The sequence below is a fragment of the Populus nigra genome, chromosome 3 (genome assembly GCF_951802175.1).
Source record: "Populus nigra chromosome 3, ddPopNigr1.1, whole genome shotgun sequence".
NCBI lineage: Eukaryota > Viridiplantae > Streptophyta > Magnoliopsida > Malpighiales > Salicaceae > Populus > Populus nigra.
Window position 1 is genome coordinate 24,949,100 of NC_084854.1, and position 279,923 is coordinate 25,229,022.

At 34.0% G+C, this 279,923-nt stretch overlaps 36 protein-coding genes and 1 pseudogene across 50 annotated transcripts in view; 17 read left to right on the forward strand and 20 right to left on the reverse strand.

The window, feature by feature from the left end:
* The first annotated feature begins 9,764 nt into the window (after positions 1-9,764).
* On the forward strand, positions 9,765-11,915 carry LOC133688051 (WAT1-related protein At5g07050-like). Its single transcript, XM_062107434.1, has 7 exons — positions 9,765-10,106; positions 10,204-10,266; positions 10,379-10,495; positions 10,626-10,875; positions 10,965-11,123; positions 11,227-11,378; positions 11,473-11,915. The coding sequence occupies exons 1-7, from the start codon at positions 9,904-9,906 to the stop codon at positions 11,744-11,746; spliced, it is 1,218 nt and encodes a 405-aa protein (XP_061963418.1). The 5' UTR covers positions 9,765-9,903; the 3' UTR covers positions 11,747-11,915.
* A 4,506-nt stretch (positions 11,916-16,421) lies between these two features.
* LOC133688050 (70 kDa peptidyl-prolyl isomerase-like) lies at positions 16,422-20,188 on the forward strand. The gene is made up of 12 exons (XM_062107433.1): positions 16,422-16,651; positions 16,852-16,938; positions 17,035-17,295; positions 17,466-17,543; positions 18,407-18,487; positions 18,610-18,804; positions 18,888-18,974; positions 19,074-19,237; positions 19,329-19,451; positions 19,557-19,703; positions 19,789-19,916; positions 20,007-20,188. Exons 1-12 carry the CDS (start codon positions 16,495-16,497, stop codon positions 20,104-20,106), a joined length of 1,608 nt encoding a protein of 535 aa, XP_061963417.1. The 5' UTR covers positions 16,422-16,494; the 3' UTR covers positions 20,107-20,188.
* A 2,288-nt stretch (positions 20,189-22,476) lies between these two features.
* Positions 22,477-25,348, forward strand: LOC133690078 (cytochrome P450 98A2). The gene is made up of 3 exons (XM_062110240.1): positions 22,477-23,017; positions 23,966-24,363; positions 24,491-25,348. Exons 1-3 carry the CDS (start codon positions 22,534-22,536, stop codon positions 25,133-25,135), a joined length of 1,527 nt encoding a protein of 508 aa, XP_061966224.1. The 5' UTR covers positions 22,477-22,533; the 3' UTR covers positions 25,136-25,348.
* Positions 25,349-25,823: 475 nt separating this feature from the next.
* Positions 25,824-27,881, reverse strand: LOC133690079 (cysteine proteinase inhibitor A-like). Its single transcript, XM_062110241.1, has 3 exons — positions 27,580-27,881; positions 26,718-26,928; positions 25,824-26,082 (listed from the first exon to the last, which is right to left on the reverse strand). The coding sequence occupies exons 1-3, from the start codon at positions 27,676-27,678 to the stop codon at positions 26,075-26,077; spliced, it is 318 nt and encodes a 105-aa protein (XP_061966225.1). The 5' UTR covers positions 27,679-27,881; the 3' UTR covers positions 25,824-26,074.
* Positions 27,882-32,215: 4,334 nt separating this feature from the next.
* LOC133690321 (probable LRR receptor-like serine/threonine-protein kinase At3g47570) lies at positions 32,216-35,071 on the reverse strand. The gene is made up of 2 exons (XM_062110569.1): positions 32,937-35,071; positions 32,216-32,850 (listed from the first exon to the last, which is right to left on the reverse strand). Exons 1-2 carry the CDS (start codon positions 34,810-34,812, stop codon positions 32,489-32,491), a joined length of 2,238 nt encoding a protein of 745 aa, XP_061966553.1. The 5' UTR covers positions 34,813-35,071; the 3' UTR covers positions 32,216-32,488.
* Positions 35,072-39,569: 4,498 nt separating this feature from the next.
* Positions 39,570-41,987, reverse strand: LOC133688295 (syntaxin-52-like). Its single transcript, XM_062107729.1, has 6 exons — positions 41,767-41,987; positions 41,337-41,559; positions 40,454-40,659; positions 40,261-40,361; positions 40,100-40,144; positions 39,570-39,888 (listed from the first exon to the last, which is right to left on the reverse strand). Exons 2-6 carry the CDS (start codon positions 41,552-41,554, stop codon positions 39,763-39,765), a joined length of 696 nt encoding a protein of 231 aa, XP_061963713.1. The 5' UTR covers positions 41,555-41,559; positions 41,767-41,987; the 3' UTR covers positions 39,570-39,762.
* Positions 41,988-43,389: 1,402 nt separating this feature from the next.
* Positions 43,390-46,107, reverse strand: LOC133688449 (syntaxin-52-like). The gene is made up of 6 exons (XM_062107933.1): positions 45,847-46,107; positions 45,399-45,621; positions 44,330-44,538; positions 44,140-44,240; positions 43,972-44,016; positions 43,390-43,760 (listed from the first exon to the last, which is right to left on the reverse strand). The coding sequence occupies exons 2-6, from the start codon at positions 45,614-45,616 to the stop codon at positions 43,635-43,637; spliced, it is 699 nt and encodes a 232-aa protein (XP_061963917.1). The 5' UTR covers positions 45,617-45,621; positions 45,847-46,107; the 3' UTR covers positions 43,390-43,634.
* A 6,595-nt stretch (positions 46,108-52,702) lies between these two features.
* LOC133688641 (protein sym-1-like) lies at positions 52,703-56,914 on the forward strand. Of its 2 annotated transcripts, none has more exons than XM_062108205.1 (8): positions 52,703-53,343; positions 53,775-53,862; positions 54,563-54,657; positions 55,047-55,119; positions 55,219-55,311; positions 55,443-55,529; positions 55,957-56,037; positions 56,605-56,914. In XM_062108205.1, exons 1-7 carry the CDS (start codon positions 52,961-52,963, stop codon positions 56,035-56,037), a joined length of 900 nt encoding a protein of 299 aa, XP_061964189.1. In that variant the 5' UTR covers positions 52,703-52,960; the 3' UTR covers positions 56,605-56,914. The 2 variants fall into 2 exon arrangements, with proteins under 2 accessions (XP_061964189.1, XP_061964190.1); XM_062108206.1 differs by having other exon boundaries at positions 56,620-56,914.
* A 7,504-nt stretch (positions 56,915-64,418) lies between these two features.
* On the reverse strand, positions 64,419-65,768 carry LOC133687991 (calmodulin-binding protein 25-like). Its single transcript, XM_062107354.1, has one exon. It carries the CDS (start codon positions 65,417-65,419, stop codon positions 64,637-64,639), a length of 783 nt encoding a protein of 260 aa, XP_061963338.1. The 5' UTR covers positions 65,420-65,768; the 3' UTR covers positions 64,419-64,636.
* Positions 65,769-79,494: 13,726 nt separating this feature from the next.
* LOC133688150 (uncharacterized) lies at positions 79,495-85,483 on the forward strand. Its single transcript, XM_062107549.1, has 12 exons — positions 79,495-79,665; positions 79,768-79,802; positions 79,893-79,974; positions 80,081-80,159; positions 80,726-80,922; positions 81,160-81,216; positions 81,619-81,778; positions 82,322-82,538; positions 82,880-82,987; positions 83,984-84,109; positions 84,236-84,287; positions 84,708-85,483. Exons 1-12 carry the CDS (start codon positions 79,558-79,560, stop codon positions 84,858-84,860), a joined length of 1,374 nt encoding a protein of 457 aa, XP_061963533.1. The 5' UTR covers positions 79,495-79,557; the 3' UTR covers positions 84,861-85,483.
* A 1,457-nt stretch (positions 85,484-86,940) lies between these two features.
* On the forward strand, positions 86,941-89,375 carry LOC133688748 (probable E3 ubiquitin-protein ligase RHC1A). Its single transcript, XM_062108351.1, has 2 exons — positions 86,941-87,124; positions 88,111-89,375. Exon 2 carries the CDS (start codon positions 88,218-88,220, stop codon positions 89,142-89,144), a length of 927 nt encoding a protein of 308 aa, XP_061964335.1. The 5' UTR covers positions 86,941-87,124; positions 88,111-88,217; the 3' UTR covers positions 89,145-89,375.
* A 1,611-nt stretch (positions 89,376-90,986) lies between these two features.
* On the reverse strand, positions 90,987-93,145 carry LOC133688749 (nascent polypeptide-associated complex subunit alpha-like protein 1). The gene is made up of 4 exons (XM_062108352.1): positions 92,980-93,145; positions 92,338-92,422; positions 91,617-91,744; positions 90,987-91,504 (listed from the first exon to the last, which is right to left on the reverse strand). Exons 1-4 carry the CDS (start codon positions 93,040-93,042, stop codon positions 91,169-91,171), a joined length of 612 nt encoding a protein of 203 aa, XP_061964336.1. The 5' UTR covers positions 93,043-93,145; the 3' UTR covers positions 90,987-91,168.
* Positions 93,146-94,431: 1,286 nt separating this feature from the next.
* On the reverse strand, positions 94,432-103,867 carry LOC133688746 (transcription elongation factor SPT6 homolog). Its single transcript, XM_062108349.1, has 17 exons — positions 103,644-103,867; positions 103,464-103,547; positions 103,038-103,173; positions 102,767-102,842; positions 102,500-102,650; positions 102,286-102,415; positions 101,958-102,204; positions 101,667-101,846; positions 101,458-101,580; positions 100,963-101,349; positions 100,782-100,889; positions 99,889-100,668; positions 98,468-98,609; positions 97,212-98,383; positions 96,650-96,859; positions 95,971-96,445; positions 94,432-95,386 (listed from the first exon to the last, which is right to left on the reverse strand). The coding sequence occupies exons 1-17, from the start codon at positions 103,672-103,674 to the stop codon at positions 94,878-94,880; spliced, it is 4,941 nt and encodes a 1,646-aa protein (XP_061964333.1). The 5' UTR covers positions 103,675-103,867; the 3' UTR covers positions 94,432-94,877.
* A 7,690-nt stretch (positions 103,868-111,557) lies between these two features.
* LOC133688747 (uncharacterized) lies at positions 111,558-116,700 on the forward strand. Its single transcript, XM_062108350.1, has 5 exons — positions 111,558-112,201; positions 113,998-114,110; positions 114,190-114,561; positions 115,006-115,798; positions 116,201-116,700. The coding sequence occupies exons 1-5, from the start codon at positions 111,937-111,939 to the stop codon at positions 116,269-116,271; spliced, it is 1,614 nt and encodes a 537-aa protein (XP_061964334.1). The 5' UTR covers positions 111,558-111,936; the 3' UTR covers positions 116,272-116,700.
* Positions 116,701-119,883: 3,183 nt separating this feature from the next.
* Positions 119,884-127,793, forward strand: LOC133689303 (4-alpha-glucanotransferase DPE2-like). Of its 2 annotated transcripts, none has more exons than XM_062109115.1 (23): positions 119,884-120,031; positions 120,634-121,030; positions 121,362-121,476; positions 121,596-121,651; positions 121,754-121,881; positions 122,005-122,131; positions 122,244-122,440; positions 122,811-122,889; positions 123,058-123,096; positions 123,551-123,670; positions 123,821-123,922; positions 124,097-124,180; positions 124,277-124,519; positions 124,602-124,727; positions 124,922-124,996; positions 125,136-125,207; positions 125,764-125,883; positions 126,037-126,134; positions 126,346-126,505; positions 126,622-126,720; positions 126,818-127,015; positions 127,164-127,257; positions 127,357-127,793. In XM_062109115.1, exons 2-23 carry the CDS (start codon positions 120,677-120,679, stop codon positions 127,599-127,601), a joined length of 2,931 nt encoding a protein of 976 aa, XP_061965099.1. In that variant the 5' UTR covers positions 119,884-120,031; positions 120,634-120,676; the 3' UTR covers positions 127,602-127,793. The 2 variants fall into 2 exon arrangements, with proteins under 2 accessions (XP_061965099.1, XP_061965098.1); XM_062109114.1 differs by having other exon boundaries at positions 119,963-120,384.
* A 563-nt stretch (positions 127,794-128,356) lies between these two features.
* On the forward strand, positions 128,357-131,601 carry LOC133689250 (phosphatidylinositol 4-kinase gamma 8-like). The gene is made up of 4 exons (XM_062109051.1): positions 128,357-128,735; positions 128,927-128,969; positions 129,083-129,188; positions 129,601-131,601. Exon 4 carries the CDS (start codon positions 129,710-129,712, stop codon positions 131,396-131,398), a length of 1,689 nt encoding a protein of 562 aa, XP_061965035.1. The 5' UTR covers positions 128,357-128,735; positions 128,927-128,969; positions 129,083-129,188; positions 129,601-129,709; the 3' UTR covers positions 131,399-131,601.
* A 5,783-nt stretch (positions 131,602-137,384) lies between these two features.
* On the forward strand, positions 137,385-138,283 carry LOC133688219 (3'-5' exonuclease-like). Its single transcript, XM_062107634.1, has one exon. It carries the CDS (start codon positions 137,521-137,523, stop codon positions 138,166-138,168), a length of 648 nt encoding a protein of 215 aa, XP_061963618.1. The 5' UTR covers positions 137,385-137,520; the 3' UTR covers positions 138,169-138,283.
* A 7,272-nt stretch (positions 138,284-145,555) lies between these two features.
* On the reverse strand, positions 145,556-151,306 carry LOC133689260 (mediator of RNA polymerase II transcription subunit 15a-like). The gene is made up of 10 exons (XM_062109063.1): positions 151,231-151,306; positions 150,654-150,744; positions 149,062-149,886; positions 148,777-148,847; positions 148,395-148,469; positions 147,297-148,247; positions 146,760-147,071; positions 146,254-146,439; positions 146,081-146,166; positions 145,556-145,945 (listed from the first exon to the last, which is right to left on the reverse strand). The coding sequence occupies exons 2-10, from the start codon at positions 150,712-150,714 to the stop codon at positions 145,741-145,743; spliced, it is 2,772 nt and encodes a 923-aa protein (XP_061965047.1). The 5' UTR covers positions 150,715-150,744; positions 151,231-151,306; the 3' UTR covers positions 145,556-145,740.
* Positions 151,307-160,431: 9,125 nt separating this feature from the next.
* LOC133689484 (zinc finger protein 7-like) lies at positions 160,432-160,953 on the reverse strand. Its single transcript, XM_062109340.1, has one exon. It carries the CDS (start codon positions 160,951-160,953, stop codon positions 160,432-160,434), a length of 522 nt encoding a protein of 173 aa, XP_061965324.1.
* Positions 160,954-164,096: 3,143 nt separating this feature from the next.
* On the reverse strand, positions 164,097-168,045 carry LOC133690178 (26S proteasome regulatory subunit 6B homolog). Its single transcript, XM_062110398.1, has 6 exons — positions 167,504-168,045; positions 166,469-166,699; positions 166,007-166,165; positions 165,689-165,841; positions 165,411-165,494; positions 164,097-164,502 (listed from the first exon to the last, which is right to left on the reverse strand). Exons 1-6 carry the CDS (start codon positions 167,978-167,980, stop codon positions 164,368-164,370), a joined length of 1,239 nt encoding a protein of 412 aa, XP_061966382.1. The 5' UTR covers positions 167,981-168,045; the 3' UTR covers positions 164,097-164,367.
* Positions 168,046-168,541: 496 nt separating this feature from the next.
* On the reverse strand, positions 168,542-171,201 carry LOC133689485 (26S proteasome regulatory subunit 6B homolog; annotated as a pseudogene).
* Positions 171,202-173,391: 2,190 nt separating this feature from the next.
* On the forward strand, positions 173,392-176,346 carry LOC133688805 (large ribosomal subunit protein cL37-like). The gene is made up of 3 exons (XM_062108419.1): positions 173,392-173,614; positions 173,885-174,244; positions 175,985-176,346. The coding sequence occupies exons 1-2, from the start codon at positions 173,530-173,532 to the stop codon at positions 174,223-174,225; spliced, it is 426 nt and encodes a 141-aa protein (XP_061964403.1). The 5' UTR covers positions 173,392-173,529; the 3' UTR covers positions 174,226-174,244; positions 175,985-176,346.
* Positions 176,347-202,499: 26,153 nt separating this feature from the next.
* On the forward strand, positions 202,500-204,026 carry LOC133690383 (ricin-like). The gene is made up of 2 exons (XM_062110662.1): positions 202,500-202,555; positions 202,916-204,026. Exon 2 carries the CDS (start codon positions 202,916-202,918, stop codon positions 203,873-203,875), a length of 960 nt encoding a protein of 319 aa, XP_061966646.1. The 5' UTR covers positions 202,500-202,555; the 3' UTR covers positions 203,876-204,026.
* Positions 204,027-205,968: 1,942 nt separating this feature from the next.
* On the reverse strand, positions 205,969-214,022 carry LOC133689957 (alpha-L-arabinofuranosidase 1-like). Its single transcript, XM_062110076.1, has 18 exons — positions 213,863-214,022; positions 212,974-213,188; positions 212,788-212,842; positions 212,245-212,456; positions 212,016-212,137; positions 211,784-211,931; positions 211,410-211,479; positions 210,678-210,823; positions 210,506-210,551; positions 210,357-210,409; positions 208,394-208,538; positions 207,850-207,968; positions 207,663-207,734; positions 207,485-207,588; positions 207,141-207,197; positions 206,841-207,036; positions 206,508-206,651; positions 205,969-206,350 (listed from the first exon to the last, which is right to left on the reverse strand). The coding sequence occupies exons 2-18, from the start codon at positions 213,145-213,147 to the stop codon at positions 206,201-206,203; spliced, it is 2,013 nt and encodes a 670-aa protein (XP_061966060.1). The 5' UTR covers positions 213,148-213,188; positions 213,863-214,022; the 3' UTR covers positions 205,969-206,200.
* A 2,829-nt stretch (positions 214,023-216,851) lies between these two features.
* LOC133689329 (histone-lysine N-methyltransferase, H3 lysine-9 specific SUVH1-like) lies at positions 216,852-221,093 on the forward strand. Of its 4 annotated transcripts, none has more exons than XR_009841297.1 (3): positions 216,852-217,119; positions 217,778-219,863; positions 220,307-221,093. XR_009841297.1 is itself a non-coding variant. In XM_062109149.1 (2 exons), exon 2 carries the CDS (start codon positions 217,789-217,791, stop codon positions 219,799-219,801), a length of 2,013 nt encoding a protein of 670 aa, XP_061965133.1. In that variant the 5' UTR covers positions 216,852-217,119; positions 217,778-217,788; the 3' UTR covers positions 219,802-221,093. The 4 variants fall into 4 exon arrangements, 1 of the variants encoding a protein (XP_061965133.1); XR_009841296.1 differs by having other exon boundaries at positions 220,738-221,093; XR_009841298.1 differs by having other exon boundaries at positions 220,749-221,093.
* Positions 221,094-222,334: 1,241 nt separating this feature from the next.
* On the forward strand, positions 222,335-225,276 carry LOC133690387 (probable protein S-acyltransferase 1). The gene is made up of 6 exons (XM_062110670.1): positions 222,335-222,795; positions 223,287-223,469; positions 223,549-223,857; positions 224,113-224,334; positions 224,495-224,946; positions 225,078-225,276. Exons 1-5 carry the CDS (start codon positions 222,736-222,738, stop codon positions 224,924-224,926), a joined length of 1,206 nt encoding a protein of 401 aa, XP_061966654.1. The 5' UTR covers positions 222,335-222,735; the 3' UTR covers positions 224,927-224,946; positions 225,078-225,276.
* Positions 225,277-225,816: 540 nt separating this feature from the next.
* On the forward strand, positions 225,817-230,731 carry LOC133688844 (probable protein S-acyltransferase 1). The gene is made up of 6 exons (XM_062108464.1): positions 225,817-226,331; positions 227,044-227,229; positions 227,572-227,880; positions 228,887-229,108; positions 229,192-229,883; positions 230,300-230,731. The coding sequence occupies exons 1-5, from the start codon at positions 226,212-226,214 to the stop codon at positions 229,879-229,881; spliced, it is 1,527 nt and encodes a 508-aa protein (XP_061964448.1). The 5' UTR covers positions 225,817-226,211; the 3' UTR covers positions 229,882-229,883; positions 230,300-230,731.
* A 919-nt stretch (positions 230,732-231,650) lies between these two features.
* LOC133689692 (magnesium-protoporphyrin IX monomethyl ester [oxidative] cyclase, chloroplastic) lies at positions 231,651-233,969 on the forward strand. The gene is made up of 5 exons (XM_062109681.1): positions 231,651-232,213; positions 232,303-232,367; positions 232,470-232,797; positions 233,065-233,163; positions 233,467-233,969. The coding sequence occupies exons 1-5, from the start codon at positions 231,752-231,754 to the stop codon at positions 233,728-233,730; spliced, it is 1,218 nt and encodes a 405-aa protein (XP_061965665.1). The 5' UTR covers positions 231,651-231,751; the 3' UTR covers positions 233,731-233,969.
* A 674-nt stretch (positions 233,970-234,643) lies between these two features.
* LOC133688939 (probable aquaporin SIP2-1) lies at positions 234,644-236,834 on the reverse strand. 2 transcript variants are annotated; one of them, XM_062108601.1, is made up of 4 exons: positions 236,531-236,834; positions 236,390-236,425; positions 235,085-235,345; positions 234,644-234,970 (listed from the first exon to the last, which is right to left on the reverse strand). In XM_062108601.1, exons 1-4 carry the CDS (start codon positions 236,777-236,779, stop codon positions 234,803-234,805), a joined length of 714 nt encoding a protein of 237 aa, XP_061964585.1. In that variant the 5' UTR covers positions 236,780-236,834; the 3' UTR covers positions 234,644-234,802. The 2 variants fall into 2 exon arrangements, with proteins under 2 accessions (XP_061964585.1, XP_061964584.1); XM_062108600.1 differs by having other exon boundaries at positions 236,390-236,831.
* A 1,280-nt stretch (positions 236,835-238,114) lies between these two features.
* Positions 238,115-244,762, reverse strand: LOC133689842 (vacuolar protein sorting-associated protein 52 A-like). Of its 2 annotated transcripts, XM_062109909.1 has the most exons (20): positions 244,552-244,755; positions 244,368-244,456; positions 244,239-244,296; positions 243,960-244,055; positions 243,775-243,876; positions 243,531-243,614; positions 242,873-242,953; positions 242,568-242,711; positions 242,308-242,399; positions 242,103-242,184; positions 241,513-241,698; positions 241,227-241,342; positions 241,070-241,128; positions 240,535-240,635; positions 240,215-240,265; positions 239,816-239,995; positions 239,555-239,689; positions 239,349-239,423; positions 239,022-239,079; positions 238,115-238,931 (listed from the first exon to the last, which is right to left on the reverse strand). In XM_062109909.1, the coding sequence occupies exons 1-20, from the start codon at positions 244,567-244,569 to the stop codon at positions 238,627-238,629; spliced, it is 2,112 nt and encodes a 703-aa protein (XP_061965893.1). In that variant the 5' UTR covers positions 244,570-244,755; the 3' UTR covers positions 238,115-238,626. The 2 variants fall into 2 exon arrangements, with proteins under 2 accessions (XP_061965893.1, XP_061965892.1); XM_062109908.1 differs by having other exon boundaries at positions 238,115-239,079; positions 244,552-244,762.
* Positions 244,763-245,951: 1,189 nt separating this feature from the next.
* On the reverse strand, positions 245,952-248,465 carry LOC133689659 (dihydrofolate reductase-like). The gene is made up of 6 exons (XM_062109612.1): positions 248,259-248,465; positions 247,894-247,986; positions 247,652-247,750; positions 247,328-247,369; positions 247,006-247,237; positions 245,952-246,601 (listed from the first exon to the last, which is right to left on the reverse strand). The coding sequence occupies exons 1-6, from the start codon at positions 248,382-248,384 to the stop codon at positions 246,378-246,380; spliced, it is 816 nt and encodes a 271-aa protein (XP_061965596.1). The 5' UTR covers positions 248,385-248,465; the 3' UTR covers positions 245,952-246,377.
* A 6,389-nt stretch (positions 248,466-254,854) lies between these two features.
* LOC133689660 (ubiquitin-conjugating enzyme E2 22-like) lies at positions 254,855-259,024 on the forward strand. 3 transcript variants are annotated; one of them, XM_062109613.1, is made up of 7 exons: positions 254,855-255,033; positions 256,710-256,837; positions 257,148-257,292; positions 257,377-257,454; positions 257,667-257,779; positions 257,876-257,979; positions 258,476-259,024. In XM_062109613.1, exons 2-7 carry the CDS (start codon positions 256,835-256,837, stop codon positions 258,837-258,839), a joined length of 807 nt encoding a protein of 268 aa, XP_061965597.1. In that variant the 5' UTR covers positions 254,855-255,033; positions 256,710-256,834; the 3' UTR covers positions 258,840-259,024. The 3 variants fall into 3 exon arrangements, with proteins under 3 accessions (XP_061965597.1, XP_061965598.1, XP_061965599.1); XM_062109614.1 differs by having other exon boundaries at positions 256,735-256,837; XM_062109615.1 differs by having other exon boundaries at positions 256,738-256,837.
* Positions 259,025-259,696: 672 nt separating this feature from the next.
* LOC133689661 (calmodulin-7) lies at positions 259,697-261,412 on the reverse strand. The gene is made up of 2 exons (XM_062109617.1): positions 261,254-261,412; positions 259,697-260,392 (listed from the first exon to the last, which is right to left on the reverse strand). The coding sequence occupies exons 1-2, from the start codon at positions 261,327-261,329 to the stop codon at positions 260,019-260,021; spliced, it is 450 nt and encodes a 149-aa protein (XP_061965601.1). The 5' UTR covers positions 261,330-261,412; the 3' UTR covers positions 259,697-260,018.
* A 5,411-nt stretch (positions 261,413-266,823) lies between these two features.
* Positions 266,824-270,565, reverse strand: LOC133688882 (uncharacterized). 2 transcript variants are annotated; one of them, XM_062108518.1, is made up of 3 exons: positions 270,179-270,553; positions 269,547-270,077; positions 266,824-267,231 (listed from the first exon to the last, which is right to left on the reverse strand). In XM_062108518.1, exons 1-3 carry the CDS (start codon positions 270,327-270,329, stop codon positions 266,882-266,884), a joined length of 1,032 nt encoding a protein of 343 aa, XP_061964502.1. In that variant the 5' UTR covers positions 270,330-270,553; the 3' UTR covers positions 266,824-266,881. The 2 variants fall into 2 exon arrangements, with proteins under 2 accessions (XP_061964502.1, XP_061964503.1); XM_062108519.1 differs by having other exon boundaries at positions 267,141-267,260; positions 270,179-270,565.
* Positions 270,566-272,281: 1,716 nt separating this feature from the next.
* Positions 272,282-273,684, reverse strand: LOC133689080 (metacaspase-9-like). The gene is made up of 2 exons (XM_062108803.1): positions 273,259-273,684; positions 272,282-273,098 (listed from the first exon to the last, which is right to left on the reverse strand). Exons 1-2 carry the CDS (start codon positions 273,611-273,613, stop codon positions 272,506-272,508), a joined length of 948 nt encoding a protein of 315 aa, XP_061964787.1. The 5' UTR covers positions 273,614-273,684; the 3' UTR covers positions 272,282-272,505.
* A 902-nt stretch (positions 273,685-274,586) lies between these two features.
* LOC133688845 (uncharacterized) lies at positions 274,587-276,759 on the reverse strand. Its single transcript, XM_062108465.1, has 3 exons — positions 276,362-276,759; positions 275,958-276,082; positions 274,587-274,987 (listed from the first exon to the last, which is right to left on the reverse strand). Exons 1-3 carry the CDS (start codon positions 276,696-276,698, stop codon positions 274,781-274,783), a joined length of 669 nt encoding a protein of 222 aa, XP_061964449.1. The 5' UTR covers positions 276,699-276,759; the 3' UTR covers positions 274,587-274,780.
* A 784-nt stretch (positions 276,760-277,543) lies between these two features.
* LOC133688651 (protein ZINC INDUCED FACILITATOR-LIKE 1-like) overlaps positions 277,544-279,923 on the reverse strand; it is a 6,526-nt gene continuing 4,146 nt past the window's right edge. For 4 of the 5 annotated variants that reach the window (XM_062108217.1, XM_062108220.1, XM_062108219.1 and 1 more), the window contains exons 12-17: positions 279,750-279,835; positions 279,546-279,653; positions 279,371-279,415; positions 279,169-279,257; positions 278,317-278,360; positions 277,544-278,032 (exon numbers count right to left, since the gene is read on the reverse strand). In XM_062108217.1, coding sequence (XP_061964201.1) covers positions 277,932-278,032; positions 278,317-278,360; positions 279,169-279,257; positions 279,371-279,415; positions 279,546-279,653; positions 279,750-279,835 — 473 coding nt within the window. In that variant the 3' untranslated portion in view covers positions 277,544-277,931. The remainder of the gene's footprint in view (positions 278,033-278,316; positions 278,361-279,168; positions 279,258-279,370; positions 279,416-279,545; positions 279,654-279,749; positions 279,836-279,923) is intronic. The other variant, XM_062108218.1, reaches the window with a different exon arrangement.

Genomic DNA, 279,923 nt, shown 5'->3' on the forward strand with positions numbered 1-279,923 from the left:
ATTCTTAAAGAATCAAATTAAAAAAGGCTAAAGCATTTTACTATTTATTACTGCAGTAAAATCCCAAGTACTTTTAATATATGTTAACAATGTCTAATTAACGTTAAAACGTTACACTATTTTGGTCCAACTTCCCAAAGTTTTGCCTTTCTTCCATCTTTTGGGAAAGAAACTCCATTCGTGTAGAGAGCACATAAAAAGAACGAAGTCTGTCTGTCTGTCTCAACATGCGTTTTTTTGACTCGATCAAGATGATAAAAAGAAATTCACTTTTTTTTTGTCCTTGTCATTTCTTTATAGTGTTCATCAATGTCTCTACTAGCTAGTTGTCTACGGAAAAAAAAGATCATCAATCAATGGCTAAATATTCAGCCTTCACAGGAATCAATCAGCTATCATATGAAAAATATATTTAAAAAAAAAAACATATTATATATGGATAGTTTTCTGTTTTTTCAATTGAACATTTTGCTTTCCATGAAAGTGAGAGCATATATACGAAGTTTTTCGTGTCTTTGGTGAATGATTTCAATTGATTAGCTAGATATCACAGGAAAAAAAGCTGCCAAGCACTGCCGCCTTCAACTGGCTATTCAATGCATAAAAATTCATATCAAAAGTTTGGGAACAATGAATCTTTGACCAGGGCATTTTCGAGTAGATGATTTCAATTTCTTTTGCAATTACAGTTGTCTTTTTCAAAGCTTATTGAATAATTTCACATGCAACTATGGAAGACCTTCATTTTCTCAAAGAAGATGGTTTATTAAGCTGGAAGACTATCATTCTCGTTTAAAGAACAGCTTTGTTGCAGGAGACGCTATGGTTTTTGTTTGGTTCATTTGTCATAAAATTAGGATATGAAAGGAATGTGTTACGTAAAAAGAAGAATCCATCTTCATATCGTTGTTGTCTTTGAAAAGAACAGAGTACTTTGTAATAATAGATAAGTTTCTTAAAAAATATATTGAAAATGACATCAAATAGAGATGATTAATCAGAATATTAATTAATGTCAGATATACTCAAACTCTAATTGTTTATTTCGATTATAGAAGCTCATTAATTTTAATGAAATTAAGATGTTATGGATTAGCCTCTTGATTTTTAATGGTGTTTGAGTTTTTTAGTGTCCTTTAACATTTTATTTATTTATAATGGACTATTTCTCTTGTATTTTGAGGATTATTATAAAATATATAATAAAAAACATGTATTTCTCCTACAAATCGCTTGAATTTTTTTAAGATAAAAATTGTTTTTTTTTTTTTTAAGATGGTAACTTTAGTTTTATGGATTTCATAAAACATGAGCTTTTCTTTCAGAAAAGGGAGTGTAATCGATAAAATGAAAATCTAATGCTTTCCATCTTTTTTTTTAAACAGAAGTATTTATGAATTTTTAAAAATTTCAGACATAAAAGTTGATTTTGCTAACCTTAAAATGGAAATAAAATAAAAGGTGTTAAAAAATTATGGTGTCCTATATATGAGAGCATGCTGCTGGTAATTAACTAACTCTTAATTGAACTTGGTAACATGCATGCATGAAGATTTTATGTTACTAGTTGCAAAAATTGTACTTGGGAATTTCGGGATATTTCTTCATAATCCTATGCATGAGAGTATAGACGTCACAATAATAATGAAAGCTAGTTTAAACATAATTAATTACCTAAACTATATATTCGATTATAATAATATTCCATCTGATCATGTAAGTCTCTCTTTTTTCTTTTTTCTTTTTTCTTTTTTCCCATATATAATCAATTTCAAAGCTTTCATGTACTTTAAGATTCATTCAAAAGAGAAGGAGAGAAAAAGAACGGTTCCCCGCCTTGCATTAAAGCAATATCATCAATGAAAGATAGTTGGATCCAAATTTAACCAATGAAATGCATCAGTTGATAGGCCAGGTTGATTGCAAGTCAATACAAGGCAAAAGTGCACGGATTTTCAAGCAAATAATTCCATGCTATATGTTGCTTTTACTGTAGAAATTTCAGCTTGATTTTGATAATTAATAGTGTATGTTAATGTTGCCTTATTAGTGTTTGATTAGCATTGAAGGTTGCGGTTTAAGAGTAAAAGCTATGTATTATATATAAGCTTTTTCAAACTCAAGTTCTTATCACAATTTAAAATGAAAAACAGGTTTAAAACAATAGAAATCATACAGCCTTTAGAGTTATGGTCAGTCTTCAACCGCACCGTTCTAACCCTAATATGAGCCTGTTTTGTTTTTGTTCCTTGATTCTTTGCTTTGTCTCCGTTCATTCCTTTTCTATGCATGAAAGTGCAAACCAGAGATGTAAATGTTGTTGGTATTGTGTTTACCCTTTTTTCATTGAGCAATCATTCATATTCCATAATCTTAGCTAGTCTTTTTGTTTTTTGTTTTTTTTTGTTGTAATTGATCTTTCTTTTTTTTCTAAGTCTGACCCTTTTGTTTTTTTTATTTTTTTGTATTGTCCCTATATTAGTACTTCAGCTATTAGTTTAATAGCCTTTTCAATATACTCATTATCCAAAAAAGTCACTCATATTCCATAATATTTCCAACCAAACCCAACTTCACCTGAGAAAGGGACAAAAACGGATATGATCAGCACAAAAGCACCATGCATGTGCTGGGTGTTTACATATATTGAGTGTGTCATTATGTAATATGTAATTGGTTCAGTCACAATTTAATTAATTACTTGTGAAATCTAGTTGTAGTCTAAAATCCCTTAGATTGAATGGTCCAGTCATAGTTTAATTAGCTATAACTATCAATTAAGATATTTTGAAAATATCACACATCTGTTTAAAAAATAAAATTGTGTTCTTAAAAGCATAGTTATCAAACCCGGTCCGGGAGTTGACCCGGCCAAGGAGTCAGGTCCCGGGTTTCATGGGTCAACCTGGAAAAATTAAAAAAATATATTTAAAGTTTTAATATTTCATATGAAAAAATCAAGAAAAAATCTATGTGAATATAAGCTATACATGTTGTAAATAATAAAGTTTAAAATAATATTTTAAAAAGTTTTTTATCTCATATTGAAAAAACATAACTTTTTTCTTATGAACATGGAGTATATGTACGAAAAGGCTTCAAATCCCACATTGAAAAGATATTCTATTATCCTTTTAAGTTGAAGCATTTAAATCAAAAAGTTTTTTTATCCCATATTGAAAAAACATGACTTTTTTCTTATTAACATAGAGTATATATACGAAATGACTTTAAATTCCACATTGAAAAAATAATTTTTTTCTTGGGAACATAGAGTATATATACTAATAGGTTTCAAATCCCACATTAAAAAAACATAACTTTTTTCTTGTGAGCATAAAGTATATATATGAAAGGGTTTCAAATCCCACATTGAAAAGATACTATATTATCCTTTTAAATTGAAGTATTTAAACCAAAAAGTTTTTTATTTTACATTGAAAAAACATAATTTTTTTCTTGTGAATATAGAGTATATATACGAAAGAGCTTCAAATTCCACATTGAAAAAATAATTTTTTTTCTTGGGAATATAAAGTATATATATTAAAGGGTTTCAAATCCCACATTGAAAAAACATAACTTTTTTTCTTGTGAATATAGAGTATATATATGAAAGGGCTTCAAATCCCACATTGAAAAAATAATTTTTTTTCTTGGAAATATAGAGTATATATACAAAAGGGTTTCAAATCTCACTTTGAAAAAATAACTTTTTTCTTGGAAATATAGAGTATATATACTAATGAGTTTCAAATCCAACATTAAAAAAATAAAATATTTTTCTAATATTTATATAGTAAACTTTAAAAAGTATTAATAACCAACTAAAATATATATAAAAAAATGTATACAAGAAAAACTACATTTGAATAAAAAAAACCACTGGGTCTCGTCTGGGTTCACCCGGGTCATGGGTCGACCCTCCGGGTTAACCAGGTTTTGCTGGGTTGTTGCACCGGCTGATCTTTGAACAAATCTGGATCGGTCTAATCACCAGGTTGACCTATCGAGCCGAGTTTAATAACAATGCTTAAAAGTGGGGAAACTATTTAGACGTTGTAAAATACCAATTCTTTTTGGAATTTTCTTAAAGCATTGTACAAAATGGCTCAAACTATGAAATATAACTTGTAAGCTAATTATTTTACAAGCTATCCAAGTACAAGAATCTAGTAAAAAAACCTTTTGTATTCTAGTTTGCATTTGTTTAATGTTTTAGGACGGAAAGAACAAATATAAAAGAAACATAAATATATTTAATTAAAAAAACAGGAACATAGATGATAAGAAAGAATTCAATGATTCTACATGATATATATATATATATACGCTACATTTAATTTTCAAAAGACAAGGATAATCTCAGTCATTTATCTTGTTCATTAAACACCTTTAAAAGACTTTATATAAATGTCTCCAAGATAATTTTAAATTTATTTTATTTTCAAAACAAGAAATATAGGAAGACATGTTTTCTATATTTATATTGTCTATTCTGCCCAGTAATAAAAGGCTACCTTAGAGCAATAAAAAAAAAAAAAAAACTGTACAAAATCTTTTTTTTTTTACTCAAATTTAGTGATTAAGAGTAACAATGCAGTAGGAATTTATCTTCTTTAATAATTCGATTTCAAAGGGAATTAACTAAATGTTACTCCTTTTCGGAACAAGATTTCAATTAATTAAAAGTAAAAAAATTAAAACTTACCTCATGAGTGCCGATTCAATTGATGCCGACGTGAATAAGACAAGACCAATAATTACAAAAGGCTCTATATTTAGCAGTCACAGCCTTGAGTGTCTGGTTTCTTTTGATCCCAATATTGTAGGACACTCGTGCGCTGACTCAATGAATAGCAACCCTACTTATCTCCCAGGCAAAGTTACTTCCCTGTCATTGCCCGGGCAATTTGCAAGAGCTACCTCAAATTAACCACAATCATGATAAGGCCACTCTTAGTCGATCGATCATTGCAATTTGTTTGCACCAATTCTTGTCGGTCCGACGGTGCAGGACGTGACACAGCGTCTGTGCTATGATTGGGAGGTGATTAGATGCCCATTTAGATCACTTGGTGCTCCACTTAACCTCATTGATCATTGCTTGCTTCACGCTAGCTATGGCTCATGGGCTGCCGGGACTTGCTTGTGTCATGTGTAGCAAAATTGGTTGCGGAGGAGCCCTTGATTTTGTGGTGATCAACACTGAAACGATACTGCTCTAAATTGTGGTCTCTGTTGCCTTGGCCCTGCTAGTCCCCCATAAAGCCAACAAGGGGCTAAAAGTGAAGGGGACAATCTTACTCGTGATCATCAATTAATGGCCTGTGATTGGTTTTATCATGTCCAAGTTGATCAAAATTCTTCCGTCCGATTAAATCCCGATCTATGTAATATGGCTAAATCCAAGAATATTATCTTACTCTTTTTTGTATTTATCCTCCATTTTTTAAAAAAAAAAATTAGTTCTGCCACTGGTTAATCAAACAAGAGTTACTGGAGAGGCATTTCAATTAAGCAATGGAAGCACCAACTCTCTTTTTTGATAAATCCTTGTTGCAAGGTGCACTGCTTGCTTCTTTCTAAACTTCGTCATTGATTTATGGTAGACAATTGTCCACTGTAAGGCCATTGATGATCAAAGATATTGCAATGTGTAGATGATAATGGCTAGCCAGTCTCATAAATTTCTAGCCTTGCCAACACCATCATTGCCCATGCCGTTGTTTTTTCCAGCGAATCCACAAGACAAACGATAGTGATGAATCAGATGGTCAGTTGTATTATACGGCCACTTTGCATAGAATTCCGATCTTGTCATAAAAGCTGGTCAAGATTGATACACGGAGCTCAGTTAGCCTTTAGCAACATTTACTAAGCTTTTAGCGGCGATTACAAATGTCGCTATTTATTATTTTACTCGCTAGTTATTTTTATCATGTACAGATTAACGATATTGGAACGTAATTACAATTGTATTGCTTCAAGTTTCTTAAACATCATTTAAACTTTTAAAACTACTACAATTAATTAAGGGAAAATCAGAATGCTAATCAACTCAAGAGAATTACTAATTAAGATTACTCTACGATGTACAGACTTCTAACGACACTTAATACAAAAATGGGGTTTATTCCCATCATCAGCCAACTGTTTTCTCACCTCATTTATTTATTTTTTCTTGAAAGAGTAATAATATTAAGGGGGTATTATTTATTCCTAATTATAAACTATAATAATTTTTAATTATTCATAACTTCCTTATGGGGTTTAAAATAGTAAATCTTCTTCTTCTTTTCCAAATCTTAAAATACCACTAAAAATTAAATTCATCAAAAAAAAACAAACAAACAAAGCATCATTGTGCTACAATTACATGCAAGAATTATGACAAATAAAATTATATTTGAGGTGATCATAGGATTAAGATGGAAGAATTAATGAATCATATCCATCATCCTTCCATATTCATAAAACAGTTAAAGTAAGGTTTAGAATTAAAAAAAAAAACGTTATTAATGTTGTCATTATATTCGAAGCATTCCATCTTCGAATCTTTAATATGCTCCAACCAAGCTCTTCCTTAAAAATGCCAATAAAATATATCAGAATTAACTATTTTAAAATTGTTGGAATATCTATGTTTAATTAAATTATCTTACAATTTTTGGAATTCTAGGTTGAGATTCCCTATATGATCATAATCGCACATGTTCTTCCACAATTCACAGCCGAAAAGAAGAGAAAAAAGAAAAACCTCTTTTAATAAATATCATGGAGGAGTATATATGTGTCTGGTCTGCTCGTATAGGGGCTTTTAATTCTCTTCTCTGGATGGTACATATATGCTGTGTGTGGTATAATCATGTACAATTAGGAATCTTCAACCATGTCATATATATAACCTATCGCTTATGGAACGTTAATTTAATCCAATAATATATACTTAGATTCCATGATGAGATTTATCTTATGTTTAATTTCTTCAGCTGTCCAGTCAAATTTTAAAAATTATTTTATATTACTTTTTAATACAGTAAAATTTCTTTGAGCTTAAAATCTATATAAATTTATTTTTATATTTTTTTTAATTTTATTAATTTAATTAAATACATGAAAGATGATGAAAATCAAAATTCAAATTAATTGCTTTTCGATATAATATCTAAAAAAAATCTCATTCTAAAAGTTTACATGTAAAATATGAAAAATAATTGTATATTTGAATGACAAATGAAGGGACGTATGCGTTTCATGATCAGTGAGAAAAAGCTTAGGAAAAAAAAAATATATGTACTAAAATATATGCGTTTTGTGCACTCTCCTTGACAAATGTTTCTTCCAACATCTTCCACACTGTATAACAGTCATGTTCTTGAGAAATATGATTAATGGACTTAGAAGATACCCATTTTCTAACATTAGCGGTAGCCTTTCTATTTAGTCCATTCCATTTTGCATCATCCATGTCATCAGGCTTTATTCCTTTACATTCAATCGGCAAAGCCAAATCATTGCAATATAAGTGATCCTCCATCATTGTTTTCCACAGAAAATAATTTGAGGAAGTGAGCTTTATCATGCCCGAATCTTCCTTTTCCATTTTAACTGCACAAGAACTCAATCTACACAACCAGATGCTCTGATACCACTTTGTTGGGAAAACTCGGGACAACTAACCGGATCAATTCAGCGGAATACAATTCACAATTCACAAGTCCCAATCCTTTTTCCCTCTTTGTGCAGTAAAAAACAGATTCAAACAATGATCAAATATAATGCAAATAATCACACAAATTAACACCGAGATTTTTACGTGGAAAACCCGATGCGGGAAAAACCACGGGACCGGAGTCCACCTAAAAACTTCCACTATCACAAATAATGGGTTCACAATTGTTCTTCCTCAGATTCAACTAAGGGCTACAACATATATATCATCAAGAACTACTTATTCTCGGATTATAACAAGATTAAAGAGAGTAATGTTAGAGAAAAGCTCACAACATTGACAGCCCCGTTTTCTGTCAAAACGACTCACTTCCACACCACCAATCTTCAATCCAACCGTTCAGAATGAAGAGGAACGTGTCTAAAAGCTGCTGTCAAAATCTCAGCCCGATCCAACGGTGAACGAACTGGAAATCGAAGAAAGAAGACAGACTGCTCTGTTGCCTCCTCTTCTTTCTTTCTCTTGGTTTTCTTCTCCTCTCTTGTTCAAAATAGCTGCTGCATCTACAGTACTCGACCCACATTAATTTAAATTCCAAGAGACAACATGTCTCTTGATAATTAATGTGGTGGTCCCACCATCACATGGTGCGGGACCACACAACAATAACCTATCGCTTATGGAACGTTAATTTAATCCAATAATATATACTTAGATTCCATGATGAGATTTATCTTATGTTTAATTTCTTCAGCTGTCCAGTCAAATTTTAAAAATTATTTTATATTACTTTTTAATACAGTAAAATTTCTTTGAGCTTAAAATCTATATAAATTTATTTTTATATTTTTTTAAATTTTATTAATTTAATTAAATACATGAAAGATGATGAAAATCAAAATTCAAATTAATTGCTTTTCAATATAATATCTAAAAAAAATCTCATTCTAAAAGTTTACATGTAAAATATGAAAAATAATTTTATATTTGAATGACAAATGAAGGGACGTATGCGTTTCATGATCAGTGAGCAAAAGCTTAGAAAAAAAAAAATATATGTACTAAAATTTATCAGCTTACTTTAGGTAAAATTCTTGATTCTTTTATGAAAAAGACTCGAACCGACGGTGTGAAAGTCTCTAACATTCTAGAAAAAAACCCGTCTTTCATGCATGTTCTTTAGCCATACATGCATCTTCTTTTTTGATGAGCAATCCATAAAATACTCCACGTACGTACGTACGTATAATATGAGGGAACAATACGAATGCCCAACTTTTTTTTTTATTCTATCAAATAAGAAACGCAAACGTACGCCCAACTTTACAAAGTGAGTTGTGACGTCCCACATGAAATACCATAAACAAATAATAACAAGACCTTAATTGCAAATTATAATGGAATTAAACTCAACAGAAATCCCATTGAGGTTCCAGTGTAAAACAATTATCAAAGCATAGTTAATTGCATGAATAATTGAATCATGAAAAAAAAATCCAATATTATCCCACTTTCTCTTTGTGTATATAATGCTTTAATCATACTATATATATCAGAACAAGATACCATGATTATATATATGCTTTCTGGCAAGAGATTAAGAACTCACTGAAAGATCTTAATTTGGAAAGAGATTAAGAACTCACTGATGGGGATGAATGCTTCGCAATGCGGCATGCATAAGCCGATCAAGCATGGAGGGGCCACCGCTCCTCGCCATATTACACATCCGCTTCCATTGGCATCAGCATGCACCAAATTATTAAATTATGTATTGTTTAGCTCTCAAATCGTTCGCCACTAAGACAAACCAATGTGGATCCCACTTAGCATAATCAAGCCTTCCTATTGGCTGCCACTTGGAACCCAAATCAGCCATACAAGGATCAATATAGCTTATGTTAATCAGAATATTCAAATTGATCCACCTTCCTAGTAAGTGCAGCACACCAAGGATCAATCTCATACTCTCAGTACACGTGTGAGAGAGTGAGATTCTCGCATTCTTGAAACTCTCCATTTTATTACATTATTTTGGATAGAAGCCTTCGCATCTCACAACCCAACTGCCTATATATATAATGATCTCATTAGCCATTTATACATAGGAGAGACATACAAGCAACTTGAGCTTCGAGTAGTCTTCCTCTCTTTTTTCCCCCTCTTCTCCTCCTCTTGATCTTCTCATTAATTACCAAACCTTAAACTAGAAATCAACAAAAAAAAAAATGGAGGGGAATGGTTGTTTAGGAAGTTTTTTTCAAAGATGCAAGCCTTACATAGCCATGATATCTTTGCAATTTGGCTATGCTGGCATGAACATCATCACCAAAGTTTCTCTTAATCGAGGGATGAGTCATTATGTGCTAGTGGTCTATAGGCATGCCTTTGCTACTGCTGTTATTGCTCCTTTTGCTATTATTCTTGAGAGGTATACAAATAGGTTACCATGATTAAGAGAGTACTAAAGCTTATCAATCTTTAGTGGAAAAACTTATTCACCATGTTTTCTTATTATTTATGTACAGGAAAGTACGGCCAAAGATTACATTTCCCATTTTCATGCAAATGTTTGTGCTTGGTCTTCTTGGGTTAGTGTTTTTTTCTCCTTGGCATGACATGGTTCTAAACTTTTGGAAGATTTTGAAGTTAAAAAGACAGTCAATCTTAACTTCTTCCTTTTGTCCTTTCTTATTCTAACAGGCCTGTGATTGATCAAAACTTTTACTATGCTGGGCTGAAATTCACTTCTCCCACCTTTTCTTGTGCCATGAGTAACATGCTGCCTGCGATGACATTTGTCATGGCAGTTCTTTGCAGGTACTGTAATAATTTCTCTGTTTCAAACTCTGTTTTCTTTCCCTGTAGTCTGTACTACTCCTTTGTAGCTTTGGTCTGAGTGACAACTGATATACTTTTGCTTTGATGGGCTTGTGCTAAAAACATAAAGGATGGAGATCGTGGACATAAAGAAAGTTAGATGCCAAGCAAAGGTGATTGGAACCATAGTAACCGTGGCTGGAGCCATGTTCATGACATTGTACAAAGGTCAGGCTATCAATTTGATGTGGTCTAAGCATGTCAACACTCAGACATCTTCTGCTACTGCCACAACTGGATCAGCTGACAAAGACTGGCTTATGGGTTCCATTCTCCTCATCATCGCTACACTTGCCTGGGCATCATTCTTCATTCTTCAGGTAAATAGAATGAATAATACAAATTTTTGTTTGTGATTTTTTAAAAAAGAAGTCAAGACTTTAACTTTCTGTTGCTTTGTTTTTTACAGGCAGTGACACTTAGGAGGTACTCAGCTCAGCTTTCTCTTACAACCATTGTGTGCTTTTTGGGTACTCTACAGTCCATAGCCGTCACTTTTGTGATGGAACACAAACCTTCTGCTTGGACCATTGGCTGGGACATGAATCTTCTTGCTGCTGCCTATGCTGTGAGACTCTCTCTCTCTCTCTCTCTCTCTCTCTACACACACAAGCAGGTTCAAATATGTGTTGATAGTAAAGGTACTAATAAGTGTAATTTTCCATTTTCAGGGAATTGTGTCGTCAAGCATTGCATACTATGTTCAAGGACTTGTCATGCAAAAACGAGGGCCTGTCTTTGTCACTGCTTTTAGTCCTTTGATGATGATCATAGTTGCAATCATGGGCTCTTTCATCTTGGCTGAGAACATTTATGTTGGAGGGTAAGTTCTTACTCCCTCCCAAAAAAAACTAGTCTGCCATTTTTACTTTCGGATTTAACACTCACTGATAACTTTTTTTTGTTTGGTTTTACAGTATTCTTGGTGCTATATTAATCGTAGCTGGACTCTATGCGGTTCTATGGGGCAAGTACAAGGAACACAAAGAAAAAGAAGCAGAAACGATCCCTGAACCAATCAAAGAGAATGGAGAGAATGGTCACACAGCAGTAATGATCCAGGATATTGAAGCCAACAATGACATTGAGAGGCAAAGAAATCAAGCTAACAATGTGACGTTGCAAGCCCTGGCTATTACTCTTCCAATTTCACAGGCTCCCATGATAGCCAAGGAAGCACCAAGAGCTTAATTAGTGTAGGAAAAAGATGAGATAAAGAGAGAAATAATAGAGGGCTAAATTCAGGAAAATCAAGCTTCTTTTTCTCTTTTGCAATTTCAACTTTAGTATTTTTACCTTTTGTGGGAGTTAAAATTATGGAAATGGGAAAATGCATAATCTTCTTTCTTGGCTTCTATAATTATTGTTTGTCCTGTCAAAAGCTTGGGCTCCAAACTCCAAAGGCAGATTCCACTCAGCGTGTGGCTGCCTTCGGGTTTTTTTTTTCCATCATGTCAACTCTTACGAATAAGATAGAGATTTGAAATCTTTTGAAATTTGTTTGGTTGGGTGATTATAGTTATTTTTTAAAATATTTTTTATATTAAAATAATAATTTTTTATTTTTAAAAATTATTTTTAAGATTAGTGTAGTAAAACAATTAAAAAAATTACTAAAATTACTAAAAAAAGGTTTCCAAACGCTCTTTAATCACCATTCATTTTTTTTTAACCATTGCATGCTATACGTCGTGTTTGTGATCACTATTATTCACAAATCAAGTAATGATGGAAACACTCATCTTATCTTGAGACTTGAATGTGTTAGTTTAAATATTGATTATTCTCTTCAAATGGGATGGTGCAATTAATATAGATTTTGTTCTAGTATTACGTACCATGAAATATGTGGGTTTTTTTTTAAGGATATTGTTTTGTTTATATATGGTAAAGTTATTAAACTCGTCCATGTTATAAATTTAAATGGTTAATCTAAAATGTTTTTATTTAAAAAAAATAAAACAAAATTATTTTAAAAAATAAATTGTATTTTGATTAGGTCATGAGTTGATTTTTTTAATCTAATTAGGTTAATTCTTATCTGATTTAATTTAAAATTTAACTTAGATCATGATAAGTTGTTGAATTAACTCGTGAAGTTAAAGAAAATCTAATAATAGTGATACGAGGAACACATATGTCCCACAATAATTTATAATTACATTAAAAATTATGTTTTTGATTAGTTTTATCTTTAAACTATATATAGAGTTAACCATAATGATATTAACTACCAATTTATATTTATATTTCAGAAAAATAACATTTTTATTCATTAATTAATATGAGAATCCTATTATCATGTGTGGCTAGTGTCTACGGCATTGTTAATTTCTACCTTGAATGATTTGGAGAAATCGAAAGTGTGTGAGTATGGAGTTGTAACACTAAAAAAAAAAAAATCTTCAACAGATAAACTATTTATTAAAGACAATTCGGCTCATGATCCATCAGAAGACTTGGGTTATGAGGAAAAACAAAAACTAACTCAATTAATCTGAAATAATATTATTTTAATTTTTAAAATTAAAAAATTAATTTTAAAAAAAATTTAACCAGATTTTAATCGAGTTGTAAATTTCCCTGCCGAATCACCTGAGCAGTCAACTCCAATCTATTGTGTTAACTTGGCCTAGTTAGGAACCAGATCAACGCCCAGGTTTAATAAGACATGCAACTGCCCATCTCCTAAAAAGGTACAAATTAAAGTGAAAGCAAAAACATAAAAGCCACTGCATGCCTTCAGATCATATAGCCCTGACGGTGTTGATCAGTAATTCTTGAAATGAAGATGGTAATTTTGCCACCTAGAAACCAATTTCCAGCTCTGCTCCACTAGTACTGGCCTCACTGTATCTATGACGTGATTCTCTCAAGTGAGCTCCCAAACAAAATATAATTTAATAACAGTGATTCCATCATCAATTTGATTGTGTCATCAATTCTGCCAAGTTTTTTATCCATCTGATCTATCGTCGAATAACCCAGGAGGGAATATAATGTTGACACTTTGCACCATGCAAAGTGATGATCAGATCACACCCAGTAGTGATGCAAACAATGACTTAAAATAAGTCTGGAATCCAGTGAGCACAGACATGCCTATTCCACGTACAAATGTTCTGATTCCTAATTTCTATTTTGAGCACCATAACTAAGTGGTCTAGTTGCTGTGCTGATCAGTACTCTCTCACTTGTTAGGATAATATCAGTGCCATGCGCACCTCTCGCTTCCACCTTGATCTCCTCCTAACTTCATATCCGATTCGAAATCGTCTCTAACCTAGCTCTCACAATCTCCTGTTGTCGCCATCCTGAGATCGATACAAGCAAGGTTGATTCCCATATCGATCCTAGGCTAGCTAGGCGCTGATCATGTCATCTGGGATTTGCTCAAAGCCTATATATATATATGGAATATTAACATTGAAAAGTTGCGCTGGAATCTCATGCTGCAATTTCAATCATTTTCTAAACCAACGAGACAATCACGGTACTCCATGTATATATATTATTTTTTATTATTAAAAAAAAAAGATGATTGGAAAGTAGTGCAAATTTAGATAAACGTACTGGGTATATCAGTCAATTTTTCCCTTTTTATATATTAAAAATCTCCAAAAGGGCTGAAGAGCCACTAATTGTAGATTTCTCCATTAGAAAATTAATGTTGGTGGAAGATTAGGTAGGTATCAATGGATGATTAATTAAGGACAGAACATTCCGATCCAGCTTAATCTAGACATTCATTAATTAGATTAGTACAGAACCTTTAACTTGTGAAATATTTTGATACTATGCCAAAATCCACTAGGAAAAAAGGAATTAAGGGTCCCAAACTGTTATTGTTGCAAGATTACAAGTATATTGATCTCATTGCATCCAAGTGTACGTGCTATTGCACTGCAAAATTCATGACTACCTAAAATTTTCATGCTTTCATTTATGGAAAATTATCACCGGAAACCAACATTTCGTAAAATTTAAGTTTATGCTTGAATAATCATTGGTTTCATCTTGTTAAGCAATAGTGCTAAGCAAGTGAGCTAGTAATTCAGTTGCAATACTCAAATGATAATAAAGAGTGAAGAAAATATTCTTAGTTTGAATTATACTATTTATATTTTTCAACCCCCATATATACAAGTGTACAATTAATTGGAGATTTTGAGTTAGCTAGTCAACTCTTCCCCATGGATCATGTCCAAGAAATATATATATATATATATATATATATATATATATATATATATATGATTGAATCCAATTTATTTGTGTTTTCTATATTACTTTCTTGACAAGAGGGAAAAGAGTGATTAAAAAAAGATATAGATATATGAGTATTTCGGTAAAATTGGTTTTAACACTAATTTCTCATATTTTAATAAATAAGAGAGGTTGACCTTTAAATTACTATTTAGAATTTAATTTTTAGCATTTAAAATTATTTTAAACATAAAATTTCATTAAAATATTTGAATTCAATCCAAAAATCACAAACATTATTGAAAAAAAAAAGATTTCCCTTTTGGCGAGAGGCTTAGACTCTCTAATTAAGCTTGGATTGGTAAAAAAAAAAAAAAAAAGCAGATTTTTCCAATTTGGATAATGACTCCAGCAATATTGATAAATACCACTAGCTAGCTTGAAAGAATTGTGTATGTTGCATGGAAATCACTAGCATTGAAAATGATCATGCAACATCGGTTCTCCACATAATTTTTGTTGCCCTCTTCCGAGTTGATTTGCCCTCTAGAAAGGGGACATGCACAAAAACAAGGCTCAAAATCAATATTCTTATATGAAATATCAACCCCCACTAAGTTTCATTATATATTTTTCTTTAGTGCAATAATTTTCATATAATGCTTGCTTTCATCACGTTGTGTGCTTCAGCTTTTTATCCAATTTCATTTATTATGCAGAATATTCACAATTAAATATTCATGAAGACAAGAGCATCCACTATTTACTAAGAATTGCAATTGATTCATATAAAGACTAGGATGGTTTCAGTGCAAGATTGACTAATCAATATATAAAGCATTGTGGAAAAAATATATGGACAAGGAAAAAAAATATTATTAAAAAAAAAACAAACAATTTGATGTCTTGCCTTTTGGGCAAGAGACAAAGGTGATGGGAGCCACTTTTTGGCTAATAATTATTAGGCATGTCCAATTTCATTGCATCATCTCTAATAGTGGTCACGAGAGTTTAGTATAAAATATTTTTTATTTAAAAATATATTATAATAATAATTTTTATTTTTTAAAATTTATTTTTGATATCGATTCAAAATTATTAAAAAAAAATTATTTTCAATCAAAACAAAATAACTTTTAACAAGATACAGGTTTAACCTCAATTTCAAACAATACCCACTATTTTTTTCCAATAAATTTAGATTTATTTTTATTTTATTTTTTTGCATAGATAAAATTGGGTTAGGCTAAAATTAATTATAAAATTGGAGCCAATTTCATGGACATCTAAATCAATGTCCCAAAATTGGGCTGTGTTGGGTTGGACTTGGAGCCTAACTTTTCCTTAAGAAAGGAGATTGGTTAGGCTTCTGCAAGCTCCGTAAGGTAAAATGGGCTTGATCTTTTAGCTTTGGACTACTCTGTAAATTTATTACCAGACCATTTAAAGAAAGGAAACTGTACAGAACTTGTCTCGATCAATTCAAGCCAGTGGGCTTGGCTATTCTTTGTTCAGACTAGTTGGCAAAAAATGTACTCCGAGACCGATTGCTGACTTGGAAAAGTAAACAAATATAAAATTTATATTATTATTTTAATATTATAATTATGGTTTTTATAATTATAATATTATAAAAACCATAGTCATAATAAAAGGAGGGAAACCAACAACGGCTTATCTTCAACTCCAGCGCACAAACACATACACACTCTTATCTGTATCTCTTAATTCAAATGGAACACTTGTCCTTGAGTTCCTCTTTGCAAAATGAAATCCAAACCGACAATTCGGGATTGCCTGAGAAAAAAATCGGAAGCCAAGGGCTAAGGAAAAAGATTGTGAAGAAGGGAAATTCATGGCAAACTCCATTTCCTGGAGATGAAGTGGAAGGTACAAAAACAAGCCCTCGAATTATTGTCTATGCCTTTTTTCTTCTTCTTTTTAGATTTACAGGAGAGAAGGGTCAGTTTGTTTCAATGTTTTTCACTTGAGGGAGTAGCTTTGGACTTAAAGAACTGTGGTTTTAATTAGAGATTCATCAAGAAGGCTTACATGAATATTTTTCCTGGGAATGCAAACTACTGTTGCAGTTCATTTCAATGGATATATCGAAGGTGGGGCAAGTCTTGAGTCAAGTCGTGATAAAGGGGTTCCCTTTAAGTTCAAATTAGGCCAGGGTAAGTAGTGCTAATCAATCCATATATATCAATGGCGGTATGTCTATATTGTTGGCTACATAGATGATAAGTTTTTGTTTGGTGTATGGGTTCTAGGTGAAGTAATCAAAGGATGGGATGAAGGGGTTGCCACCATGAAGAATGGAGAAAGAGCAATTTTTACGGTACCGCCAAACTTGGCCTACGGGGAGGCTGGTTCTCCACCACTGATTCCTCCCAATGCAACTCTTGTTTTTGATATTGAGATGCTGTCTTGGAGTAGCATCAGGGATTTAACAGGCGATGGAGGGATATTGAAGAAGATAATGAAGGAGGGTGAAGGATGGGCTACACCAAGAGATGGAGATGAAGTTTTAGGTAAACTTCTGCTCTTGTAATCATAAACTTGTAAGTGAACCTAGCTAGGGAAACATCTGCTCTTGTAATCATAAACTTCTGCTGTATAACTAACTCTAAATCATGAGCACAGTTTGACTTTTATAATGAGTGGTTTATCTGCAAAATATAATGCATTTCCATCTCTGCAGTGAAGTATGAGGCAAGGATTGAGACTGGAATGCTTGTCTCCAAATCCGAGGAAGGTGCTACGTTTCATATAGGAGATGGTAAGTGTACTGTGTTGATAACATTTTTCCCATTGAATTTCTTGAAATTTGAAACACAAGTTGTTGATTCGAAAAAGGGTTTTTAGGTCGTTAGATTATCGAGTGAATATAAATTTATATATTTATTGAAAAAACGATGTTATTTAATGTTTATTTTTAAATTAGAGTATAAAAATAAAATAAATACTTTATTTTTCTCAATAATTAATCCATCTATAAACATAAAATAAATAATCGAGAAAATTGATTTCTTCAAATGTTATTTGGAATGCAATTGTCCAGGGTATAATTTTTTTTTTGTTATGTATTTCACTTTATTTTAAAAATATATTTTTTTATTAAAACGACCCAAAATATTATAACAAGATGCCTCCTTCATATTTGGATTAAATAAATAAATAGAGCATTTAGAGTTAGTGGGGATGTCATTAGCAAAAAGTGAAATGCCAATAAAAAAAATGCTATTTATGTTAATATATATTAGAAGTTTTTTTAAAAAAGGAAGACTCCTATTTATATTATTATCAGGAGTTTTTTCAAAAAAATAAAATTGATCCAAATCAAATTCAGAGTTATATATTTATCAGGTCAACTTATCACACTAGGTTTAATAGCTATGATTCAAAAGGTGTTTGAATATGTAGTTGTGATTGCTTTCTAAAATAATTTTTATTTGAAAAAGTATCAAAATAATATTTTTTTTATTTTTAAAAAATTATTTTTGATATAAACACATCAAAATGATTTTAAAACATTTAAAAAATATTAATTTTGAAAAAATTAAATTTTTTAAAAAACAAATTTGAAAGAAAAGAACAAATAAACCGGTTCAACTAATTCTTTTCTACTGCTTTTCGGTTTAGGCTATCTATGTCCTGCCTTGTGCAGAGCAGTGAAGACAATGAGAAAGGGTGAGAAAGCAGAGCTAGCAGTAAGACTTTCTTGTAAGTTTGTTCACTTTTTTCCTAGCTAGATAATTTTCCTTGTTCCTGGACGATTTCCTTTCTTTTGGTATCTTCTTCTTTCTGCTCTGCTCATTAATTAATCTAAGATCATTTTTCGTCAGATGGCTTCATTGAAAAAGGAAATTTAGCTCCTGACATTGAAAGTAACATTCCACCTTATTCTAATTTAACCATCCAACTTGAGCTTGTATCATGGAGAAGTGTCACCGATGTCACCGGAGATAAGAAGGTCCTTAAAAAAATTGTAAAAGCCGGTGAAGGATTCGATCGTCCGACAGAGGGATCCCACGTGAAAGGTAATCCCTCACATGACTATCATATTTCAGATTAGAAGGTCACAACAGTGGTGTAATTTCGTATGACCTGCCTGTGTTTGCAGTGACATATGTTGGCAAACTTGAAGATGGAACAGTTTTTGACAGGAAAGGGACTAATGGAGAGCCATTTGAATTCATAACTTTGGAAGGTATTTTGCAATTTACGCATCCCTATTTCTTGCAGAAATGAGTTATAAGCATCAATTTCTGTGTAACATCAATACATTTTTTGGTCTTTACGGTTCCAGAACAAGTAAATGAGGGTCTAGACAGGGCCATTATGACTATGAAGAAAGGAGAGCATGCTACAGTGACCGTGGATGCCAAATATCTCCATGGCCATGACATTTCAGGAATGCTTCCTGCAAATTCCATGCTTCATTATGAAGTTGAGCTGCTTGATTTTATTAAGGTTATTGTTCAAACTGCTTAAACTTGTTTAAGTCTCGGCTTTCTGACAAATGCTCAAAGAAGATATTGTCACAACTCTGACCTTTGCGCAGGAGAAACCATTCTGGAAAATGGATACACATGAGAAACTAGAAGCAAGTGAAAGGAAGAAGCTAGATGGCAATGTGCTATTCAAGGCAGGAAAATTCTGGCGTGCCTCTAAGAAATACGAGAAGGCAAGTCCGAAGGCAATGAAACTGAGAAAAATACATCACCCCTTTAAGACTTTACCATCATTTTCAGTATTTAAACTGCTGAATTTTCTTAACTACAAATTCCAGGCTGCAAAATACATCGAGTTCGACCACTCTTTCACTGATGAGGAAATGTGCCTGGCAAAAAGCTTGAGGCTATCATGTTACCTGAATAACGCAGCTTGTAAGCTTAAATCAGGGGAGTTCCTTGAAGCTTCAAGGCTATGCACAAAGGTTTATTTTCCTCAAATTAATTAGCTCAAAAACCCCATTTAGCTATCTTTTTTCCTCCATAAAAATCATGTTTCATCCATTACAGGTTTTAGAACTCGATCCACTCAATGTCAAAGCTCTATTCAGACGATCGCAAGCATACTTGAAAACATCTGAATTAGAGAAAGCTGAGGCAGACATAAAGAAAGCTCTAGCCATTGATCCAAATAATAGGCAAGTGTACAAGGCTACAAGCCAACATATTTAGTTTTTTTCTGTTTTTCTTTTTTCTTTTTATAATTATCTTTCTCCTTGTGACTACAGAGAAGTGAAACTTGGGTACAAGGAGCTGAAAGATAAGCAAAGAGAGTATGAGAAATATCAAGCTGAGCTTTTCAGCACCATGGTTTCAAGGATGGGTTGACCAAACTTCAAGTTATACATGTGTAATGATATAAATATTTTTTGTTTATTACTATTATTAAATATTTATATTTATTTTTAAATTAGAGTATAAAAATAAAATAAATACTTTATTTTTCTCAATAATCAATCCATTTATGAACATAAAATAAATCATTGAGAAAAATGATTTTTTTCAAATGTTATTTGGAATGCAATTGTCCAGGGTATAATATTTTTTGTTATGCATTTCACTTTATTTTAAAAACATATTTTTTTATTAATACGAGATAAAATATTATTACAAAATGCCTCCTAGATATTTGGACTAAATAAATAAAGAGACCATTTAGAGTTACTGGGAGTGTCATTAGCAAAAAGTGAAATGCCAATAGCGGAATCCATGAAGGGGCCATGGGAATCTACCCATATGGGCTTAGGTCCGCCAACCTCCAGATGGGCTTGAAGCCTTCAATGGAAATGTGGCCTTGTCTTTTCCTTATTTCGTCAGAAAAACACGTGCCTGCACGTGCGTGTGTATATATATATATATATTAAGACGTGTCAATTTATTCAACATTCTTACACAAAAAATTAAAAAAAAAAATGCTATTTGTGTTAATATTAGGAGTTTTTTTTATAAGGAAAACTACTATTATTTATATAAAAAAGGAAAACTGCTATTTATATTATTTATGTTATCATGGAGTTTTTTTAAAGGAAAACTGATATTTATTTTATTTATGTTATTATTGGGAGCTTTTTATATATATAAAAAAAAAAGCCTTGATTAATAATAAATAAATGTTATTATTAGGGTCATCCTGTCGTCATTTTAAAATGGTGGATGGTGTTAGGTGCTTCCGGCGGGCCGCCGTGGTCCCTATCTCTTACTGATTTTATTTTTTATTTTTCCTTTCCTTCCTGTTTTAAGCTATGATTTTTTTTTAATTTTTTTTAATGTCAATCAATGGTTTGATAACGATGCATGATAGTTGCCAGCTTCTCAAGAAAATTGTGGCCTACCTACCCACCACCACCAAACAAGCGTGGTCCCTCGAGGCCTTGACACTTCACCATCCTCACCCATTTTACCAAATTCACCATCCAAATTTCATATATTTAAAATCTTTTTTGTTGTTGTTTTTTACTTGGTGGATTTGAGACCACGTCAGAGTCCGATCTTGCTGAGGGTTTAGATTATCGAGTTAAACTGTGGATTAATTTTAAAATAATTTTTTTAGATAATTTTTTTTAATAATATTATTTTAAATATAAATTAAAAAAAATTAAAACTAATTCGATTAAGTTTCATTTGAGATATCTTGATCAAGTTTGACTTATCAAATTACCTAAATTTAATATACGTAATGACTTGAAAGCAAATCTAATCTAAGTTAGGTTTCAAGAGTCCGTTTAAAAACATAGTTTGCACTGTGTTTTCTTTAATGTATTTCTAAGCTAATATAATCTCAAGTCTAAAAAAGATATTTGAAAGTGTGATTGTGGTTATTTTTTAAAATATTTTTTATTAGAAAATATACTAAAATAATAGTTTTATTATTTTTTAAATAATTATTTTTAATATCAGCACACCAAAACTATCTAAAAATACTAAAAAAAATTTATTCTATAAAAAAAAATTAAAAATACATAATTTACATCGCATTCTCGAAAATTACATATCGTCCCGGTCCAGCCGTTAAAAGCAACTTTTAAATTATATAATAGTAGTAGATAGCATTATGTGCCCCGTAATTATGAATTTCTATAGCAATTTCCCTCTCACTTATTACAAACCTTTGAACTTATCTTATTTTCTTAACTACAAATCTGGGGGCTGTGAGAAATGGTCTCCCACCTCACCAACTTTTGATTCCTCCTTCTTTACTTGTTAAAAAGTCTCACTTCACCAACCACCAAATACCATCTTTTCACCGAGAGTGAAGTCACGCGCCACCGTTCTTGAGCACGTGGGACATTGTGATTGGTCAGTGTTTCCCCACAATGGGCATTGACAAGTGACACTTTTTTCCCCTCCCTCTCCTATGACAGCCGCTATAAGCAGAAGCAAAGAGTCGCACATCGTCCCTCAACTTCTTAAATTTATTCATGTTAGACCCTCTTCTTTAAATTAGATCAAACTCACTACTTTAATCTCAATGAAATGTATTCTTACCTCGTGAAACGACTCAATTATTAATTAAATAACTTGAATGAACATCTGAAATTGGATTTGTATGAAAGTAAAAAGGGTTTATTTGACCCAATTTAAAGTGAGGGATTGAGTTGGTAGTTTGTGGAAATTAGAGGGCCCATGAATGATTTTTAACAAGAAACAAAATCCACTCACCAACTCCCTCCCCCGTTCCATTCCTACAATTTATATTCTGCCAAGGCCCTTCAGAAAAATTAGACCCTTTCTCTTCCGTTTTTTTTTCTCTCCACAATGAATCTCCTTCTGATTCCGATATCTTTCATCACCCTTCTCTTGACATACAAAATCTACCAACGTCTACGCTTCAAGCTCCCACCAGGGCCAAGACCATGGCCAATAGTAGGCAACCTTTATGACGTCAAGCCTGTGAGGTTCCGGTGCTTTGCAGAGTGGGCTCAGGCATATGGTCCTATCATCTCAGTTTGGTTTGGTTCAACTCTTAACGTGATTGTTTCCAATACAGAATTGGCAAAGGAAGTGCTCAAGGAAAATGATCAACAGTTAGCTGATAGACATAGGAGTCGATCAGCTGCCAAGTTTAGCAGAGACGGTAAAGACCTTATATGGGCTGATTATGGACCTCACTATGTTAAGGTTCGAAAGGTTTGCACCCTTGAGCTTTTCTCTCCCAAAAGACTTGAAGCTTTGAGGCCTATCAGAGAAGATGAGGTTGCTGCCATGGTTGAATCAATTTTCAATGACTGCACTAATCCTGGTAAGCTTTTCTTAGTCCCTATTTCTTCGACTTGTTTTTTTGGAATTAGTATCTGTTTTTCCTGAGGATTTATTCTTTTAGCCATAATAACAAAATTATTACAACTAGCCCATAATCCAGGTTGTTTGTTTTTTAAATTAAGACAAAAATTAAACTGCGTAGGTCGACAACTCAGATTTTATCGAATTAACTCTCGCCAAGTTTTTTTTAAATCCAGTCCAGGCTAGATTTTGATTCAACCCATCTAGCCAACGGATTAGTTGGATCCACGCGACTGGATTCATTACAAATTACAATCACATAATTATGACATTTATATTTGCTCTCTGCTTTATCAGTTCTTATAGTTCCATTAATCGAACATCTTTGTAAGGTTGTTGAAAAGTCACACAAGTAGTTGTGGATTTTCATCATCTATTTTTACTGTCAAACTTTTTGTCCGATTAGAACGATCTGTACACATTTGTATAAACAAGTACTGAATTTTTGCTGGCTTTCTTTGACTTGGTATCATGTTTTTGTCTTGTAATAGTTATGGTTGGGTCGGCAGAACGCAGAGGATGTTCTCTGCATGTCAAATTTTTGTCGTGTAATTAGTCTTTGATTGAGATCTATTCTTATTGCAAATTTGCCCATATAAGGCCTTGAGCTGCTATGTTTCATGCTTTTAATTATTTGTTTGTTAGCATTTTAACATTCTTCAACTCTCACCCACTTCCACTTTGTGCTTCGTTTCACGTTTTGCTGATCCCAAAAACAAAAAATAGGCCTTTTGTTTTGGGCTTTGTTGTTGTCGTCGGCGTCTTAAATGTTAATCAGCTCGTTGGGTCCTGGGGTTAATTCGTTGATCACCGAGTTAACATGGAGCAATTATTTTTATTAAAACTGCGTTGTTGTTGTTTTTTACTTTGCTATACTATTTTCTAAAAGAAAAACATTGACCTGCAGAAAACAATGGAAAAACCTTGACGGTGAAGAAATATTTGGGGGCAGTTGCATTCAACAACATTACAAGGCTAGCATTTGGGAAGCGATTCGTGAATGCCGAAGGCGTTATGGATCAGCAAGGGCTAGAATTCAAGGCAATTGTATCCAATGGACTTAAGTTGGGTGCATCACTTGCAATGGCAGAGCACATTCCATGGCTTCGTTGGATGTTTCCGTTAGAGGAAGATGCATTTGCCAAGCATGGGGCTCGTCGGGACCGACTCACTAGAGCTATTATGGATGAACATACCCTTGCCCGGCAGACGAGTGGCGGTGCCAAGCAGCATTTTGTTGATGCATTGCTTACATTGAAGGAGAAGTATGACCTTAGTGAAGACACAATCATTGGACTCCTTTGGGTATGTAACATTCTGTAGTTTCTACTTTTGTTAAAGTAAAATTGATGTATGTTTTTTTTTTGTTTTTGTTTTTGTGATATATGGTAGGTTTCTAAGGTATTAATTTTGTATGGCACACCATGCGCAGGACATGATTACTGCGGGCATGGACACAACTGCAATCTCAGTAGAATGGGCAATGGCAGAGCTAATCAAGAACCCAAGGGTGCAACAGAAGGCTCAGGAAGAGTTGGACAGTGTTGTTGGATTTGAACGTGTCATGACCGAGGCTGATTTCTCAGGCCTTCCTTACTTACAATGTGTAGCCAAGGAGGCGCTAAGGTTGCACCCCCCAACACCACTTATGCTCCCGCACCGTGCCAATGCCAATGTGAAAGTTGGTGGCTACGACATTCCTAAGGGATCAAATGTTCACGTCAATGTATGGGCTGTAGCTCGCGATCCGGCTGCCTGGAAGAACCCCTTAGAGTTCCGGCCAGAGAGGTTCCTGGAGGAGGATGTTGACATGAAGGGTCATGATTTCAGGCTACTTCCATTTGGTGCAGGAAGGAGAGTGTGCCCTGGTGCACAACTTGGTATCAATTTGGTCACATCCATGCTGGGTCACTTGCTGCACCATTTTTGTTGGACCCCTCCTGAAGGAATGAAGCCAGAGGAAATTGACATGTCAGAAAATCCTGGGCTGGTCACTTACATGAGTACTCCATTACAAGCAGTGGCCACTCCTCGGTTGCCTTCACATTTGTACAAACGTGTTGCTGTTGATATTTAATTTGGTAATTTGATGTCAATTTTCTGATTAGGCTTTGGATTGTGAACTACAAAAGAGTTGGAAAATGTCAAGGAATCTCTGTCAAAAGTGAGGACTGAGGACCAAATAAAGCACTATGTTATATGAAGGTACACAATGTTTTGTCCTTGTGTTGGATATGAACAATTGTAACACTTCTTCTATCAATTTCAATGTTCTTGCAAGGTTTTTGAATCTCCTTCAGTCGTCATCATCATCAACCTTGAAGGCTTGCTCCAACCTTCACTTTGTTAATTGGGGTAGACTCCAAGATCAGCTATGAGAAATATCTCTCACAAATTCCTTAATCTCGATCAGTATTAATAATCTATTTTCAATCAAGGAGGTAAATTTAATTTTGATACATACAACTATGCAACTTAATCCCAAATATGACGACTCCATTACAAGCAGTGGCTATTCCTCGCCTGCTCTCACACTTGCACAAACGTATGGCTTCAGACTTGTGATTTGCACTTTGCTGCTATGTTTTCCTTGGATTATATCAGTTCCTGAGCTGGGGAAGGGTGAGAGTTTAGACGGGGTTGAGATTTCAATGCAAAACTCTCTTTATCACCAAGTCTAAAATAAGGAATAAAGACCTGCAATAATGTATATGTGTTGACAACTCAAGCATTTCTATATATATATATATATATGATTGAGGAGGTTACTCATAAAATCCATATCTATGTCATAAAGCATAAATATATACAGATACAAACATAAAAGCATAATTGCCAGAGTGGTGTGTTTATTGCTCTATACTATACTGTAGGTAGCAGCACCAAGGCACTTGCATATTATGGCATCAAATTTACATAAAACTTCCCTTCTATGTTTTTAATTACTTCAACCTTGATATTCTCTTCTTTGATTCCCCTCCTCAATTTCAGAAGTAGATTGAATTTGGCAGAATCTTCAATGACCTGCACCATCACCAAACCAAGGAAAAATCAGCTGGACAGCTTCCACATTTGCATACCAAAGTGTGCAAAGATGGGAAAGATCAATCCAAGTAGGGAAAATGAAGGCTAAAGTTGCGAGTCGCAACATTGTAAAGTTCCAACCTTGGCTTTCGCCAAAAGGATCTCTAAGAGTTCATATGGTTACAATGAGTTAGATCTCTCCTGAATGTACTTAACAGCATGATTTGCTGCATTTTGGACCTCAACATCATTTGTTGACACCATTTTCCATCCTCATCCATGATCATCTGATTTGTGTAATGCGCCTGATTAATCACTATTTTTTGCAACTAAACTATCTACCACTTAGTAACACACTTTTGAGCAAAAATAAAACAAGGGACTCTGCATTTCACTGAGATTGGACAGAGCCAATCCTATGTGAAGAAGAATTGGCCAATCTAAAATGAAAGGATAGCATCTGTTAGGTCTACGTTGGTCTCCTAGTTTTAGAGACCGACGTAGACCTAACAACATCATACTGAAAAATGAAAACATAATAAGAAAACCTCACATGCCAATTCCAGTCTCATTACAACCATCAACAGAAAAAATTCAAGCACAACCAATTGCTTATACATAAAAGGACCCGTTACCTTGTTTAACGCCGAGGTCAGAGGATGTACCCCCTTCAACATGCTTGAATTCCTGCAACTGCTTGAAGTTCATCCATGGCTTCACCCAGACTTTAACTTCATATATCTTCTTATTACCAACATCATTCGCCTCTAGAGTAAGGTGGTATAGCTTACCAGCAACCACCTGCTCTTTGGCCTTCACCACCCTCACAAACTCAAGAAGAGCATTCTGTAGACAATATCCAAGGTAAATACTAAAAATGCTAGGACCTTGCCGAAAAAGACTCATCAAATACAATAAACAGGAAGATGAGTAAATTATCACTATTATTTTCTGAGAATTCTTTTAATTTTCAAAATTGAACCCGTTTCGCACACAGAAGAAAGGACTCAAGAACACAGTTTATGCACGAGGGTTTCACAGAAGATTTGTGAACACTTGAGAGAATAGCCCTTCAAGCAAATATATATAGATTAAAAATTATACATTTTGTTGAAATTACTAAAAAAATTCATCTATGCTATCTTTATTTCTAAAATCATGAGTCAAATATCAATCATCCTGTTCTGTTATCAAATATTTCATAGGAAAAAAAAACCCTGAATTACGAACAAAAAATCATTTATATATTAAAAAAAAAACAAAGTAGAAAAATAAATCAAACAATAAGATAAAGACTAAATTAACACATAAATCACCCCAAAAGAAAAGGAAAAAAAATCAATAGTAAATTTAATCAAAAACTATATCCAATCTAAGAAAATTTTTCTATGATCCCTCTCGAATCATTATCATATAAAAACAAAACAAAACAAAACAAGAAAATCAAGAATTTCAGCAATAAAAAATGAAAAAAAAAAGATCAATAGAAGAAAAGACCTCTTTCGTGTTATGTTCTTGGACAGCAAAACGAGCGAGGCTATCAATCTCTCCACTGTTTTGAGAACCCTTACAATCATGAACACCACCAAGCTTCATCTTCAAGAAGTTGTCTTGTCTACAAAGACCAAGTTCAGTATAACACCCACAAAGCAAAACCAACACACTCAAGATTAGTAAGGAGAATTTATTCGTCTTCGTCTAATCGTCTTCGTCTTCGTCGTCGTTGTCGTCAAACAAAAGAGATTTATTCGATTCTCTGTGCCTGTTTGTCCAAGAATAAATATTCGCCGACAGGGAGGTGATTTGTAGTGGTTTTTTTGAAAGTTAGCTGGTCACTTCCTTCGCTCCTAAGGATTGGGTTTAAAGGGCTAAGCCCAAGAGTGAAGATTTGAAAAGAGCCCACGTTGAATGCAAACCACCCCAAATATGGATGGGCTTAGAGACTAAAAGGCTAAAAGTAGCATAGGGATTCATATTTAAATTATTGTTTTAAAACTCGGACGGACGGCTAGATCAATCCAGGATTCTATTACTCGTCTAAATTAAAAAAAAAAATACATAGTTAATTTATTTAAAAACTAGGTTGATTTAGTGAACTAAAGTCTATATTTAAGATTTTATTAAGTGTATAAACTAAAATAAATATTTAACTAGCAAACTTCTAGCCTAGTGATAATGAGCTCCTTGTTAATTGTTAAAATCACAAGTTAATTTATAAAATAATATGATTTTATGAGTTAGCATATAATTAATGTATTAAATTGACATAAACACTTGAAAAGTAATATACTGTATTGTGAGTTGATTTAGCGACACAACATTGCCGTCGTTATTATCTCATGGTCATCATAACAATTGGACTGTCGTGAGTCTCGTGACACTTCTTTTTTGTCATCAAAAATAATTTTTAATTTTATTTAAATATATTTTTAATTTCAAAATCCGGCTTTGGATAGAATTTTCTTTTTTTTTTCCTCTTAATTTTCCACATTTTAAAATTCAACTTAAAAGAAATTATAAAGTAGTGCTCCTGCTACACCAACTACACAAACTTCCTTCCAAGATAGTAAGAAATATATTTTAATAATTACAAATAACCTTAACCGTTAACTTTTACAAATTTATTGTTATCTACATATATCGAATGATTAGAACTCTAATGCCCCGTTTGTTTGCAGGAAAGTAGTTTTCTTTTGAAAAGTGAATTCCAGGGAAAGTGAATTCCAGGAAAGTGAATTCCGGGAAAGCATTTTCCGATATTTGGTAGTGTAATGGAAAATAAGTTGGAAAACACTTTCCAGTGTTTGGTTATGTTATGGAAAATGAGCTGGAAAATAACTTATTAATATTTTATTTTTTCAAGTTTATTAAAATAATGAGGAACAAATCTTACAAATTAAAAAGTTGAATGAGAATGAAATTGAAAAAAAAATATAATTTCATAAATTATCTCAAATAAAATAAATAATAATCAAAATAATAGAGATCAAATCTAAAAAATTAAAAAAAATGAAAGGTGAAGAAATTAAAATAATAATAATTAACATTTTATAAATTATTTCAAATAAAATAAGTAAAAATCAAAAGAATGAGGACCAAATTTGATAGATAAAAAATTTCAATAAAAAAATGATAAGAAAAAAGCAAATAGCAATTATAAAAATAAGGACCAAAATTAATATAAAAATTAAATTTTAAGAGATGAAATTAAAAAATAAATATTCAAAACAAATTATATATAACAATCAAAAGTTTGAGGATTAAATTTGATATAATTAGCAAATAATGACATTTCTAAATTTTTCACAACTTTCGGAGAGTGTTTTCCGCCCAAATTTTTCAGGAAAACACTTTCCTGAAAACCAAGCCAAATTTTCCTTTCACTGGAAAGTGTTTTCCGTTGACCAACTTTTCCAATAGCAAACAAACACAAGAAAGTTTGGAAAGTGGTTTCCCGGAAACCACTTTCCGAAAAACAAACACAGCCAAAAGGGAAAACACTTTCCTACAAATCAAACCAAATTTTTCTTTGACTGAAAAGTGTTTTCCGTTGACCGAAAAGTGTTTCCGTTGACCAGAAAGTGTTTTTCGTTGACCAACTTTTCTAATGGCAAACAAACACAGGAAAGTTTGGAAAGTGGTTTTCCGGAAAATGAATTCCGGGAAACAAACATGGCCTAAAAATATTAAGAATTCTCTGACAGCATTACCTTCATTAAAATCAGTTTTATCAACACACAGCACCTTTGATGCGTCTCCACTGCTTATCCAACCCGTGCTCCATGAAGGGCAGGCCATGACCTGCTAGTACAAGCACCTTCAACACTGACCTTATCATGCCCTACTGTGACAATGGGGATGAGCTTTAATTACCCAGGCTCCCCTTCCAAGGCAGCTTTGCCATTGATGTTTGCTGGTTCAAGCTCAAAAGTATGTTCAGTTAGGCAAACTCCTTTCTGGTTTCCAATAATATCCGGTTCTTGAGCGTGCAAACAGAGAGGCTCATGGTTGCTGAACTGCTTTTGCCCTTTGCAGATATACTAACTTGACAAGGAACGAACTTATTGCTACTAGTTCTTGATCCAGGCACTATACCTTCAACATTAATAATTTTATTGTCAATCAAAAAGAGATAAAACAGTAGCAACTGACCTATCAAGATAGCCCGGTTCAAGATAATTAGCGTTCAAAACCTTTATAGCAGAATTCTGATCATCAGGCTTTCTTGGTTCAAGTACGTACAACGGTACAAGTATTGACTCACTATGGTGTTGGCCATAACAAAACCAACAATGGAGGTTTCTTTGAGGAGAGTTTGTTGTGAAGAAGAATAATATTGTCAATCATCAAAAGAAGAAGAATCTTGGCAATCATCAAGATTGTAAAGGCTTACTAGGTCATAAATCATAAAACAGATCATATTTTAGCAATATAAATTGGTATTATTCCAATTTGTATTTTACAACTTCCTGACGTGCTAATTATCCTAAGAAAAAAAAGCTAGAACAGTTAATCATGCTCCTAAACTGAAAAGGAAAACAAGTTCATCATCAATCACTGATGCTTGGTATCTTCAGAGTAAATAATCGAAGTAGAAGCGATTAGGAATCATCTCAATCTCTTCTTCTTGAAGGGAATTCTCTGGGATTCCTTGCAACAACATCTTAGGAAAAGTATCCGACCAATAGTCAGTGGGATAGTCGCTGTCACCTTCACTATCAGAATGCAATGGATCAGAAGCCAAGCCTTCATTCAAGTCAGTCCCAGTAACCGGTACCGCACACAGTGCTAATACTACATTGCAAGAACCACCGTCAACCCTGGCCTTACCATCCCCTACTGCAGCAAGGGGACGCAAATTGGCATCCAAATCAGTAAAGGTTGTTGCTGCTGCCTCATTGTTGCAAACATCTCCAGCATTGCGAACCTTCTCACCCTCCTTTTCAATAATGTCTACCGCTTCATCATTGTCAGAAGTACCTTTAGCAGTGCAAACTTCAAACCCCGTCTTCGGTTCTCGAGCAAGCACCATCATAGGTTCAGACGTGACGCATCGAGCAACTTTAGGTTCCACCCTCTTCCTTTTTTTCGATCTCTTATCTCTAAGACCAGTAGAAGGGGGTGCGAGAGTTCCCTTTTGCATTCTGATTTTGAAATACAATAAGAGAAAAGCTTTGGTTTTTTTTCTCCCTTGGTTGATTGATTGAGAAAGAGAAGTGCATGTGTTTTTATAAAGAGAGTAAGTCGGCTATTTCTTTGAGCTGTGTTGGTTAAGGAATCCAACCCTATTCAGGACTATGTGAGTACTTCAAATCAAAATCCGGGTGGAATAAGGTTTTAATTTGTATATTAATAGAAAATTTGACTTGGAAATTTGTATATTTTTACTTAAGGTTTTGATAAAAAATCCTGTAAAGGATGAGAAGAGTTTCAAATTAGTGTTTAGTTATTGTTCTGAACAACTTAAAAATCTAATATTAATAGTAAAAAACAAAGATCAAATATGAAATTGTTTGAATTGCCATGAACAACCACATTTTTTTTTTCCTTTTTCTTAGAACAGCAGCTTTAATTCTTAAAACCTCAAGGATGACCTTTCTTTCTTCATCAACGTTTTCAATTAAGGCCTCTGCTTAATGGTGGCTGTATATTTGTTTTGTTGAGTTTGTCTTCGTCATCTCTCTAATGCCATCATACCTTACAACCAATTGCCTCAAGATCAACTGCATTAGCTTATAACCTTCTTTTAACACCTTCGTTTAAGAAATTCTTAGACGATATTCTTTTTTTTTTTCCTTAAATAGAGATGAGGTGGAAACAGAAAAAAAAAAAAGGCTAAGAAAAATATAGAGAGAAAAAGAGATCATTGATAATTCACATATAATGTAGTTTATAAAATTTCTTTATTTATTTATTTATTTTCAGTCAAAAATATTCTTCCCTGATAAAGATATTCTTTCCAAATCTTTAAAATGGTATTTAAAAATGTGATAGTAATCACTTTTTAAAGTATTTTTTATTAAAAAATACATTAAAGTAATATTTTTTATTTTTAAAAAATTATTTTTAACATAAATACATCAAAACAATCTGAAAACATTAAAAATATTAATTTAAAGTAAAGAAAAAAAAATAAAAAAAATATTTTTAAAACATGGAAATAAATAATAACTAGAAATATCACATCTTATTAGTAGGATTGTCCCCCTGGGGACATTATTCTTGCAAGATACAAGGCATGCAGTTACCAAAAACGAACGGTAAATTTATGGATTGATCATTAGGGGGGAGGGGATATGGATTCTTCAGCTTGAGAAATCAAAGTTAAGATTAGTAACCAGAAAATCTAACCTGCAGACAGAAAAACTGGAAAATTAAGCTGTGAAGTACTAAAAGTTCATTTATCTTAATGCCGACGCCTCTCACGTTCTGTCAAGAATTCCCCTTTGATGTTTTTCAGCCTTGCCAGGATTTCGACCATGTTGATCCTCTCTTCAGGTGATTCTTTAGTACATTGCAGAGCCAGCTCCATTATAGATGTGACACAATGCTCCTTGTTTAAGGAGTGGCCATCTCCCCTGTTCAGCAAATTACTATCCACTATGTCAATCACTGAATCAGGCAACGATTCTTTGACCAATCGTTTCAAGCTCATCTCTCCCTCGAACATTTCATCGGTAGGCCTTTTCCGCGTGAAGATTTCCATCAACATGATTCCAAAGCTGTAGACATCAATCCTGGTGGACACAAGTCCGTCCAGTCCATACTCTGCAAATGATAGTTAAAATGTTATAGGCTGTGATTTGACAAATATTTAATAGAAAGCAAGCCACGCATTCGACACTAGAGATTACCTGGTGCCATGTACCCTATTGTGGCAAGGGTCTTGGTTTGTGAAACGGACTCACTTGCACCCAAGAGTTTTGCAATGCCAAAGTCGCATACATGCGCAACCATGTCTTCATCTAGCAACACATTGCTCGGCTTCAAATCACAATGCACCACAGGAGTTGAATAACCGTGATGGAGATACTCAATGGCAGATGCGACATCTATCATAATGTTCACTCTTTGAATGATATCTAAGAAATAGTTGTAAGAGTATAACCATTTCTCCAAGCTTCCTTTAGGCATGTACTCCAGGACCAGGCCCTTGACATCAAGATTAGAGCAACTGCAAATAATCTTCACAAGGTTGCGGTGTCTGATGTTGCGCATGATTTCGCATTCTGTGTCAAAACTTCTTAGCCCTCCTTGCACTTGCAGATTAAAAATCTTCACAGCTATATTCAGCCCGTCGGGAAGCACCCCATGATACACGGAGCCAAAACTCCCAACACCTAGCAGATTACTCTCATGAAACTCATTTGTTGCTCGTAGAAGTTCTAGGAATGAAACTCTTCTCTGGATTGCTGTCAATGGAAGGGCTTCTGGAATAGGAGTTTTTCGGCGCCTTCGTGGACATCGTACAAGAAGAAAAACGAAAGCCACCACAAGCAGTGCAGATGCGACAGCAGGTAAGATGAACCTTAGAAGTCTGGATTTAGTGTCTGAAGGTTGACCGGATTTACGGTGGCATGGTGGGACTTGCAGCCAGGCAGGGCCACAAAGAGCCTTATTCCCCATAAAAGACTGAGCAGTGAAGTTGGGAAATGGACCTCCGCTTGGAATTTCTCCTTGGAGACCATTGAAAGACACATTCAAATATTTCAAATATCTAAGGTCCTCTAGTGACTTGGGAATTTCACCAGACAAGTTATTTTGAGACAGATTTAAGAGTTCCAGGCCTACCAAATCACCTAATGATTCTGGGATGGACCCTTGAAAGCTGTTTCCGGATAATGAAATGTTTATCAAGTTCTTGAGTGAACCTATTGTACTTGGAATATTACCAGACAATTGATTCCCTGACAAATCAATAACTATCGCAGCCTTCATTCCTCCAACTTGTAAAGAAAGAGGCCCGCTCAGAGAATTTGAACTCAAAGTCAATTGCAAGAGGTCCTTGAGGCTCCATAATGTTAAAGGGATGGTAGAACTCAATGCATTGTAATCTAGATATAGGAGTCTTAATGAAGTAAGATTCCCTATGCAGTTAGGTATCGATCCCCTCAAGTGATTTTCGTCTGCTGCTAATACAGCCAAGCTCCTTGCAAGACATAGAAAAGGCGGAATAGAACCATTAAGCTTGTTCCTAGAAAGATCCAACAGTTGAATGTTCCTTAACCCTTCCATTGTTGATGGAACAGATCCAGCAAAATTATTTTTTGTCAAGGCTAAGCCAATTAGGCTAGTCAAGTTGCCAATCTCACTTGGGATGTTGCCGTTGAGTTTGCAGTCGTTAACATAAAAATATGTTAGAGAGCTGGAGAGATTCCCTACCGAATTTGGAAGCATGCCATTTAAAGGATTCTTCCCCGTGTTCAATGTTTGTAACTCCCTACAGTTTGTCAAAGAAGTGATGAAGTGAAGTACCTGACTGGAAGGGTCATTGGTAAACGAATTGGAATGCAAAATGAGGACTCGCAGCGCTCTCAAGTTTCCAAATTCTTGCAGAATATGACCGGTCAGTCTGTTGGATGACAAGTCAAGCACTTCTAACCTGGATAAATTACCAATTGAGGGTGGCAGTGATCCCTCTAACATGTTGCTACCAAAGAGCATCTCTGTAAGCATTGACAAGTTTCCAATATCTCTTGGTAAGTTTCCATCAAAATTATTGCCGAGCATTGCTAATGAACGAAGCTGTCGACATTTGCATAAACTTGGTGGAATCTGACCACTGAGCTGGTTTCCCTGAAGCACCAGCTCTTCAAGTAAAGGGAGGTGGTCGCATATGTCCGTTGGGAGACCACCAGATAGTTTGTTGGCGTCAAGATAAAGTAGTTGTAAAGAAGAGATGTTGAATATAGCTGATGGAATATGACCTGATACAGAGCAGATGGATGATGATTAGCGGGTGAAGGACTGTTCTTTTTCTTCTTCTTCTTCTTTTGGTTTACAGGAATTATTATTTTAATTTATATCAGTAAATTTGGATGTTGTTCTATACAGTATTATAAAACCCGGTCCAGCCAGCCAGATCCCCGCCACCCTGGAGCCTAGCTTGACGGATCACCAGTGACCTGTCTGGAGCCTGGCCGGGTCCCCTTTTTTTTTTTATATCATAGCTTGAATTGAATACCAACCCATGCCTGTGGCCAAGTCGACCCTGGACGGGGTCTAAAGCACTTTTATATAATGGAACAATAATTAAAAAAAAAAAATTGAAAGACAGAGTGGACTTGAGACTGCAAACCTGACAACATGTTTCCAGCAAGATTTAAAATCTTAAGCCCAGAAAGGTATCCAATTTCTTCAGGTATGACTCCAGTGAGAGTGTTGTCACTTAAATATAATGATTGTAGCTCTCTGCATTTGTATAATTCAGACGGAATTTCGCCACTGAAATGATTCGAGTAAATTGAAAAGAATTCCAGTTTCGGAAGATGGTCGCACATGTTCTTTGGTAGACTTCCAAATATGAGGTTAAACGTGAGATCGATTACTCGCAAGGAAGAAATGTTGAAGATTGTAGATGGAATTGTACCTGAAACATATTTAACATGTAGTTGAAAACATGACATGGTAAATCTTAGAGATAATCTCTTAGCATGAAATTGATCATTCAAGCAGGTGATCATATTGTACCTGTGAGATTATTTCTATCCAAATGTAATTTTTGAAGTTTCGTCAAGTTCCCATAACTTTCCGGAATCATTCCTGAAAAGCTATTAGATCCCATATGCAGTGTACTTAATCGGCGTAAATCACCTATCTCACGGGGTATATACCCATGGAAGCTGTTGTTGAAAAGAACCAGAAACCGAAGAAAGGAGAGGTTTCCAATTTGTGGTGGAATGGTCCCTATGAAACCCATGCTAGAGAGATTCAATGTCGTGACTCGTTGCCTGGGAAGACTGCACGAGACTCCTATCCAATTGCAGAAGGAGGTTTCGGAAGACCAGTTGTGAGCTAAGATGTTTTGGGGATCAAAAGTAATGTGAGCTTTGAAGGCAAGAAGAGCAGATTGATCAGTGAAGTTGCTTTTAGGCATGCTAACGCACTTCTCTGGCAGAGACATTAGCAGCAGTGAAACAAGAACAATGATCCAAGCTCTTCCCATAATTTTAAGCTGAGAAGTAACTATACTGGAAATGAAAAAAAATAGGATAAAAGCTTTATAAGCTGATCAGAGTCAACGCAGTTGCAGATGGCACATAAAACTCCTTGTTTACGGGGCACCATCATGTTTAATGAATCGTGGAACATGCCATTCAAATTATTAATTGTTTTGCATCTGAGTGATTGTTCTTTAAAGAAAAAAAATTATGGACCTAATCTTGCTCCAACCCTTAATTTGTTTAACAGGAAGGAACTAGCCGCCCTGTTCGTCACCATGCCTGTAGAAAAAAATTGGAAATTGACAGCTTAACATTACACGTACGAAGTAAAAGTTGAGTGGATGCTGTGACCAGAAAATTCAACTTGCAGAGAAAATGCTGAGATCTTGTTGACAACTACAAAAGCTGTTCGTCATCATGTCATGCAAAACCCACACAACCTGCAAAACTATAGAATAATATAAAAGGAACCCATAAACTTAACTTGATTTGGGAAAGTCTGCTTCACAAAATTTTATTATCAAATGTTTTGAATAATAAGTAATAATTAAACGCAAATACAAATACCATGTTACCCAAAACCCCGTTAAGAAATCTCTTACAAGAAAACACTGCACAAAATGATTGTGGATGCTACACTAATTAAAAGCATCAGCTGATGCAGGTCGAAAAGCTTAGCAGACACATTTATATATCAAATGGACAGATCCAAGCCCAATTGAGGAAGTACTATGAGTTGAAGAACCCCATTTTGATGTTTTTCAGCCTTGCCAGGATTCGACCATGTTGATCCTCTCTTCAAGATTAGAGCAACTGCAAATAATCTTCACAAGGTTGCGGTGTCTGATGTTGCGAATGATTTCGCATTCTGTGTCAAAACTTCCTAGCCCTCCTTGCTCTTGCAGATTAAATATCTTCACAGCTATATTCATCCCGTCAGGAAGCACCCCATGATACACATAGCCAAAACTCCCAACCCCCAGCAGATTACTCTTATGAAACTCATCTGTTGCTCGTAGAAGTTCTAGGAAAGAAACTCTTCTCTGGATTGCTGTCAATGGAAGGGCTTCTGGAATAGGAGTTTTTCGGCGCCTTCGTGGACATCGTACAAGAAGAACATTCAATGGAGTGTAGAATTTTTTATTAATTTTCTTCTTCCAAGCTATTGGGGGGTCTTTATTTTATTCATGAACATTTTAAGAAAATTTTGGAAGCAACTCCAGCAGGAGTATCGATCTATTTATTCATAAATAAATAAAATCTGGACCTAAATTTGCCTCAACTGTCAATTGTTTAATAGCAAGGAATTAGCTGGCTTGTTGTTCGTCGTCAAGCCATCATGTTGAAAAAGATGGAGTAATTCTTTAATCCAAAAGCCATGGCGTTTAAGAAGTTTACAGCTTAATATTACATTGAAAAATTTGACCATTAAGGACCAATATGAATTAAGGATCCAATTGATTATATAATTTTATTTTCTATACCAAAAGGTAATGTTTCAAATAAAGTAATTTTTCATATTCAACGTTTAAGGTTGCTATAGAAAGATCTAAAAGTTCACATCGTTTATACTCTTTTTTTAATTAATCAAATCATTGTTTTAGCTAAGATCCAAAGGCATTCAACAGGACATCATGGAAACAATAAAATTATAATTATAATTATAATTCTTTTTTTATTTAAATTTCTTTATAATAAATATACTTGTGTTTTTTTTTTTTAAAAGACTTCCAAAATAATATAATTATTAAATTTGGTTTAGAGGATATTTAGAATAGTCATAGAGATTGTTTTTAAAATGTTTTTTATTTAAAAATATATTAAAATAATTTTTTATTTTTTAAAATTTATTTTTAATATAAGCATGATAAAATAATTCAAAAACATCCAAAAAAAATAATTTGAAACAAAAACAATTTCAAGAATTGGCAAAATGATGGTGCAACCACTGCGCCAAACAATCTCTTATTAGTTTGACAAGTCAACTTAGTAGCTCACTAACTATAAACCTGATTGGCCTGGATTCTATTTTGAACTGGCCTGGATTCTATTTTGAACTATCAAACCTGGTTGATCTAGCAAAACATAGATAAAAACCGATCATATCAATTTTAATGAAATTTTTTTAATTTTTTTTGTCCAATACAACATCATTTTATTCAAAAAATTAAAATAATATTTTTTAAAATTAATCAGAATTAATCTAACAAATCTTTGACTCAAGCTTGGCTGGTCGGACAAGACCTGGAGGCAGGTATGATAATATGCCAAAGAAGCTGTTTAACGTTAGAGAAATGACTTTCATGGAAGAGATGTTGAGGATTGTAGATGAAATTGTACGTGAAATACTTCAAAAACTTGGCATCGTAAATGTTAGCCTTAATGAAGGTGATCAAATGATACCAATGAGATTATTTTTATTCAATAATAATAAAATGAATACCTTCTGGTTGACAAAGGCATTTTCTTTGTTTTACTATTTCATTTCTTGCCAAGATCTGAAGCATTTTGCAGTAGCTTGCATTTTTATTTTTATTTTCATGGTGGACTTGGACAGACTGCATAATGAGGAGAGCCTTCCTCTATCCTTGAATTCCACTCTATCCCTTTCAAGATTTGAATCTAAAAATATCTACTAAATCTCAAGTTTTAATCCTAAATCCCTTGTTAATTGTTTAAGCCAGCGGTTCATGACAAAACAGACAAGCTTAGCTCATGTTAGAGACCTTTATTATAACCAAAATTTGAAATTTGTAATAGAACTTGGATTTTGCTATCGAAAGGAAAAGGGTTTAGACCATGACCCAGGGGCTAGGATTGTGAAATATCTTGAAATGTGTACTCAATCAATAGGGAGTCCAAGCAGAGGGCACAGCTTTTTCCTCTACTGTGCTGGAACAGAACATTAGTTTTACAGCTTTTGATTGGCAATTCATAAGTACAACACCTCAAGAACATGATTCTGTTTGATGGAATAACCTCTGATGCATTTTATTTCATTTTTTTTGTCTTGGGTACAGTAGAGTGAAAAAGAAAGACCACCTACAGAGAAGACCACTTCCCATCTTATCAGCTTATATTGACCATCCATTTACTGAAGAGCTTGAATGTCGAGAATGATTGACAAATGAGGGTAATAAGAGCTAGGAGTTTCCAAATGTGCCTAATTGCTTCCATGGAATCTGATTCCAACTCCGAACGAAAACGGCCCAACTTTTGAGCCGACAAGATGCCTTGATAAATGGCCCACGACTTGGCAATCATATTAGTCGAAAACCAAAATAACCTGAGAAACCCTTAATCCAACCGTCAAATCTGTTAAAATTGCTCAAAAAAACACATCCATTACGATCCATTTATCATCCCAGTTGACAGTCACCAATACCTCTCTATACACGAGTTAAGCACACACTTAAATCATAACCACAAGACCAATAACAAACATTGTCTGTTTCTGCCAAGCAATTGCACACAAGGCCAAAACAAAATCAGAACGTTGAGCTTAATATCCTTAACATTACAAATATTTAATCAAAAGCCACACGACAACAATTAGAATCACAATTGCAATGACCAAAAAGACCCAGCAAGCACAGCCACCTTTGGTGCGTTTGTTCAGGATAGCCAGATTCTTTTGAACCCTCTGTTCCAAATATAACAAACATAAGCATCAGGTGAATGTGATAGTTACCATTCATGCAACCATAAATTTAAGCATAAAATTATCAAAAGAAGGTGAAAGTTCATCTCCTTCAAATAGTAAAAGCCCTAAATCAATCCATAGTTTTATTTCTATTGAAATAAGAATCCACACCAATCAATTGCAAACCGTGAATCGAAACTAGAAAACAAACCTGTAAACGGGAATTTGTTACATCCACATGCTCGTCTAAGTCGTCCTACATAAAGAAGAGATGGGGATATTGAGTTAGAGTTGCAATCAATTCCATATAGGATGGTGAAATGCCGGGAGATTATAAATAAAATAAATGGGGAATAAATCAACACCACCCACCAGAAGCCTAGTGTGTAAGGTAAGCTCCTCATTGACAGCCAACGCAATGTGTTTTGTACTTATCACCGTCTCCTCTAATTTTTCTAGGCCTTCATCTTGTTCTGTTTTTTTTATGCAAAACAAGTTATGAATCTGCATTGCACAATTAGAAAAACACAGGAAGCAAAAAAAGGGCAAAGTTTTGATAACATGCCTCTCATGATTTGCCTTTGAAAACCAACAAGACCCTGGTTGTCGAAGCCAGATGCTCTATTAATAACATCATCTGTCTTGCTATCAGGCCCAAGCAAGTTCTCTCTGTTAGCAGCACTGAACATATTGAGAGCACTAGCCATCTGGTTAACTTTTGTACTCAAATTTTTCAGCATTTCTTGACGCCGATTCATCTCTTTCCCTGATCTGGTCATGAAATAGTAATCAGAGATTTCCATCAAGGTCAGCAAGGAAGCACCAGCAAAGTTATTGCTTAGCATGTCTTACAGACAAAGTTACTCTACCCCTCCCTCCTCAGGCCAATATACCTGTCTACAAATGACTCATTCATCTTGTTTTCGTAAAATATCTGTTGAAAGAAAAAAAAATCACTCTCAACTGTAGAATGCTACACATTACTTAGTATCTACTTCGATTTTTTATCCTCCCATGAAAAGGGTTTTCTACACAAATGTGGATGAGCATTGAAAACCACAACCACATACATAACAACCAAAGCTTTCTATAAAACAAAATGGAAAAAACGAACATACACTTTTTGTCAAATTATCATCTGAAGTAACACAAGTACTCCACTTATTTAGCACTGTCCTAGCTCCTTAAACAATAAATTTGAAAAATAGCCCACACCCTAACACTCACCGAACTTTTAGAAGAAAAGAAAAAACAATTGCTGTTAAATTCTCATCCAAGGTAACACAAGTGCTTCGCTCATTTAGAACTTTCCTGGCCCTTAAGATGAACATTAATTTCCAAAAACAGCACACACCTCAACAATCACCAAAAAATCAGCCACCCACGAATAAAAAACAAGATTCCATTACCATACCAAAGAACCCTTTACATATACCAGAAACACTTACAATGGCTGTTTGCTAGGAAGTGCTGACAAAAGGGACTGCAAGATATCAAGTTTGGTCCTCAAAATAGTGGCCTTTCTCCGAGCCGCAGAGAATTGCCGTTGTGTTTCAGGTCCTGGTTGAGGCAAAGAGTTCTTCCCAGAAATCATAGCACTGATTTCATCACCAAGTTTAGATGCTTCATTGAATTCTTGCATCCATGATTCTGATGGTGACGCCATTTCCCCTACAATTACAACTTCCAATTTGATCAAAACTGATAGAATTTTCACGAAAGATCTAAACTTTCACAGTGCCCATTAGTCATTAAATAAGATTCCCAATTCTTCTTTCAATCAGAATTCAATTCAATTGGTAGCTAATTTCTAAATCAATAAAGCAATTAAAAAAATCTACCAAAAAAACATTGAATGTCTATTTGATTACGACTTACCTTAGCAAGAAAACGAGAAGGGATTGATGATTTGTTGAGAATTGAGAAATGTATCTAGTGCATAAGCTCTGTTTGCGTAGAGAAAATCAAGAGAAGAATTCTTCTGGTGGCTCGCCTGGGGGTAGCTGTACACCTACAAATCGATCAAAGGGGTTTCTAATCAAAGAAGAGTGGCAATTATGTAAATAATTATAATTGTTTGAGCTGTTACATGCATTATTGCTATGGTGGGATTGTATACCTCTCTTTGATATTAAATGTGGGCGGTCGGTCTGGTCTACAGATTGACCCGAGTTAAATTTTTAGTTTAATTAGTAAGGCATTGACCCAGCTAAACTTGTTCATTAATCTGGTCTACAGATTGACCCGAGTTAAATTTTTAGTTTAATTAGTAAGGCATTGACCCAGCTAAACTTGTTCATTAATCTGGTCTACAGATTGACCCAAGTTAAATTTTTAGTTTAATTAGTAAGGCATTGACCCAGCTAAACTTGTTCATTAATTTGGGTTTTTAGTGGTTTGATTAACTAAATTTAACCCGATCTCAGCCAGATCAAATCACCGGTTAAAGAAAAAAATAAAAAAATATTATTGTTTTAATAAAAACAATTAACATGGGTTAATTAATAATTAAGAAATCAAATCCCTTTTTAAATCAATTCAAATCGAATTTGGTGGAAAGAGATTTAACTAATTATGTAATTTTTACTGTTCACTTAATGAAATTTAAAATGTATCATTTACACTTTTATAATAACATTAAATAACAACATAATATTATATTTTTTATTATAAATAATATATTAGATCAATTTGCATATTAATTAAGATTATATTATATTTTTAAACTATCTTAAGAGCATATATTTTATTGTATTCATAATAATAATAATAAATTATATATTAATCTTAATAATTGAATTTATAAAAATAAAGACAATGAAAATAAATTTCATGTTAATAAATATTTTTTAAGTGGCCGATTATTTTGAGTGAGGAATGAGCTTTTGGATCAATTGAGATACAATTATCTGCAGGTTCTGGAAATGTCGGGAAAATAGGATTAAAAATAAGGAATTATTTTAGCATTTCAGACATTTTTTTTTTAAGAATTAATTAATATAGTACGTTACTATTAAGATAATGCAGGTAGGGAAAAGGCTTGTACAAACGTTAAAAAGAAAGTCTTAACAAGGGAAGGTTCTGGGGTTTCAGTGCGGGACCGGTTTGGTCCTAAACCCTAACTTTTAGTGTCTGGACACTTTCAAACATGGAGCCGAACAGTGCTGACCTTATCGTCTCAGTTGATCTCAAATCAGCTCCATGACTGTGAGTTTGCTTTCAAATCAGTTTAGATCGGATCAACTCGTAATCTAATTTATTCAACCAAATCTAATACAGTGAACTCCAAGAATTTCTTTTGATTTTTTTATCTAAAATAACATCATTTCAGTTTTTTTTTAATTTTTATATAAAATGACATCGTTTTATTGAAAAAATAAAAACTGAAACCATGTCATTTTAGGATTGCCCCGATGACCTGGTAGCCTGGGCCCTTAACCGAGTCAAACCCGAGCAAGTGCTGACAAACCATGCTTAGCTAAGGAGAGTACACAGCAAAGATGGAAATCAAGATAGTGGTTGTATTTGATGCATGAAGGGTGCACACATACTTTGAAATGCATGTTGATCATGCTGATAATGATCATCGATGCATTTCTACGATGAGTTCATTACAATTATACACAAAACCATAAGACCAACAAACATTGTCTCCCTACCGTGAAAGAGTAGCCAGGCAATTCCATGAAGGGCCACAGGCAGGTGAAAGAAAATACATCATAATTTAGAAGGTGATATCCTCTAAGTTACAAATATTTAAACAGCCCCTGGATTACCACAATTAGAATGACAATGGCGATGACCGGTAAGATCAAGCAAGAGCAACCGCCTTTAGTGCGTTTGTTCAGAAGAGCCAGTTTCCTTTGAACAGTCTGTTGCACAAATAACAGCATAAGCATTAAGTATAATTCAGGTACCTTGGAGGTTAAAACATACAAATCTGAGTAAATTATGAAGAGATCAGAAAGACAAAACTCTTTCACACAATTTAAAAGCCCTAATAAATCCATAGTTTCACCCCTTGTGAGTTCCGTATTAATACCAATCATTAAGAACAGCTAAGGTAAAAACCGGAAAACAAACCTGTAGACGGGAATTTGTTACATCCACATGCTCGTCTAAGTCATCCTGCATTAAAAGAGAAGGCAATATTTTGTTAAAGGTCGCCAACAACTCCAGAATGTTAAAGGATGGTCAAAATGCAAGGAGAATGTAAAAAAGGAAGATGGGGAATAAATCAACAACACCCACCAGAAGCTTAGTGTGTAGGGTAAGTTCCTCGTTGACAGCCAGTGCGATGTGTTTAGTACTCGTCACTGTCTCCTCCAATTTTTCAAGGCCCTCATCTTGTTCTGTGTTTTTATGCAAATAAAGTTAAAAATCTGCATGACATCACTATGAAATTAGTGAAAGCAAAAGCATCTAAGTTATATTAACATGCCTTTCATAATTTGCCGTTGAAAGCCAACAAGACCATGGTTGTCCAAGCCAGATGCTCTATTCACTACATCATCATCTGTCTTCTTATCAGGCCCAAGCAAGTTCTCTCTGTTAGCATCACTGGACATATTGAGAGTAGTAGCCATCTGGTTAACTTTAGTGCTCAAATTTTTCAGCATGTCTTGAAGCCGATTCATCTCTTTCCCTGTTCTGTTCATGACAGTATCAATCAAAGGTTGTCAACAAAGGTCAGGGTGAAAACTATGGCTAAGCACAATAGATTAAGTATGGTTTCGCTAAAGTATGGTTTTCAACAAGGTCAGGATGGGAAACTACAGCTAACACATAGTTTGGCATATCATACGTATCTACCTATCCCTTCTATCTACCAATGAATTCTTGTTCATTTGATTTTGGTAAAAATCTGTTGAAAGCTCAAAATATGAAAGAATTCCCCTGTTTATGTGCAGAATACCATGCATTACTAAGCATCTTATCTTCAGAATTTGATCCTCCCATGAAAAGGGTTTTTAATGTAACTCTGGAGGAACACCACAACCACATAGCAAACGAACTTCTAAAACACAAAAAGAAGAAAGAAACAAAGAATTGCTTGTCTCGGTATAAATCTGTCATTCATTTGATTTTGGTAATACCTATTGAAAGATCAACATGTTGACACTTTCTATTCCTCATGTATAGATTACTATACGATACAATAGTATGGAAAGGGATTTCTTGCCAACTATAGAGGAGCACTCAAACCACATAATCAAAACTCAAGTCTCTATAAAACAAAAGTGGAAAAAAAATCGAAGAATTGCCGTTACAAGGCAGTAAACACGAGGACAGGTACTCCATTCATTCAACACTGTTCCAGCTCCCAGAAATTGATATTAACTTTGCAAAACTGTCCCCGCCATCCACAAACATGAAATAGGATTCCATAACCATATTAAAAAACCATGAGGAAGTTTATTCCTAGCACGGATGGTATGATTAATGGGAAGATTGAATTTATTGAAACAAACTAGCTAAACAACAATTCACAAGAACAGAAAAGCACTTACATTGGCTGCTTGCTAGGAAGTGCTGTCAAAAGGGACTGCAAAATATCAAGTTTAGTTCTCAAAATAGCGATCTTTCTCCTAGTTGCAGAAAGATGCCTTTGTGTTTCTGGTCCTGATGGAGGCAAAGAATTCTTCCCGTTAATCATACCATTAATTTCATCACCAAGTTTTGATGCTTCATTGAATTCTTGCATCCATGACCCCGATGGCGTTGCCATTGCCCCTGTAGCAACAACCAAAAAAAAAGTTTCAATTTTTCTTCTTTTCTCCCTATAATCCTAATAAATCGCACAAAACCTATTCTCCATAAAGGGTATAAAGAAAAAACAATTGTCACAAAATTATAATCCAAGTTTGAATCTTGAAACAATCCCATAATTCCCATCAACAAACAAGAGTTACCCCAAATTGCTAAATCATAAAAAAGAGAGGAAAAGAGAACTTTTACCTTAAATTGTAAGCTTTAATGAGCTTTGTATTGATGGATGGATAGATTGATGAAGGGAAGAAAACCTGGGCTTCAGAGGAAAAGAAAATTGAAGTTGACGAAAAGCAGACAGCGAGACGAGAAGGAAAGCTATTGGCCGGTTCCTAATTAGTGAACCATGCGTGACACATGTACGACGATTATCTTGTCTGGATTTAAGCAGTAATGTTAAGAAAATGCATTGGTTAGTCCGTTTGTTCTCTGGTTAATAATGTTTGATAATTACAGGTTTAACTTCTAACCTATCATTGGTCTATGTAATTGTTCAGTTTTGTTTTCAATCCAGAACTTATCCACACTTCCTGTCCCTGCAAATTAAGAATGATAATTTTTCATCGTTATCAATACTCACTATCATATGTATGTGATTATCATAGTTGTAGACTTAAATGAATCAAAATAATGTAGTTTTAATTTTATTTTTTAAAATAAAGTAATATTATTTTGAAGAAAATAATTATTTAGAAAAAAATAAAATCCAGTTTCTAACTTGACAATTAAAATTAAACTAGATTAATTTTAAATTATTTTTATTTAAAACTTAGTCATGATTCTAAGTTAGAAAGCATTTAAAAACGTGGGTCACTCGTGTTTTTAAAAAATTTTAATATATTTTTATTAAAAATTAATTTTTTATATATATTTTAGATCGTTTTGATATGCTGATTTTAAAAATAATTTTTAAATACATTTCAAAATAAAAACATTTTAATAAGTAAAATTTAATAACTGATGGATACATAAAATAGCATGAAATGACAAATAAAACTCTTAGTAGATTTCTCATAATTTCTCATAATTTCATAATCGCATTATGTTTATTTGTAATGTTTTGCATTTATATATTTTTTTCAATAGAAAACTTTGAAGTTAGTGGAATTCAGATTTTGATGCAACCTTAGTTAATTAATGGCTTGTTTTGGGATTGTAATAATAGTGATGGTTTAAAGTATTTTTTATTTAGAAATACATGAAAATAAAAAAATTATTTTTTAAAAATTATTTTTAACATCAGCATATCAAAACAATCTAAACACATAAAAATATAATTTTTTTATAATACGTTTTCCACTGTATTACCAAACAATAAAAAGTTTTGAAAGTACTTAAAGTTTTGGATTAAACTTGTTTTTGTGTAATGTTTTGTTTATTAACAAAAACCGTAAAACCCTAGGAGAAAACACTATGCAAATCATTGTTCACACACTTTAAATTTACTATCATTTGAGGATATTAATTAAATCTTTTCATTTAAATACAATCAAAAGATATTTTTGCCCTTCCAATTAAAAAAAAAATCTGACGAAGGAATCCATGTATTGCATAAAAGCATTCAGAATTTATGACAAGGCCGCCTGTGCATAAAAAAATATCATTGAATGAGGGTGGAAATCCTTTTGAGAGCAAAATTGGTATCAGAGATGGAACAAGTCTTAGGTTGGATTCCTTACATGATGCAGAAGCATCCTTTTTCTTCGAGGGTGGAAATCCTGATGACGAGACTCGTAATGAGAAAACCTGTAGAAAGATGCTATGCTCCTGTTGATATAAGAATAATAAATCTTCCCACTGATATTAACCTAAGCTTTAAGCAACCTATGATACAGTTCATAAACATATGATGCCTGCAAATCCTGCATAATATATATTCAATCTGACATTAATAAACCACATTCTTCAGCCGGTTCTGGCTGCAAGTGACTTGCCTTGTGTGATTTCTTATGGACATCATCCCACAGACATACATAAGCAATATGGTTAGCATGTTCTTGCTTGCTTATAAATAAAGAAAAATCTTGTAACTTGGTTTTCATTCAAGGGATGTCAGCTTAATTAATCATCTTTGCAAAGCTTTGGATCTTAATTTTCTCTCAACTTATAATCATGGGGAAAGTTTGGATCATTATTCTTGTATCAGTGCTGCTGCTAATGTTTTTCCCTGACAAGTGCATTAGCATGACCAGAAGTAACTTCACTGATCAATCTGCTCTTCTTGCCTTCAAGGCTCACATCACTATTGATCCCCCAAACATCTTAGCACACAACTGGTCATCCAAGACCTCCTTCTGCGATTGGATCGGTATATCCTGCAGTCTTCGTACGTAGGCAGCGAGTCACGGCATTGAATCTCCCTGATATGGGCTTGATAGGGACCATACCACCACAACTTAGAAACCTGTCCTTCCCTCAGTTTCTTAATATCAGTAACAATAGCTTCCATGGATATTTACCGAGTGAAATAGGTAATTTACATGCATTAAAATCAATTGATGTGCAGGCTAACAACTTCACAGGATTGATCCCAGAAAGTATCGGAAATTTGCGTAATGTTCAACTTGTAACATTAGCTACAAATAGTCTCACAGGTACGCAACACATCCCCTTCAGATAGCTTTTTCTTTATATTTACAAGTGGTAGGGTATTTATGGATCAGTGTGACTTCCCAGTAAAACTATTCCTCCACAGCTTGGGACTAGTCGTGACAAGTCACGCTAGTCCTAGGACCAACGAGGTCCACCTTGTTCTTTACAGGAGAAGCCTCTTGTCTGAATTCAGGACAAAACTAGAACTCGAGACAATATTCAAAGTTGTTTAACTACATATGTTTCAGGTACAATTCCATCTACAATATTCAACGTCTCTTCGTTGCAAGTTCTTGATCTCATGTCCAACATTATATTTGGAAGTCTTCCAACGAACATCTGCGACCATGTTCGTAAACTGGAAGGACTTTTTCTCGATCTTAATCAACTCAGTCTCAGTGACTATATCCCATCAGAATTATGGAAATGTAGAGAGCTACAATCATTATCGTTATCTGATAATAATTTTAACTCTGAAGTCCTATTTCAAGTGGCTAAAACGTGCCAAATACTACAGTTAAGTAGTGTTTCAAATGTGAGAAATTTGCCAACTGAGCAAATCGCTCCTCATGACCGTTTATGGACAGACAATGATGTGAGAGAGCTAGCTGAATATTTTTGGAACTATAACACTATTTTTCTACTAAAAATATAGTGATAGATCTTGATGTTCTTGATTCAATCAGGTCATAGGTTCATCCAGGAGCGGAGCTAGGATTATTTGTTAGGGGGACCAAAATTAATATAATAAGATATAATATTTGTTTTAATTTATTATACATGAGTTGTAAAACAAAACCTATATAATTTAGTTTTATTCAAATAACTTACGACAAATATATAATAACCTTTGTATAAAGTAAAATGTTTGGAGTAATACCAAATTGAGTCAAAGTAATGAAGTTAATTTCATCTTCATAATATATCCATCACTTTAATGTTGTTGGTCAACAAAACATTATTTATGTTTGATAAACTTTGAAATAAAGCAAAAAATAATAAAGAATGATTCTTACATATTTATTTTAATTGTGCTCGTCGTTCTTTCATATAATAGAATTTATCGATTATCATATCAATTGTGAATCTTTCAACAATTTTTTTTTTATATAGACAATCAAATAATTTGCAAGAAAATCATCTTTCATCCGATTGCGAAGTCTTGTTTTAATAATCTTAATCTTTGAAAAAGCTCATTCAGTAGGTTGTGAGTTATCAATATTTTTTTCTTTTTTTAAAAAAAAGAATTCTTCTTATTTTGTTCATGGTTCAACCTAAAATCAAAACATATATTGTAAGAAAAAATTGATAATTTTAACTGTTTTGCTAAAAACAAAACATAAAAAAATCCAAGCATAATCAAAACAAACCAATAAAATATATCTAATTAATTCAAAAAATTAATATAACAAGAATTCAAAAAACAATTGATAAAACTAGAAGATCTAAGAAAAAAAAGAGCAAAAATAATAAAATTATTAAAAAAACCTCATCAAATTATTAACAAACATCTCAAAACAAAACAAAAATATATTTTAAATTTAAGTTACCTTATTTTGTTTGATGAAACATAAATTAATTAATAGCTCTGCTTTAATTTTTTTGTAGAAAAACTTTGCTCGTGATTTATGTTTTTGATTGACTGCAGAATATTAGGGTAAATTGGTGCCTCTGCTTTTGATTTCACAAAATAATACCTTTATATTTTTTTCTTTTCCATGTAGGTCAAGAGTAAATTCAAAGAAAATCAAAAATAAAATCACACTTAATTTAGGAGGGCTACCTTTTTAAAATAAAAAATATAACATTTTCTTCTATTTAATTAACTAATTACCCAATACAAGAAAAAAAAAACAAAAAGAGTATTGCAGGGGGCCCGGGGCCCTACTTGCCCTCCCCTTACTTCCACCCCTGGTTCATCATAAACCCACCAAAAACAACAAAAAACAGAGTTGCATTGCGAAATTCCCTCATGCTACTACTTATATTCTCCTTAAAGAGCTGAAAACCAAATAAAAGAGACACCAGATTCCTGTTAGACCCATGTATTCTCCTGCCAGATATTCTTAATTCAAGTCTAGATGGCTCGAGGCTATAGCTCATCATGCACGAGTGGTTAATGTAGTGATGAGACCCACTCTGTCGTTAGAATTATAGATAGTGCTTCTTTATTCTTGAGATAGATGTCTCCATTTAAATACAAAAATTCAATTGTTTCAAAGATACATTTATTCTCGGTATCTGAACTGTTGACATCCATCAATGTCATTTGTTCACTGCGCCTGGAGGATAGGTGTCAACTTCCAGTTCTTTCCCTTTTCTTCTTCCTTTTTCTAGTTTAGTGATGGATTTCAAAGATTTCTAGATTGAGAACGCGACACTCATAGTCTTTTGGTACAGTTATGTCCAGATAAAAAGGAACGACTCTTGCCTTTGAGGTTATGTTTTTATTCTAAATGCTGGGTTGGAGTTTACTAAGTGGTCTTCCTACTTATGTCATCACCTCCCTTTACTTGAAGTCCTTGTGCTTCAGAAAACCAGCTCTCAGATTAAGCTGACAGATGAAGTCCAATAATGGTTTTCTATTACTTTTTAATAATTAGATAAAATCAGGTGGTGAAATTCGAAATCCTAGCTTGGTTATTAATACAAATATTTGAATACAGTTCGTTACAACAGAAAGATAACAGCAACTAAAGAATAGCTAACCTATGATTGATTAAGTATGCAGCAGCAAGGAAAGAATGAGACCAGTATTTTAAAGGTAGAGAAGCTTTGTGGAGCATGCCAAAACTTGTGCGAGTACTATTCACAGTGACACTTGAACCACCACTTGACTCTTCTCTTTTCATGAAAGCTTCATGTTCTACCAGCTTGTCATGAAGTTCTTCAAATGAAACAGGAGTGTCTCTAGCTCTTATTACAGCAGAAATCTCCTTAAAGTCGCTGCCAAGGCCATTGAGAGCAAAAATAATCAGATCATCTTCACTTAAATGATTGCTAACTCATCAGCAAATCCTTTGATGGTTTGAAGATACTCAGCAATAGATCGAGTATTGCAAGTGATGTTGGTAAGCTTCTCCTTGAGATTCATTACTCGTGATCTGGATTTGTTAGCATAAAGCTTGTGAAGCTTACCCAAGCATCACGAGAAGAAGTCACAACTCCTTCTGAAAGATACGCAAGGATTGCGTGAAGGAGCAATCTATCTTTCCTAGTCCAAATAACAAAGCCTGGATTTGAAGCAGTTGTTCCATCTTTGGCAATAATTTCCTTGGATGAGCATGTCGTGTTCCCATCAAGAAATCCCATGAGGTCATAACCATATAATAGGGCGTCAAACTGTGCTTTCCAAGAGGGAAAGTTGTTGCTGTTCAATTTGATGGGTAGTTGGGAAGTTGCATTAATGGAGATAATTCCATCAAAGCAAGAAGTGGAAGAGATGAGTGATACATTGGTTCTGCTAGTTGTGTATCTGGCCATGGTGCAGGATATTTTCAAAGAGAGGTTTTGGATCAAGAAAAAAACTCGTAGGAGTCTTTACAGCTCTGATACCATGTGAGACCTTAAGAGAAGCAAGAAGTAGAATTTTCTTGACTTGTTATATAACAACATGCATGGAAATTCTCAGCAAGAACTTGGAAATTTGAGAGCCTTGAAAGAACTATGTTTGGAATCCAATTCCTTTATCAATGATCCTTCCAGTCAAGAACATAGATTAATTTGTCAATTCTCTAACAAACTGTAGGGAGTTAGAAGTGTTAAGGATTGGACACGATCCTTTAAATGGAATGCTCCCAAGTTCCTTAGAAAACCTCTCCAGCTTTCTACAAACTTTTCGAACCTGTTTATCTACGCGGAAAATGTTGCATTTCAAACTAAAACTTAAGAAGAGGATTTATTAGTGTTGTTTTTTAAAGTATTTTTTATTTAAATATTAAAATAATATTTTTTAAAAAATATTTTTTAAAATCAGTACATCGATCTAAAATTATAAAAAAAATTAAACTAAAAAAATTTAAATTTTTAAAAAATATGATTTCAATGGATTCTCAAACACTCACTAAAAGCATCATTTCAACACAATGTGGCATACCAGATAAACAAACGGTCCCTTCATACAAGTATCAGCAAACTCAAAGGCAATATTCCCAGGGAAATCACTTTATCATATGAAGAGGCCTTGAGTCGAACAGCTTTGCATTACTCAACATAATATAAATATGACAGCATAAATTTGTCAAAAGCTGGGTGGAAGATGAGAAGATCACACGTTAGTTCTTGGAGCCAAAGAGTAAGAAAGCCTTCCCTCTGTTCACCGTTTTATCAAAGCAACCTGCTCTTCTATATGATGGGCTTGAAATTTGAATAGCCCGTGTTTAGTGTAACTATAAACCTTAAGGCCTTTCTAATGAAATTCCTACCGTACAAAAAAAATATAAAGGAATCATCTTTAACCCCCTTTCAATTCCACTACGTTAACAAAACAAACAAACAAAAGCAGAGACAAAACAGAGTTGAGGCGGCAAGTGTGTCACCCTCTCACTCGAAAGCCAAAGTCTTTTTAGCTAAATTCTTCTCCACTGTTTAAAACTTCATCAATAGCCAAAAACCCTACCTTTTGAAAGCCAATCTTTAACCAAAAACCCCCACCTTTAAACCCTCAAAAGAAAAACCACAAAAAACCCAATCTTTTTCATTCCAAGCAAAAATGGTGCAAAACCCAGTATGTTTCACTCGCAAAGCTTCACTCTTATACCGTTTCGTAGGGTTTTCACCTAAACCCACTTCTCATTTTAGCCTAAGAACTCAGCTTTCGTTAAACCCTGCTCAGATAACTGGATTCAGGGCATGTTCGTCTTCTTCTCTGTTTTCAAATTCTAGTCATGGAGCTGTGTTTAAGGACATGGGTGGTTCTAAAATTGGATATAGGCAATTGGGTTTTGATCAATTTCGTGTCTTGGCTGTTTCTGGTGGTGGCTCTGGTGGTTCTGGTGGGCTTGGAGGCTCTTCTGGTGGAGGAGGAGGTCAAGGTGGTGGTGCTAGTGGTGGTTCTGGTTCAGGTGGAAATAGAAACTGGTCCTTCCTTTCATGGTAATAATGAATTTTGAGTTTTGCTAATCTGTTCATTTCTTAAGCTATTGGTGATTTTAGTTCTTTTGGTTCATGTTGCGTAGCAAGCTTTTTTTCCCTCCTTGGTGTTTGGTAGTAAGTAAAATTCTTGTTGTCAAGTAGGAAGTTTGAATTCCTTGTTTCAAGTTTCTCTAAAGTGCTTGAGAACACAATAAAACTGTTTGATTTGATATTTCTGAACTCCTAAAGTGGAACTCTCTGAAAGTATGGCATCTTTTCGTATGGGATGTACATATTCTACCCTATTTGTTATCTTTGTTTGCACTGAATCTTTTTTTCTCTCTCCTTTTTTCCCACCTTTTGTGTTGTAATCTGTCATTTTCCTTGTTTGTTAATAATCTAGATTAGAAACATGATCACTTTAACTCAAATTTAGCTCTATGTTATTGCAGGTATTTGAATCTTCTAGCAAAGTACCCTGTGTTGACTAAAGCTGTTACTTCTGCAATATTGACTCTTATGGGGGATTTGATCTGCCAGGTAATTTTTTACAGGCTTTGGAAATAGATGTTAGCAAAATGTGTGTCTCTCTTCCACTTTTTTAGTTATTTTGGGTTTTTTTTCTGTTCATAGATGTGTCATGGGGTGTTTGTGAATCATATTGATTGCCATTCATTTGATTACATAGAATGGGTGGTTTTTGCTTTGTATAGTGACCAGTGGATGCATCATGAGCTGAAACTGTTGGTCTAAATATTGATCAATAAACTCTGATATCTATATGGTCTTAAACTTCTTTCATTTGTGGAATTTGGGAAACATTTATTTTGCATGCATGGTTTTTGTATGACCTATTATTTTTCCTCATGCCTCCAAACAAGGTGTCAGCAGTGTTTGAGAAAGCAACTAATTTCCAGCGCCACCCCCCCCCCCCCCCCAGATGTACTATCAAATACTAAATTGAACCTCTAGGGTGGCGTAAAGTACTTGTGAGAACATCCAAACTTTTTTTTTTTTTTGAACTGTAGAGCATTCAAACTCAAGTTTACCATCACTGTTGTCACCGCTAGGCCCGCTTTTGCATTTATGTGTTATCCCATATATGTCCTGATTACGCAATGGCATTTTCTTAAGAACTCCTTGCAGTTTTCAATTGTTGTAATTAAGTTATTTTTATTACATGTTCTTGTTATAAGACCATTTTAATCATAACTTTTCTAAATCTTGGCTTTTATCTCAGCTTGTGATTGATCAAGCTCCATCCCTAGACCTGAAAAGAACATTTGTATTTACTTTCTTGGGGCTGGTACTGGTGGGTCCCACGTTGCATTTCTGGTAATCCTTCAGGCTTTTCATATTTTGTTTTGTTAATAACATGATGTGTGATTTCCCTGTGAAAAAAGAGAAGGTCAGTGGAAGAGTAGAGTTAACATTGAGCCATTCATGAAAATACTGGCCTAAAAGATTTGTGCCTCAGTTTTTGCTGTCAAAGTTCTACAATTGAAAAATGACTCCATGTTTTTGCTTGCCTGAAGTTTGGATGATCCAATCTGTGTTACTAAATAGTAATGCTGCATTGACTACCAAATTCTTTTGGCATCATCTGTTCTCCAATGCACATGCTTATCTTGTCGAGCAGAATTTTCTCAAAAAAAAAAAATGAAAACATCTCTGTTTTTGTGGGATCCTGCTAATTTTTCATTTCTCAACTTGATTTTTCTTAGGTACTTATATTTGAGTAAATTGGTAACATTGCCTGGAGCATCCGGTGCATTATTGCGCCTTTTAGTGGATCAGGTGACACCTATTTTTTTGTAGTTGATCTTCAAAATTTTAATTACTAAACATCCATGCTGCTGGACTAAATTTGTTCTGTGTATTCTAAAATAATTGCAGTTTGTATTTTCTCCTATATTCATTGGAGTCTTCTTGTCAACATTGGTGACGTTAGAGGGAAGGCCATCAGAAGTCTTACCTAAGCTTCAGCAGGTAATGTTTTAGACTTAGAGGCATCCCTTTCCTTTCTGTTCCTTCTGTGGCTTACATGTCTGTAAACCATTGAACACAGCCAGTTGGAAGGATTATTTAGCATTAAACTCTCTTAACATTCATTTCTGCAGGAGTGGTTTTCTGCTGTTCTTGCAAATTGGCAACTTTGGATACCATTTCAGTTTCTAAACTTCCGTTTTGTCCCTCAGCCATTTCAGGTTGGAATGAGCATCATGTGTCTTTGCATTTGTGTTTTTTTGCATGTTACATATCTTCTTGGTTAGATACCTTTAAAGTGTTGGTTCAAAAAAAACCTTTCAAGTAGCACAAAAGGAACAGTTTCACATTCCCCACTTGCTTCTATCATCTAATTCAACACCAGAAATGAGCTAAAATTGTGCCCAAATTGATCTGTCTGATTGTTTAGTGGCAGAGTGAACCACACCTTTATCTGTGCAGTAGGTGCTGTGTGCTGACCATATTTAGTTTCAGTGACTTTCACCTCCAGGGTTGTTCATAGAGAGTCGATCTGTTGTCACACTTTGCCATATTATTTATGTTGACATTCAGCTTAACTTTTGCTAGTGGTTTAGGCTACTGTATTTTCACCTATGTTCATTCATATTAAAAAAAAAACAATTTCAGGTTCTTGCTGCTAATGTCATCGCTTTAGTCTGGAATGTGATTCTCTCATTCAAAGCTCACAAAGAGGTTCTCTCGAAATAGGTACGTTATTTTCGAAGAAACCACAAATGTTGTTATGGATATTGGTTTTCCCATGCTTTTTCTATACCTAATCAATCAAGATGTCTTTTTGTTGGGTTTGATATTATTCAAGGATTTTAGAAGATGAAATTTTAGGATTGCAGTATTGTTTAGATCTAAAGGGTTGCTAACTAGGTTTCTTGAAGAGGAATAAGATTGATGTCACCAGGAGTGATCAGCATTTAATTCCCAACATTCTCCAACTGTGCCTTCAGTGCAATAGGTCCTCATCTTCATGGAAGAACGTTTTTATTGCCTTCAAATGAAGCTTCGATGCTTTTAACTTCTAATCCAATTTAATAGGAAACCCCACAAAAACTCTTTTCCTAATTCTTAAAAAGCATAGCAGGAAATTTGCATTTGAATAGTTTGGTGTGGAAGCAATAAGAGTATGCAACTTTACAAGTCCAGGATTAGCAATACGACACGTCAAGATAAAAACTATAACACTGGTTCAGGAATCCTTTGTAGCCACTTAATGTTAACATGTACTCTAACCAGTTCCTTTGTTTGGTTAAAACACCAAAGCTTGTTGCTTCTCAGGTGAAATGATCACTAAAGCAATGGTTGTAGAGATGGATTTGAAGAAAGACATCTTGGATTCTTGTACACATGCGGGAACGGTTCTTGCTTAGATCTGCTTCATTCAAGAGTGTGGCTGCCTTGAACTGTTCCAGTATATGGAACCTCTTTCACTAACCCTTTTACCCTTACCCCTTGTGTATTTATGATTTGCAAATTTGTGAACTTTGGTTAAAACCTTATTTCAGATTGAATGCTCATTAGGCTTAGCTCCATCTTCACTAAGGGGTATAAAGTGCTGGATTGGAAACAACAAGGGGTTTCTTTGCTTCCATTTTAAGCCGAAAAGTCCCGCATCATTCCTGCGTTTTCCTTTTGTTTCTGTATATATATATATATATATATATATATATATATATATATATATATATATATATATGCTGTGGTTTTAACCTTACAAAGCCCCGATTATTAAAGGGTTTTTTTATTTTATGAACAATAAAGATTCAATAAATTATGATGAATATAAAACAAATTGGAATTATCTCGGATTTGTTGGGAGCTCCAACGAGGTCATAATGATTTTATATAATTTTTAGTCTGGTCAGATGTTATGTATTCAACCATGCAAGTATGATTTTTTATTTCTAGAATCATACTAAAACCAATAGATAATTGTGTATAATTTTCTTAGCCCGTGACAAAATTTGGGATCAATCCAAATTATTTTCTGTTTTTTTTTTTTGGTAATTTTGTTAATACTTAATATTTGTGAAAAAGTAAAAATAAATGCATCTTGACCTAAAAAAATTAAAATTATTTTTTATAGTAGATTAAGTTCTCATTAGCATAAGTAAAAAATAAAAATAGCTCAAAATGTTATATATAAGAAAAATGGTACTAACATAAAAATAGTTGAATAGTCTTATTATATAATTCAAAATAATGTGGGTGTGTGTGTTTTGCCGAATATTCCAGGTCTCTCTCTTGCTCATACATTATTATATAAGAAAAATGGTACTAAAATAAAAAATAAAAAATAAAAAATAGTTGAATAGTTTCATCACATGATTGTATATTAACTCTATATAGCTTATACAATATTATAAACCTATGTTATTTCTCGCACGTGTGAAATTTATAGTTTGTAATTACAGATAAATCTTTTTGATATAAAAAAAAGTCTTCCTATTTATTTCTGGGAGTGTAATTATAGTTGATTTTTTAAATATTTTTCATGTTAAAATATATCATAATGATTTTTTTTATTTTTTTTAAATTATTTTTAAGATTAGCATATTAAAACTATTTAAAATATATAAAAAAATTAATTTTTGACAATTAAATTAAATTTTTTAAAAAAACGGGTTAGTATATATTATTTTCAAACTGGCTCGTCTAAACATGCACGATGCTCAATGCACCCAAAATCACATCAACATTCCTTTATTTATTTATTTATTATTATTCTTGTTCACCAAAACTAATTGTGGCTTGAAAAACAAGTAGATACATACGCATCGTCGTAAGGCATCTTTGCCCTTCCGAGCACAAAACAAATGTCTTGGTTTGGAGTATTTAGTTCTTTTCACACGAGTGATTAGTTATTAAAGAATGATTGAGAATATGTGTTTTCTTCAGTTTTCTAAGTAACCTTAATTATTCTTCGTTCAAAATTCATCAAACTGATAGTGGAGGGGTAGTAATGTCTTCTATACAAAAAAAATTATATAGCCTTGCGAAAAAAGATAGTTACCCAGTTCAAGAAAACTTCAAATAAAAATAATTGTTTGAGAATTAGATTATTATTTGACCTGATTACTAGGATTACAAGTATATCATGTCAACTCAAATTGATAAGAAGTATTTTTTTTATGGTTTTTTTTCCACTTCATCCATTTGTGTGTTAATTAATTGTGAATTGAGTAATATTATTTCTTGTAAAAAATAAATTTGTTCAACCTACTGAAAAAGTGTGGGACCAAATTCAAGAAAACTTATTTTATATATATAATCAATTATTTTTATTAAAACAAGTGTTTTTTTTTTTTGTTTTTTTAGTGTTGATCTAATTTGACCGGACAATTAAATCATTATAAATTTGTAAGGTATGTTTTTTATTTGTTCAAACTGAACTAAGAACTCAGATGGAATCAAACTCTAAAAATCGTGAAGAGCAACCAAAATTTGGTGGAAAAAAACAACTGTGACGAAATGCAGAGGCGAGCATGAGGTAAGGGATGAAGCAGAAAATGTAGAAAAAATAGGAAACAACGAATTAATAAAAAGGAAAGACAGACAGATGCACCTGTATTTTATTACCACTGCCAACTGACAGCGACAGACCAAAGTCAACGGACACGTCAGTCTTTGGTAAACAAATAAAAAGTGACTCCTGCTTTTTGGTCAACAACTTCTCCCACTTGCCTGCTTCCTCCTCTTTCCTATTAGAATAACAGGGCTGTTCAAAGGAGATCATTTTTCATGAGAAATTATTCTCCTGAATAGACTAGGTTATTTTCAAGTTTTAGAAATATATTTAATTTTAATTCATTTAAAAAATACATTAAAAAATTAAAAATATTTAATATTAATTAATATGCAAGCTTATTTTGTAAATAAAACAAAATTTTAATATAAATATTCAGCTATAATTCCTAGTAAATAAGATACTAGTTTATAGGGGTAAGTAAAAAAACCGAAAAATCGAGAAAACTGGAAAAAAAAATAACCAAAAAACTGAACTGTGAAAAAAAAATCGATTTAGTTAATTTTTTTTTATAAAAATTAAACCGAACTGAAAATAATCATCCCTACTAATTTTTTTTGCTGTAATAACTAAAATGATAAAAAAAAGAGAAATTAAAGATTATATTATAAACATTATTATATCATTCCAATGAACAAATTTTCATTGTGATGGTGAAATCACTCAATTTATTTCGAGAATAATTATTCATACATTCTAGAAGAAAGCATATAAAGATTTTGATCTAAAATGTTGTGCTAATAAATCAACATCATGAATTTCATCAAAGATTTAGCTGTTATGATCACCGTATATTTTGATAAAATTCTAAACATAAAAATTATTATTTTGATTTTTTATACGAATAAAAATTTAATTCAAACACATGAATATTGACTCTTATAAATAATTTAATCTACTCAATTGATGATTAATAATGACTAAAGTGTGTTTTTTTAATAGTTATGTATTATTTTATATTATATATTAAATATCTAAATAATTACTCAATATTTAATGAATAAAATATAAATATTTTATATCCAAATCTCCTGCTGAATAAATAATGAATATAATATTAATATCTCTAATTTCTACATTGGTAATTAATGCAGGCCCCCATCAAACCACGAGGGCAGCACAACTCCATCCTCTGTACCTCATTCCAGGTGTCGGTCAACAATATCTGTCAACCGTTCGATTTCATCAGTCGGTGGAGGACTAGCTAGAAGGTGAAGATAAGGACACGTGGTTGGCCACTTATATGAAAGGCAAAAAAAGTCAAAAGTCTTTGATGTGGTGGGGAGGTAGAGGATAGTCATGGTCAGTCAAAGAAGAAAAGAACAAGATCGTACAATCAAGTACAGCCCTCCATTGCTGACCCTTCTCTGCCATATTTTTATGGTGTTATATTTACTGATGACTTGGTTAAATAATTCAAAAATAATTAAAAATAATTGGATTAAAATAATTAACTTAAATTGATATGATAACCCACAAATTGATCTGACGCTATAATAATCCAGGCACTAAATCAGCCTGGAAATTATGGTTTAAAATATATTCTCTTTGTATGGGTTATAACGTTCGAACTTTAGATTAATTCATAGATTTTTTTATAAATTTTATAATTCTAACAACATATGTATGATCAATTTCAAATTGATGATGATAATATTAGAAATATTAGTAAATAATTAAAAATTTTGTTCTTGTATTTTTAAGACTTGTAAGATTGAGAAGCTCATACTAAAGGTAGAATCATCTAGTAGATGGTTCAGTGGTAAGAGTTTAGAATCAAGAGATTTGTTTATCTATGATCGCAAGTTCTAGCCCTGTGGTTACTAATATGATAATCACTAGAAACTTAAATGGTCGTTAATTTCAAGACCGTGGAATTAGTCGAAATACATGCAAGCTAGTTCAGACACCCATGTTAATTAAAAAAAAAACAAAGGGCTTAGTGAGGCGCGGCTTTGCAAGGATTTTTATTTTATTTTTATTTTCTCTTCTTCAATAAATTAGATTTTTAATCTTAAAAATAAAAATTTTACTTTTTTCTCTAATTTAACCCTTCCAAACTAAAATTGCTAAACTCTGTCTTTGCTTATACCGGCATCAACAAGAGGGAAACCAGCTGTTGCACACGGTAATCTTTCTAAGACTAACTAGGGTTTAGCTACTAATTAATCTTGTTTCTTTAAAAGAAAAAAGATCTTGTATTTAAATTATTTTTTTCAGAATGAAAGGAGATGTGAATGATAATTGAACTATAGTTAATTGGCTCAAACAATTTGCTTATACAATCATTTATTTATTTTTAACTGAGACCCATGTTAAGGTGGGAGAGGGAAGTATATATGTTGATTCAAATTCTAAAAATAGAAGATAAAGATGTTAATTAAGTATTTTGCAAATGGTTTAGGTCATGGTTACCGGATTTTGCTTAAGTCCGACATGATTCGAATCAAACCAACATGTTGAGTTAAATAATTTTAAAAAATTAAATTTACTTGAAACGACTGCAATAAAAAAGACTTTCTCCTCAGATGCCAGGTTCCATTATATATAAAACAATAAAAAGAAAATAGACAGTCATGATTGCTTCTCTCGAATAGCTTTAGAAAACAACAAAAAAGAAGAGGTGAAGCAACATCCGATCTGCCTTTTTCAGCCCAGAAAACCAAATCTTATTTTCTTTTTCACTAAAAATCAAACACATGCCATCAAACATGGCCCAGAATAGCTTTCAAATGCTTACGTTACAGCATGGATCATCTTATTCTTTCTCTGTAATGGAATTATTCGATTCCAATGAACGGCTTGACATTGACCCAAAACATATGTCAACAGTGCATGCCTCCATGACCGCTTGTCTATATTGCACCATGGCCAACGTCATTGAGTTGTTTGTTTTCTGAAATTAGTTCCCTCCACAGAAGCGCAAGCAACAAGTCAAATCCTCCATGGTAAGCTGTTGGGTTCTTCTGCTACACTCAGATTGTTTGTCGTTTGTATCTATGTGATTGATAATCCTTCTCGATTTCTTGCAGGTCTCATTTGATTTCCTGTCCTCGACAAAACAAATGATATTTTCTTGAAATTTTAAAAGGTTTCGAGTTGAAATCTCATTCTAACCAGAGATTTTTCTGATTTCCAAAAACCCAGCTACGTAAAACTCAGTAAAAACTGGTAATTAACCAAAGACTAATTAAATTTAGATATTGGTATTATAAAATATATGGGTTAAACTTCTCTATCAAGCTGAGAGTGACACAACAAATTCATTTCCACTCTTCTCGCAGCACTATCTGCGTAGATGATTAAGCCATTTATTAAGGAGTTTTATCATGTCAAACTCCTCCTCCTACTATTATTTATTTTTATTTTTATTTTTATTTTTTAAAAGTATTTTTAAAAAAATTTAATTTTATTTTTATTTTTTTATATTCTTAGTTCTTTTGATGCGTTGATATCAAAAATAATTTGTTTAAAAATTAAAAAATATATTATTTTATTACATTTATAAGTGAAAAGCATCTTAAAAAATAACCGCAACTATATTTTTAAATAGTTTCGACATGACAAGGAAAATGAAATATAATTTTTTTAGAATATATATTTAATATACTAAATTTCAGTAAGCGTCTCAACAAGTTGCATCACTTGAACAACTTCATTATATTTTAAATTAAATTATTTTTGGAAAAAAAATAAAATACAAGACCCAAGTCAAGCCTATGATGCTACCAAACACGTTATAGGGGACTGTGTATTTATTTTATTAAACCTTCTGACTTGAGTAAATGTTTGCACTACTATATTTTATTTTATTTTATTTTTGTTAAAGATAAAGCTTTATCTAACGAGACGAGCTTAAATAATTCTAAATCTTTCTTTCTTGATAAAAGGTTTTTTAGGATAATTAAAGGGTTGATTGGTTTATACGATGTCGCTTTCCCTGTCTTGTCAAAAACGTCAAAGAGCATGAATAGTTAAGTTTGTTAATTAAATATCTTATTGTTTTGGTTGGATTCTAGACGTAATAATCTTTCATGCAAAGTTTGGTGTTGAGATTTTATATTATCCTCTTGTTCTTATCGCTTAGTTTGGTGGATAAATAATTTTTTTATATATATATTATAATTAATATGAATTTAAATTCAATAGAAAAGAAAGCAAGATATCCCTTCTCCTAGTTATCTTACATGGTTGAGATAGATAAAGACAATCAGTATAGAGAAATCCATGTTTTTGTTTGTTTGTTTTGGAGGATAAGAATTTAACTTTAAAATTCTTACTTAGATATGTTTATTTTTATATATTTATCCTAGTCCTTGTAACTAAACATATTTTTATTTTTTTTGTATTCATTTTTTTAATTTCATGACGATAATTTTTAAACTCAATCCAAGATATGAGTTATGATCAAGTTGTTTAACCCGAGTTAAAACAACATTATTTAACAGGTTTTAATTGGGTTTTTTCAAAGCTAGTCATGTCATGGATCGATTTAAAATTCTAAATTCTATATTAGTCTGATCTAAATTTCAGGTCAAGTAGGGTTTTAAAATAATACTGAGGATACAAAACAAACACAACCTAATTTCTTAAGCCAAAAAACCATGAAAATAAATTGAACTTTGTTATCCCATCATAAATTTCTGTCATCAACCTAGGTTCAACATCATCTATTTGGCTTTAATTCATCTCGAAGGAAAGGCAGGTTTAGGAATCTTATTTTTCTGTGGAGCAAAAGACCCAAGTCAAGTGGATCCTCAAAATGACAAAAACATGATGGGAAATTCAATTGATAATGATCAAGATATTGGATCACTCTGAAGGATTCTCTCTCAACTCCAAATTTTGCCATCTATCTCCGACACCTCAAAATCCCTATTCTTGATTCTTATTCCCATAGACGTTATTGGTGTTGATATTTGATAAATTAAGCTTTGATTAGCAAGAACAAAAACACCATCACTCGTAAAATATAAACATTGCAGCATCAAGCCAATTGCTTACGCTCTCCAACGTCCATTTCATGATTTAGCTGTGCCTGTCTCCGAATCGGAGAGGCATTGCTATCCTACGTGTAGCTAGCTGGGACTCTTTGCTGCTCACCTCATGCGTAATCTGAGTATTCTTGAGGTATGCAAAACGACAATTGCCACCAAGATTTGCTAGGGTTACCTAATCCTATGGCTACTAGCAAAACTTTGGAAAATTAAATAACCTTTAAAAATTGATATGACCTAATCACCTAACACAACCACCCTTAAACAATCAATATATATATTGAAAAGTTTCGAGTTCAAGTTACTGCTTGTAATAATAAAAAAATTTGATCAGCAAGAGATCCAAGTTCTTACCTCTTGTTGAAAGCAAGTTTACGTGAGAAATATTGCCACTGGCCAGACATGTCGGGCGGTGAGGAAGAATTTATTTTATATTTATTTCTTTCTTCAACAAAATATTTTTTTATTTTTTTATATCTATTTTTTCCCCTGAAACATTAACAAAGCACTTGAATGGCACCTTATCTCAAGACATAAATGAGGCGAGGATGAAGTAGCATAAAGCATTAATAACTATATACTAATGCATTGGATGAAGTTTTACATTACATAAACAGAAATACAAAAGAAACAAGGCTATGAAGAACTATAGTCTAAACCGAGGTGTCCCAAAATTATAAACACATACTACACATAATCCTTCAACTTACTTGCCTCCCAAAATACCAAGAAAAAGGTGGGGGGGAAACAAAAACCCTAAATTAATTAATTATCACACTACCTTCCATGACTCTAGAGTGGGAAAGCTAGAGAAAGTGCCGAAATCTAAACCACTACTAGAATGAACACCAACATCCCCCACCATGGGCTGGGTAAACAGATTCGGTCCAGGCCCAAAATCGGGTCCGGTACTAGATCCAGAAGCTGACCCCGTGACCACATGATGTTGTAACTGTTGTTGATGATGATCAAGCAAAAACGCCGACGTATCAAGCGTGGGCAGGTACCCGCTACCCCCTAGCAACCGGCCACCAGGCCTCTGTGGCTCAGGTTTCAAAACAGGAACCATTGAAACCTGTGAGTTGCAGAATCTAACACCGGTAACCTGTTGCACCATCTGTCTAAAATTAGCCGGATCCGCTGTTATAAACGTTGTCTGAGACCTTTTGGAAGCTCGTGTCTTCCGTTTCGAAACCTTCCCAGTAGCACCCGGGACCAAGTTTCTCTGGCGTTTGGTGGCTCCAGCCGTTTCTGGGTCCGACCCAGAAACATTCGAGGCCGTCGGAGTCGGGGGTGCCGTCTCGATTAGGCTGGTAAACGGGTTGAATGAATTTGAAGAAAAAGTTTCGTTCATGGAGAAAGAGTTAGTGCTGTTATCATCGGTGTTTGTGTCTGTAGGAGTGTCATCTATGTTGTTAAAGAGGGATTTTTGAAGGGCTTTTGTTAGAGTTTCTGTGTCGCGAGCATAGGCTTCAGGAAGCCAAAAATCAGGAAAATTTGGCCTCAACATCATATTCCATGGTTCAAGACTTGCCAAGTTCTCTGATGATGCCATATTGCTCGCAGTATCTAATTTAGAAACCTTAAATTTTAAAGAAAACAATGTAAATTTGCAAAAGAAGCCAACTTTGAGGTGTTTTCAACACATTTTTTAGCGAGAAGTGAATATCTATTGCTGGGTTGACAGAAGGGATGGGAGGAACGCAGTTAAGAAGGGATTTGGTTTGGCCGGCAACCAAGAAGCGGTGACCGTGAGAAGCTAGGCCTTTGTGTCGTGAGGGCGGAGAGAGAGTTTTTGTTATGGTGGAGAGATGGGAGGGAGTGATAACGAGGAGAGTAGAGGAATATAAATAGGGCGGTGGAGAAGGAGAAACCGCGTTGGTAGGGGGGACACGCGTCCATTGTTAAGTACGGAAGGTTAGACTCTTTTAGTGTTGAGGGAGCTTGAAGATTAACCCATGGTTATGCTAGCAGATTTGACTGTTGGGGAATTCACCTGGCAGTCGCTCAACTATATAACAAGTTTCATTTTGGTCCATAAACATTTATAATTATCAATATTATCCTTTCTCTCATCGGCACCGTCTAAAACGTTTTACAAAATTCTCTAGTTTAGGGGCATGTTTCGACCTTTTCTTTTCTTTTAGGGTTATGCAAGTATCAACCTTGACATCCTTTTGGATTTTGTGATTTAATCCTGATTGTAATCGATGATGAACGTAATTGTGACTCGTTAGATTGTTATTATTTAGCTTATTGGGTCCTTTGTTTTAAAATGGAGTGTGAGCTTGCTGCCAAGGACAAGTGGTAATAAAAGGGTGAAGTAGTGAGGAAGGAGTAGTGAGCTATCGTGGGCTCTTGGAGATCAAGCCGTGTCGCTCGGCGTCCTTCCTTTTTAACGCGTAATCTCACTTCCCGACCCCCTCCTTCATTTGTTTTATTGTTTATTTTTTTGCTTTTTGTAGTTTTCTCTTTATAAAATATTAAAGCGTGTGTGCACGTAACATCTATCTATTTTAAAACAACGAAAAATAAAATTAGAGGTGTTTTGATTGAGATATGAAGCAATTCCATCAATAGCTTAGTTATTGTAGTTTCTGGTTCTTTTCGTGGTAAGAATTGAGTTAATATAAAGCCTCGCCTTGGAGTAAATGAGTTTTTAAATCCTCATATTACCAAGAGAATGTTAGTTTTAGTGTTGCCTTATACTTATACTTATAATATGATATTTTATTTTAGTTTTTTGAAATTTATAATTCAAATTATCAAACGACAATTACAAATAAAAATCAACAAGAATAGTGTTGTGTATGTTCCTATAATTTGGCAATTTTCTTGATATTTACATTACTTTTAACTTGATTTGGCTTGACAAGTTGATAAGATAAAACAATGGTGGTGTGGTTTATATAATGTTTTAATTTAAAATAATTTTGTTATTATGTCTTCCAAGCCTAGAAGACTTACATGTTGATCCGCAATTGGGTGATTTGGTCATACTTAATTTAAAAATGATAAAAAAGTAAAATAATTTATTTTTTGTTATTTTTTGACTTAATAATTTAATAATTTAAAATAAATTATTTTTTTATTTTAAATTAGTTATTTTTTAATCATTTTAATTTGTAAATATAAAAAATAAATCCTAAAAAATACAAATCAATTGAAAAAACAACTGAAATTCACCGATTTGGGTAGAGTACAAAGTGGAAGCTGATATATCTATCAATCATTATTGTATGATGATGGCCATGGAACACAGCTTTTTCACTCGGTTTTGATTCTCTTTAATCATTACAAACTAGAAACTAAAGAACTAGCTAGCTAGTATAGTATTTGAAGCTGCAGATGATTCAGTATGGCACAATCCATGCAGATTCCACTGCCAACGAATTGCTGCAGTTCACGTGGACATGGAGGCTCTGGCCATTGGGTCACAGATGGTGAAAGCGTGTGGGTCCGTCCATTCTTTTTCTGCTAAAACAAATTTCTTTATATTTTATTGCCTCTTTAATCTTCTTGCACTTTAACAATATTCGAATCCTTATCTCTGTTTTCCCTCGAGAAACTAAGTCATCATGGTTTTATATCTTTACGCTGTTCATGTTTTTTATTTTTTTTAATTAACAAATAGACCGAAATTTACTATTTACTGAACATAATTTTAAAAAAATAACATATTATTGATTCGAATCTTTGACATGTTAGTTCAAATAATAAATGAATTTTCTTTTCAAGTTATAAATTTGAATTCAAATCCAATAAAGTAACGTGATATAAATTAAAAACTCATGTTGTTGTTACGGGGATATTATTTCTTTTGCACACGGTCCATGAAGTTTTGAAAAATTCACGCATTTAGATAGGTAAAAAGATGTGTTCTTAGTGGTTTATTTTGAGCGACCAGCAGCGCCACGAGCAATTCAAACGCTAGGGATGGAGGGAGGTTTCAAGGAGTCCACTACGGCTGTCATGGCTTAATGATGTTAAATCTGTTGCTTGAACAGTTCTGAAAGCAACTCATCTGTATTCTATGCTCTTGATTAGGATAATAATTATCTAAACATTTTATTAAACTTTAATTGAAAAGAATTATATATATATATATATATATATATATATATATATATATATATATGAAAGTTGGTTTGAAATAACCTAGTTGTTAAAAGGGATATTTTTTAAAATTAGCACAGTAAATATTAAAATTTAGTAAAATAACACCGTTTCAAAATATTTTAGTAAAATAATATTGGTTGACCATGCATGTCGCGATTCAGAAGTGCAACAAGATCAAACTTCAATTTTTTACCTTAATAGATCAACTGGTTGGATCCATTTTTATTAACCGGTCGACTGTTTTATACAAAAACTATAATTTTATAGGGTTTTCCTTTCAAATATATTTTACGAGTCAAAACTGTCTTTATCCATCTTATAAACTCAAAAATAAACTCCAATAAAAATATGAAAAAAATTATTATCCACACGGTAGCGAGTGATTGCGCGCATTCAAGTTTAAGCATGTCATAATTAAGTGAGGATTTGCCTCCAAACAGATTACTTTGATGGCCTATAAAATACATTTATGGACTAACGCGATAGGTTTAGACCTAAGAAGAGGTCTAGTCATGTTAGACTATAATAACAGCTCTAAAGGATCATAACTTTTGATTCGATCGTTAAATCGCGTTTAAAGTTTTATAAGAGTTTCCGGATGCTATTTTTCCCATAGAAGCCAGTACGTTGTTATACAGACCGTTAGATCTTTAAATATATAAAAATTTTGTCGAGGCCCCTCAATTTTTGTAGTTTTTAGATTTTTCTTGTTATTTTCAGAATTGGTCGACCGATTTCACTGACCATTACAAACCAATCAACCGGTTGAGCTAGAAATAACATATTTTAACAATATCGCTCTTAAAAATAGTGACATCTAGAAAATGTCTTGCTAATTTTTTTAAATTTTGTATACTAATTACCTAATTTGTCCTTGTATAGCAAAGGGAAAAAAAATAGTTAAGTAACTAGAGTTGATCATGACATGATGTGAGTGTGGGTGAGTGTAGCGAAAATTTGAGCCCCGAAGAAAAATAGAAAACAGTAGAGTAACTGTAAAGTTACTTGAAAAAATATTTAATTGAAAAATTGAAAGTCCAGGGGCCCATAAACAAAGACTAGGTGATGGCGTGTCCCAAAATGGATAAATATGAACTGCCGTATCAGGGCATGGGAAGTGCAGTTAGGTAACATTGGAACCCACGTGTCTCCTAGACATCATCCTCCACATTCCTCGTTGCTCTCCTCCCGGGGATTTTTTTTTTCTTCTAAAAAAAACTGTTTTTAAAAATATTTTTTATTTTAAAAATATTGAATTAATTAATTTTAAATAATTTTATATGATGATATAAAAATAAAAAATATTATTTTACTTGATGATTTGCTTGTATTTAGATTTTTTTTTTATTTTACACGGTTATCCTCGTACTCTTTTAAATGATAAGACTAGTTTCATTCAAGGTTCGTGACTGCTCTTCCCAATAAATACGTTTCCTGATCGAATTTATGTTCTCATCCTTATAGAAATATATCAATGTTTTAACCACTAGACCACCACTAATATGATAAAAATAAGTCTCTTGGAATATGACTAAGAAAAATGTAATAATCAATGAAAAAAAACTTATTTTATCGAGGAAAATTGAAGAATACTTCATTGTTAAATAGACGTTTTTGTTATAAAATTTATATAATGTTTTTGAAATGGGTCAATGTTTCGAATGGTGCGGTATTAAGATCGATTAGGAAGAGATTTAATCTCGATTTAATAAGCTGATTTAATCTCGGTTCAATCCTCGGATACTAAACTTGGCATCTTATCCACCATATACAAATTCATGGACTTATTTCATCCACGAGTTATGGACATAGTAATATCAAATCAATTGTTCCTTGTCCTTTTTGTTTTGTTTGGTATTACTAGTTACTTTTTAAAATTATTTTTTATTTAAAATTATATTTTTAAAATTTATTTTTATTTTTAATGTCAACCTACCAATACAAATAAAAAAACTATAAATTTAATATTTTTTACAAGTAAAATATATTTTTAAAATGTCTATAAAAATATAAGTTACTAAAGAAAGAAACATGTCATTTGTTTTTTCAATGTAATTCTATCAATATACATTGATAAAAAAATTTCATCCATATGTATCGAGTGATACAATGAGAAATTATTTTGTTGATAAACTTTATTTTGTTTAACTAATAAAATTTATTTTATCAATATTTTATTTATATTTATTAATTTTCTGATAACTAGCTCTCAAGTTAAGAATTTGAAGTCCCTTGACATGACGTTTGGAGACCTTTCTCAGTGAATCATGTGCTTTCCTCCGCATAATCAAAGAAATTTCGTGGCACATCAATTAAAGACTTGTTTGGGTACTCGAGACTGCAATGAAACTGGACCAATTTAATAGACTTTGTGGATTAGTCCAAGTGGGCAAAGTTCAATTAATCAAAGAACAGCCGTGGAGGGTTCGTCCGTTCTCTCCATTTATCTACGGATTTGACCTTTATCAGATCATCTCGATGCTCGGCACAATCAATTGAATTCGAAGTTCCATGCATCGAGTGAATTTAACCACACAAGTTTACTGGATCTTTATCAAATGGCAAAAATAGATCCAGCACGATATTTTTTTTAATCTGGAGATAATAACTAATTATTATTATAAAATAATGACAAATAATAGATATAATGATAATAAATAGTAGATATAACCGCACCTGCTTTCACTGAATATGAAGAGCTTGTTCGAGTTGTGAAAATCATATACATATTCAAGCTTTGATTTTCATAACCATTAGATATAAGTAATTCCATAATCGATAATCTATGCATATTTACGGGTAGACAATTATACCAAGAAAATTATCACACAAAAGACTGGAACCTTCTTTTTAAAATTTAAAATTTGAAAAGAAAATAAAAACTTCTTTTTTTCTACTTAGACAACATATTCATAGATAGCTCAAGGTGTTAAATCTCGTGGAAAATATGAATTATTTTTTTTATTATTAATATGAGTATTTGAGTTAATTTATGTGTAACTCGACTAATTTTACAGATTTTAAAGTTAATAAATATATAAGTATCTAATAATTTTAAAATTTATAAAATTCAAATTAATAAATTTTAAAAAATAAATTCAGATGGTGACAAGATTATTTAACAAGTTAAGATATGCGATGTCCGAATTTACTTAAATTTCCTATTTAAAAGAGAGAGAGAGAGAGAGAGAGAGAGAGAGAGAGAGAGAGAATGCGTTTGTGTTAATCGATAAAAATCAAATCAATCATGGTGTTTCTTGATCAATGGCCCACAATGACGCCTAGGTGGTATTTGGACAAGGAAGAAGACAAAGGTGGAGACTTTCTAGACTGATAGAAATCAAAATTTAAAAGTAAATTTCAAACAAAAAGGGCATAAATGGCGCGAGCGGTGATGTAACACATTAGCGTGGCATGACGAAATGGGTGACGTGTACATTTTTTTAATAATATTATTTTAAAAAATCAAAAAGAAAGAAAGAAAGAAAGAAAAATTCAAAGTAGAAGGTCTGATTTGATATTTTTTGTCGAAACAAACCTGACTGGTTGTTTATTCGAGAAATTTACGATTTAAATTCCAAGTTAAATTAAAATAATATATTAATTTACCAAAATTTATTTAACCAGATCGGATTAACACTTGATCTAGTTAAATCCAGTTTAGATCTTGTGGGGTTAATGATAAGAATTATTTTTAAAAAATAATAAAAATATTAACTTGGAGCAATCCAACGATTCACATATTAACTTATTAACCCAACAATTCATATCCTTTGCAACCATGCGATTTGTCGTTTCCACATTTTAAATAATGTTTTTTTCCCCGGTTTTCTTGTTGCATATGACGAAAGCTTTTGGGATTTTTTTTATTTTTATTTTTTTTAGATTATTTTGATATATTAATGTTAAAATCATATTTTTTATAATAAAAAATATTATTTTAAATTTTTTAAAAAATACTTTAATTTTTTTTTAAAAAATAACAGTCGTTAATAGGAGATAGTGCTATCACCTATGCTCCCCTACTCTTTAGCTTCTCCTGTCAACTTCAGCATGGCTTGGCTTTATTCGGCTTGGGATTTTTAGATATTCTGTTATAACGGCGTTATAGGAGTTTTTAGCGAGCAAACACAAAAGATACATTATAATTATTTCTCTCCTTTAAGGGTTTCCAGGAACTTTTTCTGTAAAAAAGGTGAATTTATAAAAACGTCTTCTTCATTTTCATTTAAATTTAAAACATTAGCATAATTTATTAAAAATATTTTGAGACAGATTTTCTTCATTTTAAGACTAAATTTGGCTGCCCACAAGTAAACGGATGGATTGATGAGAAAATTCATTCCTTTATTTTTAAAATGAAATGTGAAATACATAAATTAGCAAATAAAATTTTTTCCTTCCTTTTTCTTGGGAAAAATTTTAACTTTATGATGAACACTTTTGTTATTGACAAATTTCACTAATTAATGCATAAAGAGTCGACTTCTATAATTAATATAAGAAAACAAGTTTCCAAGTAATTAGTGTTGATATGAAAACTTTCCACAAAATTCACTATAATTAGCGTTTGAATGTTGTGGATACGAGTAGCAGATGAAGAATCTATTGCATGAAATCATTTAATTGTATAATCTTATTTATTTTTATATTTTAAAAGTATTTTTTTTATTTTTTTTTCAATTAATTTTTTTTATGTTTTTAAATCATTTTAATATACTGATGTTAATTTTTTTTAAAAAAAATATAATTTTAATATATTTTTAAATAAAAAATATTTTAAAAAGTAATCGTAACTACATTCTCAAATATTATTTTAAGATTTTTTTTTAGAAAATATTAAATTAATTTTTTAAAATTATTTTAATATATTAAAATAAAAAATATCTTAAAAAATAAAGATCGCTTAATTCCCTAACATACCATACGTAAACAAAAAAGAAAAGTCAAGGGTAGAGACCGTGGGGTCTCAGATGCAATGTTTTCGAATGCGCGGAATTTCCCATTAGCTATCACAATAACCTACAGCATTTAATAAATTCGGTAGAAGGGAAGAAGAAAGGATCGAGCTAGTGGGATACTTGGGGATTTGTTTCACTAAATTTAGCTCAAAATAACCTCTTCAAAAGTGGCACGCAAATGACATTCTAGCTAGGTCCATGCCTTTTGCCTCTCAAATCATGCTGCATATATAATTTACCTTTCATGCCATGCTTGCCTAATTTAGGAAAAATTATTGTTCATGTTTCATCAAAGTATAACACCTTTAAATACTTCTTTGGAGTTTACAATCATATTTGTATCATAGTTATTAAACATGGTTAGGTTTAACAAGTTGATTTGAGAAATTTGAGACTGAAATCTGACTTAGATTAAGTTTTAAGTTGAATAAAAATAGATATTGAATCAGTAAAACTTAATGACATTACAAAGTACAATCTAAATACATTCAATTTAAAATAAAAAAGCAAAATAACAGTAAAGATCAAATAACATGGATTAATCAGACTAATTCAGCACCCTAATCATTTCGGTCATTTTCTAAATCAATTCCATATCTAACAACTACTATTTATATAATCATTAAAGACAACATAATAAGTTCAAATCCTATTGTTTATTTCAATGGCTTGAAAGAATGAAACACGGGGTGAAGTTTGAAAAAATCAAGCATTAGTATTAAATCATTTGAGGAACAATTCAACAACCAATTAACTAGCCAGGCAGGAAGCAAGAAAGCAAGCAAATGGGCGATCAACAAAACATGATCCTACTTATCTCATGCAAGCAAAATCTCTGTGGGTCATGCTTTGACTTCAACAATACAAAAACAACACAAACAATGAAAAAGATGCATGGAGGGTAAAACATGGCCACCATGACATTAACAATACTTGCATGGAGACTTTTGCGAGGGCAACCTTGCTTGGTGAGGCTTCCCCTAGCGAGACACAACAATCGAGCCACGTATAAAATTGTTGCACTTGTTCTTTGTTTTGATCTGCGGTACCATGTCAATCTTGATGTGGATTGCTCTCTCGTCAATTATCAATGGTGGTGGATGTGTTTTAATTTGGGATGGCAAGCTTTCACCAAACTTTTTTTGGCTTAATCTGAAGGCACACATCAATCCTTGTAAGATGGTGTTTGGTCGTGAGAATGGTGACGACCAAGGAAGGATAATCATGGGTTATATATTATTTGCTAACGTGGCATGGAAGGAAAGGAATTAACTTCCCTTCGTTTGATTAGATTTTACATGAAGAAGTATAAAAAATAGTAATTTCAAGGTGTCAAGAGATTATCTTGGATTCACTTAAAAAAAAATAAAAAAAACACAACGTGGAGATATTTTTATCAATTTTTGTGGATCATGGATTTTACCTCTCTGTATTTATTTTTTTATTTCAAATGAACTTTAAAGAATAGCTAATAAAATATAATTAATTATTTTCTTATTACTATAAAATTTCTCATTTAAAATGGTACTGCACTAAATATTCAAGTTAATTGAAGTTAATTTGTTGTAATTGTTGATTATTGAATTTGTTTCAAAATCTACATTTACCAATGTCCCTTTTCAATTTCGATAAACTTCATTTTTCATTGTATATATTCATTAATATTTCACATCTACCCTTAGGTGTTTGAAAGTTTTCAATGTAACCCTCTTAATTTCCAAAAAGATTTTGTGTGTTTTTTAAACATTATTATAACTTTTATGGTTTTAAAAAATAAAAATATTTAATTGTGTTAAAAAAACATATATTTCATTAAAACTGTTATAAAATGATTTTTTTATATAAAATAAATGAAAAATAAACTGTTTTAACTTCTACGTAAAGTCCAATACAAAAAATAAAAACTATTTAGTTAACTAAATATTTTTTTCTTCTATGGTCGAGTCTCTTAATGTTATCCTGATAGCTAAATAGCTCATTTAATCCATATATATATATATATATATATATATATATATATATATATATATATCCCTCACCATAATTGATCAATGAATCAATTAACTCATAAAAAGAAAATTTCTCACTATTTACTTAAATACTTTAGAAAAAAGAGTTTCAAAGGTGGGTTAGCGGTAAGATCCCATTAGCCAATCAATTGTTAGGGGTAACCTTGAAATATATTGTAACTTCAAGGATAGTATTGGAAAGATCAGATATGCCAGAGTGAAGATGAAACATCTTGAAATTGCAGGAGCAAGAATGAAGTTTAGCCTTAAGGAAGATCTCAACGAATCGAGACCTTTTCTTATCGATAACCAAGTTGAAACGGTGAAGATGAACTCCTGGGCTTGGAGATCAGGAACACCTGCAAAAAATTTTTGAAAAATAAAATTGAGTAGAGATGCAAGGATCCTTCAATGCTTAGACAATGGATGGAGGAGTAAAACGGAGAAAAGGCCGTGTCACACAAGCAGACAACTATCATATGGGTATACAGTCCCGAACGCGAGATCTCATGGGCAAAGAAAAAGACCCTCGGTCTATGCCTTCGAGACTGTCCCGAGCCCAGAGATATGCTCCTTTCCGAGAATAGGATGCACGACCTACCGAGTCTGAGGCTGAACCTTGCCTCGCGCCTCTCGTCGAGCGCTCGGTTGAGGCCTCACAGTGGGGGTGTTAAGTCTGGACTCTGGACACCTTTCAGTTTTCTCCTCGAATATTTGGTCCCTTTTTATCTCTGCATTTCTTTGTTTGTTTGTTTGTTTTTTTTTTTTAATTTAGAAAAAAAAATACAAAGTGAAATCTACATAGTGGTCCCCTACCTATGTCTAGAGCTAGGGTTAATGATGATATGATGGGTGTCAGTCACCGGTGCCTTCATCAATCGATTCACCAACCATCAATCCTACAATATCACATCTGAACTTAAAACGGTTCTTTATGATTGTTTTGCGGATTATTTTTAAAAAATATTCTTTTATTTTTATATTAATGCATTGAAATTATTTAAAAAATAAATTTTAAAAACTAAAACTACTTTTAAGAACGACGTAACACCATAAACAAAAGCCATGTCAAATATCTCATAAGGGTATTTAAAACATTGATAAAAATTATTATTATTTATTTATAAATATATTAAAATAATTTTTTATCTTTTAAAATTTATTTTTAACATTAACATATCAAAACATCATAAAACCATTATATATATATAAATATATTTATAAATAAAATTAATTGATTTAGAACATAAAAAGAGGCTGCAGGCTGGAGAATTGTTCAATAGAATCATACAGTTTTGTTTTTCGTTCTTAATTAATTATGTAGTATTATAGAATCAAAATCCATTACCTATTACTTGCCACCTATTTTTAAAAATCTTGATGTGATCTATTTCCATTTTCCATGCATAATATCTTTCTATAAATCCACACCTGGTAATTAATAATAATAATAATAATAATTTGAAGTTTAATGAGATAGTGAGATGTCATAGTTAATGCGCTTGGCATGGCTAGAAACTTGCAATGCACCTGGTCATGGTTGGAACTCGGAACCCAGATGACTCGCCAGCAAAGCCTGTTGAGCACAGGAAAACGAAAGGGAGACCCACAAACGTCCTTGTACAAGGATGGATGAGGTCTCAGAGCTCCTGTCACGGAGCCATCGAAAGGCCCTCCATGGACGGTACCTGTTCTGCATGTGACCATCACCCTCCTCATAATATTATTGCTTTCTTGGAAATTTACATGAATGTTAATTGTTCTTGTTGATCTATCGCTTTTAATGGTTATTTCACAATTAACTTGAATGGACTGCTGCTGCATGCTGAAATTCCAAGGAAATGATAGGCTCCACCTAGTAAATTAACCCGAGTTTGACTTAATTAAAAATTTTAGTTAAACATCTGAAAAAGATGTTAAAATAGTAAAACTCGGTTGATTTGGTTGATATTTTTTTCTTGATTGATGTAGATAAATTCTGTCAAATTAAAATAATTAAAAAAATATTATGATATTATTTTAATAAAAATAATTGAATCGGTAACTAGAGTTATTTTATGAGCAAGTCTTTAAATGGAGTCTCTAACAAAAATGATAATGAGAATGAGAAGGAGAATTCTAGAAACTTTGTGGACTTAATTTTTCTCCTACCTCAGTAGTTTTTATCTTGCATGAAAACAAAATTCCAATTCGTCTATTCCTCATGCAAAGCACTTGCTCGTTTTATTCAAGTTAACCTATCAGCCTCACGAGCATCATATAAAATGTTGTTGATGATTCTAAAACCGGGCACGATCATATTGCTTTCCTTTGATAAAATTATATATTAAAAAAAGATTAAAAAAAAAAGAAAAGGAAAAGGAAAAGGAAAAGGAAAAGGAAAACATATTGCTTTGACTAAAAAATGGTCCATCTCGGATTAATTAACTAATAAACATATCTTTTAACTTTAACAAATCCCAAAAAAAATCTCTATTTTCTGGGATAAAAAGGCAGCAAGTAAGGGCAAAAGGGATGATGAAAATGATGGTAAACTTTGTTTTTGCCTGGAGGACATGGATGAACCAATGGATACCTCAAGCGTTTAGCTCAAGAAAAGGATAAAGGCAGAGAGAAGCAAGAGAAAGCGAAGCACAAGCCTCTTTGAATGGCTCTCGTTCTTTCCCTTTTTAATTTCCTGTAAAAATTAAATGGAATCTTCTTGTCTTGTCTTCCCTTTAGGGCACAGAAGCTCAAGATTTATTATGAACTCGCACCTTGGAAGTTATGTGTACAAGTAACTTCCAAGATATTCACAGATAAACATGAATCATACCTTCTTATCTAGAATCAAGAAGGGAAAATTGTAATCGCGGGTTTGGTATTGAAGTATAAAGTGGTTTTTAAAAGTATTTTTTTTTATATAAAAATATATAAAAATAATTTTTTATTTTTAATATCAACATATTAAAATATAAATTAAAAAAAACAGTAAAAGTAAAAATTATGAAGAATATCAAAAGAAAAAAAGATGTCTTATACGTTAACATGTGAAAATGTCAATGTAATTTCATCAAAATTAAGTTTTATTCAGATAATTTTAAGAGTACATTTCGTATATTGGCATAAATTCAATAAATTCTTTTAGATAATAAATCTTAGGATTTGAAATTAAAAAAAAAACAACGAAGAAAGTATATTGTGTCCTTCTTGAGCTCTAACCAAAAAACCTCTTCGAACTTCGAAGGTAGAAAAAAATAGTTGTCGGTTGGACGACAACTCGTTAAATCAAAATATAAATTAAAATACAAGTGTTCCCCTGTGTGGTTTGAAGTGGGCCTCCCATGCTATTTTTACAGGTCCATGGGCCATGAAGGTTAGTACAGATTTTAAATGGGCTATTAAAGGGTTGACCCAAAACTATCTTAAATTATATGGGCATGGGTTTGGTTGGGTTGGGCTACCCATTTAACCCTTTGAGAAATTGCTCTCTTCTATCATATTCTTCTCTTTAAAACACTTATCTCTACTTCAAATAGGTAAGCTCTTTGTGAGTGTAGAATTGCGCTAGTTTTTGTTTTTAGATGTGTTTTAAGAGTTTATTTTAATTAAAAAACATTAAGGTGGTGTATTTTTTGGGTATTTTTTATGGTTTTTGATGTGTTAATGTAAAAAATAAAAAAAATAAAAAAAATTATTTTAATATGTTTTTAAACAAATATATATATATATATATATATATATATATATATATATATATATATATATATATATATATATATATTGCAAGATACACGAGATATCTATGGTATAAATACCTAAAAAAAGCCCTTTTTTTTGTAGAATCGGATTAAAGAAAGAGAGATGTGCTAACCCGTGGAAGAGAATTGAGATCAATTAAAAGAGTAGTTTACAATTGGAGAAAAAATAAGAATTGGTCCTTAAAAATATTACTTATACAAATTTATAATTAAATACCATGTCAACTAAAAAATTACTAAAGATTATGTTTGGTTGGTGTCAAAAGACATAGACTTGAAGTTATTAGGCGGGGAAGACGTGTAGATATAAAATAAATATGTTTTTAAAATATTTTTAAAATAAATTTTTATCATTTTTAAACGGGAGATACAAGAAAAAATATCTCAATTATTTTTGTTTTTTTTTTTTTGTCTTTGTCTTTAGACAACAATCAAACATTACTTAATATTCTAAATAGTAACACTAAAATCATAATAAATCCTTAAAAGCTTTAGAAAAAATAAACCTCCCAAAACTCTAAAAAAATCCATTAAAAGGCTTGAGTTACAATATTATACAAGGAGGAAGTTGCTAGGATAAATGAAACCAACTATTCACAGATGATGTTCCAATCCAATCCAAGATAAAAATAAATAAATAAATAATTTGGGTACTTAATTATAAAACAATAAGACTCCAGGCCCAAACCAAAATCTTGTATGGGCTTTCTAAAGAATTTTTGGGTTCCTATTTCTAATTTTATCCCTGTGGATTTTGGTTCGATTTGTTTTTTCTTATTGTATAAATAACAATCTAATAAAAAAAAAATTACTTCAACCAAAAAGGATTCTCAATTTCATAGAAGAAGGAAAAAAGAAGCAAGGATGGGAGAAAATACAGTGCCTCAAGCTTCTTACCATTCATCATCAAGTCTATATAGCAATTCAACTGACATTGATACTGCAGCTCAAGATGTACTCTTGCGTGAACAAGTAAGGGTTTTTCTGCTTTCTTTCATCCTCTCCTTTGTTTCCCATCTTTTTTGTTTTTGAAAATTTCATCTGGGTTTGCTTTATTTTCTCTGTTTTTGGTAGGAAATTGAGACACAAAGAGTCATTCAAGGCCAAAGGTTGGTGCTTTATTGGTTTAGTGGTAGTTTAAAAAGCAAAATAGAATGGCAATGAATTGTGAATTGTGTGTGTTTTTGTGAGTGTTTTAGAGATGCAGAAAGTGAAGGTGGAGCACCTTCTAAGGATAATACTGATGTCTTCGGTGAAAGGAGAGACCCTAATGCCTTAAAGGTCTGAAGTTTGAATGTTTTGTGATTCAATGATTGTTTGAGGGTTTATTTTGAGGGGTTGTTAATGGGCTGTGCAATTTGTTTTACTGTTATGGATGTTATTGTAGGAACATTTACTGAAGATGGCTACTGAACATCGCTCGGAAATGGCTTTGAAGCGTGGGAAGCCTGCTGGTGCTGAAGAAGGTTGATAATGTATTACAATCTTTCTTTTTTTTATAGTATATGGTTGCATCTTTATTTTGATTTTGTCCGTCCTGTTTCTGAATATAGAGAGCTTGTTAGTGTGTGTAACCGTAGAGGATTTACTCCTGGAATATTGTGAGACTAAATTTCCTTTCTGAAAGGAAGATGAAGACTGTTGATGAAGTGGAAGCTGGTCTTGTCATTAGTGAGAGTGCTGGACGAAAATGGAAACTAAAATGATTGCAGACCTATTAAGGAAGGTATCAGATGATGAGGAAAAACTGGGAATACTTGTACAGACATGTGCATGCAAAGAGGTTGATAAAAATCTCAAAGTTTTTGATGGCCACTGAATAAGCTCTTGCTGGTTTGAGGAAATATTTTGACTTGAAAATAAACCATTTACCAATGCTCTAACTAATGGAAGTCAACGTGATTTTTGTTTGAGACAACCATTCAATTTTGAGTTGCTTATGCTTCTTTTTATATCGCATCACTGTGACAACAAAGTGAATAACTCTGGATATTTTGTGGGCAGATGGTCTAATCCGTTTCTTTTCTGGCAGATCATGTAGAAATTGGGAACGGATACGGTGTACCAGGTGGAGGTGCATATTATGCTTCTTCAAGGCCTGGCCTCGATAGTGAGTCAGAACAGAAGTCGGCTACAAAGGATCTCCCAGAGTTCCTGAAGCAGAAATTAAGAGCAAGGGGTCTCCTGAAGGATGATACAGTAAAAAGCCATCCATTGAGAACTGATAATGCAAGTTTTTCTTGGTCTTTGAGCCTCTTGTTTCTTTCTTTTTTGCTTCTTCCCATGGCTTTTTTCCCCTACTTGTTTTTTTACTTGGCTATTTTTAACATTTTGGAAATTCTGAAATTTCTCTTCATTTAAACCTTTCTTGTGCATCCCAACTATGATTTATTTTTTTCCTGATGTCTTCCTTTCAATCTATTATTTTAGTCCTTTTACACATTGCCTCATAATTTTGTTTTGCAGAAGTCGGAGACTGGTTCAACACAAGCTGTTGAAATCCGGAAGTTGCCTCCTGGATGGGTGTGTCTTGATCGCAATATATATGTTTTTATGCTTTATTTATCTGTCTAAGGATAAACTGCTTTGCCAATCTTTGTGCATGAGAACTGTGGCATTGGAAATTTTTGGAACCTGCCAAATGCCTACCATTTCATATCTGGTTTGCTTGTATTAGGGGAATTCAGATTTGGTTTTTGGAGTACTTAATGTTCAGAGTCGAATCCTAGAGAGAGAATTTCAATTAATATGCCTCAAGCACTTCTTATTGCATAAGATATAATGGCAGTGTATTGACCTTGAACTTCATAAAGGGTTAATGAATTTCAACTTTCTATGAATATCCAAGTTTTGATGCCCTATGCCGCCTTATGCATTCTTTCCAGCACTTCTTTTATGCTGCTGTGGAATTCTATCTATGATTAGGTGGAAGCAAAGGATCCTGCTAGTGGTGCTTCATATTATTACCATGGAAGCACCGGAAAGACCCAGTGGGAAAGGCCAACTGATATGCCTTCAACTACATGGACTCCATCACCTTTACCTCATTTAGAAGATTGGGTGGAGGCATTGGACGAAACTACAGGTATGCCATAAGTATCCAGCTGTATATAAATGAAATGTGAGGCAAAATAGTAAAGAGGGGCTGGGAGAGGGGAAATATATATAGTCACAGTTTGTAGTTCCTGAATACCATGCATATAACTAGAGTCCTGCAAGTAGCTTTTTTGGGGGCATTAATGGATTAAATCATGTTTTTTCTAGTTTTTCCATGTTCTAATGTTTAAGTTAAGGATGGTGTCAAGAGACTGCTCGGTTATCAAGCAAAATAACATCTCCTTTAGGTTTGCATTGACATCTTGCTCTCACCCCTAGATTGTTCCTTGTTTTAATATTATACAATTTGAGCTATATCACTTTGAGGTAGATTTTGCTGTGCTTTATCATTTGTTTAATATTCTGTGTGTGGTTAACCTTTGTAAAGTGTGGAACTGCAACAAATTTCCTATAAACATGTAGGACTTCACTGAAGAGTAATGGAGATCAGGAAAAGAAATGAGCATTCAACTTATTTGCAGATTTTTTCCCTTTCCCTCTGTGCTTAAAGCCTTTTGTTTTCCATGTGCAGGTCATAAATATTACTACAATACGAAGACCCATGTATCACAATGGCAGCATCCAAAATCATCACAGCTAGCCTCACAACACTCTCACATCTCATATTCTGGAAATGCTTCTAGTGGGAATCAGGACAATAGATCATCCGAGTCAAAGAAATGCATCGAATGTGGTGGGTGGGGACTTGGCGTTGTGCAGACTTGGGGTTACTGCAATCATTGCACACGGTAAATCATCAGCAATTTATAAACTGGGTTCTCTTCCTTTTCCCTTCATATTACTAGTATGCCAAAAAAGAACTGCATAAGCATGTGTGGTGGTTGAAACTCAATTTCATTAAGCCATGTATTCTGTGTTTGATTTTCATGTCTTTTTCCCATATATTCACATTTGAACTTTTTATGGTTCAATCTTCTTATGACACACCTTCTGCTGAAGTTGCAGTTGGTATTGGGAGATTTTTTAAAGTGCATTGCTTAAGACCAAAAAAAGAAAATTGTCTTAGGCAAAGCACGTTGAAATGATTCATTATTTATTTACATATTTTTGAAATGCTATTGGATTGCAGAGTTCTGAATCTACCACAATGCCAGTACATGATGCCCAATTTGAATTACCAGCAGCAGAATCTTGCAAATTCGAAGGGTGATCTTGAAAAAAATGCTCCAAAACAGAGGTACTTGATCTTACTTAAATTACTTGGAGATCACTTCTCGCTTCAATGACTTTGGTTTTGTTGTTGAGTTAACTTTTTGAATGACCATGACCCTAAATACAATTTAAATTCAAACTCTCATGCAATCAACCAAGAATTCTCTAAAAAGATTCAGTTATGGTAAAGCTATAAAGAAGAGGTCATTTTGTTTGAGGAATTAGATTGGGGGTATGTGACCTACAAAGGGGACTGTCAAACCAGGGGCTGTAGACTATGGGTCATTGCTTGGTGCTATAGGAAAGTCTTGGACTTGCAATCACAAGAATGCAGTTTCTAGTCTTGAGAGCAGGCACTCAATGCAAAACTGTTAATGAGTTGGACTATCTCCTAATCTGAGCCAATGACACCATTCTTGTTCTGACATGACCGAGTAATTTTCTTCAGAGCAAGTGGAAGTCACCTGAGCTGCAGACTCCAAGGCCATCTGAGCACATGGATACTATATTACTATTTACTGATCTATCCCACTTTTGCTGGTTTTATTAGGGTTAGCATTCTAAGCCACAACTCATGCAATGGGAGTTCACTTGTGGGTGGGGGGCGGATTAGTTCATGCTTGACATGTTAGTGTCTTGGTGTCTAGGTGATGAAGTCCTGCATTCAGGAAAATTAACCAAAGGAAACTATTTTATACATCTTTGTCTCCCAATCCATTAGTTTGACACTTTCAGTTTAACATCTAACCTGTTTGAGGAAATATAAACCTGTTGGAAGAATAAGGAGACAACTACAGCCTTGTGCTGTTAATGAGTACGAAGAAAGAAATAGTCATGTCACCTAATTTAATTGAGATTAAGAATAAAATCAGCTCTTCTGCTTGATGAATTCCTATACTTCAAGCACAGCCTCATTGACAACAAAAGAGAGAAGATAAAGAAAGAGAATCAATAAAATTAAATGCACACTTATGCACACAAGTTTATTTGCTTGCATGTGTAATTGATTTTGAATTGCCAGGCCCAATTGGAAACCTCCTGTGGGAAAAGGAAATAGAAGAGAGAGCAAAAAGCGTGCCTACAATGATGATGATGAGTTGGACCCCATGGATCCAAGCTCTTATTCAGATGCTCCCCGTGGCGGCTGGTATGTGATGAATAGTTTATTTTATGCCCATCACTGATCTCCTCTTTGGACATTTTTTTCTAGATATGTAAACAAGGAGAAGTACTAGAATAGTCTATTAATCTCATCTCTCTGTTCAATCTGCAGGGTTGTGGGCCTCAAAGGAGTTCAGCCTCGTGCAGCTGATACTACTGCTACGGTATGCCAACTTTATTTTTCTTGATGAACTTTTATTTTCCTTTTTCTGAGAGAGTTATTATGCTGCTACATATAAAGGTGATGGAGGCTATGCTGGTTCTGGTCAATGCATGTCATAATGTGGCAATCGAGTGATTATGCCTTACCCTTCACCTGACCTCCAACGTATTTTTCAACGTTGAGATTGTATATTGCAAAATTATTCTGCTAAATATCATATCACCCAGCATTTTGGTCAGCAATTACATGCTGGTATTTTTTCCAAGAACATTAAAATTGACACTGTGCATGTACTGCTATCTCTCTCTCTTCAAATTCGCACATGTTTGTGCACAGAGATGAAAATATTCATGCTGTATCTGCTTTATAGCATATTTGTATTGTACTCACTTTTTGGTGGTTTTATGCCTCTGATTGTCAGGGTCCGCTATTTCAACAGCGACCATACCCATCACCAGGAGCTGTCTTGCGAAAGAATGCTGAGGTCGCTACACAAACCAAGAAATCCAGCTCTCCTTACATGCCTATATCCAAGAGAGGAGATGGTAGTGATGGTCTTGGAGATGCCGACTGAGGTTCCTATGTAAACGGAGTTGAATTTTGTCCTGGTGCATTCATCCTTAATTTTATATGTGGTGCCGCAGCACTGCATGTTCCCTCTGCATGGAAGAGTTCTCTTCTGCAACATTACTGGAACCACAACAAAAAGATGATCGTTCTAGTTCTACAAGTAACTGGGACTCTCTGCAAGGCAGGTTGTTGTATTTGTGACCGGCTGATTGATAGTTTGATACCTCCTAGTCATTTGACTTTTCTTCGACAAATATATCATTTGTTATGGTTAATTAAGCTTGCCTCCAACACAAGCATCTCGAACTGGAAGTTTATACGGGGTGCAAAGAACTTCTGCACAGTTGAAACAAAACGTAGAAAAAGAGAAGGAATGTCTTCAGTTTGACACAAGCCTGAATTTTACACGATTTGCTGGACTAGAACTAGCTCGAGCATCAATATCACATAGATTTAGCAGCTTAATTGTGGTTTAGAAAATGTTGCTGGTATTCTAGTGCTAGTCTTGTAAATCTCTTGCCCCTGTATTTGTCTTATTAAATTCTCACATGTACGAGTTTCTTAGTGGACAAAAACATTAATGTTAGTAAGATAATGTTATCTTCGACAGCATCTTTTCCCCTACAATTATTATGGCAAAAGCACAACCGAGATGAGGAGCCAAAAACAATAAGCCCATGTCCCATGCTAGGAAAGTAGAATAACCTTTTTCCTTTGTCTCTTACCAAACTTCTGTCCATATTCCAGAAGTTGTTCATCATGGTGGACCCTGAACTACTAGCTTTCCAAGAACCTATGATCATGCGATGCTCTTGGCAGTGGGAAGGAAGGTTCAGTGATAATTTCCACTAGCTGGCCACCAAAACAAAGATTAGACGACAAACAAAGGAATTAATGCAATTCGCAAATCTCGTTTTTGTCCTAGTAATCAACACTCACCAAGATAAAATAGTTGCTCTATGCTTGGTAAAAAAGCAATCAAATAAATAAACTCAATAACTAGCAATCCCAATTTTAAACTTATACCACGTTAATATCTAGAGATATAAGTGACAGGAATAATAAAAACAGAAAGGATATGTTTTTTTCGTACTTGTTTTGAAAGGATGTAAATTGATTTTAAAATTATTTTAGAGATAAATTGTTTTTTTATCTTTAATTTTATTCACCAACCAAATATATTTTTATAATTTTTTATATCTCTTTACAAAACACTAACAAAATACAATTTAAGGATAAAATTTTAAACTCAAAACATTGATTAGAAAGAAAAATGTGCTATTTAGTTTTCTATAAGACAACAGTGGATGATGTAGAATTCAAACAACACTGTCATGGAACACATAACAATTGTTTAAGGCCTGTTTGTTTTTATATTTTAAAAATATTTTTTAAAAAAATTAAAATTTTTATTTGTTTATTTTAAATTAATATTTTTTGGTGATTTCAAATCATTTTGATGTGCTGATATCAAAAATAATTTTTAAAAAATAAAAAAATATATTTTAATGTATTTCCGAGTAAAAAACACTTTAAAAAGCAACTGTAACCATACTATTAAACAAATTGAATGAACAAATAACCTATACTAATAACAAAATTAGCTTATACTAATAATAAAATTGAACATCTACAACCATCAATTACTAAAGAAACAAAATCTAACCAATAGATATTGTAAGAAAGCAATTGTGATAATTATCAAATATAAATGAGTCAATTCAAAATATTATTTAAAGATTTTTTTAATAATTAAAAGAAGTATAAAAAATCAAAACTTGTTTCATTTAAATTTTGATATAATCAACATGTCGCAAATCAATCAACATGTCGCAAATCAATCAACTCTCGATGGACTCAAAATAAAATCTAGCTGGACTCAAATTCCAAAAATAAATGACTGAATTAACTCACCAAAAACAAGTATCAAATGGAAAAACAAATTTGGAAAATGTGGCATTGAATATTCTTATTATATACATAAATCAACAAAAAGAAAGAAAAGAAATGGTGATGTTAAGGTCAATAAAACAGCAGTAAGCTACAAATTCCAAAGGTGAAAACATCAAGAAAGTAAGAGATGATCAGAAGTGACACTTTTGAACAACAAAAATAAATACAGATGGTGTATCACGCACCACGTGTATTTTAGGATAAACAACCCCCACTTCACTTCCAATTTTCACCCTTGTGCACACTCCACTCTAGACTCTACCAAGTCTCTTCTCTCCCACTACTGTGTCGGTTAGATCCATAACTCCTGTTCAGGTAGCTTAAAGTTTTTATCTTTTACTAATTCCTGCTTTATTTTTATAGAAATCTGTCAGTTCTTGATGTTGCTTGAATGTGATCTTGAAATATATGTTTCCTTTTCAGGGTTTGGTCTGGTTTTTTTTTTGTAATGTTTTTGTGGGTTTATGGAATTGGTTCTTATTGATGATTGAGTTTAGGAAATGAAGTAAAGATGGAATCTTTTTAATCTCCTGTTTGATAAAGGGATTGAGACTTATTCAAGTGGAAAGAAAAATTATGCAAAAAAGGGACCCTTTTTTCTGCCAATTCTGCTATTGTGGATAGTTTATTATATATCTGGATCTGGGTTCTTTTTATTTTTTATTTTGAGGGGATTTTATTGTATTTTTTTTAGATAATGAATTCACTGAATAATTAGCCTTCATTTTATTTATTTATCTATTTTGTGTGTGTGTGGGGACAAATCTGTAATTCATTGGCTTTTGATAGATATCGACTTTCTCTGATAGTTGATTTTAGTTTCATAAGTGTATGCTCGGATAGGCTTGAGAAATTGCTTCATTGCTTATTGTATGATGAGGTGGCTTTCATTTTCCTTGAAGGCGTTATTTACTGTGATGTGTTTTGTTACTAATCATGTGTACCTATTAATTTTCAAGGGCATGTTGAAGTATGAGGTTATACTCTCGTTTTTTGTAGTGATGTATGATTTTTGTTGTTGTTCAACGTTAACATCTGAGGGAATTGTAATTAATAAATGCATGCTTCCTAACCTTTTGATTGTGTTGCATGGCATGGTGAGGAGCTATTTAGAAAGCTGGAAAGATTTTTTAGTAAACAATCACCATGAGCAAAATGATTAAATAGGGGGCTGTGTCCATAGACGTAGGGATTCTTACTGTTTTTTGGGTGAGAGGACTTTCATATAGTGGTTGAATACTTTATCAGATTGCTTAATAGTAAAAGGTTTATATTTGTTGTGGTGGTTTTGTCTTTGTCAGGCGGTATGCTGTAGGGTAATAGTTATAGCTTGAGGCTTGTTGAGGACGAGAGGTGGGTTTTGTGTTCTGAGCCTTTGCAGAGTGAGGAGAGTAGAGAAGTGAAAAGGATGTCAAGCAGCAGAAATACCCACTGGTGTTACAGCTGCAGGCGGCCAGTTCGACTGCGAGGGCGAGATGCAGCTTGCCCCTACTGCAGTGGAGGATTTGTCCAAGAACTTGATGATATGCATCGCATCAACCCGTTGGATTTTTTTGGAATGGACGGTGATGATGATCATGACAATATGTTTGGGCTCGTGGAAGCTTTCTCAGCCTTTATGAGGCAACGAATGGCTGATAGAAGCCATAATCATGATATTAGATCTAGATCAGATTCAATTCCTGAACATAATCCAGGTTTTGGTCCTCTGTTGATCTTTGGTGGCCAAATTCCTTTTAGGTTGTCTGGAAATGGTGGGTTTGAAGCTCTCTTTTCTGGGTCTCCTGGTGTTGCCTTTGCAAGAGGTAATGCCGGTGATTATTTTGTAGGCCCTGGACTTGAAGAATTGTTTGAACAGCTTTCTGCTAATGATCGGCGAGGCCCTGCCCCAGCAACCAGGTCATCAATTGATGCGATGCCCACTGTTAAGATCACACAAAGGCATCTTCGCACTGATTCACACTGTCCAGTTTGCAAAGATAAATTTGAGCTGGGATCTGAAGCAAGGCAGATGCCATGTAATCATTTATATCACTCAGATTGCATAGTTCCATGGCTAGTCCAGCACAACTCGTGCCCTGTTTGTCGGCAGGAGCTACCACCGCAAGGATCAAGCAGTGGACACAGTTATCAAAGCTCAAGCTCTCGAAGCAGAAACAGCAATTATAGTGGAAGGGAGAACAGTAGGGAAGGAAGACGCAATCCATTATCTTATCTGTGGCCCTTCCGCTCATCCAATTCGAGTTCTAACCATGATGAGACTCCTGGAAGCAGCTCACCAACCATGCATGAAAACAACCACCAGATGGGGTATTCAGGATGGCCTTTTAACTAGGGATGTTAGTATGTTATAAACACGGTATGTTTTCATTTTCTTTATGATCGTGGTACCTCCATTTATAGTTGACTTAATATCTTGGAGTGAGTGGTTTGAGACCTTGAAGTTACAAGTGTGGAGTCTGTTTGAAAGGCAATTCAGGACCTTTCCGTGTCTTCGTTGCAACTTTTACTGTAAATGACTTATCTTCGCATAATCACTTGTGCTTATAATACTATCTGTTTATAATTTTGGTTGTGCCTGATGGTGGTATTGAATCTCCTTAGGTGTTTGCACAGATGAACTTGTTCATTGTCATTTTTTTGGTTGCCCGCCTCCCTTGTTTCATTAAAGTTGGCAATGGGAATGGAAGATTTTTTTCTTCTTCTAAATCTGGGTGGAATCATCCCACCCAAAATAAAAGATGTTATCCATGAAAAATCTGGGTTGTACTGATTCGTGTTCTTTGAAGAAGGGGAAGAGAAAACTTGGAAATTTCAAGGGTTTTATAATGATGGACAAGCGTAAATTTCATGGTGGTGGTTTTTCAAGTTTCACACTTTTTAAACATCTATAGAGACCCATCAATGGCAGATATTATTGTGGAAATTAATTCGAATCAAAGGGCAAAATAAAGATGTAGTCAGGATGTGGTTTATTCATTCATCGTGCTTCCTGTCCGCTGAATCTGCTGCTTGAAAGGCTATATAGCCCTGTGGTTGTCTTTAATCCTCCCCGTTCTACTCTACTTCCTCAGATTCCGCCATTCCTTCTGCTGATCATCCCACTCCATTTTTAACAATTTTACACTGATTGGCAATCTATTTCAATTTAACAGCAATAGTATATCCCAAGAATTACGCTTTATATTCTGTCAACTTCTGGTTGCTTCAAGAATCCTGCTTCTTTATGGTAGCCAATTGTAACCGGGTTTTACTTTTTATCTTCCCAGCAATCAAGTTTCAATTTTAAGGGGCTTGTCATGGGAAAACCAGGTCCTTGGATTCTTTTTTTCTTAAATATTAAATAATAATAAAATCACAAAAAATAGAAAATAATCTGAAATGATCATTAGCATTTATGAAAAATTCAGTTGAGAAATACCAAAATATTAATTATTTTAAAGGGTTTTTGATTAATGATAAGGATACGGGATGAAAAATTTTGTTCAAAACAAAATAATTTAAGGATAAAATTGACTAAATTAATGGTGCATGTCTCAATGTATCACAACTCCAATAGTTCAAGAAAAAAAATGCCATTAAACCTGAACCTCTAGGGAGGATGACGGACAGCGGGAGGCCCTTTTCCAGCCCTAAAGTAGAAAAGAGATTTGTTACTGGAAATGACTTTCTGCATTTCCCGTTAATAGATGACTAGCTGCTGGGAGCGAAAGTAACTGGAGACCATGAAGTCACCTTACAGAGCCTGTTTCTAAAACTAATCGAGTAAACTTTTTTTGTTGGTCTTTGCCAGAACTTGTACTATTAATGACTATCTTTTTCCATGCGTGTTTGTATTTAAAAATATAATTGAACTACGCTTCAGAAAAAAAAATTTGATTTACTATGTTTTTGGATAGTTTTGGTAGGTTAATATTAAAAATAATTTTTAAAAATAATAAAAAAATTAATATAAGTAGAAAACACTTAAAAAATAATTCTAACTTCCAGACGGGCCTTTAATTACTTGTGATTAATGAATAGTTCTAGGTTACAAAGTCGCATGATGGTGCATCAGCTTAGGTCACTTTCGCCAAAAGAAAATTTTCCTGGCCTGCAAGATTGTCCGGTGGCATTTGGTTGGCTACACCAGCAGCAATTCTTGCACTTGATGCATCGTTACCAAACTATGGAACGCTTTCACAAGCAAACCACGCACCATAGATACATTAGTCTTTCTCACACAGAATTAAAAATGCGGAGAACATGAGACAGATATTCAAATCTATAAGCTCAGATCACCAAATGTCAAGGGAAGTTTGAGTTGGGTGGGAGTTGGAATCAATCCAGCAGAATTAAACACTGTATGGCCAGAACAACTCAGTTTGTTAATTCCATGATGGCAGTAACGATATCACCATCCGCAGCCTTGAGAGCTTTCACAGCCTTTGATCTGGAAACCCCGGCTTGTGTCATCACCAACTCAATATCCTTGGGCTCCACACCAGTCTCGTCTACATCTTCATCATCTTGAGCCGTGGACGATGGCTCAGGCTGCTGTGATGTGGACGTACTTGGATTAGGTGCCTTGAACTGCTCAGCAGCCTGGGTCTGTAGTTGGGAGCTCAAGTCCTCAATCTTTGCTTCCCCAAAGACAATGTATGTGTCTGAATTGGGGCTCTTGAAAACATCAGGTTTTGAGATAACAAACATGATCTGATAAGCAAAACCATAGTACACAATAATGCATTTCAAAGATTTATCAGAATCTAAGGTAGAAGAGGGGATTAATCAATAATGACAATATGATGAGAAGTTAAACGTTTACATTCTTGCTCTTTTTTACTGTAACTCGGCTGACACCTGGGAGAGGCTTCATTCCAAGTTTCAGCATTGCTTTACGACTCTTCTTTTCACTTCTGCTCTGCTTACCCCGGCCGCCCACATCTCCTTTCCCTGCCAAAATCAATAACCCTGAGTCACTAAACAAATCATACCCAATATCCAATATTAAAGTGTCATAAAGCATGGATTGCAGATACTCTTTGTCCTTGTTTTTCTCTGGCCACCATAATATATATCCAGCAACTTCGTATAGTTCAAAATGTTCAAAAACTTTGACAAGTGCAAATTTGCTTATAGTTCCAGAAGATGCATGGTCCACTTTATTAGATGGCTAGTTCAATAACGGTAAGCTCTTTAAAATTTCATAACACGCTGCCATTAATACTAAAACTTGTTTCTAAGAATACTCCAATAAATCCAAGATGGTGTTGTTCTTTATATATGAGCTAACATATAACCCCCCGGTAAAACTCATTAAAATATATGCTGTGCCTGCAATACTTCCCAATAAAATCATGCAATAATGCCTCCAACATGGATGCTTAATGCAATTTATTTCACACCTAAGCCATGAATCTAAAGTTATCACAGAGGAAAAAATGCCAGCCTCTGAATCAGACTAGCTCTAAGCTCTATATATTGCAGTAACTTTGATTCATCGCACAAGAAGTGAACATCCAGATTCATAATTTAATACTTCTCACCTTCATCATCCTTGTCATCATAATCATCGTCATCCTCATCAGATTCATCCTCATCGTCTTCGTCCTCAACTGTAGGCTCACCATGCTGCAAAAACACAATTCCTGAAGTTCAAATACAGTCCAAGAAAAAAAGTGCATCTGTATGAATCAGGTTCTTGTAAATTCCAAGTATCACCATCCACTTGAAAATCAAAATGCACTACACTTATTGATGCACAAAACAACCAAAAAGTAAAGTTATGAACAAGAGATACAAAAGAAACTCTTAAACATTAAAAAACCTTTTCATGCATCCACAAAATTCCCAAACGACTTTCAAAGCATTCACTAAATCAAGCTATCTTACGATACTTCGAAAACTCATACGAGGTCATGCATGCTAATTTTAAAAGTTCAAATTCCAATCTTAAACAGCAGCAAACATAACAAAACCTCAGTTTCTCAAATCACATCAAAAAATTTAGCAACTGGGTCATTTCCCTTCCGTTTATTCTCGCAAAAATCACTCCCAATCTTTTACTTTCAAAGTAAGAATTAACACAACTCAGTTCATTTCAAGAAACACAAAACACTAAACAGAGCAAAAGAAAATAAAACAGTAACAAGAGATAGATAGAGAGAAATGGGAAGTGATGAGATTACTTTGAGTTCTTGTTGTTCAAGATGAGCAGCAAGGAGTTCTTCTTGAGACTGAGCAGTCGTCATATTTTCTTTCTTCCTTTTTTTTTCCCCTTCTACTGTTGTTCGGACAAGAAATGGTTCTGTTCTTACAAACCCTAAACTAAACTAACCCAAACACCGACAACGACTGTTGAAACCCGTTTATCTTATAGTACCAAACTCTTCGGGTCCTCGGACCTAGGTTCTGTTTTTTCGCAAAAAAAAAGATTTTCTTTCTTTTGTTTTAGTGTTTTTTTTTTCCAGGAGGGAAATTGAACTCCAATGGGAAGTTAATGACTTGTTTATTTAGTGTTCTGTTTTTTTGTTTTTTTTTAAAAAAATTGTTCGGCATTGTATTAATTTTTATAGTTATAATTTTTTTAAAAAAATAGGTTAAATTTTTTAAAAAAATTATTACTTTTTTTTTAAAAAAAATTCAATAAAACTCATACAAAACTATAATATATATTACTTAACCTAACACTTTCAAATATATAGTTAAAATAAAATATAATTTCAACCACTACACTCCAACAAACTCTTACTTACAATTAAAATAAATATTATTTTTTAATCATTTTTTAACATTAAAATTGAATTTAAATAGTTCAATATGGGCTATTAAAATCAAGTTAAAAACACTGATTTCTAACAATCATGTAGCAGGTTTACTAATATAAGGGGGTGTTTTTTTTAATTGATTTTTTTTAATTTTTAATTTTATTTTATTTCATGATCCTCAATTATATGTTTAGTATTAAAGTCTAGGGTATTTTTGTTTTAAAAAATATTAAAATATTTTTTTAATTTTTAACATTAATATATTAAAAACATTAAAAAATACTAAAAAATATCAAATTAATAATTTTTTTAAAATAAAACATACTTTCAAAAAACAATAAAAAACAAAAATTACCGCAACTCACTCAAGCACGCATGCTTGATAACCTTTCATCAAGAATTTAATGCTAGAACATCTCAAGTAGAGTAAAGAAAGTAAGATTTCGTTTGAGAACGTGGCTGCGATTACGTTCTTAAAAAATTTAATTTTTTTTTTATTAAAATTTAATATGATTTGTATGTTTTGGATCGTTTTGATGTGCTGATATCAAAAATAATTTTTAAAAAATAAAAAAATATCATTGACATGTATTTTAACACGAAAAATTATTTGAAAAACACCTGCAACCACACTGTCAAACACGCTTTAAATAGGGCAATCAGAGGATCACTAGAGATTAAAAAAAAAAAAAAAAGGATGTTTGATAACCTAGCTGAGGTAATTTTGGCTGCAAGGAGTCATTCCCGCAACAAAATAACATAAAAAACAGTAAATACAGGTTTACAATTCTTAAAATAAATTAAAAACTAACATATATAAATTAGAAAACCTGAAAATAAAAATTAAAAAAACAATAAAAGTCCCAAACAAAATAGAGAAAATAAAATTATTAAACATAATATTTAATTTCTTAAATTAAATTGAAAAAACTAAAAAATAACTAATTTTTTCTACATGATAAGAGTTATATGTTGTGCAATATATATATTAAGGGTCCTTCCACCTGCCAGAAAATGCTGTTGGAAGAACCTTGCCAGGTTCTACAGCTTTCACCAGATCCCTAGAGCTACGCCGTTACCTCTTTCCAGTCATTTACCTCGGAAACTTGGAATGGACTAGTGTTTGGCTGCTTCACCAACCACCACCACCTCCTGACCATCCATTGTCGGCTTGTGAAAATTAAGAACCTCTCTTGGGAGCAGTACCGGGAGTTCAGAACTCCTGTTGTCAGTGGCCCCATTACCATTTTCTTGACCCCAGTCACCACCGCCATTGCCACCAGTACCCCCAGCTACTTTGTGCTGCACCTTTTTAAGAGTTATTGCCCCCACCCAGAATTCTCATCGTTAGTGCCTCCACCACGACTTCCATGACCAGAGTCACTACCATTGCCATTTCCACCTCCAGCAGCACCCCACCCCCTTTGTGCTGAGTCTCTCTTCGAGATAGTAGTACCCCGCCCAGAATTCCCACTATCGGTCCCCCCATCAGTTCCATGGCCCCAACCACTATTATCACCACCACTAGCTCCCCCACCCCAACCATTTCCACCACTGCTTGCACCAGCTCCCCAGCCACCAGGAAAAGCTTCCCTGCCAGGTGAGTTTTGGACTTTGGCTCCTGGGAAACTGCCCCAGCCTTCATCACCATCCTTGGTTCCTGAATCCCATCTGGGCTTATCATAACCAGAATCCCGCCTCTCATTGCCACTATTACTTCCCCCGCCATTGCTATATGAGCCGCGACCACGTCCTCGTCCACTGTATGGTCTTGGTGCCCCACTCTGGTGACCATCTCGACTACCACCACTTCTATAATCATTTCGACCTGTAAAAATGAAACATGGAAGAGCATTTAAGATTTTTACATTAACAGAAATTAGAAATAAGACCAAAAATCTTGTAGTAAGCTTATAAAGAAGACAAAAGCAAAATATTGATGACAGCCTAAAATGCTCATTAGATCTGAAATGGATCGGGCACCTCTAAAATCTGCCAAAACAGCTAGGAGACCTGTTGTACACCCAGAAATCTTTAACCATCAAACAAACAAGTGTGTTTAGCAACATAAATGGTTTAGTCTGCGATATGGACCCCTATTTTCATCAAGATCTGGGTAACTCCACATGAAGGGGTAATCCTGGAGAATTCAAGTTCCACCAGGAGTGAAATTTAATGAACACAGAAATGTAAGGTTGGAAAGTGCACAAAGAATTTCATTAGATTTTCATACTAGAATTTAGTGTATCCAACTCTAAGTCTGGTATGCAGAGGTCATATAAGAAATGAAAGAAAAACCCATGCAAGCACTGTTCAACCAAAGCCTTCAGCAAACTGAACAGGCTACAAAGTGATATCTTAGATGGTTTGCTTCAACATATCGTACGTCCACCTTGTTTTTAAATGCTTTACCTGTCCTGGAACCTGGACCAGAAGAACGATCTCTGTCGAAAGACTGCCCTCTCCGACCACCTTCATAGGTTGAACCACCCCAGGACGAGCCCCCAGTTGCAGGGCTTCGCATTGGGACCATAGCAGCAACTGACCTAATTGATGGTGCTGATTCATGCAAGGAATCATCTATATGCTTTTGAAAATATGCCACCAGCCGATCAATGTCCTCAAACATACGCTTTCGGAACTTGAATCCCTTGGGATATAGACCAACATACTCGTGATGGGGATTTGTACTCCTTATATAAGTGAGAATGAATGTGCCTGGGTGTTCATGACAAATGCCAAATGCATAAACTATCCTAGTAGGCTGTTGTGATTTCTCAATCCTAAGGAGCTCATCAACTTCTGCTTTGGTGCCACTTCTGAACTTGCGATAACTTAGCATTGCCTTTAGGTAGCTCACCAAGGGATCAACATAGCGGTCCATTACCTACATCCAAAAGAAAGTCAACACCTATCTAGCAATTTCACTTAGTAAAGAACAAGAGAACACATGCCTATTCCCTCGCCAAAAAATATACAACGAGCAACCACAAAACATCATGTTCCATTTTTTTTTCGATTGAGGCAATAATTACATGAGCAACTACAAGCGAAACCTTTGGTTCAAGAAGCTGAAATAAAAGAAACCAACCTCATCCAAATCCTCAAATGTGTCCTCCCCAATTTTCAATGTCTTCCCAATACGAAGTACACTCGTGATATCTTTGTGTTCCTTCCCCCCTTCAACTATGTCTTTGTGAGCATAAACTCCGTTGTAAACTTTAAGAGTTAGAGTTAAATACGACGGCCCACGAGAACTAGGACGAATAATACTTTCTCCAGGATCCTTGTCAGATAAGAACTGCAAGACAAATTATTTAAAGAAAAAAAATATACTTAGATCGAACACAATTAATTGTAGAAAACAGAAACAAGCCAATTTTAATGAAGAAAATAATTATCAAAAAACATAAAATCAAAACCCAAACTGCATTTTCAGAGTACAAAGTAAATCCAAAGCAAAATATAAGTAAAATCCAGCCTAGGCCCATTAATGAAGAGGAATTCACACAACATGGTAGAGAAGAAATATAATGGAAATCGTCTTTTTGGAATTCTAATTAAACCATATGAGAAAAGATAATCTTCACAATCCAATCGATCTACCAAACATTTGACTAACAGTATACAAGTATAAAGCATCAAGAAGATACCTCCATTGCTTCATCAGCCGTTATATTCTGGAAGCGTGGATGAACAATCATCCTAGGCTTGAAATGTTTCTTTGCAAGCTCCCTGTCTTTGCGAACCTTCTCCTGCTCACTCCTCAGACTGCTCTGGTCTTCATGATAATAGCGATCAAGGTTTCGGGCCTGCTGATATCGATTATTTCTCATCTCACTGTCTTTGCAAACAAGGAACACTTGATATCTATTCTTCTGAATTGATTTTATCTTGCAAGTCAGTATATCATCTTCACGCAGCTTGTCGGACAACTCAGGAATATCCCTCCAATCATCAGCATAGTCCTCCTTCGTAAGAATCCCAGTCAGACCAGATTCCAATGCACATATTGCCTTTCCACCTTGCACCCTGCGAACTGTGGCTTGTACAATTATCCCTTCAGCAAGGGTATCCTCGGTTTCACCTGAAATCATATAAAATTCCTCATCCTGGGTTGGTTCTTTATACTGTTTACGCCAATCTTGGAAACCTTGTATTAATTCCCTTCTTATATCCATGAAAGTCTCCTTCTTGTTTTCCCGCTTCTTGTCTTCGAGATACTTATCGAAAACAAATGTTTTCAATAAATTAGGCCGCTCTTTAACATGCTCTATTGCCATCTCTAGTGCATCATCATCATCATTTACATCACCACTGTCCTTTTCATAAATGACTTTTGCCAACTCCTGTGCAAGACCATAGGACTCTGGATGTATCCTTGTATCATCCAACACGTCAATGAACTGGCTGCTGCTAGCAGCAAGGCCACTCCTCCGGACACGCAAAAATCCAACAGCATTGACAAACACTTTTTTACCAAGACCATGAGCTGTCACAAAATCCTTGCGAGTGAAAATCGCTCCAGTTCTTACCAGAGACCTCTGCAAAGATGCTGCCTTTCTGGGTCCAAGCCCAGAAATGAATTGTAAAGGAGCAAATAACCATTCATGGCTTGTGGCCAAATTAATGTCTAAGCCCACCTGGTTTGTGGCATCTACCATGACTTGTTCAATCACCATGTATTTATCATCAGGAGTGAGAAAGTTCTCCAAATGATTTAGTTTCCAAGATAGAATCTCCCTAGCTGGTCCACATAGCGTTGCAACCATAGCCAAGGGATTTTGTAGATAACGGCCAAGAGCAACAGCCCGTTTAACAATGCCTAACCACATAAGAGAAGACAGGGTTAACTGCATGCGTAATGGAATTGAAAGATCAAAAACAGCAGCAAGACAATATATAATACCTGACTGCCCAGGTAGTTGATCAGAAGAAATCCGAGAATTTTCATAAAGACGAGGGAGAGACTCGTCCCCATACACAATACTCAGTTCATCCATCTCATGTCCAACATCTCTAGGATTTTCCTCCACCATTTTAAAAATAATCTGATAGTGGCAGGATAAAATAAAATAAGCACCAGTAGAGCAAACTAATGAGTAACATGAATTACTATAACTGACAGCTGCATATGCTCAAGCACAAAGGAACTCCTCACAAAATCAAGTATAGGTCGGAGCATAGCAGAACCAGTGATGAGCTACAATTAAGCTTTGAAAATGTCAACAATGGAAAAAGTGATGAGAGAAGGATGAATAATGAATGAAAAGATCCTTCTTCAGGAACAAAAGAAACTAAGCAAAAATGGTACAGCAGTTTGCTAGAGAAACATCCTAAAGGAATCTGTAGCATGACCCTATAAGGACCTAGAATTCCACTCTCATCAAACTCAAATAAACAGGACAAGTATGACAAATGGAAAAAAATAGGCCAGCAACAATAGAGCTTCGCCAATAAAACAAGTAAACAAAATACCCACAGCCTTGATAGCAGGAACTTCCTGCTGCCAAAAAAATTGCAGGCCTGAATGTTAGCGCATGCAAGGAGAGCTATTGTTAAGAAAAATAATGGATTAAGCATTTTTCTACCACCTTTAACAATATGTAGTAAGCTTGTTATCTTTTCTGCTAAGCTTATTTTCAAACAGGTTGCAGGCACTCCTCAAAAATGAGTTGCAATGTGTTTATTTTTTCAAACAGAAATAAGGCCTTGTTAATTGTTATGGTTCAAGACTTCATATCTTTTGCTTTTTACAACATAGTTGTGCAGATCTTAGCTCCAACTCAAAGGCTTCAAAAAGAGAGCATCCTTAGTAGTTATCCCATCTTAAGATCTATCAAGAAAACCCATCAATTAAATAGTGAATAGAAATATCCAAAAAGGTCTATCTCAATCAAGAAGATGTGAACTTGTGATAAAACTTCTGTGTGATTTTCATAGAAGGCCCAGATGATCACATGCATTGATATATGCCTCATTCATGGCAGCACACTTCGAAATAGATCGCTGTGCTTGAATGAGTAGATACTGTGGAGAGATTTCTCGAGTGTAACAGCCGAATAAAATCTAGCAGTATCGAATAAAAAACAACTATGTTTTTTAAGCAATTAATGCTGCCTAACACCTGGTAGCATCTAACTCCGCTATGTTTAAGGCAGCAGAAGCCAGGAATTTTTGTTCATGTGTAAAAGACAGCCCCTCAATTACTCTATACGGTAATATAAAAATATAATGAATAAGTTCAGTGCACCCCCAAGTCACAGCATCTGACTCCAGATTTATTTGCAAAAAACACCAAGACTCATGAATAAGTTTGTAATTATTTACCTCGTAAATGTCATCCTTCAGTTTAGTACAAGACAAGTGCACAGCTCCAAGAACAACCACATGTGGCTGGTGGTCTGTCATAAATTTCAGAACTCGTTGCTGATCATTTTTCTTGCGTTGCTGATCACTAGCATGCTGAGATCGTAAGGTAAGGGACCCAGCATAAAGTACATCTAAAACCTCCCCAGATGAATCTAGCATCACAAAAGTAGTTGCTGGCTTTCCAGGACCCCAACAGCAAGCCATAACCCTAGGTGCAGCTTCATCATCCATGGAAATATCACTTTCTTTCCGTTGATATGGGCCCACAGAGACTTTATTCCAAAAAACCTTCCCATATTCCCAAAGCAACCGGTTTTTAGCTCTACTTGTCAACAATGACCTAGCCTCTTTCTCCATTGAAGGCAACAAAAAAGCAAAGAGTGCATCCTTCAGTATCAAACTCCTTTGCTCATTCCACAGTTGAGCATATTTACTAACGCCAATACTCAGGTAGCGACCGTTACAGTCATCAATCAATTGATCCATAACTTTTTGTGGAAGCTTAATAGTGACTTGAAGAAGTTTCTCCTCTTCAGCTTTCTGGATAAGGAGCCACTGTGCATCCTCAAACTTCTTGACTGGCTTTTCACGCAACCACTTGATACCTGCAAACTGATGGAAAGAATCTATAGCAGCTTTCCCATCTGATGTTGGACTCGTAGACACTACAGCCTTGTCCATAAAAATTAAACGGACATATCTCCTGACACAGGGCTCACAACTTATCTCAACTGCAGCCTGAAAGAATCCACAAAAAAAAATGGTTTGGAACTTGACCTCATGAACAAGCATATCATCCAGCAGAACTTTTTGTAGTTGCAAGTGTAGAAAATAAGACCATCAATCCATACCATGTGCCTAGCCCCTTTAAGAACTGTTTGGGGACTTTCAAACATTGCACATGTAAAATTTGAAGCCATCTCCTCTGGTGTTTCCTTGGCATCCTGCAACTCGTCCTCCTAGAATCAAATGAAACGATAAAGTTATGCATCCATAAAAAACATCTATGATCACTAGCCTAGGCAAACTCACCATCTTTAATAAAGATAACTGCATTCCCAGTTGCTCGGCACTGTACCCAAATTTGCTTGCAACTTCCCATAGGCCAGCTTTACTACAGACACTGTATTGTGATCTCCGCATGGGCCTCTTGTATTGTCCTTCATCCACGACAACCTCACCAGGAGGAAAATGCAGGTTAAATTTTGCATCAACATCATCAACCTCTCTTTCCGATTCTGCAGTCTTTAGTGATTTAAGAATTGACTCAAACAGCTGCTGGTTTAAATTGAGTCTTGTTTCATCATATATCCGTCGAGATTCTTCTTCAAAGCGCTTATTGTAGTAAGCATTGAGGGCACTCTTTCGTTTCTGAAGAAGTAACCACTTCCTGTCCAAGTCCTGGATGGCCCAAAGCACCTAAAGGAACCATGTGCATGTTTAAAACATAGATTTCTACCATAGCTCTTGATGTATGAGCTTCACTATGAGACAAATAAAGGTGACAATCTCATGATAAATTATTACCTTGTGCCACTTGAATGTGGGAATTCTACCAGTGTCATAAGGATTTTCATCATCTTCATGTTGCTCGGGATCTTTCAACAGGCTTAAACACTCTTCCTTCCGATACATAGCAATGAAGGGAATCTAAAATCCAGAATGGAACACCAATAGAATAAGGTGAAAATTGGAACATAACACCAAAGTTCACTTATAAAATAAAATATACTAACATCTAACTTCTGAATGTGATGTAATTCCAAAAATCGGGTGACATCATCCTTGTTTATAAGCAGTCCACTCTCCGCAAACAAAGGTAATGTTCCACTTGCAATCTGACTATAAATCCAGTTGCTCTCCTCCATTATGCTGAAATCATCCAATGGAGGAGGACCAGTGCTTCCCTCAGATACCTATAAGAAATGAATGGATAAAAAAAGCAAAGAACAGATGCCAACATGAAGACAACTGAGAGGGGAAAAAAAAACAGTAGTATATTCTCAAAAGTAGACAAGTCACAAAACCTGCATTCTTTCTGGAATATCAGTCATCCGGATCTGATCATCTTTCTCAGTCATGTATTTTTCAGAAAGGACAGTTGGCTCAAATTCATCTTCCAGTCTCCTTTCTCTCCATTCACTAGATTCTAACCCTTGCCTACGTATCTGTATGAGTTCATCAACATCACCAAATATTTCTTGAGCTTCTTGCAAGGCAGAAGATGAAACTCCAGATGCCTGCTGAGATTTCTTTTTCTTTAGCTTCTTGCGTCTACAAAATGAGCAAAATAATTAAGAGACACTTATAAGATAACATAAACCACACACACTGCATGGGTGATGGAAACCATGCCTCACTAGAGTTCCATCATCATCATCTTCATCCACAATAAAATCAGCCATCTCATCCTCGTCACCAATGTCCGCATCCTCTTCCACTTCTTCTTGCTCCTCCTCTTCAGGCATATCCTCAAGTGGAACCCCTGTGGTAGAGCATGATTACAATGACAAGCATTCAACATACAAAATACCAATAATTGGAAAAAACAAGTGCAAGATGTGCATGCCTTCATCATCACCAAATAAGCTGCGCTTCAGTTTCTCCTCAGCAGTTCGACCACCTTTACCACTTCCATCAAACTCGTCATCAGAAAGCCCATATCGGTCCTCATCTGAATCCCTCTGAGCTTTCTTCAAACGCTTAAATTTTTTGCTATCCTGACAAAAATTTTAAGCAAAGCCCACATAATTATAAGCCAAACTATTCACCCATACAAGCAGTGCAAGAATTAAGCTGCAGTGTTATTGGTGCCAAACATGACAAAGCTCACAACCTTTGGCCGATGGTGGTACACATTGTTGTCTCGCAGGAGCTCGTAGTCATCTTCATCGAGTACATCCTCAGCTTCTCTAAGGACATTGAAACAGCATCATGGACACCAATAACCCCATTTTTTTAAAATCACAATTTACAATAAAACAACCCATGACTCTTTTCTCCATCACTCACAGTCACAAATATTCCTATTCCATATATCAAAAGAAAAAAAAAGATTATAATACCAAAAAACTAGAAAAACACAATAAAAGTAAAGAAACCCCCACCTTTTCTTCTTTTTCTTCTTCTTCTTGTGCCTCTCCTCGTCGCTATTTGCCCTATCCTCTTCTTCTTCCACCTCTTCTTCCTCCTCGACATCATCCACTATAAAATCATCCTTCTCATATTCATCCTGCCCTTCTTCTGCACAAAAACCACAAAACTAAATCACACACTCTTTACCGCAACTCATCACTTACATTCCAATGAAAACCCAAACCCACTATTTTATCCCTTATCCTTGCCACAATTCATCACTTCCATTCCAAAAAAAACACAAACCCACTTTTTTTGCCGGAAAAAAAAAAAGTTAATTCCCCTCAAACTAAACACTTAGAAAAAAATAAAACCAATTACCCCAAAATTTAACTAAAAGCAACTCGAATTAAACCTAAAAACTCTAAAAAAAAACAAAACTTTAAGCTAATGCAAACCATCCTCCTCGTCGTCGTCGTCTCGTCCAATTTTATCTCCATCAACTGGCTCTCTCTCATCTTCGTCTTCTAACTCCACCTCATCTACAAAAACCACGAACCAAACCACGAACAGCAAATGCGTTAGTGAGTTAACAAAATTGCAGCAGTTTTTAGGGTGAAAATAGCGATTTTCCTCACCTTCTTCGTCAGAAACCACGTTTTTTCCCATGCCGATTGATCTGATCGAAGAAAAATCGAAAATTATGGCAAACAGATAGCCAAAGGAAGAGGAAATTGAGAGATTTGGTAGTGATAGCGAGGATTAAAGAGTGAAATTAGAAACGAAAGGGAGAAAAAACGCGAAAAAAGAAAAACAGATATCCGTTGCTTGGGTTTTAGTTAGTAAACTTGTTGGGCTCTTTGTGGGCTAACCTTTGTTTTCAACTTCTTAGGTCTTTCCATTATTAAACATGATCCGGGGTTTACGCAGCATAAGCTTGGGGTTAAGAGTTAATTTTAAATTAATATTTTTTATATATATTTTTAGATTATTTTAATATATTAATGTTAAAAATAATTTTTAAAAATTAAAAAAAATTATTTTAATACATTTTTAAATAAAAAATACTTTAAAAAACAATTACAACTACACCTTTAAACATGCTCTAACAAAATTATTCCAAGTTAACTTAAGTCTTAAAAGAAAATATATATATATATATATATATATATATATATATATATATATTATTTAAAAAAAAGTTAATTGGATTTTGACTGATCATTGGTTAATTTACTAGATAAATCGGTTAAACTCCAAATTGATTTTTGTTTTTTTCAGGTCATAGGTTTATTTGGCAGGGCAGGTTTAATAGCAGTGGCTTGGGCTTAGGTCTTTCTTTTTAGATAATGGGCTTAGGCTTCGCTAAACAAGAGAGGCCCACGGACTAGCCCGATAAGAATAATCCACTGATTATGCTTATCATTCTAGGCAAGATAACACGAGATACGAAGATGTCGCGAGACAGGGCACGGCTGTTGCTACGAAGAAGGGAAAATGATTATGTTTTAAAATATTTTTTATTTAAAAATATATTAAAATAATATTATTTTATTTTTTAAAAATTATTTTTAATATAGCATAACAAAACAATTAAAAAACAAAAAAAAATTCATCGCAATTTTAATGTGTGGCGTCAAAAAATTAAAAAAAAAATATTTTAATATATTTAGTTTTTCTGGATTTCTAGTTTATTTTATTTTATTTTATGGTTTATTCCCTGGTCAACGAGGACAAACTAGTTACGTTGCTTGTAAGTATCGTATTATTCACAAATAATTAAATCTAAGAGTTTTTCAAAGTTTTTTATATCTTCGCTTTGAAGATTTTTGAAAAATAAACAAGTCGTATCAGTACACTATACATCATGTGAAAAATCTACCCATATATCATGGGTCTTACTTACTACTATAGTCTGCAGACAATGAGATTTTAATATTTTATGATAAAAATATGTTTGATAAAAAAATAAAATGAATTTATTTTTATTATGATTTTATATGGATAATTTTTTGTTATTTAATAACAAGAGGTACTTGTGTTTTATTATATATTTTTTCTATCTTTAATTAGAAATAAAATATTTTTTCCATCTTTAATCAGAAATAAAACATTAAGGGTCTTACATGATATTTTCATATAATCTCATTAAATCAAATTTTAAAAAAGCATATAATTTTAAGGTGTAACCCAACTAATCATGTCATGAGTTTGTTTTTTAGAAATCATCAATTCAAGTCCTACAAAACTCAAGATCACTAGAGGCTTATATAATTGTTAACTTTAGAATCTGTAGAAATAATTAAGATGTACATAAATTAGTCCGAACATCAACATTAATATTAATAATAAAAAAAAAAAACCAGACCTTGAAAAAAAAAAAAAAAAAAAAAAGTTTCCACTGCCATGCAACACGGAACCTCATCCTTATAAAAGTTAAGCCACTCATCTTCTCTCGGAATATGTCCTCTGTGTGATGGAATTGTGAAAGCTCTAACATGTATAAAATATCAACACCTAAAAGGAGCTAAAGGTCGAATCAAACTTCAATTATTTTAAAACGGAATCACTCAAATCTCAACACTGAAGCTACTGGGTATCAAAAAAAACTCTAAACTAATCAAACCCAAGTAATTTATCGAATCAATCACTGATTGGATCAAGATAACATATAATCTTTTTTATTTTAAAATAATAATATTATTTTAATTAACTTGATTTAATTCAATTAGCTCACGGATTCTAAGTAGCTAGTGTACTTAGCATGTGAAGTATAATTGTGGGTGTCTGGAAATTCAAGGACATGATTGCACAATGGAATGAAAATGCTGCTGGGAAATTGGATCTGGCACTTCACTTTATTATTGACCCATGATATCATAGGATAAGAAAAGAATATGATTAAAGGAAGGATTAGTAAATCAAAGCATCACTTTATGCTTCTGCTATGAACACTCTCATGAGAAATGACAATCAGGGGGGGGGGGTGTTGGCACTTCACTCTATTACCTTTAATGTATATTTTATCAATTTACCATTCTATTTTTACAGTTTTTTTTTTTAAAAAAAGTTATTTACCCCCCCCCCCCCCAATTGCTTCGATTTCTTTATTCAATTTAATTAATTTTTACTCTCAAATCTCCATAAATGTGATAATTTACCATAAATACATGTAAAACTAAAAACTAACGAAAAAAAACTCACCAACACACTCCATACACGAACAAAAATTTATTTGATTTTTTCTTTGAAAAATCTAAACTATCAGTAGAGAAATATCAATAAATTTACAAGAGCCAGATTAAAGTTCGCCTTGAATTGCTTTTTCACGGCTGGGATTAGTGCACGTGTCAAATCCAATGGTCAAGACACCACTGGCTAAAATGAAAGTCAATGTGCTTGCGCTGCATTATCCTCTGCTAAAAAGCATAAAACACAATTGAAGTCAGAGCAAAACGACGATCCACGCAAAATGCACATGCATCACGGGCGTGCGTGTGGGGGCTGTGAGGCCCACTTATCTCCCGTGACTGTCGCGTGTGGTTCATTAGTCATTACTGTATTGGAGGCACTGTACCCAGCCACCAGCCGTAATTTCGCTTTCTAATTAGTTGACGCTTCCCCGTCACGCACGTAAACCAAGCACCGTTTGAAAACCCTGCCTGATCATGGGTTACGTGGGTTAATCAAGTGATTAGTAGGTTAATTTGAGTAAACGATTTTTTTTTAATTTTTATTAAAAATAGCGTTATTTTAAAAAACTGTTGACCAAGTTACTTAGATTATAGGTTTAATCATGATACTGCCCAGGTTTTCCGAGTCAAATACAAGGCTAGTGCAAAAAAAAAAACAAATTCAGCCTGGTTCAGGGCTATGGTGAGCCTATCAAGCTAAACCATGTTTCTTAAGTATACTTCTTAGATAATAATAAGTTTAATGCTAATTACAATTAAAATATTATTTTATTGTTTTTTTAAAATAAAAAATGCCCTTCGCTACAATAAGAAACACGCACTAGGCAATCAAGGGCGCATGGATATTATTAAGCTTTTATTTATCGTGAACAAATGTAGCTTTTGTTTTTTAAAAGCTTTTATGAAAATCTAATTAAAAAAAAAATCACTGCAAATCTAGCCAGTCTGCTGTCTATACTCTATAGTTGATATTAATACAGCTAGCTGTGTTTACGCCAGGTGGCTGAGTGTAAAGCCTTCTTAGTTCTTGGAATTTTGGACAGCACAGTTTTTGTCTTTACCCTCTTCTTGGTTTGAATTTATGGACATCTTCATTTTGGACACTACTACATTTCCAAAAATTCTTCTTTGAATTTTCCTGCTTATTTGCCTTTGTTTATTTATTTATTTATTTTAATCCTCGGGGTCAATCTTATCGAGTTTGGAGTTGGTTTTGCTTGGATAATTAAGTTATTAAAAATCAATGCAGAACATTCGAGTCTCACTAAATTGATATATTTTTAAATTTAAAATCTAGCTTAAGTCTAGACTTAAATAATATATTTTTTAAAAATAATTAATATGTTATTATAAAATATAATTTTTAATATATTTTTAAATAAAAAATTATTTTAAAAAACAACTATTACCCTACTATTAAACTCTGTAAGTTTTTCTAAGGACTGGAGTATTTTTAATAAATCCAAAATTCAAAATTTTAAAATGGTTACAATAAAATGGCACGGATTGGGATCTATTGCCGACAATCACCGATCAGTATCATTCATCGTCATTAGGTCTTTATCATAGTTAAACATTAAATAACAAATAATATAATAGAGTTTAACACCCTCTAAACTTTGTTTTTTTTTTTTTTGTAGTGAAATCTAAAAAGATTTTATATCGCATTCTAAAAAAAATAAAAGGTTATACATTAAGTATATCTGTTTTGTATAGTGGTAGTGTAGAGTTTTTTTAAAAGTATTTTTTAATTTATTTTTAATATTAACACACTAGGATTATTAAAAAAACACTTGAAATTTTTATTTAATATTTTTTAGATGAATAATAATTTAAAAATATTTGAAACGAAAATTGTAACAAAAAAACCACTGAAAATTTTCATATTAAAATTCAAAATTTTAAAATGGTTCAAATAAAATGACAAGGATTAGGATCCATTGCCGACAATCACTAATCAACATCGTCCATCGTCATTAGTCTTTATCTTTATCGTAATTAAACATTCAAGAATAAATAATATAACAGAATTGAACACAGTCTAAAAATTGAATTTTTTTCTGACGGGATCTAAAAAGATTTTATATCACACACTAAAAAAATAAAAAAAAAATTTATATTATTTGTGTTTGTAATTACAGTAACTTCAAAGTGTTTTTCATTTTAAAATACATTAAAATAATATATTTTTTAAAAATTATTTTTAACATCAACACATTAAAATAATCTAAAAACATAAAAAAATATTAATTTAAAATAAATAAATAAATAAATAAAATAAACTATTTTCAAAAGCTCTTCCAAAACGCAATGTCAAACACACCCAATTGCGTGAGATTGTGATGGGATATGTTTTTTAAAATAATTTTTAATTAAAACATATTTAAATAATTTTTTAGATTTTTTTTTAATTTTCACATTAATATATCAAAATCATTAATAAATACTTTAAAAATATTAATTTTATGTTTTTTCCCTCAGGTAAACAACAATTCTAAAAGAATTTAAAAATCAAGTAGGCTGTAACGCAAAAATACGAGTACCAATTAATAGTAGATCATTGACTGAAAGCATGTTTTACCCAATTAATAAGAGGATAAAATCCACATGTCCATGGCTTGAGATTGATTCCTCGTCGTATATGGCAAGCATTTAGCATCATGTGAGTCTCAAGTGAACACCATTACGAGCCACGTGTAATCATTCGATCCAGTAAAACTTCATAAAACATTTGCTTATTAATTATTTGTAAAAATAAAACCATGGTGAAAGTGCATACTTTCAAACCCTGATATTTGAAGTCTACTTTTTTTTTTTTTAACAATTAGTACATTCATAAATTTAATTATTCTATACAAATAAAATGATTTAATATGCACAACTAACAATGTTAAATTGCGAGGATATACTTGAAAATATATCAATATTAGAAATATACTTGAAAATATGATTTGAGGTATTTTTCATGGATGATCATTTTCAGTTCGGTTCGGTTTTTATAAAAAAAAGTAACCAAATCGAATTTAAAAAAAAACTGAAACCGATATGAAACTGGTTCAAACCAACTGGTTTTGGTTCGGTTCGGTTTTTTAAAACAAAAACTGGTTTGACTCGGTTTTTTCATTTTTGTCTCGGTTTTTTCCATTTTAGCTCAGTTTTTCCAGTTTCGATTCGGTTCGGTTGTTTCGGTTTCAGACTTGTAAAACTGAAACCGAACCGAACCGATTAGTTTTTTTAAAATTTTAATCAGTTTAATAATTTTTTTCATGATTCGGTTTTTTCAGTTATTTGTTTTTTATTTAATTAATTTTTTAATTTTTTTCTCATTCCCGGTAATTTCCGGTGAAAAAGACACCAATATAATACTTTTTGAATGTTTTTTTTGAACGTATCTTATTTTGAATTTCAAACAAACCACTCAGATCCTTCTGTGTGTTAATGATAATCTACTATTTTCTTACCATGTTTTTTTAATATCTAAACCCATTGGAAAGGGATTCGATGGACGGGGATGGTATTTCCTTCTCTTAATGCTCATTGTAATATTTTTTATCATTTTTGATACGTTAATATAAAAAATAAATTTTAAAAATATTATTTTAAAAACATTTTGAAAAAAAAATATCGCCACACTCTCAAACATCATTTTAATACTTTTAAGATTATGAAAAATTATTAATTATTTGATATATTATTTAAATAATATTGTTAATTTTTCAATACTATACTGTAAATTAAATATGAAGATATATATTTTTTATTTTCACTATCTTTATCTTTTTATCCCAAGAAAATAAGTAATATTATCTAAAAATTCTAAATATATCTTGGAACAATATAATATGAGAAGATTCAAATTTACTCCGCTAAATAACTGAAAAAAACAAGTGCAGTCAAGAATGATTTGGAGCATTAATGCAGGGTCTTTTCTCATAAATTACCACAGCCTCTATGAAGCCACACATCTAGTCCTAGCCCACTGGTCAGTGCGCAGGTGGTGCCCCGCCCCATTTCCATCAAAACTCACTGGTCACTGCCCAATGGTCCCTACCCATTTATTTTTTTTTATCCAGTACGATAATAATTATAATTATAATAATTCTTGCTAACAATTTTGTAAAAATGCCACCAATTCTATAGCCTCGTGAACGGAAATAGTAAACCGAAAATAAATAATATTTACTATTTATAGTAAATTTATATTTGCCTTTAGTATTCGAGTAATATAATTATTAATATAATAATTACTAGAAATTTATATGATTATTAATTTTATAACCTGTAAAATTAGTTAAAATATATATAAACTAACCCGAATATTCATATTAATAAAATATTAATAAATTTATTTGGAGATTAACAAGGCCTAACTTTTAAGTTAGGATTTGCTAGTTTTTTTTTCAAGAATTAAAATAATATTACTATGTTTTTTTAAATCAACTTATTTTAACATAATCAATCCTATGTTAATCCTGAGATCTAAATTAAAAAATGTGTCAATTGTCGATTTTAATTAGTTAGTTTAGATATATTGTCTGTTTGATATAATAATAATAATTATTTTTTAAAATATTTTTATTTAAAAATAGATCTAAATATTTTTTTATAATAATATATTAAAATAATCTAAAACCATAAAAAAATTAAATTTTTACAAAAAAAAAAAAAAAACTTTTTAACTTCAAAGATAAATGGAATTGGGTTCAGGAACAAGGAAGGTGGCATTCATGCACCTAGACAAAGGCAATTCTCACAGTTGGATTAAGATAAACCATTTTTTAAATAAAGGTGGACTGGACTATTAATGAAGCTAACTTTTTTAACTGTGATCTTAGAATTGCTATGTACACACACAATCAATATAAATCTCAACCATCAAGATCAATCAAACACAAACCTCTAGTTCATAATAATTAAAAGATCCCCATCTCCACAATGACTTGGATTTGAATTATAATCCATAAAAAAAAAAAAATACTTTCCTAATCTTAAACAATAACTATATTGAAATCACACTAAAAACTAGAAATTCATAAAATAAACTATGAACATGACATCAAATACAAATTTTTTTAAAATGCTTTTTGTCTAAAAAATATTAAATTATTACTTTTTAGAATTGTTTTGAAAGTATTGATGGTGTAAAAAATAAAAAATATTATTTTAATATATTTTTAATTAAAAATGGTTTTTGAAATGTATATTGTAACACACTGTGTGAAACTTCAAATTTAAAACTGTATTACAAATTAAAAATTAAAACTAACAAGTGAAAATAAATTACCATAAAAAAGGAAAGAAAAGACATCACAATAAAAATAAAAAAAACAACAGATAAACCACCACCACCTCTCGTTAATCCAAAAACAGACCACGCTTCCTACAGATGGTTACTTCACTCTCCCTCTCTCTCTCCCACTTCAAACCCTAACCATCACTCCATACAAACAAATTCAAACTATAAAATATAATATTAAAGATTTACTAGGACTACAAGCAAAAGGGTCCTTCTCTTTTCTCCCTTCTTCTCTAGAATTCCCTTCTTCTAGCACTCTCTATTTCCCTTCTTCTTCTACTTGTTGCTCTTTCACTTTCTGAGTCCAAGACAAAAAATGGGTTCAACAAACAAAGACCCAATTCACCACCAAACAACCCAAGTCCATTCTCACCACGAAGAAGAATCAAGAAGGGCCATAGTTTAGAGGGGTTTGTTTTGTGTAGTAATATTGGCTACATTATGGGAAAAGTGGGAAATGGTGTTAATGGTAGTGAAGAGGAGCAAGGAATAGGTACAAGTGATGAGAATGGAGAGCAAAATGTAGAGAGGAGATTTTGTTGCTTTGGATGTAAAGACAATTTTATTGTTACTAGGTTTATTGGATTTAGATGTGTTTTTGTACTTTTATTATCTGTTGCTGTTTTTCTGTCGGCTCTTTTTTGGTTGCCTCCTTTTATAAAATTTGCAGATCAGGGGGGTCTGGATCTGGATTACAGGTTTAAAGGTAGGGATCGATTTTCATTTTTTTTTAAATTTTTTCTGGGTTTTTGGATCTGTGGGTGTTGGCATTTTGAACCAGGGATGGATCTGGATTATTGATTATTTATTTTTTTAGTGGATTTTTTTTGTTATGTTTAATTCGTGGGTATTTGTTTTTTGTTCGGTGAGGTTGTTAAGAAGTGTTTGGTTGATAGGAAAATGCGAGAACAAAGAGGAATGCGGAATTTATCAATTTGGCTTTTTTTTTTCAATGGTTGCTTGAATTTGGGGTTTTGAAAGTGGTTATGATCAGTTGGTGGGGTATTGGGTTGGTGAGAAAATGTAGGGAAAGTAAATGATTTTTGTTTTAACCGAGGAAACAAGGTAAACTACGCAGCATTTAGTAATTTAAAACTGGAGTCTGAAAATCTTATTGTGGTTTGGCAATTTTGGTTTATTTAGATTTGGTCAAGCTAGATATACAAGTGAAGGAAGAATTTTGGTATCAGAGTTTCTATATCAAGGTGGTGGTCTTTTGCGTTTCTAAATCGAGTATAGGTCTGGATTTTTGAGATGTAGACCTAGGTTTTGGGACATGGATTTCTTAATTATGGATTGTTTAAGACTGAAATTTAGATGGATGGGATATGTTGTACGGTTTCATGCCAGTTTTAGTAAATACAATCTATGATGCATGCAAAACAAGAAATTTGAATTGCACAAAATAATTGCTCAATCATGGTATTTCCGGAAGCTAAATAGGTATCTGCTTATAGTACTATAACTGGACTTCGTGTACTGTATGCCTTTTCTGTAATGATAGTCGCAATGTTCTTGCTAAAGTTTTTTCTTTGTTTAAAATAACTTGTCATTGCAATATGTTGCTATTGAGGAGTATACTGTGCAGTATGCTGTTCCATATTGATTATGCATTAAGTATGAACTTACACCCTTCAAATTTATTAGCCTATCCACTTAATAGTGCTGATAATTGGATGGAAGCTTTAACAAGGTGTTGGAGTCTGCCGATGTGTTATATTCCATAGATGATAGGTCTTCATATCATAGTCATGCATGGCTGCTTTTGTTAGTTGCTGCAAGTGTTTGCTGAGTTCTTTAATGACCGATGAATTTGGTTTGGCTTTCAGTCCCAATGAATTGGCGACAAAGGTGTTATTAAGCTTAGTTCAGCTGCATATCTAGTATCTTGTGGATAATTTGAACTGAATCGGTTCTTTAATTAAGTTATCACTGGTGTTTTTCATGATGCTGATAAAGCATTCATGTAGTGTCCATGCCTTTTGGGTCTCAATCATGCAGCACCTTTTATGGGATTCATTTTCATTTTGGAATAGGAATCACCTTCAGTCACATTGTGCTGTTGATATGTGCAAAAGTGTAAAATGGTTCAGTGGAGAGTATCATTGGTCATTACAGGCGTTGAGGTTTGTTTCATTGACGCGACGTGTGTTATTGGATGCCTCTGTGTGATAAACATCAATGGATTTGTAGACATCCCTTGATGCTTTTACAATGATGTCAGTGTCTTAACAGTGAGTGAATCGTTTCTGCAAAAGAAAGAAAAGGAAATTAAAAAATGATAAGAGAAAGGTGTTGGTTTTGAAGCTGTAGAAGAAAAGGGCAAATGAAAATGTGCCTTTCATGCTATATGTTATGTGGGTGCATGCAATGAATGATTCTGTTTATTTGATGTGCATTTTATCTTCACAAGTCCTTTTCTCAAATTATTTCATGGGTTCAAACCATGAAATTCACTCTTTCAATTATTGTTATTAACATGTTCAATTTTTATGTATTCAGATCATGATATAGTAGCAAGTTTCCTAGTCAATAAGTCGGCTTCCTTGCTGGAGGACAATATATTGAAGCTTCAAGATGATATTTTTTATGAGATGAATGTTCCAAATACCAAGGTATTCACTTGATTGATCACTCTTATATTATTCAATCCATACTTTCTCAATTTTGATTCAAATTCATTTGTTGAATCAGGTTATTATCCTGTCTCTAGAGCCTTTCACTGGATCAAACACAACAAAGGTCGTGTTTGGGGTTGATCCTCTTGAAAATGATTCAAAAATAACATCAACCGATCAAAGTCTAATCAGGAGCTTGTTTGAATACTTGGTTGTAAACGACTCATCTCTCAGACTGACTGACTCCTTGTTCGGAGATGCCTTCTCTTTTGAGGTGCTAAAATTTCCTGGAGGAATTACCATTATTCCACCACAGAGTGCTTTTCTTTTGCAGAAAGTGCGAATACCATTCAACTTCACCTTGAATTTCTCTATTTTTCAAATACGGGAAAATTTTGCAGATCTGAAAAGTCAACTGATGACAGGACTTCATCTAACAACCCGTGAGGTTTGCTGATAATTTGCCTCCTTTCTTTTAAACTATGACCTAATTTGCACTTTATGTAACAACTATTTGTATCCATACATGTGTGTGAGGTATCTCTTTACAGCAGCGTTTCAGTATTCCAACTTTTGAATGTGTATTTGAGACTGTAGCATAGTATGTTTGTGTATTGGTAGTGAGGGATCATGACTAAGGATTGGGTCCTTTGAAGTTGTGTAAAAAGTGAGTTGGTAGGAATATGTGAAGGAAGGGTTTCTTTCCTGCATTTAGAATCCTTTTTTCTGAAATGGAGAGAGAAACACATGTGATGTAACTTTTTATCCGTCAAAGATTCTATTCCATGGTCGCTCAAATAGAGATATGCCTGTCAGTTTCTCTAGAGAATTGATTCATTTACCCCTCTATGGTTTGCTGTGCAGAATCTGATGGTTTGATGTTTGAATGCAGAACTTGTATATAAACTTATGGAATTCACAAGGTTCAACAGTGGCTCCACCTACTACTGTTTTGTCATCAGTTATACTGGTTATCGGGAATACCCCCAGGTTAAAGCAACTGGCTCAAACCATCAGAGGTCATTCCAAGAATCTTGGCCTGAATAACACTGTTTTTGGTAAAGTGAAGCAGGTTCGTCTATCGTCCATCTTGCAACATTCTCTCCATGGTGGTGAAGGCAGTGCCCCTTCACCTTCTCCTACATCTCTTCCTAGCCCCCCTCACCACCACCGCCGCCACCACCACCGACACCACCACCACCACCACCACCACCACCACCACCGACACCACCACCACCACCACCACCACCATTCCCACCCCCACCATGCCCATGCTCCTGCAATTTCACCTGTACCTCCAACTAAGAGAAGTGCACCTGCACCTGTAGATGGTTCGCCTGCCCCATTGAAAAGTTCACCCGCACCTCATAACAGCAACGGAGCAAAGCCTCCTGGTTGTCAATATGGGTGTAAAAGAAGGTTTACAGGGAATGGCAGAAAGGGGTCTCATTTAGCCCCTTCAAATGCACCTGGTAGTTCTCCTCACATGTCTGCCACCTCACCTCAACCTGACAATGGTCCACCATCAGTGTCACCAACCCCTTCACCAATTTCCCAAACAATTCCTGCATCTAGTCCTTTGCCAAATGTAGTCTTTGCCCATGCTCAGCCAACATCAGGGGGTAAACCTGAGGAGCCTTATGACACAATGCCGTCAGTTTCACCATCACCGGCACCATCTTCATGTGAGTACATTAAATAAACTAAGTGCTTCTTATCAGAGATAAAAGCATAGATTTAATACTTTCTTTTCTTCGTAAATGGATGAAAATTGTTTCTCTGCATAGACATTCATCCCCTTATTTTTCATTCCGGCTCTCTTACTGCATATTTGTCTATGAAACATCACATGGGTTGATTTGTTTGGTATATGGATTCCTTTAGTCTTTTGTTTTTTCCCCTCATACCTTTTTTTTTCACAGGCTTGATTTTTCTTTGCATTTATTTCTAAAACAATCTCTTTTCTTAGATGGGCAATGGAAATCTTTCACGCATGAAACCATGCTCCAATGATCTGAAACTGCTGGACCATTATTCAAATGGTTATATTCACATGAATGCCATTTACTGAACATCTACCTTTGCAGCTTCTTCAGGTCATCTCACTGTTCAATGGTCAATTGTGCTATCCCTGGCTGCTGTTTTATTACAATTATAACAAAGCAAAAGAGAAACGGTCTATTTTCTAGTTAAAATCACTTCTCCGGGAGTCGAAGGACTCAACTGCATCTTGCAATTCAGACAGACAGAACAAACTGGAGGAGTTAGAGTGGGAGCAACGCAAAGGGCGTGCCTCACATCCAAGTGGATACATGTTTTTGTGCGTGTAAATATTTGATTAAAAAGTTCAGCATGCAGATGCATTTTCAGGTCAAAGTCACAGAGGTGGCAGGTCTTTGATTGTATTGCTGCTGTTGTGTATTCTCTTCTGCAGAAATGTAAGAAGGAAAAAAAAAAGCCAAAAAAGAAAAAAAGAAAAAAAAAAGAACAAAACAAATGTATCAAATTACCATTTTGTTTCTCATCCCTGCCAAGTCAATCAGGTATGATTTTTTATCCTAAGGCCCCCCCTGCATATTCTCTCTCAGTTTTGCCTTTAAACTTTTAGCCTTTAGAATCACAATGGCCGGATCTTGTGCATGGTGTATTGGTGTTTTGCCTAATCCTGTTCCCTTAATTTCTTTCGAGAGAGAGAGAGAAGGAAAAAGGAACAGAAGATGCAGCACTTCAATAATTCTTCTGTGTTATCTTTGTCCCATTTGTTTTATTATGTATTGGAGCATGGGACGAGGGATATGGTGGTTGAGTGTTGGGTGGATAGGGTTCATCTGGTATCAATGCCTCTGTTCAGATGAGATATCAAAAATAATTTGAATAAAAAAAATGAACATTTTTTGAAAGGGATTTTGAAACTTTAAAATAAATTGGTTCTTACTTGGTAAAGCTGGCATTAATAACATTGTTATTTGGGTTCCGTCCTAAGGTAGCAAGAGCAGCCACAAATTCAAACCTAAGTGCTTTAAGAGTGTTTCAATGATCTAAACATTATTTGGTTATTGTTCGCTCAACTCTTTTTGATGGAAATTCCTGCTTATCATTGATGCAATGGAAAGGCACAAAAACAAGTAATTATTTAGTATACTAGATAATTACTTGTTTTTGTTGAACATAAAAAATTATATTTAGGTGTTATTAACACGTGTTCTAGTTGAAAAAAAAAAAACTATATGATATAGTTGACAACTTGATTAAAAATCAAGATTATATATATTTTTATAAATATTAAAAAGATAAAATATAAAATTCATTTGGATTTACTCATTTATTTGAAACAATTCAGGTTCGATTAATAAATTTTCATTAGGCTTTGATGATTTTTTATATATAAAAAATTATTATATCAATTTAAATTTAAGCAATGAAATTAAAAATTAAATTAATTTTCATTAAAAATTAAATTGAATTAGAGAAATGAGTCTAGTTAATCCATGTTAATTTATCGAATGTTATAAAATTAAAACTGAGATAATTGAATTAAAAGAAAATTAAAATACATTATGTAGATTAATTTTTAATTAATTCAATGCTGAAGGATAATTTTTTTAATTAAAAAAACAAAAAAAATATCTCGAGTTAACCGAGTTTACTTGTCAAATCCAAATTATAAAACCTGAATAACTACATAGAAAGAAAACAAAATTATGAATTGAAACTCCTAATCAATCTAATAATGAATAATAAAATTAAAAAAAAAATTCAACTAAAAAAGAAAAGAAAAAACTTGAGCAAATCTGGTTAACTTGTAAAATTCATGATCCGGGTTAACCTATCAAACTTATTTTATAAGATTAAAATAATTTTATATAAAATAAATTAAAATAAATGAATAATTAATAATAGACAAGTGTTGGGCAAGAATCTCTCCAAACAGACCTTTAGCTGCCACAATGATCAATCAATGAGTCGGTTTATCATGCAGCAATATAAATAATATCAATGCGCTAAGTCGAGAGATTGGGATCGTGATTCAAGCTGCAAAAAAATGCTTGGATTATTGAGTCAAATATATCGAGTTAATCCATATTAATTATTAAAAAAAATTTATTGGTGTTGAAAGGTTTCATTAACCTCGAGTTAATTTTCAAATTATAATTTTATAAAGTCAATTTATTTATTCATCCGTGCCGAGTTTAATAACAATGTTTATAATTTGCTTGTTTAGTTGACCCAAGCTGGTTATTTATCTGAACAAGGTTTATGAGGTAAAATGTAAGCTTGAATTCTCATCACAAAAACAAGCAAATAAATAAAAACAGTGGCTCTTACGGTCCGTCCCCTCCTCCATCGCCTCCATCGTCCACACAGCAAACCTGGTATGGGTGCCGAGTTCCCATGGAAGTCCTGAGGAAGTCAAGAAGGAGCTTCAACACCTTGCCCCTCTCTGTGACGCCCCTGTTGTGGTTTTTTCATATTTTTTCCCCTCACTATACTCGCTGTTAAAGCATTAATAATATTTTTTACACCTTCGAGAATTGACTATCTCATAAAATTCCTGTGAATTGCACGGATTCCTTGCTAGTTTCTTTCTGTGGAGGCAATTTTTCTATCCACTTCCCTTATCATGAGCGATTGAGCCCTGTCTGTGTGAATAAAATATATACTTTATGCCTTGAAATAATATCAAAACATGGACTGAAAAATGGAGCTGCGAAAATGAAAGGTTCTGTTTTCTTTCTTCTAAATAAAAATCTTGGAGATTGAGACAAGAAAAGAGGATACATTAAGAGGATTTTTTTTTATTTTTTAAAAATTATTTTTAATTAAAAAACACTGAAACAATATTAATTTTAAATTAAAAAAATTCAAATATTTTAAAAACACGGACGGATTGCACGTTTCCAAAACAGGCAGAAAACAATAGCTTGAACACTTTATTCTACCCTTCTTAATTATTGTTATTTGATTCATTACTTAATTATTGTGTGCCGTAATGTCTGAGATAATTAATAGTTAATAATTAAAATTTTAATATTTAGTATTGTGATACAAAGTATTTTTTATTTAAAAATAATTTTTTATTTATTTTTAATATTAGTACATCAAAACTATATAAAATCACTAAAAAAATATTGAATTAATATTTTAGTAAGTTAAATATATTTTTAAAAAGCATTTAAATATAATTTTAAATATAAAAATAAATAGTGCATCGAGATAAGGTGTAAGAAGTTGAAAGTGAGTGAGATTTTTTTTTTAAAATTAAAAACAGCCTTAAAAAAAAATTGGATCATTGAATTAATTGTTACTATTAAAATAATATTATTTTAATTTTTTTTAAGATTTTCTCTTAATATTGACACTTCTCATTTAGATTGGTATTTTCTAAATTATTTAGGCCACTAAAAATCTAATTGGCTGAATTAAATTTTATATGGTCAATATCCTATTTTATTTAACTAAAATCATCATGAATTAGGTCGTCAGTTCTCGGATTTAATATTAGCGTCAACATTTATAATATTTTTTTGGAAAATCTAATAAAAAGAGTTCAACACACTCCACTTGGCAGAGAAATATGATTATTCAAATAATTCTTTTATAATCATTGGACATATCAAGACAATTGACCAAACTGAAATCATCAAAATCTTTTGAATGAAGTATAGCCAATTTTTAATTGTCATAAAAAAAAGTATAGTTATCAAAGAGGAATTTATAATTTTTTTTGAACCATATAGCTCATGATTCATGCATCTATTCACAAATTGTTTTTCTTAAAAAAATGTATAATAAATAATATATATTAGGACTGAATTTTGGATTTATTTATAAATTCAGACAGTTTGTTAGCAAGTGGAGGTGGATCCACTAACAAGGGACACACAAACTTGGAGAGATCTCTCTCTGTGCCATCACTGGTGAGTTACAAGTGCGTGAGATTCTCCCTTGTGGAGAGCTTTGGATTTGATTTTCATTTCTAACCAGCTAAGAGACACACCCACACCCTTCTTGTCTCCTTTTCGATTCACAGAAGAAAAATATCAAAGCTCAACAATTTGCATATTCTCTTTCCAATAAAGAATCAATAAAAATATCTTTGTATTGAGAAAGTGATGATCATTTCATTATCTGCAAAGTAACCTCACCTTTCGCTGCGTTGGAACCAAACGAACCCCACTCTTAGATTCCTTTGTTTCTATAAGAGGCACTGACTGCTCTTTGTTGGCTTTTAACAAAACGTGGAAACTAGTCTCTTTTGATTGAAGTAAAGGTGATTACTGCTCATATTTCGATTAAAGATTCAATCTTTATCTCCTTTTCAAGTCAATCACTTGTAATTTTGATCCGGGCACTTGTTGTTTATGGTCAAAATATAAAATTTTGCATCGCTTCTTTAAGTTCATGATTTTTACCTTTCGGGTCATTCTAGTTATGCTATGTTTATCAGTTAGTTTTGCAAAGTTTTTTTTTTTTTTTAAAAAAAGTAGTTACTAACAGATTGCGTTTTGGGCTACGGTAGAAATCAAGAAATATCACCAGGGTCTGATTTGTTTCTCAAAGAAATGGCAAATTTGGGATTGTTTACTGGGACCAAGACTGTGAAGTCAGTGAATGTGAGTTTTAGATTACCATATTATACTCACTGGGGTCAGAGACTGCTTGTGTGTGGATCTGAACCTGTCCTGGGTTCATGGGATGTGAAGAAAGGCTTGTTATTGAGCCCTGCGCATCAAGGTGAGGAGCTCACATGGTGTGGAAGTGTTGCAGTACCGAGTGAATTTAGTTGCGAGTACAGTTATTACGTGGTGGATGATGAAAAGAGTGTGTTGAGGCGGGAGATGGGAAAGAAGCGTAAATTGGTATTGCCCGAGGGGATAAATGGTGGAGAAATTGTGGAGCTTCATGATCTTTGGCAGGTGATGCTTTGTGCTCTTTTCTTTCACCCCTTTTCATGCTTTACGAATTGGTGTTTTCCATTTTCATTTTGTAGAAATGTTCTTTAAAGGATTCTTTCTGTGCCCATTATTCTGGAAATGTATGTAACGGCATTGTTCTGACATGTGTCACCAACAGATTTTTCTTGTAAATAGAAGTAATCTCACAATAACAATTGCTCTTCATGGTTAGAATTGTGTTGGCTTCATAATGATTCATTGATTGAAGGGGCGTACAGTTTACGAATAAAACAATGTCGGTTTCTTCACATGTAACTTTGCTGATGTAAAAGTTCATTTTCATGGAATTCAGACTGGTGGTGATGCCATCCCTTTCAGAAGTGCCTTCAAAGATGTCATCTTTCGCCTAAGTTGGGGTTTGAACATAGAGAGACCCCTTGGAATTCAGAATAAGTTGGACATGGAAGGTAATTGTACAGACTTATTAATGTTCAATCGTTGTTGCTGTTGCTATTGTTGTGTTAATGTTTGTGCCTGATTTCTGTTTACTAACCTTTTTTCCTTTGTGATTTCTTAACTATAATAGATGCAGTCCTTGTCCATTTCAAAATTTGCTGCCCAAATGTAGAAGAAGAGACATCAGTAAATTCTCTCTCCCTGCTGAGCTGCGCACATTTGTCTTCAAGCAAAGTTATGCATGCTCTTTTCAGCATTGCACCTATTTATGAAGTTTGATATGTCCAGGTATATGTAATTGGCAGCACCGCAAAGTTAGGGCAGTGGAAAGTTCACGATGGGCTTAAACTTAACTATGCTGGTGACTCAGTTTGGCAAGCAGATGTTGTGATGCAAAAGGGTGATTTTCCATTAAAATATCCTTTCGAAGCGTTTCCCCCCAAACAGTTGGATGTTTTCTAAATCATTTGGTTATCGTTACACTGTTCTCTCCCTCCCTGTGTGTGTGTCTCTGTTTGTCTTCCTTAATGGTTGTTTACATATAAGTACTGTAAATACGGAAAGGCAGGAAACTTTTCTTTGGAAACTGGTGCACATCGCGACCTTTCTATTGACTCTTCCAAAGTTCAGCCAAGATATATTTTCCTTTCAGATGGCATGATGCGAGTAAGCTATAAAGATGAACTCAAATATCAGCATATGTTGTTGTCAACATATGTTGTGGTGCTGGGGACTTTTCAATCGTGATTATAATTCATATATATATTTTTTTAAATAGGAAATGCCTTGGAGGGGTGCTGGTGTTGCAATACCAATGTTTTCTGTTAGATCAGAAGCTGATCTTGGGGTTGGTGAGTTTCTTGACTTGAAGCTTCTTGTTGATTGGGCTGTTGAGTCAGGATTCCATTTAGTCCAGCTTCTACCGATCAATGACACATCCGTGCATGGCATGTGGTGGGATTCATATCCATACAGGTATGCAACAGAACTACCATTTATAGAACACAGAATTTAGTATTACAGGGGGACTCTATATAGATTGTATTAAGGCATGGTTAAGTCGATTTTTCGAAGACAGAAATTACAGGGGGACTCTATATAGATTGTATTAAGGCATAGTTAAGTCGATTTTTCAAAGACAGAAAGTGTCTTCAATTAAATCACCTGGTTAAGAAAAATAAGCTCTGACATCATCAATTTAATTGTTTATTTTCTCTAAAATTTCATGATGTTGCAGTAAAAATTCCACTTAATTTTTTTTCTTCTTAAATTCTTGCAGCAAACAAGGATTTGATTGGCAAGCTCATTTAAAGTTTTCTCCTGCCTTGGTTTTTTGTTCTTGCAGCTCACTATCTGTGTTTGCATTGCATCCACTATACCTGAGAGTAGAGGCACTTTCTGAAAATCTACCGGAGAATATCAAGGTGGTTTCATAGGCTGTTCATTTTGTCCTATTTTACAGGATACAAGAGTAGATTTTCTTTATTATATGCTGGCAATTACAGTGAACTATATTCTTACCTATTGAACTTGCTTTTTACCCATTCCTTTTTGTTGTTAACACCCTTCCTTTCCTTTTCTTTTTCTTGCAGAAAGAAATACAGGAAGCTAGAGAGCAGTTGGATGGAAAGGTTTATTTTTTGCGATTCTTCAACTTCATGAAGGAACACATTTCCGATGTTCATCTCTGTTGTTTTTAATGACTTGTTGTGACCCAATTAAGAAAATGACAAGAAATTAGAAAAGGAGTGAACCATGATGTTGCATGCTTTCCCTACAGGACTGGCCTGCAGGATCAGTTCTTCAGTGCTTTAGCTCGTTACAAAGGCATGAAAGCAGCAAGCCATCACTTGTTATTCGATTACCTAGCTCCATCTTACATAGTAGAATCTTATACCTTGATGTAGTTCTTGGATGGGAGGGAACAAGCACTCATGTTAGGCAGTCTCAAACATCATTTTAACAAGATATTTGTCTTCATGAAAAAGAAAGAAAATAAAAGTCCAGAACTTGTTGTGATTAGAATTATGATAATATGGCTTAACCAGTCCTTGTATTAACATATTTGAGCTTGGATCTGTGCAGGATGTTGATTATGAGGCTACGCTGGCTACTAAACTTTCAATTGCCAAGAAAGTGTTTGAACAAGAGAAAGATTTGATACTCAACTCTAGTTCCTTTCATAAATATTTCTCTGAGAATGAGGTCTTACAGACTTATATTTTCTTCTTCCTATGATCATGACCATTACTCCTAAAGTACTTTGATGTGCAATTTGAACTTTGATCATTTTTCTCCTTGATTAAACTCTTTAGAGCCAATTGGTTATCTAATGTATGTTTTACTTGATTGCAGGAATGGTTAAAGCCCTATGCAGCCTTTTGTTTTTTGCGGGACTTTTTCGAAACATCAGATCACAGCCAATGGGGTCGTTTTTCCTGTTTTACAGAAAAAAAGGTTGCCCATCTCTTTGGCTTTTCGTTCATCCAAGTTGAGATTAAATATCATTTGTTTAAATTTTATCGGATCTTTTCACACATGATAACTAGGTAATATAGATCTTTGATTCAATTTCGTAAACAAAGTTATGTTATTTGAAATCTCTGACAAAATTGCACCATTTTCACACAGCTTGAGAAACTTGTCTCAAAAGACAGCTTGCACTACGGCATAATTTGCTTCCATTATTATATCCAATTCCATTTGCATTTACAGGTAAGTTAATTGATCTGATGATATTTGTCTATCATTTGCAATTTCTCTTAAGCCAGCAGTCGGTCTTATCTTGTTTGTATCATAATTTACTGGCAGTTGTCAGAAGCTGCTGAATATGCAAGAAATAAAGGGGTAATATTGAAAGGAGATCTACCTATTGGTGTAGACAGAAACAGTGTGGATACCTGGGTCTATCCAAACTTGTTTCGCATGAACACCTCCACTGGAGCACCTCCAGATTACTTCGATAAAAATGGGCAGAATTGGGGCTTTCCAACTTATAATTGGGAGGAAATGTCAAAAGACAACTATGCTTGGTGGCGTGCACGTCTAACACAGGTTTTGCACTCTACATATGATGATCATGTCTTACTTTTCCTTCGTTTCTTTCTGAAGAATAACTTATTTGTTTCAATTACAGATGGCAAAATACTTTACAGCATACAGAATTGATCATATTCTAGGTTTCTTTAGGATCTGGGAGCTTCCAGAGCATGCCATGACAGGTCTGATTGGGAAATTCCGGCCGTCTATTCCTCTAAGTAAGGTATAGCAGCACCCTCCTAGCTTTCCCGCATGAAAAGTAAGTTTAGAGGATGCAAGAGCAATTTAGGCTTTGCTATAGGGTACTGGAGTTCTTATAAAGCCTAAGTACCCTTGCAGCACTAGTCCTGAAGGCACCTGTGAGAGCAATTTCCTTTCATGTTCTATTAAATATGTTCAAATAATGTTCTGCTGCAGGAAGAACTTGAAAGAGAAGGAATTTGGGACTTTGATAGGTTGAGCCTCCCATATATCCGGCAAGAATTTGTACAGGTTACTGAGTTTTCTTTGTTGGCTGTAATATGTTCTATACTTCTGATGATTATCAACGTATTGCATTTGACTTATGACCTTAAACTAAATCAGACATTATGAGCATTTTGATTTACCCTCTCCTCTCTTTTTTTTTCAGGAAAAATTTGGAGCTTCTTGGACCTTTATTGTGTCAAATTTTCTGAACGATTATCAGAAGGGCCGCTATGAGGTAAAGTTATGCTTTTAGTTGATACTCTTTGAGGTCTACCTCTGAGCATTTTGACTGAACCAAAGTTGGTCCAGTGAAGAATTTGTGACTCCCAATGAGCTTTAATGGTCTTTTGAATTCTTGTCATAAAGGAACCTTTTCATATGAATGGACTGAACTGTCTTGCAATTTCTGATATTAAATTTCTTCCATTAAATTTCTTATCTGGTTCTTTCAAGTTGTTTTGTAGTCTCCATTCTGTTATAGCTCCAACATATGTTCTTCTTCTTCTAGCCATTTGATTTATTATATCCCCATATATAATGCATTCTTCTAGTAATCCATTTCTGAAATTCTGTTGACTTGATATAGACAATCTATGAGCTTGTTTTTAGGGACTCAAGTTTGGTGGTGTTCTTGAAGCATCATTTTTTAGTCTTACTGTCAAGAAAGCGATTCTGAATTCTTATCGCTTCTCATGTCTATTTACATCTGCTTCAATCTTATTGTATCATATTCGGTGTTTTTGTTTTGGTCCGAAAAATTGGTTGACTCATTTTTCTTCAAATTACTCTAGTTCAAGGAGGATTCTAACACAGAGAAAAAGATTGCTTCCAAGTTGAAGATGCTTGCAGAAAAGTCCATGTTATTGGAGAGTGAGGACAAGATACGCCGTGACCTGTTTGATCTTTTGAAGGTAGCATATAGTGAAAAATATTTATATTCCCATAATTTTGGTAATAAGGGATTTATGCCAGACCTGTCTCTTGATTGCTTTAGAGTGACTGTTCAATATTGATCCTATTACTAGTCTCAGTCCTTGGTTTTGATCTGTTAATTATGTTTGTAGAATATAGTTCTTATTAGAGATCCTGAGGATGCAAGTAAATTCTATCCTCGTTTCAATCTTGAGGATACTTCAAGTTTTCAGGATTTGGATGACCACAGGTACTCTAATCATATGTATTATGGGAAATTCCTAGTGCATTTAGTTTGAAAGACCTATAGAAGAATAAAGTAAACTAAAAGTTATGCATCCCCCTTTTGCTTATTAATATTTCCGGTGTTCAGTAACCAAGTACTAGTTTTTTTCCTTGTTTTCAACAACCTCCTCAATTCCTGCTGATATAGCTTCTCTTACCATTGTCATGCAATACAGCAAAAATGTTCTCAGAAGATTGTACTATGATTACTATTTTCACCGGCAAGAAAATCTATGGAGGCAAAATGCTTTGAAGACTTTGCCTGCTCTCCTGAACTCGTCAGATATGCTAGCCTGTGGGGAAGATCTAGGTCTCATTCCTGCTTGTGTTCACCCTGTATGTTTGTTCAATCCTTCCCAACTAACTGCCCACATTTCCACTCTTTTTAGTTATTTTATTTTTTCAAATCTGCATTCTGTAAAAATCAAGCATGATTGGATAATGTTATGCAGGTCATGCAAGAACTAGGATTGATAGGTTTACGCATTCAACGTATGCCCAGTGAATCTGACCTGGAGTTTGGTATTCCTTCTCAGTACAGCTATATGACAGTGAGTTCTAGACTTCTTATGCTATATTTCCATGTCTATTTGTTCCCTACAGTTCCATTAGAATGATATTAATTGGGCTGGCAATCATGTGCTTCAGGTGTGTGCTCCATCATGTCATGACTGCTCGACCTTTCGTGCTTGGTGGGAGGAAGATGAAGAAAGAAGATGCCGATATTTCAAGAACTTGGTGGGGCCTGATGCAATTCCTTCTAGTCAATGTGTTCCAGATATAGCACATTTCGTCATAAGGCAACATGTTGAAGCTCCATCAATGTGGGCAATCTTCCCTCTTCAGGTACTGTAACTTGGCTCGATTATCAAACATCAAATCTTAGGCTGCTATAGGGAAATCTGTATCATAACCAGTGAATATTATTTCATGTATTAGATCGATGTTGATCAATGCAAATTCAAACTAAACCATTGGTTTTCTTAATGATCAGGATTTGTTAGCACTAAAAGAAGAGTACACAACACGTCCAGCAACAGAGGAGACAATCAATGACCCAACAAATCCAAAACATTACTGGAGATACCGTATGTGTTCAATTCCATTTCTATAGATAGATTTAGTTAGATACTAGATTTTCTTCCAGCTAATAAACAAAGCCGATTATTTCTGTGTCATGTTCTCAGGTGTACATGTAACATTAGAGTCTCTGCTGAAGGATAAGGAACTCATAACAACCATCAAAGGTCTTGTTCGAGGGAGCGGACGCGCACATCCTTCTGTTCAAGAAACCGATGAGCTAGGGAATCAAGAAACGATAGTATTGATTCCAGGCAAACATCAAGTTACCACTGGTCAGGAAAAGATTTCCGTCGGAAAGCAACTAAATGGGGTTCCGAGAAAAGAGACCTGCGTTCCACAAGTCCTGTGATATCTTCTACGACACTCGCACATCTTGCAGCCATTAGGGCTGAAGCCATGCATAAGCTTGTACAATACGAGCAAACTATGGGATGTCCTTGTTCACATGAACCGCTTGTGAGAGTCAACATCCTTCTTATAAATGGCTTGCCATTTTATAATTTGAAGTCCTTCCTTTTAATAAATGCATACTATTTGCCAATTTTATTATACAATTAAACTAGATTACCTGATTAGCTGGCTAAGTCAACTTGATTACTTGTTAATTTGATTTTTAGTTCAGGTTTATTTCAAAACAAATTAGACTAGAATTGATATGGTTTGACTTGGATAAGTTGACCATGACATGTTTATTTGAATTGTTTTTTAAAAAAGTTTAATTTGGGTATACGAAAACCAATTTGAAAATATAAATGAGATTTGATTAATTTTATAATTGCCTGATTGATTTAAAAAATTATCATCGATTTCTTATTGAGTTAATTTGTGAATTATTGATCAATTCAGGTTAAATTATATTTATTAAAATAATTAATTTCTATTTTTTTTATTAGCATTGACCGAGTAATCTAGAGTGCTAAAATCGAATCAAGCTTTGATTTTCAAGTTTTTTAAATCAATTTACGAAATATAAGTATTTTTCTCTCAAAATTGAAAAAAAAAGATATAAAAGACATCAGGAAAATTAAGTTATGTTTTTTTTTAAAATAAAAAAAAAAGAAGAAGAAATATTCTGCCGAAAAGAGTGGATCTCAACCGGTTTCACAGGATGCCCCACTTGCAAGGTGACAAACGGTTACAGAAAACGAGAGAGTATAACCGGAAGCCAGCCTGTATGACACAATAAGAATCTGCCGCGTCCTAGCATTGCTCTTCTTACGTGGCATTTTCTGATTGGCCAGTGACAATAATAGCCACAACGGTTGGCTAAAATTGGAAAGACCAAATTTAGGCAGAAACTAACTTTTAAAAAAGGGGGAGGGAAGGAAAGACAGTTAAAAAAAAGAAAAAAACAAAAAAAAAACAGAGGGTGGTAGGAGTGGTGGAGAGAGGTTTTTTGGAAATTTTATTTTCCGGTGACCGGACTCGTTCGTCGCTCCTGTTGCTTTCCAGTCTTCCCTGAATGCCTTAATCAGCGTTCAGGGTATTTCTTTTTCTTATACTGTCATTGCTTTGTTCCTAAGAAACACAACATTAGGACATCAACAAATTATCATATGATTACATTTTTTTTTGTTAATGTCTGTTGGAAACAATTAGTTGTGAATTTTACTACATGATCCTTAACCGATGTTTGATTAATTTATTTGTTTTGTCCTTGATTTTTTTTTTCAGAAATTTTTTGGAGATTTACCCGCGAGGAACGAGAGATTAATAGGTGATCAATGTTGTTGAATAGGGTCTTAATCCTCATTTTGTCACAGAATATGGGATGTGAAATTTGATCCATGTGGTTTAATAATCTCCAATGTTTTTAATCTGGTATTGTAGGTGATGAAGGATTCAAAAATTTGGTACATTTTGGCCTGTATTTCGTGGGCTGTAGTTGAGTGAAACAAAAGGAATCCTAGCACTTGGCTTTTCCCACCAATATTATGTAAGCATACATTGTCTCTCTGTGTTTAATCCTGTGAATTCTTGTTGCTCAATTTTCTATCTTTTCCTGTTGTTCATGGAAGATTTGCCACAATTATTCTGGGGATATGTAAAAAACTTTTGAGGGCCATGGTATTCTTGATGTCCCACATCTTTAAACTTTTAAATTTCCTTGAACTATGGTGAAATTTCAAAAATCTCATGGATTGTTGGAGGAATTTGAATTGCTGTAATAGGATCGAAGTATTGTAGAATGCTGGTAAGAAAGCTATGTTATGAGGATTATAGAATTAACCTTGGTTTGAATCCTAGATCTGTGATGCTGTTGTTGATTGCTGTTGAAATTTTCTAGATATGAGCCCTAGATGTTGTTGGTGACTGATTTTGATGTTGTGCCTGTTATGGATATGTAGAAATATGATGGCTAATCTCCCATGGAAGACTAAAACTATGGGAATCCTCTGAGAAGAACTGCCCTTGGCTTGCACTACTGCCATTCTCACCTGCACGAGATTCAACAAAATGGCAGTAGCCATTGATCAACATCATGGATTCAAGCCATTTAAAAGATCTCAGAGATGTAGACTCCAATCTCTAACTAACTTTGACTTAAACATTCTTGAAATTGACCAAACCAATCTTTCCAGCTTAAAACAAGCATTCGAAGTAGTTAAATTTCACAGAAGCTTCTCCAGTCCGTGTTTTTCCTTGGCCACTAGAGTTGAAGAAGAGCTCGACACTACTCCAAGGATTGAGATTCTTGGTGGCCATGGAGCCCCGAGAATCTGTGATCTTGTTGTTGAGGTTGCCATAGCTTTGGCCTCCGGTGTTGATCCCATACCAGTATCAAGTGGACTAGGTGGTGCTTACTTTTTGCGCAGCAGGAATGGAGATAATATTGCACTGGCAAAACCAATTGATGAAGAACCTTTAGCCTTCAATAACCCGAAAGGCTTTGGGGGGCTGATGCTTGGCCAACCTGGTATGAAACGATCAATTCGAGTAGGTGAAACTGGACTTCGCGAATTAGCTGCTTATCTACTAGACCATGGTGGGTTTGCTGGTGTTCCTCCAACAGCATTAGTAAAGATATCCAGTGTTGGGTTCCACGTTAACGGTGTTGAAAATATTTCAGCTCCGCCCTGCAAGATTGCCTCACTCCAACGTTTTGTAGAACATGAATTTGATGCTGGGGAATTAGGCTGTTCTGGTTTTTCAGTTGCTTCTGTTCATCAGATTGCGATTTTTGATGTAAGAGTCCTAAATCTTGACAGGCATGCTGGAAATATACTTGTAAAAAAGAACGATCAGAAGGAAAAATATGCAGCCGGGGCAGCTGAGCTCGTGCCTATAGACCATGGACTTTGCCTACCTGAGTGGCTTGATGATCCTTATTTTGAATGGCTGCATTGGCCTCAAGCCTTAGTTCCCTTTTCAGAATCTGAACTTGTGTACATATCCAATCTTGATCCATTTAAAGATGCAGAGCTCTTGAGATCTGAGCTTAGTTCTTTAAGGGAATCTTCTATCCGAGTTCTTGTCCTCTGCAGTATTTTCTTGAAGCAAGCTGCTGCGGCTGGCCTCTGCCTTGCCGATATAGGCAAAATGATGACCAGGGAGTCTTGTAGTGGAGAGGAAAATATGAGTGTATTAGAGGATCTGTGCACAAAAGCAAAGGGAGCCGTTGTTAATGCATCAGATGATGAAGAGGATAATATGGATAGCAGAGAAGAAAAGGACGAGTTTGAACTATTTCAATTCGATGACGAGACTCAGCACATTTCTGCTGAGGTAATGGATGTCCATCAGCTCTTACAGTCCCCTCCCAAGATTGCTAAGCCACCTAAAATTGCAAAATTCTCACCTGTAAGATCACTGCCTAGGTTGGAAGATGAAGAATTATCTCCGTTGTTTGAGGAAACTGACCATGAAGTCAAAAACTATAACGATGGTGATGATATCAACAGGACTATCAAAGAAAATGGCGGAGACAACAATGGGGACGACAGCAAACTAGGGGGATTAACGAGGAGCAAGAGTTACTCAGTCCGAAATAGGGCTTGCGAATCTGAGGGCATTTCTTTTGGAGACTTGAGTGAAGGTGAATGGAAATTGTTCTTGGAGTGTTTCGAGAAGCTTTTGCTGGAGGTTCTCGAGGGCACAAAATGTGGCAGCTTGAAGCAACGGTTGGGAACTTCTTGCCAATTCTGAGAAAGTCGAGGGGTGCTTGTATGTATCTAGTTGGAGAAGCATGTACATTGCCCCTGTAGATTGTAGATAAACATTTAGGATTAAAAAGTGATGGGCAGAAAGCCATCCTTTCCCTTAATTTTTGTTTCTCTTTCATTTTATAATATCTTTGTATACAGAATTGTGAATATTGTCCATTACATGATTGATTCTTCTTGCTAGAAGTTGCATCTGAAATTATTGCAGTAACTTGTTATTGCAAGTAAATGGCTCTGTCATGTTGGTATCAACAGCAGAAACCAAGAAATATTTGGTGCTAATCAAGAACCTCATCTACTCTTGGATCTTTGATTTCTGCAATGATCAGGATCAGAAAGGTTTAACGCCTATGTTTACATGGCTCCAAGGAGATTGTGGCAAAATGTAGCAGATGCAGCCAACAATCAGGCTAGGTTAATTCTTTCAAATTAAAAGCAGAGTTGAATAGTTGATGCTCCCAAAATTCATGCGTCTTGTCAAGTGGAGCTAGCGTGAATTTCATTTCATTCAAGGATCCAATCACCAACTTTATTAGACAGGCTTTAGCCCTGTGAAGATCAAGGCTTGAACCCATTTCAAACTACGACTGTAGAAACAAGCTCATTAGAGATATCCTTCGAGGACCGGCACATCAAAGTTAAACCCATCAGTGGTGCATTGTGAGTCAGTAGCAACTAGTAAGAGTCATTCCACACCGGCTACTATAATTAATAAACTCGGTTTAATTTGATAAGTTTACTCGAAAATTTATAATTTAAAATTTTATCTAGATTGAATTTTAAATTAAACCAAAAAAGATATTAATTTAATGAAATCTAGTTGGCATTATTAAATTTGATTTAAATCCAACTTGATTAACTCTAAATAGGTTTTTTTTTTTGAATTTTTAAAAATCAAAACAATAATGGACCCTTTAACCCATGTTTATTTTTAAGTTAATATTTAAATTGAGTCTAATAATTATGCTTACAATAATAATGATGTTTTTTTTGTTTTGTTTTAATCCGCGGTTTCCCAAGGACCAACTAACAAGTTGTGAAAAATAGACTAAATTCACATGATTTATTATTAGAATTAAGTCTTCAATTCATCATGGAAAATATATTCATTAGTCAATTATATCATAGGTAGTATACTAGAACTAATTAAACCTGCAAAAAATAGATTAATTTCATTATCCATGTGAGGTAAAAAACAAATCATCCGAAACCAAAGTAGAAAGACTCATGAGAAACTGGATTCACATTATTCATAATTAGAATTAACCCTTGATTCATAAGATCATATGTTCACTTACCATTCGAGGATTGAAAGTGTTTTTCCTCGACATAGATGTTTGGACGTGGATGGAAATCTCAAGAGCCAAACTCTTCTACATTTGTTTTTGATAATCAAACATCAATTCTATATCTACTCACACACCATGAATTCTAAAACTCATTTATTTTCTGTATTTTCATGGTTAAGGTTTGAAAAAATAGATTAAATAGAAGCTATAAATTAATGTGTGTCAATAAACCAAATACTTTCAAACCCAGAAATCATCATGCCGCACAAACATAGCCATAAAACCCTTCGTTCTTCAATTCTCGGATCACAGATCTTCCACATAACAGTGTGTGAAGGTAATAAACATCAGACCAACCCAGAAAGGAATAATAAATAAAAGCCAATAAGTGAAGGGTGCACGTGTAGGTGAGCTGAACCTGAAAAGTGATGATGACCCACTTCAGAGAGAGAAAGAATGATGCTTTAATACTACTTGAGGATGAACAAAGACAAGAATTATTGCCCCCTTTTGATTTGGGTTTTTGATTCCATTACGCCCTAATCTAATCATACATAAAATGATAAAATATCTCAAATCCTACCTTCTTACTTAATCTCTCTAATCCCATCAATGGACCTCCTCAACATCTTGCTAACAGTGACCACTCCTCCTTCACCAACCCCACCCTGCTGCCTGTCTACTTCTTCTTCTTCCTGATGGCCTCCCTCTTCGTCTTCTAAGCTCTGATGGAAACAATGATCGGTATCATCCACTCTTTCCTGGGTTGATGCGACCAAGTTGAAAGATCCAAATTTGGGCGTGGGTTCTTGAGAATTGCCACCGAAATGGGTGTCAAAAGTGAAGGAAAAGTTCGGATTTGATGGGGCGAGTTCTTCAATTTTGTCAAGTGCTGTAGGGCATTTTTTTCTTCTCTTGGATTCCCTGATTGTTTCCTGCTCTTCTTTCTTGGATTTCTGGCTTGAAGAAGTTGCTAGCAATGGAGGGTCTTGGCTGGAATCATGGCTTTTGGATGTTTTTTCAATGTTGTTTTTCTCTGCCATTACTTTGGGTCATGAGGAGAGAAGACATAATAAGAGAGAGACCTTCCTTTCGGACAGCTTTTTTAATATGGTAAGTCATGAATTTACACAAGGTCTTTATTTGCTGGTGTAATTAAAAAAGATTCTGTCCTTTGCAAATCACAAAGTAACAAGTAATATGATGAATGATGATGTTAGAACATAGGCAAAGGCCCCGTACAAGCATGTCCCTATATCTTAATTATAGTTGCAAAACTATACTCGGAGTGTAAATTTCAAAACTTTTTTTTAAAAAATAAAAATCAAAGCAATTTTGGTTAATTTATTTTATTTAAAAATTAACAAGTTAAAAACCGGGTTTTAATTGTATCTAGGTCAATCAAGTTAATAGGCCAATCTAGATTTTTGATCAGATCAACTAAATTTTTTTTACTTTTATTTTTTGATTCAAATCTATTAGGCCGGTTCAAATTTTACTCAGTCTTAATTATATCTGGCTTGGATCAACCAAGTCAACATGTTAATCTAGATTTTTGATCGGATTAACTATTTTTTTTAATTTAGATTTGTCAGGCCGGTTCAAGTTTTACTCGATACTTTCATAGATATAATTGGTAATATTTAATTAAAAAACAATAAACTAAGACAACTTGTTAGTTATTGCTAATGCAATTTCTCATGTGTTAATATAAGAGATTTCCTTACTTTTTATATATTTTAATTTGAATTTTGAATTAGTATTATGAGATTTTTTATATCAAGATATCACTAGCTATTCTATAAGCAGTAATAGGTTACTTCTAAACATTATAAGATTTTACATATATTTTGAATGTCGTTTAAATAAAAAACTCAATTAACTCAAAAATCAATTCAAAAAACCCACTATCTTTGAATTTTTTTTTTATTACTGATGTTAAAAATAAAGAAGGACAAGTTATTGTTAATGGGAAAATTAATACATTCAATCGAACAATAGAATAAATTGAAAAAACTAAAAAAACTAAAAAAACTGAAATTAAAAAGAAAACAAAGAAACTGATTTAAAAACCAGAAAAATTACTTGGTCCGATGATGTTTCAGTACTAAAGAGCTAAACTAAACTAAACTAAACTAAACTGGATTTGTTTCAGTGAAATTTGAACAGAAAAGAAAGTATAAATAGCTTACTTAACCTAACCCTAAGCTATTATTTCCCTTGTTTTGTCTTTGACAGCAGCCACCCCTCCTTTTAATTTTATGAAGACGCAATCCATCCCCACTTTTTATCCCCCTTTACCTATAGCCCACCATCTCCAGTGTTGACGCGGCCATGCTTAACTTATTCTCAACCTCACCTCAACTTGCTTCTTCTTCTTCTTCTTTTTTTTTTTTTTTTTTAGTTTAGTCTGTGTTTGTTTTTCGGGTAGTTTTCACGTTAGTGATGAATCGCAGTAAATAATATATTTGGTTTTTAAAAAAATTGAGTTTTGTGCTGTGGGATTCACTCAAAAATTAAGTTTAAAATACAATTCTCGTACAGCAGTCTTTGCATTTTTTTTTAACTCAGGTTCATAAATATTTCTAATATGTTTACTCGAAGTTACCAAAATATCCTTGTTAGTCTCCTTCTTACGGTTTGTAAGAAGGACAAAAAATGACTTCCTTCTTCAAGCTCCGAACCTGGAGAGAAACCTGGGATGGGATTGCAGCAGCGAAGCAATAAAAAAAGTGTTGTAATTCATGTAGTTGTTTGTAAATTTTTATATTAATGAAATGTAAATTAATGCAATTGAAAATTAAAAACTAATTACATGTCTTTTTGGTAATATTATTAGTAACATCAATTTAGACCATAATTTTTTCTAAACACCTTATACATGTTTTTTACCATACATAAACTTTAATCATAATCTTTACTAAACTCAAATCTAAATCTAACTAATCCAATTAAATATATGTTTTTTTAAAAAATTTATTTTTTAAAATCATAATAATAAAAATTATTTTAAAAACAAACAAAGACTTGGATGCCGGTACTTCAACGAGGGAGGGAGGGTCCTTTTACAAGTCTAGTTTTTATGCAACAAATTAATGCAAGGACGATTAATTCATTTTTTGGTGGCTTTTTGAGTCTTTCTACTGCTATTGATATTGTTGTCGATTTTTTTACTTTGATTTCTGTTCTTCTCGTGTAATTTAAAAATACTCAATGAATATTATTGTGGTTAGGTATGGTTGTCTAGACAATATATCTTTTTTCTCATATGTTTCCAAGTCTGAGCAAGAAATTATATGGTTTGATTTTCAAATATAGAATTAAGAATAACAAAACTTTAAAGGCACTGTTTGGTTTCCCAGTTTTTAATACTGAAAAATCAATCTTAACTAAATCAAACCAGTTTTGTTTGAATTGTTTTTCATTTCATTTCAGTCTAGTCATATTCTCAAAAGATAATATCTCGTGAATTGGATCGTGAACACCTTAAAATTCACCTTTCAAATGATTCAAGATAATAGGAGCGAGCAAAATAACTGAAAAAACCGAATCATGAAAAAAAACCGATCAAACTAATTAAAATTTTAAAAAAATAACCAGTTCAATTTTGGTTTTATAAGCTTGAAACTGAAAAAACTGAACCGAACCCAAACCGGAAAAAACCCAAGCCAAACCGGAAAAAACCAAGCCAAACCTGTTTGAACCAGTTTTTGTCCTAAAAACTGAACCGAAACCAGCTGGTTTGAACCGGTTTCAGTTTTTTTTTTAAATTTCAGTTTGGTTATCTTTTTTTTTTTAATAAAAACCAAACAGAACAAAAATTAATCACCCCTACAAGATAGTTTTCCCCTCCAAGTATTATAAAATTTAAATGTTATCCTTTCATTAAAATATCTCATCATTTAACGTTAATGTTATCCAATTTTATATTTGATGTACTAATGACATGCCTTGTTTTTTTGTTTATACTTTAGATAAGGTTTGATATATTTAATTTTTTTTATTTAAATTCTTAATTAAGTGATGTCACATCATGTAATTGATATTTTTAGATCACTGGATTTTACAATTATAATCATCCCAATAAATATAATAGGATATATATATATATATATATATTGTAATTTAATTTCTTAAATAAATATTACATCATTTAATAAGTAAATTTTTAACAAAAGCATCAACATATGCTGATGGAAGAAGCCCAATATACGGCCCATCTTAGGATCCATTTCTTATTCTAAACGTAAAGCAATTGGGCAGTTAAAAGAAAGCAAAGTATTTATTCTTTTCTTTATTCTCATGGATTCGTCAATGTCCACTTTTATCTTCATAGTTTAAATTTTTGCATTCTTATCCCTATAACAATGTTATTTTAATAAAAATAATTGACCTACTTTGATTTGGTGACTCATGAGTTAATCCAATAATCAAGATTTTTTCCCAATCACTCCTTGAACTGAGTCTGACAATTATACATAATATTCAAAATCCTAAAAAAAATCGAAAATAATTTTAATTGTAGGCTACTTAATGACAAGGATGATATTTGTGCCTTTTATAAACTAGAAAGGCAGCATTGAAAAACAATTAAATTTTAAGGATAAAAGTGAAATATTGATGAATCTATAAGGTTTAAAATGAAGTTTATCCATCAAAAAGAAAAAACAAAAGCAATTGTGACTATGACCAATGTCCAATAGGCAAATAGGCTCAGGACTTTAGGTTGTTGGACCTTTTAAAGTCTCCTCGTCAGCCATCCACGATCGTATCCTCGTCGGCCGATTCCACCCCCAGCAGCAGCAGCACCAGCACCATGGCAATCAGCATTGAAGATCACCAACTCCCATACAATACACACAACCTCTATGATGTCAACTTCTTCGATGACAAGATCCATACTTTAGTCACTCACACGCCTTCCTTTGTCAACACATGGATAGCCGAAACCCAACAAAAGCTCCACCAAAACAACAACCCTGCTGATCATCCCCTTCTAGTTGGCCTAGACATCGAGTGGAGGCCCAACAGGACGCGTCAAATCGAAAACCCAGTTGCCACACTCCAACTTTCCACTGGCAAAGACTGCTTGATCTTTCAACTCCTGCATTGTCCCACTGGTATCCCACAATCCCTTTATGATTTTTTGAGTAACAAGAATTATACTTTTGTTGGGGTTGGTATTGAGGGTGATGTGGAGAAGTTAGTGGAGGATTATGATGTGAGTATGGGGAATGCTGTGGATTTAAGGGTTTTGGCTGCTGAGAAATTGGGGGCTGAGCAGTGGAAGAATTCTGGGATAAAATCGTTGGTGAAGGAGATTTTGGGGAAGCAGATTGAGAAGCCAAAAAGGGTTACTATGAGCAGGTGGGACAATGAGTGGCTTACTGGTGATCAAGTTCAATATGCTTGTCTTGATGCCTTTTTGTGTTACAAGATTGGGGAGAATTTGTATGCTGCTTGAGTTAGGTTTCATGATGGGATCTGAGGGTTTTTTTAGCTCTTTTTAAAGATTATGTACTTAACTTGGATGATTTTTAAATTTGAAGTATTTCAATGTGTGGTGAATGTTGTTTCAACTGGTTTATTTGATTTTCTGTGCCTATTTCTATTTCTTTTGATGTGTGATAGTGTTGTTGAACTGGATCTTTCAGGCTGTCTTCCAATATTTTGATAGATACTGAAAAGAAAAAACAATGAAATCATCTTTAGATGCGAAACTGCTCTGCTCAATAATGGTGCTTTCTATTCTAGATGCCATCCATGGCCATATGTTCAAGTTGTCGAGTGTTAGATATTTTGCCTAGAAATATTTGCTATTGCTAGAGTAGTTCAACTCATTTACCTCATCCTAATATGCTCCACACAAAAGAATATGTACAGAAAAATGGGAAGAAATTGGTATGGCTCTGTGGAGTTGAATGGATACAGACCCGACCTTTTCAACTGGCTGCCGATCCAGCCACAGGCCTCAATAAATTCATTTCTTTGTAATTGATAGTGCATAAGAAGTATCTACAAAGAAGATCAATGCCACAAGATATCTACAACATATATATGGTCAGAGAGAGTGTAGAGATACAGGCAGCGTTAACTTCAGAAACCAAAAGAAACAATAGCCACAAGCTTCCTCAGATATTGTTGAAGAAGAGATTCCCCGCAGCAAGGAGACATGCTGGTATGGAGCTCAGGAGGTGCATCTGAAAGGGGATTAATGTTCAACAAACAGGGGCGGTTGCAATCTTGGTAATTTCTTTAAGATAGACATTTGATTATTTGTAAATATTCAGCTATGTATAAAGAAAAAAAGATAAATGTGTTCCCTTCCATTTTTAGTTTTCTGTTGTTATTGTATAGTGTCGTTTCTGCATGCAACTATCATTTTCCCAACAATGTGAATTGTCCACAGCATTTTAATGAAAAAATGTCTTTTGTTTTTAATGGAAAACCTACAATGTGAATTGTCGACCTGTGAAACCTTGTCCGATCTGATCTGTTGACTTACTGACTCGAAATTTAGTTCAGGCAAGGTTTTTTTTTTTTTTTAAAAAAATTGGTTTGGATATTCATCTAATCAAACTTTGAAGATCCGGCTAGTTAGCTCAGCTCCCAATTTAGTTGGCCCGGCCAAATTCGGGTGAGATTTAAGTAAACTTGAGTAGTAATAATAATAATAATAATAAAGCAATTTAGCCGAACCTGTAATGATCTGGGAAAAATTCAGTGACGATGAAGAACCCAGCACTCCTGTTACCCTTCAATTATGTCACGAGAGTCTTCGCATCATCTATCATGTTTCACCTCCAGATAACTTTCCAAAGTCTTCTCTGGAAAAATTATTGAAACACAGCTGTGTAGATTTTTATGGTTATGGATTGATTGAAAGAGTCAATTATCTTCGTAATACACACAATCTTGAAGTGATGACAATGTTTACAGACTCAATCGACCTACCTATATAGCTTGGGATCATTTTAGATTTTCCATTTAATTTTTCTATGCAAGAAGCACCCAAAGACATAATTATTAAAATTGGCTCGATTTGATAGATTATCCCAACATCTAGCTGATCTCCCTCTTAGACTCGAGTCAAGTGTAATTTTTTTTTTTTAACTTGGAGTAGACTTGGTTGCCATGTTAATCTGATAAATTAATTCTAAAATTAAAAACTTGATTTGACTTTTAATTATTATTTTTTAAAATAATATTATTTTAATTTTTAAAAAATAAAAAATATTATTTTAATTAGCTCAAACCTATAACCCTAACCGTAAACTGGTCATTAGCCGGCCAGGTTTCATTAATATGCCCAAAGGTATTTTCTCATGAAACAAAAGGAGAAATTTAGCAGAACCTGTCCAATGCACATGTAAAATGACAACATCCAAAATCCAACAATTCTCACTTGTGTGCTTGAAATTACTTTGCAGATACACAAATTGCACAGTATTTGCAGATGCTGAAACTGATTGCAGCTCCCCCTTCTCTTGTTTTGCACCACAAACACATATATAAGTGTATCTGATCTCTTCATTTCATTAACAAACTTATTGACAAAAACCTCTCCTCTCCTCTCTGCCTACCATTACCCTTTCTCTTATTCTTCTTCAATCAAGAACAACCTTCTTAATCAAGAACTTTCAATTTAATTATCAAGAAACTATCTTTCTCAACCAAGAACCTTCACTCTCTTTGATCAAGAAGTCATTTCTTGATAAAAAAAAACTGTCTTCCTCTTCGTTCTCTTCCTTATTCTTTAAACTCCAGCTTTACTGATCATGGAAAACTTTGAACTTCGCTGTAATCACAAGGGGGGGAATTATATTGGGGGAGATGATGTTTTTGACGTGAAATGTGACGACATGCTCTGTTACACAACCATTATCAATAATCCTACAAGCCTCTTGAGGTGGATTGCTGAATTGTTTGGGACTAAGCTACCAGATCGTCGCAACAGGCTTAGGGTCTCTATGGACATGATTTGGGACAAATACTGTGATGATGGCGGACTCAAAACTCCTGCTACCCTTCAATTCTGTCACGAGAGTTGTTGCATCATCTATCATGTTTATCCTCCGGATAACTTTCCAACTTCTTCCCTGGAAAAATTCTTGAATCACAGTTGCGTAGATTTTGTTTGTTTTGGATTGATTGAGAAAGTCAATTATCTTCGTAAGACACACAATCTTGAAGTGAAGATGGAACACTGGTATGATATCCCATTTATTGCCAATGTGTTGGATCCAAACAGGTTTGGTCTCAATCTCCATTCGCCTCTACAAGATATGGTATACATTGAGTTCTCGAAGTCGTATAAAAAGCCTGATGACCTTCTTAAAAGCAAATGGAGGCTGGTTCCACTTCCTCTTGATAAAGTAATGTATGCAGCCCTAGATTGCTTTTTTGCCTACAAGTTGGCAGCACGGCTCTCCATTCCTGTAAAGATCCTAACAGAGGTATTGATTCTTTAATTATTCTGTAAAAATTCTTTTATTCATGGTTCAAAACTTACGCATGATCAGTTGTTTAAAGATTAGTTCTCGGGTGAAAATGTTACATTTTTTTTATGTTTTCTTCGCACTTGCAGTTCGAGGATCTCAGAATTCATAGGACTGACGATTCTACTGGTTGGTAATATTTGATGTTTGTGGGAACTGGAGTTCTTTTTGTTCATGCTTAACCTATTCTGCTGTTAGTTTTTTGTTATGGTCTTTAGACTTTCATGGCTAGTCATGCTGGCTCCCGTAGTTCTTCTATTCAGTAGCAGTTTTCGGGACTCCCTTTGTATGCTTCCTTGGGTGTTATGGTTTACCTTGTGTCATTTGAAGATGAAGTAAAGGGATCCTGTCTTCATTCTCGCATTTCTTTTCAAGTCAAGGTTGTTTTCGTGTTTTAAAACTATTAAAAAATATTTTTTTATTTTTATTTTAATTCTAATTATTATTTTTGATGTTTTCAGATTATTTTAATATTTTGATATTAAAAATAATTTTTAAAAAATAAAAAAATATTATTTTAACATATTTCAAAACAAAAAAAACTTTAAAAAACTATAGTTACCACCTTCAAATACCATCTTTAAAGCAATCTTCTAATCTACACCAACTTTCAAGAGTTGAATGAAATCAGAGAAGGGAGTTGTATGGTGAAAAGTTCCATTGGGTCCCGAAGTATTGAAAAATTAGTTCTCAATTAAGGTTCCATATAAATTCTTCAAAGCTGTTTTTAACAGAAAAGAAATTAACATTTTTTAAATGGAAAACCTAAATTTGAATGGAATATATGAGCTCAATGAAAGATTAATGGGTATCTAATTGAGATGAAAACAAAGTTTAGAGATTCAATGGAGACTACATGCATAGTTGGGGGACCTGTTTTAGATTTGACATTATATTTTTCTACCTCAGAAGCACCCAAGGCAAAGTTTAAAATGATATCGTTTAGTTTAAAAAACAAAAAAATAATATTATTTTATTTTTAATATATCCAAACTATATTGTTTTACCAATCTACTAGTTGACCCGACCAGCTTGCTATCTAAGCCTCGAGTCAAGTCAGATTTGGTCAGAGTCTTATATAGAGAGCCCAAGATATTTTGTAAAAAACGAGCAATTTAGCCAGAACACACGTATATAAGCCTATCTGATCTCTCACCATTTCATGAACAAAAAAACTCTTCTCCCTTTTCATTCAAGAACTTTATCTTCATCAAGAACCTTCACTCTCTTTGATCAAGAAAAGTCTCCCTCGTTCTCTGAACTCCCAATTTAAGAGATGGATGCATGCCCTAAAAGAGCCAATTTCATCATCCAGAGAACAAAAACCGTCTAGCTAGCTAGCATATATACTCGTCAATTTCATCACGAACACCTTCAAAGAGCCAACATGTTTGCCTTGCATAAAGGAGGAATATTTAAAGAAAAGGTATATGGAGTTAATAATGTAGGCGAGTCTCTAGAATCTAATAGTTATGGACAGTCATACATGGATTTTTCACTAGTGAACCGGGCAGAAAATCTAGCAAACTGATCATTTATAGACTAGTGAAACTAGATAAACAAGTGTAACTATCAAAACTATCAATTTGATGAAATAACTTATTTCAAAAAAATTAAAAATTTATATAGCACTCAAATAGACGGTTTTATAAAGTAAAACTATCAAAACACCTCAATTATAACATCCTTCCATATCAGTAGCCTAGTTATCTAAGTTTTCTGACCAAAATATACAGGTAAATTCTAGCCCTTTGATGCAACCACACTATGTGGTAAATTCTAGCCGATTTGATCGAGAGTGAGTGGGAGAGTTTTCCAATTTGATTTAAAATGTTGTTGGACGCAATCCATCTGCCAGCTGCATGTATGGAATAAACATTCGAGCGTGGCATATCCGATTTGATCGAGAGTGAGTGGCAGAGTTTTCCAATTTGATGCAACCACACTATGTGGTTTCACATTATACGTCATCTTGATGACATATGTAACCAGCCACTCAAGCTCAATGTTCAAGGTTTTTCCAAACCTATGCATATACTTCATGGCAGCCAAGTTAGCAGCATCCAACTCCGATTTCATATGAATAAGATAAACCATTAAGTCTTTGTTTCCACTGCAATCCCTAAGAAATCTACCAGGGGATCTCCAAAAAGCTTGGCAAGCAAAGGTGGAAAATAAGGAAAGAACTTAGGGCCGGGAATGGTAAATTATACCGTAGTGGTCATAGCACAAGGATAAGAAGGTAGGAATGGGGACTCCATCGTTGGTCCGCTGCTCAATGCTCCATGTTACATCTACGGCAATCCGGATCGTAGTCTTTTAGCGGGATTAGGGTTTGGTAGGATGGATTGTTTTCGATAGGTAGAAAATACTTTTTTGATTTTAGTCTATTGAAAATACAATATTAAAGTTTTAATGAGTAGTTATTAATTCAAATCTCACTATTTTATGCTCCACAGTGGTGTTTTCCTCGGTAGCTCAGTTTTATAAGCATAATGAATTTAAGAATATTCGTGATTCAATCAAACAATTAAAAGTATACGTAAGAATATAAAAAATGGGCAATAGTATTACGACAAAACAAAAAACAAATATTAAAAAAATTAATATAATCTTCAATTATAAAATATATATATATATAAAAATATAACTAAACAATTATAAAATAAAGAATTATAATCTTCAATTATTTAAAATTGTTGATTTTATTATTTATTGTGATACTTATTTTCTAAGCGTGATGGTGTTATTGAACATTCGTTTGATTTTTTTTTTCCTTGAAAAGAATTCCATGCATTGATAAATAAGAACATTATATATATATATATATATATATATATATATATATATATATATATATATATATATATATATATATATATATATATTGAGGATGGTCAACATTGATCGAAGAATTATTTGATTATTTATAATATTATAAGAATTAATTGATTGTTTTAAATAAGTTATGGAAATTAATTAGTAACATAATATAGTTGGTTTCTTAAAAGTTTCCTTCTTGAAAATTATGCTTTGGTCTGAGTTTATTGAGAAACCTTATTCTATTAAATTTTTCTCTAAGATATAAAGATTATCGAAAAACTATCTCAACTCAAAAGTTTAATTTATTATGTAAAATTTCAAGATATAATTTATATTATTCTCTAATATCTTTCATCAAGTAAAAGTTAAAGAGCTTAAAACTTGAGGGGTATGTTAGAAAATAATTGATACATGCAAAAGTTAAAAATAACAACAAACACACAACACAAATATTTGATGAGCAAAAGAGGCTATAGATGTGAACCCCAAATTCATAGGTTTATTACCTCTAAAAGTAAAACTGATAAAGTTTGCGTCTTTAAGAGGTTTACAGAACCTTAAATAAACTAGAAATCATACCTCAATTAGGAAACATAAATAAAACTACAAAGGAAACAATGATAAAATCCAAAATAATGCATGAAATCCAAAAATAACAAGGAAAATAACAAAATAGCCAAAATCAAAAGCTTGGAAGAGATTTTTGATATCTAAAGATTTGACAATCCACATAGCAACATTGTGGTTACTAAAGAAAAATTAGTCTCCGAAATCTCCTGTAAAAATTTAAGCATGATCCAACAGTTAGATAAAAAGTTATGGTCTTTTTGAGTCATTATTCATGTCTAAAGTGATTAGACCTCCTTTTGACTTAAACCTATTCAATTGGTTCATAAATACATCTGCTAGGCCATCTACATAATTTGTTTAGGGCAAATCATCATATCTTGTTGTGGCAGATCTACACCTGACTGCTCAGAATCACCTGTTATCTCAAGCCTAACTACATCAATAGTATAAATCATATCGCGTCTCATCTATTAGCTTAGATTTTTAGATTGAGAATTAGTTGACATGATATCAAAGTCTTGAAGATCAAATGATCACGAAATCAAAAATCTCATTACCCTATTCTAACTAATTATATTAATAAGCACAAGGTAATAATGAGTATGTGCAAGTTTCAAATCCAAATAGCTTTCAAATAAAAGATTGTATTAAAGAATAATATAAATCATATTTTAGAGTTTTATTTAATAACTTAAGCTTTTAGATTATGAAGATTCTTTTACATTAATATAATGCAAGCTAGTTTGACATGAGCAGTAGTTGATCATATTGGTACCCCATTCTGATCATCAATGTTTGGTCAGTACTTAAGCTTATTTTTCTTGGTTGAGCTCAAAGTTGGAACCAAAGTCATTGGCTCAATGCTACAACGAGCTCCTTGGGAAGGCTAGCCCGGTAGCATTCTTTTCTTGCAACGAAATGTGCAGATTCTGAATAAGAAAATGAAAGAAACAAAAAATCAAGAATAAAAATTCTGATTGGCTCACCTTCATTTCCACAAGTACTAAAAAACCAGTCAAATTATTAATATGAGTTAAAAAATAAAACCCAACCCGACATAAAAGTGAAGATAACAGAAACAAGTTAATCCTAAAGAGCTACTTGTCCGAAAAATCGGAACGGTACAATCCATAAGAATTGGTAACTTATATAGTAAAGAAATCCTCCCATTTGCCATATCTCGAACTGAAACATCCTCCTCCAAATGGTTTAACAAACTCTAAGAGCACAGCTCGACAACAAGCATCCCAAATCTGTGCTATCTCCAGAAGAGACATGGATTCAGAAAGGTTCCTAAGAGCTGTGCTGAATCTCAACTTTGTCTTCTCTGACAAATCTTCTGGCTCTTCACTGTGTCATGAAATTGTCCAAGATGAATAAACACGAGACATTTTGAAACAGATTCGATACAGCTTGTGAAAATGGAACCAAGTGTCACAAGTGAAAAGCAGTAAATCAAACACAATGAGTTTTCCAGTTTCTCACCAACCAACAGGTAACTTATCAAAGATTACAGAAGAAGTATTAGGATAATCGGCTGGAGCAAGCAAGCGCAAGATAAGTACAGGGAACTGTAAGAAGTGATGAAAGGGATAATATATTAGTGAATAATCAACAAGTAGTAATTGCTATTAATTCAGTTGGTTTAAGAATCTGACCGTCGGAGATGAAGACAAAGATTTTAAATCTCCACTAAGAGACACAGCAGTATAGGAACACTTGATGATTGTTCCTTTACTGGATTCAGGTAATATAGAATCATCCTCAGTTGAATCAACTTCTACTAAAGTTTCGACCAATCGCTGGTTTACACGTCTGATTTCATCCAGCAGATCTTTGTTGGGCTGCAATAAGGATTGTTAATTTAGATTCCAGTTCCTCATTAAGCCAAAGCAATCCGAGAGTTCTATCTGATCAAATTGTTCCATTTAAGGATTAAGAGGAACTAGATTCATCTAGGAAACAGTGTTTTATGTACCTATGACCAGTATCAGAATATAGAATCTTTATAACCTGATTTCGTACTTAAATTAATATCGGCAAAAGGAGAAGCGTTGAACTACATTAGATAAAGCAAAGGAAATAAGCTAGCAGCAGAGGCAGGGCATATTGTATAGTATTCAATGAGGAACACTGAATACAAGAGTAGAAGTACATTGCAAACCTTGATCCTCAAATTATTGAGCTTTGGTGTTGTAGTTGAATCAAAATCAGATTTCCGATGCATTGGCTGCCCGACTGTGTCCCAGGTCATGGCACTAAATTTCTGCTCCATCTCTCTCTCATAAATGCTTGACTGTTGGTATGCTAAGTTCATTTCTTGTACACGGAACCTTGTTTCAGACACCAAATCCTCACCAATAGCAGCCTGAGAGTGTCCTTCAGCTAATCCTCCAGCAATCTTTTCGACCATGTTGACAACTGAGTCAATATCCTGGACAGCAGCGCTTAATACCCCTGGTGACATTGATTCTACCTGGGAATACATTAGCAGTCCACGTAACCTTGTAAGCTTTATTTCTGAAGGAAAAAATAGTAGTTCTTCTGTAGGGATAGCAGACATTCCGTGACATTGTAGCAATGAGCAATCAATCTATGTGGAGCCTTAAATGAATCAGAACAGAGTCTAATCATATTAGAAGGAATGGTTGGTTTGTGCTGACATTTAGAAGTTGAGAAGCAACCAGAGAAATATACTCACAGCTCGAAGTAAGCGCTGGAATGGTTGATTTGTATCAGATGCGTTGAGGGGGCTAGTGAACTCTTCGAGCAAAGGGGAGGCTGATATCCCAGGTGTGTCGGTTGCCGTAGATTGATTTTGACTTTGTGTCTGGTTATCAACTTGGGTCAATGCAACATATCTTGAAGTTGGAGTCAAGGGAGTAGAGGCTGAAGGAAAATTCTGCTGGTCAATTTGAGCAGAAGAGAGCTGAGACTTTCGAGGAGAACTGGAGTATAGTTGATTTATAGTACTTGTTATCTGTAGTTGATGTAGATTTTCTGTAGATTCAATAGCTGGAGTGACGCATGATTGACTGTTGCGCATCAGCATCTGTTCCTTTTTGAGCTGAGTAGTTTGTTTCTGCATTTGTTGCTCGAAGTTCTGTAACAGCCTTTTGTAATGAGTAAATGGAGAATCGAAAGCATTCACATTGCTATTGCTAAAAAAATTATTATTTTGTGGTGAACCAGCAAAATATTGGCCTGTTTTCCTTGCTGACTTCTGAAACATACTCGGTCCATTCTTTTGTTCCAAACCCATTCCAGAACTATATTGAAGTGAACTGACAAAATTGGGTTGCGAATTTGGAACCCTTGATTGCATTGAAGATGTGGGAGAGGAACTTCCCAAACCATTTGTTATAGTTAAATTCACTAGAGGGAATTGGAGTTTCCCATTCCAGCTTTGAGGAGGCTGAGATATTTGGGATTGACCGCAAGTCGGCAGACTAAGTTCTGCTTGTTGCTCAACTGAGGCAACTCTCTTCTGCCGAAAGAGGTTCACATACTTTACAATAGCATCCTTGGTCGTCTCCAACTTCTCCTTGGAAGCATTTTTCATCTGATTTCGCTGTAATGAAAAAACCTGCATGGCCTTTTCTATCCAAATGACTTGCTTCATGTTCTTTCTAACCAGCTCCGGATCTGTTGCCTGCAGAAAAGATCAAAAGTGATAATTGGCAGAAAATCAAAATCCTTGCGGCAAAAACTAATGGATGTAAATCTTAAAAGTAAATCAATCTATGGCATCTGCGAACATATATGCTGCATGCAACCAGAAATCAAATAGTTCACATACCTTGTCAAGTAAGGACTTAAAATATATGTATAGTTTCTTGAGTTGCGGACCATACTGTAGCTTAAAGCATTGAAGCTGCAAAGGAAATGAAGATATTCTAATCAGTGGCAAGAATCTCTGACTTCATTATCAACCATAGGATACATAAGATTTGAGTGTCTGAGATAGCTTTCTTTTTTGTTTCTCCCAAAGAGTGTGGGGGTGATGCTGTGATCACCACACGACCAATCCATAGTATCAAGATAAAGCACCATCATTTGTTCTATCCAAATCCTATATGAAATGGTAAGTACCTTGGCGATGGAGATGACAGATATTCCTTTACGGAAAAACATAATGAAACTTCAAGAAATACGTACTCAGTTTAATCAATTAAAGTTACCTTTTGATAGGCCTCTTCAAGCTCGTCAGCTGTATTGGCTAGTTGACCTGATGATTTGGGCTCTAGTGATGCTACAAAAGACAGATAATATATGACAATGTATTATTAGCCCCTAAAAAAAGAAAACAAAAGATATTGCAAGAGAAAGGCAGAGACAAAAAGGTTTTGAATGAGAAATTGATAGAGCACATTCCTGCTTTTTGGTCTAAAAACAATGTTTGGTAAATGTGATGAATTATATTATACATCCAGCAAACATGTGTACAGTTTCGTAGAAATTGCTACCTGAGGAGGACCCAGCAAATGATATCTGTGACTGAAAAAGCTTCTGCTGATCAGCTATACTCCTCTGCTGATGGAAGGAAGCTGAGGTTTGTGGTTTTCGCTGGATCCCTTCTTGAGACAAGCCCCTTTGTTTTTGAGAACCCAGAATCTGATGCAACTGACCAGGCTGTGTGATTTTATGAACTTCTTGTTCAGAAGCTGTAACCCCTGGTTGTTGAATCATGGGGCTTGAACTCCGATGCGATTGAGCATTGAAGATAAATGGTTGTGATCCAGCCATTTTTTGCTGAAGCTGCATTCTAGAAACATCTCTTTGTTGGCCCAGGGGCTGCTGGAATGACGGTAAAACATTTTGTTGGGGAATTGACCATTGTAGCTGCTCTGAATCATCACGTTGCTTCCCGAGTTGCTGATTCTGTTGAAACATTGGGCTATTTGATGGCTGTGCAAATGGTGTTTGACGGTATTGTGTTGTTACTGATGGCGGCTGAGAAAATTGATTCTGAGTATTCTGTGATGTAACATGCTGCTGCCGCTGATGAGGTTGGCGGTGTAGAATGTCAGGTTGGATGACAAAACTCTTACTAGTATTCTGGACCTTATCCTTCAGGATCCCATCCTGAAACTCCTGCTGTTGTAATTGGTACTTCAGTTTCTGATCTGAAGACTGGCTTCCTAGCATTTCCCTCCGAGAGTTAAGAGTAATATTTGGTTGCATATTTTGTTCAACAAAATTATTACAGACTAAACGTTGGGAAAATCGTGTGCCGGCATTTGTCTCCGAGCTTTGCCCAACATCGTTTACAATCAAGGTCTGACCTAGACCTGTAACAGAAGAGATTAGGTTAAATTAACATTTACAGTTCATTCACTTAAGCAACTATATATGGTGCTAAGAATTGCTATAGCTTCTAACACAAAGAACAGTACTGCACTTCTGCTGTAATTTTGTGCATGTTTTGATTGAAAACTAACAAGGGCATGTACCATGAAGAGAAGAAAAACAAGATAAAAAATAAACAAGCAAAATGAATGAAAAACACACAATTTTTATGCTCTACACAATTTTCAAACCTGTAACATGTTGACGAAGCTTGAACCTAATTAGATTAAGAATCAAAGGAAACAGGAAGATAGAAAAAACACGAAAAAGGTGAAGAGGATCCCGAGCCGCACAATTTACTCTCAATAAATTTATTCTGCTACCAACTCCCCTCATAAAAAGGTTTACAGTAGTTTAAATAGGTCTCTCACCACCCTCATCCAGAAAAGGAAAATAAAATCCTAAGCAAATAGGAAAAATAAAAGACGAAATCCAAAATTAACTAGAAAAACAATAAAACTGAAAAAAATAAATAAAAAACAGTATCAATTGGGCCTAATTGGAGAGCCTTCAAGACTTCGGCTGGTTAAAGCTAGCCGGCCAACTATAGAACATGGCCTGTCCTGTAGAACCTCCTGCAGCACATATCTTCTTCTTTCTACTGTTTGTTTCAACAGCAATTAAACCACTGTAATTCTCATGCCTTCTTCATGCATAAAAGCATTCGAATATTGGGGTTGAGTCTGGCGATGCATAAACAACAACTTACCTGAGGAATTTTTACCAGTTGTCTTGGAAGCTTCAGACTTGATGGGACCAAACGAATTCATCTTCTTACCTATTGTATATACATAACTTTCCTGAGAAACAAAGAAAAGAAATCATAATAACTAAGTAAAAAGTTAATAGGAAGATAACAAGAAACAGCTAATTCCTGCATCTATAAAATCATAAGCTTCTTAAATAATTTCATTAGTGAGGTTATAAACTCAAGGGAGATCAGAAACTTGTTAGCTAAGAAGCTGTAAAAATTTCAGCGAGCCGGAATGTGTATCATGGAGATATTATCTTGGAAACAATTCACTAAGAGAAAGATTGATGACGCTGATGGAAACCGAAACAAGGTAGAAATAAAAGATGAAGAAGTAAATGATTTCCAAATATTTTTTTTTCTTGGATAATTGACAGAAAAAGAAATTAAATATATATAAGATAACAGTCAGCAAATCATGGTTGAAAGTTGGCAGCATACGTCGAAGATCACAGTCCAAAAACTGATTAGAAATCAACATTTTGCATACAACAGATTGGTAAAGTGACTTTTGAAACTTGATTAATATTAGTACCTTCGTTGCTGAAATTCTGAATGTCTTATCCTCGAATTGCACAGCAATGTTCGTTAGTCGAGTTAAGAACTCAGGATCGGAATGTTGGTGGGAGGAACCACTGGTGGTGGCTTTGAAACACTCAGAGGGGATAAAACACAAAGTTTTATTTCAAAAACACAAGCTTACAAAACACAAAATAAACTTACAACAAGCTTAACAATACACACCCTCTCTTTCTCTCTAGTGTTTCTCTCTATTCTCTCTACTCTCCCACTCATAATAGCATAAGCTCAGCTTGCTATTTATACACGAATTCAAAACAAGATAATTCAACCTTTCCAAGTGTGAAGGCGGCTGTGGACGGTGGTGTGAAGGCGGCTGGCGGCTGCGGCTGGTGGCTGGCGGCTGGTCGGTGGCGGCTGGTCGGTGGCAGCTGGTGGTTGCCTTCCTTGACCATCTAGATTGAGTTTAATATTCAACAAATCTCCCCTTTAAACTCAATCGAGGGATGTCATGCCAAGCATGAACACTTCTCCTTTCAATGTCTTCTCTTTGCTTGTAGCCTTTATCCACTAATTTGGCTTTCGTCTTGTAGACCCATTTGACACCTATTGCTTTTTTGTTTTCTGGTAGATAAGTCAGCTTCCAGGTATCATTCTTCTCAATGACATGTATTTCTTCATCCATTGCTTTAATCCATTTCTCTTCTGTGACAGCTTCATTGAAGCTTAATGGGTCACTATCTGCAAAGAAACAAAACAAATTTGTATCTTTCATTACTTGAGTGGCATTGTACAGCTCTTCAAGATTTCTCATCCTTCTTGGTTCTTCTGATGAGGATGCTGATGGTGGTGTTGATGATGATGCTCCTGGTGTGTTCCTCCTGTTGAATACAAGGAATCTGTGTACCGGACTTTGTGGTTCAGCTGCTGGCATAATCAGTTCTTCGACAAGTACTGTTGGTACTTCTTCACCTTCAAGGATCAAATCAATGTTGATCCATTTGACTGCTTCTTTATCATCATTCCATTCCCAAGATTTATCTTCTTCAAAGATAACATCTCTACTCATAATCACCTTCTTCGTGATGGGATTATACAGCTTGTATCCCATCCTTCTTTCACCATATCCGACAAAGATGCATTTCTCGCTTTTATCATCAAGCTTTCTCCTTCTTGCATCTGGGATCTTTGCATATGCCACACAACCAAAGACTCGTAGATGAGTAACACTTGGTTTGTGACCACTCCATGCTTCTTCTGGAATGACTCCTTGCAAACTTCTGGTTGGTCAGCGATTCAGTAGATACACTGCACATGATACAACTTCAGCCCAATATTGCTTGGGCAACTTCTTTGCTTTGAGCAGACTTCTTGCCATGTCAAGAATCGTGCGATTCTTCCTTTCAGCTACACCATTCAGCTGTGGTGTATAAGCTGGTGTTGTCTGATGTCTGATGCCTTGTTGTGTACAAAAGGCTTCAAAGTCATTTGCTGTATATTCTCCACCTTGATCAGATCTCACGGTTCTGATCATGTAGCCACTTTGCTTCTCCACAATTGCTTTAAAATCTTTAAAACAATTGAATACTTCTAACTTCCTCTTCAGAAAGTATATCCACGTCTTTCTACTAAAATCATCAATAAACGTGAGGAAGTACCTATTCTGTCCAGTCGACATAGGCGTTATTGGGCCACACACATCTGTGTGCACTAACTCCAGTGGCCTCTTTGCTCTCCAGTTGACTTCTTTGGCAAATCTGGATCTGTGATGTTTGCTGAGGACACAACTCTCACAGACTTCATCTGGATGATCAATGTGAGGCAAACCTTTGACCATCTTCTTGCTTGCTAGCATCTTCAGACTTGTGAAATTCAGATGTCCAAGCCTCAGGTGCCAGAGCCATTCTTCACTGTTGATGATGGCACTCAAACACCTTGCTGCATCATACTGGATGTTCAAAGGAAATATCCTATTCTTGGACATTTTCACATAGGCCATTAATCTCCAATTGTTGTCTCTAATTGTTAGATGACAATTCTTCGAGTAAAAAGTATAACCTCTCTCCATAAGTTGACCTAAGCTGATCAGGTTCTGCTTTATGGCTGGGACATAATAGACATTGGCGATGTAGCTGGAATCGCCGTTCTTCAACTTGATTGGGATGCTGCCTTTAACTTTGAATGGAACCTTTGTGGTATCTCCAAAAGTAACCAGACCTTGCTTGGTCTCATCTAGATCACTAAATAACTCTCGGTAGCCGCACATGTGATTGCTGGCTCCAGTATCTAGATACCATATATTTTCCTGTTTCTCGCCAAGTTCTTGTTGGACAAGAAATGCAGCTTCTTCTCTGTCATCCTTCTCTGCATAGTTGGCTTGCTCACGTATCTCCAACGGAGCTTTCCTTCTGCATTCAGTGCTATAGTGCCCAAATTGATTGCAACTATAACATTGGATATTCCTCTTGTCACGGTTATTGTAACCGCCTCCTCTTCCTCTAGGAGTGAATGCTTGTTGTCCTCTACCTCCTCTGGTGGTGTTTCTACCACCTCTTCCTCTAAAGCTTGTATTCCAAGAATCTCTTCCTTGGAATCTCTGGAATCCTCCTCTGGATTGTTGACTTCCTGCTTGAGTGGTATATCCACTTGTTGAAGTCTCCCCTTGCTCATATCTGTCCTTGAGAGCCAGCTTTGCTTGTAAGGCATGCTCAATGGCCTTATCTCCATTTCGTTTTACAATCTTCTGCTCATGAGCTTGCAAAGAACTCATAAGTTCATCCACTGTCAACTTGTCCACTTCCTTGGACTCTTCAATAGCGACAACAACAAAATTAAATTTTGGTTCTAGGGATCTCAAAATTTTCTCAGTAATTCGAGAATCGACGATGGCTTCTCCATTTCTCCTCATCTGATTGACTATCACCATAATCCTTGTGTGATAATCAGAAATAGATTCCGAGGACTTCATTTGCAATAACTCAAATTCACCTCGCAAAGATTGAAGACGAATCTTCTTGATTCTGTCAGCACCTTTGTACTTTTGTTGGAGAGCCTCCCATATGTCTTTTGATGTTTCAGCGGAAGCTATGATCTCGAATGTATCTTCATCAAGACCTTGGTAGATGATGGTCTTTGCTTTGTTGTCCTTCTTTCTGTTGACTTTCAGGGCTTGCTTCTGTGCCTCTTGTAAAGCATCTTCTTCTTCTTTGGACTCTGGTTCATCATAACCATAGTGTACAATCTCCAAACACTCTTGTGAACCAAGGAATGCCTTTAATCTGATGTACCAACTATCATAGTTGTCTTTGGTCAGCTTCGGGATGAGTGTTTGTGTACTTTCTGTAGTTATTTTGCTCTTTTAATGACTATATCTCCTTTTGGGAGTTGAATTTGGCAAAACGGACACTGTAGATCGATCCGGAATGGTCGAAATAGTCGGGAACCGGTCTGACTTTGTATAAATCGGGTCAGAAAATGGGTGAACCTGTCCAAAAACCAATTCTGTACGGCGGGCGGTTCGCTGGGTTGAACCGAGAATATTCTGTGGAATATTCTATCGGCTCGGCGCGGCTTGGATGCAGCGCGGAGAACGGCTCGGCTCGACAGGGGAATATTCTTGGGAATATTCTTCTTCTCGGCTCACGGCTTGGAAGCTCGGCTCGGCGCGAATATGGCGCGCGTGTGGACCACTCGTCTTCAACCTCTGGGCGCGTCGGCTGCGCGTGATCAAACAGTGCAGAATCTTCAGGTGGCGCGTGCGGGCTACCTCATTCTCCGATCAAGCTGATTTTTGCGGCAGTGAGTTAGTATGGATGAGCTCTACACGGTGGAATGATCAAAACTTGTTTTTGACAACTTTGAAAAATCGGCTATCCCAGAAAATACTTCTGTTTTCTGACGAACGGGGCTCTGATACCAATTGTTGGTGGGAGGAACCAATGGTGGTGGCTTTGAAACACTCAGAGGGGATAAAACACAAAGTTTTATTTCAAAAACACAAGCTTACAAAACACAAAATAAACTTACAACAAGCTTAACAATACACACCCTCTCTTTCTCTCTAGTGTTTCTCTCTATTCTCTCTACTCTCCCACTCATAATAGCATAAGCTCAGCTTGCTATTTATACACGAATTCAAAACAAGATAATTCAACCTTTCCAAGTGTGAAGGCGGCTGTGGACGGTGGTGTGAAGGCGGCTGGCGGCTGCGGCTGGTCGGTGGCGGCTGGTCGGTGGCAGCTGGTGGTTGCCTTCCTTGACCATCTAGATTGAGTTTAATATTCAACACGGAAGAAGGCGTGATCATCTGGTAGTGGTTGCTCAAGTTTGCCAGTCTATCATATCATAGCAACAAACGCAAACTCAATAAAAATCTCCTCCCTTTCATATCCAACATATCATGAAAGTTAGTATCATCTAAAATGAGGAAACAAAAAGCTTGTCAAGCCAAGAAGTAACAACAACTGTTGATATGTATTTCTAAATGCATGACATACAAGAACATCATAGTTGACATGATACTACATTAATTAAGATTAAGACAACGTATCCTTATAACAAAGAACTAGCGATTCAAGTTTAAAATAGATCATCAAACATTGATATTTTATAAAAAGCAATGGACAAGAATCGCAAAGAAAAGCGAAGGCTTTTTTTTACGATGCCTGGGGTTTAAACCAAATTCATTGATCTCAAAATACCTTTCGTATATGGATTCTTAAGGAATTGAGTAAAATCTCTTTGGTGATTTTGGTAACTCAACAGATATTTACACATCAAGGTTTAGTTTTCTATAAATGATTGATCGGATGCTGAAACATCTAGTCAACTAGTGACCAACTGTTTTGATTTACGCCGTCTGTCACAACCGGATGCTTCAGCATCTGATCACGGCCACAACCGGATGTTTTGACATCGACCAGATGTTTGACCGGTGTTTTAACAAATCAATAGCTCGGAATAACATATAGCTTGAGATACTGACAGTCTCAACTAGTAACCAATCAACCAAACAGCATAATCCCAAAAACACTTAATAAAAACCCCACTCCAGATGGAAAATAACAAGATATCAAAACAAGACTTGCCCTTTACATACATGCATACATACATATATATCTTAATCAATAAAATTAAGAAGAAAAGGAAAAAGATAAGAAAAAAACATACATTTTGTTGACAACTTTCTGTCTAACTTCAGGAGTCAATGCTGCTCTCCAATCCTGGCTTTGAGTCGCCATCCCTTCAACTTGAAAACCCTTAAGACCTTTTTCGTCTATCATGCAAAAACCCCACCAAAAGAACTTGAAAAAAAACACAAAAAAGACAAGCATATATTAAATAATATAATAACAGATTCAAAATAAGAAAAACAACAGAATACCAAGTCTTGATAACAGGAAAAATATCCAGAAAAAAACCCTTACAGAGCAGGGTTTTTGAAGAAAAACAAAAGATGGTATATGGTGTATACACCCTTTCGTTCTTTGAAGCAGAAGACAAGTGAGAGGGAGAAGATTTCTTAAAGTGGATATATAGATTTGGTTTTGATTCTTTGTTTTCTTTTTGGATTTTGGACAGGATAGACAAGACTGTTTTGTCAAAGGAAATCTACGAGAATTTGGGATTCGTTACGTGAAGACTTAGAGAGTGTGTAGATTTTACGAGAGAGAGAGCTGGTTACACGTTGTCTGGTGTGCACGTTATGCGACCACGAATAGGGTTGGTGCCATTCGAAGCAGCTTCTCAGCAAAAGAGTAGGTTAAGATATATCTAAAGCCCAGTGAACCTTGGGCTATACATTAAGGATATATAGCTTGCTCACTCTAGCTAGTCTCCACTTAACTATTTTCAAGATTTGAATCTAAGACATTTAAGTAAATATTTCAAATAATTAACTATATATTGATGAGGAGTTCTATTTGGGAATTTTTTTTACTATTATTATGCTCATGTGGATATGCTTGAGTTAGTATGCATGATTTAGAGGTATATCAAGATGAGATTCACTGTTTGGGTCTGGTTAATTAATGAGACGCCATTTGATTGTTAGATTGGGAAACTTATAAGTGATTATCTTTTCATAATATGGTTTTAAGAGGAAATTTATAATATATTGTTTAAGTTTTTATTGTAAATTAGGTTTTTATTTTATGTGAGTTTTAAAAGTTGTAATGGAAGTAGTACCGAATTAATTTAGTTTTTTTTTTTAATGTGTTTTGAAAGAGTCTTGTTTGGTTGTGTTCATGGCCCAAGTTCTTCACATGATTTACTACCCAAATTAATGGGGAATTAAACTCATGCTAACATGTCTTCTAAGTGTTGCTATTAACGCCATCAATTTATAGGGTTCTTTTTTTATTTTTATTTTTAAAAGGAATGCAAATATTGTTGTAGATCGATGTGATATTAATATATATAAAGTGTTTTATTAAAAAACAATTGATATGTATTCCAGTAAAGCATACAAAATAAGTAAAGACGAGGCAAATTAAAAGTTATCTCAATTATATATATTTAGGTGAGGTTCCATGCATGATAATTTGGAGATTTATCTTCAAAGTATTGAGGCATATAAGTCATGCTCTGTAGGGCTATCATGTTGCTCTTTCCAGGCAGAAGCACCAGCTCCTGAAAGATCAACACGACCAATTCTATGAGGGGGAAATTGAACAGATTGGAAAGTGAAAGTCTCCCCCTGGTTTGAAGCACCAACAGAGAGGGGCCTGCGACTTACCCAAGCTGTCTAGAGTTGGATATGAATTACGAGCACTTGCAAACCAGTAATTGTCACGCATGGAATTGGGCTGTAAGTTCATGTTAACTTGCCTAAACTAGAGATGAATGTCTTCAGGGGATGAGATCAGTTTTTATATATAAAAAATCAGGCTTGCTAACCTTTATCCAACAAGACAGACAACGAAAATCAAGTCAAAAACTGCATCTTGATTCACTGTTTTGATGTTAAAAACAACTTGATTACGTGTAAGTTAAATTCCCCAAGCTACTCCAAATAACAAGGTCTGCCAAAACTTCTTCTACCACTTTCCAGTTGCAAGCGCTTGCCATTCATATACAGTAGATTATCTATTATTTTTGAGATACACCACACAACTCTCCACTAGGTATCAAATGATCCTAAAAGGATTCCAAAAGGGTTTGCTTCAATGGCCTGTTCTCTTTTCATAACAGATCGCTCTTTTTTTGTGGGGATTTTGGTGCCCACCTGATGCCTGGGAGCTGGGAAATTTCCTATCGCAAAATTTGCAATCGTGTTGTCTCATCTCTGCAGGCTGCTTCGCATCCTCATCATTTGAGTCCTGTGAAGCCTTGGGAGAATAAGGCCCAAACAAATCCTAAAGGTCGACTTCTTTCTTTTTGGATCTCTCACCACTGAACAAGCGAAGGATCTGATTCAGGCTCCATGGTGGGTTCCTCAAGAACCTTTCCTTTCAATTTTTCTTTTGTCCTCAACATCTGTGTAGTGGATGAACCCCTCTCCATAGATTTTTTTTTAAAATAATATTCTGGATATACTTTAAGCCCTCACAATAGTATAGCTGCAAGCAAGATAAAACATTTATAGACTGAACAATGAATTCTCTTGTTTCATATATAGAAAGATATCTTAATTGCAATTGCTTGAAAAGGCAAGGTACTTAAGTACTAAATGCATGCTAATGAAGGTTTTTGAGTGTCCCCTAAGAGCATTAGTCAGCAATAATTCTCAACATTAATAAATCTACTTACAACCTTTTTTTAATAAATCAACTGACACCTTAGACTATTGCGTATCCTTAAAAGTTTTGATGTGTTAGAATTACTTTCCAAACAAGTATTTTTGTTATCTGACTCTGTGGAACTTAATTTGCCTAGTACCCCTCCACAATAAATATTTTGCATGAATTAGGTTTAACTTAATCTCTGTCGCTTGTTTTTTTTTTTCTTTTTTCGATAAAATTGGAAATTTTGCTGGTGCAAATGTTCTTCAAATTTGAATTTAATATTCCAGTCCATAAATGGTTGTTGCAGTGACCATAAAATCTGGATATGCGTTGGTCCAAATTAAGAGTATATATATGATCTTAAGGGAGAACCTAAATGTTGGTCCCACTAATCCAATGGTCTATAATATTCTGAGGTTTTTTCTTGCTGTTAATCTTTTCTCTTAATTCGTGTAATAATTTCTCGTTTAACATTTACTTATATTAACTAGCAGAAGGCTCCGGCGATGTTGTGAATGTTAAATTATTTATGATCATATTTTAAAATATTAAATATTAAGTTCAAGGAGATTTTTTTAGATGAGAAATTAATGCAAAGAAAATCAATGATAAAGACTATCTATCATTTCCAATCAAGAAAATCATCGAAATGCCATTGTTGGTAAGATGAATAGCATGGATTTATGAACTATAATAATTCATAAACAGGAGCAGAGCTAGGAAATTTCTTGAGATGAGGTTTTTCCTAGGGAGAGGCAAAACTTAAAATTTACTAGTTTTGGCCTTCAATTTTTAAATTATTCAAGGGAGAGCTAAGTTTTTTTTTTTTTTTTCAGGAGCCTGGCCGCTACCAGCCTCGCCCTTGCTCCGCCCCTAAACATAAACCTCGTAGTTTTAACAATGTAGCCACTCTTAATTAGCAGACAAATTTTTGACGGAAACATTTTAGTTACTATGTTATTTTTTATATATATATAAAAAAAAATTAGATCCACACATGTAATTTAGCTAGAAAAGAAATTAACTTAGCATGTATTATTTTCAGAAAATTGGTTTAAACCGTCATCAATGCTGTGGATTTCTTTGCTAATTAACGAATTAATGATGAGAATAAATTGGTTTATTTATCAACTTGTCCAGATGAAAATAAAATCGAACTCTCAAGGGAGGAAAAACAGAGACATGAAGGGAAGAAGAAATTCTTTTCTAAAAGGAACTGTGTATTCCGAATTACAAATTACTAACAATGATGTAATAAGAAATCTTAAGTAGTTTTCTTGTTGTTTGCTGTAGTAGATCAGTTTTTTTTTTCTTTTTTATATCGCTTGTATTTCTCTTTGACTATTCGCTTTATGGCCTTCTTAATATACTCTCGATGATTATAAAAAAAAAAAAACAAATTACTAACAAGGAAAGAAACAAGAGATGGACAAGACAAGTATAAGATGCATATAATATGCTTATTAAAGACTGAGAGAAATATTGGATATTAATCAAAGCTTAAGTGACAACTCAAGCCCTTTGCCCTCTTCCTTCTGCTTCAGAGAAGTGCTGGTAGAACCCCCAAGGTCGACGGCATTAGGAACCATGCTAGCCAAAGATTGAAGCCCTCCATCTTGCAGTTGCTGCAATCTAGGCTGATGGTTCATAATAGAAGCCCTTGATAGCCCCGAATAATGGCCACCATTGGCAATAGCACCACCACGGAACCAGTGGTTATAGGCCGGTTTATGAATCATAGAGCTCATATCCACACCTAGGGTTTTTCCAAGAGAAGGATAATGCATAGCACCACCATTGTCTCTCTTCTCTATGGCTCTCTCCCGTTTATGGGCATTTTGATGCCCTCCTAAGGCTTGTGAGGTGGAGAACTTGTTCTTGCAATACTTGCATCTGAACATTCTCTTACCTCCATTTGATTTTACCTCAAAGAAATCCATCAAATTCAGATCAAGGTTATTTGATCCATTATTATCCATATTCTCAGAAGCCCTATTTCGCTCAAGAGAAGACATGGCAAGAGTACTGATAACAAAGGTTTTACGCTAATAATGAAGTGAGAATTTGGGTGTGGCCTTGAAAGACATGAGGGTGTGTGGTATATATTGTGGAAGAACTAATATCATATCTTCCATGCATGGAAGTGTATCTCATATTGCATGTATCCATCAAGATTACACACACACACACAAATCAAGTTGGATAACCTGTTATTTACTTTAATTACTGGATCTATCTTTTTTAATTTTATATATATATATATATATAAAAGAGGAAGTCTATATAAACGAAGATATGATTGTTATATTTGGTGGATTCTGGATTTGACTAGATTTGATTTTTCTCTCGTACATGTATGTATGTACATGTACACGTAACTAATTACTATTTGTGCAATATAAACTTTTTCATGTTTTTCTAAGTATATATGTCATACAAGGACATATATTTTGGTTCTAAAATCTTTTATAATTATGCAAACAAGTCCTAGATAAGAAATTTCACTATTTTTCTTAATATGTTTTTCCCTTGCAACATTCAGATAATTATATAGGTAATGAATAAAATTACAAAAAGTGTCAAATCTAGTAAATTAGTATTACTTGTTACATTTAAAGATTTGGGACCAGGTGACCCCCACTTTCTTTTTCTTTTTTCATTTTCAAAGTTTTTCTTCCTTTTAATTCAGTCCTTATTATGACCTAATTAGCTGGAATTAATTTTGAAGTTATAATAAAATTACCAAATTAAATTCAAGTTTTTCATTTTCAAACACTGAAATGTCAAACACAATGGAAAATCAAGTTTGATATTAAATTCTTGGTGATTTTTATTTTGGTCTAAAAATTTATTATGTTTATTTTTCAGTTTTTGAATGAGAGAGACAACCTTGCTAAAAAATAATAGTAGAGAGAGAAAGAGTAATTAGTTGTGATTTTTAAAATCATAATTGCCAAGTTTTTTTTTTATAAAAAAAACACTATTGTTTTATAATTAAATAAAACAATTTAAAGAGCTACACACGCGAATATCTTGACATGTATTTTTATCTCAACTTTCTAATTTAATTTTTGGTTTAAAATCAATATATTTATTATTATTATTATTATTATTATTATATATTGACACATAATTCTCTATTTGCTTTATGTTCACACACATCAACTTTTTATTTTACAATGAAATTTTTTCTTGTTGAGATAAATTTTAAAACTAATTTGTATTTTTAGATTTAATAACAATATCAAAAAATTTTCTGTAATATAAATATTTTTTTAAATTTAATTTCTTTTTGATCTGCTCAAAATATAGTACGAGCCATGCAAACTAGTAGTATCTGAGTAAATTACTTAGGATTGAAGTTTTTTAACATATTTAGTAAATGTTTTATTTTTTATTTATTGATATTCACTTTCAAGCTATATTCAATAAATTGTGCTCAGTTGGAATAATTTCTAAACAAATTATTTAGGATAGAGGGTTTTTAACTTAATATTTTCCTAGTGATGGGCCGTTTTCTGGTATATAGATCATTAGGCCACCTATCATCCCTTATAGAAATACACTAAATGGTTTGGAAATTATATTGAAGCTCTGCAACATTTTTCATACACTCATATTATGGCCAACTTTATGTTCAACTAGCTTTGATTTGTTAACTAATTATAGGATTGAAATGACCAAAATAGAAAAAACAGGTAAAATAAATTGCAACTTCAAATTGTGCACACAAAAATTTAATTTAATCCTTATACTTTGCAATTTTTTTTCGGTTCCTTTAGTTTTTGTAATTTTATTTTAGTCTAGAGCTTTATTTGTTTTTTCAGTCCATGATTTGAGAGAAAAAAGAAAGTCGTATGATCTTGATGAGAGAGAGAGAGAGAGAGAGAGAGAGATGGTTGACATCGATTTAAGCCACAAAAATATCGATTTTGATGTCAATGAGTTTTATTCAATAAAAAGAGTCTCACTTAAGTGTTTTTGTGGCCTTCTCATTGCTTGGAATGATATATTTAAACTCAAGAAATTGTTTGGTTTGGGGTGATTTTAGGTTTGTGGACTTGTTTTTGAGTTATTTGAAGTGATGTGTAAGTTTATCAAGATGTATAAAATGTTTTTATAGGTATTTTAAGTTTAAAACAGGTTTCTAGGTTAAATAACCTACAACCTTAATTTTTCTACCACCATTATTGGTAAAATTTGAGGAGAAGTAAGTGACTTTTCATCTACTTATTATTTTTTAAAAAAATATCATCTCCCCCTTAGAAGAGAAAAAAGAATTGCTAGCCTATACTCACACGTCTAGGTTTTTTTTGGTTGAGCATTGGTTTTTTTTTCTTTTATTTTTTTTTGTATTCCAATCTTATCCTTCATAGTTAAGCTTTTATTGAATTTTTTTATTGGCTTATTATTTTTTAATTTAAAAAAATTATTATGATGTTTTTTTTAATGTAACACTTTAATTTTTAGTTTGTTTATAAATAAGATTTTAATTTTTTTTTCTTGATATTAGGAGTCATTCTTTATGTGTAATCTCTACTTAAATTTTATTCAATCGCTTTTTTAAGTGTATTTTTGTATATATTATCGTTTTATTAAATAAAAATTAATTCAAATAAATTAATTTATAGAATATAATGGAGTTGATGAATTGTTTTTTGAGATCAAACATTATATTCATATCTATTTCTCAATTTTTCATTTTAATTTTTGATTAAATATCATTTAGTTTTTACTTGATTGTCATATAAAATAATTATACATATATTTTTTAATATGTATAACATTGTATAATATTTTTTTTTCTTTTGATTTTATTCAATCACTTGTATACATGTTATAAAATTAAATATTTTGAATTATATTTATTTCTTGATTTTTTCAATTTAACTTTTAGTTATCATTAACAATTTTTTTTTATATTTATTGAAATTGATATTTATTTTTTTGTGTTGAAAAAACAATTATCTACATGGATTTGATAGCTATTACTTTTTCAATCACTGATTCACTGTGATAACATGATATACAAAAACTCTGAATTATTGATATATAAATGAAATAATAGATATGGAAACTCGTATTGCTTTCTTTACATTTTCTTGCAGTTCCATCATGTTTTTTCATTTGCAAAAATGAAATAGCATATAAGAAAAACTTTACACCACTAAAAGTTTTTTTTTTCATTTTCTAAACAATAATGTCAAAACAGGAAACATGCCTGGAGCTGAAGCGAGAAAATGACTCCAAATGTAATATAAAATGAATCTAAATTGGGGGGTGGGTGGGGGGATCGTCCCCTACGCCCACAATGCAATCTGCTTCTCAATAACGAGCAGAACAAACATCAAAGGTGCACAGATTGTTTACGCCAACACAACTTCCCCAGCCAGAGCACATTGATTGTCACGCGTGTGTGCTTCCAGATCTCACTTGTAGAACTCAAAGTCAGTGTCAGGCTTCTTCACATTGGTTCGGTAGCCTTTCTCGAAGTCCTTGGGGAGAATGACATACCTGTTCTTGCGTACTGCATGCATGCCTGCTTCTTGGCAGATAGCTGCGATCTGTAAAATTGCCATTCAATTGCAAGTCACTGTTAGAAATTTAGTCAGAGCCAAAAAATAACAGAGGGATGGGGAGGGGAATTGATGGAAAACAATGAAATCAAAAAAATACTAATAGGCTCTAACCCTCCCTCCCTGTTTGGAAGGGCAGTAGCTTCCACTTTTGAGGTGCTTTCCAAAAGTACAATTACTTGAAAAAATCAAAGTGTTTTTTTTATGATTTTGTTGTACTAATATCAAAAATAAAAAACAAATCTGATAAAAATTATTTTGATATATTTTCAAATGAAAAGTACTTTTGAAAAGCACCATGTATCACAATACCAAATACCTAATCTCCATCTTAAACCACTGTTAAAAATCGTAACAGACAAGCCAAGGGCCCAAGGGAGAAGAGCTGGCCATACATTGAAAAGTTAATAAAGTTCCAAATGCAAAGCCACAATTATCCAACAAAATATAAGGATACATCACCCTAATCCAAAAGCTTTTGCTGCATCACATTGCTTTTAGTGCAATTTTCTGGTAGGATCACTACATAATGCAAGAGTTTTATGAAGTGTAATTACCAGCATTATCCTCTCATTTCCTTGACAAATAGCATCTTGCAAGAAATTATTAGCTTGCCATAAAGACATCTACTAATTCTTACGACCTTATCCATAACATAATCCAAATCAAAATATACTGTTTTAACATCATATCCAATCTATGATTTCTACAAGCCTTCCTCTCTCTCTCTCTCTTTTCCCAAATACAACCCAAAACCTGAATAATCATAAGATCTCCATAGGGGAGTAGCACTAAAGAAATCAGGTGAAATAAAACATGCAAAATGAATAGGACATAAAATGAAGGGATTTCAAAACAAAACAAGTTGCTAACAATAAATTGCAAGACCTACTAACCTCGGCAGCACTAATTTTATCAGGTCGAGACACATAATCCTCCATGTCCACCTCATCACTTAAATTCATTTTAGCGGTGCAAACCTGTATAAAAACAAACCAACTCAGCCAATTTAACTGGTATTGAACCAGAGATCAGAACGCCAATATATTGTGAAATAAGGTGATGAGAAACAACAGCATCAGAGCATAAGAGGAGGTTCAAAACAGACAGAATCATCAATCTTACAAGATAAGAGAAACAACATATTGCCACTTGAAACACAAAAAGAAATTACCTGGAAAACAAGCCTCTTTTGCCGTCTATCAGGCAAAGGAAATTCAATTTTCCGGTCAAGTCTTCCGGGACGCAGAAGAGCAGGGTCCAAAGTGTCAGCCCTATTAGTTGCCATTATGACCTTAACATTTACCGTCTGATCAAACCCATCCATCTACAGCAGAATTCAATCATGAACAAAAGTTCAGAATTGGTCAACCAACATAACAAGCACATAATCAAGAAGTTATTTAAGTAAAAAGACAAGAGTTACATGCCAGACCACCAGTATATGTTGAGTGTGAATTACATAAAGATTTTCATCACTCATCACTCGTACCTGATTCAGTAGTTCCATCAGAATACGCTGAACTTCTCTATCAGCTCCAGTTTGAGCGTCAAACCTAGCAGTAGCAATAGCATCTACCTCATCAATAAAAATAATTGCTGGGGCGTTCTCTTTAGCAAGACGAAAAACATCACGAACCATGCGGGGTCCCTGGAATAAAAGAAGGGAAAAAATATGTTATATTGCAGTGCATATGTAGGCAATCATCACCAACTGCTTAAGACAATGATTCTGCTTTTAATTACTCAGATGCTTATCACTTAAGAAAACATTAAAAAAGGTGGATATGATACAAGAATGAATGATATGGTTCTATCTATATCAGGACAGAAAACTAGTTCAGATGCTTGGAACTTTCATAAGAAGTGCCAAAACATGGAAACAAATTTAACACATAAGAGTGCTGATGATAACTCAAAATACTTGAGCAGGACAGGAACATGCAAAACATACCTCACCCAGATACTTCTGAACAAACTCAGAGCCAACAACTCTAATAAAGGCTGCAGTTGTATGATTAGCAACAGCCTTGGCGAGCATAGTTTTTCCAGTTCCAGGTGGACCATAGAGCAACACACCACGAGGGGGGTCAATGCCAATTTGTTTGTAAAGTTCATGGTGAGTCAGTGGCAACTCAACCGCCTCACGAATTTCCTGCTTTTGAATGTCACATCCTCCAATGTCCTGGCAATACCATAGAAGAAAAGGGGAACATGTGTGAGTTGAGGTTGAGTTCTTAAACTCAAACAAGAAACTAAAGAACACAACAATATTAATATTCAGCTTGCAGCCTATGTCACTTGATCACTAGTGCAAGAACATGCTAAGAATCAAAATACAAGCAGTTCTCTAGATCTCAGTAGTACAAAAATCCCGAACCAACAATCAAAAATCAGAAAACTTAAGGCCCTAGCTAATTAAGCTGCAACAAAAGTACAAAAAAACTAATCAAGCTGCAACAACCACAAATAATAAAGCATCATTTTTCAAAACCTCAAATTCAAACCCCTAGCTAATTAGTCACCACTTTGGGAATACAACAAAACAATCTAAAAAAACAAATTTTCAAACCCTAACTACAGAACCCCTAGCTACTCGAACACCAAATTAGTAACTAAAAACACCCAAACCCCAAAACCTAAAAAAACCAAATTTTCAAAACCCTAGCTACAGAACCCCTCTACTCAAACACCAAATTAGTAACTCAAAAATCCCAAAACCCACCAAAACTAAAATTAAACTTGAACCTTATATTATTAAGTAACTAACATCAACTTCACTAAATATAGAAACTCATAAACCAAATTCCAAACCCTAACCTCAAAATCCCAATTCAAAACAAACCCTAATTTCAAAAATTGAACTCTAGCAAACAAAGAGAAAACTACGCTTAACCCCAACTTACCAAACCTAGCTAATCAAATCACAAAATCACCAATTTTAGAAACCCCAAATCCAAAAACCCACAAAAAAAACTTTTTCACTTACATTGTAAGTAACATCAGGTTTCTCACTCTGACTAAGCAGAGAAATACTAGAATCAGCCTCAGGTGGCAAAACATCAACAAGAGCATTCGAATGCCGATGCAAAGCCACAGAAGCCGACGGCTTCAACAATTCCCTATCAATCGTACTCAAAATCCTCACATAATAATTCGAACCCGTAGTAGACCCAACAATCCCATTTGTCTGATCCACCATCTCCATAAACTGCCCGATTACAAGCGGCACCGACTGGATCCGCTTCACCTCTTCTTGCGCACGAAGTAGCTCTCGCTTCAGATTCTTCTGCTCATCCTTGACATACTCCTCTTGTATGTCGATGAATTCTAGCTGTCGTTGCAGAGATTTTAAGCGGCTGTAGAGGTCGTCGTCTTCCGTGGGTACTGTTGTTGGGTCGGGTACAAGGTCCGATCTTGGCTCCACCGTCGGGGCGGGTCTCGGGTCAAGTACCATTGTCGACATGATGCGTTGATTGAGAGAGAGAGAGAGAGAGAGAGAGAGAGAGGGCTGGGGTGCAAAGCAAGAAATCTGAGAATGTTTTATTTATAAACGGAGAAGGAGATTCTGTAAGGTTTTAGATGGGCTGGGGGGGAAGTCTTTGGATGTTAATGGGCTTTGAGTTTAGATTCAGGCCTTAGTGTTGTTGGATGGGCTTTGTTAATTTCATTTTTTTGATATATTTATAGTAATGATAAAATAATTAATAATTAGTGCTACTGATTTTATTTCTCAACGTTGAGTGGATACCATAGGTAAATGATTGAATTATGAGCTCCAAGGGAGAGTAAGTTAATTCAGTTAATTTTTTTAAAAAAAACATAAACCTTATGAACTTCGAGTAAATTAATTGAATTATCTAGAATATTTATAAAAACTAATATAAAATTAAATGAATTAAATAGATCTTTTAAATTTTTAAATAATTATAATTAGAGAATAAAAAATGATTTTATTTCGGTTCTAAAATATAAAAATGCTAAATTGTTTTCTTATAATTTCAATTTCTTTGATGAATATATAGAAATCGAAGTCGGTTTTGGGTTTCTTCACATTGGTTCGATACCCTTTCTCAAAGTTCTTTATGAAGTATGACATACCTGTTCTTGCGCACTGCAAGCATGCCTGCTTCTTGACAAATAGCTGCAATCTGCCCATATCAATTCAATCAGACAATTTAGTCAAATCAATTTAGCACATCTATTTGCTCCTTAATAGTTCCTTGGCGGAGCAGCAATGGAGGAATTCGGAAGAAGTATGAGAGCAAAAAACGGCAGCAGCAGCAGCTGCTGCTACGAATAAAACAGCAACACCAACTAACCTCAGCAGGACTAATTTTGTCAGGCCGAGTAATATAATCCTCCAAGTCTACCTCATCACTCAGATTCATTTTAGCAGTGCAAACCTGTACAAAAGTAAACTAACTTCAAATCTTCTTAAGACATTATTAAATGTTCCGAAACGAAACTTTTCATCAGGCAAAGGAATGGAGGAAGAATTTCAAATAGGATCAAACAAAACTGCACCATGCAGAAGAAATAGAGAATTACCTGGAAAATAAGCCTCTTTTGCTGCCTATCAGGCAAAGGAAATTCAATCTTTCGGCAGGGTCCAATGTGTCTGCCCGATTAGTCGCCATTATGACCTTAACGTTTACCGACTGCTCGAAACCATCCATCTACAGCACAATTCAATCATGGTAAAATGTCAAAACGATGTCAACAAGACAACGAACAGAACATGTACATGAACAAGCTAGTTGTGGTCAATTACAGAACTTTTAGAACATATTATAGCAGGATTTCACATGCCATCTACAGTATCTATTATGTTTCCACTATACAAAATTTTTCTTAGCACAAACCTGACTCAAGATTTCCATCAGGATTCGCTCAACTTCTCTATCAGCGCCTCTTTGAGAATCGAACCTAGCAGTAGCAATAGCATCAACCTCATCAATAAAGATGATTGCAGGAGCATTCTCTTGCAAGCCTAAAAATATCGCCAACCATCCGAGGGCCCTGAAGTAAAACAAAACAAAAATAAATAAATCTGTCACGACTTCTGCAACTAATGTTTAATGGAGCAGGAAAAAGCTTTATGAGCATTCAAGACATGCCTGGCCGAGATACTTCTGAACAAACTCAGAGCCATTGACTCTAATGAACGCTGCAGTTGTATTATTTGCTACAGCCTTGGCCAGCATAGTTTTTCCAGTTCCAGGAGGACCATAAAACAAAACACCCCGAGGTGGGTCGTCGATGCCGATTTGTTTGTAGAGTTCATGGTGAGTCAGTGGCAACTCAACTGCCTCACGAATTTCGTTCTTCTGAATGTCACATCCTCCAATATCCTGTAAACCAAAATCAAAAGAAATTGTCAGGTAAGAATAAATCCTTAAAATCCCTAGGGGTAGGACGAGTGAGATACTTCCTAAAAACTGAACCAGACCGATGTGGGGGCACAAGATGACTCGAGAATATCTTACGCTATAATTGACATCAGGCTTCTCGCTAAGGCTAAGAAGGGATATCCTAGAATCAACTTGAGGAGGCAAAACATCAACAAGAGCATGCGAGTGATGAAGATGCAGCGCAACGGAAGCTGATGGCGTTGACAACTCCCTGTTAATCGTACTCAAAACCCAAACCAAAGATTCCTTATAACCAGTGCTGGACTTAACAATGGCATTATTTTCATCAACCATGTTTATAAACTGGCCCACAGCAAGCGGCACAGACTGAATCCGCTTGATTTCTTCCTTTCCATGGACTAACTCTTGCCTTAAATCTTTATATCATTTTTTACGTTATCTTCTCGGATATTCATGAACTCCACCTGCTTTTGGCATGATTTTAAGTTGCTGTAGGGGTCGACTTCCTTGGATTCATTATTGGCTGCTCGCTTCTGTCTGGCTAGCTCGAGTTCTTTATAGCTCCTGCCTTGCGTTTAGGGTACATTAGATGATTTCTTAGCCAGAAAGAAACACAGAAAGAGAATGAGATTTTGATGGAGCATTGAGGAGGAGTAGGAGAAGAATAATATCGGAATCTGAATTCCTATAGGTTAGTGGATTGCATTAAAGGAGTCAGATGCGAGTTTTAAGTTCAACCCAATACTTTGTCAGAAAGAAGCCTGGAGTGACGGTTATCTTGCTCCGAATTCCGATAGGTTAGTGGATTGCATTAAAGGAGTCAGGTGCGAGTTCTAAGTTCAACCCAATACTTTATCAGAAAGAAGCCCGGAGTGACGGTTATCTTGCTTACAGAACCTGATCGGATTAAAGTTTAAAGAAATCAAATACTGTAGATTCATTTTTTCACTAATTATCAACCATGAGATTTTTTTTTAAAAATCATTTTTTAATTTTTTATATTTTAAGTTTAGCCTCTAATTAATTTTTATAAATCTAATTACTCTCAATTTATTTCCAAATTCATATTGTTATTCTTTAACCTATCTTTATCTCAAATATTAGGATTCAAATTAATGTATCATATTTAAGAAAATAAAACTCATCCTAATTTATTTTAATAAATAAATAATTTTTAATATCATGTAATAATTTTTTTAATAAATTAATTAACCTTGAATTTCTTCTATGATTTATCTTGAAACTAAATCAAAATAAGTTTTAAATCCCAAGTTTTCCGATTTAACCTCCCGGCGAAGCTGGGTTTAACCATTACTATCTGAACGTGCTATTTCTTTTCTGGGCAAGGTGTGTTAATATTCTAAGCTCATGGCTCTTTGTAGTTATTACAGCTTAATTAAAAAAAAATACATCTTACAATTACTGTTAGAAGCATTAATCATTATCTTAAATATTTCTTAATATCCAGTATAAGATAAACTTCTGATAGTTAAGATTAATTTTCTATCCGTATCAACAACGGTTTGGTTTACCCCAGTGTGCCTCTATATATAATTAACGTAGCCCTCTGATCCTTAAAAAAAGAAAACCCTAGCAACACAGCTTTCTTTCTCAGCTTACTCGCTGCTATTCTTTCTCATTGTTAAGATCACAAGCCTATTCTTGTTTGCACAATGCAGAACATTCTTTCTCGCTTACTTCCAGGATACAGGTTCTGCCCTACTGAGGAACAGTTGATCTGCTATTATCTATACCAGAAGGTCCGTGGATGTTTACCCAGCGAAGCCGCCACCATGATCAAGGACTACAATCTTGACGGTGGAGAAGAACCCTGGGAAATATTCAACAAGCTCGCAGGTCACAAGGAAGGTGATAATGTTCTCTATTTTTTTACAACATTGGGTAAAAAAACACTCAATTGTACTAAGAGGATGAGTAGAACTGTTGGTACTAATGGTGGTACGTGGCATGGTGGCAGCGTTGATGTAGTGAAATCTAGACGAGATAATAGAGATATTGTTATAGGAATGAGGAGAAGATTCCTTTACCAGAACCATCGACGACCAGACCAGCATGGTCGTTGGATACTGATGCAGTATGGTTCAGAATCTATTTCTGGAAACGTTGTGATCTGTAAACTTAAGATCAGTAGTGACCATGGTCTTAAAGAATCAAGAAAAAGGAAGTCGATGGATTATTCGTCAGAAGTTATTCAAAGAAATATCAATATTGATGCGGCAATCAACTCAGGACCTACAATGGCACAATTAACACATCAAGAACCGCGGCAGATTATCCAAAATCAGGAGATGTGGCCTCTGGTGGGAACTGTTTCAATTGAGGACAATGGAGGTTCCTCAGCTACTGGAGATACTTTCTATAGTATTCAGAATATGGGGCTTGAGGCGCCGGAAATTGTCAACATCGAACCTGCCTTGCGATTCCAGCCTCAGCAAGCAAACTTCATTCAAGAACCAATGATTAGTGAACATCAACAGATGGCGTTTGCAAGTTTCAGTGATAATCAGAAGGTGCTTCAGTCAGAAGCTGTCTTTGATGGTTATGGAAGGAGCCAGAATATTGTTGAGAGTTTCTACGAGCATCCAATAATCAGCTTTGAACCTATAACACCGCTCGCCGAAGAATCTATCATCATCGAAAATGAGGAGACCATGGGGCTTGCAACTTTCTCTACAGAAGATTATTTTGAGAATGGAGCAGCAACCGTCAACATTGAGCCAACGACAGCTAATGAAAATCAACAGATGGCGCTTGCAAGCTACAATGGTGATGAAGGGGTTTGTCCGGCTGGTGATAATGCGGTAACTACTGAGGATGCAGCACCAGCAGTGAGTGCTATCCCTGTTATGGATGCTGGCTTGATCGAGTACTTGAAGAATGAGACCAACTGGTTTGCTAATTTCTAAGCATTGTTAATGGAGGAGGAGGATTCCTACCTAGATTACCAGATTTAAGGAGCTTATGGTCACGAAGATGGAAACCTATTTCTCTATGGAGTATTGATTTTCCACGCAGTTTTTAATTTTTTTAATGTATAGTATTATTAGTTAAACAAAAGCTGTAAACTTTTATTTACCCATCAATCAATATATTAGTATTTTTCTTCTTTGTTGTGTTTATTATTATTATTATTTGTTTTAAAATTATTCATCATATTTTTTTTTATTAACATGAAATATACTAAAAAATATTAAAACCTGATTTGATTTTTTATTTTTAAAAATAAGATTTTTTTTACTAATATGGGTTAAATTATTTTATTTTTTAATATAAATAAATTTTAAAATTAATTTGGTTAAGATGTTGTTTGTTTTTGTATTTTAAAAAAATTAAAATATTATTTTTTAAATTAATATTTGTTTAGTAATTTTAGATTATTTTAATGTGTAATATTAAAAATAATTTTTCAAAAATAAAAAAATAATTTTAATATATTTTTAAATAAAAAAATATTTTAAAAAGTCTAAACACACTCCCCAAACTGATCAACTTGATCATGGGTCATCCCGCAGTTTAGCTGATAGATTTTAATTGGACTGTTTCTTTCCTTCCTTCTTTATCTAGGGTTTATGTGATTGCAAATTAGGATTTCCGAGAAAGAGCAAGCAAACAATTACAAATGGCTCTTCGTGTCTCTGTACCAATTTCCTCTTCATCTTCTTTATATGGCGTTCCATCAACCAGGGTCACTCTTGGTCTCCCATGTAAGTCTCTCTCTATCGCCAATTTTAGCTCCTACTCTGTTCGTAGGAAAGATGATGAAAAGGGAAAACAGGGGGCTTGGTGAAGAAAATGGAAAGGAATATTTTTTTTCCTTTTTGGGTTTTCTTTCAAACACGATTTGTGCATTTTCCATTGTTTGGTTGAACTTGTAGATTTTAGGTATCCTGGTTTTGCCTCATCCAATTTCCTTTCAGTGCCTACTTTTGGTTTTATTTATACTCTGAAATCCATGGATTGGTACTGGTTTTCAGCTTGCAGGCTACCCATTGGTGTGCTCTCAAAGTCTTTTGATGGAATTTGCTTAAGCACCCCCGTGGGAAAGGGTTTAATGACAGTTAAGGCGTTGTCTGACAGTAAGGGGACAAGTCCAGATAGTGGGCAACCTGTGTCTGAAAGTGATGATGAAGAGGAGGATGTGGTTCTTGATAAAATTCCTTTGGATTCAAAGCTGCAGCTGAAGCTTGAGCACAAGATGAAGATGAAGTTGGGGAAGAAGATAAGGCTTAGGAGTAAGAAGCTTGATCGGAAGCGAGGGATGAGGAAGAGGGGACAGTGGCCACCATCAAAAGTAAACAAGTTGAAGAATGTCTAAACTGCCTGTTGTTTTGCAGGTGCATTTCCTATCTCAAATAATGATCTAAAATTTGCAGGTTTCTCTTTTGTATTCTATAGAGTTGATTTGTTTATGAAGTCTTGTAAATGTGGATTGATTGATGTCCACGTGTCATGGAATTGAATCAGAGATCATGGAGATTTTTGCTTGGGCTTCTTTTCATGATAATTGATAGCTAACATTAACTTGTTTGTCTGTAATCTTTTGTTAATTGTGCAGTGTTTTTGTTGAGTGAGTAAATCAGGTGTGATTCTTTATGAAATTTCGATGAGTTTGATTGAGTTGGTGGATGAAAAGAGGAGAAATAATCTCGTTTGTTTGAAATCAAATAGGATAGAGATTAAGACACTGAGAGATTTTCTTAGAAGAGGAAAGGTGTTCTTGAAAAAGAGAAGAACAAACTTAGAAAATAAAGAAATTATGTGGTTGTTTTAAGGGTGAACCACTAGTATTCTCTAGCTGGAAGCTTGATGGTCGTTAGGAATCTACTATAGCCATTGTGTAAATAGTTACTCTGTGATAGTAAGGCACAGAGATGAATATATATTAACTTCAGTTTGAGTCCCTCAAGACCTTTTTTTTCCTGATGTATGTGCACTCTATTATATAGCCCTATTACTATTGAACTGATCTGTGCTCATTGTCTTTCATGGATCAAATTGTGCTCAGGAAAGATCTTTGTGAAATATTTCCTAAGGAACAAATGCACTTTCTCACAAAGCTTACAAACTGTCATTCATCTGTGTTCGGTTTGCTGGACCATGATCTTCCAATCACCTCAATTCTCAAATTTATCCACTCTTTAGTCACAGCGGTTAGGTTTCACTATTGAACTGCTCTATGTTCATTGTCTTTCATGGATCAAATTGTGCCCAGGAAAGATCTTTGTGAAATATTACGTAAGGAACAAATTGACTTTCTCACAAAGCTTACAAACTGTCATTCATCTGTGTCTGGTTTGCTGCACCATGATCTTCCAATCACCTCAATTCTCAAATTTATCCACTCTTTAGTCACAGCGGTTAGGTTTAACTATTGAACTGCTCTATGTTCATGTCTTTCATGAACCAAATTGTGCTCAGGAAAGGTCTTTGTGAAATATTTCCTAAGGAACAAATGCAATTTCTCACAAAGTTTACAAACTGCCATTCATCTGTGTCCGGTTTGCTGTACCATGATCTCCCAATCACCTTAGTTCTCATATATATCCACTCTCTAGTCACAGCGGTTAGGTATCACTATTGAACTGCTCTATGCTCATTGTTTTTCACTTTCATGGCTCAAATTGTACTCAAGAAAGGTATCTATGAAATATTTCCTTATCGAACAAATGCAATTTCTCACAAAGTTTATAAACTGTCATTAATCTGTGTCCTATTTGCTGTACCATGATCTCCCAATCACCTCAGTTCTCAAATTCATCCACTCTTTAGTCACAGCCGTTGGGTATAAAGCCTTGTTTGAGGGATATTTTATTTCTCTGGTAATATTGAATAACTCCTCCAGATTCTGTCTTGGTCTTATTCTCAGTAGGAAATTGTTCAGCAAAAAACCATTTCTTTCTCCTTTGTATGAAGTTTAAAAAACCCCAGAATTCAACAAAAAGAGAAGACAAACTGATTATTTTTGGGCACTGGGTTCAAATGATGGAAGTTAATCTGTTCACTTTCTGACTTGTATGAGCTTTCAGTTTGAGGAAATATATTTTTCGTAACAAAATTCGTATTTGATGTAACAGATTGAGCAGATCCAGATTCCCTACAACAGAGATTCAGCAGTGCTTGTGATGTTATCCCGTCAAAAACATCCCTTCTCTTTCTGTGCAGTTTCAATGTCCATGAAGTTGGAGAATGAAGATTATAGCCGTATAAATAATACTTCAAGGAGCCCATCAAACATAAACTTTTGGCATCATCAGGCTCAGTTCCAACGCTTTTTTGTAGCCTGGACGAGCCATTGATTCCATGCTAGGCATTCTTGCCTGTTCTGTATATGTAAACTTGCCTTTAAGCACTTGTTAAGATTGTATATTCAGTACATCATGTAATTGCCATTATTTTGCTGCTTCAAATTTGTAACTAGGTAGCATGCCCTTTACCATTTTCTTGTGAGACTAAAAAAACTGGATTCCATGTGTCCCAAGCCCACTAGACCACAGACCGCCAGGTAACATGGGTTACTGTCAGGCCTTGACTCTAGCCTTCACGAGCTGAATAGAGGAATAGAACACTGTCAAGAATTCAAGATGAAGACTTACTAAGCCCAGACCCATGGTCACAGAAGCTGGACTAGCTTAGATTTGGTGGAAAGTCCAGTTGAACTTGACGATTAAGCATTTCTTTTTGTTTTAACATTATATTATTTACATTAATTCTTTTTTCAAAACAAAAAAAAAAAACTATATTATTCAACGTGTTTTTTTAAGAAAAGAAGTACTTTTTATTAATAAGAATCAGAGTACAAGTTTAGAAACAAAACCATCTTCACATGATAATTAAAATGAAAATAAAACAGAGAATCGACTCAGCCTTGATTTGGATTTTCACTGAAATTTTGTGAAAATTCCCACATCGATTTTGTTCATATACTGTAAACATGCATATGAATTTAAGCTATCTTTTGCGCTATACCATCTTCATTCAGCGTCAAACTCCTTCAAATAAACAAAAAGGATTCATAACCCCAAGAAATCGAGATTTAAAATCCTAATAAATAGGATAAACAGGGACTCGAAACAATAATTTAGATCTAAAACTATAATAACAAAGAGCTATAGACTTAAATCAATGAAGATCTAACTAGAACTCATTAATTTATTCAAAATAGAAATCCGAAGAAGATTTTGAAATTGTAAAAAAGGAGTAGAGGAAGATTTTGGACTCAGTCACTGACTAAAAATTGGCTAGCGACAGCCTTCTATGGCTAAATACCAGGTTTATTTTATTTCAAAGAGAAATAAGAATTGTTTAGAGAGATTCAACTATATATAAAAAATGTATAGGGTTTACACAACTAATAGAATAAAGCTAGCTATCCAATATCCCATAATATTTATGCTAAATTCATTTCGCAGAATAATATTAATAATTGAATAAAAAAACTCATTAAATAAATATTTTGAGATGAATAACATTATCTAAATTTCACGCTAAAAGAAAAGAAAATTTAAGTTTTGGATAATAAAAGAAAAGGGCTAAAAACAAAATGTATTTGTTGAAACATTGAAAACGTTCCGAAACTTATTTGAAAATTTTCGTCTCTCTGGTGAGAGCAAAGCTCACTTTTCTTTTTAAAAAATAAATAAATGCCATGGACAACATCATCTACTAAATTAAGATAGTAGAAATTATTTTTTATTTAAAAATATATTAAAATAATATTTTTAAAAAATTATTTTTAAAATTAACACAGATAAAATACACAAAAAAATAATAATTTAAAACATAAAATAATTTCAGAATTTTTTAAAATTACAGTTTAACGGAATGTTATACGCCAGCTAAAAAAATCAACAAAGTCTATTTATAATCCTCCCATCACTTTCCCCCTCTTCTACCTCAATGTCATCTCCTGGTACCCATCTCTCTCTTTGGATTTGCTTCATTTTTGCAGTTTTATGATCTATTCTTGCGTCAAAAATAGTTTTATTATCTATTTATAACAGAGAGAAAAATGGCAGCCCTTAAATACAAAACACAGACACAAATTCTTGCAAGAGGACTACCACAAACATCAATAACTAGACAAGGCGCTCGATCGCCAGTCCTCAAACCCCATGCAACAAAAATAAAAATGAAAAAAAGATGAACTCGTAAGCAAGAGATCTCCTTCTCAGATCTTCTAAAAGAGAGAAGTAGTTGGAACACTTCATTTCTTAACAAAAGATTTATTTATTCTATATAATAATATTGCATACTCAAACATCATACATAGGGGATTAGGGAATTAATAATATGGATATTGGAATACAGTTTTAAGGGACTACAATAATTTGTTGTCATTTATTTTAGCTGCTAGATATTGCCTTGGCTTGATAGACTTTAGGGCCAAAGGAGCGTCTGCGTAATTATTACGACAGACGCCATACCTGGTTAGCTCCTCCGTTGAAATCCCAAATCATTATTTCGAACAGGTTTAGAATGGAATAGCTCACATCCAACACCAACTCATTATTCACGTTCAAAATGGGGAAATAAGCTTTGCCGTGGCTGTCCCCAAATGTCCAACGTTGGTTAGATGACACAGGGCTACAAGAGACAACGAGGACCAAGCTTCCTTTGCTATTTCCATTGCTAGTTAGGCACAAATCTGTGTTTGCATCAATCCTTATCGAACCATCTGCGTAAAAATTCCATTTTTGTTCAGTCTTGTTCTCCACGCACTTGGCTAACTTTGGGACATATTTGTTAAATTCCAAGCAGTAGTCCCAAAGCCCGACAATGGACTTCGGTGATGGTTTTGAAACATCGGTGAAACGCCAACCTTGGCGCAAGGCATAAACATTGGTTTCCAAGGTGAGTAGGGAGCCACTTTTCCCTGACTTTGACGTCAAAACTAGTGACGAGGAGGGGTTTAGGATGGAGCCATCCTTTTGTACTTTCCAAATTGTGGCGCTAGCCTTCACCTTGTTGCAGTCAGAGATAAATACATAGCTTCCTGGACTTGTGCCGTTTGTGGCCAAACACTTGCCTTTAGATTGAATGGTTCCGTTCTTCTCCAAGCTCCATTGTTGATTCACATCTCCGTCAGATTTACACGGGTACAACTGTACTAAGTTTCCATCAAAGTAGAGTTCCAGAAACACGTCAACGCACAAATTATTTATGCCAACAATGTGTTGTGTGGACTTTGAACCAGAAACAACATCGTCATTTTTTGGCACGACCGAGCGGATGATCATGTCCCTCCCAGTTTGATCTTCTGCCAATGAGTCCATGTTCCCAGCTTCTGTACTCGCCACGAGTACTACAGTCGACAAAAGATATGCTGCCACCACAATCCACAGCTTCACATTTCCTTTCATTTGTTTCATCTGTCAAAATATACGTGAAGATGATCAAAATCTATATTTGTTAATTAATAATTAATATCATTAAGTTTTTACATCCCATAAAGAGAGTTTTATTGGGATTTTCACACAGATTAAATAAAATGCATTCAATATTATGTCAACTCATACACTTTTATTGTATTTAGAGTATTATCTTTTAAAAATAAATGGAGTGGGAAAAATATGTGTGAAATCTATTCAAAGAGAGATATAGAGTAGTAAAATTTATATAGCAGTACTGAAATTCTTGTACTTTATATATATATATATATATATATATATATATATATATATATATATATGCTAATCATAATATATAGCTAAATTAAGGAAAATGGAAGTAGGCAATGGAGGAAAAAGAATACGAACATTGAAATTCTGTATGCAGGGAACTCTTGTTTGTGAGGAAATGGGAATTCAAGAGAGGCGAGAGATGATTTCTATCGTTGCAAGTCATCTGCTTTTATAAGGGGTTCGTGGCTTCGTGCGTTTCTTGTTTTCTTCAACCACGAATTACACATTTCAAACTGTACATTTCTATCATTAATTGTAATAATTCGAGTATTTTTCACATTGTATGTAAATCTTATATCCATAAATATACTTTTTGTTTACAGAGGCATTTATTTTCATTCTGATAGAATTTGAGCGCTCAAATTACATGTTTTTCACTCCCTTGGATCATCCATTATTAGGAAGACGAATCATCTTGTTTTCAAGCCGTACTATCCAACCTTATCTAACATTACGAAGAGGATCAACGGCAGAATCCAATTACAAGTCAATAAGGGTTCGAATCTCTGATTTATACGATTATAATTATTCTCCTTATCTCTGATTTATAAGATTAGAATTATTTTTCTTTTATTAGAACTCTTAAGTAAAGCGAAAATAATCTCCAATTAATTTAACTTATTTTTATTTTTATATTCAATTATATCAAATCAATCTTAATTAAAGATATTTTAAGAAATATAACGTAAATAATTATTTTACTAAAACCAAACTAAACATAAATTTATAATAATGTAATATATTTATCTTGTTTGAAGGACTAGGAGATCTACTAGCAATGATGATAATGATGGATTTTTTTAAATAAAATACCAACTAAAGGATGCCTAGAGACTATGATGGTCCAATTTTAATTATGTGTTTTAAGGAAATTAAAGGAAAACAGAAGTTTAATGAGTTTCCTAGAGAGATATGAGTTGAAACATCAATTTGTCGAGAATGGAGCTGCTTCTACTTCTGTGTTTTTCAATTTGTGTTTAAAATTTATGATATATAATGTTTTTAAAGTGCAATATATTAAGTTGTCATGTTTTAAAAATATAACATATTTAAATGTAACATTTCTGAAGTGTAAAAATCACGCTTCAAAAACACGATATTATAAAAGCATTTTATTTCAAAAAAACTTTTTTAAATGATGTTATTATGTAAAAATTTTAATTTACTAAGCTAATTTAGAAAAATAAAAACCTTTCAAGCCTTGCTATCCAACCTTATCTAACATTATGATAAGGATCAACAGTAGAATCTATTTAAAAGTCAATAAAAAAATATAACAGGGTTAGAATTAATCCTTGATTTAAAGTATTTTGATAAGAGTTAACTATTTTAGGATATATTATTTATAAGATTAGAATTATTTCCCTAGTTATTGCAATTTTCCTTTTATTAGAACTCTTGTAAAGCTATAAACAGTCAAGGTAGAACATTCATCATCATTAAAAACATAAATCTAAAAAAAATCTAGAAACTTTTTCTAAACCTTCTCTTCCTCCCTGAGTTCTCATCAGTGGTGTTTTTATTGAGAGGCTACACCATGAATGACATCCCATGGGAAGTAATTAAAGCATTGGAGTTTGGATTTCAAACTCATGGTTTATTTTTGATAAGCAAAATAGTTAAAGCCTAGAAAAGGCAAAAACAGCAACCTAAGGGGTTAGCTGAAAAATACATCAGTTGAAGGACAAGAGCCAAGCAAAAGAGACCTTGGAAAACACAGAGACTAGAAATACAACAATAAAAAAACTCCAGCCGGCCCCAACTGATGCATTTTCCAGGAAAGTAACAGCAGATAGCACCATAGAGAATGAATTGCAATCCCCCCAAAAATAGCTTCAGTAACTTCAGCAGAACCTGTCTCTGACTTTTTAGCACATAACAGTAGTCAATTTTAGGAGCAGCAACATGTTAAGTAATATTTATCTAGTTTTATTTATTAAGGGTAGAATAGTATTTTCAGTTTAACCTATATATAATTTCTTTGTATTTAGGTTAACTTAAGCATTCATAATAAACATCTTATTGAGAATTCTAGCCTCCTTTTATGTTTGATCAGAATTACTTTAACATGGTATCAGAGCCTAGTTGATCGAACCCTTGGCTTGTTAATTTTATGGAACTCGCTGCCCTTGTAGAAATCATGTTCACCAATGTCAGAGCCACTGCTCGTATCAAAATTGTTATCATCATCCACTTCATTCCCTGTAGGATGTTCCAGCACGCTCAATGCATTCCTATGAAGCTTAACTTCAGATTCATTTTTCAAAACATCAGACATGAGTTGTTTGACCTATTAAAAGATGGAGGATGAAGATCAAGTTTTGTGCTTGCGGCTGAAGAATTAATATCTGAAACTTTATTTTAGATTTTTCAGCTTCTGCAATTTGGTATTTCTGTTCTGCCTCTGCAATTGTTTTGGTATTTCGTCTTCTCATCAGTCTCTGCAATTTGGTATCAGCTTCTGCAATTTGGTATTTATGTTCTGTCTCTGCAATTGTTTTGGTATTTCGTCTTCTCTTCAGTTTCTGCAATTTGGAATCAGCTTCTGCAATTTGGTATTTCTATCTGTCTCTGCAATTGTTTTGGTATTTCGTCTTCTCTTCAGTTTCTGCAATTTGGAATCAGCTTCTGCAATTTGGTATTTCTATCTGTCTCTGCAATTGTTTTGGTATTTCGTCTTCTCTTCAGTTTCTGCAATTTGGTATCAGCTTCTGCAATTTGGTATCAGCTTCTGCAATTTGGTATTTCTGTTCTGTCTCTGCAATTGTTTTGGTATTTCATCTTCTCTTCAGTTTATGCAATTTGGTATTTGAGTTAAGTTTCTGCAAGAAAAATAAAAAATTTTGGAGTGATATTTTATCTTCCGCTTCTGCAAAATCTGGTATTTCAACTTTCCTTCAGCTTCTGTCATGGCATCTACTACCAAAGAGATTGTTTGGTTACGTTGGTTACTTGCTGATATGAGAGTTTTCTTTTCTCATCCTACTCCTATGAATTGTGACAACCAGAGTTCTATTCAGATTGCTCACAATTCGGTTTTTATGAGCGAACTAAGCACATTGAGATCGATTGTCATCTTACTCGTCATCATCTCAAGCATGGCACCATTACTTTGCCTTTCGTTCATTCTTCCTTGCAGATTGTAGATTTCTTTACCAAGACGCATTCCATATCTCGTTTTTGTTTTCTAGTTGGCAAACTCTCGATGCTTGTAGATGCCGCATCGTGAGTTTGAGGGGAGATGTTAAGTAATATTTATCTAGTTTTATTTATTAAGGGTAGAATAGTATTTTCAGTTTAACCTATATATAATTTCTTTGTATTTAGGTTAACTTAAGCATTCATAATAAACATCTTATTGAGAATTCTAGCCTCCTTTTATGTTTGATCAGAATTACTTTAACACAACAAACACTACAGAGATTTGTCATCAAGAAAATCTAGCTGAAACCAACTACATCAAAACTCCATAGCCGATGTTTTAATCCCAACTCTTTTATTGTCAAAACATCATATCACAACATCACATCCAAGCTACAAACCCATACATTCTCGAAACTCCTTGTTTCGCAAGTTGGTCTGCCATATGATTTGCTTCCCTCCTAGTATGTGTGGAATTTACAGTCCTCAAAGCATATGAAAATTTAGAAGCCAGGATGAACAGTTCTTGGTAATACCACAGTCTATTACCTGGCGGGGCAAGCACCCAATGTACCACCATATTTGCAGAGACAGATTCAACATATCTTCTCTTGAGGAAGTTAGTTCCAACGCTTTCACAACAGCTATAAATTCAGCTTCATTGGAGTCTTTGATCCTAATATATAGGTATAGAGAATAAGCATATCACCTTTCCATTGCAGTCTCTTAAAACTCCATACCAGCCATACCAGGTTTGCCTGGTGATGAGCCATCAACATTCCATTTGAGTACCATTGTAGGCTTAAAAGCAGACCATGTAATAGAAGGTCTAATTTTCTTGACATTCTTCCATTTAACTAACCCATCAGGAGAAATTAAAAGGTCTAGTGCACAATATGAGAATGCAGGATATAATGCCTCGATCATTTCCTTAGAATCCATGTAGACCAAGATATGGCAAAGAACAACATTGACCACACCTTTCTTTGAAACTCCCCATGGACGAGAAATTCACGTTGTTTGAATAGATTCGAAAGACTCCCAGGGCAGCACCAAGAAAGCCCCACCATTCTATTAATTTCAACCAAATGCTCCAGCGGTAGTGACAGTGAATTAATAAGTGATCAACCAATTCCACAAACGTCGACATACATAATGGACACATAGCATCATTAACCCCTATCGAATAGCTTAGATTGTGAGTTCTTAACAGAGTGTAAAGCCTTTATATCAAGCACTGAAGACTGTAATTGAAAGTATAAGAAAATGCCTCGAATAATTAACAGTTACTTGCACATTTCATATAAACTTCTTCAAAGAATTTCTCTCGGTAAATCGCCTGTCTGTTTTAGCAACTAACACTAGATGAACTAAAATAAAGACTCTGTATTTTTTGACACTGGTGGTTGGGATTTAATTGTGGTATTTAAGGCTGGTTACAGGTTCTAACTGCACAATGGAATGGTCACTGAATGTGGACGGAAAGGCAACTCCAAAATTTGGACCTACAATAATAATCACGACATAACCTTATAATTGACATGTTGCCAAAAAAAATTAAGATAGGTTCGAAAAAGTTTCTAAATATGTTTGATGCAATACAAGATTTCATAGTTTTACTGACGAAATTATTCCGTCGATCTGTGAATTCAGAGTTCGTCGTTAATTTTTTTACCGATGACATCCCCGATGGAAACCGTCCGCTGGCTTTCCTTTTGTTGGTAATACCTAATTCCATCGCTACATCGGTCGGTAAAAAAAAACAATTGCCGATGGTTTTACAGATGAAAATTGCGCATAAAAAAATTTTCTCACTTGAAATATACAGACAGATTGATTCCGTCGGTAATAGTGGCATATCCAGTAAATATTTTTTAGCTCCCGGTTAAATGCCAATGGACTATAGCCCTCAGTAACTTTGTCGATGAGTGTGTAAAATACCGACAGAATATATCCGTATGTAAATTCATCGATGATTGTGGCATTTGCATCAAGCTACTATGAAATGCCGACAGACACATTCTGTCTGTAAATTCATCGAGAAGATTGGCATTTCCCGCACGTGCATCTCAACAAACAGCTCCATTAGACTCGGCTCATGTTTGAGACTAGCCTATAATGAAAAACATTAATTAACAACAAATTAATTTAACGATATATTTCATTTAAATTAATCTTACCATCCATTGCGCATGTGCAGCAAACTGGCGCAGTTAGAGATGCATTTAATGCCCTGCCCTTTGGAATTCGCACCATACATCGGTGATTTTGTCGGTAATTTTGACCCGTCGACAACATACCAACAGACTGGAATCTGTCCGCAACATCATCGATGATTGTGGAATTTCTAGGAATATTTATTCAACTCTCTGTGAAATGTTGATGGACGGTAATCCGTCTGCAAAGTCGTCGATGATTGTGGCATTTCCAGTAAATATTTTTAAACTTTCTGTGAAATACCGATGGACATGAGCCCGTCAGTATGGACATCGGTGACAGTGCATTGTACAAGAAAGATGATGTTTGTATTGCCTATTTACCTTCCTGCAAACACTTAAATGATAAACTATTCATCACACAAAACAATAACAACAGTGCTTAAATAATACATAAACTTATAAAATAAATATTTTGTGTTACAAAATATATCATCCATAATATATATTACATGAAAAAAAATGTTTTACACAGGGCTTCATTCTAATAGTTAGTCAGAATTTTCTTCTTCGTCAATTGAATAGTCATCACCTTCATTGCAATCTTCAATATGGATATCATCATCTTCATTGACATTTTCTTGTCCGCTAGAGCTCAAAACAACATTCAACTCCTCTGCATCAATATCAACAAGACTATCATCGAAAACATGAAAATTTGAATTTTCTTCCAAATCAATCAAAGGAGCAACTCGATATGGTTCAACCAACTCACTAACTTGAAAGACTTCATCTCGTACACTTGTGTCTTCGTTCTCATCCTGAACAAACTCGACACGACCCCTAGGTTTTGTTTTTAAAACGGACAATCAATCTACTCTTGATCGATCCTTTCTAAAAGAAGGGGTGTATCTGTAATAAACTTGTTGACATTGCTTTGTGAAAACAAAGATATTGTTTACGTTGCGGAGTCTAACTTTTGAGTTGATTTCGACCAGACCATAGTGCAGATCAACTCTGATTTCTCTATCAGTCGTGTCATACCAATAGGTTAAAACTTTCATCTAAAAAATACATTGATGGGTTGAATCCATTTGTACATAACCCAAGCACACTTTCCTTGATTCAATTTCTAATTTTAGATGAGATGAAATTCTTAGGTTAGTTTAACAAAAAAAAAAGTATAACAATTAGGGAAGAAGGACATTTATTCCACAATCATCACTCTGTTTCAGTCTCCAATTAAACAAAAAGAATTTTCAATTTCCTCATCTATTACACATAATTAATCCTAGAAACAAATGAGTATCTATTTGCCCCAACACCAATTCTTATCCTAAGTTTTAATGGTGGGGATTGATAGAAAAACTTCACGAAAATAGATTTTTCATGATTGATGAGTTTTAAATCTGGAGTTGTACTTGTAAAACAAATTTGTAATGGAATAAAAAAAAACTACTCTAATACTTAAGTTAGTATTTAAATTTTGAATGCTCAAGTGATAAGTATAAAATTCAAAAAGATAAAAGATGTAATTTTTATATACAGAGAAGAGATTTATGTTCTTTTGTGTGTTATCTATGCTTCTCTTATATTATTGGTTGACATTCCTTTCGTGACAGTTGATGGTGTTGGTGTAACGCTTTTAATTTTATTGTGGTCGGTTAGCCGATAGTATGCATTTGTACTTGCCTTATTTGTATTGTTGTTCTCTACACCTTGTTAGACTTGTGTATTTTAATTATTCTAACAAATTAAAATCCATTATTACACGTAAATCTATCAACAATTATTTGGAAAGATGATCTTGTGGCGAAGGCATCATGGGTGCGTTGTTGCTACCATAACGTTTTTGTTAACTTGCTTTGATATCAATTAATGCAACGTATAGTGCTAAAATGCAGAGAAATAGGTATTTTTTGGAAAGTCTAAAATTAAAAAATCTGATAAAAAAAAATAGCACACCAATGTAGAGGTTAAAACCATCTGACCAAAAGAATTCAATATATACTGAACAGAGTAATTAAGATTTAAAATTAACCAGAAAAATAATTAAAATAACGAAAACAACATCTTTTAAACCCATATATATAGAACTTGGCCTGTAGAATTATCTAATAGAATTCAAGTCTAAAGTTATTATTGTTTAAATCAAACAAAGCGTGTGAACTTCATCTTATCTATATAATCTATAAATATATCCACATCCATCACGAATGAAATATCATATGGGGTATAAATCAGATGGTCAAAGAAGAAACAGCTGACAAAACTCAATCATTTCTGGTTATCTCCTCCATGGTAATGGCAAATGATAGATTGGTGAAAGCATGGATGATTCTCAGTCGCATCCATCACGAATGAAATATCATATGGGGTATAATAAATCAGCACTGCCGCGACTGTCCTCAAACATCCAGCGTTAGGCACATATCCGGTGCTTGTAAGCCCGTATAAATAGAAGCTGCTGCAAAAAAGACTCCGTTTTTGTTCTGGCTTGGCTTTCACACGCTCTTCTAGCAATGGGACATCTTTGTTAGCTTGCAAAAGAGAGGTTCTTAACCCCGACAATGAACTTTGTTACTTGTTATGAATTATTGCTGAGCTGCCAACCTTGACCCAAGGCATAAACAATGGTTTCCTCTATGAGCACGGTTCTTATATTCCCTGATTTTGCTATCAAGACTATGCTGCCATCTAAGCAATGTGTGAGTTCTTGTCAGGGTTTCTCATGGGTTGAGTGAGACAGGTCACGACATAATTGTTAAATGGGTGAAAAATATTTTACTTGAAGGGACTAAGTTGAAAAAAAACTTTTATGCTATTAAATCCATGATGAAATTCCTCAACTTAGGATACTATAAAATTGACATGTGTTCAAACTTCTGCATGTTGTTCTTCCATGAAAATACATAGTTGACCGAGTGTAGAATATGTGGGCATGCTCATTATAAATCCTAAATTGACAGAGGAAGGACTCTTATTGCATATAAAAAAACTTAGATACTTATTGGTTACACTTAGACTACAAAAGTTATTCATGTCACCAAAAACTATTGAACATATGGCATGATATTATTCACATGATATGGTAGATGAAGTGATGGTACACCTTTATGATAGTGAAGCCTATAAACATTTTAATTGAGTGCATCTTCATTTTTCAATGGAATCAAGCAACATGTGTCTGACTTAGGCTTGGATTTAAGTCAAAGTCTTACGTACAGGTTCTGACTGGATTCATTGTGAAATGGTCGCTACTGAATGTGAACGGGAAGGCAACTCCCAAAATTTGGACCTCCAATAATAATCACGACACAACCTTATAATTGACATGTTTCCAAAAGGGTAACAGCTTGAGGCAAATAAAGTTTATGAAGTTAAGCAATTTTGAAAAGTTTCTAAAGAACATGTTGAACATGTCTGATTCCCATTCACAAGTCAAAGAAAGTTAAGACATGTAAGGTGGAGGTGGGGTTTAAGGTTAGGAGGGGATTCATAAAAGCTGCTTTTTGACCAATCAATCCTGTGTCCTCTCTTTCTCTCTTGAGGTGTCAAAGAAGGTGCCACCCCTCACTCTGTGTTGTCTCAACCAAGAGAGAAAGAGATTGGTAAAAAAAGAGAAAGGGAGGACACAGAGCGAGGGGTGGCACCTTCTCTGTTTAGAAACATGTGAGAGAAGGAAATGAGTTTTGGATAGAGCTGGAGAGTTTATAGCCTGGCTTTGAATTTTATTTTTTTTTGTCCTTCTAGATTGTGTGAGTTCTTAACATAGTATAAAGTCCTTATATCAAGCACTGAAGACTGTAATTGAAAGTATAAGAAAATGCCTCGAATAATTAACTGTTGCTTCCACATTGAGTTTGAGTTTTCACATGAACTTCTTCAAAGAATTTCTCTCGGTAAATCGCCTGTCTGTTTTAGCAACTAACACTCGATGAACTAAAATAAAGACAGCTGAAAATGGAAGACTCAATCGTAAATTAACTTTGCATAGTATAAGTTTTAATACAAAAATGTGGTGTTTTTCATAATTTTATATATATATATATATATATATTAGCACATCAAAAAACACTAAAAAAACATGTTTTTTCAAGGTAAATACACTTTTAAAAACACAATACTAAACATGCACTACACCACCCAAGAACTCAATTGAAACCAATTATTAAGTCCATCATTCAAGCAAATCAAAACAGATTGTATAAATCCAGGCTTTTGCAGGAGGCCGCGTGAAACATGTCGCACAGCTTCTGCTTTAATACTGGATTGATCTTACGCCAAATCATTGCATCCCTTATGATAGTGGCTGATATGTTCCTTTCGCTACAACTTCTTTTGCTGTGTGTACTTTATGACACTGGTGGCTGGGATTTAATGGTGGTACTTGAGGCTGGTTACAGTGTCACGACCCGAATCCCGGGTCCATGACCAGCAACGCAGGAGTGGTGTCGAAAGGACACCCCACCTACACCAAGCCTCAAAACGGACATATCAAAACAACAAGTTATTTAAAAATACAAAGCATTTCATAATCTTTAAAAATATTATATTATTCAAAATTAATAGAACCAAATGATAGTTCAAAACTTCTCATTAATATTTAAAATAAAAACAATAATCCAAACTTAATTAAAACAAGGTAATAGTGGAGCATCTAAAACATCGAATCAAAACTAAAAGGAAAACCTCATAAAACAAGCAAGGCATACCAACCAAAACTAAAGAAGCAAGAACACTCAACAAAGTCCATCTGCTATAAAAAACTAAAAAACTAAAATAATATTAAGAATAAGAGGTGAGTTCAACCAACTCAGTGAAGGACTAATATTTAATATACATTTTAGATATTAATATTAATAGTTGCAAGTTGATTTATCTTGATATACATATAAATATACATACTAAACATATTATCATAACGTAGTGGAATACATGTCAGAGATCAGATGACACCCAAAGATAACCACTGTAGGATGATCAGTTATTACAGGCTGATGTTTTTCTCACCAGCTAAATATACAGAGTAGTATGTCTAAATCATTGCACCTCTTATGATAGTGGCTGATGTTGCTTTCGCAACAACTTCCTTGCCTTGTGAAATCACTGTATTTTATGACACTGGTGGTTGGAATTTAATGCTGGTATTTAAGGCTGCTTACAGGCTCTGACTGGGTCGATTAATTGTGAAATGGTCGCTACTGAATGTGAACGGAAAGGCAACTCCCAAAATTTGGACCTACAATAATAATCACGACACAACCTTATAATTGACATGTTGCCAAAATTAATTAAGGGTAACACCTTGAGGCAAATAAATCACTTAGAAGAAGATGGGTTCGAAGAAGTCTCTAAAGATGTTTGGTGTTTTATTCTGTATTGCATATTACTTGAAAGAATGTTCCATGTCTTATATCCTAACCTAACAAGGATTTTACTTGTTAGAAAATAACTAATAAAGATAACTTTACACTAATTGGCTTTCTACTGTCACTTTTCAACATGCAATTCATCGAGAGAATAATCAAGTAGCAGATAATCTAGCCAAGCAAGGAATTATTAAATGTTTTTAATTATAGCTATAATAGGTGCTTAATAGATTATTAGTAATAGTTAACACAAATCAGACCTCAAGTCTGCTCATTTTGGGTCGTAGGATTCCTCCTCTTTCTTCCAATCCAGGTCCTTCTTTTAAACTACCTTCGGTTGCCGACTTATAGGTGCTGCAATTACCCCTCCCACAAGGACTCCCCAGCAACCAGCAGCGACCTACCGCCTGGAATTTCTGTTGCTTTCGTTTCTTGGCTGTTGTTTCCTTGCTTCTTCCGTGCCTTTGCTGCTTGTTGTAGGTTTTTTTTTGTCCTTGTTGTTAGTGTATATGTCATGTAGTCAATCGAGTTGGTTACATATAGTATTAATTTTGTTCATGTAAATATATTTAATTTATTAATAAATGTTTATTTATCTTTAATATTCATCAAATATTTTTTTTTAATGAATCTAGTATTTGATTAATAAATCTTGAGGAAAGATAAAGTACTTGGGACAAAAATGATTTGTAAAGAAAATTATGAAGTTGTTATAATTATGAGATTCTTATTGCATCAAAAAATTGTTCCTAAATGTTTATAGTAAATGCTCTATTAAGACTGAATATTAATTATAGCTTAAAAAATAAAAATAAAAATAAAAATAAACAATCCCATGGTTAATTTTCAAAACTTGCAACCCATGAAATCCTAGACACAGGCTTAACCAAGAACTCAAATCCAAACCAATTAAATGTTGAATGATTAAATCAGGTAAAAAAATATGACTCTAAAAACTTTTGCAAAGGAAAAAAAATGAGGATGAAATCTAATAGAAAAAAATAATGGAGGGTGAAATCATAAAAAAAAAACTCAATTTTAAAAACTATCTCAGATTCTATAAATAATAATTAAAATAATGGGGATCAAATTCGACAAAGTAAGAAATTGAATGAGGATGAAATCGAAATAAAATTCTAATTTCATAAATTATTTCAAATAAAACAACTACCACCAAAAGAATGGGGACTAAATAAAAAATAAAGAAAAATTTAGTGGCTAATTTGAGAAATTACAAGGTAGGCGCAAACACCAAGGAATAAAGAGGAAAGAAAGAAGAAAAAGGAATGGTTGTCGGCGCCAAACCGAAAATCTTCTCCATGCACACACTGCAAAGTCATGGAGGAAGTGTCAAGATGAATCGTACACCACCCCGAAAAGGAAATTTCGGCAACCAAAATCAGCTGCACACATCGTCCAAAGACAACAAAGCGATTCACTCATTTGGGTCTGTGGAAGTTTAAAGCTCAAATAACTTTCACTTGAGTGGGTGTGTTAGAGAATAATATAAATCATATCCTAAGACTTCACTTAATAGCTTAAACTTTTGGGTTGAATTGGTTCTTTGACATGGTATCAGAGCCTTGATGACTAAGTGGTCACGAGTTTAAATCTCATCATCCCCATTTATTTGATAAAAATTAAGCACAAGGTAGTGTGAGCATGTGTAAGTTTCAAGTTCAAATGATTTTTATTTGAGAGTCTATTAAAGAACAATATAAATCATATCCTGGGACATCACCTAACAACTTAAGCTTTTGGGTTGAATTGGTTCTTTGACACTGGGGAGTCCTTGTGGGAGGTGTAATTATAAAACCTATAAGTCGGCAACCAAAGATAGTTTCCAAGAAGGACCTTGATCGAAAGAAAGAGGAGGAATCCTACAACTCAAATTGGGCAAACTTGAGTTTTGAGTTCTGATTTGTGTAAACTATTATGAATAATGTATTCAGCACCTGTTATAGCTATTAAAAACATCTAATGATTCCTTGCTTGGCTAGATTATCTGCTACTTGATTATTCTCTCGATGAACATGTTGAAAATTGACAGTAGAAAGCCAATTACTGTAAAATTCTTTTTATTAGTTATTTTCTAACAAGTAATTAAAATCCTTGTTAGGTTAGTGTTGAACAGAGGAAGAATATGTATTGTTTTTTATTGCAGTGCAAATTGATGAGTAGAGGAGGCTCATATATAGCATGTACATAGCTTTATTTAGAAAAAGACTCATTACACTAGTCCAGGAAATAATCTCGGATGATTTACAATCAACTAAAGCTAATTAGGAAACTAAAATGTTATGATTCCTATTCTGTGATTCCGATAATTATTCTTCACGTTAACACTCTCCCTCAAGTTAGTGCATATATATCAGCAATGCCTAACTTGTCAAGTGACTTATGGAAGATTTTGCCCGAGACAGCCTTTGTAAGTATATCTGCTAGTTGATCTTCTGATTATACAAACAGAAATTGGATTACATTGTCTTCAAGCTTCTTTTTAATGAAATGTTGATCTACTTCAACATGTTTGATACGATCATGTTGAACTGGGTTGTGCGCACTTGATATGGTTGCTTTATTGTCACAAAATATGTTCATTGTATCTTGAGATGAACATCCAATTTCTTCCCTTAATATTTTTAACCAAAGTAGCTCACACAATCCCTTGGTCATACCTCTAAACTCAGCTTCTACACTTGATAAAGCAATTACCCTCTGTTTCTTGCTTCTCCAAATGACTAGATTCCCTCCCACAAATATGAAGTAGCCAAATGTGGATTTTCTATCAAAGATGTTTGATTAGTACTTAAAAGTGCATTTTTATTAAGGTTTTATATCATCAGATTGCACTAAAGTATCATTAAATTCCCTAACTATAACATGTTTTATAATAACAGGTCTGATAGTATAAGATACCTTTAATTTATGGTAAATGCTTATTTTTAATGCAGGTATATCTCATAATTCAAATGATTGATTGATGTGATTAACTACCAAAAGTGAAGAGACAAAAAGAGGACTAAGCTTAGAGAAAAAATGTTGGTTCAATTCAAACTGGGACACCATTCGGTTATTGGATTATAACTGGAGCTGTAGAACTTGAATTTAAGTCTGCTTTATATGTATGGAAAGCTAAGACATAGACCTAAAAATTTCATAGGAGTCCAAAACTCAATTCTGCCATTTTCAAGTTCAAATCTTAACAACAACGGAGAAGTCAGAATCTGTCCTGCAGCTCAGGAACTGTTTGGTTTTCAGCTCATATCTCGAGTTCTAGAAGTCCAAATGAGCTCTGGTTTTTTTTGTTGGAAAGCTGAGACAATTGTCCACAACTTTCATGGTACAATGGGCTCTAATTCTGATGTTAGCAATGATGTTTTGGCCAGCCAACGATATCAATAACCAACCAACAATATCAATAACCAACAGCCAACAATGTCAAAAACCAGCCACTAAGTCAATGGTTGGCCACCAACTAAATAATTTTCAAAACCAATCAATAGTTTCAAATTTTAGCCTATAAAAGGAGGCATTTGTCATGTATTTAGTCATCTTGTTTTTCAGATCAAGATCATCTTCTTGCTTTCTCTTTTTGTAATGTTCAACTTTTCTTTCATGTTATATTAATCTCTTATTTATGTTTTTCATCATAACTATGTTCTTATCTAGTTTATTTATGTTCTTCTTCTTCATTATGTTTAGTTAAGTTTATTATGTCAAGGTGAAAAGATTTCACTAATAGTGTTAGAATATGTATAATATAAACTCAACATGGACTTCAATGTTTATATCCAAGAAAGTTTGCTATTAACATGTCTTATCTTTTTATCTTACTAATTATTAATACCTTGCTTGTTAAATGACTATCTAGATTTATGTTGTATAACACTTGGTACATCAAATGCTTGATCATTCATAGTTTTCGGCTGACATCGTTATTATGATATGAACTTGATTTGTTGTTAACATAAGTTAGCATCATGAATACTTGAAAATATTTACAAGTATGGTGTTACTTAGATAAGATGATTAATATGATCATGTTAATAATTTATAATGAGCTAATAACGATAAATCATCCGATTGGAACCTCCTTTGTGTGTGGTTTACAGTTGAGTAATAAAAAGAGTTTATATAATATTTATTTGAAATACCATGAGTGAATCCTCTAACCTTGACAACTGTTTTTATCTTTGATTAAACCTTTACATCAATATCACATCTCAAAAGTTCTCTTCAACTTTTCTCCTTTTATTATTGATAATTTATATAGTTGATCTCCATGTGGTTCGACCCCGGTCTTGCCGGGTTATTTATTACTTCAAAACTACTACACTTGGAACAAGACATCAATCTTTTGGTCGTGTCAATGTTCCCTGCCCAATCTGCATCCGTGTAACCAATAATGTGCAGATGTTGATTTTTCTGAACATTAGTCCTTTGCCTGGAGAAGACTTCAAGTATCATAAAATGTGAATCATAACACTCATACGATCTTTGTTAGGGTAATGCATAAATTGACCTACCAAACTCACTGCATATGCAATATCTAGTCGTGTATGAGATAAGTATATTAGTTTTCCCACAAGGCGTTGATATCTCTCTTTATTAGTGGGAGTCTGATCAGGAAATTCTCCTAAACCATGGTTTTGAACAACGTCAATATCAAAATAAGGGATATCCTAACCGATTATGCCATAACCAAATCTGTCGTTCCTTATTGTTATCGAGGTGCATGTTATTTGCTCTACCACAGCTAAAGTCGTCTATGTAATACAACCCTTCCCTCTTAACACCACGACCAATAATCTCATTTATGAGAATATCCTGAAATAAGCAAAAACTAGGATACATTAGTGCAAAACATTGCAATTCCTCGGTCACTTATCCTACAGATATCAACTTGTTGGATAGTGATGGAACCAGCAGGGTCTGTGGTAATGAGAAGGAGGGAGAAAGTGCAACTATTCTAGCCCCTGACACTGGATATGTTACTCCATTAGCATTAGCAATGTATAGTTGTTTTGGTTGAGTAGTGTCAAAGAAATCACAAGAATCATATGTCATGTGATCTGTTACCTCAAAGTCAATGATCTAGCCATCATGGTCATAACTTCTCGTCTGAGAGCAAAAAGCGTAACCTTGATCACCTGGGTCATTCTGATCAGTCTGTTCTCTAGCAAGGATAGGAGATTTTTGTGTAGGTACAAGTCATAGTGGAGGTTCCATGCTCATAAAGGCTGCATGACCAGGATGTTCACTACGTCCGGCTTCTGGTGTTTTCTTTGCCTTGAGTTCATGCCACTAATGTGGATAACCGTGTAGTTTGAAACATGTGTCTTTGGTGTGTTTTATATTTCCATAGTGTGTGCAACTTCCCCCTTCCTTTTGTGATTTTGTGACTAGCCTTCCATTTTCTAGCATTAGAAAAGATAAACGATGATAAGGTTTATGTCCTCCCCTTGACAGCATAGCACCTCCAGATATGACTTCTTCATTTTTCAGCATCACAAATTGCCTTAGATCCTCTTTCCGGACTTGTGCATAGGCTTGTTCTATTATTGGAAATGGTTGTATCTGGAGCACATCTGCTCTGATCTTGTCAAGTCTATCATCAAGTCTGTCGTAGGTGTGCGACATCGCGGCGATCGTCCACCCTCAATATGTATAGGGGGATATATATATCAGGTAAATATAGGGAGACAAGGAATTCTTTGTCTCTTAGCAGTGAAAAAATGGAATGGGAGTCGCCACCTAGTATTTTGGTCACTAGGAACCCTAACTGGTCTCAGAGATCGGGCACGGGGACTGGTTGCGTAAAGGGAAGGTATTAGCACCCCAAATACGCCTTACCTAAGGTAAGCTGCATTGTTTGATTGTCTGATAAAAAGCTAAGGTGTTATTGTATTTCTAGTTGTTGGTCCGTTTATGGTTCAAGAAAAGTCCTCCTCAATAAGGAGGTCCTTATCTTATCGGGTAAAACCTAACCGTTCTAACGTCTATGCAAAAAAACATATTTTTAATGTCAAGAATACGTTTTACGTATAAATTCGTAATCCTATCTACTAAAATAAGACAAAAAGATTTTTTTAGAATTTTTGAAATATTGGCCTAGTTCTCATGGCTTGAATAAACTGGTTATTAAAGCCAAAATGCATGCTAATACATATATTGTTTTTGAAATTTCCTTTGTTGTGTGAAAATATGATGTTATAATATTTATATATATATTGGAGAGACTAGGCCGTATGCATGAAAACAAAACATTTTTAATTTATTTTATTTTTTATGTCTTGACGAAAACCGGGTATTTTAATACCGAATTTGTATCTTTACAGTATAAAAATACAAACCGATATTGGTCAAAATACAGTAATAAAATTATATTTTTTTTGAAATAATTTTTTTGAAGAATTTTTGTTCGAACGGTCCAGACCCGGCCCAAAAGGAAACTGGGCCGAAATCAGCCCAACATAAAATGGGCCTGGTTTCTACGGGGCTGGACTCAGCCCATCAGCATGGGCTGGGCTGGGGTTCCAGCCCAAAACAACAGTAAACGGGGTCACTGTACATCGGGGGTACTGTACACGCATAGTAACCGGGGTACTGTACATGCACAGCACCCGTTAATTAATTAGCTGGTTACTGTGCACATGTACAGTAACAAGAAGATGAACAGTAAAACGAGATAAGGGGCAGATGGCTAACCTGTGGTGGCTCTGAAGGCGGTGCTGCTGGCGGTTGCTGACCGGAGAATGGCTTGGACGGTGGTGAGCTTTTCTTCCCTTTCTTCACTGTGTTTTCCCTTACTCTGTTCTCCTCTGCTTCTCCTTTCTTCTTCTGTTTCTCACGGTGCTCTTCCCTCTCACGGTGGTTCTGCTGTTGTTTGGCAGCTTTGATGGTGCTGGTGGCAATAGAGAGGACGCCCGATGACAGCAGTTGTTTTCTTCTTCTTCTTCCCCGTGCAGAGGCGTAAGTTGCTACTTTTTCTTCAATGGTGCTGCAACGGGTGGGAGGAAGATGATGAGCTGAGGAAGGCTGACTATGGTGTTGGTGGCTAGTTTGGCGGTGGCATTGATGCGGCCTTCTTCCTCCTCCCTGCTGTTTCGGCACTGCTTCTTCTTTTTGTTTCCTTTGCTCCCTCTGTCAACAACTACTCTTCCTTCTCTACAGCAGCTTCAATGGAGGTGCAAGTGGTAGGGAATGGCTGGGATGAAGCTGGTGGTCGGTGGCTGTGGAAACCGGGGACGGCAGCTATTTTCTCTTCCAATGGTGTAGTGCCGGGTGGGATGAAGATGGTGAGCTATCCTTGATGTCTGGCAGTGTCTTGTTGCTGCTTTCTTTGTATGAGTAGAGGTGCAGGTCGCTGCCCTTCTTCACATGGCGCAGCAACGGGTGGGAGGAAGATGACAGTGGCTGGGAAGCTTGATGACAACAGCTGTTTACTCCTTCTTCTTCCCCGTGCAGAGGAGCAGGTGCCGCCTTTTCTTCCAATGGTGCAGCGGCGGGAGGGAGAAGCAGGTGGGCAAGAAAACGACGATCCCTGGCAGTGTCGGTGTGTTTGTATTTCCCTCCCTCTATTTCAGAAATCCTTTCCTTCTCTTCTCTCCGTTCACTCTTCTCTCGTTCAACTTTCCAAAGGTTCCCCTGCTTTCGTTCCTTCTTCTGTGTTTTTCTCCCCTTCTTTTCCTATCTCGTTTCCTCTCTTCCCATCCTCTCACAGTAGCTTTCTTTGTTTCAAAACTTCCCTCCCCTTTTAGTTTCAAAAGATCCCTCTCTCTCGTTCAAAACTCTACCTCTCGTCCTTCCCATCTCACCCCCCCTGCTGCTGGTGTTGAGAGCAGTATTTATAGGCTAGAGGGGCGCGGGCTGCTGTTGTGCGTGGGGAGCAGGGGAGCGGCCTGCTGGTCGGCCAGACAAGGGGCGTGGGGCTTTAGGTTCGACCACTGTTCCATGTTTTAAGGGGCGTGGGGCTTTAGGCAGTGTGTGGAGAGAGAGAGAGAGATGAACAATGTCCCCCCCCCCTTTTTTTATTTGTGGGGACCTAAAAATGAGTTACAACAAAGCCCATCTAAGAATATATAAACTTTATCCTCCTACAAAAGTGAGTTATATTTTTGTATGTCAGTATTACACTTTATAGGATTTAGACGGCGGAAATCAATTTCTCTCTATAATCCTTGCAAATTGTTGTAATACGTTTCAATAGATCCTCCTCCTTGTTTGAGTTTGGTAACTCTCTTCTTGAGTTCATATACTTGTGATGTATCAGTGTCATCAAAGTAGGTTGTTACAATATTATCCCAAACAACTTTAGCTTTTGAAAATCTGATGAAGTTGCTTACGGGCTTTAGATTCATAGAGTTGATCAGCCATCCTTTTACCACTGCATTTTCAGTTCTTCATTTCCTGAACGTTGGATCTGTTTGCAGAGGATGTGGAAGATCTCCATTTATGTATCCCAACTTGTCTTTTCCTGAGATATACATCTCAACAATTTGGGACCATAATGCATAATTGTTGTCATCTAACTTGATTCCAATCAGTGTAGCAGGTTTATGGCTAGCAAGTTGTGTCATTTCTACTGTCAGATTTGCAAGAATTGAGTTCTCTCCCTCATATGTTTTCACCCCAGCAGAAGGTGTTTCCATCTTGTTTCAGAGAAATTTTATGGCCTTAGAATATTTGCTCTGATACCATATTGAACAGAGAAAGAATATGTATTGTTTTTTATTGCAGTGCAAATTGATGAGCAGATGAGACTTATATATAGCATGTACATAACTCTATTTAGGAAAAGACTTATTACACTAGTCTAGGAAATAATCTTGGATTATTTACAATCAAATAAAAGCTAATTAGAAAACTAAAATATTATGTGATTCCTATTTTGTGATTCCAGTAATTATTCTTTACGTTAACAGTTAGGATATAAGACATGGAAAATTCTTTCATGTAATAGGCAATACAAAATAAAACACCAAACATCTTTAGAAATTTTTTCGAACCCATCGTCTAAACTGTTTTAGAAACTTTTGGCAACATGTCAATTATAAGGTTATGTCGTGATTATTATTGTAGGTCCAAATTTTGGAGTTGCCTTTCCGTCCACATTCAGTGACCATTCCATTTCACAATTAGTACTCCAGTTAGAACCTGTAACCAGCCTTAAATACCACCATTAAATCCCAACCACCAGTGTCAAAAAATACACACAGCAAAAGAAGTTGTAGCGAAAGGAACATGTCAGCCACTATCATAAGGGATGTGATGATTTGGCGTATGATCAATCCAGTATTAATTAAAGCAGTTGCTGGGCAACATGTTTCACGCGGCTTCCTGCAAAAGCCTGGATTTATACAATCTGTTTTGAATTGCTTGAACGATGGACTTAATAATAGGTTTCAATTGAGTTCTTGGTGGTGTAGTGCATATTTGGTATTGCTTTTTCAACTGCATTTGCGTTTTAAAAGTATATTTACTTTGAATAAACATGTTTTTTTTTAGTGTTTTTTAATGTGCTAATATAAAAAAAATACATTTTAGAGTGAAAAACACTATATTTTTATATTAAAACTTGTACTATGCAAAGTTAATTTACATTGAGTCTTCCATTTTCAGCTGTCTTTATTATTTTTATTAACGTGGATGTCAGGGTCAGCTTGCGTATACCTCGACTAATCTCACGGGCCTTAAAGTTAACAACTATGGAAGCTTCTAGTAGCTCTGAGGTTTATGAGACTCGAACTAATGATCTCTAGACAGCAAAGTCGGAACTTGACCAGTTAAGTTTCACCTCTTAGGGTTCAAATGTCTTTATTTTAGTTCATCGGGTGTTAGTCGCTAAAACATACAGTCGATTTACCGAGAGAAATTCTTCGAAGAAGTTCATATGAAATGTGCAAGAAACTGTTAATTATTCGAGGCATTTCTTATACTTTCAATTACAGTCTTCAGTGCTTGATATAAAGACTTTACACTCTGTTAAGAACTCACAATCTAAGCTATTCGATAGGGCTTTTATTTATTTATTTATTTATTTATTTTTGAATGATAATCAAGTGACATTACCCTAAAAGAAATCACAAAAGCACCTTCCAGGAGATGGCTATCAATCCTGGAAGGACAAAAAAAAAATCAAAGCCAGGCTATAAACTCTCCAGCTCCATCCAAAACTCATTTCCTTCTCTCAAGGTGCGAGTATAGCTGACATTTTTCAAAGCGTTTGTATTAGTTTGTGTGACAAATCTTTTCATCGACACCAATTTATTTCAGTAGAGAAACCCTGACAAGAATTCACACATTGCTTAGATATCATCAGCATATTCTTGATAGCAAAATCCGGGAATACAAGAACCGTGCTCAGAGAGGAAACCAAAGTTTTTCAAAACCAAGGTTGGCAGCTCAGCAATGATTCATAACAAGTAACAAAGTTGGGCTTAAAACCTCTGTTTGCAAGCTAACAAAGATGTTCCATTGCTAGAATAGTGTGTGAAAGCCAAGCCAGAACAAAAACGGAAATTCCATACATACTAGGAGGGAAGCAAATCATATGGCAGACCAACTTGCGAAACAAGGAGTTTCGAGAATGTATGAGTTTGTAGCTTGGATGTGATGTTGTGATGATGTTTTGACAATAAAAGAGTTGGGATTAAAACATCGGCTATGGAGTTTTGATGTAGTTGGTTCAGCTAGATTTCCGTGATGATAAATCTCTGTAGTGCTTGTTGCTGCTCCTAAAATTGACTACTGTTATGTGCTAAAAAGTCAGAGACAGGTTCTGCTGAACTTACTGAAGCTATTTTTGGGGGGATTGCAATTCATTCTGTTATTTTCCTGGAAAATGCATCAGTCGGGGCCGGCTGAAGGTTTTTTATTGTTGTATTTCTAGTCTCTGTGTTTTCCAAGGTCTCTTTTGCTCGGCTCTTGTAGTTTAACTGATTTATTTTTCAGCTTGTTATATAAATCATATCTAGAGACCTCACCTAACAGTTTAAGTTATTGAGTTGAGATGATTCTTTGACATGGTATCAGAGCTTTATTGACCAAGTGGCACGAGTTTGAATCTCATCATCCCTATATATATTATAAAAATTAAGTACAAGGTAGTGTGAGTCTATGTAAGTTTTAAGACTTTCACTTGAGGGGGGTGTTAGAAAATAATATAAATCCTATCCTGAGACTTCACCTAACAGCTTAAACTATTGGATTGAGATGGTTCTTTGACACGGCTAACCCCTTAGGTTGTTGTTTTTGCCTGTCAAAGAACCATCTCAACCCAAAAGCTTAAGCTTTTAGGTAAGGTCCCAGGATATGATTTATATTATTCTCTAACACACCCCCTCAAGTGAAAGCCCTTTGGGCTTGAAACTTGCACAGGCCCACTTTACCTTGTGCTTAATTTTTATCAAATAAATGGGGATGGTGAGATTCGAACTCGTGACCACTTGGTCATCAAGGCTCTGATACCATGTCAAAGAACCATCTCAACCCAAAAGCTTAAGCTTTTAGGTGAGGTCCCAGGATATGATTTATATTATTCTCTAACATTTTCTAGGCTTTATCTATTTTGCTTATAAAATAAAATAAAATAAATTAAGAGTCTGCAATCCAGACTCCAATGCTTCAATTGCTTCTTATGGGATGTCATTCATAGTAGCCTCTCAATAAAAACACCAATGACGAGAACTCAAGAAGGAAGAGAAGGTTTAGAAAAAGTTTCTAGATTTATTTGAGATTTAATTTCTTAATGCTGATGAATGTTCTGCATTCACTATTTATAGCCTTACAATTAAGAGTTCTAATAAAAGGAAAATAATTCTAATCTTATAAATAATGTATCGTATAAATTAATCAGAGATTCGAACCCTTATTGACTTGAAATTGGATTCTGCCGTTGATCCTCTTCATAATGTTAGATAGTTAAGGTTGGATAGTAAGGCTTGAAAATAAGATGATTCATCTTCCTTATAATGGATGATCCAAGGGAGTGAAAAACATGTAATTTGAGCGCTCAAATTCTATCAGAATGAAAATAAATGCCTCTGTATACAAAAAGTATAGTATATATATTTCTGGATATAAGATTTACAATGTGAAAAATAGTCGAAATATTACAATTAATGATAAAAATGTACAGTTTGAAATGTGTAACTCGTGGTTGAAGAAAACAAGAAAAGCACGAAGCCACGAACCCCCTATAAAAGCAGATGACTTGCAACGATAGAAATCATCCATCGCCTCTCTTGAATTCCCATTTCCTCACAAGAGTTCCCCGCATACAGACTTTCAATGTTCGTATTCTTTAATTTTCCCTCATTGCCTACTTCCATTTTCCTTAATTTAGCTATATATTATGATTAGCATATTCCCCCTCCATCCCATAATGAGAATCCTTTTCTTTTTTACATGTTTCGATATATATATCTATATATAAAGTACAACAATTCAGTACTACATATTTTTCCCACTCCATTTATTTTTAAAATATAATACTCCAAATACAATAAAAGTGTATGAGTTGACATAATATTGAATGCATTGTATTTAATCTGTGTGAAAATCCCAATAAAACTCTCTTTGTGGGATGTAGAAAATTAATGATATTAATTATTAAATCTAGAGTTTGATCATCTTCACGTATATTTTGACAGATGAAACAATTGAAAGGAAATATGAAGCTGTGGATTGTGGTGGCAGCATATCTTTTGTCGACTGTACTCGTGGCGAGTACAGAAGCTAGGAACATGGACTCGTTGGCAGAAGATCAAACTGGGAGGGACATGATCATCCGCTCTGTCGTGCCAAAAAATGAGGATGTTGTTTCTGATGCAGAGTCCACACAACACATTGTTGGCGTAAATAATTTGTGTGTTGACGTGTTTAATGGATACTACTTTGATGGAAATGTAGTACAGTTGTACCCGTGTAAATCTAACGGAGATGTGAATCAACAATGGCGCTTGGAGAAGGACGGAACCATTCAATCTAAAGGCAAGTGTTTGGCCACAAACGGCACAAGTCCAGGAAGCTATGTATTTATCTCTGACTGCAACAAGGTGAAGGCTAGCGCCACAATTTGGAAAGTACAAAAGGATGGCTCCATCCTAAACCCCTCCTCGTCACTAGTTTTGACGTCAAAGTCAGGGAAAAGTGGCTCCCTACTCACCTTGGAAACCAATGTTTATGCCTTGCGCCAAGGTTGGCGTTTCACCGATGTTTCAAAACCATCACCGAAGTCCATTGTCGGGCTTTGGGACTACTGCTTGGAATTTAACAAATATGTCCCAAAGTTAGCCAAGTGCGTGGAGAACAAGACTGAACAAAAATGGAATTTTTACGCAGATGGTTCGATAAGGATTGATGCGAACACAGATTTGTGCCTAACTAGCAATGGAAATAGCAAAGGAAGCTTGGTCCTCGTTGTCTCTTGTAGCCCTGTGTCATCTAACCAACGTTGGACGTTTGGGGACAGCCACGGCACAGCTTATTTCCCCATTTTGAACGTGAATAATGCTTTGGTGTTGGATGTGAGCTATTCCATTCTAAACCTGTTCGAAATAATTATTTGGAAATTCAACGGAGGAGCCAACCAGATATGGCGTCTGTCGTAATAATTACCCAAACGCTCCTTTGGCCCTAAAGTCTATCAAGCCAAGGCAATATCTAGCAGCTCAAATAAATGACAACAAATTATTGTTGTCCCTTAAAACTGTATTCCAATATCCATATTATATATTTTCAATTCCCTAATCCCCCTATATATGATGTTTGAGTATGCAATATTATTATATAAAATAAATCTTTTGTTAAGAAATAAAGTGTTCTAAACTACTTCTCTTGCAGAAGATCTGAGAAGGAGATCTCTTGCTTACGATCGAGTTCATCTTTTTTTCATTTTTATTTTTGTTGCATGGGGTTTAAGGACTGGCGATCGAGGGCAAGAATTTGTCCTTTGTATATGGAGGTTTTTGCCCTGTGTTTCAGTAACTTATTTAAGGGCTACCTTTTTTTTTTTCTCTCTTCTAAATATATAATAAAACTATTTTTGGCGATCATAAAAGTGCAAAAATGAAGCAAATCCAAAGAGAGACATGTGTTCCAGGAGATGACAATGAGGAAGAAGAAGAGGAAAGTGAAGATAGAGAGAGCGAGAGGATTGGAGATGACAAGGAGAGACACTGTTGTCTTTCTTATAGGTGGTGTTTGGTCTTACTGTAATTTTTAAGAATTTTGAATTCTTTTAAGTTTTAAATTAGTTGTCTCTTATTTATGTCCGAATATTAAAAATAAATTTTAAAAAATTAAAAAATATTATTTTAATATATTTTTAGATAAAAAAGTATTTTAAAAAATAATTTTTCCTATATTTCTAAACACACGTTTAGTTTCATCGTTTACGACTTCTGTTGTCTATGGCATTACTTTCTCTTTTTTTTTTTTTAAGGAAAGTGAGCTCGTACCTTGGTTTGCTCTCACTCAGAGAGGAGTGTGACGAAAAATTTCAGATAAGTTTCAAAACGTTTTCAATTCTTCAACAAGTACATTTTGTTTTTGCCCTTTTCTTTTTTTATCCAAAACTTAAATTGAAAAATATAAACGGATACACTGATAAAATATTTTTCTTGATAAATTATGATGAATTTTTCCAACTGAATATGCCCTCGCAGTAATATCCATTAGTAAACACCGACAAAATTATTCTCTCAGTTTATACCGTGGGAATTACAGTGGGAAAAGAATAAATGAAAAAAAAACTAAAAAGTATGATAACGTGTTATTTTTACAAAAATAATTACCGATGAATTTGAATTCATCGATTAAATTCATCAGTAAATCTGTCTATAATATTTAATTTATGACTTGATGAGCGACCCTCCTCTCCTCCTCCCTCATTTCTTCTTCCTCCTCTATTTTTCTCTGCAACAAACAGCACATCCCCACCACCCCAAATTTTATCACAAATCAACCTTCCACTACAAATCATGTCACCCCAACACTTGTCAACATCTCTGTTCTGATTGAAATTTTATTGAGGATTCCTCCACTTCAAGTAAGCAAAACTATCTATTTTTTTAATTTAATTTTCAAATGTTAATTTTTATTGTATATTTTTGTAGTATATGTATTTTGTTTGGGTATTTACTTGTTTTATAGTCTTTTCCCATAGAAATGTGTTGTATGAATGTATGATTTGTACATGTTAGGGTTTGTTTGAGATTTTATAAAATTGTATTTGTTTGTAAATTGATAAAATTTAATTTGAATTTCTGACTTGAGTGTTTTGTGATGAAATATATAATATCTTATTTAACAATTCCATTTTATATTTTGTCAATTTTATTGTTGAGTTGAAATTTTTGATAAATGTATAGAAATTTTGATTTATGTAGATAATTGATAATGAATTAGTTGTACTATTAAAATAGTTTGAATAAGTTTGAGTTAAACCGATTTCTGTTATTTGTTTAGTTTATGTAATTAACTAATACATGTTGTCATCAATATTCTATATAGGTTTGACATAAGTAATTGATAATCGTTCATAGATGTATCAAGATTCACCTGAAGGGTTGTGTAGGATGGATTATTATAATTGAATTCAGGGTTTTATTGATTACACACTATCTAATTTGAAAAATATTAATGGAGATGATATTAGATGTTGATGTAAGAGGTGTAAAAATAAAAAGTTTCTCAATCTAGATGTTGTAACAATGCATATTTTATATATAAAAAAAAATTCATAGAGAAATACATATGTTGGTATGCACATGAAGAACCATATATTCCTCACGAGACTATGATAGAACGGATGGTTAGGCAATGTGCATGATGTTATGGCTTAGATCCACTGTCAGCCATCAGGCTTAACTTTTAGATTGTGTTTAGTTAATATAACATTATTGTATGATTACACATCATGTTTTAATTATTTCCTAAATTGATGATCTAGCCGAAGAATCGGTTTGTGGCATCCTGATATTGTTTGATTCTGTTAATAAATCAAGTGAAGTCAAAGAATATGGAGCGATTATCATGTTCATGTCTTTGTCAGCATTCTCAAGCAGGCTGAGGTCTGGCACCACCTGCATAACGTGAAGATGCCGGAACGGGTAAGCAGGATGGCATTCACCAAGGTGTAAAAACAAATGTAGAAGATTTGCTATATGAAGTTATGAACTGGCATTGAAGGGTTCTTAGATGAATGAGAATTCGTGAGTTTACGATAAATATGTCAGATACCTTGTTTGGATCCGTGAAGGAATTCTCGTCCATTACATTCGAAGAAGTGAGCACAGTTTTTGTTGATCCAGACAATTGTGAGTTGAGCCCCAATCCATCAACTGAAACTTTGAGACTCACGTGCCTGTTCCCAAAATTCACAATCTGAAAATACATTTACCTGGAAGTAAGAACTTGGCAAAATAATCAAACAAAAACTCTTAAAACTCAGAATTTACAGAGTGTTCATGTTTGTTGTCGACCAGTGGAATCAGTGGAATTCGTGGGTAGGACATGACTGCAAGCTATGCTGGTAATACAAGGCACTTAAGTTCAAGCAAGTAATTTCCAGACCTTTATTTTCAGGTAAGTTTCACCATCCACTGAGTTTGTCCAGGTAATTGCAGATGCAACAAGTGAAGAGGAATTTGTTTGTAGTTTAGCATCAAGCAGAGTTGCTCCACTCGACTCTCTGAAGAATTTCTGCACCCAGTAGCTTGGAGTTCCATAGTGCATTGAGGAGTTGAAGACAATTGCATCTGGATTCCACCTTCATGTAAAAGTTTCTTTCAGTGTCAGAGTACCCTCTGATGAAAATGATATTCCTTGCCTGCATGCTTGAATTAATTTTAAGGAATAGCATGAGACTGGTACCTCCTATCATTGTCATTCACGAAAAGTGGTGCGTAGCTTGCCATCTCCACAATATCACTGCAATGGAGAAATAAAGGCCTCAAGAATTGGAATTTTGATGATAAGTGTAAAAACACAAAAAAAAAAAATAGGACTGCGTCCATGGCATCAAAATTTGAACCGAAACCATCATGAATGGTGATCTGAGAATCTTTTGAACTCGCTATTTAAAATATTTTCTTTCTAAATTCTCCATCACCCTCTCCAACAGGAACAGAAAGGGGGAAGGCATCAAAACTTTGCACCTCGAGCACTGACTTGAACATTGATAGCATCTTAAGAGTGCTGGAACAACTATTACAAACCTGTTCTTTTCCAGCCCAATGAGGAATCCAGCTTCAGCAAGTGCTGCTAAAAGACTTCCTGTGCCAGCATCTTTTCCAGTCACAGCATACTCACTCACAAAAGCCTGAAATATAGCAAATTTCATAGCTACTAATCACATATTTTTGTCAGTAGGTTGTCAAAAAGCATATTACTCACCTTTGGACCAGAGCGGGATGTGTGATCAAATTGATGAGTCATAGAAAACAGGTGGCTGGCAGATGTATAAATCTAGTTCAAGGAATAAAAAGGGGTTAATATTGTGTTTCCTGACGAATAAAAATATGCACATATGCAATTCTGCAAAACAGAATGACAAACAAAACTGTGGTGACAGGATGTTTACATGAAAATCATAGTAATCAGCAGGATGATCCAAAGAATGAGAAGACCCATCACAGTTTGAGATTATTTTGATGTCGGGATAGGCACTTTTTATAGCATCGTAGAACTTGAGATAATTTCCTGGTAAAAAGAGCACATAAATTTGAGTTCTGAAACTGGTTTATCTTCCAGAATCTTGAGTTAAGAGTAACATTAGCAGAACTTAAAAGACACTTTTTGTGAAGAGAATCTTTCTCAACCACAACTTACTGCAGAATTGAGATCATGAGACTTTATCATAGAAACTCAACTGTGAAATCAAATAATAGATCATTCGATGCACAAGAACTCTTGAAAGATAAATTCAAAAATGAGTAATACTGCATGAAAAAAATGTCATATCACCTCAAGAACATATCATCTCCTCCTAGAGGGTGACTAGTTCAAATTAGAAGGGCGTGTTGCTTGCTATGGACTCAAACCTGATTCTTTCATCTAATGTAAAAAACAGATTCATATAGGCATATCGGAGTTTGTGATCCATGCATGTTCTTGTGTGCACAAACCTCGGTAATTCTTCTTCCAACAGTCCTCGTTCCCAACAGCAACATATTTCAAGTCAAACGGCTCTGGATGCCCCATTGCTGCTCTTACAGAACCCCATTTAGAATCAGAAGCGCCTCTAGCAAACTCAAGACCATCAAGGGCTTCCTGGAATAGATACAAACATTGTTATAACATGATATACATGTGAGTTTAATATGTGATGTAACTAATTAGTCGGTTATATATGGTATTATTATATTCATGTAAATACCTATTTATTATTAATAAAGCTTATTTTATCTTTATATTCATATAATATAAGATCAATGAATATAATATTTGATTTATGAATCTAGAATAAAAATAAAGTTCATAGGACAAAAATATTTTGCAAATAAAATTATAAAGTTGTTATAATTATGGGATTTTAATTGCATCAAAGCATTATCCTAAAATGTTCATGGTCGATGCATTCTTAAATATTGGACATTTATTAGAGCCGAAAAGACTGGTATATATTATGTTCTTTCCTTTATGAAAAAAAGCAATTGTTCTCATAAATTGAAGTATAAAGGATACCTAAAACTAATATGTAGGAACCTGTCATAAGACATGTATAATGAACTAACCTGTATAAGAATTCCATATGGAGAGATCACTTATATCTATTGAAAAGCTCACGTGATGGTTGTGTAAGTGATCCTTAGACTTGAAATCACTAAGTTATCTTATATAGAAAATGTTATGCTTTGATTCTGTTGCATGTTAAATTGGAATATTATTGATGAAAAGATATTAATTTCCCTGAAAAACCGGTCACTAAAAGGTTAAGTCAAACCATTAATGACTTTTTTAATATTTGGGAGATCATAACATTTTGCTAGAAGATTTACCTAAACTTCAAGTATAAATTAATCAATTGTTAAATTGATTATAAATTAAGTTGTTTAATTTATTTAATTCTATTTAATTATAATTATAATTTATATTTGGATCAACACATTAGAAACCTAATGGGTCATATACATTAAGAACTATTAATTAGAAATTAAACTAAGATGATTTAATTAAATATGACTTGATTAAAATATATTTTAGAAATTAAATACTAGAATATAATTAATACAAGGATTATATTTCTAGACCTAGAAAAATTTAGGACTTAATTGAGTTAATTTCTAAAATTATCCTGAATTAATATATGGATATTATTCAGAGGAAAAATTAATATTTTATCAATTTATAGGGTTTTTCAAATTTTCTTATAAATAGTAAGTCATGCCTTTTATTTGGAAGTAATTATTTGTTAAACAAAAAAACTACGTATGTGATAGAATAGAGAGTTAACACTTTAGGCATGGCAATCCCTTTATTCTAAATGGAAATTAAGGAGATTTTTCACTAGTAGTTTGTTTGGATTACCATTGAAGACTGAACAATTAAACAGCTTGTGGTTTGCGATAACTTAACCTTTAAAAAATTATTCAAAACCGAAGAAGATTAGATCTTCAGGCAATAAATTTCTAAACAACTCTAGATCTGTCTAACAGAATCCTAGAAACTCCTGAATAATTTTGTTTTATTATTTCCATTGCTATTCAAGAAACCAACAATAAAACAAAAAAGCTCCCGTCTTTCACATCAATGTTAGTAAAATTGTAAGTAGTTTTGTCCGCCCTACTTTTCCCCCTTTGTACCTGCAAGCAGGTTGTGGTTTTCAAAACAAATGATATTAGAAACTGATAAAGCACCATTAGACGTGCGTGCGTGAGTCTGTAGCTTCAACACTGGTGAATGCTGAACCTTCTTCCATACTAGTCGAGACTCAAAAAGAAAATTTGCTAGCTTATTTCTTTTTATAATCATGAAACTATCAGGTTTAATCTAAGCAGGACTGGGATTGTTTCAGTTGTTCTAATGGATAAGTCAGTTTATTTGTGCGTGGAGGGTTTTAGCAAAAAGAAAAGCAATGAATTTGCATACTTGTACAAAAGGTGAGACAGTGGTGGTATCAACTTCATCCCGATGGCTGATTCCTGCCATGTTAACGAAGCAAAATAGGAAAGTGTAAAAAAAAAAAAAAAAGATCAATCAGACAGGATGAACTAGGAAATGCCAGCACATGAAAGTACCATTGTTGAACACCCATATAGGCCGTGCACCAAGATCTTCAGATAGCTGCAGAAATGAGTGAACGTAAATTATATCTTCTTATGTAACAGGGTTAGCAAGTCCAGTTTCAAAGAACTGCACATGCCACAGTTAACATAATCCTGCACCTGCATGACAAATCAAGATACCTACTTGAAGAAACTCAAAGTAACCAAGTCCATCATCAGTCCAATACATCCAAACATCACCAAAATGCCCAGGTCTCTCCTCCCAGGGTCCAATGCTTTCCTTCCAGCGAAATGCATTTCTCAACCATTCACCTTCAACGAAGCATCCACCTGGTGCAAAATGATCGGAAAATATACCCCATCAGTGAGATCTGAACTACAGAACGAACCAGCCCCAAAAGTAAGTTTAACATGAAGAGTGGAAAGATAAAGCTAGTCAAACAGATTATGCATTGAGTTTGAGAGATTGTGGTGTTTGATCAAGCTAAACTTGCACCAGAAAGGGGCCCGCAGCTCCAGATTTGGAGTTTGAGATTGCAGTTTAGGGTTGAAATCCTCGGAAAGTGAAAGAAAAAGGAAGGCTCTCCAGGGGAAAAAAAAAAAAGAGGATTAGGCCATCAAATTTCCTGCTTGCTCTTGAAGACTCAAAATCCATTTATCGAAAACAAAAAAGGATTAGACCATAAAAAATCCTGGTCACACTCACAGAATCTCTAGTGAGCTGTGAAGACAAAGCCTTTAAGCAAAAGCCTCAATAAATGGAGCAAGAATTTGGAATTGTAAAACAATTGTAGCCAGGGATAAAGATGTGGAGCCATGGACTTCCCTGTGTAATATATGATAGCCAGATTCCACTATATAAATTCCCATCTCCTCAGCAAGAAACTATTCAGGCATACAAATACTACATACATACCAGGAAATCTGATAAATTGGGGTTTTATATCTTCAAGCATTTCAATGAGCTCCTTTTGGAAACCATGCCCCTGTGGCAAAACAGAGGTGGTACCGATACTTTAGACACAAATGGAATCTATGTACCAGGCATAAAATCTCTGTAAGAAAATATTTCACACTCTAGCAAACCAAGAAATTCAGATTTTTATCTCCGCAACCTCCATAAATAACCAAATCTTAAATCCTGTCTACCTGTAACCTGAAATTATGATTTTCAACTTTCGCCCTCTATAAATATATTATCTTCTACATTGCTAAGTGGCTTGAACTTTCCCAAACTGCATGGAGAAAGATTTATTCTTTTCGGTGAGAAGTGCTGATGAATAAGAATACCTTGTATGTGTCCAAAGGCATAGCTGACACTTGATCAAACCATATTACACCTTTCCTGGATGTTGTCAACTGAAGCCTTGAATTAGGATTTGTTCCTTTGGCTTCCAATAGAACCTCGGTCTTTGTCCAGTTTGAAACATCAGAATCTCTGCAAAAAAGGAAAGCATGAAAAACACAAACTCCTGGTCAAAGAGAAACCATTCATTGCAAAATACATTCAAGTGGTGCTCACACAATGTTAGCAGTTGCCAATATCTGCAGCCCATCTGAGCTCGTCAATGATACAGATACATTGATTGATCCAAGAGAACGAACATAAAGAACTACTTTGTAGATCTTCCCTTGTTCAATATTCTGAAAGAAACAGGAGTCAAAGACAAAAGGGTCTGATTTCCAGCTTTTTTTTCTTCCATAAATGCATGCAAAATAAATTATCACATCTAGTGTCGACTAGTTCTCACCATGCCCCAAAACCCTGGATTATATATTCCAACTCCGCCAGCTGGGCAAATATTACTGCCCTCGCTGTCACAGAGCACATGCATTCGGAGTGCAACCTTATTGCGCTCAAAGCAAGAAGAACGATCAGTAGATACAGTTAAAGATGACTGATCACCAATTATAGACCAGGGAGCAATATTTGAGGGAGTATTTTGGCCCCCAGCTTCAAAACCTGGGAAACAAAGGAAACAAATCGAAGAGGTACATGTGAATCCCAAATCCAAAATACCCAGATAAATGTAGAAAGGCTTGAATGGTTTGATAATCAAAGTAGCGATTAACTCCAAAATCATAGCTCACACAAAAAAAGTACAGATCTTTTTATCAAGGCACTGTTTGATAAAACTAAGAACTAAGCACTGAATAACTAGGAAAAAAAAATCCTGAAATCTTGGAGCTGGAAGTTAGTTTTGACTGCAATCGGCCTATTGCACTATTTGAAACTTCCCTTACTTTCTTCATTTTTCTTTTCACCTGCAGAAATTAATATATTTGAAAATTACCCCGATTGCTTACAAGCTCTGCCCATATCCCACCAGCTCCGGCATGGTTTATCTCCTGCAGAAAAAACCATTTCAGATAATGCTCGCTATCCTTACTCAACATCCTTATTTATGCATTGTAGTTTAAACAGACCATAAACTAACTAGACACAAATCAAATCATAACTTGAAAGCGAATAAACTAACCTCGAAGAAAATTCCAAAGAGTGTTTCAGGAATAGGCCGACCACTGGAGGCATTAACGATCAATTTTGCTGTCTGATATGCATCAACTTCAGCAGCAGAGCATTGATACACGGAACAAAGACCAGCAAAGAAGCAGACCAGAAGAACACTGCAGGAGGCCTTCCAATAACCCATCTTCTCACTCCTTCACTCACCACGTCCAATATTGCCACACCCTAATATAACAACAATAAATAACAAATTCAATTACATTTTATGATCAATCATACCCCAAAAAGGAACAGCTCCATAATCTGTCACAATATCTAAGAGAAAATGATCCATTCTCATTCTCTTCTGTTAGCGCAAAAAACTATGGATAAGAATCAAATAAAGAAAGCAGCAAGGTCAGCCTGTCAGATAATATGTCACCTGACACCATCTTCTACCTTAAGAAGGTAACCCCATCATGATTCACCACTGTCATCATAATTTGGACTGACTCGCAAAAAAAGATAACAGCAAAAACTAAGGTCAAGCTCTAACAATTCAGACTCCTGTCATATATTTCCAACTATCTTGAATTCCCATGATCAAAGTTTTGACCTTTACTCCAAAACATGATAAAAATTTTGAACTTTACAGCAAAACATGTTCAAAATTCAATACAAACATGTCATACACAAACATAAGAACCAACCCACCAAGTGAAAGTATTGAATTTTGAACAAAGAAGGATCAAAGATGATCAAAGTTTTGACCTTTACTCCAAAACACGATGAATTTTGAACTTGACAGCAAAACATGATCAAGATTCAATACAAACATAGCATTCACAAACATTAGAACCAACCCACCAAGTGAAAGCATTGAATTCTGATCAAATAAGGATTAAAGATGATAACTTTACCTGAAACAAAGGGTCAAAAAGACAAATTCTGCTTTGGGTTCTTTGAAGATACCTGCAAATGAGTGGAAGTGTTGACTGGTGATAATTTTTAAGATTAGCTAAGGAGTTGTTTGTTTGTGCTTATAAATAAGAGATGGGCACGCATATGACGCTTGTTCTGTTTGCCTTAGCGCCTTTCTTTCACGTCAGACATTTGGCAGTGGACTGCAAGGAACATAAAATTACACACTTCTTGTCTTTACAGTGCGTGCAAGCTACAGATCACAGTCATCTCATCTGTTTTGCAGTAAAAATACTACATTTAGAATCACTTAATTAATGAAGGAAATTCCACTATTTATTTCCTCTTTAAATTTAGCCAAATTTACAATGCCTTATTACTTTTTTTATTCTTTTTTTTTTAATACATGTGAATTCCTTTGAATCATCCTCTTAACCGATCCATGTGAATTTTGAACTCTACTCCATGAATGCTAATAGACAAGACCATGGGGCTGCTCCAATTCAACCCTTGTCCATATAGACATTGATTAAATTACAAATATCCATGCAAGGTGTGTCCAAAGCACAAATAAAATAACGAAAAACTTGTGCTTGCTGAGTGTGTTTTTGGGTCATCGATGGGGACATTATCCCTTTCTTTAAAAAATTTGGACTTCTTAGGAACGACTATCAATGCTAGCGGTGCAAGCAATTCTTATCCTCATGAATGCTAAGAATTAATAGATTATCTATCCACTGTGCTTAGTTTAGTATATTCTTTTTGTCTCTACAGTAATTACACCTATTTATATTTAAGCTAAAATATTTAGAAATATGATTATGATTGTTTTTTAAAGTATTTTTTATATTAAAAATATATTAAAATAACATTTTTTTATTTTTAAAAAAATTATTTTTGAAATCAACGTATCAAAACAATTTAAAATATATAAAAAACATATTTTTTAATAAAAAAATTATTTTTTTACGAAATACAGTATACACCACATTTCTCAACAGTGAAAACTTAAACACAGTTTATTGAGTCTTGACAGTGAAGATACCTAGAAATGTTTTTCTTTACTGGCAGTGAATGAAAAGGCCAATTGTTGGGCTCTGAGTGCAACCATGAAATCATCCCTACAAACCCTAAAATAATATTAACTGGGTGTTGTTATCCAGAGCTGATATTGATTCTTGTCAATCATTGAGTTAGATTTCCAGAAAGACAAAACTTGTAGCGTGTGCCTTTGAGGTGGCAACTGTTACTCCTGCATCATGGTTTTTTTATTAAAAAAAATAATTTTTTTATTTTTATTGTTTTAAATATTTTAATAAAAATAAATTTTAAAAAATATTCCCGAGAAATAGACTTTGCCTCTCGTTTTCTTATCTACGAGTGCTGTATAGAACTTATCCAAATGAGGTCATTTATTACATCCAATATGATCTTGATGATGCTGACCCTTTCTAGGTGTCTGCTATTAATACCATCATGAGAAGAGATCCTAGCAGCTAAAGTTAAGAAAATTAAATAAAGTTAAAAATATTTTAATGTGCTTTTTTTTATTTCATTTTTCCTCAATTTAATTCCATGATATTTATAAAAAAATTTCTTCATTGTTTTTTTTTATATATATGCTAGTTTCAGCCTCATGATTAGAATTATAGATTTTAAAAGCTAACAATAGTTGATTTTAGTTTTTTAAAGTCTATTTATAAAATTAATTTATTTTTAATTTTATTTTTTAATATTTTTTAATTGATCATTGCATTTTTTTTCCACTTTTCTTTGGGTGGGGTTATTTTGATTTTAGGTTGACTCGGATATTTTTCATTGCTTTTTTTAAATAAAAAATAATTTTATAGTTTCATCATTAAAATTTTATTATTGAGAGTTTTGCTCCATTATGTTTTGGGTTTGTCTTCTATGTGATTGGTACCAACCTCGTTACCACGATCATGAATTTTGAATACTAGCATGAGTTGACTTTGTTTTTTTTTAAGTTGGTACCAACCTCGTTACCACGATCATGAATTTTGAATATTAGCATGAGTTGACTTTGTTTTTTTTTAAGTTGGTACCAACCTCGTTACCACGATCATGAATTTTGAATGCTAGCATGAGTTGACTTTGTTTTTTTTTAAGTTGATTTTTTTAATTTTATCTTTCAACATATATTTTTTTAGGAATTAATCTCCATGCATTTTGTTTTTCACTTTCCTTTGTAAGGGTCTATCATAATCTTGTGCCCATAATCACAGGATTAATAAGTTAACTTAGGTTGAGCCATATTTTTTTTTTATTTTTTTAAATTATATTTTTTCTCGATCTCGTTATTTAATGTTTGGTTGTTTGATAATTAAGTTTTATAGCTTATTCAATTTTCTTTCGTCAACAACTTTTTTTTTAATCTTTTATTGACACGGACAATTGTTAGATTGAACAAAAAATTTATCTTAAGAAAAGAAAAGTTATATTAGACACAACTGAGTATATGATTTTGTGTTGTGATATTAAATATTTTATTTTTTATTTTTTATTAATCAAATATTAATTTATTTAATTAGATACATGTATAAATATTTTGATTTATAATTTATAATTTTTATATAAAAAACTTATATATATTTATTTATTTTATCGAAAAAAAATTATCAGACTAATGGTAAGCTTGAGTCATGTAACCAATACCCTTCTAAAATATTAGCTGATTTTTCTTAAAATAACAATAATTATTATCATTATTTCTTAAAACTGTTAAAAGGAATAAAACATTACAGAAACTTTTATTTATTACATTTTAGAAAGTAAACTTTAATATTTTTCACTTTAACACAAAATGCCATTTTTATACTGATAGAAGACATTTCTAAACACATGAAAATTATATTTTTACCCCCAAATAAATAATCACAGGAAAAATTAACAAAGGTAATCAAAATCAATAGCAAACTGGTTCATAAATGGAGTGTGTGGACTGCAGATTTTGCAGTCAGGCCCAGTACTGTAAGGCTAAAGACTAGACAGGGTTGCAAGGTTTAGTGGTCGAAAAGCCATTGTGAGTTCCTCTCACCAAGCCAGTACAATCAGATAGTACGAAAAGCCACTTTATTGGGTTTTGAAATTTCAGACCAAAGAGACAAGAACTAATAAAGGAAGAAAAATCAAGATTAAAAAGGTCCAGACTTTAGGGTTCTTTTGGTTTCTGTTTGTGGTCCTTGTAAGAAATTCAACTGATGTTCATTCAAAACAGCAAAACCGAAGAACTCAGGTAATGATATTATTCTCTTAGTTCCTCTTTTTACCATCTAAGATTCTTTATTTCCTGTCTTATAGTTTCTGATCTGCTAATAGAGAATTTCCTTTTCTATTTATTTTTTGTCTTAAAAGGACTAAAACCTGCTTTGTCTAGTGATTCATTTTCAAAGTCTTTAAGGCAAAGATTTGAACTTGATCTGTTCTTGGTTAATTTCTGGAAAATGGAAAACTGCGTCATTTTCAGTTTTATGTTTCTGTGGTGTTTTGAGACTAGTTATGTGTGAGTCTGTTTGTGTTCGCAGTTTTTTGAATACCAAGTAGTGCTCTTTTTTGTTTTAGGGTTTTTAGTGAAGTGGTAATTGTTTTGGTTGTCTTTGATTTGATGCATGTGCTTGCATGTAGAAGGAGTATAAAAATTTATCAACTTTTGAAACATTTCTGTGAAGATCTTGCAGTTTTGTGGTTTGGAAGTTTATGTCTTAGAAACGTTTTCAGTTTCATTCTGCAATAAAGTGCTGTTCTCTTTGTATCTTAAGTAATTTCATCAGATTTTAGAACAATTTCTTGTTATTGTCGAGGAAGTGTATGAAATGGAACAAGAGAAGTCAAATGTGAGAGACTGGTGATAGAAGGAGGTTTTGTTAGCTAAAACTGTGATTTTGTTTATTCAGAAGTAATAATAATGGAAGAATCAGCAGGCGAAGGCCCAATAGATATGTCCAGGGTTTTGAATGTAAAGCCCTTGCGGACTCTTACTCCAGTATTCTCTTCACCATCAAATTCCAGTTCTTTTTCTCAAGGTTCTGCCCCTTTTGTTTGTGTTCCCCCAGCTGGTCCTTTCCCACCTGGAGTTTCCCCGTTCTTTCCATTTTCTGGTATACCTAATCAATCTTCCGGTGACCACACCCCAATATCACCAGCGGTTCCTATCAATTCATTTCGCTCACCTGAGCCTCTCAGACGCGCTGCAAATGGAAATGCTGGGTCATCAAGGAGGGTTAATAGAAACAACAGGGGTGTGGAAGAAGATGGGTATAGCGATGACCAAGCTCAGAGTTCGCAGAGTAGATATCAGAAGAGGAAAAAAGGCGGCCATGACAAATTTGCTTCTCCTGATGTTGACACAGATGTGATGGTAGAAAATATTTTCCAGTCCTATAACCTTGTGCAATTTGAAGCAGCACGACTATATGATGGCGATAAAGATTCTGTAGGATATGTACTCCTGGTTTTCAATTTGCTCCGAAGACAAATAGCACAGCTGGAAGATACAAAGGAAGCCACATCGGGGCAATCAAGGCGCCCTGACTTGAAAACAGGTAATGTTTTGATGACCAAAGGAATTCGGACGAATGCCAAGAAGAGAGTTGGAGCTGTACCTGGTGTGGAAATTGGTGATATTTTCTTTTTTAGAATGGAATTGTGCACAATTGGACTGCATGCTCCAAGTATGGCTGGAATAGATTACATGTCTGTCAGGATCAGTCAAGATGAAGAACCAATAGCTGTTAGCATTGTTTCATCAGGAGGATATGAAGATGATGTTGACGGTGATGATGGTTTGATTTACACTGGCCAAGGTAAGGAAATGGATCAAAAGCTTGAAAGGGGTAACCTTGCGCTGGAGAAGAGCTTGCACCGTGGTAATGACATTAGAGTAATCAGGGGTATAAAGGATGTGGGAAATCCAACTGGAAAGGTATATATGTATGATGGTTTATATAGAATCCAAGAGTCATGGTTAGAGAAAGGAAAGTCTGGTTCCAATGTTTTTAGGTATAAGTTGGGTAGGTTACCTGGCCAGCCTGAGGCATACAAAACGTGGAAAAAAATTCAGCAATGGAAGGATGGTACTATTACTAGGTTTGGGATTATACTGCCTGATCTTACTTCAGGGTGTGAAACTTTACCTGTTTCCCTTGTGAATGATGTTGACAATGAAAAGGGGCCTGCCTATTTCACTTATTCTCCAAACCTCAAGTATTCAAAACCTGCACCAAGGGATCCTTTTGTTGGCTGTGCTTGCAATGGTGCATGTCTCCCAGGAAACGAGAACTGTGATTGTATTCAGAAAAATGGAGGCTATCTTCCTCACATTGTGAATGGGGTTATTGTGAGCCAAAAATCTGTGATATATGAGTGTGGTCCTTCCTGTCAGTGCCCTCCAACTTGCCGTAATCGTGTGTCTCAGGGTGGTTTGAGAGTTCGTTTGGAGGTGTTTAAGACTAAGGAAAAAGGTTGGGGTTTAAGATCCTGGGATCCCATACGAGCTGGAGCTTTTATATGTGTATATGCAGGAGAAGCTGTTGATGATTCGAAGGCACAAGAGCTTGCAGGTGAAAATGAAGATGATCACATCTTTGATGGTTCCCGCACTTACCAGCCAGTGGAAATTTTGCCTGGTGATTCCAATAATGCTCCAAACCTCCCATTTCCTCTTGTAATAAATGCCAGAAATGCTGGGAATGTAGCTCGTTTCATAAATCACAGTTGCTCTCCAAATCTGTTCTGGCAGCCAGTTTTACGTGGAAATAGCAAGGAGTTTGATCTCCATATTGCATTTTATGCCATCAGACACATTCCTCCTATGACAGAGTTGACATATTGTTATGGGATGGTACCTCCTGAAAAAGCAGATTGTGGGAAGAGAAAATGCTCATGTGGATCACCAAAGTGCAGAGGTTTTTTCTATTGATAGTCCATTTAATGGAGTATTTGGATAAGGATGGCCTTGCTAACTCATGTTTCTGGAAGAAGGTTTGTATTCCAATTTGTTAACTCAGATTTTGCTCGCTCAGGGACAAATGTTTACATTATCTTTGTTTTTTCCAAATACTAATAAATTTACTGGATCAGTGCATAACAAAGTGCTAGAATGTGGCTGATTTTTAAATTGTTTACAAAATAAAGGTGACTGTTCATCCCAAGTACACCTCATTTTCATGTTTTTCTTTTCATTCATCTTGCAGACAGTTATATTACATACCTGTAACATGTTTTCCAACCTGGATGCTTCGCCCTTCAGAAATCATGCTTTCGTTTTAAATATGCACTTGATTATTAGACCTTGTTTGGATTTCTTTTGGTAAGATTCTTTCAAAATATCCCATAAAGCGATGTTGTAATATGGGAAAGTGGCTTGTAGAACTGTAAGTTCATTTGTGTGACTATACTTAAACTAATTTTTTTCACTCCTGAAGATGTCTGAAGCAGGTCTCCACAAGGCCATCCAGGGAGGATTCTTTTAATGATCCTCTTGTCATCTGTTTTTGTTTGCAAGAAGGGAGAGCACTAGCTTCATCTTGTGATGGGTGATAAACATCATAAGCAAATCATGCAGATTTACTGTCATTCATAGTAAAAGAAATCTTAAGATTTTGGTTTTCCTAGATCTTTACCAGACCTCTTATTTATAGATTCATGATTGGAGAAGATTGGATACCGGATCACACAACTTGTATGCTCTGTTCTGATAGTAGATGCAATTAAAACATTTGATAATTGATCTGAATTGCATTGCCGCCACTGTGCTTGAACGTGTTCTTTGTCATGTACATAGACATTTTGGCTGGCCATATTTACCTTTCAAAACTGAATTCTCGCTTTTGCGTATTCACTTTTCCACCATCAGCTATTTTGCAGTCCATGCCAAGAAAAGGCTTCAGGATGTCTCTGCAAAGGCCTGTCTTTTCACCAGCTGTTGGTGGTATATGGTTTCTGCTCTGTGCATGAATAAAGACCAATTATATCTTCCATGACTGGAGCAGACAGGCCCATGAAAGGTTTTCTTTTGTTGTACTAAACTTGTGTTGCTGTAAACATGAAACAATAGGATGCAGACTTGTAACTTACTTTAGCTGTTATCCCCCTGCTTAATGTTCCTAGATTAAATTAGCCCTCGCCTGTTTTATCTAGTGTGCTCCTTGTATTCAATAATTGAGTGATGTGCCAAGAAGGTATCCTAGTTGCACTAATTTTTTCTGTTAACATCATTTGATATGCTCTTGGGCATCCATTTCCGTTTGGAAAAGAAAAAAGGGTGATTTGTAGTTGAATATGAACTGAAGCTTAGGTTTTGAAGGAAGGCTGTTCGAAGATGCCACCATTTTTGCGTCCTCAGCACGGTTTAGTGTCTGTTGCTGGAAAACCACTTGTGCAACCAAAGTAGGTGCGAGGAAGAGATCTGCATCTGCAGTTCCACCTATCAGAAGGTGGTAGTTTTGTTTCAATGACGATTTTGTCAATAAAACAATAATTTCATCACAGGCTAAAAAACATTAGTAAACCATTCATTGTATATTACAGTGATAGAATGGAATTTGTGACTGTTTTAAGGTTCTTACTATTTCATGTTAATTGTCAATTGATTTGGTAGAAAACAACCTTTCATCACTGATTTTAGTAGCATTAAAATATTTGGCTGCAACTAAAAACTAAAAAGATTTACATGCCCGCTATCTCCTTTTACAAAGACAAATATCAAAAGCATGACATGTTAAGCATCAAAATTCTAGAAACCATCCTGCTAGTAAGTGGATACGTGCTCTCTAGCTTGGATTCAAGTGCCGGTTGATCTGCAGTGAAACCTGTATTTTTCATTCAAAAGCATCATTTCCCATAAAAAAATGTTTGAAAAAAGACTTATTTTATATTAAGATGATATTATTAAATTTGTGCAGCTTTTGTGGGTATTTTGAGTTACACACTGGGAAAAATTGAGAAAATCAAAGTTTTTTTTGTTTGAAAATATATTAAAATAATATTTTTTTATTTTTAAAATTTATTTTTAATATCAATATATTAAAATAATTTAAAAAAATATATATATAAATAATTTAAAATAGGCTGAAACTCGGTGCAAATACAGGCATATTATGGTTAATTATTCTGATTTCTGAGTGCAGTTTCATTTCGTGCAAGAAATAATGATAGTGGATGCCAATTTCTTTCTTTAGACATCTACATGTCCCCTCACTTTCCTGGAAACGACCTGGCAAGAAGAGTGGTTGAGGTTGTCACTTAATTAACTATAATCAATTTGGTTTTTGTTTTAGATAAGGTTAGTTAAAGGATATATCGTGTATGTAAAATTTAATGATATTTTTATTAGACTAATTAGTTAAAAAATATTCTGAATTTTTTTATCAACAAAAAGAAGATTGGTTCGAGCTAATTCGTTTAATAACTATGGTTAAAAATTTCGAACTTTGAAAAGAGACAATCTTAAAATAACAAAAACACTAGGAGCTTCTTTCTAAAATTGCAGCTTATTTTAACTACTTTAGCACCCGCGAAAAAACCGTTGGAAATCGTTGCTTGGTAGGAAAAGCTGACAGCAAAGGTTGTGAGAGAGAGAGACACACAGATATCAGTTAGAGGATTGGTGTCTGTGATCAAGGACAGGTAGGTATCATTTTGTGTCTCGTAGAGAGAAGAATGTGTAAAAGAAAAAATACCCACTTGTCTTTCGATTTCTTTCCAAACCAAAACATTTTCTTTCAAAAAGAAATTTTGTTTTGATTTGGTTTGGTTTCATGTGGGTTTGATTTTCAAGGAGGTTTTGTTGCGTAATATTTGTCAATAGGACGAACAAACACAAGAGTTGAAAATCTTCCTATAGGCAGCAGCAATGGACCCTTCTCCCACAACAAAATCCAAGAGGCTCTATCAACTTTGGAAGGGTAACAATGTAATCAATCCTCTTTTCCCACCTTCTGCATGTCCTCATTCTTTATCTATTATGAATTGCCTGATTTATTTCTTATGAATTCAAGAAATTGTGGTGATTTGGTGTTTCCATCATTTTATTTTTGCCATTTATTTGATTATTAATGATTCTTGAAGGGGATCTAATCAATTTGCCTTGCGTTAATCCAATGTTTCTTTGCCTTTGAATATATAAATGATGGAATGTGAAGAAATCAGCACCATTTTCTGCCTTTTCCCGTTTTGCCTGACAGAAAATGTCAGCCATGATTATCAGTAAGGCTTTGGTTAATCAGAGGAAAGAGTCCTGGATTTCTAATTGGTAAATGTGTTCGAAAATGAGTTTTGTCGGATCATTATCGAAATCGATGAGTATTTTGCAGTAGTTGGAGATGGATTTGATGAGAAAATTGTTGTTACAGATTGTTGTGTTTTCTAGACCAGGACTAACAAAACTTCCCGGTCTAATATCAGAAATTCCTCTGTGGTGGGAGAGCAGTCTTCGGTCCTGATGCAGGATCTCTATTTTTGACAACATTTTTAATTGGAGGTCCTGCAACAGCATTCTGCATAAAGATGCTGCTGCTGTTAGTCAGAAAAGATGATCCCTGCTACGACATTCCAGTTCTAGTTGGGGGATTGGTCCTCGCTATTATGGTTGGTAAAGTGAAGTTTGTTGGTAATGACTGGTCTTGTTCAGAAAATAATTTCTGAGTTTAATAAAAATGTCATGCAGGACTTCGTATTTCTCTTCATGACATCAGGTAGAGATCCAGGAATAATCCCTAGGAACTGCCAGCCACCTGAATCAGATGAATCGGTTGGCATCGCTTCCCAATCTATGGAGTGGGTTAATAACAAAATTACAGACGTGAAATTGCCTCGTACGAAGGATCTAATTGTTAATGGCCACAGTATTAAAGTGAAGTTCTGCGACACTTGTCTGTTATATCGTCCGCCACGAGCTTCACATTGCTCCATCTGCAACAATTGTATTCAGAAGTTTGATCATCATTGTCCATGGGTGGGTCAGTGCATTGGACGGGTAAGTTGCTTCTTGGAACTCTTTAGGATTTCAAGATTCTTTGAGATTTTGAATGTTCCATGCAAACTGAAATCTATGGACGTTTCTGATAACATCTGCACGGATTTTTTAACATGGATTATCAACAATCAACCATCTTTCCAGCTCGTGTTTTGAATGCAAGAATGAAATCAAAGCTGAAAGTTGCTTCTCCTGCTTTAGTAGCTGTTTTTTGACAGACACTAATCAGCTTCTTCTGTGTTGATCCGCTTGCAGCGCAACTATCCATATTTCATAGGCTTTATAACCTCATCAACCACTTTGTGCATATATGTGTTTGCATTTTCTTGGTTTAATGTTCTCCGGCAACATGGAACTTTGTGGAGTGCTATGTCGAATGACGTTCTCTCTGTTGTTCTCATTGCATACTGCTTCATAGCATTCTGGTTTGTTGGTGGGCTAACGCTTTTCCACGTCTACCTGATTAGCACGAACCAGGTATGGCATTTACAAATGATTAACAGAAACTAATATTTCGTGCTGCCACTTTCTTTTCGATATAATAAAGAGAATTATTATGTTGTAAATTGCCTCTAGCTAGAATCTTTCCTTGTTTTCCACTGTTGCGTCTAATCTTTTCCCCTCTCATTCATCACAGACCACTTACGAAAATTTCCGGTACCGCTATGATAAGAAGGAAAACCCCTTCAACAGAGGGATCATAAAGAACTTTAAACAAGTGTTCTTCTCGAAGATCCCAGTTTCAGCAATCAATTTCCGAGAATGGGTGGCAGAAGATGATGATTCTATAAAGGGTGGTTCGGACATAAATGGAAACTTCGTTGGGAAAGGGAAATTCGACATAGAAATGGGAGGTAAATTTGGCAAGGATGGAGCCATGCATCTCCCTAGTATCTTGCAGAATCTGGATTATGGCAGTCTTGATGATAGTTTAAAGAAAAAAGGAGAAGAAAAACCTGCATTTGACCCCTTTTTATTCCCTGCCGATCAAGAACAACCAAATTCACCGCAGATCTCCATCGATAAAAGCAATCCTGTGGGAGATAACAGGAAACAACAGCTTTCATGATAGCCAGACATTCATCCAAGGTAAATTTAGTTCTTTTGACATGTGCATGAAGTATTCTCTCATAAGTCTCTGAAGGTTCAGGATAGTACATTAATCATAGATATTCCAGCAAAATAGTACGTATAGAACTCATTTCTAAAATAACTTGCAGGTCCGAAACAGCACGTCGCCCTCTTGTAGCAGTTGATAGATTAATGAGCTTGAATTCAGTGATGGTAGAAGGTAAAAAAGCTTTTTGATTTATCAAATGCTGTAAAGAAACAACGAAGTGAACATTTTTTTGTTGAATTGAATCATTATCCATTCCTTTGTACAAAAACAAAATGTTAAAAAGGAGGCATTCTCGGCAAGACAGATAGCTCTCATAATTCATTACTTGCAAACACAAAAATCATGCAAGGGATTTTTTTTTTCTTAAGTAACAAAATTATTAATTTCACATATAAAAAACCATCATGGAAATTAACTTTATGAAAATGGGATAGAAGGTAGAACATAACGAACAACAAAACTAACGCAAACGCAATAAAGGACGAAGAAATTTGTTATTCGATGAAATCATTAAAAATCAAAAACACTATTAGTATATGAATACTCTCAAAATATTTAATTTTGTTTATTTATGTTTTTGCATGCCAAAAAACTATTATAACTTTTTATATAAAAAAAAATAGAAAGCCTTAATAATACTAAATAAAAAATAAATAAACTAAGAGAAATATTCCCTTCAAATAGAAAAAAAAACTAGAAAAGAATCATAATAAAGAATTGAAAAAATAAAAAAAAATATATCTATTTTTGAATTCATCATATATATATATATATATATATATATATATATATATATATATATATATATATATATATTCAGGCAGAAAAGCCGCGAGAAATTGAAACGACCGCCCCGAACTCATCGCCAGCATTTTCCACTCTAACAGGGTTTTGCCTAAAGGGAGAGAAAGAAAGAAACAATTCCAAATAGTATTGGAAAAGTTTCAGTTTTTACAAGAATTGATAAGAGAATCTTTGTCTTCGTATAATCACCGAGAGAGAGAGAGAGAGAGATTTTTGGTTAAGCATAGAAGCAGCACCTGTTTTTTTATCCAAAAACCTCTCCACCTTCCCTTTCTTTCTCCCTCTTTCACATTTCCACTCCATTGATATTTACAAATCTTGGGTTCTCATTGCATTTCCAAAAAGGAAAGAAAGATTGGATCTTTTTGGCTATGGTATGTGTAGATAAATAAAAAGAAAGGTGTGTGTGAGTGTTTAGAGGTGGAATATTATGAATCCGAAATCGGGTTCTTCTTCTACTGCTGCTTCTCCTGTTAGAGAAGGAGGAGGAGGGATGATGGACAAGGGTCATAAGCCTAAGAGGCTCTATCAAGTTTGGAAAGGAAGCAATGTTAGTGTTTCTCTCTCTTTATGTGTCAACTTTGTTTTTTGAAAGGTGTTATGGGGTTGTTTGATCATGTGTTGAATTGGGTTTTGGTTATTTTCGATGTTTTGGATGCATGTACTTCTGCAGATTTGGAAGTTTGGGTTTTTTTGGGGTAGCAATTTGATTTTGTTGATCATGGAGGTCGGCTTGGTTGTGATCAATGTTTCATTGTGGAAGTGAATGCTTTTTTATACCCTTTGTTATTTTTTTATGAAATGTTTAGATTGATACTGAAAAGTGGTACAAATGTTAATTTTTCTTGATCATAATTGAACTGGTTGTTGAAGTCATTTTGTGTAGGGTTGAACTTGGTTAGATATTGTTCATGATCTACCCTGCAATTTTGATCATGATTAGTGGCAAGAAGCGTGTCCTGTTTTTGGTTAGATTTCACCTTCAATATTCCAAGTTTTTTAATCAACTTAATAAAATCTGTATCTGGTTCATTGTTCTTTGTCAGTAGATTAGTTAGGTTAGTCTTTGAACTCCCTGTGTAGTTTCTGGTGACCATTTCTTAATTCACTTGTTCAAGTCGCAAATTTCCTGATTATTGATCATGTTGTATTTGAAATGCACACAATCACGTGAGATTTTTGAAAATTTCTTGGTTACCCTTTCCTATTGTGGAATTGTAGTATTGATGATCTTTAGTTGTTTATTCTTTTGGTTTCATCAGAGATTTTTCTGTGGTGGGAGATTGATCCTTGGCCCTGATGTGGCATCAATTTTTCTAACAACACTTCTTATCGCTGCCCCTGCTATTGCCTTTTGTATCAAAGTCTATTACAAGATCGTGGATGAAGGTTCTGTAAATGCCCGGTGGTATCCTGTATTAGTTGTTGGATTCATCCTTACTGTATTAGTAAGTATTTCTTTTTCCATTTTGGCTTCAAAGAGGCAGAACTACTATTTACTTCTTCATAGAGAAGCACGGCAATTGAATGAAATGTGTGGGATTTGGTGGTTTCTTTGGCTTCTTTATGGGATATTTCTTTTGCTGCATATGATGTGAATTTTCTTATTTAATTAAAATTTCCAGACAAAATATTTGATTTTAAATGAACACCAAATGAAAATCTTCTGAAATTATAGTTTTTGTCAGCTGATGTGTAGTCAAATTTTGCAGCATGTGTTTTCTGTGCAAACTACCTCTTATTGCAGATCATGAAAAATTCCTTTGTAAAGTCTTTTTTTTTTTCTGTAGACTTTAGTATTTCTCTTCTTGACATCTTTCCGAGATCCTGGAATAGTCTGTAGAAATACAAGGCCTACCGAGTCAGATGAAACAGGTGGTGCAAATACCCCGTCAATGGAATGGATCAGTGGGAGAACCCCCTATTTGAGATTACCTCGGACAAAAGACGTGATGGTAAATGGCCACACTGTGAAAGTTAAGTACTGTGACACCTGTTTGCTTTATCGACCTCCCCGTGCTTCCCATTGTTCAATTTGCAACAACTGTGTTCAGAGATTTGATCATCACTGTCCATGGGTTGGCCAGTGCATTGGAATGGTAAGTTCAAGTTTCTTGTGATGCAATTTTATGTTTTCCAAGCAACTTCATTGAGATACGTGTTATTTCTTTTGGTGGGACAACCAACAAATTCAACTTTTTTGTAGATTATCTGTATGTTCTGGAAAGAAGATGTAGTAAGAAATAAATAATATTTTGAAAACCTTCCTCTTTTGGTTCTATTAACCGGATGTGCATGGAGATCAATTACTAAGTACAGCTATGGAAATTATTAGCATACCTTGCTATTCTCATTGTTTATTTCAGATGTTGGATCCTTTTCTATGGTACTTGCTGCTCCTTGATTGCCCTATTAACCGTATCAATCTTAGCTATAATTTGTGTGTCAAAATCTGAAAGTGTTTGAATCTGGTCATACTGCATCCAATTGCTACCTGATGTAAGTACTAGCTGCTTTAAATTTTGTGTTATGATGGATTGATTCATGCTTTGTTCCATGGATTTTGCTACCATCCAAACTGTACAGCATTTACTTTCAATCGGTATTTTGATGGGATTCTGCTTCTCCTTTTATGGTAAAGAAAGAAAGAAAGTGTCCTTGTTGTACTCTTCTCCCCCAATTTATTTCTTGATACCATACTTTCCTATTAATATTGATAATTTCTTTGGACTATTTAGGCGAAGTTTGGTCTCTTATTATGGAAAAGGCTAAGACATTGAGATGTTAGGAATTACATGATTTATTGTTGATATCCATATTATGCTTGTTGCCAATTCTGTGGCATTTAGCAGTAATCTTGCAAAAATCAAACTCACAAATGACCAATTAAAAGCCAGGATACACAAAGTCAAGGCACAATTAGGCTGCTGGAGTTTCCTTTACTTTTTGGGGCTACATGTTTTCAATAAAAAAATGTAGACTCCAATTACGAAGCCAAGCAGAACAACTCTCATCAATCCATACAGTTTTTAATATGGCTGCATCACACACTGTTACCTTTCTGTGGGAAACTTACTGTGTTATCATGTCTTGCTCTGTTTGCAGCGTAACTATCGGTTCTTCTTTCTGTTTATATCGACAGCAACCATCTTGTGCTTATACATTTTCGGGTTTTCTTGGATCTTCATTCTTAATGGAAAGAGAAATGTTTGGAAAACTGCAACACACGATATACTTGCTGATTTTCTCATGGTCTACTGCTTCATAACTATCTGGTTTGTTGGTGGCCTCACAGCTTTCCATTCCTATCTGATTTGCACAAACCAGGTGCATTCTTACCCAAAATAGACTGGCCAACTAGTTATTCTTTGAATCATATTTGACAATTTCTGGTCCTTTTCCTAATACAGACTACATATGAGAATTTCCGCTACCGGTATGATAAGAAGGAGAATCCATATAATAGGGGAGTGATAAGAAATATTAGAGAAATCTTTTTCTCAAAGATCCTGCCTTCAATGAATAAGTTCCGATCATTTGTGGATGAAGATGAACACATGGCAGTCGGATCTCTGACACCAAATCTTGGAGATAATTTGGATAGGTCAAAGGGGAAAATCGACATTGAAATGGGAGCTAAGGTTGCAGGAGCTAGTAATTATTCCCTTCCAGAAATTTTACAAACTTTGGATTATGATGATGATTCAGATGATAATTTAAAGACGAAGGTGGAAGATGGAAGACCAGTCATGGACCTGTCCTTTCATGGAGAGCTAGATCTGAAAGAATCAGTTCAAATCTCTATTGTTGGCAATGGATCAATAGAATCAGTACATTGTCCAAATGCCTCAGATGGAGTGAGGGAATCTGCTATAAGTTCAAGGGAATCTGTTCAAATTTCCATTGCTGAAGATGGAGCTGGAGAATCTGCTAAAAGTGCCATTGCTGGTAATGCAGTGATAGTATCTTCGCAAAACTCCACTTCCGAAGATGGGGTATATATCAATAATTCTATTGTTGAAGATAGGACTAACCCAGCTGAGGGCAGTACTGATGATCACAATTCTCATCAAACCACAGCACCGGTTCTTCAAGTATAAAGGTTTGCATCTTGCCCTTTTTTCCATTGTTCTGTTGCTTCTGTTCTTGTACCTTTTGACCTCTTGACCTCCAAACTAGCTGCGTCATATTGAGAATAACATGTAACTTCCCTTTCGTACTGTCCCTGCTGGTGCATTGAAATGAACTGTAATGCTCGTGCATATTTCTGAATGAAGTGACTTGTCATCTTCATATCATTTTCAGAATATTGAGATGATTTGATTATTCATTTAAATGCATCCACCACATAAATAACTCGATCCACAAAAAATCATTCTAAATTTTGCATCGGAAATTGGGAGAAGCGGATTTGAATGTCTTAGATTCTTACTCAGTTACTTGCTGAGTTTAGTGACAATCATCCTAAAGCTCCATTCTTCTTTTCTCTACCAATGACATTAGCTTATTCTTTGACAGGTCTTGTTGCAGAAAACATCTTCTGTTGCTCAAATATATTGAATCATATACAAAGGATAGCTTGTTCCTGTGATTGCACTAGTTGGTAGTTGACTGGCTTCAAAGGGCTGCAAGTTTATAAAGGTTGAATGCTAGCTCATCAATGCTGCTGTTGCGGGAAAAAGAACAGGAATTGACCGAACACCGACTTGACGTTGTTGCAAGTTGTAAATCTGACATTTTGTAGTAATCCAGAAACCTGCAAACGAGTGAACGTATCTGTGAGGGTACAATTGCTAAGATTTATTTTTCTTTTTGATAGGTTTTTTCTATCTCTTATCATTTTTTCTAAGATTGGTTGGGTTTTTTTTGTTCATGTGGTTATATATGTAGAGGTTTGGAGCCAATTTTTTTCATTTCTATAGACTACAAGTGATTGATTCGTTTCTAAAAGTTGCAGTCCTTTACTTCCACTCTCTGTCATAGATATGAGTCGAACCCACAAGATGATTGATCGACGGCGGGGTCTAATAACTTTTTGTCTTTTTTTTTTTTTCCGGCCTTAATAATTTGTCAGCAGCTGCTTGTATTACCACAAATGTTGATAATTGTATTAACCAACGAAGGAAACAAAAAATCTATGTAACTCCTTAAAAGAATCTGACTGTGAGCAGCAAGACAGACCACAAGCCATGAACCAAATGGCATTATAACATGGCTATTTTTCTTAATAGCACGTTTTTTTTATATAAATATTAGTTGAATAACATATTTTAAAAAAAAAATTGATGAAATAACATAATATATATACATTATAATTAAAAAACATAACATTCATAGCTTGCTATCATTTATAATAATGACATTAAAAAATATATATGAAATGGGTTGCACATTAAGAAAGACGAGAGGAGAGAAGAAAGAAAAAGAAAAAGAAAAAAAAACATTAGATGCACATTGGAATTTCAATTATTGTAGTGTTATAGAAAAGATCTCAATAAAATAAAATTAACGATATCTAGAAATACTTTCAACAATGACTCTCATTGGCCTAGTTAAAAAAAAAAAAAAAAAAAAAAAAAACCTTAACTATAGAGTCGACTGAGTAGATCAACTTGCAACCCGGTTTGAGCCAGGGCAAGTGCATTAATTCAATAAATATTTTTAAACTACCTTATTCACCTATATTTATAAAAAAAATTAAAAAAAAATGCTAGTTTTTTTTTAAAGAATATCTTATAACAGTTATCATAACCACAGAGAGAAATCAGGCAGGCCTATAATAATCTGACATATGTCAAGTTCCCATTTCGAGACATAGATTTCATTGGATGAGATTAAATCACTTGTCAACCATTTATAAGTCACATATCCTATCCTTCTTAGGCTTGTAGCCCCTCCTTTCTCCGCTTGAAAGTTCATTTCTTTCCACCACCATTGCCACTCGAAGCAAGAGCCTTTCTCAGAGAAAAAATGGCTGTAGAGATGGCTTTAGTAAAACCCCTCTCCAAATTTAGCAGCACACCCAAATTTGGAAATCCAAGAAGTTTCTCCTACCCCAAATTCATTACCATCAAAATGTCAGCTACTGCAAAGACAACAAGTAGCCCAAAGCCAAGGAAGAAAGGTAACAAAGGTGAAATCAAAGAGACTCTTTTGGCACCAAGGTTCTACACCACTGATTTTGATGAAATGGAGACCCTTTTCAATACTGAAATCAACAAGAACTTGAACCAGTCTGAGTTTGAAGCACTTCTGCAAGAATTCAAGACTGACTACAACCAGACTCACTTTGTGAGGAACAAGGAGTTCAAGGAAGCTGCTGATAAGATGCAAGGGCCTTTGAGACAGATTTTTGTTGAGTTCTTAGAGAGGTCTTGCACTGCTGAGTTCTCTGGGTTCCTTCTCTACAAAGAGCTTGGAAGGAGACTCAAGGTACGCCTCTACAGTCACTCTAATTTCATGCATAATCTAATTCCTTGTTTTCCAGTATAATTATCTATCATCCACATTTGATGATGTAGAAAACCAATCCAGTGGTAGCAGAGATTTTCTCCCTCATGTCCAGGGATGAAGCCAGGCATGCTGGGTATGTGAAAACCTTACCCTTCTTTGTGTCACACGGTGAATTACTCTCCAAGAATGATTGAACCTTTGTATAGTTAATTGACCTTTGTTATATTGCATGCAGATTTTTGAACAAGGGTTTGTCTGATTTCAATCTGGCATTGGACTTGGGGTTCCTAACAAAAGCTAGGAAGTACACATTTTTCAAGCCAAAGTTCATTTTCTATGCTACATATTTGTCTGAGAAAATTGGTTACTGGAGATACATAACAATTTACAGACATCTCAGGGAAAACCCTGAGTACCAGTGTTACCCCATTTTCAATTACTTTGAGAACTGGTGCCAGGATGAGAACAGACATGGTGATTTCTTCTCTGCATTGATGAAGGCTCAGCCTCAATTCCTCAACGATTGGAAGGCAAAGTTGTGGTCACGTTTCTTCTGCCTATCTGTAACTTTCTTACCCTAGATGCATTTTCATACCATATTTAGACTATCTGTAATGTTTCTGCAAATGCTTGTGTGTGTACAATGAGCCATTGGCCACTAGATATTATTGAAAATCTTTACTAAAACATCTTGATATCCCATATAGGTTGCTTTTTCTTGGTATGTTAACCAGTCAACAAAAGTATTGGCCTTCAACGTTGAGACTAATTTAAGGATGATATCATGTCTATTTCCTCGCTTCTGACAGCTTAGAGACTTGATTTTGCAGGTGTATGTGACAATGTACCTCAACGACTGCCAGCGAACTGCTTTCTATGAAGGCATTGGACTCAATACCAAAGAATTCGACATGCATGTCATCATTGAGGTGAGACTATTGCTCTATACCTGCCTGCTTTACTCATCTGAGTTTTGTTTTTTCATTTGCTTCCATTTCTATGCTGAATTATATATAATATGCAATCTAGGTTTGAATTTTATTGCTTAGTTTTCTCATGTCCAATGATATGTTTCAGTTGATGCGATGTTAAATCTCCTTTTGCTCGCCTAGACAACTTTGAAAAGGGAAATAAGAAATCGATATCCTAGACTAATGGATTTGAATGTTTGATTCAAACGATGTAGATTTTCGATAGTCTTCAAGTTTGTTTCTGAAATTCTCTTAACGCAGACTAACCGCACCACAGCGAGAATCTTCCCAGCTGTGCTTGATGTTGAGAACCCAGAGTTCAAGAGGAAGTTGGACAGGATGGTGGAAATTAACCAGAAGTTGCTTGCTGTTGGTGAGAGCGAAGACAATTCCTTGGTCAAGAACTTCAAGAGGATTCCCCTTGTTGCAGCATTGGTTTCTGAAATCTTGGCTGCATATCTAATGCCACCAATCGAGTCTGGATCTGTTGATTTTGCAGAGTTTGAACCAAAACTTGTTTACTAATACGGGTTTAGCAGATTTGCCATATGAAACGGAGGAAACATCCATGCAACTGGTGTCCTTTTGTAATGTAATTGACCCTGTTTCAGTCCTCTTGAGACCATCTATATTTCTCCCTTCACTCCATGTTGCTGAACAGATATGGGTTGTAAACTTATAATACACAAAGTTTGCAAGCGGATTGAGTATAAGTTTTCCACAAATGGAGGAATTAGTAACAAGAACATTCATTTTCTTTGCCATATCCCACGCTGCAGTGAGTTAATGTCTAATAAGTCGCAAAAGCATGAACAGAGTACTGTTGACAGAACTAATGCCAATTGTCCATACTCAACTTGGAAATTGAAGTGTCAAAATAATTCACGGCGAATAACTCCCGTTATTTACAATGATCATTGAGCCAAGACTTGTAAATTCCCATTATTTGCAATGATCAATGAGCCAAGAATTGTAAACCTAGATGTGTGGCAAGCAAGTTAGAGAGAAGGCAAGAATGACGCAGATATTGGACAGAAGAAAGCTTCAGATATTTTCTTAGGTGATGTTTTTGTAATGGTAGTGGTTGTCTCTTGTAAATATTTTTTATTTGAAAATGTACTAAAATAATATTATTTTTATTTTTTAAAATTTATTTTTGATATCACTCATCAAAACGATTTAAAAATATAAAAATAAAAAATAAAAAATAAGCAAAAAAATAATTAAGATTTTGTAAAGCGTTATTTGAATTGCATTTAGAAACAGCATTTTAGTTATAGAACTCTGCTCAATAAGTTAATCTAAAGACCTGCCTGCAGAGTCTAGCCCATGCCAGATTTTACTTAGAAACAGTTTTTTTATGCCTTCATTAACCCAACAATGTGCAAGTCAACCAACTCAACCTATGATCCGGATCTTGGGTCGTGTTATACCCGGGTTATACATCTTATAACTATAGATATTTCACATGTAATGAATATGATCACAGTGAATTCCTTCACTGTTATTTTCTTCAGGTTTATATAATTTGCCCCCTTCAAAGCTTGCAGGTTAGATAATACAACACAATTTAACTGAAAGGTTCAGAGGCATTTCTTCAATCTGTTTTGCCCTTCAACTTTTCTTTCTCGTCTTGTTTTTGTGGCCGAAAGAGCAACTTAAATGTATATGCTGCCAGAAGAGCTCCCTGTATTGGGGCAAGCCAGTACACGAGTATGTGCTCCTTGGTTATATGATCCCCACGGGCATAAGCCCATCCCATCACCTACAGATTTTAAAAAGGTTCAGGTCATCTCTACGCAACCTTCTTGAAGCTAAAACGAACTTTCGATGCATGCATTGTGTTGTGTTGCAACTAAAAGATGTGAGCATGACTTACTGAGGCTGGGTTCATACAACCGCCCGTTAGATCAGAACCAAGTATGTGAAGAGATAACTTTGAAATACTTGATATCCAAGTCTTCATGAAGAAACTTCCAGGGATCTTTCTTGCAAGCCCAAGAGAGATGGTAACAACTCCAAATGCCAGCAATCCTTCTGTGAGAGCTCCTTTATGGATGTCAACATTCAAGCGTGGTCCACGTCCAATCTCAGGAAAGGTGTCGATAAGAAGCCGAACCGCAGTGATAGATCCAATCACCTACAGAAAAATAAACCAAAAGACATTGTATTCCAAAGTAGTTGTCTTCAAGTCAGAAACTTTGTTCACCAAAACGAGATGGGTAAATGATCGAGTAAATGAAACCTTGAAAAACGGCGAGGACAACTGTTCTAGCAAAACAATCTAGTTACATCGAGAATACCTTGTTCAACCAATTTTTATCCTCTAGGTCATAACAGCTCCATGTTTGCTATCACAAAACATACATCCAGGTTTTATATCTCGTGCATGGAACTCATGGAAGTTCTCTGTTCTAAAACTGCAGGTTGCCCTAAACAGAACATAATTGTAAAAAAAAAAAGGCCTGTCGGTTTGCTTTGGGCTCACATGCATTGAATAAATGCATGATCGCCACTGGATGGTAAGTATAAAGAGCTAAAGAAATACTTCTTCGGTGCTTGATCACCACTCATTTTTCACCAAGCATTCATGGACCACAAACTATGTACCTTCTTAAAAGTGAAATTAGCACCAAAACCAATTTAAGCTAATATAATTAGAATTAACAAGAAAAAATACAACCTCAGCGATCTCACTGGAAGAATACATCAACCCAATTCAAAGAACAAGATAAAAGCTTTAACAAATCACTCAACTCAACAATCTAACATGCAAACAAAAGATCAAGATCAATGCTCTACAATATTCATCAAGGGACTAGTAAAATTGAATCCTCTCTAAGGAGAAGTCATGGAAAGTAATTAAAAGTATCCATCACATTTTCAGTTCAAAAGTCAACCACAATACAAACTTGCTTAACAAAACCCCAATTTGAACTCATATTAAAAGTCATGTAGATCCCAATAGCATCTGACCTTTCTTTTTGAGAAGAAATAACAGGCAAAGAAAAGCTTAAATTTTGCATATTAACTTGTACCAGTAACCCAATCACATAAAATTTGAGCTGAACCCATTATTTGAAACCCAAAACACACACAAACAAGAAATCAATAAAATGAAACCCACTTCACATCTAGAGAAAAAAAATCCAAGTCAACATCCCAGAGGGAAAGAGAAGCAAACCTGAGCAGGTATTCTAGTCCCAATGGTGAAGAGAAACTGAGAGAAATCCCCAGAAATAGCAGAAGACAAAACAGCAAGAGGATTAAAAGACGCTCCTTTAGTAACCTTAGCCAAGAAAGCAAAAAAGAACAGGCTCCCAACCGTCAAAGACTGCCTCATAAATTCACCTCTTGAATCATGCCCCATCTGCAAAACCTTGAACACAAACATCTTTATCAAAGCACCATTCCATACCCAAATAATAGAAACTATAAAATCTGACACAATTAAACGAGTCTTAGAAACCATTTTGTAAAAAAAAAAGATTGAAACTTTTTTGTGGGTTAAGGTTTTCGGAGATGGGTTCTTGCTTTTATTAAGGTTTTTGCTTTGGGTTAATTGTTTGTGCATGCATGGCTGTGACTGTGAATTGCTTAGGTAATTTCCTGGGAGTTATACGTGCTGCTTTTTGAAAGTGTAGAATGCATTGATTTTAAGTTTTTTATTCGTTAATATATTAAAATAATATTTTTTTTATTTTTAATAATTATTTTTAATATCAATAAATCAAAATAATAAAAATAATTCAAATTTTTAAAAAAACAATTCGGAACCAGTTCTATATATAGCACCATAGTTGTGATGTGTATAAGATTGTCACTTACAAAACAAAGGTGAAACTTTTTTATTAAAATAGTGTTATTATATTTTATATTTAAAAAGAGTTAGTGTTGATTTAATGAGGTCTAAACTAGATCAATTTAATTATTAAAAATAGAGTTCATTTTATTGAATCAATATCTTCTTTAAATTTTACTTGAAACTCAATCCAAATTAAATTTTAAATTACAAGCTTTTTGAGTTAATCTTCTTAGCAGAATTTAACAATTATGAGTTTAGTTTTAGCTGTGAAGCTGTCTAGTTCCCTTTGTATATAGTCTATAGTTGTTGTTCTATGACAAAAGAACAATGTGTTGGAGCATTTTATGGGACATGACAAAGAACGCAAGCATCAGCAGCATTATTATTATTATTAATTTAATAGCGAATTTAGGGTTTGGTTTGCTTTTCACTTATAAATATATTAAAATAATATTTTTTATTTTTTAAAAATTATTTTTTATATTATCAATGTATCACAATGATCAAAAAATACCAAAAAAAAATATTAATTTGAAACAAAAAAGAATTCAAATTTAAAAAGAAAGGCTTTTGAAATGAAAAAATAAACAATATTTTAAAGTAAACAGGCCATTGTTAATTAGGAGATTTTAACTTAATAAAACATATGTTTAACATGATTCATCTAAATATAAACTGATGGCCGACGATTCCACTGTTCCAATCTCTAATTATTTTCTTCCATTGTTTTCTCTTGGTGGAATCCATGTTCCCATCATTCAAGATATTATTGCTCGAAATCCAAGTTTACCAAGAAAAACCTCATCTCATGAACTAGTTTTTAGAGAAAACGGGTCCAAGATCACCCAACAATTGAAGCATAGTTTGTTAATAAAGAGTGTTTTTGTTTTAAAAAAACATTTTTGAAATTTTTTTTTTGATGATTTTCAATTGTTTTAATATACTAATTTTAAAAATAAATTTTAAAAAATAAAAAATATTTTAATATATTTGTTAAGGTTATTCCTTATTGGATATCAAAAATGCCGATTAAAATTTATAAATGTGAAGGAATACTTCATCTCATAAGCTACATATATATATAACAAAAACAAAAGAAAAAGATAAATCCAAGACACCGACATGATTTGTCAAACCCGGTGTTATCATACTAGTTTGATACATTCCTCAGCATTTTGTATAAAACTGAACTTTTGCCTCTTGCTTTAACTCTAGTGCTAGCTTGGCTTTTGCTTCTTTCCAAGAGATTTTCAATAAATCCATGCATTTTACAAATCAGACATCATGATTTCGTGCTGTATGAGAGAGATGAAATAAAATAAAAATAAACACCTTGAAAGAACACGCTGATATCCAAAAATCTGCCACCATCAAACTCACGGCAAAGCTTTCACGAATCAGACGGCGGCATTCCACACCGAACATGAACCAAGTGAAGAAACTTCCTCAACAACTGTGAAGCTGAATTCTGTCCGTGAGCAATTGTTTTTGTGCCATTTTTGTTGTCTATTACTTTCCGAAGTCGAAGAGCAATTGCTACGGCTGATAATACATGCTTACTCTTCCGATCCATGGACTTCGTAGGATATTGTGTTTGCTAACATAACATCAATGATCTAGAAAGTCCTTGAATATTTCCTGATTTCGTACATGATTGACGATATAGAGACAAGATCTTTGTTCAGCGCAGACCCGCCGACGATCTTCTTTATTGTATCTGATAGCCTAGTATAATAAAGCAGGAGCTGTGTCAATGCAGCTCTCAATATCTCCATGCCACATAAGAAGTTGCTGAAAGAGGTGATAACATCTTTGTGCATCAGCTCTATAGCAGCTTTCCACCTGCTTGCAAAATCCTTCACAATTGTCTCAACTTCAGCAACAGTTATGGGCTTCTCGGTGCTAGAACCCGGTTCCTCCGCTGGCAAATAACTTGCAAGTGAGGCCATCTCCTTTAATAATGAAATGAATGCAGAAATCTTACAAGTGACATGTTGAAATATAAACTTACAGGCTCGGGATTTCACGAACTTGATCAGGTCACTAAAATGCTCTAGTAGCAGCTCTTCCTGCAGGGAGTGGACAATAAACAAACTGCCAATGAAATTACAGTAGGAAGATAAAGCAAAAGGAACTTAATTTTTAGGAGAGGATGTCCTCGGATAGGATGATATCTCACAGGACCTTCAGTGTGACTCTTAATTAATTATTTCACCCATTTTGCTTCCCCTTTTATGATTGTTGTTATATAACAGGTAGGGGGGAAATCAATTTTCAATATATTGCCAACGTGAATATCATCAAAGAAAGCAATTCCTTGTCAGCAGAAAATGCTCACCACAAACATCGACGTGTTGCTCTTCAGCAGTTCCTCGAAGTGCAATTGAATTTTCCCACCTTCTGAGCCAGCTTCCTAAAATTCAAATGATGGGAACAAGTGGGCAGTGCAAAGAGTAAGAGCAGTCAAATCTAATAGGCGTTACAAATTGACCAAGGAACTTGAGTCAGCCGAGTGAAAATCTATTTTACAAAGTAATTATCTACCTTCAAAACAGCAATCGTCATATCATAGTTGTTTATAAGGAACACAATTTGTGGTTTTGGTTTTGGGAATGTTTTAGCAAGCTTCATGAGCAAGTCATCAATGGCCATTCTCAGCCTCTCCATATTCAATTCAAGCTGCAAATATTGGGAGGCCAAAAATCATAAGCATTACATGACTAGGGGGGTACAAGAAACAAACAAATGTTGTTCAAACAACAATTTAATATATTTTTATATCTCTAACTTGGAAATATATCTAACCTGTCCATCTCCATATTCAACATTAAGGTGAATAAGAGAAGCTGTAAATTCAGCATAACGCCTCATAACATAATGAGGATGGACGTCATCCTCCCACAATGTCTTTACATTTGCATTACGGAGGCTGCTAAGGTGCAAGTCAAATACCATCTTAAAACGAGGCCATAAAGCAATGTTGACCTGCTCAATCAAGGTAACAATTAATCACATTTGTCATTAGGTATGGTAAGAAATTGCTGCCATGCAGCACAATGTAGTATAGGATCAACTGCCCATATGTGGATCCTTCTCGATCCACAGACCCATATAAACTCTAAAAGCTCCATTTATAAAAAAGCCAAAATGTTATTACATGAATGGACACATGAAATGAATAAACTTAGTAAGAATATAACATACCTTGTCCAAATATGAATCCAGGCATGGAATCCGCCGCCGAGACATAATGAGCTGAAAAGTGAAAGTAGGTATCAGAAATAGATGAACTCCTTGCAAGCATACCAATCTGTCCACGTTTTTATCGCAAGATTTTTTCTCTCATTTTTTGAGCCAGAGAAGCCAGCCAGCACAAAGCACACAAATGTTCAACACAAGCCAAGATTCAAACTAAAATACCACAAAATGTACTGTAGTGGTCTAGCAATTATAATAACAACATCAGATTGCTTAAGAAAAGTGAATTGAACACGTTGACATGGTAATTATGGAAAGATTTTGACCTGGTGCTGATGTATTATGCGAATCATTAGCATCAGGCCTATGGCGTCATAGCAATTAGGTAGTATTGAATTGAAGTGTTCATCAACAACAGCAAATGGGCCTGATGAAATTACAGAAATGAATGAAAAGTAATTAGTTTCTCTCCATATTAGCAACAGAATACAATAACTTTTTAAGTTGGCAAGTAAAGAAATTTCTTTTTCTCTGCAGAAAGCAATAGCAAGTCTAAATTTTGAAACTAACAAATCATGGATGGTCTCATTCAAGGGACAGAATAAAAACAATAATACTAGCACAGCTCATCCCAACTTAAAACTATATCCCAAACTCCTCAGCGTAACCTGCATGAATCCTTTCCCTCTATATTCTATTTTGGACCATAACTAATGAGAGCTTTTCGTTACTAAAGCATTTTGTGTTAATTTGGCATACAATCCTACAAGCACAAGTAAACAGTGAATTCCAACAAAATTCATTTCAGCATTTGTGTAGGAAATACTTTCTACAATTACTATGAAAATCTTTTGCAATTACCTGCAAAAATTTCATAGAAAATGGATTCTTCGCCGAAGAAATCATCACAGAAAAGATACCTGCAGAATGAGAAATTGTTGAAATTCTTGCATGCTTGGATTTAGCATTTCCCAATCACTGGAAAACAAAATCAAGGAGCAGAGCAAGTCTAGCATACTCGGAAGTAGCAGTATCCATTAGCAGCTTGTGCAAGCTCCTGAAAAGAACCTCATAAGGATACTTTTGGGAACCAGCTTCAGCTATATGAGGAATCAATGCTGGTTGATCCATGTCCTGAAACCAATTAAAACTCTAACAGTGAATCAAGTTTGGCTAAAAAGAATGCCACCTCCAAAGAAACACGTTCTGCCATAAATTAGGCAACTATCCTCCAAAAATTATCACAAAGAATGATAGAAATTAATATTTTAAATCCAGTTCAAAAGAACAGACAAAAAAATAACCTTCAAAATGTTGATCCTCTCCCCCAGAGCAAATACAGCTGATTTATTCTTTAGTGGTCCTCTTGCAGTTGAGAAAAGACCAGTGCTTCTTGTGGTCTCAACACCAATCAAATCACTAGATGTTGCTATATCTAACTGCAATTTCTCCAATGCTTGAATGTAAGCACGGAAATGTGCACTAAGTACCTGCAGAAAGCCCAGCAGAACTTGAAAACTCATGCATATATTTTCACCATGGTAACTTGGGATTTAAATTAAACAGTGCTTAGAAGCAGGCAGAATTGATTAGGTGTTAAAATGTGGTCGTCTGATACATTGAAGTAAGGACATATGAGGTATGATGCAGGTAGCACTGAAAAGAAATTAAAATAATCGAAGCATGTACACCATTTGGAAAGCCAAGGTCGTTACTGCAGTAGATCAAAATCATATTTACAACTACAGAAGCTTATAGTAGATATTCTCATGTTTGAAATAATGAGAAAAAGAAGTGGTGCACTCCACCGAACAATAAATGAAAAGGGAGAGATGAGGTATGAAAGTCCTAGAAAGTCTATATTCAAAGGCAGATGAAATTCTAATGCATTCACCTTGTTCATCGTATCGACGTACGCTGCACGAACCTCAATATATACCTCCTTGGCATGTTCCTTGAGGAAAGAAATGACATACCTACAATTCCATCCAACCATTTAGTCGACTACAACAAGCACACAAGTAGCAAAATAATCATGGGCTAAAATGTAAACATCAGAGCACATACTACATAAGCACCACTATGGATGCACAACTCACTTGTTTTTTAAAAGAACACTCTGTTGAAGGATCTGAATATTTGTTTTGGGTTTTCTCAAGGCATAAAGTTTCTGAACAATGAAGTCAAACACCTGCAAAAATATAAATATAGTGCTATATCAATGTACACATTACCAAGGAAAGCTATTAGCAAAAAACAATTTTGCAGTAAAAAATCACTTGAGGAATAACTTATCAATAAACAAGTAAGCAAATTACTAACTAATCAACTCCATCAGGCATCTAGTAGAGTTATCAACCTTTGTAACTGCTTTCTGCCTGAGCTTTTCAAGCTCAGGCTGAACATCTTTTAGAGCTTTAGAACCTTTAATCAATTGATCTGCTTCAACAAACTTCAGCTTCTTACTAAGTATTTCGAGAGTTCTAAAATACTCCTCGTTAACCTGGAAAAAAAAGAGTTGCACTGCAAGTATATCGGTGCTGATGAACAAGAACAAATACAACAAACTCCACATGAATAGGCTAAATCAAAAATCAGCATTAGAGTGCAAGCTTTCACCCCCTTTTCAAAAAACAAATGTGAGGGAACATAAATCAGAAATACCTCTCCATCAACAATTATGTCTACCATTCTGGGAGGGACTATAATGTCTTCAACAAATTTTGCCAGTTTTGATTCAGCTGCCTGTTCAAGTAACACAGAAACATAAGATAACAGACATATAGGGAAAAGGACCATTAAAACATTAGACTGTAGATGTGAACTTTTAGCTTGAAGTAAAACATTACTTAGAGGCAATATGTTAACTTAAAATGCACATGCCCATATAAGAATGACAACTATATACATGCTACAGTGTTCCCGATCAGATATGCACAAGCTCATGTCAGCAGTGCAGAACGATGATAACAGCAAACATACTAAACACCTTATTAGAACCATCACACTTATGTGTTGACTAGAAATCCAAGAACAGTAATATTTCCAAACAACTAAAAGAGTATACAAACAGCATAGTCATAACACCTTAAGATCCTATGGTTAACTCAACAAGCTATCTCTCTTCCCAAACTCATAAAGAACAAGAAAAAGAAAATCCCTAAACCCCACTTCTTTCTCGTGCTGAGTAAAGAGAACTAAAGGTCAACAGTCAACACCATAATCAGCATCCAAAGCATGACATAAATGTGATCCTCCAAAATCAATGCAGACAATGAAAAGATGTGAATGACAGCTTTTCTGGCAAAAAAAGATACCATACCTTGCGATTCTTCAGCTTCAGACCCATATCCATCGACTTCTCCTGGAGAATCTTAATGTCCGAACTTATAGAACCAATCTCACCCTAACAAAATTTCAAAATTAAACACAATTCAGTTGCAACAAGAAAAACAATCCAAATCCACCACGGACAAAACATTTTCAGATGTTACCAAAAAGGCAATTCATAAACATTCATATAACCAAATCATCTCAAACAAATTACTACAAATTTATGATCATACCTGGAAACCACTAAGTAGAGTTTCCATCTGCGACAAGATGATATCACAATCGCGAATTTGCTCATGAAGAGACACTAAATTATCACTTTCTTTTATATAATCCTGCAACATTTCAAGATACCAACATAATCATGCATCAATGCATGAAAACATGGTACAAAAATTACCAAGAACTAACCACCAACCTGAATCGAATCCAACTCAACTTGCCGTAAATTATTCTCAACCCCTTTCGTGTGATCTCTCAATTTCGTCCCTTTCGACAATATATTAGTAACTACCTACACATCAAACAGTACAAACCATTTTTTAAAAGAACGTAAATCAACAATTCAGTCTAAAAACATTAATAAAAAAAAAAATACTTAATACTAAAAATATCACAAATAAATCAACAATCCAGTCTAAAAACATTAATAAGAAAAAAAATAAACTATAAATATCAGAAATAAATAAATACTTACATCATCATTTCTGCATTCTTCTAGTTCCTGCTCAAGTCCTTCTAATGATATATCATCACTACATAAGCAAAAAAATATATAAATAAATAAATAAGTAATATTTATATTAATTAACAACAAAAAATGTACCTAGCGGCATCATCTTCGATGGAGCCTAAATCACCAACAAAAGCTCCTAAATCAAACACACTTTTTTCGATTTCATTATTTGATTGCGCCTGTAAATTTTCAAAAAACAAAACCGAATTTTGTTAGATCTCGTGAACAGAGTAATCAGTTTGATCGCTTCAAAGACGCAGAGAGAGAGGCTGACCTCAGTCGTAGTCGCCATTTTCTGAGTGGAAAACGCAGCGGATTTGCGAGATTTGACGTCGGTTTGATCTCGCTTCTGCTGCTAAAGCGATTACAATGGTTTAGTTTTGAAGATTTTTAGATCTCTGGAGAAATTACGATAAAATTAAATTTCTTTGAAGCTGATTTACAAGCAACGTCGTGTGCCTTTTTAATTATATTGGGCCTAATTATCGGAAAATATAACATTCTGCCGAACTACCTAGACCCAAATACGCAGGCCAAGCAGAAATAGTTTCTCAGAACTTGTAGGGAAAACCTGGCCCATATAAGATTCTTGCCTACCATAGTATTAAATCCAGTCTGATACTTGACTTGGCCTAAGACACATCTCATGAGTTTTCTGACTTAACAACTAATAAAATCGTTTCAATTTAAAGAAAAAATACTTTTTGAGCAAAATTTTAAGAAAATACTTAAATAATGTTATTTTTGACAAAAATTAAAAAATATATTAAAATTAACTCATTCAGGTATCACTAGTTTTGATAGGATTCTAAATTAACTATTGAATAATTCAGTTTAATTTAGATGAATTTTGAAGATGATTTAAAAAAATATTTAATCTTAGCCAAGCTATGTATCATCAAGTTTATTGATCAAATTAAGTTTAATAACTATAACTTAATAACAATGGCATGTGTAGTATCAACTTATTGTATATTTCTTTGTTTCTTGGACAAATTGCAGAGAAAAACAGCCATGAGAGGTATAGTTTAACTGGTTAAATCTTAAGTTTGTTCCCTAAAGGTCATCAGTTCGAGTCTCACAAACCTCAAGACTACTGGAAATTCACATGGTCGTTAACTTCAGAGCCCGTGAGATTAATCAAGGTGTACGCAAGCTGACCCGAGCATTCGTATTAATAAAAAAAAAGTATGAAAAAAGAATAAAGATAATGTCTTCTAATTTTTTTTATGTAAATCATGACTTATTATTTGTTTTCTCGTAATTGATCCCTATGGCACAGATTCCTCAATTATATTTTCATTAACATAACTTAAGGGATGTTAACCTTTTAATATAATTTATATTAAGATTTTATTTTGAGATTCATTCAAGAAAAGTTATAAGTCAACTGTATTTATTAAAATGATATTATTTTATTTAAAAAAAATTACAGGTGTTGACTCGAAAAGATTTTATATAATCAGGTTAATATTTTATCTAATTTATTAAAAACTCAACCTGGGTGAGGTTTTAAATTTATAATTTCTAGGTTTAGACATTCAGATTTTTTTTATTGTTATTATATGGTCAATAACATCAACACCTTCTGATTATTGTGTTGTACTATCCAGCCTACATAATCATGCCTGCAGAGAAAATTGCATCACAAAAGATGATATGATATCTCAAGCATGGCATTCAAAATATAGTTGTCTAGCTCCTTCCATTACCAATCTTTTAAGAAGCACAAACTCTCCAGAAACCCTGGATTTATAGAGAACTATTGCACAAGCCTTTGAGTTTTTAACTAGAATACAAGGAGTATAATATTTAGATTACAAGGAAGAAAACAGAGGAAGAGAGAAGAAATTAGCTTCCAGGCTCTTGTCCTGCTGTCTGAACAGTGTAGTTCTGCTGCTTCTGCAGCCGCGCCAGGTTTTTAGTTAAACCGAATAAAACATTGAGCTAGTAAAACTCGATCGACCTTAATAGATTATTAGTGACTCGGTTGATACACCCAAACTCAGCTGAGACAATGCCAAGAAAAAAAAATATTATAACCATTACAGGGCTAAACATGGCTGCCCTTTTATTGCCTGCTATTTGCTTCTGATGCTTTTAGGCTTTCACAACTTCAACTTCTCTCTTTAGTTCAATGCCAATTCCATCCTGCTGAACTTGAGTAGTATCGATCTTGTTAGAGACCTCTTCTGGCTTTTTTTCTTCACCGTCCACTTTAGTTTCTCCATTCTCCAGTTCATGATTTTCACAATTTAGAATTTTGTTGTTGTAACTGAGGATTTCTGTGGCCCAAGCACGTAGCTGCTCCGTGGCTGCCTCATCTGTGTTGCAACATAAAATAATGATCATGCAACCACAATCACTTCAATTATTTATATAGCAATTACAACCTTAATCATAGTTGTCAAACCTCGTTAGAGGATTGTTCAGGTCAATCATTCATTTTGTTATTTTTAAAGAAATCTTGAAGTTGATCCAGACAGGTTTTAGACGGGTTTGTTCAGGTCAATCAGGTCATAAAACAACTTGGTGAGATCAACCGAGTTTCACCGAGAGGTCAGACTTTGAATCACTTATTTTTTTAATCAACCCACCGGCCAAGACAGGTAAAATGACTATGAACATAACAAAGCAGCATTGAACTGGAAGTTTTGAAAACCTGACATGGTCGAGTATTTTCGAAGAAATTTAATGAGAGTTAAAAAAAATAAGCATCATAACCTACCAAGTCTAGGAACAGTATGGCCCTGTGGATGTCTTATGATTAGAGGGCTGTCAAAGGCAGTAGCGAGGTCCTCTGAAGGTTCTTTCAACCAATCTTTGGCTCCTATAAAGTGGACTGACTTTACCTTGATGGTGTCTTTATAGGCAACATCACATATGCTTGGATCTCTGAATTTGGACCCTGATACCGACACAAACAGTTTAAAGGGTGGATGATCCTTCAATACTTTTCCCTGTTTCATCACAAAATTTGCCCTTTTCATTGTCCCACATGATATTATCAAGGCCTCGAAACAATCTAGAAAGCAAAAAAGTCTACATACCTGAGCTTGATAGCCAAGTAGCAGGGCTGAGAGTGTGGCACCCTGAAGAAAAGAGAAGGGACTTGATAAAAAAAAGGGGGAAACTGGATGTACGAGTGAAATAGAAGAACACGGATCACATTTATCAAACCCGAACTGGCCTACAGGTTCATCCAAGACTTAGCCCTTGAACCAAGCTGGGTTTAAAAAAGTCAGCTCGTACTTGACCAAGTCAAAACAAGATTTAATCTTTTTAAAAAAAAATCTACAAAAACATCTGTGACCCATGCCCTGAGCTGGGTGATAGTTCGAGCCGGGTTTAACAAGTTTGATACGGATACATGCCTGAGAGAAGCCGAGAAAACCATCAAAAGGACCTCTAGTTGTGATGTATTCACACAAATACGAGATGCATTCTTCAAGGTTTGTATACTCAGTAAAGTCCTGCAGGTTGACACTCCAAATATTAGCATTTACTGATACTTGTATATAAAATTTGGAGCCTGGAAAGGAAATCTTATCGATGATTTTCTTTTCCTATGGCATATCATCCTGCTTGTCCCAAAAGAGGAGAGATCCTAGCATACCTTGTCGAACTGGAACCACTCAAAGTATGGTGGTGGGAAAATGCCTTCAATTTCAGATTTGCCTCGAGCTGGAAATACTCCGTCTGGAAAATCCTGAATGATGGTGTATGACCAGTTAAATTAGTATTCCCCAGTATTTGAGCGTAATCCCATAAATTATTACACGAATCTGATTCATAGACCAAACCAATACTATGGTCTTCTATTATTTTCTGAGGTAACGAACACTACTTTCCCTCTCCTATGCCGATATTTCTCTGTTAAAATTTGGATTGTAACTATGGCTACACATTTCCAACCGATGAGATCGTAAAATGTTTGCAATAATGTCTAAGTACATGATCAATGATTAGAGTGTTACATACCAAGTCAAACTGAGAAAAAATGGAAGGATCCCACTTGCTAATTTGCCTTTGAAGAAAACTTCCACTGGTCCTAAATCCATGGAGACATAGTATCTTCATCTTCTTTTCATCTTTGGATGTTGCCATTTATGTAGTTTTCTCAGTCACTTATTGAATCAGCAAGCAAGAAGGTCGCAGTAATGGCTATGAAGTTAGAGTAATGCTGTATTGCTGTGGCGGGCCTTTTTGTAAAGGAGATGGTCGTGTTAGTTGCTACCTACCACCAAGTTTGAGGTCCTAGCTACCGTTTCGTGGTTAGGTTTGGAAGTTGCAACGTGCACTCTTTGAATTAATTGAATTTCATTTACAGTTTTAGTAGAGAAATGAAATCACATTTCATTGATTTAATTTGTTGCATGTAATTTGGTAATAGGATGATCATTAAATGCTTGTATAATTATTAGAATTAGTTAAAATATATGCAAGCCGACCCGAACATCTATATAAATTAAAAAAAAAAACTTCTTTTAAATTATAGTGATAAAACCTGACTTGAATAATTGCAATAAAAAGTTTGTGACTTGAAATATAACTTGAGTCGAGTTAAAGTTTAATTATAAAAAAAAACCATTGACTTTGTTAAGTTTTTTTAAAGGATGTTTGTGAATATGGTAGTAGTTGTTTTTTAAAGTGTTTTTTGATCGGAAATGCATTAAAAAATTATTTAAAAAAAAAAATATTTTTGATATTAGCATGTCAAAATAATCTGAAAACAACAAAAAAATTAATTTAAAGTAAAAAAAATTAAAAAAATAAATGTTTTTAAAAAATATTTTTAAAACACAAAAACAAATAGAGACAGTGATCATATATGGACACCATTGATTGTCACACCAATGAGATCTTTTTTTGAACAAAAAAAAAAATATTATATTTCAAATAATTATTCTAAAGAGAATGCATCCTATTCTCGAAAAATTCATCTTAATTTTATAAGACTAGCTTGGTAATTAAGGAGATATCCTACCTTCTTTAATTTTTTTGAAATCAACATCTAAAACGATTCACTAGATTTTTTTTGAATATATCATACAGATGTAAAAATCATATTTTTAAAATAATTCAAATAAAAAATTAATATAAATTGACAGATAAATTAATTCAAGAATATTAGTACCATTAAATTAAGAAATAAAACAATAAAATGTTTGAGGTTCAAAAACTAGAAAGGGTGAAAGGATTCAGGGCATCTTTGATGCAAAGGCATTTTGAAAAGAGTAAATGGTCATTTACATACTCAACCAAACTTAAGTCAGGTTTGTTTACGCGGTGAAAATTATGGTTTAAGTAAAAAAAAAAACATTAAAAAAAATGATGCCTTTTTACTTAAAATACAATTTGAAACGCAGATGAAGAAGTAATAAATAGGCACTTGATGGAATGAGTGTTCCTTCCCAGCTAAGCAAATTAAGACAGTGTTTTTTAAAATTATATTTTATTTTAAAATATATTAAAATAATTATTTTAGTTTTAAAAAATTATTTTTGATATCAATATATCAAAATAATTTAAAAATATAAAAAAATAATTTTAAACAAAAAAATTTAAAATTTTAAAAAACATAGTTTAGAACTTAATTCCAAACAACCTTTAAAGTTTTTAATGTTGTTATTGGTATGTCAAAACGAACAAAAAACATAAAAAAACTATTTTAAATAAAAAAATTAAAATTTAGAAAAAACACCGTTTAAAATATAATTCTAAATAGCCACTAAAGTTTTTAATAATGGCACAGATACATTAAAATAATTTAAAAATATAAAAACAAAATTCAATAAAAAACATTATTTATAACGCAATTTCAAACTACCTCTGAAGCTTCTGAAGCTTTTTAATGATGCTAATGTTCATGTAAAGCCTCCATCCAGGCATGAACAATTCCTAAAGAAATACCAAAAGAGAACCAAATCATACAGAAACCAAAACCATCACAAGCAAGAGTTTTATGATTGCCTCCATAGATTAGCAACAATGCCTAGTTTCTCAGTATGATTTGGTTATATGCTATTTCCCTTCCCTTCCCTTCTCTCTTTTTTTTTAAAAAAAAAAAATTATCTTAGGATATATAAATTTTTATAAACAAAGTAAGCGGCAATGATCTACATTAATACAAATAACTATGAAACATTTTGTTTTAACCTTGTTATTTATAATATGTTTGGTATTGTTGTACAGAATGTTTTTTAAAAGTATTTTTAATTAAAAATATATTAAAGTTATAGTTTTTAATATTTTTAATATTAGTACATTAAAACCATCTAAAAATATTAATTAAAATACAAAAACACTCGCTTAGATAAAATAAGTTGACACAAAAACTTGGATGGTTACTTCATTAAGAGTCATACTTTCCCCTCATTTTTACAATCATAGACATAATTCTAAAATTTTATCCACCAAACCCTTCCTAAACTCCATGCATACCTAGACAATTAATGTCATTAATCTTCCTAATGCTATAGCAATCTAATCCTAATGCTGTAATTGCTAGAATAAATAAATTTTAAATAGTTAAACTTGGAATTACAGTCATTATACCTAATTCAAGGCATGCATCATGAGTTGAGTTTACTAGATAAACTCTAAAATAATATATATATATATATATATATATATATATATATATATATATATATATATATATTAGAGTTGATGAAAGTAGGATTCATTAAATTTGACTAGATTAATTAAATCAACATCTAAAATAATTTTAAATAAAACTCTAAATTAATGAATTATGTTGATCCGGTTAACCATCATACATGATTGTTATTGTTCAACTATTGATTACTAGAAAAATTAAAGGCAAGAACAAATGGTAGAACCTCAGGGGCGGAGCTAGAATTATTTATTAGGTAGGGTCAAAATTAATATAACAAGATATAATATTTGTTTTAATTTATTATAATGAGTTGTAAAACAAAACCTGCATAATTTAGTTCAAATAACGTACTACAAACATATAATGACATTTATATAAGGTAAAAGGTTTAGAATAATACTAAATTGAGTCAAAGCAATGAAGTTAATTTCATCTTCATAATATATCAATCACTTTAATGTTGTTGGTCTTTATACCTATTAAATATAAACATACAAAGTATATAAAAAACATTAGCTAAATCGAAGCATTATTTATGTTTGATAAACTTTAAAATAATAAAGAATGATTCTTACATATTTTATTTGAATTGTGCTCGCCGTTCTTTCATAGAATAGAAATCATCGATTGTCATATCAATTGTGAATCTTTCAGCAATTTCTTTTTTTATATAGATAATTAAATAATTTGCAAGAAAATCATCCTCCATCCGATTGCGAAGTCTTGTTTTAACAAATTTCATCTCTGAAAAAGCTCGTTCATTAGTTGTTGTCGAAACAGGAATAGTCAAAATAAGTCGAATCAACCTGTCAACTAGTGGATAAATTGTTGATTTTTATGTTTCAACCCATCCTTGATATAAATCAGCAATCGATGACATGTTTTTTAACTTTGGATAATTGAGTACATCGAGCTTATAATGCTGCAACTAAAATCTCAAATGAATTTTTTCTTGGTCAGAAAAATCTTCAGGATAGAACTTGTCATCAAGTAAGCATATATCTTTAACATTGAATAATTTATAGCTATTTATAGGATCTAAAGTTGTGCTCAACTTAAAAAACTCAGTCGTTTGCTCATTGAATTTATTATTTAGCTCCTGCAATTGTTGATCAATGATAGCTGTAAATATATCAATTTGGTAGTGATGTTCAACTGTTACTGATTTTTTTTACGGCGAGATTGTCCAAATATAATCAAAACAAACCAATAAAATATATCTAATTAATTAGAAAAAAAATCACTATAATAAGAATTCAAAAAACAATTGGTAGAACTAGTAGATATGAGAAAAAAAAGGAGCAAAAATGATAGAATTATAAAAGAACCTCATCAAATTATTAACAAACATCTTAAAATAAAACAAAAATAGATTTTAAATTTAAATTATCTTGTTTTGTTTAATGAAAGATAAATTAATTAGTGACTCTAATTGATTTTTTTTAAAAAAATTTTTGCTTATAATTTGTATTTTTATTTTTGTGTTTAATCGGTTGCAACCTGCAAGATTTATATTAGGATAAATTGATAGTTTGATTTTTTATTTCACAAAGTATTTATTTTTTTCCAAGTAGAGTTACAGTAACAAGACGCTCCCAAAAGCAACAATGCTGTGTTTTTCTAAGAATTAAGTGATATTTAAATAAATCAAATCGAGTTTAGATGCTGTTTGTTTTATAGTTGGAAAGTGTTTTTTTTAATATTTATTTTAGAGTTTATAGGTTATTTAGATGTATTTATATTTAAAATAAAATTTAAAAATGATTTTAATATATATATTTTTTAAAATTAACTATTAACGCAAGCTAACTACCGCAGGCTAACGGCTAGTCGGGGACGATGACAATCTAACGGTCACATATTCACACCAGCCTAGTAAGGTCTGAGCTGAAAAGAAATCAAAATTAGAGTGGGCCCCAAATCAAATTAAATAAAAAATATTTTGTGGGACCCGCAGCTCCGACATGTTGAACGCCCACCTAACTCGCATTTCAAAAAGGGTCCTCTTTAATTTCGGGTTCTACACATGATATGACTCAAGTGCCCTTGCTCTGCCTCTTAAACCACTGGTCTTACCTTCCCATTTTGTTTGATCGAGGGCGCTCCTCTGGCTTTTTTTTTCTTGTATTAAATAATTGATTTTTTAATATTTTCATCATCAAAATTATTTGTTGAATTTTTTTTAAAAAATTTTAGAGTTATAATCAACTATACTAGTTGTTATTTAGATATAGCATAGAAAATAAAATTTCAAAATTTTACTAGAAAAAACTCAATATAATCTCAGACTTTTATATTTATTCATTAATTTTTTAGCTAACTACTATTTTATACTTACAAAAAGAACACGTTGTATTAATTTACATAATATAATGAAATGTTCATAATATCACTCCATATTATTGTAATAACACTTAATTCAAGCTTATAATAAAATTAGTAGGGAGAATGAATAATATAATGTCAATATCATTAATATCATTTCTCAGCATTATAATTAGAAATTTGAATTATATTGTGAGTTATTGTTTGACTATAAAACATAAAAGAAAAATAAAAAAAAACTATAAAGCTCAATATATTCCTAACTCGTAAAAATTAAAAAAAAAAATATAATATAAAGTATAAACTCTTACATTATCATTATTTTATATATCGGCACATATTTATTGAAATAATACTCAATACAATATGCATTTTAAAAGAAAATAAATTGTAAATTTGCTTGCATGTGATTAATATGAATTTAACAATTAAGAAAAGTTTTTTAAAAAATTTAATTCACTTGCATGTGAAATATTTCTTTTCAAATCATTTTATTTTTATTAAACTCTATTCTTGCCTAAAAACTATATCATATCTTCAGAAAATAGAGAGAGATTAATTTTTATACTAAGTAATAATAATCTCTCATGTGGGAGGCTACATTTGTCATTCAACTTGTCATTTAGCACCAAGAAGATATAAATAAAATAAAAAACTAATGACTCGATTAGGGCAGCAGATGTCAGGTTGATTTTAAGAATTACTAAACTATAACCTTTTTCACTCGCCTACAAACAGAATACACTGCACGCGCGAGCCCTATTAGTTCAATCCTTAGTTTACAAGACCCAACTTCACCTCTGATCGTGGATCATCCCGTGGATAATGGGTTAATAATAGTTTTGATTTTTTTTTTAATGCCTAAAATGTCATTGTTTTGCCAAAAACAATGTGATATAAAATCTAATGGAATGAAGCTTATAATTAACTATTTATGAAACTTGGACCGGCTAATCCAGGGCTTAGATCATTCAGGTTAAAGAAAAAAAATTAATATATTAACTTGGTTTTACTTTCATTTGATTAAAAATTCAAGTCATTCTAAAAATTTAATCTAATTAGGTTTAAGGTTAATCATAATTATAAAATTTAGTTTAATTGATCCAGAATTTTGACCGATTTAAATTAAAAAATAAATTAAGATGTTAATCTAGCTTGACTTGGTTAAAAATCCAAGTTAACGTGTATTTTGACCATCATAGAACTTAAACCTGTTCAGATTTAAAAAAAAAAAGGTTCAATACATGTCTTAATCTAGTAAAAAATTTATATCAATTCAAAGTAAAACTTGATACTCAACTTGTGGGATTTTTAAAAAATAACTTTTTTTTTTGTTTAAAACAATAATGTTGTGATTTTTTTTCTAAAAAAATAAATGAACTTTAATTAATCAGGCGTGTTACGTGAACTAGGACTTGTTGCCAGTGAATCTTTAGGGTGCTCGTCTGCCAACCCGAGCCAGGTTTATAGCTATGGTTCTATCTCTTCACACAACGAACCACACTAAGAACCCGGCGCGTGGGACTAGTCTCCACCTAACTTCTATAAATCCTCTGTATCTTGTCTAGAGACAAGTTAATTATTACAAATATTTTATTTGCTTAAATTTTCGAAAAGTTTTTATTTTTTATTTTTGTATTTCTTTTGTTTGCATATAAATAAATAGTAGCAATAAAAAAGAAAATCTCTCTATCTCTAAAATTCACCAATCAATCATTGATTACAAGGAGAGATCGCTCTCTCACTGTATATTGTATTGGCATAAAGTTCACCTTCCTCTCTCTCGCTCTCGAAGGAGAAGAAGATAAGGTAAATTACCCATCTGGGTTTTGCTGTTTTTGAAGTTTAATTGATTCTTGTTCTTTTTTTTTTTTAAGTTTGGTTGATTGATCAGTTTTTAAAGTGAATATGATTAGTTTTTGATAATTCTTGTTAATTAGAAAGTTAAAGTTTTGTTTTTTTATTTGGTTAGTAACTTGATTCTTTACTTCTTTGCTATTTTTTTTAATATAAATTTGATTGCTTTCTTGGAATGTGATGGATTCTTTGGAGAGTTATGAGGTTTGGTGTTCTGTTTAGTTAATTTTGTGAGATGGGTTTTTGTGGTTTTGTTTTGTTTGGGATATCCGAGTTTCGTTTCTTTGATTTATGTAATTGGGTCATATGCAATGCTTGGTTTTGGTGTTGACTTTTTCAGTTGAAAGTTTTCATTAGGTTTCTTTGATTTTGTTAAGTGGTTAAGTTCTTGATCGGGTTGTGTATGGTGGTTTTCTAGGGTTTAGGTATTTGTGTTGCAGGTTTCAACTAATGGGTTTATTCTGGCTGTTTATCTTGTTTAGGGTTGGATTCAGCCCTTAAACTGTTTCTCTTTGTAATTGATATATGTTGCTCAATTTTTTGATTTAAGTCTCTAAACTGGTCATCCTTTTCAAAACTCATGAGAAGATCAAGGTGTGGGAAAGCAATTTTGTGCATTTGTAAGATTTTGGGGTCACCTGTATTTTAAAAGTACAGGCTTGTGCCTGTGCAGATTACAGCAGATTGTGATTAGCTAATGGAGGATTCAATTTCATGGCATTGTAATTTTGGCGCAGTTGGTTCTTTGAAGTGCTGGCTTTTGTAGATTCAAATGGGAATTGTGATTAGCTAATGCAGGATTCAATTTTATGGCATTGTAATTTTGGCGCAGTTGGTTCTTTGAACTGCTGGCATTTGTAGATTCAAATGGGAATTATGAAGCTATGCTTGAAACCTTCATCTCTTGTCGAATTTCTTGTTTCTCTAAATTAAGCTTAAGAGTACAAGTATTGGTTGTCTGGGTTCTTTTTTCCCTGCTTGAGAACTGAAAAGGTGGTGAGAAATTCTGGGCTTGCAATCAGGTTTCAATGAATTGGAAATTTTTTAGACAGGCAGGTGTTTATAACTAGATTATTGGAATTTCATTGATTTGTAGGAGCTCTGAATCCTAATTATTTGGCACATGGGCCCACAGGTGGGAATGTGAGTTTTACTTTTTAAACAGGCACATGTTTTATTGACTTAGTTTCCGCCAAAATATGAACCTTGAAAGTTTAAACCATTAAGTTGTGAGAAATTCAGAGCTTTCAAAGTTTAGACCATGCAAGTAATTGATGTGTTGTTGGGTCTGTGAGCGATTACAATGGGCCTGCAATTGTCTATAGGAGTGCTCTGTTTTTTCGCAAATAGAAAGTGCTTGAATCACCATCATGGTTTACATCTGATGATTAAATGCTTTCAGCTTTAGGAATTAAGTAGGCTCACTGCATGGATATGAGTTTAGGAGCTGCCCATTGAAGAGCTAAATGTCATCGTTGCAGGGTTTTTAAATTCATTTCATCTCATTTCTGTGTGTGAGAATGGATGCACACACCCTTGGTTTTTGTACTTCTTTCCATGGAAATAATGTGTGAACTGAACTTTATTCAATTCTCTCTGAAAATTATCTGTGATGATCTTATTTACAGGTCATATCTTATTTGTTACTGTCAGCAGGAAGTTTGGATAAGATTGTGGAACATCAGATTTTTAATTTTGATTTCATATCAGCAAGAGCAACAAACATCCTTGCAAGCACCCCCTTTCTGTGGCCATGGTAAATTTATCTTCAACCCCCCTCCCCCTGGAGTTGTAGAAAGTAAAATAGTGAATGATAAGATAATAAAAGAATCAGAGTTTCCCACTGTTGATAAAGAAATGCCCAGAAATAGCCAACAAAACCAACAAATTCATAGCTTTTTGTGATAGGAAACAAATTTTAATTCATGTATGATGGTGGAAACATGCCAGTTGCCTCGGATCTGGATGAGCACTTAGAAAGAAAATATTTACTTGCATTGAGTTTATCTGTGAAGCTTGATAATAAGGCTGCTACTTATATTGTTTCACCTCTATCTTTCTTGAAGGCAACAAATGAAAATCTTCCACCCAATGTAATAAAACAACTTGCAAAGGAACTGAAGAATCTTGATGAATCACCACCTGAGGGAATTAAAGTAGGAGTAAACGATGATGATTTTTCGATCATATATGCTGATATTGAAGGCCCAGGCACGTAACTTTTTCCTTCTAAATTTACATCCTTTAAGATATTCGTATGGGGTTTTATACTCAAGTATATTTTTGGCCATGCAGCTGGGACTCCATATGAAAATGGTGTTTTCCGCATGAAGCTGTTATTATCTCATGATTTTCCTCACTCTCCTCCCAAAGGTTTGTGGATTCACATTGTTAATATAACTTGAAATTTTCTGATATGTATTTTAATTTAATTCAAGGGCTTACTTCCACTTGTGAAGAGGATACTTTTTTGGTAATGGGCAGTCAAGGGCTGCCTTTCTTCATACTACATTCCGGATTTAATTTTCTTTCTTGAGTTATTTTCTTTTGTTAGCTTGTGAATCCTTTGAACATTTATGTTACAGGTTACTTCCTGACTAGGATTTTTCATCCAAATATTGCTTCTAATGGTGAGATTTGTGTTAATACGCTTAAAAAGGATTGGAATCCAAGTCTTGGACTACGCCATGTTCTGACGGTAAGTTCCATTGGGACTCTTATTTGGTCTAATCCATCTACTTTCATTTTCACTTCTTATTTGGTTTTACTGATATTCTGAGCTTGTTGATATCAGGTAGTGAGGTGTTTATTAATCGAACCATTTCCAGAGTCAGCTTTGAATGAACAGGCTGGCAAGATGCTCCTTGAAAATTATGAAGAGTATGCCAGACATGCCAGGTGAGCCATCCCATATCTTACTAATCAAATACCATGGCAGTCATTATTAGTTAGGACAGACCTGATAGTGGATCTAATCAGGTTATGTGGGACCTTTGCAACTATTATTATGAAGATGCCAATCTTTTCAGTGTTAAGAGACCACAACTTCTTAAAACTCCTAGTTCACAAGCTATTTTAGCACCAAGTCTTTGCCTCTTTAAAATGTCTAGCTTGGAGTATTGCCACTGCTTTGGAGGCTATCCGATAATTACATATCTCGTAATTAGATTTCATGAGACAGTTCACTCAAACAAATAAACTGTGGAAAATGCATAAGAATCTGAAAGAAAATGCATCATTCTAAAAATAGAAAAAACCTATTTTTCTCCTATGGAATGAAAACTGCTTAAAGATAAAGAGGGTAACATTAGAAAGTTAACAAGTTACGTGGTTTCATCTTGGAATGAAAACTATGTTGTTGATGACTAATGTGTGATTGCAAACTTGTTTTCAGGATTTATACTGGAATCCATGCAAAGCCAAAACCTAAGTTCAAGTCTGGAGCCATTTCAGAATCAACCACAGCTCTTAATGTTGATCAGAGCAACACTTCAGTTCTTAATAACGGTGACCAAAAGAATGCAGCTGTTAGTGCCGCTGTTCCATTGCAATCTCCACTGGCCCCTTGTACGATGGCCAGCAAAGGAAGAAATAGTCAGGATCAGCTAGCTGCTGTAGGTCCAATGCATGAGACAGAAGTTAGTGGATCAGCTGCTGCACCAACAACCAGCACGTTGAAAAAAGATGTTGGGCTTTCAAAAGTTCAGGCAGTGAAGAAGAAAATGGATGCAAGAAAAAAGAGCTTAAAGAGATTATGATTTGATGTTAAGGTTACACATGTATTGAACTGCCATGATGGATATGTGGCCAGCCTCTGTTGTTTGTCCATGAATGGGCCCATGTAAGTGATGAGGAAAATGGGAATATATCATGTAAGGAATATTTCCATTGGTGGACAAGTGATGGATTTATTTAACTTTATCGCATTGTTTGACTTGCACTATGATCCCCTTCTTTGTGACTGAACACTTCAATGCCTTCCTAGAAGAAACCTGGCGTGCCAGGAAATTGCAAAGACCTATAAGAATTTTTTTCTCACAGGTTATTCTCAACTTTTCTATTACAGGTTATGAATCCGAACTGGAATTAGTTTGGGAAGACGATTCGTTCTTCTAGAAGAGATTTTTCTTTTTCGTCGACCGTTTAATGATTAACACTATGATGTATCAAACTACAAAATCATCTTTGCTTTTTGGCAGTTGACTGAGGTTTTGACAGTCTGAGGCTGGTAAATGACTTTCTGCTAATTTAACCTTTGGATCCTCTTAATCAATGTTGGATCGGGCTATCTTCATACCCTTTTCTTTTGCATTTAAAACTGCCTCCTATAGCTATCCAAGAAGGGTAAAACCGAAGGCAGGAAAGCTTTGGAGATGGGCCATGGGATCATGGATTACTGGTCCAACGAAGATTTACCAAGAATTGTATATTCCACCATCAAGGGATGATGCAAGGGTGAATGGATTACTGGTTCTCAGCAGCTTCTGAAAACTCGGATTCGAGAAGCTGTGCATGATGCATGACCACAGGGCACAGCGCCAAATCTTCAATGAAAACGAAAGGAGATTGCCCTGCCAACAGAACAACTAGAAGAGACGTGCGTAGGAGCAGAATATGAGCAAATATAGAATTGGTCATCCATTCAACATACAGGCTCGATCTTCCCAAGTAGTTCAAGTTTACAAAAGATCAAATAAGCAAAATATAAACTGGCAAAGGCAACTGAGTTTCACAAGACATTAAAGGTAGCGTGAACAGTACAACAAAACCACCACAATAAGCCTCCAACACCACTTCCTTTAAGAGCCTTGATTCAAAAAACCATCAAATAAAAGTTGTTGAAAATGAAACTAGAAATTCCATTATATAGGTCAACCCTGTTATCCCCTCCTAATTTAAATTTATAAAAATATTTTTTTTCCAGGGGGAAAGGGATATCACTTAGCCATCATAACCTTGACAAATTCCTCATAATTTATCTGGCCATCACCATCCACATCAGCTTCTCTGATCATCTCATCGACCTCTTCATCGGTAAGCTTCTCACCGAGATTAGTCATCACATGACGGAGCTCGGCCGCAGAGATGAAACCATTCTGATCCTTGTCAAAAACTCTGAATGCCTCTTTGAGCTCCTCCTCAGAGTCGGTATCCTTCATCTTCCTTGCCATGAGGTTCAGGAACTCAGGAAAATCAATGGTACCATTTCCATCAGCATCAACCTCGTTAATCATGTCCTGGAGTTCTGCCTCAGTTGGGTTCTGTCCTAGCGATCTCATGACAGTCCCCAACTCCTTGGTGGTGATGCAACCTGTAATACACAAGACATCAAAAACCAATTCACCAACTGTTTTTGATGGTCTCATGTGCCTCTCATGGGCACACACATAATCAAAGCTTCGCTTTCAGACTATAATTTACTTCTGCAATTGTAACAAGCCAAATGCAGCAAAAGGTAGGATCTGAAAGAACCTTCTGTTTAGATATTCTTAGTAGCAAGCTTAATCTCATTTACCACTTACATAGGCATCTCGTAAAGTTTAAAAACAACATATTTCGGAAACAACAAATCACATGCATTCAAGAACCTAAAATACAAATAAACCCGGCAGACAACAATAAGCTAACCATAAAAATTGATAATTTGGCACAAGACATCCATTTGCAAAACATTAATCAGCAAAGAAGTTCACTACGTGTCACCATGTTACAATCATTAGATGCAAAGAGTCAAAGATTACTGCTAATTTACCACAAAAAAAATCCCTAAATCACAAGCCTTGGATCCTGCAATATAATTAACGAACATCATACATGTATTATATTCCATTGTTGATTGGATCATTAAAGGTAGCCCAAAATAAAACAATCTGCTTTTCAATAGTCAAAATAAGAAACGTTTTCAATCAAAATCTAAAGAACCCTTCACCAATTTCACTAAGAGAAGCTACCTTTTACCAAAGACACTAATTTTCCCAATCTCAACCGAACAAATTTCCAAATCTCAAGAAGAACCCATCAATCAAAATCACATATTTCCCTCAAAGAGACCATCTTTTTACCCCAAACAACATGATCTAAAACAAATCAAGCTAAAAACACAAGCAAAAAACATAGAGCAAAAGCAAAAACACCCCAAGAAACAAAGCGAAAGACAGATCAAGAAACATACCATCACCATCCTTATCGAACAAACTGAAAGCTTCCTTGAACTCGGAGATCTGGTCATCAGTCAATTGATCCGCCATTTCTCTTTAAGAAAGGCAAAAGTCTAGAGGGAAATGAAAAAATCTGAGAGATAGAGAAAAGAGCGCGTAAGAGAGAGAGGAGTCGTCGTGTTTTTATATGAGCTAATTTAGCCGCCCCTAGCTTTCTTGTGGCCCCACCTATCAATTCCAACTCACTTTTTACTTCCAATCTTGCCCTTCTTGTTTTTTCCCTTCGTTCTATTTTTTTAATTTTCTCTGGGATTGATGATTGATTAGCCTTTTAAATGACCATTATGCCCTTCATTGTGTTTTCTTTTTACGAGTGTTCATGAATTTATAATTCGTGAAGTATTGCATTTTTTTATATATAATTCTGGATAATTTTACCTTCTGGGGTGTTTGAAAATAAGTCATCCAAGCCAATATCAAGAGATTAGTGAGGATTTTGCTTCTCATGATTTTCCATAGAGTTTGAATATTAGTGGATAAATAGAGGGATGTGATGTACTTCTTTAACTTTCAATCTCTTTATATTGATATATTTCATGCATAATCTTAATAAGACGATTATACAAATTTCAATGTTCGCAAACATGTGTATTCTAACCTGGTTCGTGTTTGGTATTGTAATAATACATGTGGTAATAGTTTAAAAAATATATTTTTTGTTCAACCATATAAAAAAATTGTTTGGTTTACTAAATAACTTTTGTTTTTTGCACTGGACCCATAAATAATTGTATTTTAAATCTTAGTTTTTACATGCAAAAATTAATTTTATTTTAGTTTCAACCAATCATATATTTTTTTAAACATGCTTAAAAAAACACAACTAAATGTGTTATTATTAAATCTATTTTTTTAAAAAAAACTACAACTACAAAAACTATTACAATACCAAGCAAACAAACTTAGTTGTGGTTTTTAGAAGGCATGTCTAAAAGAATATGTGTTTAGTTACATAATGGAATTTTTCATGCAAAATAAATAAAAAAATAGGTATTCATAAATAAAAAACGAGTTATTTTAATTTCTATAAAATTAAGATTTGAAATATAATTATATGTGGGGTCTAATATAAAAAACCAAAACTATTTTGTAATAGTCCGGCCCAACTTGTCATATAGTGTCCGTTTTGGGTTTTACCGTCCTTACAATTTTGTTCTTAGTGACGCGAGCTCATTTCTGAGCCTAACGCTCCAAAACACATATAACAAATTAGTAATCAGCACTACTAATAAGATAAATGACCCACTCCTCAACTGTCGACGAGAATATTACATATTTAATGTAAAAGGTAAATGAAATATATATGAGTAAATTAATTTTTATTTTATGGAGTGATGCATTTGTAATTATCATCTTCCTATAATATCAATCATCATTTTCTTTTGTAATTGACAAGAGAGGAACCTTTGACATTGATAGACTCATTGTCCTCTTTTCATGAATACCAAATCCTAAGTCTTTATCATGAATCATGTGTTGACTTTAGTTAACATAAGTTTTTTTTAATAAAATAATATTATTTGTAAAAAATTAAATTTCACTCCCAAATAATCTCATGTCAATCACTAATATAGATGACAATGAATATTTATGGGTTGTGTTTTTTATATGTATACCCTATTGAATATCTATTAGGTAAGAAATTTAAATATTCATATTCTATTTAACAGGTTTCCGAGTATCCATATAGATATATATTTTATGATTATTATTTGTTATTCAATAAACAAATAAAATATATGCATTAGAGTTAGGTTTGGGTAAGGTTTTGAGTATAGTTTGATAATATTTATATTTTATTTATTATTCAATAAGTAAGGTAACTATCTATAAAAAAAATATTTTAAATTAATTTATATTAATATATATCAAATTCTCACCGCTACTATATACTGTATCGGTTTTTGGTGAAAAATAAATGTTTTCCAGTCACCCTATGCATGTGCATGTGGGAGACCAATTTCGAAACCAATAGAAGGGTACTTAGGTCATTGCAAATTTTGAAAAAAAAAACCCTCGAAATAAACAAAATGCAGTGAATAATCATCAGGGGTAAAATCGTACAGCAGCATTAAACAAGTCAAAAAAGGCCAATCACAAGGAGAAGAAAGAGGTTGACAGATCTGTCAATAACAATACAGTTAATTAGCACCCGTCATTAGAATAACCCATTCACATAATGCCACGTAGGTTTCTTTGATTTTAAAAGATTTCTTGATGAATACTTATTGGTGTACAGTAATTTTCGGTGAGAATGATGGCGGTTTTAGTGAATCAAAATTGCAAAAAGCAGACGTGCGCGTTTACGCGGTGTGGACGCGGAGAATCATGCAATCTCGCGGTGACTGCCACGTAACCTCTACATCTCCTTCACCATGTCACTATTCCTATCACAATTATCTTCGGGGCCGCAGTTACCAATAAAATAAATTATATATATACACGTATAAAAAAAATTATTTTAAAAAATAATATTTATCACTATTTTAAACACCTTTTTAAATTAGACATATCAGCAGATTGACTCCTTGACCAACCTACTTTCTATACCAGATAAATGTTAAAAAGAATAATTTAGAGTTAATCTAGCTTGACATATTTAAAATCTGATTTAATTTATATATATATATAATGATATTTTTTTTTAATTTTAAAAAAATAAAAATAATATCATTTTGATTAACTTGATTCAGCCCGAATTAACTTATCTAACTTATGTTACCTGATTTAATTATAGTAATTAGACTCGGTATGATTTAGACTCGGTATGATTTATAATATACCGAGTCTAATTACTATAATTAAATCAGGTAACATAAGTTAGATAAGTTAATTCGGGCTGAATTAACTTGCCTTTTGTTAACCTGAATTACAAGTCAAACCGAGTTTAATTATAACCATGTGATTGACCCGTGCTACACTACTGGTCAAGTTAAAAAAAAATTTAACATAAAAAAATATATTCAAATATTGTTAATGTTTTTTTGCTAACAGAAAAAAAATTAAATTGTGTGAGGGTTTACTCGATATAACCCGGTTGACATTATTGGTCCAAAAACAATTCATACAACCTGTGAAAAAAAATTTAATTAAATAAAATTTTAAGATGATATCTTTTTTTAATTTTAAAATAACAACATATTGTATTGATCTTGGACAACTCGGGTTAACATGTCAAATTCATGACCCTGATTGTGAGACTATGATAACCCTGTGGAAAACAAATCAAAATAAATTATTAAGTTTGATTCCAAATTAACCCAGTATTAAAGGATAAAATTGAAAAAAAATCAATTAAAAAATAACCTAAAAACATAACTCTAGTTAACATGTCAAACTTGCAACCCACATCATAGGACTGAGATAACCCAATGAAAAACAAATTGAAACAAATTAAAAATTTCAATCCCTAACCAGTCCAATATTGAAGGATGATATTAAAAAAAATAATTAAAAAAATAACATAAAAAACAACATGAGTCAATCCACCAAATTCATGGCCCGGGTCATCAGACTGAGATAGTTTTGTAGAAAAAAATGACATGATTTAATCCCAGTTAACCTGTCAAATCCACGATTGAGATAACTCCAAAAAGAAAAAGTAAAAAAAAATTATAAAATTTGGTTCTCAATTATCCATGTCATACTTAATGTTGAATGATGAAAATAATAAAAATCTTAATTAAAAAATAACAAAAAAAAAGCTAAGTTAACCTGAGTTAACCGTTAAGCACTATTATCAAGTTATAAGATCATGATAACCTCATGAAAAATAAATCAAAACAAATCATTAAACTTATTTTTAAAATAAACACAATATTAGTTGATGAAATTAGAGGGAAAAGGTCAATTAAAAAAGAGAGAGAAAATGAGTCAATTAGGTTAAAAATAGATTACGAAATTCAATTTCCAACAGACCTAATGTTGAATGATAAAATTAAAAAAATAATCAATTAAATAAAAGATATAAAAAATAACTCGAGTTAACTCAGGTTAATCAATTAAGCATTATTCTTGTGTCATAAGATCAAGATAATCTAATGAAAAGTAAACAAAACAAACCATGAAGTTTAATTCTCAATCAAATCAATATTAAAAGATGAAATTGAAAGAAAAATACTAATAAAAAAATTCCAAGTCAAACAGGTTAATCTGCCAAAATTGGGATCTGTATCATGAAAGTGTGATAACTAAATAGAAAAAAAAAATATTAAAGAATGAATTTAAACAAAAAAATATTAATTGAAAAGAAAAAAACAAAGAAAAAAAACAAAGCAAAAAAACAAAGCAAATAACTATTCTAATGAATAGTGCTTTGTAAGGAAGGGTACAATAAAACCCCTCATAGGATTAGGATAATTTAATGAAAAGTAAATAAAATAAATTATAAAATTTAATTCTCAATTAAATTAATATTAAATGATGAAATTGGAAGAAAAAAACTAATTAAAAAAAAGAAAAAAATCATGAGTTAACTGGGTTAACCTGTCAAATCAAGTTAACACGTTAACACATGATATTTGTGTTATGAGATTATAATAAGTAAATAGAAAAAAAATTAATACTAAAAAACTTAATTGAAAAGAAAAAAATAATGAAAAAAAAAACAAAGAAAGAAAAGAAAAGAAAAGAAAAAAAGACTACAATTACAATTAAAAGGCATTCTCCTTTCCCTGTGAATTTTCACAGTGAAAGACTGATACTTTTAGTATAGAGTAAGTATATAATTCGTGAATGGCTTTGTTAAATCTATATAACATGTTTTTAGTTGTATTAGGTCATGAATCAGACAGATTAATTACTAGTGTGTGTGTATATATATGTTTTATGGTTACCTGAACGAATTACAATTATAATACTTTTAAGTTTTTGAAATAATAAAATAAAATTTACAATATTATAAATTTCTACACGTTTTTAGTTTGTAAGTATTTAAATGTGGGTTTTTCATGATCTAAAAATATTTTTTTATTCTATAAAGTGATAACAATTTTTTTAAAAAAGTTATACTTAATTTTTTGTAGTTACAAAACTTTCATAATTACAGAACATGTCGTGATAAATAATTAACAAGTTTTTAAATATTTATATTTTCAATATTTAAAATAATTTAAAAAAAAACACATACAAACATAGCTATTAATAAGGCGAGGGATGCAAAATCATATTGCTGGGGAGAGACGGAATTAAGTGGAGTGCCAATACAAATATATGGTATGCAAATACCTACAAACATAAAAATTCCAGTTTATATTAAGTATAGGTTTGGTAATATGATGTAAAATTTTTTTTATAAAAGTATTTTATAATTAAAAATATATTAAAATAATATTTTTATTTTATCTTATTTTTTATTATTAGCGTATTAAAATCTTTAAAAATCATTTTAAAAACATCGATTCAACAAAAAATAGTTTGAAAAATAGTTTAAAAAATAAGTTGAATCGTATTATTAAACAAAATAAAGACATCTTGCATGTTAAAATAATAAAAATCAAACACAAATCAACAAAAAGAAAAAAAATAAAAATAAAATTGAATGTGGATTTTGGGTCAATGCAAGAAATATGAATTCAAGTACACTAGAAACTTAGCCTTTTCTTACATGATTCAAATGGTAGAGGTCCTAGTTGGTAAATGCAATCAAATCCCATTTCTTTAACAATCTCTTCAATCAAGTCCCTGAATATATAATCTTGCAAAGCCAACCCTGTTCTTCCAATCTCCCTTCTCTCACCCCAGGCAGTATCCCTGCACACCTCATTCACACTCTCTACCATGGCTTTGCTGCTCCATAAAGGTGATGAAACTACACTCTCATGGCTCTTCCCATGGATCATATTTTCTTTGGTCATGATTTTGTCAAGGCAATCAATGCTGCTGATGTCCTCTTCTCCTCCTTCCTTCTTCGTCTGTTGTTGTGGCACTCGTTCTGCAACACAAATATTAATGCTCCCTTCACTTAAGACGCATACAAGAGTCAGGAAATACACAGTTAGATATATTATGTAGGTAACGTGTCATGCATGAGAGCATGAAGAACATGATGTGTGGATTTTGATTTTGTTTTATTTAAAATGATTTTTTTTATGGTTTAAAATTGTTTTATATATATACAGATATCAAAAATAAAATTTAAAAAATAAAGTAAAATTATTTAAATATACTTCCAAACAAAAATTATTTTCAAAAACTATTAAAATTTCGATACCAAATAAACTAGAAATGGCTTCATTATCTCTCAAATTATATGCATAAAAAAAAAAAAGTTCTAACTACAATCATAGCTATTAATTAAACCGACATGTCCCATCAAATTAATTCGGTGACTTAATGATTTAGAGTTAAGTAATTAGTAACTTAACGGCTCAACTTCAAGGAATTTCTTTTTATTTCTAATATAATGTAATTTCAGGTTTTTCTTAAAAAAAATTATTCAAAACAACTTCATATATTATGATATAAACCTAGTAAATTGATTCAATAAATCTATGACCCGAGATTTTAAATAGATTAAATCTCCAATAGAGTTTAATAACTGTATGAGTTCAAGACCCGTTGAGATTATTTGCTTTAATTATTTTATTAAACTTGTTAGCAGCTTGCCCCTGTAGACAGGGGTGGAAGCAAGGGATGGCTGGTCAGATTTTTTAATTTCCAGACGAAATGTAATGGCTCCGCCGCTGCCTATAGATTAGTGGCAGAGCGTGTAATCAAGTTTTTATTGATCAAATTAAGGAAAGAACTAAATCAAGTTCTTACTCCTGGTATAAGCACCAAGATTTTCTCACCGTTGCTTGCAACAGCTGTTAGTCAAGACTTGCTCATATTAGGTTTTATTATAATTGCAAATAGCAGGAATCGTGTCTCCCACTATAAGGGTAATAATAGTCTCAACACATGGTGCTATGATTGTTAACTTGGAATCCTAGACGGATGGCCTGTGGGGCTTGCGCACTCCATAGAAAACCCACCAGTGTCTCCCCTCGAGGGATACCATGCATTGAATCCCTAGAGTCCCAAGAGCTATTTCATACAAATTGCTGTAAATTAACACTATCCCATTGATTTCCCAACTACCCAGGATTTATCAGTTGGTGAGGATTTACAGGTTTGCATGCCTTGCAGCTAGCTGGAAATTCATGCACTAAAAGGGACAGATTTTTCATTTAATGTCAGTGAAAATCTCAGAGATTTGAGGTGATGAGCAATGAGTATTGTGAGGAAGCTCGTTTTTAGAAAGATGAGTCCAATTGTGTTAATCTACTGATTTTGAACGTTTTGTACACTGTTACCAAGTACGTTTTTGTCCAACCAACGAGTTAATCTGGTAATTTTCTAACTTGGAACTTGGCTAGATTGAGTCGGTCTCAAAGCAAAAATTTTATTTTATTTTTAAATTTTATTTTTAAAAATAATATTATTTTAGATTCACCGGAGATTTTAACTACACTAATTTAATAAATTTGGTGGGAAAATATTGACGAAAGGCATGCAACATCTAGAACATCAATGTCTATATATTCTCATGTGCCCTACCATATCTTGAAATGGAAGCTAATAAAAAAGTGCTTGATTAGGTTTGAAAACTTTGAAAAAAGCCAAAAACATCAATATAATGAGACCCACTCATGAAATAATTTGACAAGAGATTAGGTTTAGCATGTGTTTACGCAAAGTACTTTTTGTTCATCCCTTTTTCTAAAATACCAAAAAGAAAACGTTAACGAGACAAAAAGATCAAGGAAGTAGACTGTGTTTCAATACTCATGACATTAATTTGTTTAATCTAGTGATTAATTACTAATTAATCTATTCAAAACAAGGAGATTACTAGAGTGTTTGTTTTTCTGGGCATGTTAAAGTGTTTTTGAAATTATTGTTTTACTAGTTGAGAAAATATCAAACTAATAACTTTTAAATATTTTTTAATGATTTTAATTAATGTGTAGATGTGAAAAATAAAATAAATTTAGAAAAAATGTATAAAACTAGAACACAAAATATTCTCCATGCTATAAAAAAGTGAGCTACTTTTGGTCAAGTAGAAAAATAAATATAAAGACAAGAAACCATGAAGAATTTTGGTGTTTTTAAATAGAATCATGCCAAAAAAACAAATAAAACAAACAATATTTGTTTGAATTATGGTATTTACATGCATGATATAATATAGTATGTAGCCAAAAGAAAAGACAAACACAATTAATAATAAAATTGTAATCAAGGAAGAGAACAGAAACTTACCATTAATGGTGTAACGTTTGGAGAATCCACTGAGAGCCGAACGAGTGAACTCATCAAGCACAGACACTGGACTAGGTTGCGGCAACAATGGAAGGTCATTACCTCTCTCTGATCTTCCCTCATCATCGTCGTCATCACCAGTACTAGCTACACTACTACTCTTTACTACATCAATTATTTTCTTTAATGCTTTCAAGTCCTCATCGCATTTCTCCAATGCCCCCAGGAGCCTCCTCCTCTTCTCGGCCAACGCCAATTCGGCGGTTGTCATTGGTGGAATATCACCCAACCCCATTAGCACTCTAGCCACCGGGGCTGGTTGAGCCCGGAAACTTTCAGGGGACCGCCTTAAAATCCCGGTTGGCAATGTTGGGCTTCTTGGTGCCATATCGCTTGGGAGTCTTTGGAGAACTTTGTTTTCTTGTTCCAGTGAAGTGGAAGAAGATGACGGAGAAGAAGAAGAAGAAGGTTGCGATGATGGTGTTGTTGGTTTTGGAGAAGTAACCACAATATCCTTTTCATGCCTTTTCCCTGAAAAAATAATGTTATTGTCTATATATCTCTGCCCAGTAGCTTGAACTTGGGTAATTCGTGAATAAATCTAAAAGCTCATAATCAAAGAAGAAACGTACCAAAAGTGATGCATCTACGGCGATTATGGTATTTGTAAACGAATTGGAAAATGCCAGACATACATCCGATGCTCTTTGAACGAATCTTTTCGGGTGCCGGAGACCTTTCTCGCCGGGAAGATGACGAGACCAAGGGATCTTGTCCCTTCATGTTTCTCTAGCTTCTTCTCTATCCGTGTGTTTTTTTCTGTTTGATTGTGCTAAGAGAGGGATGCCATCTTCTGCGCAAGAAAAAAAACAAGTGGAGTTTTGCCTTAACTTAAAGCCACTGAGTGATTAAGGCCATGCACGTGAGTTTCTTTTGGAAGAGCTCAGGCCTTTTGATTGAGGGGTGTGGTGGGGGGCTCGTTTATTTACTGTCCCTGGATTTTCAGATTGCCAGGATGAGCTCAAGAAAATAAGAAAAAAAATAAAATAAAATAAAATAAAATAAAATAAAATTTAATTTTTTTTGGTTTAAAATTACTATTTTATATATTTTTCAATGATAATTATTTATAAAAATAAAAAATATTATTTTAATATATTTTTAAACAAAAATACCTTAAAAAATACGTGTTTGCTGCAGCACGGGATTTCAATGAGTCAAGTTGTCCAAATTGTAATGTGTATTCTGAGCATAATTATTAAAGGTGTAATGAGCTGACAATCTAGCGACTTGTACGGGCCTTCGGGCCGGGTTTTTATTGAATTGTTTCGAATACTGGTTCGATCTGATTTGAATAATTCGGTGAATTAAATTAGCAATTTAGTTATTCTGGTGAAGTCTGACTCCAAGATTTTTCTTTTATTTTTGATGAAAAAACAACATGGTTTTAATATCTGTAAAAATTTAGTCGAAAACTGTTTTAGTCCTTTTTTATATATATAAAAATTAATAGGCATTTGATATTTTGTTTATTCTCCTGCATGTAAATCCTGTTGTTAGATGACTTTCTATGCTAAAAAAGTTCGAAGTCGTTGGAGGGTATACTGTTTATATAAATAATGATTTTTTTTTAATTTAACTCTCCATCGCCCTCTTTTTATTTCAAATTCATTATTTATTTTCTCAATTCCATCCTTAATTTTTTTTATATTATTATGGGTTATTTTTGAATCAATTAAATCAATTCTATTATATTGAGGTAACTCACACATGATTTAATAAGAAGGTCGGTCAAGAGATTTTGTTATGTCAATTTCAATTTTATTCTTAGACTTTTCTACTAATCGGTTGAGATGTTATTGGACCGGTCAGGTTGACTAAGTCACGTCGGGATAACTGTCACACGATTTAATTTTAAACCCAGGTTATATAAAGAGTTGGATTAGAAAGTTTTAAGGTTGATTTATTGAGTTATGTTTGATAAAAATACCAAATAGTTCTTTATAATCTAAATATTTTTTTTATTAATTTTTAAAAATTTAATCTAACTCGTAGCGCAAGATGCCTCTGTAAACTAAACTAATATGTGTGCACAAAAATTATCTTCATCCTTTATAGATTGCATATACATGCATCCACTAACATTTTTGTGATTTGTGATTGTGAGGTAGATCTTACACAACATTAACACAAGCTCTATTTCTCTTTAGATATGTATTTTCTTGGTTTTTTTATTTAGTTTGCTATATATCTTAACTATAATATAAAAAAAATATGTTATAAAATAATATAAATTATGTTTTAAAATTTTATTTAACAGTTTAAATGATTATATCGATATAATTTCTTTTGATGTTACTGAACATGTTATGAAGCGGACAAGGAGACATCATTCTCAAGATCAGGCAGGACTTCTCTGCCACCTCAAGCATGGGGCAATAAGCCTCATCTTCTAACTACGACACCTCTACTATATATTTATGCTTTTATAAAGTTACCATCCTTACACCCCACCACAAAACAACACTGCCTGAGCTGAGAATCGCATGTTTTGCAGGGGATTCAAGCATTTTGTGACTGTGATACTGTCAAATGTTGTATCATGATGAAAGGGTTTTCGATGTTAGCTTATTTTGTCATTCTCTTGCAGTACTCATGTTGGATAAAAAAAAATAAAATAGCAAGGTAAAAAACCTCTGTTGATGCTTTGTTAAATGAGATTGTTGGTGCAAACGTTGAGAAGAAGATTTTGAGTGGTAAAATTAAAGCTCGTCAATCAAATCAATTTTTTGTTCACAGGACATTATGTAAGAATAAATGCTTGTCAAAGTTTCGAGGAGAGGCACAGGGACGTGAACCTCTTTATTACATGCCACTTTTATTACAGCAAACACCAGGCTAGTGACAATCAGAGTACAGACAACCACCAGCCCATGATCTCATTACTTGTGCTAGCTAGCTAGCATTCAGGCTGCCACAGGAAAGTAGCACCAGCATTCTGATCACTGCAATACAAGCAAGGATGTTGTTGCTCAAATCCTTGTGCCTGTAAAACCTCCCTAGCCATCATCACAAGTTGTTTGTTACTCAATTGACCTAAATGTTCTTTCAACACCATTTGTACTGCATTGCTAAATGCTCCATAGGATTTTCCACCACCCTCATTTGGGCTCATATCAGCAGAAGTCTCATTTGCTTGGCACCCACTGAGTAAAATTCCCTCATCTGGATTTATTGATTCAAATTGGTCCCTTTCAAGTGGTGGTAGCCTGAACTTAAGGCTGGCATCAGATCCAAAAAACTCTAACAAGTGAGTACCAATATCAGATGTGTTGATGTTTGTTAGAGATGTAAGGTGCTGTAGTATAGACTCAAATGGGATGACTTTAGGGCTTTGAGAAGGCACTTTGGCATTATTGGTTGTGATTGTTGCCTTTGGCCCTATCTGCTCCTTCTCTTTGTCAATCAGGCCACCACTGTGGCAAGAATCGGAAAGGACTGTCAAGCTTGCTCCTTTTGGCAGCCGGTTCACTAATTGCCTGAAATCCACATCTGCATAACAGTGATAGAAGAACCTTTCAGTACTCAAAATAATGTTACGGATACAATCGTCTTATCTTAATCATAAGTGCATAACATATATGTGTAAACACACAACCGTCACGTTTGTCATGATTGTCCACAGTAATCTAAAATGAGAGGGGATATGTACCGGTGATGAGATTAAAATCGCAGGGCACAATAGCCTCATCGTGCCTGAAGGGATGGTCACGTTTGACGGATGGGATCCTTGTTCCATGTCCACTATAATGGAAGAACAAGACATCCCCTGCTTCAGCCTGATCAATCATGTGACTAAGTGCCTTCTTTATATTTGCACCAGTGGGCAGAACCACGGACCCTGGTGCATCAGTCAAGAGCTGGACACTTTTAAGATCAAATCCGAACCGTTTCACAAGCACTTCCTTCATTGTCAGCACATCATTGATGCATCCATGTAATTCATTTCTGGTGTTTGGATAGTTGCACCCTACTAAAACAGCCATCCTCTTATTTCCCATATCCATTTTGCAGGCAATCAGAGTGCAAAAGGAAGGCTAGATCTCAGTTTCTTCTCTCTTTAGTGCTGCTGCGTATACGTTCTGTGGTTTCATATGTAGGCCTTGACAAAGAGTTCCTTGCACGTATATTTTGCTTGTATGTTGTTGCAAGCAACATTTCTAATTTGTACACTGCATAGCTTTCAAGCGTGGGAAGGTTGGTTGATGACAATATTATTGTAGCAGAAGCTCCAGATTTCGTCAAAAACTCAATTTTGTATTGATGGTCGGCATGGCAATAGGGTTTGCTTCCACGACTGCCTCCCCTGGCTACCTTGTAAGGTCTTCTCCTATATTTTTATCCATAGATCTACCACCACCGCTGCCACCAAAACCACACTCTACCATCGCTCCACAATCAACCCAAACCCTCAACTTAAAGCTATTGCGGGATCACAAAATCAATTTGGGGTCATATCACCGCACAACATCAAATTTGGGTTGTAACGGTGGTGAGAAATGGTGGAGACGGAGGTAACATGAGTGAAGTGGAGGAGACAGGCACTGCATCTTCACAATGGGTAATTACACTAGCAACAAATTGGTACATGTAACAACAGCTGTTCCATGGGCATTACGATCAGCTTGGGAAAAAATATTAGTGAAGGAGAGTGGTTAAACTTGATGGAGTGCCAAAATCAACTCTCTATGCGTTCCCCCACATGGTTTTTGCCAACTATGTTTGTTTTTTACTCGTTCAAGTCAAACTCAAGTAATTCACAGGTCAACCCATCAATTTATAATCTAAGTTAACCCGATCTAACCCTAGTAGTAAAACCTAATCATGTCAACTTCAAAGATTTTTTTTTAAAATTTTTATCCATAACAACACTGTTTCAGTTTTTTGAAAATTTTTGTTTAGGATAGACAAGGGTTGGCCACCCAGCAACCCAAGCCTTGGAGCAAGTCTAATAACTATGCCCAGATATCATGCAGTATGTAATCACATAACTGTATTTGACCATGGTATCATTGACATGAAAAATATATCAAATATATTTACAGGTAGATACAAGTCATCCTCTCATGTAAACGTACTGTGACTGTAATCACATGCTAGACAATGAACGAAAACACGTTCCATTTCAGCTTGTTGAAGAGCAGCAGAGAGGGGAATGTATGAAAAGAACAACTCTAGAGATCTTTCCAAACGCTAAAATCAGTAGCTGAGCTGTTATAGTTTATCGTACTGTCTTGGCACCCTATAAGGTATGCAGTATGTGTGCGATCCATATTTACTATCGCATGGCCTGTTCCACTTGGGCTAGCTGCAACAGCAACTTCATCCGTGCCGATGATCACTTCGGCATAACCTTTATCGACTATCTGATTGTTCTCCAGCTGCAAATGGTTGGGAGAAAATTATAAGGAAGGTATACATGAGAGAATAAGAAATCAACAGTAAGCAGGATTTTTCTAATTGTACTCAATAAGGGAACCATACAGAGCGACAAATCAACAGTATCCAAGACATCTCCAGTCAAGCATTCACATCCATGCTAAGTCTTTTTCAAAAACTTATTTTCTCCTCCTTTTATAGAGAAGTAAACCAATCAGTTGGCCAATTAATCAGTGCCGTGTACGAAGATATGATCTTTCATGCCAATTAATCAGTACCGTGTACGAAGATATGATCTTTCATAAAAAAAGTGATATTTTATCGTTCTATGCATCTTCGGCACACACATGTTAGCATCCGGCTCATAGGCAATAAACTTGAGTGCACCCGTCACGTGCAGAATCACATGGTGAAAGCACAGGTTAGAGTTTATCATGGGGCAAAGAAACATAGTATTTGAACCAGTGGAGTTCTGCAATTCCACGTATTGATTTGACAAATAAGGTTGAAAAGGAAGGTATCAAATAAAAACCCGTCAAGGTCTGATCCAGTCTATTAACGATCTGATCAAATACAAGACTGCAACAACACAACAAAGGTAGAAAAGAACAAAGCAACTCAGAAACAATGGAGTTCCAATCTTCTTTTATGCTGAGAGGCAGCATTATTTACATAGACATCTTAGACACAATTCTAGAATATTTTATTTATTTTAACCGATCATATGAAAACATTTGAGACCCCAAGACATGCTCAAGACGCCAAACGGTCAGCTAGTTATAAAGATAATTGACAAAACGCCAACAATTTCATAAGAAAGCAGACTGAAAAGACACGTGGAAGATTTCTAAAGTATTTGAACGCTACATATTCATAGCTTACCATTCATGCATGGTTCAATACACAATTTATTACTGATTTCATCAGCAACATCCATAAATCAGATAACATTGTAGATAAGAGAAACCATACCCTAAATAATGTTTTGGCACCCCAAATGACAAATGTCTCATTGCAAGTATGGTGCCTGTGATTTCCCCTTACACCACCAGGTCTAATTTCACCAATATGAATAGAAAAACAAGACACAGCTCCACCTGTAACAACAACAACAGCAACAAAATCCTCCTCTTTCAGCAACAAAGTAACACAAAAATAAATTACTTTAAATAAACCTCAACACAAAAATAAATTACTTTAAATAAACCTCAACAACATCAATCTTACGCAGCATTTAACATTATCAAATTGGACAAAGATTAGACTATCAACCAGCAAAAAGCTGATTTTGATATTAAACAAAGAAATCGTTCAAAACAATCAAAACCCATTATTCTTAGTGAATCATATAACACTAAAAAGACCGGAGGTGTAACCTTTAATGCCATATTCAAGAGCAATAGACACAGGGTCAAGCAACCAGCCACGCTTATCTTTAGAACTTAAGAACCCAGATTTAAATCTGATCAGATTAGCCTTCTCATCCTCCTCTTGGCTCGATTTTCTCTCATGGAGATTGCTAGAAGAAAAACTTGAAGAAGAGTGTTGGAGTCTGAGAGAAATCCATGCGAGGAGGAGAAAGATAGAGAGCAAAAAAGGGAAAGCAAGTGGCTTTTTCAAAAAGTGCTTTATAGATGATAATCTTGAATGGTTTTGTAGCTGAAATGAGTTATCTGTGTTGTTTGAGTATGAATTCCTTCTAGGGTTTGCCATGTTTGAGCTTTTTTTTCTCTGTTTATCTCTGCATATCCTTTATTTTATAGCATAACTATAGTGTTTTTAAACATAACAAATTAGATTTATCTTTTTTAAAAAATATTTTATTATCGAATTCAGTTCATTTTTTTTTATATTAATCTTACAATAAAAAACTTATCTCATTCAACTTTCTTAGCCTCCTCTTTTTACCTCAAACTCTTCTCTACAAAATTAAATTCAAATAATCATTTTAAAAAAATTTAATTTATTTTTATACCATTTTTAATTTTCTTTTTCGAACATGCTGATCCTTGTTTTTCAAGTGTATTTTTTGTTTTTTGTTTTTTTTAATGTTTAGCTTGTTCTTTTTTGGCAGGACCCGCCAACTATATACAATTGTTTTTGGATAATATCATTTAGTCCTTACAATCTAACTTGGAGCCCACCTTAGTCCCTGCTAGGCTGAAATGAAATGAGTGCGATCCATTTAAAACTGCATCCCGAGACTTATCAGAGCTAACATTTAATGTTTCTTCAACTAAAAACTTTGGGGATGATTTTGTAAACACTTTACTGCATGGACTTAATCAAAACCTACAAGAAGTTGCAGGACCATATCACACTAGACATTACATCTTGTTCAAGCTGCCCTTGTGAGATGTGAAGCAGAACTTCAATCCATTTTGTAATTATGAATGGGACAGGATGTCTAGTATGTGTTTGTCTTGAGGCCAGTTCATTGTCCAGGCATGTGTAACCAGAGGGATAATTTTTTTTTTAAAATCAAATAATCATGTGAGACTAGAAGTAGTTTCAGATCTTTTACAAGCCCACCAAAGTTTGAAAATGAGAAAAGAAACTAGAGCAGATGTCATATATCTGCATAAAGAAGTTACTACCTGTTGATATCATAAGAGTTATGATGACATTTGTTTACTGTCTCGAGATAGAAGAGACGGGGAAATAATAAATATACAATCCATCTCATGCAGACAAATTCGATCAATACAAAGGCTGCTAGAGATGCAAGTTACCAATCCTTGATCCTAGAAGAAAATATGCATGAAGGCACCTCTTCTGTGGTTTTAAGGTTGATTACAGGTGGGAACGGTACAAAAATCCTACACTAGGTGATACACTCGAGGGTCGGCTGAAGTTGAAGAATTGGGCTAGCTATGGGAAAGAATTTGGAATCAATCTTCATGGTTTTTGAGCCTCTGTTGGTTGATGTGAACCTTTGAAATTGAACTAGGAAATGTTGTCATCAGGAAGGGCTAGAAATGGTTTGAAGGTCAAGAGCAGTCCTATGACCTCGATCATGTTAAGGAGGAAGAAGATCATTTGATCACCTGCATTGCAAAGGATCATTCAGAAGCTTTCGTCTTATGTAACCAGGCTTCAACTTTCACTATTTTAGGGCAACATATATATGTTAAAACTTCCCTGACTAGGCCTAGGAGGCTGTTTCTGTATTAAGGGCAATCAGATTTATTACCATTCTATAAATTCCAATTAGGTGGTCTGAACAATTGTTCTTGCCCTTGGCTGTCATCTGAAAAACTAGTCTGAGAATTCTTTATAGGGCCTGCATAACTTCAAACTTATGGGAAATGGCATTTAAGGAGTTCTATACCTGGAAAAAAGAAAGCATCCTGACGCTTTTGTGCCCAAGAGAAGCTGTAAATATAGAAAGCACGGTCAACTGTTGTGAAATACTGCTGGATATGTTTAAAGCACAACATATAATTTAGTAGAAAGGCTTATGATCCACACTTAATTATGCAATGAAATCCACATACAGTGTAACATCTCATTGTCTATGCAGTATAGACTCTCGTCAAGCATTTTTCCTGTTGACCAATAAGGAATGTGAAGAGTCTCAGTGTGTAGTGCATTGGTTCATGATACTGAAGTTTTTTTTTAGGCTAGCAAGGCACCTTGGATTAGGGGTGATCATCTTCGGTTCGGTTCGGTTTTTATCCAAAAAAATAACCAAACTGAAATATTTTTTTTTAAAAAAACCGACTGGTTTCTGTTCGGTTCGGTTTTTTAGGGCAAAAACCGGTTCAAACCGGTCCGCCTTGGTTTTTTCGGTTTTTTGCTTATGATACCGAACTGAACCGAACCGGCTGGTTTTTTCAAAAGTTTAATCAGTTTAATTAGTTTTTTTCAGTTTGATTTTTTTAATTATTTTTTTTCTGGTTGGTTTAATCAGTATTTTAGTTTTTTTTGCTCAAGGATGCATTCCAATGACACTTTAAAATGTCAGTGCAAACATGTTTGATGTAATGCAAGATGATCATATGTAGGAATTCAGCCGTAAGACGAGGGACATGTTCAGCTCATATTTTGTGCATGAAATGTAAAGCTCTTCAAACATGTTTCATAGCTTCTAGGATTAGATTAATATAGTGCACCAACAATTTGAATCTCACAGTAACGAAACTAGCCAGTTCATTCAATCGAGGCTCGAGATGATACTTACAGAGAACCCCCAGCAGCTGGACCAATTGCTTTGAAAAGGGACATGGCAGACATCGAAATTCCATTTGCAGCACCTCTTTGTTGTTGTGTCTGACATTAAGTTCAAGCAATGCATTTTACAAAATGCCGTTGTTTACCCATAACCTGTTGCTAAGATACAAGATAAAGAGAGAAACATAGAACCAAAAGAAGGATAAAGTTACCACTGATCTATTTTGCAGAAGGAACAATCCTGTTGTGATTGATACCTACACAGGTCAAAAAGAAATGGTAGTGATTGGTGAAAAAATGTGAAAGCTTTTACGAAACCATTCGAACAATATGGTATAATTTGCACTCTAAAATCAATATGTTAATGGCACAAACACAGGCACTTACAGCGAGTACGTTCTTCAGGATGGAAGCGCAGTTGATCAGCAGCATGAGGGCAAGGCCTTTCAGCATAGCTAGAAAAGGGTAACTAGATAGCAATGGAATGGTCAAGACCTTCACAAACAGCAAGAAAATATTATATAAAAAACATGACTCCAACAAATACAGATGCAAGATGATTTTTAAGCAGAAAGTTCGTCAAGGACATACTGCTCCTATGCGAGATACCATGACAGGTCCAAAATTTCTCTCAACCAGTGGGTATATAAATAGCTGAAAGAGTAGCAGTCCAAGGCCTAGCAGATTGGAAGACAAAAAGGAAATTAATGGAAAAAGAAAGTGAAGCAATAATGCAGAGTCACAACTAAGGACAAGCCTACATCT

Excerpts from the sequence above, each read along its gene's own strand:
- LOC133688051 (XM_062107434.1), top strand. The coding sequence starts at position 9,904 with ATGGAGGGGAATGGTTGTTTAGGAAGTTTTTTTCAAAGATGCAAGCCT. Across the intron at positions 10,876-10,964 it reads CATCATTCTTCATTCTTCAG|GCAGTGACACTTAGGAGGTA; the intron begins GTAAATAGAATG and ends TGTTTTTTACAG. Across the intron at positions 11,124-11,226 it reads TTCTTGCTGCTGCCTATGCT|GGAATTGTGTCGTCAAGCAT; the intron begins GTGAGACTCTCT and ends TTCCATTTTCAG.
- LOC133688050 (XM_062107433.1), top strand. The coding sequence starts at position 16,495 with ATGGAACACTTGTCCTTGAGTTCCTCTTTGCAAAATGAAATCCAAACC. Across the intron at positions 16,939-17,034 it reads TAAGTTCAAATTAGGCCAGG|GTGAAGTAATCAAAGGATGG; the intron begins GTAAGTAGTGCT and ends TATGGGTTCTAG. Across the intron at positions 19,238-19,328 it reads AGCTGCTTGATTTTATTAAG|GAGAAACCATTCTGGAAAAT; the intron begins GTTATTGTTCAA and ends ACCTTTGCGCAG.
- LOC133690078 (XM_062110240.1), top strand. The coding sequence starts at position 22,534 with ATGAATCTCCTTCTGATTCCGATATCTTTCATCACCCTTCTCTTGACA. Across the intron at positions 23,018-23,965 it reads CAATGACTGCACTAATCCTG|AAAACAATGGAAAAACCTTG; the intron begins GTAAGCTTTTCT and ends ATTGACCTGCAG. Across the intron at positions 24,364-24,490 it reads CAATCATTGGACTCCTTTGG|GACATGATTACTGCGGGCAT; the intron begins GTATGTAACATT and ends CACCATGCGCAG.
- LOC133690079 (XM_062110241.1), bottom strand. The coding sequence starts at position 27,678 with ATGAAGCTTGGTGGTGTTCATGATTGTAAGGGTTCTCAAAACAGTGGA. Across the intron at positions 26,929-27,579 it reads AAGAACATAACACGAAAGAG|AATGCTCTTCTTGAGTTTGT; the intron begins GTCTTTTCTTCT and ends TATTGTCTACAG.
- LOC133690321 (XM_062110569.1), bottom strand. The coding sequence starts at position 34,812 with ATGCTCGGCAATAATTTTGATGGAAACTTACCAAGAGATATTGGAAAC. Across the intron at positions 32,851-32,936 it reads AATAGGGTACATGGCACCAG|AGTATGGACTGGACGGACTT; the intron begins GTAATCTCTAGT and ends TATCATTTGCAG.
- LOC133688295 (XM_062107729.1), bottom strand. The coding sequence starts at position 41,554 with ATGGCGTCACCATCAGAATCATGGATGCAAGAATTCAATGAAGCATCT. Across the intron at positions 40,660-41,336 it reads CTTCCTAGCAAACAGCCATT|ATCAGGGAAAGAGATGAATC; the intron begins GTAAGTGTTTCT and ends TTTCATGACCAG. Across the intron at positions 40,145-40,260 it reads CCTTACACACTAGGCTTCTG|GACGACTTAGACGAGCATGT; the intron begins GTGGGTGGTGTT and ends TTCTTTATGTAG.
- LOC133688449 (XM_062107933.1), bottom strand. The coding sequence starts at position 45,616 with ATGGCAACGCCATCGGGGTCATGGATGCAAGAATTCAATGAAGCATCA. Across the intron at positions 44,241-44,329 it reads TCAACGGCAAATTATGAAAG|AACAAGATGAGGGCCTTGAA; the intron begins GCATGTTAATAT and ends ATAAAAACACAG. Across the intron at positions 43,761-43,971 it reads TAACAAATTCCCGTCTACAG|ACTGTTCAAAGGAAACTGGC; the intron begins GTTTGTTTTCCG and ends TTTGTGCAACAG.
- LOC133688641 (XM_062108205.1), top strand. The coding sequence starts at position 52,961 with ATGGTGCAAAACCCAGTATGTTTCACTCGCAAAGCTTCACTCTTATAC. Across the intron at positions 53,863-54,562 it reads TGGGGGATTTGATCTGCCAG|CTTGTGATTGATCAAGCTCC; the intron begins GTAATTTTTTAC and ends CTTTTATCTCAG. Across the intron at positions 54,658-55,046 it reads GGTCCCACGTTGCATTTCTG|GTACTTATATTTGAGTAAAT; the intron begins GTAATCCTTCAG and ends GATTTTTCTTAG.
- LOC133687991 (XM_062107354.1), bottom strand. The coding sequence starts at position 65,419 with ATGGCATCATCAGAGAACTTGGCAAGTCTTGAACCATGGAATATGATG.
- LOC133688150 (XM_062107549.1), top strand. The coding sequence starts at position 79,558 with ATGGGAGAAAATACAGTGCCTCAAGCTTCTTACCATTCATCATCAAGT. Across the intron at positions 79,803-79,892 it reads AGAGTCATTCAAGGCCAAAG|AGATGCAGAAAGTGAAGGTG; the intron begins GTTGGTGCTTTA and ends TGAGTGTTTTAG. Across the intron at positions 80,160-80,725 it reads GCCTGCTGGTGCTGAAGAAG|ATCATGTAGAAATTGGGAAC; the intron begins GTTGATAATGTA and ends CTTTTCTGGCAG.
- LOC133688748 (XM_062108351.1), top strand. The coding sequence starts at position 88,218 with ATGTCAAGCAGCAGAAATACCCACTGGTGTTACAGCTGCAGGCGGCCA.
- LOC133688749 (XM_062108352.1), bottom strand. The coding sequence starts at position 93,042 with ATGACGACTGCTCAGTCTCAAGAAGAACTCCTTGCTGCTCATCTTGAA. Across the intron at positions 92,423-92,979 it reads TTGAACAACAAGAACTCAAA|CATGGTGAGCCTACAGTTGA; the intron begins GTAATCTCATCA and ends GTGTTTTTGCAG. Across the intron at positions 91,745-92,337 it reads TGATGACAAGGATGATGAAG|GGAAAGGAGATGTGGGCGGC; the intron begins GTGAGAAGTATT and ends TGATTTTGGCAG.
- LOC133688746 (XM_062108349.1), bottom strand. The coding sequence starts at position 103,674 with ATGGGAAAAAACGTGGTTTCTGACGAAGAAG. Across the intron at positions 102,843-103,037 it reads AAGAAGAAAAAGAAGAAAAG|AGAAGCTGAGGATGTACTCG; the intron begins GTGGGGGTTTCT and ends CAATGTCCTTAG. Across the intron at positions 96,446-96,649 it reads CATTTGAGGATTTGGATGAG|GTAATGGACCGCTATGTTGA; the intron begins GTTGGTTTCTTT and ends TTTTGGATGTAG.
- LOC133688747 (XM_062108350.1), top strand. The coding sequence starts at position 111,937 with ATGGGAAAAGTGGGAAATGGTGTTAATGGTAGTGAAGAGGAGCAAGGA. Across the intron at positions 112,202-113,997 it reads TCTGGATTACAGGTTTAAAG|ATCATGATATAGTAGCAAGT; the intron begins GTAGGGATCGAT and ends TTATGTATTCAG. Across the intron at positions 114,562-115,005 it reads TTCATCTAACAACCCGTGAG|AACTTGTATATAAACTTATG; the intron begins GTTTGCTGATAA and ends GTTTGAATGCAG.
- LOC133689303 (XM_062109115.1), top strand. The coding sequence starts at position 120,677 with ATGGCAAATTTGGGATTGTTTACTGGGACCAAGACTGTGAAGTCAGTG. Across the intron at positions 123,671-123,820 it reads AATATTTCTCTGAGAATGAG|GAATGGTTAAAGCCCTATGC; the intron begins GTCTTACAGACT and ends ACTTGATTGCAG. Across the intron at positions 124,728-124,921 it reads CGTCTATTCCTCTAAGTAAG|GAAGAACTTGAAAGAGAAGG; the intron begins GTATAGCAGCAC and ends GTTCTGCTGCAG.
- LOC133689250 (XM_062109051.1), top strand. The coding sequence starts at position 129,710 with ATGGCAGTAGCCATTGATCAACATCATGGATTCAAGCCATTTAAAAGA.
- LOC133688219 (XM_062107634.1), top strand. The coding sequence starts at position 137,521 with ATGGCAATCAGCATTGAAGATCACCAACTCCCATACAATACACACAAC.
- LOC133689260 (XM_062109063.1), bottom strand. The coding sequence starts at position 150,714 with ATGAATTCGTTTGGTCCCATCAAGTCTGAAGCTTCCAAGACAACTGGT. Across the intron at positions 148,848-149,061 it reads ATTTGCTGGGTCCTCCTCAG|CATCACTAGAGCCCAAATCA; the intron begins GTAGCAATTTCT and ends TGTCTTTTGTAG. Across the intron at positions 146,440-146,759 it reads TCAATAATTTGAGGATCAAG|CCCAACAAAGATCTGCTGGA; the intron begins GTTTGCAATGTA and ends TCCTTATTGCAG.
- LOC133689484 (XM_062109340.1), bottom strand. The coding sequence starts at position 160,953 with ATGTCTTCTCTTGAGCGAAATAGGGCTTCTGAGAATATGGATAATAAT.
- LOC133690178 (XM_062110398.1), bottom strand. The coding sequence starts at position 167,980 with ATGTCGACAATGGTACTTGACCCGAGACCCGCCCCGACGGTGGAGCCA. Across the intron at positions 166,166-166,468 it reads TTCAGAAGTATCTGGGTGAG|GGACCCCGCATGGTTCGTGA; the intron begins GTATGTTTTGCA and ends CTTTTATTCCAG. Across the intron at positions 165,842-166,006 it reads TGATGGAACTACTGAATCAG|ATGGATGGGTTTGATCAGAC; the intron begins GTACGAGTGATG and ends ATTCTGCTGTAG.
- LOC133688805 (XM_062108419.1), top strand. The coding sequence starts at position 173,530 with ATGGCTCTTCGTGTCTCTGTACCAATTTCCTCTTCATCTTCTTTATAT. Across the intron at positions 173,615-173,884 it reads GGTCACTCTTGGTCTCCCAT|CTTGCAGGCTACCCATTGGT; the intron begins GTAAGTCTCTCT and ends ACTGGTTTTCAG.
- LOC133690383 (XM_062110662.1), top strand. The coding sequence starts at position 202,916 with ATGAAACAATTGAAAGGAAATATGAAGCTGTGGATTGTGGTGGCAGCA.
- LOC133689957 (XM_062110076.1), bottom strand. The coding sequence starts at position 213,147 with ATGGGTTATTGGAAGGCCTCCTGCAGTGTTCTTCTGGTCTGCTTCTTT. Across the intron at positions 211,932-212,015 it reads TTGGCAACTGCTAACATTGT|AGATTCTGATGTTTCAAACT; the intron begins GTGAGCACCACT and ends CCTTTTTTGCAG. Across the intron at positions 210,824-211,409 it reads CCAATTTATCAGATTTCCTG|GTGGATGCTTCGTTGAAGGT; the intron begins GTATGTATGTAG and ends ATTTTGCACCAG.
- LOC133689329 (XM_062109149.1), top strand. The coding sequence starts at position 217,789 with ATGGAAGAATCAGCAGGCGAAGGCCCAATAGATATGTCCAGGGTTTTG.
- LOC133690387 (XM_062110670.1), top strand. The coding sequence starts at position 222,736 with ATGGACCCTTCTCCCACAACAAAATCCAAGAGGCTCTATCAACTTTGG. Across the intron at positions 222,796-223,286 it reads AACTTTGGAAGGGTAACAAT|AAATTCCTCTGTGGTGGGAG; the intron begins GTAATCAATCCT and ends GTCTAATATCAG. Across the intron at positions 223,858-224,112 it reads TGGGTCAGTGCATTGGACGG|CGCAACTATCCATATTTCAT; the intron begins GTAAGTTGCTTC and ends ATCCGCTTGCAG.
- LOC133688844 (XM_062108464.1), top strand. The coding sequence starts at position 226,212 with ATGAATCCGAAATCGGGTTCTTCTTCTACTGCTGCTTCTCCTGTTAGA. Across the intron at positions 227,881-228,886 it reads TTGGCCAGTGCATTGGAATG|CGTAACTATCGGTTCTTCTT; the intron begins GTAAGTTCAAGT and ends CTCTGTTTGCAG. Across the intron at positions 229,109-229,191 it reads ATCTGATTTGCACAAACCAG|ACTACATATGAGAATTTCCG; the intron begins GTGCATTCTTAC and ends TTCCTAATACAG.
- LOC133689692 (XM_062109681.1), top strand. The coding sequence starts at position 231,752 with ATGGCTGTAGAGATGGCTTTAGTAAAACCCCTCTCCAAATTTAGCAGC. Across the intron at positions 232,214-232,302 it reads AGCTTGGAAGGAGACTCAAG|AAAACCAATCCAGTGGTAGC; the intron begins GTACGCCTCTAC and ends TTGATGATGTAG. Across the intron at positions 233,164-233,466 it reads ACATGCATGTCATCATTGAG|ACTAACCGCACCACAGCGAG; the intron begins GTGAGACTATTG and ends CTCTTAACGCAG.
- LOC133688939 (XM_062108600.1), bottom strand. The coding sequence starts at position 236,779 with ATGCACAAACAATTAACCCAAAGCAAAAACCTTAATAAAAGCAAGAAC. Across the intron at positions 235,346-236,389 it reads GGACTAGAATACCTGCTCAG|GTGATTGGATCTATCACTGC; the intron begins GTTTGCTTCTCT and ends ATTTTTCTGTAG. Across the intron at positions 234,971-235,084 it reads GTTGTATGAACCCAGCCTCA|GTGATGGGATGGGCTTATGC; the intron begins GTAAGTCATGCT and ends TAAAATCTGTAG.
- LOC133689842 (XM_062109908.1), bottom strand. Across the intron at positions 242,954-243,530 it reads TGAAGCTGAAGAATCGCAAG|GCAGCTGAATCAAAACTGGC; the intron begins GTATGGTATCTT and ends TTACTTGAACAG. Across the intron at positions 242,400-242,567 it reads GGCAGAAAGCAGTTACAAAG|GTGTTTGACTTCATTGTTCA; the intron begins GTTGATAACTCT and ends ATATTTTTGCAG.
- LOC133689659 (XM_062109612.1), bottom strand. The coding sequence starts at position 248,384 with ATGGCAACATCCAAAGATGAAAAGAAGATGAAGATACTATGTCTCCAT. Across the intron at positions 247,987-248,258 it reads TTTTTTCTCAGTTTGACTTG|GATTTTCCAGACGGAGTATT; the intron begins GTATGTAACACT and ends ACCATCATTCAG. Across the intron at positions 247,370-247,651 it reads GTTTTCTCGGCTTCTCTCAG|GGTGCCACACTCTCAGCCCT; the intron begins GCATGTATCCGT and ends TCTTTTCTTCAG.
- LOC133689660 (XM_062109613.1), top strand. Across the intron at positions 257,780-257,875 it reads GACTACGCCATGTTCTGACG|GTAGTGAGGTGTTTATTAAT; the intron begins GTAAGTTCCATT and ends TGTTGATATCAG. Across the intron at positions 257,980-258,475 it reads GAGTATGCCAGACATGCCAG|GATTTATACTGGAATCCATG; the intron begins GTGAGCCATCCC and ends ACTTGTTTTCAG.
- LOC133689661 (XM_062109617.1), bottom strand. The coding sequence starts at position 261,329 with ATGGCGGATCAATTGACTGATGACCAGATCTCCGAGTTCAAGGAAGCT. Across the intron at positions 260,393-261,253 it reads GTTCGATAAGGATGGTGATG|GTTGCATCACCACCAAGGAG; the intron begins GTATGTTTCTTG and ends TGTGTATTACAG.
- LOC133688882 (XM_062108518.1), bottom strand. The coding sequence starts at position 270,329 with ATGAAGGGACAAGATCCCTTGGTCTCGTCATCTTCCCGGCGAGAAAGG. Across the intron at positions 270,078-270,178 it reads CCGTAGATGCATCACTTTTG|GGAAAAGGCATGAAAAGGAT; the intron begins GTACGTTTCTTC and ends TTATTTTTTCAG. Across the intron at positions 267,232-269,546 it reads CAAACGTTACACCATTAATG|AACGAGTGCCACAACAACAG; the intron begins GTAAGTTTCTGT and ends TTTGTGTTGCAG.
- LOC133689080 (XM_062108803.1), bottom strand. The coding sequence starts at position 273,613 with ATGGATATGGGAAATAAGAGGATGGCTGTTTTAGTAGGGTGCAACTAT. Across the intron at positions 273,099-273,258 it reads CGATTTTAATCTCATCACCG|ATGTGGATTTCAGGCAATTA; the intron begins GTACATATCCCC and ends ACTGTTATGCAG.
- LOC133688845 (XM_062108465.1), bottom strand. The coding sequence starts at position 276,698 with ATGGCAAACCCTAGAAGGAATTCATACTCAAACAACACAGATAACTCA. Across the intron at positions 276,083-276,361 it reads TCTTGAATATGGCATTAAAG|GTGGAGCTGTGTCTTGTTTT; the intron begins GTTACACCTCCG and ends TTGTTGTTACAG. Across the intron at positions 274,988-275,957 it reads GTGCCAAAACATTATTTAGG|CTGGAGAACAATCAGATAGT; the intron begins GTATGGTTTCTC and ends AACCATTTGCAG.